This window comes from Halichoerus grypus, chromosome 9 (assembly GCF_964656455.1).
Source record: "Halichoerus grypus chromosome 9, mHalGry1.hap1.1, whole genome shotgun sequence".
Classification (NCBI taxonomy): domain Eukaryota; kingdom Metazoa; phylum Chordata; class Mammalia; order Carnivora; family Phocidae; genus Halichoerus; species Halichoerus grypus.
Genome location: NC_135720.1, coordinates 20,059,344 through 20,347,701, shown reverse-complemented (window position 1 = coordinate 20,347,701; position 288,358 = coordinate 20,059,344). Strand labels below are relative to the sequence as shown.

The following is a 288,358-nucleotide window of genomic DNA, read 5'->3' as shown; positions in this document are numbered from 1 at the left end:
GATCACAAAAAAACAAACAAACAAAAAAAATGACACTATAATGGAAAAGATCAACTTCAGGTGTTTTCTTTTTTTTTAATTTTATTTTATTATGTTATGTTAGTCATCATACATTATATCATTAGTTTTTGATGTAGTGTTCCATGATTCATTGTTTGCGTATAACACCCAGTGCTCCATTCAATATGTGCCCTCCTTAATACCCATCACCGGGCTAACCCATCCTCCCACCCTCAGGTGTCTTCTGATAGACGCACTGAGGACACAGTGTTACCTCTGCATTATTCCTGCCAAAAACACACAAACTGAATATAATCAGAAGGAAACATTGGATAAACCCAAATCAAGGGGATTTTCAAAAATAACTGGCTCATAACCCTTTGAAAGTATCAGATGTCATGAAAGACAAAAGAAGACTGAGGAAATCTCCCAGATTAAAGGAAACCAAAGACATGATATTAGAATGCAGTGCATGATCTGGCATTTTCTTATGCTATAAAGAGTAAGATTGGGACAATGAATGAAATTTGAATAGGTTTGCAGATTAGGAAATAATATGGAATCAATATTAATTTCCTGATTCTGTTAATTATATTCTGGTTAAGTGAGAATGTGTTCATATTTTTAGGAAACACAGGTTGACATATCTAAAGAGTGATGGAACATCATGTTTGCAAGTTTTTCTCAAATGGGTCAGAAAAATAATTTACTACAGATAAAGAGTTTGAAAACATGCAAATGGGTTAACATTTGGAATATCTGGGTGAATTATTTGTATTATTCTAGAAACTTCTTTGCAAGTTTGAACTTAAGTCAAAGTATAAAATTAAAAGGAAAAAAATATTTCATCATAGAGTCAAATCTACTTTATACCCCTATACATGTCTCAGTTATTTTCTATGGTATAAGCTTAGATTGGAGACTTCTATTCAAAGGCTATGTGGAGGAAGGGAAAAATGAAGGGGGGGAAATCAGAGCAGGGGACGAACCATGAGAGACTATGGACTCTGGGAAACAATCAGGGGTTTTAGAAGGGAGGGGTGTGGGGGGATGGGTTAGCCCAGTGATGGGTACTAAAGAGGGCACGTATTGCATGGAGCACTGGGTGTTATATGCAAACAATGAATCGTGGAACCCTACATCAAAAACTGATGATGTACTGTATGGTGACTAACATAACCTAATAAAAAAATTTTTTTAAAGGATACGTGAATTTCTATTTTAATGACAAATTACTCTCCAGAATTGTTTCATCTGTTTACACTCCAGTAGTGTAGAGTTCCCAAACTTCCATAACCTTCCTGAAACCTGACACTATTACACTGAAATGTTTACCAGTCTGATAAGTATGAAATTGTATTTTGTTATTTGATTTGTACTTTTCTGATTACTCTTATGTTTGAATATATTTTCATGTGTTTGTAGACACTCTAGTTTTTTTCTCCGAGGATTGTCCATATATTTTGCCCATTTTTAATGTTATTTTTCTCTTATTATTGATGTATATTTCTTTATACACTAATCTTTATTATATACATCAGATTTTTTTTTAAAGTGTATACATGTGCTTGTCTAAAAATTACATTTGAAGATCAGAATAAGGGTGTGCAGGCTGAAGAAATCAAAGCTCACCATTCAGTCATGTGCTGACTTCAGGCCGGGAGGAAGCCTAAAGTATTGCCATGGTCACATGTTGCCAGTTAGACTTTATTGCATGTCAGTAATAGCACTCCTCAGATTTTTTTTTTAATTATCATTAAAGTTTCCTATTTCTTGATTCTAAATTATGTGGCAAAATAGGCTCAATAACATTGTCAATCCTGGAAACCCAATAGAATAATTCAGTTCTGATTCTGTCCTTCGTCTCCTGGAAGGCATGTTTAAATAAGGCTCCTAGAAGTTTGCGATTTGCTTTGGGATTTGCTTTAAAGTACATGTCCCTCCTCTTCACACCTCATGAAAGATTACTACAGAAAACTGATTTAAACCTGGTGACTGGAATATTTCCGATTTCAAGGGACATAAAAAACCTGGCAGAGTTGTTTTGGAATACAAGCAAGTTGATCTTCATCTTTCCTAAAAGATGTAAATATAATTTAGAAAACTTGATGTCTACAAGCTGAATGAAGATTTGCAGAGGACAGTAATGAACATCCTCAACAACGTACTTCTAAATTAGATATGACATTAATGGGAACCATTTAATGCAGTTCAGCTCTGCTCCAATGGCCATTTTAATTGGATCACTGCTGCTGTGAATAGAAAAGCTGCTGACAGTGTTAGAAAAGTGGGCTTACACAAAAGCTCCACCTAAGAGGGTGGATTTGAATTTTCATGTATAATTAGTCAAATTCACTCATCATAGCCCTCTTTCAGAAGTGCAATTTGATTCAGTGGTTGGACAAACAAACAGTGTCTCATTGTCAATTTTATGGCCAATGTTCTGATGACAACAGTCTTTTTCCTGAACCAAGTTCCGTTATCTGTTTGCCCACGGCGGCTTCTAGTTACATCATATAACTACCAGACAGCCCTTTCATCCTAAGGCGAGGCTTTCTACCAGTGACTGTGAGTACTGAATGAGAATGAGTTAAACATGAAACTGAAAAAAGATAAAGTTCATTCCAGAAACAGAAATGACTCTGATAAAGTTCCCCTGACAGAACACTGTCCTATGCAGATCATTCTAATATTTTTTCTTTTTTAAAAATCTTTTAAAAAAATTTTTCCAGCTGTCTTGAGATATAATTGACATATGACATTGATACATTTAAGGTGTACAATATGATGATTTGATATACATATATATTATAAAATGATGACCACAATAAGGTTAGTTAACACATCCATTACCTCATATACTTACAAATTGTATGTGTGTGTGGTGAGAACATGTATTCTATTCTCTTAGCAATTTTCAGTGTATAACAGTATTGGTATCTATAGTCACCATACAGAATATTAGAACTCTAGAACTTACTCATAACTGGAAGTTTATACCCTTTGACAAAGATCTCCCTACCTCTCCCACGTTCCAGGTCCTAACACTACCATTCTACCCTGTGCTTCTATGAGTTGTTGTTGCTGTTTTTTTTAATTCCACAGATAAGTGAAATCATATGGTATTTGTCTTTCTCTGACTTAATTCACTTAGCATAATGCCCTCAGGTTCCATCTGTGTTGTCACAAACGGCAGGATTTCCTTCTTTTTATGTCTGAATACATACCATTATATACACATACCGTACTTTCTTTATGCACTCATCTATCACTGGATACTTAGGTTGTTTCTATGTCTTGACTTTTGTGAATAATGCTGCAGTGAACATGGGGGTGCAGATATCTCTTTTTTTTAAGATTTTATTTACTTATTTGAGATACAGAGAGAGAGCACGAGTGAGAGGGCAGGAGCAGAGGGAGAGGGAGAAGCAGGCTCCCAGCTGAGCAGGGAGCCCGACATGGGGCTCGATCCCAGGACCTCGGGATCATGACCTGAGCCGAAGGCAGATGCTAAACCATCCAGACGTCTGAGCCATCATGACTGAGCCATTCAAGTGCCCCTGCAGATATCTCTTTGGGATAATGATTTCATTTCCTCCAAATAAAAACCCAGAATGGAATTGCTGGATCATATAGTAGCTCTATTTTTAATTTTGAAGGAACCCCCATATTGTCTTCCACAGTGGCTGTACCATTTTATATTCCCACCAACAGTGCACTAGCATTCCCTTTTCTCCACATCCTCACTGACATTTACTATCTCCTGTCTAATTTTGATAATAGCCATTCTAACAGTTATGAGATGCTATTTTATTGTAATTTTGATTGGCATTTTCATAATGATTAATGACGTTGAGCATCTTTTCATGTACCCCTTGACTTCTTTAGAAAAGTGTCTATACAAGCTCTATGCCCATTTCTCTTTTTTTCCAGTATTGTTGAAATATAATTGACAAACACCCATTTTTAAATCAGATTGTTTGCATTCTTACTCTTAAATGGTATGAATTCCTTATAATTTTTTAAATATTAACCTCTTATCAGATATATGGCTTGCAAATATTTTCTCCCATTCCATAGGTTGTCTTTTCATTCTGTTGATTGTTTCTTTTGCTGTGTAGAAGCTTTTTAGTTTGATGTAGTCCTACTTGTTTATTTCACTCTGTTGTTTGTGCTTTTGGTATCATATCCAAAAAATCATTGTTAAGAGCAATGTCAAGGAGCTTTTGGCTCTGTGTTTTCTTCTAGGATTTTTTATGATTTCAGGTCTTACATTTAAGTCTTTATTCCAATTAGAGTTTTTTTTGTGTGAGTTGTATAAGATAGGGAGCCAATTTCATAATATCCAGTTTAACCAACGCCACATATTAAAGAGATTATCTTTTTTCCATTGAGTATTCTTGGCTCCCTTGGCAAATGTTAGTTGACCCCTGGGATGTCTGGATGGCTCAGTTGGTTAAGTGTCTGCATTTGACTCAGTTCATGATCCCAGGGCCCTGGGTTCAAGTCCTGCATCAGGCTCCTTGCTCAGCGGAGAGCCTGCTGCTCCCTCTGCTTGTCCTCTTTCTCTTGCTCTGTCTCTCTCTCTCTGAAAATAAATAAAACCTTTAAAAAAAATGTTAGTTGACCATATATGTGTGTTTTTATTTCTAGGCTCTTAATTCTGTTTCATTGGTTCAGATGTCTGTTTTTATGGCGGTACTATACTGTTTTGATTACCACAGCTTTGTAGCATAGCTTAAAATCAGAAAATGTATTGTCTCTAACTTGGGAAAGAACATACAATTGCTTTGGCTATTCAGGATCTTTTGTGGTTCCATATGAATTTTAGGACTATTTTTCCTATTCATGAAAAAAAAACGCCATTGGAATTTTGATAAGGATTGCATCCAATCTATAGATGGCTTTAAGTAGTACGAGCATTTTAACAATATTAATTTTTCCAATCAATGAACATGGATTTTTTTTCATTTATTTGTGCCTTCTCCAGTTGCTTTCAACGATATCTTACAGTTCGCAGCGTATAGATTTTGTAGCTCCTTGATTAAATTTGTTCCTAAGTGTTTTATTGTTTTTGATGCTATTGTGAATGCAATTGTTTTTATTTCTCTTTGAGATGTTTTGTTGTTAGTGTATAGAAATGCAACTAATTTTTGTAGGTTGATTTTGTATTCTGCAACTTTACTGAATTCATTTATGAGTTTGCTATTTGGTGGTTTTTCTATATGTAGGATCATGTTATCTGCAAACAGAGACAATTTTCTTTCTTCCTTTCTAATTTGGATGCTTTTTATTTCTTGCCTAATTGCTCTATTAAGGTTTTCAGTGCCATGTTGAGTAGCAATGGTGAGGGTGGGCATCCTTGTCTTATTCCTGATTATAAAAGAAAATTTTTCAATTTTTCAATGGTGAAAAACAATTGAGGATGATATTGGCTGTGAGTTTTTCATATGGGTTTTTTTTTTTTATGTTGAATGATGGTTCCTTCTATACCCAATCTTTTGAGAGATTTTGTCATGAAAGGGTGTTGAATTTTGTCAAATGCTTTTTCTGTATCTATTGAGAGGATGGTATGATTTTTATTCTTCAGTCTCTTAATGTGGTATATCACATTTATCAATTTACATAGGAATCTTGCATCCCAGGGATACATCCCACTTGATCTTGGTGTATGATCCATTTAATGTGCTAATGAATTTGGTTTATTAGACTTTTGTTGAGAATTTTTCCATCTATATTCATCAGGGATTTGGACTGTTCTTTTCTTTTATTATTGAAATACAGTTCACACACAATGTTATATTACTTTTAGGTTTACAGCATAGTGATTTGAAACTCTATATATTATGCTATGCTCACCACAAGTGTAGCTGCCATCTATCACCATACAACATTATTACAATACCATTGATTATATTCCTTGTGCTATACCTTTCTTCCCTGTGACTTAACACATTCAGTAACTGGCAGCCTGTAGTTTTCTTGCAGTGTCCTTATGTGGCTTTGGTATCGGGGTAATGTTGGCCTTGTAAAATGAGCTTGAGAGTATTCCTTTCTCTTCAGTTTTTGGAAGAGTTTGAAAGGGATTGGCATTAATGCTTCTTTAAATGTTTTGTAGAATAACTGGTAAAACCTTCTGGTACTGGGCTTTTCTTTGATTTGGGAGGTTTTTGATTACTGATTCAATTTCCTTAGTCATTAATAGTCTGTTCAGATTTTCTATTTCTTTGTGAATCAGGCTTGGTAGGTTGTATGTTTTTAGGAATTTATCCATTTCTTCTAGATTATCCAATCTGTTGGCTAGAGGTTTTGATATGTTGTGTTTTCATTTGCCTCAAGATAACTTTCTGATTTCCCTTTTGACTTCTTCTTCGACCCATTGGTTGTTCAAGAGTGTGTTAAGTTCCATATATTTGTAAATTTTTCAGGCTTCCTTCTAGTATTGACTTCTAGTTTCATAGCATTGTGGTCAGAAAAGATACTAGATATTATTTCAATCTTCTTAAATTTGTAAAGGCTTGCTTCATAGCCCAGTGTATGATCTATCCTTGAGAATGTTCTATGTGTACTTGAGAAGAATATATATTTTGATGCTGTTGGATGGAAGGTTCTGTATTTGTCTGTTAGGTCTATTTAGTCTGTAGTGTTATTCAGATCTGCTGTTGTCTTATTAATTTTCTCTCTGGAGGATCTATCCAATGTTAAAAGTGGAGTATTAAAATCCCCTACTGTTACTGTATTTCTGTCTATTTCTCCCTTCAGTTCCATTAATATCCTTTAAATATTTCTGTGCCCCAAGGCTGGGTGCATACATATTTATAATTGCTATATCCTGTTAATGAATTTACACTTTTATCACTATAAAATGAACTTCATTGTCCCTTATGACCAACTCTGACTGAAGGTCTATCTTATCTGATATAAAGATAGCCACTCCCGCTCTCTTTTAGCTACCATCTCCATGAAATTCTTTTTCCATCCTTTCACTTTCAACCTATGGGTGTCCTTAAAGATAAAGTGAGTGTCAGGGCACTGGGATGGCTCAGTCTGCTAAGCATCGGACTCTTGGTTTCTCCTCAGGTCCTGATCTCAGGGTTGTGAGATCGAGCCCCACGTAGGCTTCCATACTCAGCGAAGGTCTGCTTGGGGTTCTTTCTCTCCCTCTCCCTCTGTCCCTCCCCTGCTTGTACACTCTGTCTCTCTAAAATAAGTAAATAAATAAATCTTAAGAAAAAAAAGATAAGTGAGTGTCTTGTAGGCAGCATATGGATGGAGCTTTATAAATCTCCGTTGGTCACATCATATTTGCCTAATTCTTTCTGATCCACATAACCTTGCATTTGTGTCAGTGCATTTGAAGGAGCCATCTCCTCTTCCAGTCTTTACAGACTGGTTTCAGTAGATAAAGACCTTCCCCTGCCTGATTCCTCAGCTGATGGGATTACCTCTGGAATTGAAGTCATACTGGGTTAGTGCTGGGTATGAGGCTTTCCCTGGGCACAGTGGGGTACATGGTTGGCGAGCTTACTATCAGAGGTTTGGGTGGACATGAATCCTGTCCAGTCCCTGTGTGGATAGAATTGCATCTAGTACCTGGTTCAGTCAAGTGGCACTGAAACATAGGTCCCCTTCAGGGTCCACAGTTGGGTTCTCAGACAACAGGCCTATTATCAGGTACATGGCAGGTGTAGTTCCTGCCAGACTCCTGCTGTCTGCTTACTAGATTGGGTCCATGTGTGGGCAGGAATGGCCCCGGGCCATGGCTGAGAGGGTCTGGACCCAAGGCCCAGAGCTGTTTCGGGTTCTACAGCCAAGATTGAGTTTGGCAGACCGGATTCTGGACATATGAATAGGCTTGTCTCCTGCCAGGTCCCTGGGTGGGCTGGGCTGTCCCTGACTATGGCTGGAGGGGCTGGAGCTGAATAGAGGGCCCTTTCAGGGTCTCTTCAGGTGCAGACATGAGTGTGTCCCACCTGCAGACCATTCTTTCAAAATCAGTTTTGAACTCTCCTTTCTAAATCTTAAAAATAAAGGACCAGAAATTCTTTCTTTAATACCAAAGAATAAGAATCAGGGCTATTATTTTACTTAGACTGCCTCTGAAAGAAGTTTTGAATTTAATATCAACTTATGGACTTCGGGCTATAACTGAATGAGTGAACTAGATTAGAATCTCCAGGTCAGAAACAGTCATTCTGCAAACTGTCAAAAAGCTGTTTTCTAGTATACCACCATTTTTTTGTGTGTTCATTTTATTTTATTAGAAGCTGCACGAGTGGTTATACCCAGTTTAAAACTTTCCCCCAATTTAATTATTCCTTCAATATCATTTGGAGTTGACTATTCATGAATATTAATTTCTTCTTAAAAACTTTTAAGGAAAATACTTAATAACGAAGGTACTCCTATGCTCCTCCAACACACACTCAGATCACGGTATATTATTTAAACTCTGTTTATATTTCTTTAACACCATGCAAATATGCAAATCATTTTCTTTCTTTTCAGATTATTAATGTAGGTTTCTTTTTTTTTTTAAAGATTTAATTTATTTATTTGACAGAGAGAGACACAGGGAGAAAGGGAACACAAGCAGGGGGAGTGGGAGAGGGAGAAGCAGGTTTCCCGTGGAGCAGGGAGCCCGATGCGGGGCTCCATCCCAGGACCCTGGGATCATGACCTGAGCGGAAGGCAGACGCTTAACGTCTGAGCCACCCAGGCGCCCCATTAATGTAGGTTTCTTTACCGTGAAAATAACATTCATAGCCAGAAGCCATAGGCTACTGCAGCCAAAGGCTGTCACTTTTTGTACAACCAAAGGATATATTTTTAAAATTTGATTAGTATGAAAATAAACTAAAGTTACTGTTTTTCATTTCTTCCACAATAGGAAAGTAGCCATGGCAAGGTGAACATGTAAGTTTTTAAATGATCTGGCATAATCCACCAGAAGCCTGAAATAACCCTTTTCTTTTCTCATACGAACATTTAATATAATGCTAGATCTATGGTACTGAAGGCAGTGCTTCAAGAATCAGGGGGCTGCTACCAAAACTCTATCCTCCACAATCACTGAATTTCCACCTTAAGGAGGCAACTATTAGATGTGAAAGTGGTAGTAAGAATGATGTCTGATAAAATGCTCTATGAATACCTACCTACACATACCTAGGAATTGCTTTTTATCAAAAATGCAAAATCTTGGACCACATTCCAAACTTACGGAATCAGAAACTCTGGGGTATAGATTTCTTTTAATAAGCAAGCCCTCTGGGTGGGGCGCCTAGGTAGCTCAGTCAGTTAAGCATCTGCCTTCGGCTCCGGTCATGATCCCAGGTCCTGGGATCAAGCCCCGCACTGGGCTCCCTGCTCCGCCAGGAGCCTGCTTCTTCCTCTTCCTCTGCCCCTGCTCCCCCTGCTTGTGAGCTCTCTCTTTGTCAAATAAGTAAATAAAATCTTAAAAAAAAAAAAAAAAAACAAGCCCTCTGGGTGATTCTGCTGCACGCTCAAGTTTGAAAACCACTGGTCTAGAAGCAGTCAGTTGCCAAAGAGGGAATGGAGACTTGATTGGATGCTCCATCGGAAAGGAGCTGGACGAGTGCTCGGCAAAGTGGAATCATGCCCCGTGGCAATGCAAAGTGTGCAGGGCCTGACCGTAGGCTCTGTGGCTGAACCCAGAGCTATATTCCACTAGCCCCTGGTTTAACCAGTAAAGCTTCCCAAACCAAGGGGGTTGGGGAAATACTGCTCTACAGATGATAAAGAACATTTGAGATTTGTTTCTGGTGAAACTGTATTCATAAACCTGGCCCTGGCACGTTGAGACAATTGACATGCACTAAAATTATGTAAAACGTTTGCTTTAATTTGGACAATCTTAGGCATTTACAATAAATTGAGCAAAGTACCTGTCTTCGGTAAAATCTGATCTCTGAGCATGCGGCTAAGAGACTCCTGTCAGAGGCTATATAATCCCGAAAGAGTCTCTAAAATCAGTCACATAATTTAGGAATATTTTATAGGCTTATCATGTCACATTGACAATGAGAGCAAATCAAAAACAGGTTAGCTAGGAAGTCATACCTAACCAGCTTCAATGGCAATGCCATTAGCATAGTTATATATTCAATATTGCTTTTCAAACTTAAAGGACTTTTTCATCGTTAACAAAAAGACACCAGCTTCCTTACTCTCATGCTAGTTGAGGGCATAATCCCTTACTTCTCCTTTTACCTTAAATCTGAGACCCTGCCTGATATAAGGCTTTGTGTCTAGCTGTCCATTCGAATAAATGCCTGGTTTTTGTGCCCACCACACACCGTTGGAGACTGGAGTTATTTTGCTATTATATAAATAATGCTATATTTTGTGTTGGATATTTTCCATTGCACCTCAATTAATTCTCTACTCTTCTCCATCTTGCTCTGTGCCCAGGAAGCTGACCTGTATAAAGGGCATCACCCCAGCTTCTTTACTCTGGTTTTGGTGAGCAGTCAGCCAGTATGAAGGCCTGGACAGGAGAGCAAAATGTACAAGGAGGGAAAAGTCCAAGAACTGATTCCCTCGGGTCCCTCCCTGCAAGGTTAAGTCCAGATGGCTTCATTCTCTACCAAAACCCATAGTTGTTGGCCAGCCTTCTCCTGCACTTTCATTACTCTCTCTGGGTTCCATTAACTGTTGTCTCTCCTTCCCTTTCATTTCCCTTAACCCTGTTAAACTCTCATCCATTACCCATTTCAGTGGGCCATGTCTTCCCTTCAGAGACCTTGACTGATGCAATTTTTGACAGACATCCGCTGAGCACGTAACAGCAAAAGAGACAATGCAATACCAAAGTGCTTTCTTTTGCCATTTACCTGAGGTTTTTGTATCACAGTGACATGTCTAATTCTAGTCGTAGCAAAGCAAAATAAATACCAGAGTAGAAGTATTAAAGCATTCCTTTAAAGCACTCTATAGAGAAGAAATGATGTAAGCCATAATGCCTTATGTCTACGGAACACTTTGTAGCTTATTAAATGCTCTCACAAACATCATCTCACTTTTTTTTAAAAGCCTGGGAAATGATGATAAAAGAAAGAGAAAAATTGACTTCATAACTGTGCAGCTTGGGTAGTGTTTTATGTCTTTAGAGAACATCTTGTTCTATATCTATGTATGTAGCCATTTCCATGTATATAAAGCTCATGCATATGTAAATCCCCTTAGTAGACATTCAGTAAATGATGGCTCCCTTCTCTAATTCCAAATGCAATATCTAATTTTGCTATAGTGTTGAATGGTATCTAAATAATAGCCCGGATTTTAAAATTTCAAACAAATGTTCTATGCTGGAAGGAGCTGCAATGCAGTTGGGAGGTAAGTAATACACTATAATTTTTCTGTTTATTATTTAAAGCATCACCTCAAAACTTTGTGGCTTAAAAATAATAATCATTTATAATATTTCCCAATTTCGGTGAGTCAGGAGTTTGGAAGTGGCCTGACTGGACAGTTATGACAGACCTCTCATGCAGTCATTCATCTTGTCTAAACTATGGCTGGAGGATCCATTTCTCAGGTGGCTCACTCATAAGCCTGGCAAGCTGATACTAGTAAATTGTTTCTACCCATGTTGGCCTCTCTACAGGACTGCTTGAGTATCCTTATGACATTTCTCCCAAGTAGGTGATCCAAGAGAACTAGCTTGGAGTTGCAATACCTTTTATGACCTAGTCTGGGGGTCAAACAATGTCACTTCTGCCATACCCTTAGTCACAAAGACCAGCTCTGATTCAATGTAGAAGTTGAACACAAAAGACTGTAGCTATCGGGAGCTATCTTAGATAATACTTACCACATAAACCTAGAAAATAAAACCATAATGTGACTGGCTAACCAAATGGGGGTTATTATGAGACAATACTACAGAAAAGTCAAAAGAGGGTAGATCAATATGGTTTGGAATTTTAGAGAAGGCCTAAAGAATGAAGTGGCACAGGTTTGGAATGGCAGGATTTGTAAACATGGGGAGGAAAGAAAATGTGAACAAAAAGAGCTTTTTTGGACAGTGTAACAAAGCAAGGATGACTGAGTATAATGTGTCTGAGTCTTCCTAAAGATGAATGGTGGGAAATTGGAACATAAGTGAGGGGCAAACTGGGAATTGGGATTTAATCCTTGCAGGCATTAGAAAAGCATGTAACTGATACAATGAAATTAACATTATAAAATTAAGCTCGTAGTAAAAAATGTATTAGAGTAGGGTAGTAAGGAAGCCATTGGAATTATTTAAATTTGAAAGGATAAAGACCTAGACTAAGTTATTGCTGGCAGTTAGAAGTGATAGACAGGAAGGTAGGAGTGTCAGGGACATTTTGGAACGAGAATGAACAATGGTTAGTCTTGGACAATGCCTGAGGAGAACCAATGTTGACCCCGTGTCCTCAAACTCAAATAATCTAGAGAATGAGGGTGCTAATGGTGAAAACCAGAGAAGTTAGTTTTGGGGGGCTTGGATCTGTGTTTAGACAGAATGGGTCTGAGATGGAACACAAAGCAAATAAAAACAACTGCATTTGCTATCATCTGTGAATCTCTCTAGCCACACTCCTAATTTTTTAGAAAGGAGCTGGTCCACAATACATAATTCTTGTTATGAACAGCATATTACACGCAGCTCCTGCAGACACTGACCAGTTCTCTCTAATGACCTCACAATTTAAACTCAATAGTCAGATAAAATTGCAGCTTAGCTAACAAGGGGGAGAATTTTTTAACTATTTTATGAACTGGTGACAATTGTTTACATTTCCTCTGTGAAAACATGTGCTATGGACTCATCAACATGGATACTTGTAATGGCCAATTCTGAACTCAGGCCAACAGGGCTACAGCAACTTGACTGGTGTTACTTACCAGTTAGCGACCGGTACTCTGGTCTCATGATAAAAGATTCCAGCTCCTTCTATGATGACAACATACATTTCTTAATAAGTTCATTTTTGAACTGGTATATGAAAAACATAAATATAACCAGTTTTCCTTGGTACTGCTCCTGGCATCATGACTTGATTGATTTAAAGATAAAAACAATCATTATCAAAACATATTTACTAAGTATCTGATTATACAAAGAGCTGTGCCATAAATACTTGAAACGGTTCAAATGCCACTCACAGGCAAAATATCAGTTTTATGATATTGGTACAGGTGGTGAGTGTGATGGAGATCATAACAGGAAACCAATTAATTTTGGAAGGGGAAAGAGATGGGATGTGAGAGTGTTCAAAACACATTAGAACATATTATACTGCACATGCCAGGCATTTTAAAACATTTCAATATGAAAATTTCAATCATAAACAGTGGTATAATGAAACCCCTTATATCATCACCCAGTTACAAAAATCACTGACCCACAAATGCCAAGCATTTTATTTGTTACTTTATATTAATACTCAAAGAGGGTACAAACTTTCCCCAAGAATATGCAATTAGCAGGTAATAAAGTTGGGGTTTGAATTCATGTCTGTAGGACTTAAACATCCTGGCTCTCTCTGCAACAGTAGATGTAGAACAAGGAGATGATGCCACCTCCAAAAACACCTGCCCAGATATACTGTTGGTCTAATAAAAAATGTTATCTTCACCTTGGCAATGCTGGTATACATATATTATTTAGATTATACATAGAATAAGCATAATTTTGAATCAGTACAGAGTTGAAAATCAAAGTACACATAATATACACACAATCCTGACAAATATCCTTAATAGATGGATCTGAAATGTCATAGTCATCTTACAAAAGCTTGTTGAATCAAAAACAAGGATATCAATGAGGAAAAGAAAAAAAAGAAAGTGGGTAAGTAGAATATGTGGTATGTCAACTGATTCTGTAGATTAAAAAACTGAGTTAATTGTTTCCTTTTACTGAATTCCAATAACCCTTAGCATTGTTCTTGAACACTAGTTTGATTTTTGACCACTTAGATTCTAACCTTTGAAAGTATAAGGTATCATGGTCTGATTTCTATTTTGCCTCTCCCATGGAGCCCAGAACTGCACTCAAGACATAATCAGAACTCAGAATATATTTGCTGAGGAATTCAACAAGTTGATTGAGGCTTGGATTCTTGTTCATTTCTCATCCACTCCATTGTCTGTATCAGTAGAGAGAAATGTATAACTTCTGTCAGAATTGTCATGTTAAATAAATGAGCATCCTGTTGTACTTGTCATAGTTATAGGATGCAGGGAAATGTGTTTTCACAATAGGCCCTGAGATTTGCCTGTGACTGTTGCTAAGGCAACAGAAGGAAGGGAAGTCATCTAGGGTCTTGTGCTGCCTGGCTCCCCTGGGGCGGTTTTTTGAGTCCTGCTTTGACTCCACCAGTTGCTTCCACCTTAGCAGACACATAGGGTTCTGTGGTAATATAATATGCAGACAAATGCCAGGGTTTGCTCTTTATGTCTTATCAATTTTCTGTTTTCTTAAGGTTCGTGAAATCAACAGTTGGGAAGAAGGAATAGCATAAGAACAATGTAGCCCATCAGAGATGAACATTTCTCAGTTTGAAGGTCATTACACTGGATGAGTTCAATGCAATGACGCTGCTAAAAACAGAGAACGTCTGGAGAGAGACCTTGGATGTCAAGGAGACAACCTCATGAAGACGTAGCCACCTGGCTGTATTTCAGAGCATGGCTCCCAGCCAAGAGCAAAGAGCAAGCCAAATTATTTTCAAAAGCATTCATGGGGGACATTAAAGGTTTATGACAACTTTATATAATGAAAATTTTAATTTTAATTATGCAGGTTGAAATTACTGCCATTCTCTGTAAAGTTAAATCCAGCACTTAAAGGAAGGCAGGAATAAAGCCTTAGGAGTTGTACTTATACAATCTTAATAGTAAATAAATAAGAGACCTCAGAGACAAGGGGTCCAACGTCTACCCCATGCTAGGATCATCTCTACGGTATCTCTATCTCCACAGTATCAGCCCCTTTAAACACTCTGTGATACTGCAACCATTCTAGAAATACGTTCTTGTCATGATGCTGAGGAGCTCCTCATGAGGTAAAATTCAGTGAATTCTGATTTTGGTATTTTATTAAGAAAGAGATGTGGTACACACACACACACACACACACACACACACACACACACACAATGGAATATTATTTAGCCGTGAGAGAGGAGGATATCTTGATATTTGTGACAACATGGATCTTGAGCACAATATACTAAGTGACATAAGTCAGACAAAGAAAGACAAGTATTGTGATATTAATCACTTATATGTGGAATCTAAAAAAGTCAAACGTGTAAAAAGAGAGTAAAATAGTGGTTACCAAGGTATAGGGGCGGGTGGAGGGGGAAGGTTGATGTTGTCTAAGAAAACAAAATAGTAAATAAACCACAGAGATGTAATGCACAGTATAATGAATATAGATACAATATTATACTACAATCATCAAACTTGCCAAAAGACTAAAATGTTATTATCCCATCTTTTAAAAAGAAAGGATAATTACATAACATGATACAGGTGCTGAATTTCATTATAGTGGCAATCATATTACAACATGTAAGTGAATCAAATCAACACATTCGACACCTTAAAATTATATAATGTCATATGCCAAATATATTCAATTTTTTTAAATGTCTTCTTTAGACTGAAACAAATATTGCCCCTGTAACTTCTATCTTATGGCCATAGCTATAAGGCTTTGTGGGGCCTATTTTCAGATGAAAAGCTTCTCATTACTGGACTGGCTCATTTATTTTCTTCTCCTGGGAAGAAAGGTGGGAAAGGGACAGGCTGCTTAGTCAGCCTTTTATTTCCTTTCCTTATACTCCTCTCCTCTCCCACCCTTCTCTGGTAGCCTTTCCTTTCTCCCTAGAAGTGGATTAAGTAGGAGAGAGGACTGGAAAACCGAGAAAGGCTTACTTGACGGGTATTGCCATGATATAGCACTGACACAATCTGGGCTTGACCCTGCCCGAGTTCCGTAGCCCTCCAGGAGAGTCTCCTGGGTCAAAATAAGTCCAGGCCAACACCGTCCACAATTCCCCCTTCCACACAAGCACAACCACTCCCAAAGCAGCCCCTTCAGCTCTGCTGTCCTGGGCCAGCCACAGTCTTGACTTTTGGCTTTTGGATGTGGGACTGGTACCAGTCTCTGCACCTCACAAACCGTGGTAGGAATGGCGTGGCAAAGGACGTCACAGCACGCAATCAGCTGCTTCTGAAGAAACTTCTCCAAAACCAGGCTGGCCTCTTTATAACGTCAACCTCCTAAATATCCCTAGATTTTCTTCCTTGCCTCTTTCCCCCTGTATAGTTCCTGCATAGAGGGTCTACCACCTACTCTAAAATACTAAAGGGGTACTCATACTTAGCACCTCTGTTTCTCTCTCCTTCTTTGAGTCTTCAACCAAAACTGAGGCAGAGAGTCCTGCTTTCACCTCCTATTACACAAATACTACCCTTCATTCTCTTGCTCTTCTCTACCCTTTGCTCTACAAGTTCAATTTGGATGTCAAATTCCTCCAGACAGCACTTTCCACCCAACCCCTAGTCTATCCCACAGTTTCTCCCTGTTGGATTTCCCACCTTTGCAAATATCCTGCCCTTTTCTCTGCCCGCCCAATTGCCATGGTCTCCATTTTTTCCAGCCTATTGTTTTTTCTTTAGTGTCTCATTTTAGAAAGTTCTATGGTGCCTTCCTATGGATCTACACAATTATTTTTTAAACCATTTTTTCAAAGGCCTCATTTGGCTCCTTTTCTTTCCCCATGTCCTAGTTTGTCTTCTGTTTCCTATTCACTCTGCCCACCCACTCCACTTAGGCTCTCTCCTTTGTCAAAACTGGGCCATGCTCTGACTACTGTCACTTCAGCCATAATCACCAAGTGCTCACTAAATCAAATACCTGCAGAGTATTTAGCACTTTTCTAGGCTTGCAAGATCAGGGAAATTTAAGGTCTGCCTTCAGGGAGTTTCACTTTTATTGGTCAGGACAGAACACACCAAAAGAAATACAGAACATTCACTATGTTAAAATAGTGTGATTTGACAATGTTCAGGTTTTCCCTTAGACCATAAAGTTGGCTTCTGTAAAGTTTAAAGAAATTCTGAAATCTCTCCTGATCTGTGAGGTCTTCCCACATTGTTCACAGAAGGAACAATTGTTTCACTCTGACAATTTTTGACATGTTAGGTCCACAGATGTACCTGCCTTAGCCTTCCACCATGAATATAAATTTTCCCTAAACTTGTATATGAGATACATTTTTAATTTTGGTTTTGCATACATAGTTAAATCATTTTACTTCCAGTTCTATCTGTGCCTGATATTTAGCATCTAAATTGTTGGGTAAAGAATCAGGTTCTTATCATTTCTTTTCATTCTTTTCCAGCATACAAACTTATTAGATGTTCAGGGCTTTGTGATGATGATAATGATGTTAATGAAAATAATGACACCTCCCATTTGTGTCGCACTTTACAAAATAGTTTTGTACATTATCTTATTTGATTCTAAAAATGCACCTGCGATGACTATAACTATTCTGTTTATGACTGAACCTCTCAGAGCCCATAATAGCTGCCCTGTCTCCCACAAGCTCTGTTCTCCATAGAAAGCTACACCCCCTGAGTTCTGTTGCTCAGGTAAATCTCCAGTCTCCTAAGCCCATTTATTCATGCTTCTCTGACCCTAAACAAAAAGCTGTTGATTTGGTTCCCATTCTTGCTCTCCACCCTCTCCCCCTCAGGCCTGCCTTACTCCAGAATACAGACTTTAGTTCTGCTTTACCCTGTGCCCTGTAGTCAAGTGCCATCACCACCAAATTCCAGCTGCAGATCTTGAAATCACAGTCTTGACCCTGATCTCTGAGGGAGAGTGGTCATCAGTGTAATTGCCAACAAAAGGAGTAATCTAATACCCACAACTTAGAGACCCTACATGAGTTGCTGTTTTCTTCCCACATGAAAGCATGATTCTAGGACATGATACCCTCAGTGAAGTAAGCCCATCATTCTGAAGGTCTACAGTTGTTGTTGATGTAGATTTGACGTTAGCACAAAATGAAATCAATTTTCCAACATTTGTGATAATATTTAAGTGTGACCATCAGGACTACACAAGATGATGCCCAATCCCATAACTTGGAGTTTCCTCAATGCTTTTTCTCGTGAAAACTTGACCCCTACTATCTAGCTTTTGTTTTATAAAGGGTTATAAAAAACAGCACCAGTTTTCATGAATTCTTCCTATTATCCAGAAGTAGAACACATTGAACAATAGGAGTGCCAATGACTTGCAGGAATTAAAAGCCCAGCAGATAAATACAGACATGGCAGAAAGCCTGAAAGATGAGGATAATGTTTGGAGATCACAGACAGTTGAGTACTGCCCCTCCAGGAAGAGTTTGCACATGGCCTGTCTTTAACCTAGACAAGGGTGTTTCTATTTTAGAGTAAGTTGTCGCATATTTCCTGAGGGAAAACTGTTCCGCATGCTTTTACTTACAAATTTAAAGCATTACAGGATGTACTTTTATTCTTGTTATTAAAATATAGGTGATTTGTTACAAAATAGGCAAACCAATAATAGTATGACGGTGATTTATGTTTAAGAGTTCTAGGAAATATAAATTGATTTCTTCATTTTTTTTTTTAATTGTCACTCTATTCCCAGATATTGGAGAAGGTAAACAAGATGTCATGACCACTAGTTGACCTGAGAGCTGGTTCCGAGCAATTAGAGGCTCCTCACCCCCTCCTCTGTCCTTGAAATGCATGCTCTGCCCTCTGTTCCCACAGCAGGAGCCGCCCAAAGACACAACCTTAAGAGAGTAAGGTATTGTTGAGACCATTGGGACTATGTATGTCACTGAACCCAGTTAAGGCCTCTTCATAAACTTTTAAGATTCTGGTGGAGGAGTGTGGAGATCCACTCATCCTGGGGTTGCCCAAGACAAGCCTCATGAGTAAATTCCCTTGCTTATTAAACCTGCCACCTACCCATCTGGAGTGGACTGCCTTTTTCTTCAGTGGCTCTCTGCCATCTTTGCACGTGGGCCAGTTTCACATTTTACCTGGGAAGCACCTGAGGTTGCAAACTAACAATTAGTGAGTCAGCCAGGAGACCAAAGATATGGGCCTTGGGAGAGGCATCTTCCAGGGAAATCTTGAGTTGGCCATTGACCTTTATGTGAGAAGGGGTGGCCCATATGTTAGATGCTTGTGGACCACCGCATGAGTGTGGGGTTGTCCTGAAAACACCAGCTTGTCTCATGCATTTTTTTGAAGCACTGTGCAGAGCATATTATGGTGGAGAAGGGACGTGCATGGCTACACAGGGGCCTGGCCTCTACGTGGGCCATTCTGCTGGACACTGCTGCCCAACCAGAGGCTAAAGCTGGAGTTAGAAAATTGGAGGAAGAGCTGAGGTTAGAGAAGGATGTGTGGGTGTCCACTACTCTGCTGGCTTCGGGCTGGCAGACAAGATGAGACAGCAGGTTCATCAGTTGGAGACCTTAACATGATGTTCTGCAGATGAAGGTCCAAGCACTCGTGACTAAGCCTGATTGGGTTGTTAAAAAGTGGAATCCCTGGGAAAGTGAGGAGAGCAGAGAGAAAGGATGTCGTGGTGACAGTGAAGCCGATGAAATGCCCCACGTGCTGTGCTGTCTGACACTTAAAGCAAAGGAAAGCAAAAGCACAGCAACAGCAATCCCAGCCAGTGTGGCAGCTCCACATTCAGATGTTCACGATAAGAGAATATATTCCTGCTAAGCTTATTGACATGGCTGCCTAGTTCCCAAAAGGCCAGTGAGAGTATCCAGGCATGTGAGTGCGGCTATGGGAGGGCCAGGGGAGGAGGGAGGCATTTCTCTGACCTGGCAGGAGGCAAAGGAAAGCAGCAACATCATCACACACAATGCCCTCCGACAGCGTCTGCATGGCACTCAGGTGGTTCAAGGTAGTTACTTATTCCCTTATAGATGGGATCATTCTAACCTACGGGGAGGCTTGGCCCAATGCGGGGGACCTCCCTGGACATGCGGATCCCTGGAAATCTACCGAGGAGTTACAACAAATTCTTAGGGAGTTGCGAATGAGACAGGCGATCTACGCCCTTGTTTTTGAAGGCCCTGATCTGGCCACATTCACTGCAGGAATGAAAGCCAAGATTCTCCATTCTGCCCCAGCACCTGGTATGGGATGCTGATATCCATGCCGAGTGCAGCCATGGGACAAGTTATTTCTGATGTTGGGCAATCCATTGTTGATCTGGAGGAAACTGATAAATCCCAGAGACAGGAAATCCTACTGGAAAGACCCAAAACAAAGAGGGAACTCAGAAAGCCAAAAGGCTTCCCAATTGGCTGTAAAAATAAACCAGTAAAGATAACCTGGAAGCAAATGTGGTTTGACCTCATTGCTATGGGGACCCCACTTGAACAGATAGATCAAAAACCCAACACTGTGTTGGTTGGTCCATGGAAAGCCTTAAAAATTTGAACAATAGTTCAGACCTGCCTCATCTGCTCCTACCATTCCTGATGCCCTGCCTGCTCCAGCAGAAGCCTCAGGGACATAGTCCTATTCAGATTGGATGTTTCCCATGCCCTGGATACAAGATGCAGGTCAAAATTGCCTCCACGTGAAGTCCATTGGAGGCAATCAGAGCCCTCATGTTGAGCTCACTATTCACTGGTCCTCCAGAAACAAAGAAAAAAATGACTGTTCTGATGGATACTCGAGCCAAAGGTACTCTAATACATGGCAACCCTCACAAGTTTTCTGGCCCCCTCAGCACCATTGCTGGTTATGTGGGAAAACCAGTAATGTTCAGGAAGGTCCTTTTGACCTAGCAAATTGGGCATTCTTCCCACCATCCCAATAACATGAGGATTTTATCTCTCTAATACCAGAGAACATATTGGGCCTTGATATCTTACAAGGACAAACTCTGCAAACCTCTACTGGTGAATTCCACCTCCAGGTTAGAATAATCAAACCAGTGCTGAGGGGAAATACCAGCTGGGAACCAATAAGCATGCCATCCTTACAAAGAACTGTAATTGTCAAACAATAAAAATTGCCCAGGAGGTATAAAGGGGATAGGAGAAACTATCCAAGAACCACATCTAGAGGGTATTGTATGCTTTGCCCATAGTGCTTTCAATAGGCCATTATAGCTAGTAAAAAGCCAGATGGCTCATGGCAGATAACAGTGAACTACCAAGAATTAAACAAGGTAATGCACCCATCCATGTGGCTGTGCCCAACATTGCCACCATCTTAAATACTTTGGTTATGGTCCTAAGAGTGTACCATGCTGTGCTATACTTAACAAATGGCTTTTTCAATATACTTCTGGCCACTAAGTCATAAGATCAGTCTGCCTTCATGTGGGAGAGGCAACAATGGACCTTTCAAGTGTTCCCCAAGGTTACCTACACGGCCCCAATATATGTCATGGGATAGTAGCCAGAGACCTGTCCCTGTTCTTCCCCATGTCAATAACATGGGTCAGTTACATAGAAAAAAAAATGTTAACATGTGAAGACTTGCCTCTGCTACAAGACACTGCAGACTTTGCTGGAACATCTGTAAGAGAATGAGAATGGACAGTGAACACACAGAAAATTCAAGGCCCAGGCCTTGGGAGTTTTGAGGAGTTATTTGGTCAGGAAGGATGCAACATTGTCCCAGAGGCTGTAATTGTTGAAGTACAAGCCTATCCAACCCCTAAAAACAGGAAAGGGATACAAGCCTTTATAGGGATTTGGGTGTTTGGAAGATTTTTATTTCCCACTTGGCACTTTGACTCCATCCCTTATACTGTCTGGTAAAAAAGGGCATGTGTGGGACTGGGTATCAGAGCAGCAAGCCACCTCTGCAAAGGCAGAAATACCAGTGAAACAGACTAAAACTCTGAGCATCTCCCAAGCAGGGCTACTGTTGGAGTTAGAGGTGTCTATGACTCTAGAAGGTAAGGTTGGGCACTATGACACAGAGAAAACAGAAGGAGAGAATACCCCCAGAATTTTGGTCCCAGTTCTAGAAGGCAGCAGAAACCCAATATACCCCCACAGAGCAACAGCTCCTAACATTGTACACAGTGTTCCTTCCCATACAGCCTCACAAAAGAATGGTATATCATGGTAGGAACTTCCCTTTCTATCAAGGGGTGGATTAAAACTACATGCCATGGACCAACCTCTGCTATGGTTCAAACCCCCACTTTGATTAAGTGGCACACTTAATTGCAACTGAGGAGCACCCTGTCTACCACCCCACTGTCTCTAAAACTGCAGATAGTACTAAGCCCTATAGAGTATGTAGATCTTCTAAATTCCTCTGGTGGCCCCTGTGGTCTGTCGAGAGGGAACACAGGAAATCCCCACTGATGCCTGATCAACAGATTGGTCCAGTTGAGGCAATCTGTCCACGTGAACTGCAGTTGTTAGTCAGCACCATCTGGATGGAAACAGGAACAACCCAAAGCAACCAGTGGGCTAAACTCAGAGCAACTTGATTGGTGATCACTTGTGAGCCCTGGCCATTAACCCTTCAAACTGATATTTGGGCTATTCTAAAGGCGTTAGCCCTATGGCTCAGACAATGGGAAGCCAAAAGATGGATGATCATAAATAAGCCCTTGTCGGGTCAGAATATGTAAAAAGGCATTTGGGTTCATCTACAAGAGCCTGAGGCAGTCCTCACTGTTTTCCATGTCCCTGGTCATAAGGTATCAACTCTCCCTGGCAATCAGAAAGCTGATGCCTTCACTGAGCATGAGCCCTAGCAACAGACCCATCATCAGATACAGCAGATTGGAGACAGAGAAAGAGTGGCCACCACAGTGCATGGATGAGAGAGCATATTGCCAAGGATGCCTGATTGCCCTTAAAATACAGTGACTTGGTTCATGCAGTAATAGCATGCCCTGTGTGTTCTAAACCATGCCCAAGGCAACTGCCAAGGGAGTCTGGGGCCATCCACTAGAGTTGCCAACTGGTAATTATATTGGCCCCTTCCCTGCAAGTGAGGGATCTAAATATGTCTTGGCTTGTGTCTACTCTGCATCTGGCCTAACCCAAGCTTCCTCCTGTCATCTTTATTAATGTATCATCTTTATTAAATCAGATAAAAACAAGTGAATGCCCTGAGTGATCCAACCCCAGCCTAGCGGACTTAGTAAATCAATGGCTCTTGGTGGAAAAAATTGTTATTTTGAGGATCATCTTAATCTGCTTCTCTTACGTGTGCCTGTATTGTTGCTATGGTTTCCGCCTCCAGTGCAGCCAGGTAGCCACCAAACAAGCCACCTCCATGCTAGTAAACCCCTTGCTGACGGCTCAGGGCACATGACAAAAGAGAAGGGCATATAAGATTGTAATCACTGGTCATCAAGACGATGTGATCGCAAGTTGACCCTCAAACTGGACCAGGGCAGTTAAAGGCTCCTCACTTCCTCCCCTGTCCTCAGAATGTACCCTCTGCCTATCATTCCCACAGTGGGAGCTGCCAAGGACAAAGCCTTGAGAGAGTAAGATGTTGAGACCATCTGGATGGTATATGCGACAAAACCCCACTAAGGCCTCTCTATAAATTTTAAGATTCTGGCGGGCGGGCATGGAGATCTCCTCATTTTGTTGCCACCCAACACAAGCCTCGTCTGTAAGTTCCCTTGCTTATTAAAACTGCCACCGGCAAATCTGGGTGGCCCGCTTCTCCCTTCAGTCTCTCCCTGCCCACCTTGTATGGGGACAAGTCTCCGATTTCACCCAGGAAATTCCCAAGCTTGTGAACCAACACCAGAGTTAAGTGCATTTTAAAAAAGAAAGGTAAAACAATAGAAACAAAACTCTATTAGAAGAGTTTCTACAAGTTGTTTAGAGGACAGGAAAATTCCCTCTGTTGAGGAACTGAGCCTCTTTCCCTAAAGGCTGAAATCACTCTCCTAGCTAAGCAGGCTGCCTGTTGGCTGAGGCAATTTTAAGACTAGGTTGGCATTTCCAACCAAGCTTAGGAAGCTCATCGGAGGGGGTGCGCAGTCTGGAGTTTAGATAAGATTTCCCAGAGGTTTTAGTTGCTCTTCACTTATTTCAATTTGGCTTTATCCTTAGCTGGCTCCTACTTAACATTTCAAGCTTGTGTTACTATCCTGGTTTTCAATAGTATCAAATCCTAGAGTAGTCTATAAAACTGTATTGCTCTGCCTCACATAGAAAAACATACCTTTGCATCTCGTGCCATGGAATAGGACTCTAAAAACTGTCAGTCTCAGAAATGCCTTGACTCTTCAGCATTCCAAGCAGTTGATCTGTCACTTTTCTTCCATTTTATAGCTTTTAAAAAATGGAGTACTTGATTTAGTCAGGCTCGGGGGCTAAATTCTCTTCAGTGAGTGTATTTTTCCTAGCATAGTGCACTCATATATGCAGCTAAAAGAATAACCTTCCCAGAAGAGAACTAGAAGATAGATTTTCTAGCTGAGGCTCCAATATAATTTGACCCTAAGTGTAACTCAAGGCAATCACTTATCAATTCTCATCACTCAGTTTTATATTCCTATTTCTCTGATATTTTCTTAGACCCAAGAGAATGACTTTTTTCTCAGAGTAGACTTTGCCCCGTCCCATCACTTTGCACCCATTTCACCTCAGCCACACTCACAAATCAGCTGCACCCAGACTCCACACCTGAATCTTGCACATGGAAAGTCCTCCCTGTGGTCACAACCATGTGGCAGCTTGCAGCTCCATCCCACACAACAGGACCGTGGTCCTTCAACGTGACAGCTTCCAGTTGCCGAGTCATCCCATGCCCCAGCCTCCTTCAGCAACATCAGGGGCTGCCTTCCAGCGGAACGCCACAATCAAAATGTGAGCTACATTCACACCACAATCCCTGAGAGTTCACTACTCCTACTTAGTCCCCTGCCTCTCCATTCCTGATTCTGTTCTCTTCCTTCAGCCTCATGGGAAGAAGAGCAGAGCTAGAAGACAATTGTTTGGTCACCTGGCCTGGCCCTTGCACACTTCCGACTTTCCTCTGGGTGTCCCAGGCTATTCAGCAACCTCAAAATCACCTCTAATCTTCTGTGCACCGACTCCAGCTCTCCTCATTTTCTCCTCAGTAAATGCCCTACGTGAGAATATGGAAAAGAGCTGGCAGGCATTCCTACAAATTCTTTCCCTCCCATGCTGAATGGTTTTTGTTCAGCTTTTGTTCACTCTTATTTTATTGCCTTCCATAAAGCTTCTTTCTAGGAAGGCCTCCTCCACTTGTGTGCTTCGTCCCATCTGTTGAGTGGTGGCTCAGGGGAAGGAAGATTCCAATGAGAGAATGGCATCAGCTCGGGAAGAGAATCTCTGCTTGTGACCACTGCAGAAGCATCCAGAAATTACACCAGGACTGACGGTCACAAAAAAAGCAGGGTTTAAAGGCTTTGCTGGAATGAGACCTCTCTCAAGAAGGAGGTGGAATGGACAGATGCTCTGATTGCCCATGACCAGTTCTTCCTTCCTTGGGTAAGGGAGAACTCACCTTATTTTTTTCTTTAGGAAATCAACCTTTCTAAAGATTTGGTGAGACTCCTGATCAAGATACCCTACTCCACTCCTGCCAAAGGATGGGCAAATGACCCCAAGTTGGCTGATTCATTAGCTGAATGGAATATGAACTGTGGATCTGACTCATGCTGGCAGTAAAAGAATGACAGTTTCTGGAGGCAAACGTCCAGCCCTGCTCCAAAGTCTGGTTCTTCCATTTTCCTTTCAATTCCATCGAGCTACCCTATGTACTTCAAAAAATGTATTTCTGAATTAAATTACCACAAATCAGTTTATATTTCTTGCAAAGAAATCTCAGTTTTATGGCACTTGAATGAGTGAAGGTAATACAGTATTGAAGAAAAACATTGGATCCAGAGACAAAACCTTGGCTCTAGTTCCAGTTCTGCTATAGACAGCTGCAATTTATTTGTTCCCGTCTTGCTTTACCTTCAGAATGAGATTCTCACCTGGAGAGTGCATATACAGATTTCTCAGGTGGGTTTTTAAAACCATATACATTCATTCCCCATGCAAATTCTGTCAAAAGTCTCTCCCTTCTCATCACCACTCCCATGCATTGCCTTACCACTGGCAATTAAAGTCCACTGGGCCTCCATTACTAACAGAAGTGTGTTCTATCCCTCAGATGTGTTGGGTGGAAAACACTCTGCTGGACTAGAATATTTCCAAAGGTCCTTCTAGGTCTGACACCCTTTGAGCCGATGAAATACTTTTTCAAAAATACAACTGTTTAGACAGGTTATGAAAGAAAATTTAAAGCAAAAGCAGATGGAGGTCTAGGAATAGAAACAGGAATCAAATCTCAAAAATTGGAGGAATAGTTGTGAAAGATTTTGATGTGAGTTGCTTTAAGTACAATGATAAAACTTTTGGCAAATATATTCATTAGGACTCAATGAGAGTCTTTATATTTTAATTCCCCAGCGCAGAGGGCTTCAATTTTGTGAAAAGACTACTTAGCTTGAAAAAAAATTCCTTGGTGTTTCTTGAACACACTCTGTGTTTAGAAAACTTCTGCTGCATTAAATATTAAGACCATCAATGTGCTCATTAAAAAACTAACATCCGGAGTCAAAAAGAAAATATTTTTGAGAAGTTTAACTGAATGCTACTAATCTAAAAGAACATGGTACCAAAACTTTCTGAATAATTTGTTATTCATTAATGAAACATGTAACAAATGTGAATGATACAAAAAGGAAAATAGTTCAAATAAATCAAATATATACTAATAAGCTAAAATTAAACATGAATTAAACATTGAGTAGTTAAGATGTTAAAGAAATAGCTAAATAAAAATTTAAAATATATTTTAATAAGAGTCATCATTTCTGTTCTGTGTTGCTGGATTCTTTCAATGGAGAAATGTTAAGAACTGAAATCAAAATCATAGTCTCTGGCTGCCAGTCAGCTTTGACATGATCGACTCCTAAGAGTCCAATTAATTATTTATAGTGAATATACTTTATTTTAATTAAGTCATCAGTCACTTTTCTATTCTCTTTCTCTTTTACATTCTCACACACATATACACCACCCCCAGGCCAAAAATGTTTTATATTGCTCTATTTTGACACTTAAAAGAGCATACTCTTTGATATGATATTCTCTGCCCCTAAAATTGCTTAAGATCATATGGAATAGACCCATATGCTTACGATGTTCTGCAATTTCTGCAAACTGTTCACCATATGTTCCTACTGGAACTTTTAAAATTATGTTTTATCCTTGCTACATCGATAATTTCAGAGGCTGGTGCATGCATGTAATTATAACTTCATCCTCTTCATTACTTTTTGTATACCTTTTATAAGTTCTTTTTATATAACAGGTAAGAAACATTCATTCAAAGAAATGAGGTAATTAAAACTTAAGAGCTAATCATGAATCTTAGTTCCTTACCTTAGCAGTGAACATCCACTTAGGAAACTTCTAATTATTCCAACAATAATTACATTGGCAGGAGGACAATGGAGTATGTAATTTATGATCATAATTATACCATTTAACTGTATCTTACCTAAGCGAATCTTTGTGAGACCTGATGCTTGGTAACAATCTGGCTTACGTCAGAGTTGTATCACTCAGTTTGTTTTGCAAGTTTCATTCACTATTTCATCAATGGGGGATAAAATACAGTATATGCTGTAAATGGACAATGAAGGACCTAATGAGAAGCATGATACTTTCTGTGAGAACAGTATATTACATAGTTTCACCCATGATGCACTCAAATTTTATGTCCTCCTTTTTGCTCAGCGTTGAATAACAAAAGATTTTACTGTGCTGTTGTATACTTTGGGGGAAGTGATGGAGGGAGTTTTCTACCATTGTGTATAATTTTTTAAGGACTCCAAGGGAAAAGAGCATTGCAGGGCAATTTTAATTTCTATGGGAGGTTGTGGGGAAAATTAGAGAAATGTTTACTTAAAAAGTTCAAAGATAACCATTTAAGAGAATTCGTAAAAAGCTTTTACATTTCAGTTGGAGGTAAGAAAACAAAGCAGAAATAAAGAAAAGGGTGAACAGAAAACTAAAATAAGATGGTATAAAGTTCAAACGTGCTAGTGATAACAACAAATATAAATGGATTAGGTTTTAAATGTAGATAATATCAGATTTGGATTAAAAATAAAGAGATGTGTTATCTATGAGAAATATATCTGAAGCAAAAAGACAGGTTTAAAACAAGATAACTGAAAAAGATACAGCTGACAAATACTAAACAAAATAACATTACTATCAGATAAAAGAGTAATTTAAGGAGAAAAAGGTACTAAAAGAAATAATAGGAAATGCTACACTATGATTTTTTCTTTTATTTTTTAAAGATTTATTTATTTATTTGAGAAAGAGAGAGAGCCCTCGCTTGGGCGCATGCGTACGCGTGCTAGCATGGGGGAGGGGAAGACTGAGAGGGAGAGAAAATCCCAAGCAGACTCTGCACTAAACACAGAGCCCACCCAATTCAGGGCTCGATCCCACAATGCATGAGATCACGACCTGAGTCGAAATAAGAGTTGGATACTTAACCAACCCAGTGCCCCCTTTTTCACTTTTTTTTTAAATAAACTCTACCCCCAACATGGGGCTCAAACTCACAACCCCAAGATCAAGAGTCACATGCTCTACAGAGAGCCAGCCAGGCGCCCCTACACTATGATTTTTTTAAAAAGCCATATCTTCAAACTATATAAGTGAAAACCAATAGAATTACAAAGATTTAACAAATCTACCAAAGTATAGATTTAATAACATACAGATATATGTTCTGTTTAATTTACTATCTTTAAGAGGTAAAATGAATCTGTACTTTTGTGGATATATTCTATTTAATCTACTATTTTTATAGTATACATATATATATATATATATATATATATATATATATATATATATACGTATGATTAGAGATTAGTTTAAAATACCTGAAAGTACCAGTTTTATACTTTTCCTAGTTAGGCTACTTTATTTTTTTTCCTCTATTTTCTAATTTTCTTTATAAGTCAAAGAATTTCTCCTTATAGATGTGTCATATATTTCTGTCTATTTTTGTGCAAAAGCTATAAAAAATTGGTTATCTTTATGTCATTGGAAACCAGAAATGTTATTCAAACTGCTCCATGTCACTTAAACTTAGGTCAATTTACCCTCCTCAGGAAGCTACTGGCCATCAGGAAAAATGAGAACCTCCAGGCAGGGGTCAGCGGTTACACCAGCCGTGGTCTACAGGGGAAGCTTCCAGCAAGAAGCCCATAGTAGCACCAGCCCTTTCCCACCTCCATCAGCTGCCTTACAACTAAAACCAGCAAAAAGCCTGCACCCTGTCCCACCCTTTCAGGACAATAAGCTTTCCCTTAATTCCAAATATCATATCAGGCAGGAAGACACAGAATAGAGAAAACCTGATGCTGAGTGTAGCTTTGAATTGACTACATACTTGTCTGAGAGAGCTTGTTTTAAACTAAAGGAAATTACTAAACTGGGAGAGAGAGAAAGAGCAGGAATTGGAAAATTTTAAATTTAAGTTATTTATACCCTAATGCCTAGCAGGGTATGGTCTATTCAGAAAAATTAGATCAGTTATAGAAAAATAAGTAAAGCATACGGAAGTGTAGGAGTGTAAATGATTACACAGTCTACATCACAGTGTGAATATATAATTCACAATAGGCACCCTGTGTTCTTAGAAGTATTATAATTATGTGTGGTCCCTCTACTGGATATAGATATAGATACATATAGGTCTACTATTATAGTTGTTATTATACTTGTATACCAAAGTAGATCTACTTACTTATCTAACATAGTTATATAGCTGTATCCGGTACACTAGAGTAGGTAGACTACGTAGACAAGCTTGTGTGTTTTCCCATATGTAAAATTTCAATTAAAAACTTCCTATGTAAGGGGCACCTGGGTGGCTCAGTCGTTAAGCGTCTGCCTTCGGCTCGGGTCGTGATCCCGGGGTCCTGGGATCGAGCCCCGCATCAGGCTCCCTGCTCAGCAGGAAGTCTGCTTCTCCCTCTCCCACTCCCCCTGCTTGTGTTCCCTCTCTCGCTGTGTCTCTCTCTGTCAAATAAATAAAATCTTAAAAAAAAAAAAAAAAACTTCCTACGTAAGTCATTTTCTGAATTTTTTAATATTTTATGGAATTAAAATTACAGCGGGAATGAACATTTTAAAGATTCATGAACTAGTTTGCCAAACTAGCTATACTTGGTTTATCTAAACCAACTCATTCTTGTAAAACAGCCTGATATTTGGGAATGTTATAGAAAAGAATAAGAGGCCATACCAGTCAGAATGCCATTTGTTGTCATTTATACTTTCACTGTTGGGAAAGCTGGATTTCTGGGGATTTTTTTGCTTCTTTTAAGGTATTTGCTCTCTACGAAGAAAGACACCCAGACACTAGATGGAAAGTAGCACTGCATGTCTCCTTCACGTTACCTTTGGTTGGCCAAGCTCAAAGATACGTCTTTCCACTTAAATAGATTGTAATTAACTTAAGTATCATTAAGTACTTTCCCCACTAAGTCTCAAATGCTATCAATTGCACGAGGCTCATGAAAATTAATGCTTTCTCTTTAACCAAAATCTTTTAACTTAGATATTTTAAATTTTGTATATAAAAACCTACGTAGGAATTCAAACATAAAAAATAATAATAAAATGAAAAATAATTGTGAATAAGCTTTGTAAAGAATGTAGCAATATTTACTACATCCCACCTCCAGGAGCTTCCACTGAATTCTTCTAGGTTGATATTCTAGGCATCAAGCAGCAATCCCCATCCTTTCAGGAAATAATCAATTCAGTATTGGCTGAAGTTCACAGAAGGGACAGAGTTGGAGTCATTGTTTCTTCCTCCTTGTTTCACTCTGTTCTTTCGATTAGAATCATGGCAGTCTTCACACTGTTCCCTTTGCATGTAATCATCCACACTGTGAATCAGGCCTTGAACTTATTTATTCCTGTGGGTTTACATATAGCTTTCTCCTCTGACAGTACAATCTCTCAAAACCAGATCTGTGTTGAAATGTCTTAACTTCCACAGTTAACATTGTAGCACACATTATTCTAAATATTTGGATGGATTAATATCATTTCTAGAGATGAGATAGTAGAGCAAGGTGTTAAATATATAGAGGAAAACAATGCAAAAACAAATACAACTATGCATTCTTGAAATCACCTAGCAAGGAAAATATACACACACATGTATACACAGATTTTTCTCTTTTGCAAGGACACTATATAAAAATTTGAACATCAATTTCTTTTACTCTGGAGTTTCTTCAGCATTAAATTGAAAAATTAGGAGAGGCCAAAAATTGAAATGAAATTTGATTTTTTTTAAAAATCTTTTAAATATTTTACATGTGACATTTCAATTTTTAATGCACATTTGCATTCCCTTGCTTTCATCCATTTTCTTAATTGACTTCAAAGAGACTGTATGTTATTCATTATCTGTTTACATCCTCCAAAAATTCCTGGATCATTCTCAAAATGCACTCAAAGATGACCTTACTGATCAAAAAGATTCTCTTCTTCAATTTAAGTGTACAGATACACATTTCATTCTGAATAATAACAATTATTCAGATCTGAATAATAATTTCAAAAGAGAAGCCAATTTTTTCCTTTATACTTGGTGGGAATTTTTGCTTTGTATAATCATTCATGGAGTTTAAAGAAATTTTCTTCCACAGAGCACTGAAGTATTCCTGACTTAGCATTGTTCAAATGAATTTCAATCTGCTGCCACTGGCAGCCACAGAGAGCCAGCACTATGTCTGCGCCCCTACGGTATTGTTTCTATAAGACCAGCGAATGAGAGATAAGGTAAAGAGAATCAGGCATGTGGAGCTTGAAAGGGAGGGTAGCAATGTTAAATAGGGTGGCAAATTCTGAAGAAGGTCAAGGAATTAGTCCTGTCGTTTTCTAGGGACAGAGTGTAACAGCTAGTGGGAAGGCCATAGGTAGGAGGGTGCTGGGGGGCACGTCTGAGGAGCGACAAGATTCCTCTGCTGGAGCAAAGTAAGTCATGGAAGAGTGTAGCAGATGAGGTTGTCAGGAGGTAATGGGGGGGCAAGGAGGTAGAGCTTCAAGGCCCTAGTAAAGAATTGGCTTCTGGCCTCAGTGAATTTGAGAGCCAGTGGGGGGCAGTAAATAGAGGAATGATACTTTCAAATCTGACTTTTCTATTAAAAAGAGGATGTACAGGGGCAAGGGTGAAAAGAATGGAAACCAATTAGGACACTCCTGAAGTAAGATGGGCCAAAAAAATGGCTAATGTCTTCCCAGCAGATTGTATTTTTCAGTATAAAATGCGCCTCTTTGTCCTCTTCAACTCAAAGCCTTTGACTTGAATTTTCATTTACCCGATTTTATTAAATGTCCCCATCTACTTCCTCGTTCTAAGTATTTGCTGGAAATTTCTTTTTCCAATGCTTTATTCGGTTTCAATAAAAAGCCAAAAATTTGACAGTTTCAATAAAAAGCCAAAATTTTATAAAGGGAATATAAGAACAATGTGTGTTCTTAATCCAGGGAAGAGATCAATCTCTAGTTTACCCAATCTAAGAGTATATCTTAATCCCATTAATATTTATTTAATTGTGGATATTTAAAATTTTTTTTAGCATTTTATCTTATACATTCTGTTTATTATGTTTTCTTATTTTCTTTGGTTTTCTTCTTTTTTTTCTCTGACTTTTTGCATTGATAGTTTTTGTTTGTTTCTTTTTGCTGTCTCATTCCTTCATATCCTTCGGAAGTCCAAATGTTATGCATCTTAATCCCATTGTTCCATCTGGCAGCCCTCAAAATTACAATACACATATTTAAATTTGCATTTTCTTCAATAACCAAAAAAAATTATTTAAATTAATGATTATTTCCTTCTTCCTTTCATCTATCATCCTTCCTTAGTTTTCACATTATCTCTCTATTATTTTGAGCCAGTATTCCCCTCTCTCATGTGCTCAGGTACTTAACCTTCACTTGTCTTCCCCACTCTGAACACTTTTCATCCATACCCATCTCATTCTTTGTACAACAGAGCCCTTCCTTCCCGTGGAGCTGTTAATCTATTACTTTGAGTAACATTGAATATCCAGATGTATCTCTCTCTCTTTCAATATACATTAGCTATTCTTCATGGTGGGAGAATCATCCTAATTTTTAGAAAAGAGTACAATTATCGACATCACACAAAATTATATAATTCTTCTTGATTATAATTTATAATGCATATACACTCTCACATACATATTTTATTATGCATCTTTGGGCTTTATTTGAGGAAAAATGGTTTTTCTTCCCTTGCTGTGGCAGATGGTATTACATGTTGTTTTGTAAACACAGTGAGGAAGACGAGGTACCTCAGAAGACCTTAACATTTGCATGCAACACTGATACTTAATCTTCATTGCACGTTAAAAGCCTCAAGACCCATTTGGAAGACTGCAGAGGCAGATACCATATTTTCTTTGCTCCAGTACTTCTTTTCATTAAACTAGAGAGTTAGCCAGCTGTTAGTGCTGAAAAGTTATCCTTAGGGAAGTGTGGCTTTCAAAGGGGGCAGAGTTTCCTTAAAACCACATTTCCGGATAGTACCGGAGAGTTCATAATCAAAACTGAGTTTTTACATTAGGTTTTCCATTGAGAAACAGTTCAATCAATGAGTGATTTTAGATCACTAGATTCTCAAATTATTCTCAAATACTATCTACACAAATGTTAATTCACAGTAATTTGACAGTTTCAATAAAAAGCCAAAATTTTATAAAGGGAAAAAAAAAAAAAACACTTCTCTTCATCCCCAGCCTTTTTCTGTCAATATTGGCTTTCTGTTTTTATTAAGCTGTTTTCATTTCCTAAAATGTCCTTCACCTTATCCATCCAATCTAAACTAGCTATTAGTTATCACATTACTCCTTATTTTAGTTGTTAAGTAAAACATTTACCATAGTCTGACATTTTTAATCTGTCCCTCAGTCCACTTTTTTGACTGTCTAATCTCTTTCTCTATTGAAAGCAAAGGTCTTTTTTATATTATTTGATTCCATATTCTATACACCTACCACAAGTCTTGGCATATATACTAGATCCTTAATTTAGATTTCTCAAAATATAGAGAATATTACAATAGTTTGAATTTAAAACTTTAATTTTATCATCATATACTTAGGAAAAATAAAATTATGAGATCAAATATACTAGATTTTTAAACATTTGCAGAACTTAGAATTATTTATTCCCCTTAACTATCTTTAAGGTGGTAAAAAAATGAAAATATAAGATTTTAATGTATTATAAGGAATGATATATGCACATCATTGCAGAAAAAATGAATGTCTCCTATAAATACTACTGATGACTTTTTGTAAAACAGGAACATATTTTAACCCTTTTTTTTTTTTCTTTTTTTTTTTTCAAGACTTTATTTATTAGAGAGAGACAGCGAGAGAGAGCACAAGCAGGGAGGAGAGGGAGAAGCAGGCCCCCCGCCCAGCAGGGAGCCTCATGCGGGGCTCGATCCCAGGACCCTGGGATCATGACCTGAGCCAAAGGCAGCCGCTTAACCAACTGAGCCACCCAGGAGCCCCTAACCCTTTTTTATAAAAGAGTTGATAGATTTGTTTTTTAAGTAAAAAGCTTATATGATTATGATATTCTGATTTGATTGAAAGTCAAATACCCTAAAAACTGTTTTGTACGACTAATAGAATTCTTCGACACAGGTTAAAAACATATTGAGGGAAAACAAAAGAAACAAATAATCCCCAAAGGTCAAAAAAGACAATAGTATCGACATCTTTCAGTAGGGAAACTGAAAGTTAAAAAAAATCATAGATAGCATACAAGGCAAAACTTAGTAATAATATACAACAGAAGATAAGTGGAATGAAATTTCTTCTTTTTCCATCTCCATCTGTCTGATATCTTAGATTAGATATTTTAAAAGCAGTGAATTTGCTTGTCTTCAATTAAAGATGAATATGAAAAATGAACTACCAAAATTACTGCCAAATTAACTGGTGCTAAGGAACTAAATCTAGGCGCAGAAAATGCTGAAAAATATTTAGTTTCAACTTCAGACAGAATTTTTTTTAGCAAAATATAAAATTATCATACAAAACATGAATGCTAAAATAATGATTTATACAATCTGAGGCTTTTCCAGGTATGTTACCAGTCTTCCTAATTTCAGACATTAGAGTTTAAAGTAAAATAGAGTTTGTGGTTTCCCATAGGTTCATTGTGGTTACCTAACTTCAAATTCTCCCACATATAGTCCCCCCAAAACATTTATATTATCAACAACAGCAAACAGCAAATGACATCACCCATACCCTATGACAACAGAAGGAGGCAGTGGATATTGAAAAATGTTGATTTACATGTAAGTAAACATTATCTGGATTATAAACCAGGGTAGAGGGTCAGGGATTAAGCAGAAGAGAACAGAATACACCAGGATCCTAGTTGTAGTAGAATAGTGATTAAGGTTTGCCCCCAGGAGGGAAGGGTTGTGTCTTGAAGAATACCACGAAAAAGATTTAAAACCCAGTAGATGGGAGCACTGACAATAGGGAGTCAAAAGAGACCTTCTTAGAAAGTGCACAGGACCAGCAGAGGCCCTGAGGAAGGCACTGCTTCTGGGAAGAGCATGACAGCTTTGTTGTGAAAATGCTTCCCAGACTGAGGCTTGGTGGTGATGAGAAAGAAGGAAGCATCTGATGATAATGCCTTTATAGAAACAAAATATCATCAAAGAATCGGAGGAAGAAAGATTATCCCCAAAATGCACCCTTTATTAAAGAATTTGTGCTCCACAGACAATAAGTGCTCTTGAATTAAGAAACCAAGAAGGGGTGCCTGGGTGGCTCAGTTGGTTAAGCGTCTGACTATGGCTCAGGTCATGATCTTGGGATCCTGGGATCGAGCTCCATGTCAGGCTCCCTGCTCAGCAGGGAGTCTGCTTCTCCCTCTCCCTCTGCCACTCCCCCGACTTGGGGAAACCATGTATGCCACATCTTCCTTGGCCCAAACCCAGCTTCCTCAGTCTAGAGAATGACCTTTTATTTCTTGTCCTGGAAAACCCAGTGCAGCTAATACTGAACAAATAAACAAAATTCTCAACATATATACGAAGTAACTTTAAAAATAAAACAGAAAATAAGAATGAAAATCTTTCGGTATATAAAAACACCAAAAATAGTTAGGATGGAAAAGAAAAAACTGTAAGGCAACACTACCACATACAATTCACTAATTCATATAAATGATATTAATAGTAGTTGAAAAAATACCATTAACTAAAATTCCAAAATGGAGGGTAGATATGGACAAACAGTAAGACAATGTCAAACAGGGCTTAATCAAATGAGGGGGAAAGAGAAGAGACATTAATCTTGAAATTAAGATTGAGTTATACCCTGACTGAGAACACAGTTAAGGTAGGTAAGAGATTTTTTAAAAATTGAAATAATTTAGAAAACCAAAGAAAAAAAAAGCAAAGTGGATTAGAGTGAAATTGTTAGTTTTGGAATTTAGACAATAAAGATCTAATGTACATATGACTAAAGAAAGAAGAAAAGCAAAAGAATGGAGTGGAAATAATAATAATAATAGTATAAATTACGCATATACCTTTTTATAAAATTAAAGAACTCCATATTGGAAAGGCCCACAGTGTGTCTGGCAAACCTGATACATAATGGTCAACTCCAAGGCATATCCCAGTAAAATGATTAAACTGTAAAGATAAAGAAAAAAATAAATCTCTTGGTTTCCAGGTAAAATACCAAATTACTTACAAAGGAAAGAAATCAGGAAGTATAAGACTTTTAGACAGTAAATAAAATAAAAATTTTCAAGAATTCATGCAAAAAAGTATGAGCTAAGGTTTTTATATCCAGCCAAATTTTCCTTTAATGTCAAGCATATAGAAAAATAGAGTTAAGCATGTAAGATAGGAGATAATATTTTGCTCATGAGCCCTTATGAGAAAACTACTAAAGGATGAGTTTATCTAATGAGAAGATTGGGGAAATTTCAACTGAAGAATTGTGTTAAGGATTGATTATACCTAACTGTAAATGTAATATTAAAGTGAGATCTAGATGAAGCTGGAAGAATAATATATATATGTTATACGCTCAGATAACATACAAATAATAGAACAAAAAAAGGGGGGAAGAGAGAAAAAGTGAGAAGGGAAAGAACAAGTGGAAAGAAGTATGAATTATTTCATTGCCTCGGAGGTACTAAATAAGAGTCAAAGTATATTACTTAAAGCTGATAAATCAAACAATAAACAACCATGAAAAAAGAACTGTCATTATTTATAGGTATTAATATAGAGAAAACTATTAGAACATGAATACAAGTCTTTCTGAATAGCAAAAGAAATATAAAAACACAATCATTAACAGAGCACACAATGTAAGACATATAGTAATTACAGCAATGCATGCAGAACATATAATTTAAACTATTTGACTTAGCTGAAACAAAACACATTTGATGAATCACTAATTTAAATGCAAATGGGCTTTAATCTATTCATTAAAAGAAACACATTTTTAGATTGGCTTACACAAAAATTCTAATTTTATGCTATATTCAAGAGATGCACTTTGATTTGATGTATCAGTTTTTTTGTTTAGTGTGTTCATGAATTATATATTTCCATTTTTTTACTTTCAATCTTTCTTTGTTCTTAAAGTGTGTTCTTTATAAGCAGAATATAGTTGGGTTTTTTTTAACCTAGTCTGACAGATTTTTTTCATTTATTTACAACACTTAGTCTATGTTTATATAATATAATTATGATATCTGAGGGGTTAAACTTATCATGATATTTTTTTATTTGTCCCATATTTTCTTTTCTTAACTTATACTTTGTTTTGTTTTTCTGTTTTCTCCTTTCTTGTCTTCTTTTGGATTACTCAGGTTTTTTAAAATCATTCCACTTTTCCTCCATCCACTTATTAGCTAGTAGGTTACATATATTTAAATTGTTTTTAAAATGATTATCCTAAGGCCTAGATATTTTTATATATATCCAATTATTCATGTATTTTATTTTTAAAATTTTATTTTATTACGTTATGGTAATCACTACACATCATTAGTTTTTGATGTAGTGTTCCATGATTCATTGTGTGCATATAACACCCAGTGCTCCATGCAGAACGTGTCCTCTTTAATACCCATCACCAGGCTAACCCATCCCCCATGCCCCTCCCCTCTAGAACTCTCAGTTTGTCTCTCAGAGTCCGTAGTCTCTCATGGTTCATCTCACCCTCCAATTTCCCCCCCTTCATTTTTCCCTTCCTACTATCTTCTTCTTTTTTTTTTTTCTAACATATAATGTATTATTTGTTTCAGAAGTACAGGTCTGTGATTCATCGGTCTTACACAATTCACAGCACTCACCATAGCACACACCCTCCCCAATGTCTATCATCCAGCCACCCCATCCCTCCCACCCCCCACCACTCCAGCAACCCTCAGTTTGTTTCCTGAGATTAAGAATTCCTCGTATCAGTGAGATCATATGATACATGTGTTTCTCTGATTGACTTATTTCACTTAGCATAATACCCTCTAGTTCCATCCACATGGTTGCAAATGGCAAGATTTTGTGTTTTTTTATGGCTGCATAATATTCCATTATATATATATATGGAATATATATATACCACATCTTCTTTATCCATTCATCTGTTGATGGACATCTTGGCTCTTTCCACAGTTTGGCTATTGTGGACATTGCTGCTATAAACATTGGGGTGCACGTACCCCTTCGGATCACTACATTTGTATCTTTGGGGTAAATACCCAGTAGTGCAATTGCGGGGTCACACAGTAGCTCTATTTTCAACTTTTTGAGGAACCTCCATACTGTTTTCCAGAGTGGCTGCACCAGCTTGCATTCCCACCAACAGTGTAGGAGGGTTCCCCTTTCTCTGCATCCTCCTCAACATCTGTCATTTCCTGACTTGTTAATTTTAGCCATTCTGACTGGTGTGAGGTGAAACTTCACAATAATTACTTTTGTTGTTTTAAACAGTGAATGTTCCTGCATATTTAAGCACATATATATTGTTTCCAGTGCTCTTCATTCTTTCTCTATGTATATGGTTTCAACTGGGATCATGTCCATTCTACCTGAAGAACAAATTGTAGTATTTATTGTATTGCATTTCTTCTTTGAAAATATTAAATTAAATTAAATCTGTGGCTTGATGGCTGTCATTTTTGGAAAATTCTCTACCAATATCTCTTTTAAAAAATTTTTTTTTTCTGTTCTAGTCTCTCCTCTTTTTCTGGGATGTAAAATATAGGCAGGTAGATCTTTCTACCATTTTCCATTGGCCTCTTTTCTATATTTTCTGGTTTTTTCCCTCTGCTCTTAAATCTGAAGGTTTCTTACCAATTTATTTTACACTTCACTAACCTTTTCTACTCTGTCTAATCTGTTATATACCCTATAGCAAATTTTTAATTTAAGTAATCATATTTATTTCTGGGATTTCAATTTGATTTTAAAAAATAGGATCTAGTTTTCTAATTAAATACCTATCTTTTTACCTATTGGCTTGAAAATACTAATCATAGTTATTTTTTAAATTGAAATAATTCATATAACATAAAAATCACCAACTGAAAGTGTACAATTCAATGTTTGTTAGTATTCTGGCTATGTTGTCCAAACATCACCAGTGTCTAATTCCAAGTTAAATATTCCAATTCCATTCTCAAAAGAAACTCCATCCCTACTAGCATTCATCCTAATTTTCCTGGCCTTTCCCCTCTCAACCACTAATCTACCCTGTGTCTATGGATTTGCCTATTCTAGATATTTCATAAAAGTGACTCATATGATACCTGTCTTTTTGTGTCTCAGGTTTCTTGCATGTTGTAGAATGTTCCTTTTTAAGGCCAAATGATATTGCATTTTAATGAATATACCCCTTTTGTTTATTCATCAGTTATTGGATATTTTTATTACCATTTTTTCACTATTACAAATAATGCTACTGTGAACATTCATGGACACATTTTATGTGAACCTATGTTTTCGATTCCCTTGGGGATGTACCTACGTGTGGAATTATTGGGTCTTACGGTAATGCTGTGCTTAAGTTTTTGAGGAATGCCCAAACTTTTCAACAGTGACTACACCATTTTACATTCCTACCAGCAATATACTAGAGTTGCTGTTTCTGCACATCTGCATCCACTTGCTACTGGATTTCCTTTTGATTATAGCCTTCCTCACGGGTGTACAATGCTACCTCTTTGTGGTTTGGTTTGTATTTACATAATAGCTAAAGATATTGACCATTTTTTCATGTGTTTATTGGCTATTTGCATATATTTTTTGGAGAATTGACTATTCAAATCAATTGCCCATTTTTAAATTGGATGATTTATCTTTACTTGTTCACTTGTATTCCCTTTTATTTCTGTTCTTCAGAGTGGGTAATCTCAACTGACCTATCTTCAGGTTCACGGATGCATTTTTCTGCCTGCTCAAACCTTTTGTTGAGCCCCTCAAGTAAATTTTCATTTCAGTTTTACTTTCCAACTCCAGAGTTTCTATTTGGTTACTCTTTATAGTTTCTACCTCATTATTGATATTCTTTCTTTAGAGAGTGTTTTCACACTTTCCTTGAGTTCTTTAGGATTCCTTTAGTTCTTTATTTCTTTGGGTTTCTTAAGTTCTTTGGACATATTTAAAATAGCTGATTTAAAGTTGTTTTTTTTTTTTTTCCCTAGAAAATTCAGTGTCTGGGCTTCCTCAGAAATAAAATGTTATTGATTGTTCCTTTCCTATGTATAAGCCATACTTTCTTGTTTCTTTGCATGTCCCATAATTTTTTGCTGAAAACTGGACATTTTTAATGTTATAAATGTGGCAACTCTGGAAATAAAATGCCCTTCCCTCACCTGGTTTGCTATACTTGTGCTTATAATAGTTGTTGTTTATTTGTTTGATGAATTTTCTAAACTAATTCTCTAAAATATTTATTCTTTGTTGTGTATGACTCCTGTATCTGTCCCATTAGCTTAGTAGTCAGGTAATGATTAGATTAAAATTTCCTTAAATGCCTGGAGCCAAAACACTTCCCAATCTCTATGAAAGGCTGTGTGTGTGCATGGGGAGTTTACAACTCTGCCTTCACCTTCACTTCCTACTTCCTTAACTTCAAGGTCAGCCAGGGGTAAAAGCTTAGGGACAGTTCAGGTTTTCCTGAGTATAGCCCTGAGTATGTATGTGTCCTTCTAGAACATGACTTTAAGAATATGTCAGAGCTTTTCAAAGACCCATGTGTTTTGCACCAGCCTTTTCTCCCAAGTTTTTTGGTTAGTCTATTGTTTGCCCTACTAATATTTATCACCTTAGACAGCAACAGCTAAAATATTTGCCTGTAAATGACCCCCAACTAGCAGCCTTAGCGCTGGGCTAGTTTTAGTCAGGTGAAATAAAGATAAGCCTTTTGAGTCAATCTGCCAGGGAGCCATCAGGCCTACCAAAACAAATTATAATTCTTTGTAAATCAAGTCCATCCTGATCTTTCCAGTATTGAGAATCTGGGCTGTTGTTTTTAAAGCTACTCCTGAGCTGAGAAAGGGGACATGGGATTGGGGAAATTTAAAATGCTACAGAGCTCATTGTGCTTACTAACATTCAACCATTTTTCTTGAATAAATGCCCTCCAGGCCAGCAAGCTTTTGGTTAATTTCCAAAGTTCTTAAAAATTTGATTCTGACAGTTTGGGCCAATTTTTAAATTTGCTTTTATGGAGGAGTAAACTTTCAGAATTACTTACTCCACCATTTTCATGACATAATTCTAATCATAATTATTTAAAGTCTATATGTTATATCTCCATTCAGCAATTTAAAAAAGCCTACAAATTCTTCAGCACTCCTCTTGTTGTGAGGCAGGATCTATGTCCTTTCTCCTTGAATCTGCACAGCTTTTATATTTACTTGAGCCAAAAAGCACACGTAAGTGATACCATGTAATTTCCAATGATGTGTTATAAAAGGCCTTACAGCTTCTGCTTGACTCTTTGGGGATGATTATACTGAGGGGAACCAGTTCCCAAATAAGAAGTCCAACTACATTGAAACCACAATGCTAGAGAGGCTATCCTTTGTTGCCCCCATTTAGCCCAAGCTGATTTCCCAGCCAATAGTTAGCATCAACTGCCAGACATATGAAAAGTCACCTTGGATATACAGCCCAGTAAAGCCTGCAGATGGCTACAGCCCTAACCAACATCTAACTGCAACTATATGAAAAACCCCACGTAAAAACTGCCAACCTCTTCCCAAATTCTTGATCCTCAAAATCATCAGTATGTTTGACACCACCAAGTTTTGGGATACCATGCTATACAAAAGTAACTTTCACACTATGATATCTAGATCATCTGTAGGCCTGTTTTTATTGCCTATTTTTTCTCTTGCTTTTCATTTTGGTCATGTTTGCAACATGCTGTGTAATTTTTTATTGGAAGACAGACATTGAGGAGACAAGATGGTGGTGGAGTAGGAGGACCCTAGGCTCACCTGATCCCACAAATACAACTAGATAACTATCAAATCATCCTAAATACCTCAGAAATTGACCTGAAGACTGGCAGAACAAATTCCACAACTAAAAGTAGAGAAGAGGCCACAGAGAAGAAAGTAGGAAGTATGGAGACACAATTTGGGAGACAGACAGATTGTGGCCACATGGTGGGGAGAGAGCTTCAGTTTCAGAGAAGGACAAGAGACAGACTAATACACAGGGAGCAGCACATAGGGAAGATGATTTGCCATAGCAATTGGTTTGGAAAGCAAGAGGGGCCAAATTCTGTGAATTCTTGCAACCAGCGAAGATTAAAGCCTAGAGTTTTAAAGGTTAGTGGGCTTGGCTCAGGGACAGCCTGGAGGGCACTGGGGAGGGCACTGAGGGAAGTTTATAACAATACCACAAGAATCAAGAAAAATCTCAGATAAACCACTTAATATTACAACTAAAGGAGCTAGGAAAAAAAGGAAATACAACAAATGAAACCCCAAACCAGCAGAAGGAAGGAAATAATAGTAACTAGAGCAGAAATAAGTGAAATAGAAACTTAAAAAAAACATTAGAACAGATAAATGAAACCAGGAGCTGCTTCTTCAAAAAGATAAAAAAATTCATAGACCGCTAGCTAGACTCATCAAAAAACAAAGAGAAAGGACACAAATAAATAAAGTTACAAATGAAAGAGGAGCAATAACAACCAAAACCACAAATATCCAAACAATTCTAAGAGAATATTATGAAAAACTATACGCCAACAAATTGGACAACCTTGAAGGAATGGATAAATTCCTAGAAACATATAACCCACCAAAACTGAAGCAAGAAGAAAGAGAAAATTTGAACAGATCCATTACCAGCAAGGAGATTGAATCAGTAATAAAAACAACAACAACAACAACAACAAACTCCCAAGGAACAAAAGTCCAGAACCAGATGTCTTTACAGGCAAATTCTACCAAACATTTAAAGAAGAGCTAATACTTATTCTTCTCAAACTATTCCAAAAAACAGAAGAGGAAGGAAAACTTCCAAATTCATTCTATGAGGCCATCATTACCCTGATACAGAACTGATAAAGACACCTCAGAAAAAGAGAACTACAGACCAATATCTCTGATGAATACAGATGCAAAAATTCTCAACAAAATACTAACAAACAGAATCCAACAATATATTAAAAAAACATTCACCACAATCAAGTGGGATTTATTACTGGGTTGCAAGGTGGTTCAATATTTGCAAATCAACCAATGTGATACATTACATCAATAAGGAAAGGATAATAACTATATGATCATTTCAATAGATGCAGAAAAAGCATTTGATAAAGTACAACAGGCATTCATGATAAAAACCCTCAACAAGGTAGGCTTAGAGGGAACATACCTCAACATAATGAAGGCCACATGTGAAAAACTCATATCGAACATCATACTCAATGAGAAAAACCTGGCAGCTTTCCCCCAAAGACAGGAACAAGACAAGACTGTCCACTCTTACCACTTTTATTCAGTGTGGTCCTGGAACTCCTGGCCATGGAAATTAGACAACAAAAAGAAATAAAAGGCATCCAAATTGGCAAGGAAGAAGTAAAACTTTCACTATTTGCAGATGACATGATACTCTATACAGAAAATATAGAAATATATAGAATATATAGAAATATATAGAAAATATATAGAAAATGCTGAAGACTCCACCAAAAAACTACTAGAATTGATAAATGAATTCATTAAAGTCACAAGAAACAAAATCAATGTGCAGATACCTCTTGCATCTCTATACACTAATAATGAAGCTGCAGAAAAAGAAATTTTTTTAAAAATCCCATTTACAATTGCACCAAAAAATAATAAAATACCTAAGGAATAAACCTAACCAAAGAGGTGAAAGTCCTGTATTCTGAAAGCTATAAAACACTTATGAAAGGGGTGCCTGGGTGGTTTAGTCGTTAAGCGTCTGCCCTTGGCTCAGGTCACAATCCCAGGGTCCTGGGATCGAGACCTGCATCAGGCTCCCTGCTCAGCAGAGAGCCTGCTTCTCCCTCTCCACTCCCCCTACTTGTGTTCCCTCTCTCACTGTGTCTCTCTCTGTCAAATAAATAAATAAATAAATCTTAAAAAAAACCACAAACATTTATGAAAGAAATTGAAGATGACACAACAAAATGGAAAGACATTCCATGCTCATGGATTGGAAGAACAAATATTGTTAAAATGTATATACCACCCAAAGCAATCTATATATTTAATGCAATCCCTATCAAAACACCAAGAGTCATTTTCACAGAACTAGAACAAAAAATCCTAAAATTTATATGAAACCACAAAAGACCCCGAATTGCCAAGCAATTTTGCAAAAGAAAAACAAAGACAGAAGCATCACAATTCCAGACTTCGAGCTATATTACAAAGCTGTAGTAATCAAAACAGTATAATACTGGCACAAAAATAGAAATATAGATCAGTGAAACAGAATAGAAAACCCAGAAATAAGCCCACAATTATATGGTCAAATAATCTTTGACAGAGCAAGAAAGAATATCCAATGGAGAAAAGAGTGTCTTTTCAAAAAATGGTGTTGGGAAAACTGGTCAGCTACATGTAAAAGAATGAAACTGGACCACTTCCTTACACTTTGCACAGCAAAGGAAACAATCAACAAAACTAAAAGGCAGCCTATGGAATGGGAGAAGATATTTGCAAATGACATAATGATAAAAGGTTAGTATCCAAAATAAATAAAGAACTGATACAACTCAACACCCAAAAAACAAATAATCCAATTAAAAATGGGCAGAAGACATGAACAGTCATTTCTCCAAAGAAGACATACAAATGGCCAACATGAAAAGACATTCAACATCACTTATCATCAGAGAAATTCAAATCAAAACTACAATAAGATATTACCTCACACCAGTCAGAATGGCTAAAATCAACAACACAAGAAACAACAAGTGTTGGCAAGGATGTGGAGAAAAAGGAACCTTCATGCACTGTTGGTGGGAATGCAAACTGGTACAGCCACTGTAGAAAACAGTACAGAGGTTCCTCAAAAAATTAAAAATAGAATTACCCTAAGATCCATTAATCACCATACTGGGTATTTACCCAAAGAATACAAAAACACTAATTCAAAGGTATACATGCATCCTTATGTTTATAGCGGCATTATCTACAATAGCCAAATTATAGAAGTGGCCCAAGTATCCATTGATAGATGAATGGATAAAGAAGAGGTGATTTTATGTATATAATGGAATGGAATATTATTCAACCATAAAAAAGAACAAAATCTTGCCATTTGCATTGCCATGGATGGAGCTAGAGAGTATAATGCTAAGTGAAATAAGTCAGTCTGAGAACTACAAATGCCATATGATTCACTTACATGTGGAATTTATGAAACAAAACAAATGATTAAAGGGGAAAAAAGAAAGAGAGAGAAACCAAGAAACAGACTCTTACCTATTGTGAACAAACTGATGGTTACCAGAGGCGAGGTCAGTGGGGGATGGGTAAAGTAGGCGACGGGGATTAAGGAGTGCACTACATTGTAATCAGCACCAGGTGATGTATGGAATTGGTGAATTGCTCTATTGTACACCTGAAACTAATATAACACTGTATGTCAACTATACTGAAATTTAAAAAATTTTTTAAGTTAAAAAAGGAAAGAAAGGCAAACATCGTATATAAGAAGTTGTGGAAGCACTGGGTGGTGCTACCTTCTTCCAAAGAGTATTTAATGCTATTTTGGCAACCCTATAACACACTGGTTGATCTTCTTGATCCAGCTGATGGTAGTTTATTTCTGACTTACTCTTATTCTTATGGCCTAGTCCTGGGATGTTAACTTCCTTGGCAGATTCACTTTTTTTCTTGATAAATTTCTCTTAGCTTTTTAGCCTCTTGTCACTGCTTCAGCTTGGTTTCTTAGAGAACTGTTCCACACATGCATAACTCTGGAGTCAACAAATGCAGCCGAAGTGTTCCTCAAGGGGAAAATTGTGTGCAGTATATCAGGTTCACACCTGTGTGTTATCCTTTTCCTCTGGAATCTTGTTCCTGAAGTCCTGGTTACTTTGGATATTCTCTGAAGTTTTCAAATACTTGTCCTTTTCATTTATTTTTTTATTCTAGCTTTTACAGTTGTTTTTAGTGGGCCAATTGGTTTGATACCAGTTTCTCCATCAAATTCATAGTAGAAGTCTATCCTGTTGTACTTTTTTCTCCATAATACGTTACATGCACTGCATTTACTTGTTCATTCATTCAATGTCTCCTTAATGTAGTGCCTTGAGAGCAGAACTGAGTTTTGCTCATTGTGAAGTCCCAAAGCCTAGAAAAATGGCTAGCATAAAGAAGGCATCCGGTAAATATGTTTGAAGGGAGGAAAGAAATCAATAGGCTTGATTCTCTCACCCAGGTACACACCTGGGAAACTTGGTTTAAGGACTTCTGTTTATCCTCTTTGATCAATATATTTTAAACTTCTCCTACACCCCCACTCTACACATCCAATTAGCTACCAATTCTGATGATAATTCCATATTCTTAATATCTTTCCAATATGCCCTTCTTTCTTCATCCTGGCTACATGAGTTTGGGAGTGTCATTATCCCTTACCTGGTTACTACATAAGTCTGTTAATTAATGCCTTACCTCTAGTTTTCCTTCCCTTCATTATATCTTTCCCTTACATAGTGTTTTCAGTATTTTTCTCAAATATAAATCTTATTGTATTTCAGGGCTTTAAAAATGTTTAAAAATAGCAATGGCTCAACATAGTCTACAAGAGTAAATGCCAAACTTTTAGTTTCATAAAATACAAGGAACTTCAAAATGTCTTGCAATGACGAAACAAGGACTTTTTAACAAACCTCGAAATCACCGGAATGTTCATACTAAAGTGTCTGAAACTCCCAGATCAGAAGCATATCACCATGATTTTATGCATAACTCTTGATAGCCCAAAATGACTCAGAGGAGTGAGGATTAGACTGAATATATTAAGGATTAGACTAAAGAAGAAAGTGGGATGTAAATATTCTATATAAATTTATGCTGTGGTTGGTTGGCAAGCAGTGGCATTCATATCTACTTTTTAATACATCTGAAAAGACTTTCATTACATTACATTAAAGTGATAGGACTTCTTATACTTCATGGACTATTAGAATTAAGGAGTTAAGGGCGCCTGGGTGGCTCAGTTGGTTAAGCAACTGCCTTCGGCTCAGGTCATGATCCTGGAGTCCCGGGATCGTGTCCCGCATCGGGCTCCCTGCTCGGCAGGGAGTCTGCTTCTCCCTCTGACCCTCCCGACCCTCCCCCCTCTCATGTGCTCTCTCTCTCAGTCTCTCTCTCTCAAATAAATAAATAAAATCTTTAAAAAAAAAAAAAGAATTAAGGAGTTAAAATCATATTGCTATTATTTTATTTCTTGAATACTTACCGAGTGCCTGCTCTGTGTCAATGGCAATCTAATTCTTCATGACATAAATATGTATAAGATAGAGTTTTTCTCTCTCTCTCAGAGGGCACAGAGTGTAGTAATTCCACCTAATTGATTAACTGAAGCAAACACTGTGTTGTGATTATTTTCTATTTCATTTTTTTAAATATTTTATTCATTTATTTGACAGAGAGAGAGAGAGCGAGAGCAGGAACACAAGCAGGGGGAGTGGGAGAGGGAGAAGCAAGCTTCCTGTGAACAGGGAGCCCGATGCGGGGCTCGATCCCAGGACCCTGAAATCATGACCTGAGCCAAAGGCAGACGCTTAATGATTGAGCCACCCAGGTGCCCCTCTATTTCATTTTTAACTTAAAAGGTTATTTATTTGAAATACACAAAATGTTTAAGATCCCCTAATGAAGTATTCCTTCATCTGTCATTGGTTTTCACACTTAATTGGTGGTGTATTTAACACTTTCTATATCATTACCCAAACTTATAGGAAACCATAATGTAAGTCAAACTTTCCATGGAGACTACAGGGGGCAAAAGACAACAAGATTTGGGAAACTGCTCTGAAGGGCAAGGTAGAAGAAAAAGATTAGCAAAAGAGACTTCTAACGAGTCAGAATATTAAAAAGGAAAAAGGAAAGGGATGTAAATGTGTGAAGCCTCAGTTTCCTTGTCTGCAGAATAGAAATATATATTTAACTTGTACGATCACTGGCATGGTGCCTGATGTTTAGTAAATTCTCCTAAATATTGCTGTTTTTGTTTCACCTAAAACTCTAATTTTGTGCTCAAGCAACCAAAATCTATAACTAGACCATAAGCCAAATTCCTTATCATCAATAGTACTTAAGATACCTGCTCTTTGAATCACTGCTTATCTTCACTTAAATAGAAAAATGAAAACTTGGAAATGATACATAGGCTAAAAATTTGCAACTTAACAGATGATTTGTCCCATTGTAGTTTCACTAAGGAGACATAATTCAGATAAAGAGTCCCTCCCATTTTTTTTTCAAAAATGTTCCCTCAGTTGTTGAAATCATGAGTTATTGTGAGTGGCATGAGAATCATAATGAAACACTCTGGGTCTAATCAAAATGAATAGTACAAAATGTAAGAAGGAGAAGCATTAGGGTCAGGGAACTATTTCATATCTATTTACTTTGCGACATTTTGTTTTATGTGGGAAGTTTCACAGGTTTTGCTCTTACCTAAGGGGTGATGTAGAATGTCTAATGATACCCATTATCACTTTTGTCAAGGCCACTGTGACTTACAGATTCTTTATGCTAATTGGGATTATGCTTCTGGCATATTTAGAAACCCACTACAATTTTTTTAAACATTTAAGTCAAGTGATTTGAGAAAAACTAAGCATAAGGCTTCAGGTGGTAGAGGTATTTCAGGAATGACAGTGCCAAAGAAAAAATAATTAGCAAACCCTTTCATGATAGCTAATTTTCACTGGGCCATGTGCAATCTATTTTTGAACCACCAGATGCCCCCTTCAATGTAGTCTTATTTTTATTTACATAGCAAAGTTATTTCTAAAGTTGACAGAGATCTGTCAATTTGTTCTAATTTTGTTGAGAGAAAATTTGCCAGTATCACATGATAACATCCTCTGCCCCATGTACCCAAGCCTCATACTTTGTGAGGTGAGTTGCTCTAACATGAAGGTTGGAAATAGCAAGCCTCCCCCACAAGCCCATGAGGGAAAGGCTTTGCTATTCCGCTCATTTTGAGATCTTATCATCACCCACTGGCTAATTAAAACTTGAGCAGACTTATTCAGTTTGGTAAAATATTTCCAGCCAGTGCAATCAATGAAGTTTTTCCAAAGCTACTTACTAAATAAGCGTTTTTCCTAAATTTTAGATTTTCGGTGGACTGTTGGCAAGTTGGTTAAACAACTCTGACAAAGAATTTCCTCTAAGCTTTGATGTCTGAGTATATTATTTCTAGAGAGGGCAGAAAAAAATTCTGTTAACTCAATAGAACAAGAAATTGGTTTTTATTACAAAGTTATTTTAATGATTAGTTATACCATAATGGTTACATGAACAAAGCCAATGAACATATAAAAGGGAACTTGATTCCATTGTAACCAGGAAAATGCAAATTAAAATTGAATGAGGTAATATTTTACACCCGACAGAATGACAAAAATAAAAACGATAGACAACACAAGCATTAACGAGGATGAAAAAAAAACCCAGCACCACTGGTGGGAGTGTAAGTTGGTACATCTACTAAAGGTGAACAAACACATACCTTATCAATCCAGTTTCACTCCTAGGCATTTACTCAGCAGAAGTGTTACGTACACTTACCAAAAGACACACACAAAAAGGATCATAGCACTGTAACCTCTAATTGTTTGGGTGATTCTTTCCCTGACATTGGGCATGCTTTGTTATAAGCACATGCTGATTAGTAGGCAGTTGAATATTCTTTGGGGAACTCTCTGCAAATCTGTAGCTTTCTCTATCAGTTCTTTCCTTCCCTGTACTTTGTCCCATTAACTCTAGCTGCCCTGTTCTGCCTGGACGCTCAGCTCCACCTTCACCACTTGGGTAATCTGATAGGCTCTGTCCTGGTTTCCCCTCTGTGCACCATGACCTGGAAACTCTCTAAGGTTGTAGGCTGGAGCATTAATAGAGACACATCATTTGTTTTCCATCTCTCAGGAATCATTTCCCAATATCTTCAAAACTGTTGTTTCTATACTTTGCCCATTTTTTAAAAATCAGGCAGTTAGGTAAATCCAGTTCCTGTTGCTCCATCTTATCCAGGAGCTAACATCCTTAGGAATGCCATATTTACTGGAAAGAATGACAGAGGGCCAGCCTTTGTTTCTTCAGGATTGGGCATTTGGCAGATTATTTTCTCTGCAATCAACCAAGTAAGGCTGTCACTTCCAACAAAACAACTGATAACATTTGTTATCAATGGTAAAATTCATGCTTTCGAGAAAAATTTAGAATTGTAGAAAAAATGTCTGCCACCATTAGCTTGTTAGCCTCTGAAATACATAACCATAAACACTTCTCTGATGAAAGCAATGGCAATCCTATCATATGTGATTTTTTTTAACATTGTATAATGAAAGTAGTCAACACGGAAAAGGTTACATTACTTGCTGCACTAATAATTTCGAAATGACCAATGCATATCACAAAATCATGCATGGGTACAACATCTATTTTAAGTACAAGATAGACCAAGGGATTTTAAGGTAATTTTATTGATACAATTTCAGATTCTGCACTGCAACTAAGTTTTAAGAAATTATCACTTCTTGAGTTCTGGTATTGTATCAAAGATGAATATGCACAGTAATTTGAAAAGGTTTTTATAATAATCCCCCCATTTCCAAATATAGGCCTCTATGTGCCCAGATTTTCTTTATTTTCCCAATTAAAAATGTGCTGCTACAGACAATATACTACTTTTGAGATTGCAAATAAATTCTTAGGCATGTAAGCGATTTCTGAGACCAAACATTGGTATAGAAAACCACAGGCCAGAAGATTCCTTTGCAATTCCCTTTATTGTTTTCTCACTTGAAATTTTCTTCTTAATCTGCTTCCTGTGTTAGGCCCACCCTTGGTTCTTCTCTAGTCTGCTCCTTTCATTAACACCCCAGCTCATTAACAGAGTCCTGCCTTGATGCCCCTCAGGATTAAGGATTTCTCTATATTCCACTCTTCAAATCCAGGCATCGGCTGCCAGAACGACTTTGTGCAACAGTGGGCTTACCTGATCTCTGCCCATTGGCCCCTAAGAGCTACACTGTGGACTCCATAGCACTGTGTTTCTTCTCTTTACTTGCTGCATGACCTGTGCTAACCAGAGCATCTTTAAGGGCACTTTCAGCCCTGTTTTCTCACTGCCTGCTGTAAATCTGTCTGCCTCTTTCTGAATTTCAGATGCTTTTTCCTGCTTTCCGAAAGAGATGAACTCCACATTGTGATAGATAAAAATAATCGTAGGGAGGGAGTTAAGATGGCAGAGTAGTCGGAAGACTCTATGCTTGCCTCATCCCTCAAACACAGCTAGATAAATATCAAATCATTCTGAAAACCCAGGAAATCGATCTGAGGATTGAGAGAACAAACCGCACAATTAGAGGGAGAAACGAGGCCACATCATGGAAGGTAAGAGGCACGGAGCTGTGCTTTGGGGGAGAAAAGAATCCCTGGTGCTGTGGAGGGGAGGGAGCCATGATCAGAGTGAGAGGGAAGACAGGGAGAGCAGGGCGCAAAACCATTGACGGGGAAAACAAGAGGGGCTGATAATTGCAAGTTTTTCCGAGCAGCGAAGCTGAAAGTCTGAAGTTTTACAAGTCTCCACCATCACTGGGTGGAGCCTGGTGGCCACAGTGGTGCTCCTGTGGACAAGATGTGGCAGAGGCCCCAGAGCAGACAGTGTGGTTTGAGGACCCCCTGAGTCACACTGGGAGAGACAGTTCCCTTTGTAGGACTACATCTGGGAGAGGTGGCCCTGCTTCTCCTAGGACAAAAGAACCAACAGGCACCATTGAGCTACCCTGTTAGCTCAGGATAGGAACAGAGGCCGTTGTTGAGGGCAGCAAACCTGGATGCCAGCTTTTTGCTGCACTTTACCATAAACTCCAAGCCCCTTCATGTTCTTGCAACTGCCCTTTTGGGACAAACCAGCACCAGCCACAGCTCAGCAAGACCCTCCCCCAGAGGATCAGTGCGGGTATGCGCCATGACAGATCCCTAACATTTGGAGTTTTAAAACCAAGTCAGCATGCTGGAGATAAAATACAGAAGCACTGTGCTGCCAGATGAGCAGACGGCTGGGACATACACAGGGTGAAGCAGGGATCTGAGGAATGCCTGGGACAAATGAAGAGAGATTGTTCACTCTCCTGTGAGGGCTTCCTGAACAGCGGTGGGTGCAAACACCCCTCTCTAGAGAGGAGACTGCAGGCTGAGGCCATTTTTACTCCCACCCATCAGCACTGATGAATTTCAGTGAGTAGCACAGTGCCCCACAGCGCATACACCAAGCTCCGCCCCATGCACTCTGCCGGTGCTTCTGAACTAGGGCAAGTGTGCCTGAGAGTCAGAGCAGCAGTGTGCCCCTCCCCCAGAAGACCCGCACAGCACACCACCACCCCACCACACCACCACACCCACCAAGTCTACTGACCATAGAATGCTACAAAGCTTCAGCTCTAGGGGAAATAGAATCTAGCCTCTTTTAACAAGCAGACCAAAACACACCTAGTTAAAACTCGCCACACAGTGGACAAGGTCCAAACATTCCCCACTGCAGGCAAGGAGAAACACTGCAGAGGACTGGCATGAGGGAAAGAGCAGCCAAAACACACAGCAGAGCGCACACGACATACACCAGAGACACTTCCTAAAGCATCAGGCTCTGGACAATATATGATCTCTTCTTAATACAGCCATTACTCTCAGGAGCAGGAAACATGACAGACTTTCCTAACACAAAGAAGACAGAGACCTAGACAAAATGCCAGGATGGAGGAATTCATCTCAAAAGAAAGAAAAAGAGGTCATGGCCAGGGATCTAATCAAAACAGATATAAGTAATATGCCTGAACCAGAATTTAAAACAACAACCAGGGAGTCCCTTACCACAGAGATAAAAGACCTAAAAACTAGTCAGGCCGAAATAAAAAATGCCATAACTGAGATGCAAAACCAACTGGTGTAATGACCACAGGATGGAAGAAGTAGAGAAATGAATAAGTGATATAGAAGATGAAACTATGGGCAATAATAAAGTTGAAAAGAAAAGGGAAAGAAAGATATTGGATCAGGAATGTAGACTTAGAGAACTCAGTAACTCCATAAAGCATATTAACATTCATATCATAGGAGACCCAGAAGAAGAAGAAAAAAGGGGCAGAAGGTTTATTTGAGCAAATAATAGCTCAAAACTACCCTAATCTGGCAAAGGAAACAGACATTCAATCCAGGAGGCACAGAGAACTCCCATCAAAATCAACAAAAGCAGGCCAGCACCAAGTACATATCATAGTAAAATTTGCAAAATACAGAGATAAGGAAAGAATCTTGAAAGCAGCGAGGGAAAAGAAATCCCTAACATACAAGGGAAGACAAATAAGTTGGCAGTAGATCTATCCACAGAAACTTGGCAGGCCAGAAAGCAGTGGCATGATATATTCAATGTGCCAAATGGGAAAAATATACAGCTAAGAATACTTTATCCAGTGGGGTGCCTGAGTGGCTCAGCTGGTTATGCATTTAACTCTTGGTTTTGGCTCAGGTCGGGATCTCGCAGTTGTGGGGTCAAGCCCTGCTTTAGGCTCTTCACTCAGCATGGAGTCTGCTTCAGATTCTCTCTCCCTCTCCTTCCCGCTCACTCTTTCTCTCTCTCTCTGTCTCTCTCAAATAAATAAAATCTTAAAAAAAAAAAAAAAGATTACTTTATCCAGCAAGGCTCTCATTCAGAATAGGAGAGATAAAGAGTATCCCAGACAAACAAAAACAAAAGGAGTTTATGACCTCTAAACCAGCCCTGCAACAAATATTAAAGGGGACTCTCTGAGTGGGAAATAAAGACCAAAAGCAACAAAGACTAGAAAGGAACAGAGAAAATCTCCAGAAACACCAACTTTACAGGTAATACAATGGCACTAAATTCATATCTATCAATCTGAATGCAAATGGATATAAGGAATTCTTAATCTCAGGAAACAAACTGAGGGTTGCTGGAGTGGTGGGGGGTGAGAGGGATGGTGTGGCTGGGTGATAGACATTGGGGAGGGTATGTGCTATGGGGAGCGCTGTGAATTGTGTAAGACTGTTGAATCACAGACCTGTACCTCTGAAACAAATAATACATTATATGTTAAAAAAAAAAAAAAGAAGAAGAAGAAGATAGCAGGAAGGGAAGAATGAATGGGGGGAAATCGGAGTGGGAGACGAACCATGAGAGACTATGGACTCTGAGAAACAAACTGAGGGTTCTAGAGGGGAGGGGGGTGGAGAGATGGGTTAGCTTGGTGATGGGTATTAAAGAGGGCACGTACTGCATGGAGCACTGGGTGTTATATGCAAACAATGAATCATGGAACACTACATCAAAAACTAATGATGTAATATATGGTGATTAACATAACATAATAATAAAAAAAATCTGAAAAAAAAAAAGACATAGGGTATCAGAATGGACTAAAAAAAAGAAAAAGACCAATCTATATGCTGCCTACAAGAGACTCATTTTAGACACCTGCAGATTGAAAGTGAGAGGATAGAGAACCATTTATCATGCTTAACGGATGTCAAAAGAAAGCCAGAGTAGCCATATTATATCAGACAAACTATTTTAAAACATAGACTGTAACAAGAAATGAAGAAGGACACTGTAGCATAATAAAATAGTCTATCCAACAAGAAGATCTAACAATTGTAAATACTTATGCCCCCAAATTGGGACCACCTAAATATATAAAACAATTAATAAGAAACATAAACTCTTTGATAATAATACAATAATAGTAGGGGACTTTAACACCCCACTTACATCAGCGCACAGATCATCTAAGCAAAAAATTATTAAGAAAACAATGGCTTTGAATGACACACTGGACCGATGGACTTAACAGATATATTCAGAACATTTCATCCTAAAGCATCAGAATACACATTCTTTTTGAATGTACATGGAATATTCTCCAGAATAAATCACATACTGGGTCAAAAATCAGACCTCAACAAATACAAAAGATTGAGATCATACCATGCATATTTTCAGACCACAGTGCTATGAAACTTGAAGTCAACAACAAGAAAAAATTTGGAAAAACCACAAATACATGGAGGTCAAAAAAATATCCTACTAAAGACGGGATGGGTTAGCGAGGAAATTTAAAAAAAAAAATGGAAACAAATGAAAATGAAAATATGACCATCCAAAACCATTGGGATGCAGGAAAGCAGTCATAAGAGGAAAGTATATAACAATACAGGCTTACCTCAAGAAGCAAGAAAAGTCTCAAACACACAACCTAACCTTCCTAAAGGAACTAGAAAAAGAAAAACAAATGAAGCCTAAACCCAGCAGAAGAAGGGAAATAATAAAAATTGGAGCAGAAATAAATCATATAAAAACTAAAAAAGAAAAAAACAAAGAAACACAGTAGAACAGATCAATGAAACCAGGAGCTAGTTTGAAAAAATTAATAAAATTGAAAGCCCCTAGCCAGACTTATCAAAAAGAAAAAAGACTCAAATAAACAAAATCACAAATGAGAGAGAAGTAACAATGAACACCACAGAAATACAAAGCATTATAAGAGAATATTATGAAAATTTATCAGGCAACAAATTGGGCAATCTGGAAGAAACAGCTAAATTCCTAGAAATGTATAAACTACCAAAACTGAAACAGGAAGAAATAGAAAACTTGAACAGACTCGTATCCAGCAAAGAAATTGAATCAGTAATCAAAAATCTCCCAACAAACAAAAGTCCAGGGCCACATGGCTTCCCAGGGGAATTCTATCACACATTTAAAGAAAAGTTAATGCCTATGCTTCTCAAACTATTCCAAAAAATAGACATGGAAGGAAAACTGCCAAACTCATCCTATGAGGCTAGCATTACCTTGATTCTAAAACCAAACAAAGACCCCTAAAAAGGAGAATTACAGGCCAACATCCCTGATGAACACGGATGCACAAATTCCCAACAAAATACCAGTAAATCAAATCCAACAGTACATTAAAAGAATCATTCGCCTCAATCTAGTGGGATTTATTCCTGGACTGCAAGGGTGGTTCAATATTCATAAATCAATCAATGTGATACACCATATTAATAAAAGAAAGGATGAGAACCATATGATCCTCTCAATAGATGCAGAGAAAACATTTGACAAAATACACCACCCATTCTTGACAAAAAACCCTCAACAAAGAGATAGAGGGAACATACCTCAACATCATAAAGACCATATATGAAAGACCCACAGCTAATATCATCCTCAATGGGGAAAAGCTGAGAGCTTTTTCTCTATGGTCAGCAACAAGACAGGGATGTCCACTTTCACCATTGTTATTTAACATAGTACTGGAAGTCCTAGACTCAGTCATCATAAAACAAAAAGAAATTAAAGGCATCCAAATCAGCAAGGAAGAGGTCAAACTTTCACTATTCTCAGACGTGATACTCTATGTAGAAAACCCAAAAGACTCCACCAAAAAATTGCTAGAACTGATACCCAAATTCAGCAAAGTTTCAGGATACAAAATCAATGTACAGAAATCTGTGGCATTTTACACACCAATAATAAAGCAGCAGAAAGAGAAATCAAGGAATCAATCCCATTTACAATTGCACCACAAACCATAAGACACCTAGCAATAAACCTAACCAAAAAGGTAAAAGATCTGTACTCTGAAAACTATCAAACACTGATGAAAGAAATTGAAGATGACACAAAGAAATGGAAAACACATTCCATGCTCATGGATTGGAAGAACAAATATTGTTAAAATGTCTATACAACCCAAAGCAATCTATACATATAATGCAATCTCTATCAAAATACACCAGCATTTTTCACAGAGCTAAAATAAACAATCCTAACAGTTGTATGGAATCACAAAAGACTTGAATAGCCAAAGCAATCTTGAAAAAGAAAAGCAAAGCTGGAGGCATCACAATTCCAAACTTTAAGTTATATTACAAAGCTGTAGTCATCAAGACAGTATGGTAATAACATAAAAACAGACACATAGGTCAATGGAACAGAATAGAAAAATCAGAAATGGACGCTCAACTCTATGGTCAACTAATATTCGACAAAGCTGGAAAGAGCATCCAACAGAAACAAGACAGTCTCTTCCACAACTGGTGTTGGGAAAACTGAACAGCAACATGCAGAATGAAACCAGACCACTTTCTTATACCATACACAAAAATAAATTCAAAATGGTTGAAAGACCTAAATGTGAGACAGGAAACCACCAAAATCCTATAGGAGAACACACACAGCAACCTCTTTGACATTGGCTATAGCAACTTCTTACTAGACATGTCTCCAGAGGCAAGGGAAACAAAAGCAAAAATGAACTACTGGGACTTCATCAAGATAAAAAAGCTTCTGCACAGTGAGGGGAACAATCAACAAAACTAAAAGGCAACTTTCAGCATGGGAGAATATATTTGCAAATGATGTGTCTGATAAAGGGTTAGTATCTAAAATATATAAAGAACTTAAAAAACTCAACATCCAAAAACCAAACGAACCAGTTAAAAAATGGGCAGAAGACAGGAATAGACATTTTTCCACAGAAGACATACAGAAGGCTAAGAGATACATGAAAAGATGCTCAACATCACTCATCATCAAGGAAATACAAATTAAAGCTACAGTGAGATACCACCTCACACCAGTCAGCATGGCTAAAATTAACAACACAGGAAACAACAGGTGTTGGCAAGGATGAGGAGAAAGGGGAACCCTCTTATACTGTTGATGGGAATGCAAACTGGTGCAGCCACTCTGGAAAATAGTATGGAGGTTCCTCACAAAGTTAAAAATAGGAGCACCTGGCTCCTGTTTTTAGTGGCACAGTCAGTTAAGCCTCATACTCTTGGTTTTGGCCCAGGTCATGATCTTAGGGTCATGAGATCGAGCCCTGCATGGGGCTCCCTGCTCAGCATGGAGTCTGCTTGAGATTCTCTCTCCCTCTCCCTCTGCCCCTCCCACCACCCTCTCTCTCTCTCTCTCTCAAATAAATAGAATCTTTATGTAAAAAAATTAAAAATAGAACTACCTCATGATGCAGCAATTGCACTACTAGCTATTTACCCAAAGGATACAAAAATACTGATTCAAAGGGACACATGCACCCCAGTGTTTATAGCGTGTTATTGACAATAGCCAAATTATGAAAGAATCCAAATGTCCATCAACTGATGAATGGACAAAGAAGATGTGGTATATATATATATGCAACAAAATATTACTCAGCCATCAAAAAGAATGGAATCTTGCCATTTGTGCCAACGTGGATGGAGCGAGAGTGTATTATGCTAAGTGAAACAAGTCAGTCAGAGAAAGACAAATACCATATGATTTCACTCATATGTGGAATTTAAGAAACAAAACAGATGAGCATAGGAGAAGGGGGAAAAAAGAGAGGGAAGCAAACTGTAAGAGACTTTTTTTTTTTTAAGATTTTATTTATTTATTTGAGAGAGAGAGAATGAGAGAGAGCGAGTACATGAGAGGGGGGAGGGTCAGAGGGAGAAGCAGACTCCCTGCCGAGCAGGGAGCCCGATGCGGGACTCGATCCAGGGATTCCAGGATCATGACCTGAGCCGAAGGCAGTCGCCTAACCAACTGAGCCACCCAGGCGCCCTGAGACTCTTAATTATAGAGAAAAAACTGAGGGTTAATGGAGGGATGTGGGCAGGGGATGGGCTGAATGGATGGGCATTAAGGAAGGCACCTGTGATGAGCACTGGGTGTTGTATGTAAGTGATGAATCACTAAATTCTATTCCTGAAACCAACATTACACTATATGTTCACTAACTAGAATTTAAATAAAAACTTGAAAAAAAAATTTAATACTTCCAAGGAGTGTTTGGGTTTAGAAGTATTTCTACAGAAGCATTACACATCTTTAGTGGATTCTTAATAGTAAAATATACCTTCCAATAGGAATGAGTGTGTATATACTGGGGACAGGAAGCCATCTGGGGTATGGGAAATTTCCTGATGCTCTGCAAGCCAAACACCTGTCTACTCTGCATACGTGAAATTCCTTTCTGCCTGTTCAGTTGCAATGATAGAGAGAGCTTTTATTGAACTCTTTGGCTTCAAGTAATAGGTACTCAGGACTCCCAAGCATTTTGTATATTGTAACAAATAGCTGGAAGACCATAATCTTATATTTATTCTTTAAATAGTTTTCCAAAGTCCCTTACTCTTGAAGTGCTGTCTCTAAAACTATCCATGCCATTTTCCTGCAATTTATCCCAACACCCAATTTATTACCCAGAAAAGCATAATGCTATTTCTCTGAAGTTACTCATATCAGATCATTTAGAAAAAAGTATTACCTAAGATCAATCCTTGGTGTGGGTTGAGGAAGGGAGGTGGGAGAGAAGAAAATCATCACCATTCAGAGTTTTCCATCCAGATAAATATCCCATCCCATTTTGTTCAGAAAACAAAAATTCTTACAGGTTTTTGAAAGATCCAATTGTCTACTTTTTTCCCCTAATAGATACAATGTCATGAAGTTAAAAATAAAAAAATTTAAAAGCCCTCTTGCTATTATTTCTCCCTGGTGCTCCTTGAATGTATTGCAGCTGTGCAAAGATTGGATTAAGATGGGTAGGATTTCCTGAGGAAATAATTTTCTTTTTCACTTTATCATTGTTAGTGTCTCCCTCATCAATTTGAGAGTCTGGCAATCTTGGGATAGCAGGTCAAAAAGTATTTAATTCATGAGTACTTTTCCCTTGGCATACGACTCCATGGTCATTAGCTAACACAAAGTAAAATAATGATAAACCAAGTACACCATCATGTTTTACCGGGTATTTTGTTCCATCATTCAGTTTGAAGAGAATGACTCCCATCTGTTTCAGAGCTTCCATGGTGGTACAAGGTGTGGGAGAGAACAGATAAAACTCAGGATGTTTCCAAGGTAAAGAATCTAATAAACGATTGGATCCTGAAAGGGCTACACTCTAGTAAATAAGTGAGAATTAGAATCAGACACAAAATAAACCTTGGCATGTAAAGGGATCCTGAAAATGTTTTCCTATCTCAGGTCCAGGGCCAAGTGTAGGGGAAAAATCCTTCTTTGAATTTTTGTAATCCCAGACTGACCCTTGTAGTGCATTTGAGATCTGATTTTACACTACCAGGCTGACTCAAAAATTCCTCCTAGAGTTTAATTTAAAGTGGTGCCAAGCAACTGGCAAAATCAAATGCAGATCTCTGTAGGAGTTCAACTTCAACCTGGGTCTCAAAGAAAAATGAGCTGCTCGCTACCCAAACTCACAAAACAGGAAAGGAAATAAAGAAATACAGTTGGGAACTACCAGAAACAACAATCACCAGAGGAAAAAAATCAGCATTAATTCAGATAATGAAAATATCAGACACAATATCTAATAGCAATGTTTACTAAGAGAGAAATTTGTAAATATGATCAAGGAATAAGCAAATATGTGGAGGAGCCAAAAGTTTCAAGAAATAAAATAGTAGGGGCGCCTGGGTGGCTCAGTCGTTAAGCGTCTGCCTTCGGCTCAGGTCATGATCCCAGGGTCCTGGGATCGAGCCCCACATCGGGCTCCCTGCTCAGCGGGAGGCCTGCTTCTCCCTCTCCCACTCCCCCTGCTTGTGTTCCCTCTCTCACTGTGTCTCTCTCTGTCAAATAAATAAAATATTTTAAAAAAAAAAAAAAGAAATAAAATAGTAAATACTAAAATAAAACATTAAAGAGAAAATTAAGTAGCCAATTAAATACACCTGAAGAAAGAATTTGTGAACTGAAAACAGATATGAATAAAATATCTAGAATATATCTAGAAAGACAAGGAGATAAAAAGATTAAAAGAAATACAAAATTCAATAAGTATTAACATATATTGAATCAGTATTCCAGAGGGAGTGATGTAGATGATAGGACACATAAAATATAAAAAGAAATAATCATCAAGTCCACAAATTTAAAAAAGAAAACCCCAAGAACATAAACAAATACAAATCCATTTCTAATCTCACCAAAACAAACTGCAGGACAACAAAGAAAGATCTTAAAAACAGTCAAAAAGGAAAGACACGTTCCTAAAGGAATGACAGACAGCGAGATAAACAGTTGAATTCTCAATAACAATAATGGAACCAGAAGTGAAGGGAAATATATTCAATGAGTGGGGAGAAAATAGCTCTGAATCTAGAACTGTAAACCTAGAGGAACTATCTTACAAGAATGAAGGTAAAATAAAGACATTTTCAGGTAAACAGAAAGAGAGTTGACTATTGAATACCTTCACAAGAGAAAAAAGTAAGGATGCATTTTGGGTAGCAGAGAGAAAGAGAAAGAGAGCCACGTGAGAGTGTTGAGGTGGCACGTGTGAGGGGAATGGAGTGCAATGCATTGGGGAAATAAACAGGTAAATCCAACAAATCCTCATGATCATGTCTCATTTGTGGGGCCAATAAGTAGACTAAATTATTTGGCAAAAGCAGCTTACAGGTTGGGGCTGGGTGACTAGAACAAAAAGTCTAAATTGTTCTTAATGTGTGGGAGGATTAAAAAATGAATAACTTAAATTTTTTTAATTAACTAGGGTAACAAATAAAACATAGAGTATATTACTATCAAACCATTTGTGGAAAAAATTGAATGAGGATAGGAAAAAAAAGAAGGTAGAAAAGAGGAAGAAGAAAGAAAAATAAAAAACAAAAATAAAACTACTACAAGTAGAAATAAGTAAATCCAAAGACAAAAGTAATCACTTATATAAAGAATTTAAAATGAAAGATTTCAACCTAGATTAAGAAAATACTCCAGTTATATATTGTCTACAAGGGAAAATATGTAAAATGTAAGGACACCAAAATATTAAAAGCAAGTGATGAAAAATATAAACCATGTAAATACTAACCAAAAAAAAGTTGATATAAGGCAAAAGGTTTTAAGATTGAAACAAGCAAAGAAACCAATCAAAAACCTTTTTAGAAATGTTGGTTATTATATCATGATAAAAGGCTCAATTCACCAGTAAGATATAATAGCATCAAACTATGTAAATAAAATATATATTCAATGAAATTTCCTTAAACTATATAAAAATTTCAAGAAATCTACATGGGGAATAGTATCATGGTACAAAATTTGACCAGATTTCTGTCATTAACATAGAACTAATTCAGGGAAGGCTGTAGAAGATTGGAAAAGCATATTTAACAATATTGATCTAATGGAGATATATAAAGCTTTATACTCATTAATAGTAGAATACAATTTTTTTTTCAAGAACCTGGGGGTTATTGATGAAAATTGACTCCCTGCTATACCTGGAAATTTAACCTCAACAAAATCCAAAGAATCTGTATATAATTCACCTCCTTTGACCTCAATGAAATTAAGTTGGAAATAACAAAGAATAACTAGAGAAACTGATTATGTTTGGAAATTTTACAACTTTGTACAAAAATCTTATGCATGTCTGTGCCTGTATGTGTGTATGGGTATGGGTGTGCATATATGTGCGTATAAAAATATTTGTGCATGTGTGTATATATACATATATACACTTATTTATATCAGTGGTTGAAGAGAATATGATAATATATGGGGATATTTTATTTAAATACGTGGGCTTATGGGGGTGTTTAAAATTGTGTAGTGGTAACAAATGAAATTGGGAAAATATAGAAGTATCATTGAGATGTATTCCCCTTCAAATCCATACATATCAAATTTTGATACTAAATATATGTATGTGTGTGCATATAGTTACAAACAAATAAATGGCTCTTTCAAATGTAAAGGTGAAATGAAATACTTATATGATTTAGAAAATTCATTTTAAAATATACAATTAAAACTTTTTCACTGTCGGGGCACCTGGGTGGTGCAGTCAGTTAAAAGTCTGACTCTTGGTTTCGGCTCAGGTCATGATCTCAGGGTCCTGGAATCAAGCCCTACATCGGGCATGCTCAGCATGGAGTCTGCTTAAGATTCTCTCTCTCCATCTCCCTCTGCCCCTCCAACTTGTGCTGTCTCTGTCTCTCCCTCTAAAGTAAATAAATAAAATCTTTAAAAAAAAAACTTTTTCACTGTCTATGATCACCTTATTTTGCTTGTTTCTTCAAAGAGACATCCAGATATTTTGATTTTGGTCAATAATTTGTCAAGAAAGAATTAGTTGCCTCATATTCTGAAGATTTGCTAACAATTTCTTTATAATTAATATAGACTTTTACAAGTTTTCTGAAAAAATATATATTGAAACATTTATTTATTAAAATATACATTTATAAACTCTATGAATGATTGCTTGGGGCCACCTACATACTCACTTTTTGAAAGCAAGCTTCATGCTTCTTGTAATCATGATAGAAAGAATCCTAAAATTTCCCTAGATACTCCTTGGAGAATATAAGTCTTATTTACCTTTGTAATTATTAGGGAATATTGGTATTATTTAGTAAATTACTGCAATTTTTTTAATGAAAACACTCCATAGTGTGTTATTCTAACTGTATATAAATGTGTATACCAAAATGGACTGAGGGGGCAATAAGAAAATTTCATGAGAAGGAAGATAATTTCAGTAAGTTACTTGTGACATTCATTATTACCAGAAGGCAGTTGGGAGGTAGAAGATCAAAGGCAAATTTGCTGTTACAATAGCAATAACCTGGTTAGTATGCATAAATGTAGAAAATAACACACTGTATAATACAACACAAAGTAACAGTTGCCAGCTCATGGTGGCTATCCTAACCTGAAAATATTATACTCAGCCCTCAACTTGCAGTCGGTGCTAAATGAATCTTCTGGATGAATGAACAAATGTGTGCATGCATGCAAGCCAACGAACCTGTTGTTGGACCATCGACAACCTCTTTAAATCTTTTTAATAAGGGGAAGGAATAAGGGAGGAGGGTGGAGAGAGAGATAAAGAAAGCAACATCTTTCCAAATGAAGAGGATTTTTTATTTGATGAAAAATCCATACTGCACTCCTTCTGCCCCAAAGCCTATATTCTTTTAGTTGATCATTTCAGTTATATGCTTTCTTCTCTTAACTAATTGGGGCTTTACTATGTGTCAAACAGGAAAAGATTAAGATGGAGGTAGAGAGGGGTGCCTGGGTGGCTCAGTCATTAAGCGGCTGCCTTCGGCTCAGGTCATGATCCCAGGGTCCTGGGATTGAGCCCCGCATTGGGCTCCCTGCTCGGTAGGGAGTCTGCTTCTCCCTCTCCCTCTGCCTGCCACTCCCCCTGCTGGTGCTCTCTCTCTGTCAAATAAATAAATAAAATATAAAAAAAAAAAGATGGAGGTAGAGAAAATGGGGATGAGGATTGAAAGGAACTTAATTTTATTTATCAAAATATGGTATATAATTATATGAACAAAAGAAAAGGAAATAAGAGCAAATATATAGATTCTTATTTTCCTATGAAGTTATACTTTTTGTCAAGTAGCATTCTAAATTATGTTTATTCAAATATCTATCCAAATATAGACCATCTTAAAATTTTTAATGTATATATTTTATACATTTCTAATTTTGAATCACTTTATAAATGGTATCAAAAGATTATAAGACAACATTATAAAATGGAAATATTCAAATGGACTCTAAGAAAACAAAAGTTTCGCAGCTCAAACATGTTTGTTTATTATGCACTGAGGTTTATTAGAGCTTAGTATGTATTATCTCATTTAACGCTCACAAGATGAGTTAAATATAATTTTTGTTCCAATCTTACAGATAATAGAGGCACAAAATTAAATAATTTGCCCTAAGTTCTACTACTATAAGTAGCAGAATTAGGATTCAAGTGAGGTAATTCTGTCTCTACTGCAGGTGCTAAAAAAAAACTACCACCGGTGCCCTTCTCCACTTAGATCAGCTAATCCATTCACTTAATTTTTTATTGTAAATATAGAACAGTGATAAACATCCTAAGAGGCCAGTTAGAACGTGGGGCCAGAGAGATGAGGTGACTTATGGAGGTACAGAGAGATGGGTCTGGAGGAGGACATAGACTCCCCTTTGCTGATCTCAAATGTGGGCTCATTTTCTTCTCAGCAGCCAGAGGTGTGTGATTCATACAATGAGACCTGCTTATTTGTGATATTTGGCAAGATAGGTTTTCTGAATGGAAAGAATTATTGAAGTCTATTCAACATAATACTGAGTAGAATACATAAAACAAGAAACATGTTATGCAATGCTTATAAAACCTGTGTAACTTGGATCAGTGATGCCTTTCCTATAATATTTCAAGCCTGCGAATGCAATTACAATTTCATTAATCCTGATACTCAAATCCAGAGAGCTCCAGTGCTTCACTAGCCCATGTGGGAAGTCCAGACCTTTTCGGAGCTCTTGTTCTTAAAGTCTGGGAATTCCCATCATCTGCTTGTTGGTTTATCTTCAGTCACTTGCTGTTAGTAATCAACCACCATTGTTCAAAGCCAGTCCATGCTAATTCTCCCAAGCAATAATAAATGCTCTAGAGGAGTTGGGGGAAAATGACTTTTCCCCCTGTGTTGAGCTCGGTTAAAGGAAGGCCAGAGTTATTTTACCCCTCAGTATTGCCAAACTTGAACAAAAGCTGGATCTATTTTCATCCATAGCCATTCTTCTCCCCAGGTGCTCACAGGCCCAGAACAAATATACTGGTTTGTCCCTATGCTAGATTTACCAAGCAAGACTGCTTCTTCTCTTGGGATGAATTTTTCTCTCTAGGTATTAGAACATTCCTTCGTAGATTCCATCTAAGATTGCCTCACAGCAATTGCGGTGGCAGTTAGAAACATCTCCCTATAGCTGAAACTCTAGTTTATCAGTGTGGGAAAGACACACTGTGGGGAAGTGAGGGTGAGGTGTGGGGAAGACAGGGAACGGGATTCATCCAATTTCACAGGACAGATTTATCAGCCAGTCCTGCCCAGTCAGAGCACCCGCTTACATGCACAGGACAGAAAGCTCCTTAGACATTCTCTTCAACAGTCTTACCGCATTAGCCAATTCATTTACTGTGAGTTTGTTAGACAGGAGCTTATATTCCCCCAGCTTTAAGCACATTAACTAAAATGAGCCAAAGATCAATTTTTTTGGAAAGAAATCAAGGAGCTACTAAATTTTCGATCACAAACCATCAAAGTTCAGTGTCCCCAAACATTCTTCATAGTATTGCAGGGAGCCTCCCATGTGTCTTGTAGGTAAACCTTCTTAAGTGTGCTCCACCACGCAGGTGGGCCCTTGGGCCAGGAAGGGGTTTCCTTTTCAGCGTTCCACATAGAATCATGACAGAAAAATTATTCACCACTTGTCAGAATGGCACAAATCTTCATTCACTACTACCACAATAGGGGTCAACACCATGGCAACAGGGAGAGAGAATGAACTCAACTCTGAATACAATAGGGATGAGTGGGTGATTTAAAACCAAGGGGCACAGTGAGGGGGTTGATGGATAGAAAATCACTAAGAGGAGATATTAAAGGTGGGACGGGGGTGGTTCTTGCTAAAGTGGCCTAATAGAATTCTTGCTAAAGGCAGGCAAGGTCAAAAAACATAAATAAGAAGAGGGTTCAGAGACGTCTGACTAAAATTTGGTCATGGGAGGAATCTTGTCAATAGCTGAGGGCAGTGCTCAGAAGGGATCTCACTAACCAGTCACACTCAGGCTTTGAGAACCACACTTTAAAAGCTCTAAAATATAGAGAGACTGTGTGTTTATTGCACTTCAATATTTATTCATCCAACTTTGCTCAAGTGGTAACTTTCTAATCAACTCATTTTCAAAAGGTGCTAATTTGTGACTTTTTTCAAAAAGTCATAAAAGATGTTGAAATTGGGAAGTATGTAAATCATAATATTTAAATAATTTGACTGTAATATCTATGGATTCTCCCCGAAATATCCATGCCCTTAGCTATTATTTTATAAATGATGGCTACCTTCGCATTTATCTCTTGCTCTACTATACCTCTCCCTTCCCATCTGCACCTGTAACTTACCAATTTATTACACGGTCATTCATTAGGAAAAGGACCCGGGGGAAAGAAATCTATCTCATCCATTGTAATGTACTTGGGTTGGAAATGGTTTCCCTTAATTTGTAAGTCCTGCTGCAACTGGAAAAGCCTTTAACGGTTGTCTCTTCCAATCCCTTCATTTAACAATTCAGGAAACCAAGGTCCAGATTAGTTAGTGATTTAATTAAATTTAGGTAGCTAGTAGTAAGCTAAAAATAAACACAGGTTTTCATATCTTAAGTTTAACATCCTTCCTTGTATTAAAATAGTCATAATTATGAAGTCTTTAAGGCCTGGGTGGAAATACCATTTCCTTCAGCTCCTGTCAGAAGAGACACGGAGAGACCAGTTTGCCACTGTCTTTAGCTGAGAAGGAGTTGATGTGATATTGGCTGGATTGAAGAGTTTCTAGAACCTTGTAGGATCTGAAACTTCTACTGAATATGTTAAGTTTGTGAGCTCTATTCAAAGATTAATAGGAATGTTAGGAAAACTTTAAACCAGGAGTTGAGAGATCTGTACCTTTTTCCTGACATTGTCACTAACCCATTGTATGATCTTGGGCAGTTTCTTCCCCATCCCCAGTCTCCTAATCTATAAAATAAAATGGAAGATCAGGACTTAGGTCCCTTACATTGGAATGCTGGTTTATTTTGTGCATTAAACTGGGTAGGTGGATAAATTAGCATATATAAAGAAAGCAGTTCACACTGGGCTGGTGCACAGTAAATCCTCAAAATAAAGTTAACCCATTTTCTGGCTTTCCTCCTTACTCTTTCTTCTTTCCTTCCATCTTGTCTTCGTTCCTTCCCTTTTTGTTTCCTTCCTTTCTTCCTCTTCCTCCCTTCCTTCAGGTGTGAGTTGGAAGATGAGGACTGGCTGGTGGGTGGGTGGCGGGGAGGGAAGACTGGATGGCAGGGGAGCATGTGAGAGCAGACTGTGGTCCATTATCCCCACTCCTTACCTGGTTGGGGTTTTAGCATATGCCATTTGTGTCCTAGGAGAAAACCACACAAAAAAAGTTTTTAAAAATGTCTTTCCAGGGGCACCTGGGTGGCTCAGTCGTTAGGCGTCTGCCTTCGCCTCGGGTCATGATCCCAGGGTCCTGAGATGGAGCCCTGCATTGGGCTCCCTGCTCCGCGGGAAGCCTGCTTCTCCCTCTCCCACTCCCCTGCTTGTGTTCCCTCTCTTGCTGTGTCTCTCTCTGTCAAATAAATAAATAAAATCTTTAAAAAATAAAAATAAAAAATAAAATTAAAATGTCTATCCATCTAACGGAAGCATTATTCTTTTTTTAACAAGTCACCAATGAAATCAGTTATAGCTTTAACTTTTAAGAGTCAAATCCAGACATGTTCTCTCAAGAATACTTCTAAACTTTGTGTAGATTTGGTGTATCAAATGTCCAACATGAGTATAACAACATGAAATACTAATATAAAACTGGTAATGAGCAGTTTTTCATTCTTCATTCAGTGGCCTTTTTCAAAAAGGATCAAACACTTTGAGTGCCATATGCCTCCCTTTCTCAGCAATCCCCCTCATTCACCAGCCTGAGTGTGCATTTTAAATCCCATTTCTGTTCCCAACCCTTATGACCTAGGCTCTTTCTTTTAAAGTGGGATCTAAGTCTACTTAGAAGACTGGAAAATATTTCTATCCCAAAGAAATACTCCTGCCTAATTTGAGAAGTTGAGCAAAAATCATTAAGCAGTGAGTCCGTTTTTGTGTAGAAAATTTAGTCATCTGGGTTTCATTGAAGGGGGTGATGGGCTTTGCTTTGCTTTGCTTTGAATGCACTGCCATCAATACAGTCAGGATTGGAGAATGCATATGAATAGGAGGCAGCTGGGAGGTTTTCACATGCCGGGAGCAATTTTAAAAGGCAACGCCACAGTTGTGCACAACAAAGTTCCAGCAGCCTCGGAGAAAAGCAGGGAATGAAATAAAGATGTCCAGATCAGAGAAGAGACACGACCTGTTCTCCTTCTGCACTGGAGTAGGCTCCGTTCATAGGTACATTTACAGGAATGATAGAGCAATAAAGAGAAAACCCAATGAATGCCATATGCTGTGTGAGGTGTCATAAGGAAAAGAGTCTGTTAATTGTCTGAAGACAAAAGGTCTCCTGAGGAGACTGGAAGTTAACTTTCTGGAGCAGAGAAAAGGAGAGATAAATAAGGTCTCTAAAACGGAGAACACAGTGCAAGCAAAAGTAAATTGGTTTCTCTTAGTCCCAGCAAAATGTTTGAGTTTGGTGATTATGAGCTCTAGCTGCGAGTAAGCACATCAGGTCCTTCAGGAATTGGGGCAGGCATTTCAGAGGGACCCTTGAAGAAGAAGAATCTTCAAGAACAAATGGAAGCTCAGCCATAGCAAACCTACATATGAAAGACCTCCCATCCCAAAGCCAGGATATGGGTGTACAAAGAAGATGGCACTTGACAGTCCATATATCATAGCACTCAAAAGCATAGGCTGGGAGCCAGACTGCCTGGGTTCAAATCCCAGCTCCGCCACCCGCTGTGGGACCATAGGCAAGTTCCTTAACTTCCCTTTTCTCTTAGAAGAGTGCTTGGTATTAATATGTACCTAATACATATTATTAAAATAACAACAAACAAATTTATGTTGTTTCATTATTTCATACATATTTATTTTATTTAATATAATATATGGGGAGCCTGAGTGGCTCAGTCGGTTGAGCGCCCAACTTTTGGTTTCGACTCAGAATCATGAGATCAAGCCCTGCATGGCTCCAAGCTTAGCAGGGAGTCTGCTTGAGACTCTCTCTTTCTCCCTCTCCCTCTCCCACTGCCCAACCCCCAGCTTGTGTGCTCTCGCTCGCTCTCTCTCTCAAATAAATAAATAAAACTTAAAAAAATATATACAGCTATGGTGCATGAGTTCTTATCTTGTATTTTTAATATTTCCAGGAACACTCAGTAAAGGAAGGAAAGGAAAATGTGCCACACTGTGTGGTACTTGAAATTACCCAAGGGTATTTGTAGGATTGCAAGTGGTTGGGTCAGGGGAAGTGGGACAAATATGTCATGCCCTCTTTGCGTGAAGTCCAGTGGGAAATTTACTAAAGAGACAAATTTACAAAACTTTACACTTATTTTTTTCCAAGGAGAAGATCCTAACTTTCATCAACTCTCAAAAGGTTAGGTATTACTAGCGCACTCATCTATAAGCATTTTTATATAGAATATTTTATCACACACCTACCTCTAACAACCAATTCAAAGCAATGTATGTTACTCATAACTTAAAATATAGCTTGGTATTCAACTCAGCTCTAACCCCACAGATGTCTGTTGTAATTTTTATTGAGGTGGGAGTGACATCAATACAACCAGAACTCAGTGAGTTTGTATGTCAAAAGGCCATTCTTCACTCACTCCCCCATAAGCCTATATGCAATGTTAACCCATCTCCCTAAAATCCAGCGCAGGAAATTGTTAGGCCCATCAATTTACCACCATTAATGACTTGTTGAATTTTTTTTTTTTTTTTTAAAGATTTTATTTATTTGACAGAGAAAAAGCCAGCCAGAGAGGGAGCACAAGCAGGGGGAATGGGAGAGGGAGAAGCAGGCTTCCCGCGGAGCAGGGTGCCTGATGTGGGGCTCGATCCCAGGACCCTGGGATCATGACCTGAGCCGAAGGCAGACGCTTAACGACTGAGCCACCCAGGCACCCCATGACTTGTTGAATTTTTAACCTTAGTAAAAAAGATTCTTACTTTTGCTTCAAATACAAACCAAGTAGGCAAATGTAAGTAGTATGATTAATTGAGCCATAGGTGATTCAGTACCAAAATTTCTATACAGATATTAAAATGTCATATTCTTTTACTTATGTCTTCAGTTCTCTTTCTTTATATCTTTTTTGGTTTGTTTTTAATTATAGAAGAAAACATATTTTGTAAAAACAGTTCAAGCACAAAAGTATTACACTGGATGAACAGATATTCCAATGTCACTTTCTGTCCATGTACCTGGATCTCATTCCCCTTTCATGGGTCACCAGGGTTAACTGCAGGTTGTAAATTCTTCCATATCACTTTCTATGCAAGATATACATATATACATGTATGCACTTTTACATACATATATATCTGCACATAATTTTACTTGTAAACAATCTTTTGCCTAAAAGACATAATTTTATACTTAATATCAGCAATTCACTTTTTCCATTTCCTAACATGTACTGGAGATCTTTCCGTGTTATTATATGTACTACTATGTGATTACGTCACGGTGCAGAGATCCCAGGGGTCAACTAATCTAGGACCGATGGATGCAGATCTTGATTCCAGTCTTTCTTTGCTATCAAATCCTTGTATTTCTATCTGTGGGCAAATGGGAGTTACTTCTCTAGAAAAGAAATTTGTTAATTGTCTTGTAATTATTGTGACTTTCGCCATTTTAAACTTTGTAGTTTATGTAGGCAAATGTGACAACTTTCTTCTTTATGATTTCCAAATTTAGAGCCTTTCTCAGGAAACTCTTTCAAACCCTAAATTACAAGTGACTATACTCTTTATTTTCTCAACATAATTTTATATTTGTTATTTATGTATAATTACTTGATATATTTCCAAACAATTTTGTGAGGATGTGAGATAAGGCAAAACTTAATTGTTTTTTTTTCAAGTTGTCAGCTAATTGTCCCGTGACTTTTTTATTAAACAACCTATTCCTTCCCCACTAATTTCCCAAGATAACATATGACATTGCCTTTGTCACTTATGAAATTTCCCTGGGTAGCTGGATCTGTTCTTGCACTACCCTTTTCTATGTAATCAAGCTGTCAATCCTAAACAATTACATAGGTTTAGCTACCATAGCTTTACACTAGGTATTTTTAACATGGATGAGCAAATACCTCCCTTTGGTCTTTTTCAAAACATTCTTGGTTATTATATTTTCATCTTCAATTGAACTTTAAACTAAATCTGTCAAGCTCCATAAATAGTTCTTTTAGGATTTTATAAGGGATTGCATTAAATTTACAGATTAATCTGGGAAGAACTGACATCTTTTAAATGTTATGTATTCTCTTCCAGGAACAAGTTATGTCCCTGCATTTATTTAGGTTGGTTTATGTATCCTTCAGAAAGTGTTACATCGTGTTTTATAATGGTCTTTTAGACCTCTTACCAGGTTTAACTTTCACTGGGTTTTTTTGGTTTCTGTTGCTATTGTAATTTAGGATGTTTTTCCATGATATGTCCTAATTGGCTATTACCCTATACAGAAAAGTTATTATGTACTGAATTTTGTATACAAGTACCTTCTTAATTTTAATAGTTTTTCGATTGATTCTCTTGGATGTTCTAGGTAGATGATTACATTGTGTACAAATGACAGTTTTATCCTTCCCTAACTAATGCATACATATGAGCATGTGTGTCCCGTTTATATTCAGTCTTTATAAAATTTTGAATAGTAGTGTTGAGAATAGATACTATCATATTCATCCTGACCGCATAATGGCCATTCACAAATAAATAAGACATAATACTCCAAAGCTTCAAATTTCCTGTCACCTGTTTTATTCAGGGGACATTTGCATTTCTATAGCTGCAAAAATAACCACAAAATATAACACTGTGCATAATCAGCAATACTTCAAATCACTTCTATCTTTGCACATTGTTCCTCAGAAAAGCCACTAAGACTAAAATATGGTGTCTCTAATAAATTTTTATTGACTGACCAACTGAAATTATTATAATATTGTCATTCTGACATAAGCCTCAATTATATTTTTTTCACGCGATCATATTTTATATCATATTGATAGATACAAATAGATATATGCAACAGATATACAAATTATAATCATAATAGCAAAATAACTACTATGAAGCCATATTCAACTTGAGCCTCCATTTTTTTATATTTATACAAATTAATTCATGATGAATGCCGACCTGAACATTTTGCCATTCTGAGTATTATGTGGGTAAGATTTATCTGTGTTGTTGCATATTATTATAGTTTATTCATGTGTATTGCTGTTTAGTATTCTATTGTATGAATATGCAGCAATTTATTTTCATTTTATAGACATTTGGAGTTGTTTCTGGTTTTCTGCAGTATTAATAATAATGCTACAAGTATGACTTCATATTCCTTTTGGTGCATATGTATAAGAGTTTCTCTAGGGCATTTCTTAGAAATGAAATTTGTAGTGCATGGGGATTATGAATGTCCAAATTTTCATAATACCTAGTATGGTTTTATGGGAGCTATACTTTACACAAAAATTCTCTTTGATTCCTAGCTTATTAATAGTCTTACATGAATAGTGGTCAAATTTTATTAAATGCTTCTTCTACAGTGAATAAGGTAGCTACTTGAAAAAAATAATGCTGCATAACAAACCACTCCAAAATTCAATGCCTTAAAACAATAATTATTTATACTCATTCATGTGTCTGTGGGTAGGGTATAGTCAAAATGATCTAAGCAGGATCAAGGTGTACTTGGCTCCAAGCTAGGGGTGGAGTCTGGTCTCCCCCACATGTCTCTCATCCTCCCTGAACTAGCAGGCTAAGGTGAAGGTTCTTTTGTGGCAATAACAGAAGCATAAGAGCCAAGTTTGATATCGAGGTTATACTGACCTCATAGACAGACCAATCATAATGTTAAGATTTAAGGTAATACTCACCTGCAAAACTGTTGAGTCCTAGTATTATCTTCGTTGGAAATTTTTATCTACTGATTCAATTAACTCACTGGTTATAGGACAATTTAGGCATCCTTCTTGAGTCAGTTCTGGATAGATTCTATTATTTATGGAATTTTTCCATTTCATAAATTTTCAAAATTGGCAGCCTTCAGTCACCCATAGTATCCACTTACTGTGTTTTAAATATCTATATTTCTAATCATATGTCCTTTTTTGTTCCTAATACTGAGCATGGGCCAGAGAAAATTTACTTTTACTTCTATTAGAAGTTAAAAGAATTTGTGTTCAGGGACCAATCTAGCCCCTTAAAGTTGTGTGGGCTAATGAAGAAGTCCCATTTTTAGCTTTTCTGTCTTGTAACTGTCAGAGATTTAGTTTCCCAATAGATGATAGAGCTAGCATAATCATTTGCCCTCAGAGCAACTCTGGCTATGTGTGATTGCTTCTTGTTCACTGATCCTTTATATCCTTTGGGTAGTGGTGCAGAATGCCCTAAAAGATTTCCATCACTTCTTCTTACTTGGAGATCACAAATGAATTAAAAGGCCTATTTTATCCAGATAAAAGTTACTTTTTCACTTGTTTGTTTTTTTAAGTTGGAGAATCTTCAGAGAATGTCTAAAATTATTGATTTCTAATATTTCTAACATTGATTCAAGGTTAAAACAGGGTATTGTTTCAGAAAAAGCATTCCAGGTAGCTGCCCTTGAGGGTCTTATCAAATGCTAGGTTCTGCTCGTCAGGGATATTCATTCAGTAACCAAATTGTTACCATTCACTGTGATGAAGCACCTTAATAATAAATCCTCCAGCCCCAGTCAAGCCTTCAGATGACTGCTGCCCCAGCCAAGATGTGATGACAGCTCAAGAGACCCCTAAGCCAGAACTGCCCAACCCTGCCACTCCTGAATTCATGACACACAGAAACTGTAAGATAATTGCTTGTTGTTGTCCTAAACTGGTATGTTTGGGGATCATTTATGACACAGAGAAGAGAGTATACATGATGTCATTATTAGACATTAAGATCTATTATTTTTTTCTAACAGAAAATGTATGTATATAGTCTCTAAATTGAAATCAGTCTGATGCTTTAGTTTCTTCATGAGTAACGTAATCAGACCATAAGCAACACATTTGGATGAATAAATACATACAGACCAAACCATGAGCATTCACTGAGGCCATCAAACAAATGCCCAGTAGCCAATCTCATGCCTGAGTCAAGAGAAAAATCTATACTCCCTATGAGGAGAGGCACTATAAGAACTGATAAACATGTTTCTCATCTTCTTTCTCTTTGGGGGACTATGAACATCCCACTGACAGAGTTCCTGTGTCTTATGTGCGCACATTTGTATTTTTCTCTTGGATAACAGAGCACTACAGGATTTGCAAATGATAACTTCACATTCACTGTGATTTCAAGTAGCACTAGCTAGGTAATAGTAATAAATAATATCATTAGTTGACAGAATATCATTCAGCAATTTTTCCCAGTGTTAATTTTTGGGCTTAAAAGAAATCATGTTAGAAAAATATAACAGTTTGCAGTGAGATTTAAAATGGGTATTAAGGAGGGCACATACTGCATGGGGCACTGGGTGTTATATGCAAACAATGAATCATGGAACACTACATCAAAAATTAATGATGTACTGTATGGTGACTAACATAACATAATTTGAAAAGTCTTATTCAAGTTGAATACAATGATTATTGTTAATGCTTGTAATATATAACAATTTTTGAAATGGAACTCACTTTGCTTGATCCACTGATCTACTTTTCATTTAAGCAGGCAAGTGACAATAAAGGCTGTTAAAAGGTAATATGTTTAATCTGGTCCACAGTACCAAAGAAGATAGCCTCTATTTACTTTTTTCTATTTACTTAAACAAAGTAATTGCTGATAGTGTAAAATGGAAAAAGTACTCTATATAATCTTTACTTGGACAAAACAAGGAACTCTGGCCCATTAGTAAGCATAGTGCATGGAAACCTCACATGAACTTGAAGAAAAGGCTTTGTGCAGTTATTGAAAGCAGAAATTTACTGAAGCCTGATGACAGAAAATACGAGAAGTACCCATTTTGTTTTATGAATCTTTTTGTTTTAGATCAGCACTAATATCTATAGTCAGCTTTCTTGTCTTCATTTGTCACTATCCATACTCTTTGTCTCATTGCATTCTTTATGTCCTAAATTATAGCTATCCCTACTTCTTTTTCCTGTGGTTTAAAGAATTACTTCAAGCGCAAGTGTAAAAAGCAATGTCTGAATACATTACTTGGCAATGCATGGACAGCTCCATACGAAATAAAACTGTGTTTTGTCTTGGCACACGTCTAAGGATCTATCATCTTCTGAGCTAACATAATCCTCATCAATTTATTTGCTATATGTTGGTACAATACTGGCACAATGGTAACTGTCAGAAGAGCAAATGGAAAAACGAAAGCTCATCAAAGTTTCTTTCTCCTATTCTTTTTAAAATCAAAGCTTTGTCTCTTAGCATGGAATAGTCATTTAAACCTATCTCATAGAGTTGAAAGTTGCTTTGAAGATAATCCAGTTAAACCTACTCACTGGTATTTGGAAGGCAGCTCTGCTCCCCTCTAAACCACCAACGCACACTAGTGTTTGAACCCTTTCTGTAGCACAGAAGTTATGTGTCTAGTTAGTTCAAGTTTGAACCCTCAGTGTAGCTGACTCTCCATAAACACTAGTAGCTCACTCAATCTTCAGCTGGCTATCACTGAAGAATGTTTCTACACCTTTCTTGAACAAAGACAGCTAATTTGTCTTCTTTCCTCTTAAAACAAGATGGAGGGTTAAGTAAGGGTGTTTTTCAGCCTCCTGTTTTTGAAGTTGGAATTTAAGGAGCAAGAGAACCAACAATCCACCATTTCCCTGAAGACTGAAATACAACTGGTGGTATTATTTCATTCATCCTCTTACCTATAGTAATGACTAAAAAGACCTCACACTGTAAAGGCAGTGAATCATCCAGGCATAAAATTTGTTGCTATGTTTCAGGGTGACTTTGGATCAGAGCTGCAGAGAAAAGCGAGCAATTCTATATTAGTCAAGAAAAAGCTGTCATGGTAAACAAGGGTGCCTGAGCACATATTTCAATGGTCTTGAAAATACTCGCTTCTTAATAATTTCCTTGCTTTGTACCAAGTTTATCTTTTATGCTTCCGGCCATCACCGTGATCAAACCCCTCACCTCTCGTTTGTTGTCAAGGTATCTCTCACATCTGATCATTGGAGGCTTATCTCATAGAAACTATCTGAACAGGGACAACAGTTCTGCTTGGGTTTCTAAGTCTGTCTGAGATGGGTAAGAAACATTCAGAAGTTACACTCATAAATATATCTTTCTAATGAGAAGAATATGCCTTGCTATGGCATGCAAATATTAACAAATCAATCTACTGTGTTGAACGCCAGTTTCCCATACTCCTGAAGGACTTCAGCTTTTAGACAAATAGGCTAATTCCTTTGGAAACCATCCAAAGTATCACATCACTGATCAGAAACAGCTAAAAAAATGGTTAGAGTAATTGTAAAGAGCAAATAGTCTTTTCTGCTATTTTCTGTAATGACTTAGGATAGAGATAATTGTGTTTAGGTAACAAGTGCTAAGTTCTGCAATTCATGTAATTGGACTAATGAGGTTGAAGTTTCAGGACCCCCAAATGTATGGACCCCTGCCAAAGCCACACAAGGTATCTTCATAATTTTATACATTTTTTCTAAGAGCTCATCCCAACCTTTTTCAAGCTTCAATCCTCATGAAATCTAAATCTACCTCTGTACCTAGTACAGTGATGAGGTATTCTAAGGGATTAATATAATAAATGTCTATGTTTCTCATTCTCTAAAAGATAACAATCCTCTTGAAGAAATAATACTTACACATCAAAGAACCATCTGTTATCATGTGAAAGGTTCAGGAGATGAATAAAATCTCCAAATCTCAGCTCTGCCACCTATATTCTGCTATGTGATTATAGACAAATTGTCTTCTTTCTGTTCACACAAAAAACACAGACCTAATACTTAAATAACAGGAATGTTCAGAGGATTAATAAAACTAAATATGTGAATGCCAAATGTATCGCATTCACCATGTCCATGTGAATGTCATTTGAATCATTAAATCCCAGGTTGCATGAGTCCTTAAAGAAGGTTTCATTTAAGCCCACCCCCACCCCCCTTTACAATGTTTGGATTTTCTCTACAATATCCCCAAGACATGGTTGTCTATACTCGGCTTGAATATATCCAGTGAAAAGGATAAGACAGTTCACTTCTTATCATTAATATCTTAAATATATGGCATAAGAGTTTTGGGGGTTTGTTTTTGGTTTGTTTGGTTTGGGGGTTTTTTGGTGTTGACGTATAGGTGTGTGAGTCACATTACAAAGAAAACACTAGCATTGAGGATTGAGGCATAGGCTAGAAATTTCCTTTTGTGGGTACTAACATATGTGTGATAGTCAAAACCAACGGAACAGCACATGTCACAGCAGGGGAAAGGGAATACCCTGGGATGTAACCTTGGGCCAATAATGAACTCACAATAGGAAAATTGGAGAAGCCTAGGAAGGAAGGATCAGAGAGAAAAGAGGCAAGCAGCACAGAGTAGTGTGGTGGAAACCCAAAGAGGAGTTTTGAAAGGAGGAGGTAGTTAATAACATCAAATGGTGAGGGATTATTCAAAAACATGTTCTGATGATTACAGAGCAGATCTGGGATCCAGGTGATCATTAGTGAGGTGGTGGAAAACTGAGTGGGAATGACTTGGGGGGGGGGCGGAAGAGAGTGGACACAGAAAGTGTGGTCCCTTGGCCTTGACTGGCTGGCGCGGCGGCACAGGGCGGCAGCCAGGGGACATTTCAGAAAGAGAAGTGAGTCAATTACAGACCGCTGAGAAGGAGGCAGGCAGAGGTAAAAATGCGTACAAAAGTCGGTGGAAGAAAAGGCATGAAGTGTTGGTCCTGAAGCAGAGGATAGGGGAAGAGGTCCAGGGCACAGAAGCCCAGGTCAAACTTAAGGAATTAAAGGGATGTTTCTGCTCCTGAGATTACAGGCAAGGTGGTAGGGAGGGCTGGGGGAGGGGGGTACCAGGTACAGAAAAATTGACAGATTTGGAGATAGAAGCCAAGAAATGTCCTGCTTGTGAGTCTCAGGTGGGCTCAGAGTTTTTAAGTGTCTATTAATATGTGGACCAAGGCAACAACTGCAGCCAGTGTTTGGGGCTCCAAAGAGAGATTACTGAGAGGTTACCCCAGAGATAAAGCTGAAGACAGTCAGCTCCAGCAGGTTGGGGGTGGAGACTATCCCCAAAGAGGACTCTATCCAGGTTCTCGAGGTGGGAGATGCCAAGGATACTCGCCTCTAATCTTTATCTTCTAAACATCCATAAAATTCCGTAAACTTCTCTCTACCCAGACCTGGTTGAAACTCCAGTCTTCCTTTCCATAGGCAACTGACTGCAGGATGCCTGCTGGTAATTCCCATCCACTTCTGATGCCTCCTGTTGATTAGTTACACTATAGCCAGACTTATTTTTTTAAAAGTACAGGTCAGGTTATGCATCTTTTTGAAAAAATATATATATACTGTTGTCACGTTGCTCTTAGAATGAGGAAAACACCTGAAGATGACATGCAAGGCTATTCTCAATCTGACGCCTTGCCTCTGACCCCTTTCCTATCTCACCCCCTGCCTCCTCCCTGGTGAAGTTCCTGCCAAGTTGGTCTTTTTCAGGATCACAAAGCATAATATGTTTTTCCCCTACCTCATGTGCTCCCTTGACCAGCTCTGCCCTAGGCAAACCCTATACATTATTCATACTCAACCCAAAATGCATTTCATGAAGGGATCCTTTTCAGTACTTTTCCCATATACTCTTATAATTCCTATACTTTCAAATCATAAGCTTACCATAGCTTATAATTATCAACTTTTATTGTTGTTGTTTTTTTACAGAGAGTAGGGAGGAGGGGCAGAGTGAAAGGAAGAGAGAGAATCCTAAGCAGGCTCCACGCTCAGCATGGAGCCCGATGTAGGGCTCAATCTCATGACCCCGAGATCATGACCTGAACCGAAATCAAGAGTCAGATGCTTAATTGACTGAGCCACCCAGGTGCCCCTATCAACTTTTATTATTAATTGATTAATGTCTGTCTCCTCAACTCCAAAACTATAAGTTTTGTTTTGTTTTGTTTTGTTTTTAAAGATTTTATTTAGTTATTTGACAGAGAGAGACAGCGAGAACAGGAACACAAGCAGGGGGAGTGGGAGAGGGAGAAGCAGGCTTCCCGCCGAGCAGGGAGCCCGATGTGGGGCTCGATCCCAGGACCCTGGGATCATGACCTGAGCCGAAGGCAGACGCTTAACAACTGAGCCACCCAGGCGCCCCTAGACTATAAGTTTTTTGAGGGCAATGCTCAGGTCTGTTTTTTGGTCATCATTCTGTAGAAGCACAAACAGTGACTGGTGCATAGTAAACAATCAGAAATATTTGTTTCATGCATGCACAAATGAATGAATGAGTGAATGAATGAATGAATTGGTATTAGCACTTTGGCTTTGAGATATGAGTCTTTGCCTAATGGAAGACCACAGTTTCTCCTTTACCTATTTCATGACTTTCTTATGAATATCAATAAAACTCTGCAGAGGAAAGTCTTTTATATATTATTGTCTTTATCATGGTTGTAGAGGAGACACTGACAAAAGTGTGTACTTTGGGAAAAGGAATTAATTTAACCAAGATAAAGAGTTCCATTAGGGATCAAGCCGAGACTTGTAGTGTGCTCTCTCTTCTGGGTCTTTTCTCTCTGTTCCTTGGAGCGTGAAGGCAAAGGAGCCTGATTGATGACTGCCTTTCTGCTCACATCCTGACGGCATAAAATGTTCCTTGGTAACATCAAAAGATGCTTCTTTTAGCCCACTGGCATATGAACTCAGAAAAATTTGAGTTCCCAAGTGAAGTAGACTTTAGTGTAACAGACATCTGTTTATATAACAATTTATGTAATTAGAGCTGGGGAAAAGGAACTTGCGAGCTGGTATGACAGAATTTTCTTTAAAGCTGTAGAACAATCATTTATACGGATGTTCCAACTGTTCAGAGAAACAGTCATCAAAACATCCCTCATCAAAGCCCTTTGAGTGAAGAAAATAAAACAGGAGCAACAGTCTTGTTCCAGAACATGTAAATCCCGCTCTGTTTGATTTTCTATGCCTTGCATTTTGATGTTAAAGCCTCAGCAAGGTTGAGAAAACTGCAAAGAGGAAAATGCTTCGAAGTTATGCCTCCAGCTACACAATCTAAGCAGTGAGGTTGGCTAAAGACCTATCTGAATGTCAGGTAACGATACTCAGACCTGTGGAACAGTCACCCACCTGCAAGGACATAGAGGACTACTGTCCAACACCTGTCCTGGTCAACCCCCAAATGGTGCAGTAGTATTTACCAGACTAGTCAGTAGACAAGAGGGGGATGAGAAGAGTAAGCTGTTTTGTCAGTAGTTCCTACGGACGCTTCTTCAAATCTGCTCATGTAAACACCTGGCTCCTACGATCCCCAGACCTTATGTGATAGATACTTCTGGAACCCTCCGCTGGCTCCTACAGGCTCAGATTCCTACCTTCTAAGGATGAACAGAATTTATAAAGTTTAATTTGGCATGGGAGAAAATGACTTTAAACTACAGTGGAGTCAAGCATACTGGAATGTGGAAATTTGTACTCAAAAATTACTTGCTCACACAGTTTGCCTCGACTTGCCTTCTCCCTTCTAGCAAAGATCCTTGATTCTAATTAAGCTGAAAAACTGAGAAAGTGCCCATACCCGCCACTCCACTTCTTTGTAAAGATCAACAGAAGGGAAACAGAAAGGAGAAATCAGAGTATGCTGGCTTTAATGAAAGCACTCAAGGTATAGAATCATCACGTGGTTCTACCAGATGTAGCCTGAGGTTGGTAAGCTAGCCCTTGATCATTGGGGCTGGCACATGTTTGGTTTGTGGGAAACGTTAAGTAGCTTAGATATGCAGATTCAATTTATTGGTAACTGTGTAAGGAAGGGTGCTAGAGTACCTTGACTAGGTTCATCCAGCAGTGGGAGGAGCCACATTTCACGTGTGGCAGGATTCAGTGATGCATATGACATTTGTAATAACAATAACAACAAACATTTTCTGAACACAGGTGCTGTAGTTTTTGTCACTTAACTTTTATAAGTGGAGGTTAAAGAGTTTAACGATATAAAGATTCAGACTCCTGTGACTACTAAGTCATAATAAGAATCACAAAATTTTTGATATTCAAATGAATTTGGAACAAACCTGACCAACAGAAGGAAAAAAAAAAAATTCTGAAACATTCCTTTGTGTCCAAATTATGGATCTGGCAATATTCTCAGGGGCACCAAAGAAGGTTGTGCAATACTCAACCTGTGTGGCCCTGGATTTCAAGGTAGAATAGCCTCAAAAAGCCACATGCTTCCTTTCCTCTTGTCCTTTTTATTGTCCTAATTATCTTACTTCCTGAGTCATTCCTGCCTGTAGTATATTGTGGCCATCTGGTGGAACTCAGAGCCATGGCCCCTGGTGAGACTGATATATAAAATTGAGGTAACAGTAGACCCATCTGTCCTAAAGCACAAAGTTGAACTTCACTCCAGAAACTCTGGAGGAGTAACTTTCCATTTGGCTACAGTTATTTACAGGGTGCCTATTATTACAGACTGGCAAAGAGTGGAGGAGGATGGCTTAGTGAAAGGCTTTGTTCTGTATCTACACAGTGCTTCTGAAAGTTTTCTTCTTTGTGGGAGCCTGTCCCTGTCACTACCTATCGCCTACCTTCTGAGACATATAATAAGGTTAGTGAAATCTCCCAATTGTTTACTTAGCCCACTTAGTTTACTTCTCTCTGATCCAGAATCCCAAGTGCAAGGTCCTGAAGAAGAGAGGTATAGGTAGAAGTAACCGTTGTAATAAAAACTCCTTATTTTTATTTTACAGACATGGAAGCTCAGGCTAAAAGAGCTTAAAATACTTGCCCAAGGTCTTAGAGCTGGAGTAGAAGAAAGAATCTGGAGTTGAGCCCTGAACCACCGAACTCTTGCCCCTGGTCTCTGAAGAAAGGAGATTTTTATTACCTGATTGAGCACTGAGGCAAACACCCTTCAAGCAAGGCAACAAAGTCGTGGATACAGGTCAAGGCAAGCCTTGGAAAGTGGGATAAAGCCCCCAGCGAAACCCTTGGGAGTCAATGAAAGGAGGAGAAGCTATGAATTGAGATGATTCAGGGAAAACTTTGGAGTCAGTAAGCGTCAGGCTAGATTCAGATGGCCAGGAGAGAGAGATGGGAATTCCTCTGCTGTCTGAGCATCTCCTTGCTGTCCAGGGTTGCCAGCCAGACTGAGCACAGCCACGCCTCTTGCCTCTCATAGTTGCCATCTGCCCCACGGCTCTGGCAGAGGCCAAACTCAGCCTGCATCACTTCCAGAGTTCCTTGCTTTTGCAAAGTCATCCCGAGGTGAGCCACAGAGGAGTGTCCTCTAAATGACTGCACAGCCCCAAATAAATGACTTTCCAGGAGGAAAGATGACAGCTGAGGAAGCTGCTTACAGGGAGGAGGTGCATGCGGGCTCACCTGCCCTCTCTTCCTACATCCCCAAGCAGCACGTGCCCACCCGCCGCCTCCTCCCCATCTGGAAGAAGGAGGAGACGGGTGGTAGCCTTATTAAAGCCTGGCACAGGGCCAGCCTTGCTCAAGCTGTCTTTATTATTCAGTCTTTGGAAAGCATCTTGAAAATAAACAGTGTCTCCTATCATGTATGTAGCACTTAGCAAATTGGAAGTGCTTAACAAAAGTCAATGAACCCAACATAAACCCTGACTATTAATATATGTGTCCGACAGACACTGAATGTGCAAGTCAATAAGAAAATTCACATCTTGAGATCTTCAGGTTTTCACTGAATAAGCATTACATTGAATTGAACAATGATTTTAATGCAGATTTGTGGTAATATTCACTACAAGTCTGCATTAAAATGATTTTGAATGCATAATTATTTTGCAGAGCACTGATTCTAAATGAAGGGACAATTAATTTAAGCTTTAGCCTTGTCATATCCCATTTAAATGTTTCTAGTGATGCTCCCATAATCATGATACCACATTACTTATAAATAAAAATCCTTATTGAGGACTATCATATATCATTTCTACTAAGATTATTAAATAAATGCTAGTATTAAAATTGTACAAATGGTAGGTAGAGGAAAACTTTAATGTGGGAGAGGTTTTTTTCTGATCATTATTTTCTTTTTTTTCTATTTTTTTTTAAATAATTTTAGAAAATTTGCAAGAAGAGTACAAAAATTCTTGTATATCCTGCACCCAGATTCCCTAACTGTTAACATTTTACCATATGTGCTTCATCTCTCCCTGTGTATATGTACGTATGTATACACACACACACATATATATGCATATTTGTACAAATTAGTGTTTTTCTGAACCAAATACGAGTAAGTTACAACCATGATGTCCCTTTACTCCTTAAATAACCACTATAATTACTAAAATCAGGATATTAACAGAATATTAATCAATTACTATTATCAAATCTTCAGACCTTATTTATATTTTACCAATTGTCCCCATTACTACCTGCAAAACAGAAAAAATGAATCCTTCCTTACCTTCATTTAAAAAAGTCTTAGTTGCATATCATATCTCTATCAGAAACTAATGTATGGATTAATATAAAATGGGATTCAACCAGGTATTGTAGGACCATATATGTGATTGAAACATTAAGCAATGTGATCATTTCCTTAATAAAAATCTCAAAACATTTTTATGATTGAGTCCCTTCCTCTATTAATATGTGTGGTTGCAACAAATGAATGAATGACAAAGTAATTAAAATTTGACGATGCTACTTTATCTTAAAACATTTGAAATTATCATCTGCTTCTAAAGACAAAATTATTTTCAAAAATCTAATATAAATCCCTAGTTGGTTGAAGATAAGTGGGAAAGAATTACACGGACAGAGGCCCACTGGAAAGGGCATCACACGGGGAGTAGGTTGGCTTTGACCTGCCATGAAATAAGCTTCTTACCACTGGTGTTATTACTTACCATGTGCAATCTACCATCAAGAAGACTGATGGGAAATGAGACAGCCCCAGTGGCAGAGGACTTCACACCAGAATAGTGAAATGTCTTTTAGTACCAGCAACATGGCATGACTTGTGCTTTAGCAGAGTATGGTATGTAATGTTTATTTTTGCTTTTTAATGAAATCCTTGTAGTATGAAGAGGGGAATCTAGGGCGCCTGGGTGGCTCAGTCATTAAGCGGCTGCCTTCGGCTCAGGTCATGATCCCAGGGTCCTGGGATCGAGCCCCACATCGGGCTCCCTGCTCCGCGGGAAGCCTGCTTCTCCCTCCCCCACCCCCCTGCTTGTGTTCCTTCTCTCGCTGTCTCTCTGTCAGATAAATAAATAAAATCTTTAAAAAAAAAAAAAAAGAGGGGAATCTAGTCAATATAAATTATCAGATCACTTTCAGAAAGAACTGGCAATATTTACGCAGCAGCCTTATCCCTTGATCCAGGAATTCCACTCCTGACATTTCTCCCCAAAAAATAGTCTTCTTTTTTTTTTTAAGGTTTGATTTATTTATTTATTTGAGAGAGAGAGAGAGAGCACATGCGTGAGTGGGGGGAGGGACAGAGGGAGGAGGAAGAGAGAATTCAAGCAGACTCCACGCTGAGTGCAGAGCCCCACCTCAGGGCTCAGTCACACAACCCTGAGATCATGACCTGAGCCAAAACCAAGAGTAGGGCGCCTAACCAACTGAGCCATCCAGGTGCCTCTCCCCGCAAAATTGTCTTAATTACAACAAAACCTTAGACACAAAGTTGTCCATTACCTCATGACTAAGAGTAGTAAAAAACCAAAAAACTAAAACAAAAACAGCAAAGGGAAAAAAAACCCTAAAAGTTTAAAAGTACAGGAAAGGCAAGGCAAATTATTATACACTCACAAGATAAAATGGGATAGAGCCATAAATAAAGTGTATTAAGTAAAAAGGCAGTAGCAATGGAAAGTACGTAGGTTGAGAAATTTAGTAAAAGTGAGTTTCAAAATTGAATACATAATATGATCTCAGGCATATGAAAAACAAAAAAAAAGGCATAGGAAAATAAGTCAACCTGCTAACAGGGTGATACCTGGCTTGTCCGAACCCTCCACTGGCAATGAGCAAGGATTAGCCCAAGGGGCCTCACCACCCAGCCCATTTCTGATCTCCGTTCATACTGGCCCACTCTTCAGTCCCTGGTTTTGTGAAACAGAATAAGAGGAAACAAATCAGAAACAAGCAAGGAGGGTTCAGGATGCTTGCTGCAAATACTGCAACGAGTGGCCTTAAGGGCTGGATGGGTGAGATTGTTGAGCTCGTTTGTAGGTACAGAAACTTGATAGACAGGGTTGGTATTACAAATGACTTTTTCCCTGTTTTCATTATGTTCCAATTTTCAAGGCAGAACAATTATTAGTTTTATAATAAGAATTTATAAAAGATTTAAGAAAATTAGCCCTTTGCTAAATGTCTTTATGGTACATAAAATGATGTGAATTGTAAGAATAGAAGAAAAAAATTATCTATTGAGTTTTTTTTTTCTGTTCTGCAGCTGGAACTGAGAAAAGTACTTTCACAAATGAAATATAAATACAATCTCATTTAATACCATATTCTATTTCTGTATTTTGATTATATGCCCATGCATACTTGCTCAAGCCTAACATCTACAGCCATTTATATGCCTCCCTCTCCCTAATCCCTCAATTAAATCTATTACAAATTGCTGCCAATTTGATAATAATTTTTTTCCAATTTTCCCTCTCTTTTTCATCCCTGCTTTGCATCCCTCATTATCTTACGAGTCAGTTGGCTCTAGGCTATGCTGGGTGAGAAACGAAGTCTGAAATCTCCTTAGCATAACAGAGTACAGGTTTATTTCTCTCACACACAAGGGCCAGTGGGAGAGAGTTAATTCTCTATTGTTGCTGTCCTCTGTGTCATGACAACAATTCAGGCTGTTTCTAACTTGAGGGAGAACATCCTCTCAACAGTGGTACCCATGACTACCTTGCAGAAAAGGAAGAGACAGGATAGAGAAGCCACACTCATTTTTCTCTGATTCGGCCTGGAAGTGACAAAGTTGACCAAATCTGGTCATGGTCACATGGTCCTAACCTAAATGAAAAGGAGGACAGGAAGCGAGGGGCACTCATGGGCATCCAGTGAGTGTCAGGTCCCCCCACCACAGTCTCCTCTGTGTTTTGCCTTAAATCTCCCCTCCACGCTGCCACTAGACTTCTTCTCTCTAAGTGTAAGCTGACTGGGAGAGAAGTCTAGTGGCAGTGTGGAGGGGGAGATTTAAGGCAGAACAGGGGGAGACGAACCATGAGAGACTATGACTCTGAGAAACAAACTGGGGGTTTTGGGGGGGGGGGTAGGAGGATGGGTTAGCCTGGTGATGGGTATTAAAGAGGGCACGTACTGAATGGAGCACTGGGTGTTATACGCAAACAATGAATCATGGAACACTACATCAAAAACTAATGATGTAATGTATGGTGATTAACATAACATAATAAAATTTTTGAAAAAAAAGAAGAAGAAAAAAATAGTCATGTAGAGTAGAATTTTTCAAACCCCTATTATTTGGTAGAAGTAAATTTTTCCACCACTTGATCGGAGTACACACATGAATATGTACATAAATTTAAAATATTTTAAACTACTAAAAATGCACAAGCAAATATCTTATATACAGTTCCTTGTATCAAAGTTTCTGTTTCATAAAAACACACATTATTCTCACTGTCCTTTGTATTATATAAATGTCAAACATTTAAAGTACACTAGTAACATTTTATTTTTATTGGGTTTATATAATTGGCATTCTAGGTTGGATTTTATTATGGTGGTAGGGAAGAGGGTCAGAGAGTTAAATACAGTTGGGAAACACGGACCAGTGCATTGAGCTCCAATCGTGAGAATAGCTTCTGCTTGTATCTTCAGCCTGGCTCTTTGCTCTTTTCACCTTCCAACATTATTCTCCAAAAATTCTGAACTGCATGTAGTTTCTCTAGGACATTATGTTATTTCCTCTTCCTAGAGCAATATCCTCTTTTCCCACCCCACCTTACCCAAAAACTTCCTGCCAGTATTTCAAGACTCTGATAGGATATTGTTTGGGCTGCTTCTGTGTTCTGATATCTCCCTGTTCACAATGCATTCAAAATTTGTGTTTATAACTTTTCCCCCTACTTTCTTTCTGTAATTCCTTAGGGTCATCTTTATTCCTTGAACTGTAGCCCAGAGCTGGCCTATAGTGGTCTCTCAATACATGTTTATAAGATGCTGAAGTGCACATTTATTTAGTCAGTCATTCAATAAATTTTAGTGAACACATTATATTCCAGGCACTGTTCAATACACTGTAAACTTGGAGTCAAATAGGCAAGTCCATTATCCTTGAGAAGGACCTACCATAAGATGGCAACAATCCTAAGCATAAGACATCCTCCATGTCAATCATTTTTATCATGTACAGCAAGCATTTAATATCTAAAACTTTCTCCTAGTCAATAAGATTTTAACAGTGATTCACACATCAAATAGGTGCAGAAAAGTAAACAATAGGTATTCACAACAAGCTTAGAACAGAATTCACAGGGAAATACTTGGCAAAGGCTGGATTTCTTCTGGCAAGTCAATTCCATCTCTGATCTAGAAAATTTCAGACGTCTGGAAACCATTTCTTCTCCCAGAATTCTTTGCCAGCAAGATTCCTCAAATGAAGGTTGCTTCTCCTGACCAAAAGTATTTGGTATTAGAAGGGATTCCGGGAAGTAGACCATCAAATTTAGGCACCTAGGACTGTTTATCTAACCTAGTTAGATTTGAAGGCAATGATGACTTCAGTGCCAGCAGAAATATGAATATTGATCGTTCATGGCATGCAAGTGGCAAAGTACTTAGTTAAATTATCAGCTGTAGTTTCCAGGAAAAAAATACCTACTAAACCTCGTTTGTCAGCAGAACCTGGCTCTCTCCCCTATCTTATGGGTTTGCCATCCCCATAACTGAAAACTCTCTAAAGGCCTCACTTGATTAATAAGGATAGGATGGGCTATGACAAAAAGTAACAATAACCATAAGACGTCAGTGACTTAACGTAACAAGAGTATGTTTCTCTTTCATGTTACTTGTCCGGTGAAGATAAGCAGGGACTTTGTTCCACATAGATGCTTATGGCCCCAGATTGGCTGAAGTTCAATCACCTAGCAGCTGGACTGGTGGAGTACATGGTAGCCATTGGTGGGGAAGAGGCAAAGGGAGAATCCCAAACCAGCTCTCAAACACCTCAGCCTAAAAGTATCACAGATTCCTCTTTGTTAGTTCACAACCTCAGGAAATCAAAAATCTAAAACCAGCTCCTTACAAGGAGGGCAGGGAGAGGCCAAAGGAAGAGGAGACCACTCCAGATTGGTAGGTGGCAGGTTTAATAAGCCAGGGAACTTACTCATGAGGCTTGTCCTGGGTGGCCACAAGATGAGTAGATCTCCCCACTCACCTGCCAGAATCTTAAAAGTTTACCATGAGAGACTATGGACTCTGAGAAACAAACTGAGGGTTCTAGAGGGGAGGGGGGTGGGGGGAGGGTTTAGCCTGGTGATGGGTATTAAGGAGGGCACATATTGAATGGAACACTGGGTGTTATACGCAAACAATGAATCATGGAACACTACATCAAATAAATAAATAAATAAACGGGGGGAAAAAAGTTTATATAGAGGCTTTAACTGTCCATATACTGTCCAGATGGTCCGAACAACACCTTACTATCTCAAGGCTGTGTCATTGGGCAGCTCCCACTGTGGAACAGTAGGCAGAGGGTGCATTCCAAGGGCAGGGGAGGGGATGAGGAGCATCTGATTGCCCAGGTTCAGCTCATGGGCCAACCAGAGGTCACGTCCTCTCAAGTGACTTCCTCTAACACTTCTGTTCATAGCACATTTACCAGAACTAGGAACACCATCATTGCAAGGAGACTAAAAAGTGTGGTGGAGCATGGAGTTATTCGGTGAGAAGAAAATATCTCTTCCACAACACCAGAAGCAGTTTCCTTGCAAGGGGGTGAGGTGTTTCTCAGGACCTACCTACAGCCTTCCAGATTGACTCTGGATTCCATAACTAGAGTCAGATACCAACAAACTCCAAAGCCTTCATCACAAGTCTCAATCAAGGAGAAACAGGTTATACGTGGAAATAATTGAAAGATTCTACCAAACTATATCAGGAAAAATATAGGGAGCATGATAGGAATGAACTCTAAAGGTAGTAGACCAGGCAAGAACAAATATGGTATTGTACTAAGTCAAATTTATTGATATACATACATTTACTAAAAAATGTGGATTCAATATGTTAACTGAAACAGCCAGATATTTTTAACAATTTGCTGTAATGGTTTTTTCTTTGTCTGATACCTGGATTCAACCATAATTTTCTTCAATAATATAGAGCAGTATTTCTCAACCAGGGAAAATTTTGCTCCCCTGGCTCCTTCCCATAGGACATTTGTCAATGTCTGGAGACAATTCTGACTGTCATAAATGGAAGGGAGGAGCTACTGGCATCTAGTGGGTAGAGGCCAGGGATGTTGATAAACATCCTACAATGCACATGGCAGCCCTCACAACAAAGAATTATTTGATCCAAAATATCAGTCATGCCAAGGTTGAGAAATCCTAATTATAGAGAAATTTGGAAGCTTGATGAAATTGGGAAGCAATGAACAGGTTAGAGTAGATTTATCATGGAGAACACTTATCTATTTCTTTTCTTTTTTTTTAAAGATTTTATTTATTCATTTATTTTTAAACTTTATTTTATTATGTTTTGTTAGTCACCATACATTACATCATTAGTTTTTGATGTAGTGTTCCATGATTCATTGTTTGCATATAACACCCAGTGCTCCATTCAATACGTGCCCTCTTTAATGGGCCAACCAGAGGTCACGTCCTCTCAAGTGACTTCCTCTAACACTTCTGTTCATAGCACATTTACCAGAACTAGGAACACTTTTATACCCATCTTTAATACCCATCACCAGGCTAACCCATCCCCCCACCCCCCTCCCCTCTAGAACCCTCAGTTTGTTTCTCAGAGTCCATAGTCTCTCATGGTTTGTCTCCCCCTCCGATTTTGCCCCCTTCATTTTTCCCTTCCTACTATCGTCTTTTTTTTTAACATATAATGTATTATTTGTTTCAGAGGTAGAGGTCTGTGATTCATCAGTCTTACACAATTCACAGCACTCACCATAGCTCACCCAATGTCTATCACTCAGCCACCCCATCCCTCCCACCCCCACAACTCCAGCAACCCTCAGTTTGTTCCCTGAGATTAACAGTGGAATATTATGCAGCCATCAAAAAAATGAAATCTTGCCATTTGCAATGACGTGGATGGAACTAGAGGGTATTATGCTGAGCGAAATAAGTCAATCAGAGAAAGACAAGTATCATATGATCTCACTGATATGAGGAATTCTTAATCTCAGGAAACACTTATCTATTTCTAACTATGTCACCTAGGACAGCCCAAAGGATACTTCCTTCTCCAAGGCATTAAGGAATACATTGCTGGGAACACAGGATATTTGGTAAAGCTCTGCACTGGCTGTCTTCTGACAACTGGCTATGACAAAGGGAGAGATTGTCACTGAGAGGGGTTCCCTAATATCAGTGTGGATGATGGGATCTTATAGTACAGATGCTACTTGACAGCCAGAGAGGGGCAGCAGGACTGGGGCAATAATCGGGGATCTGTGACTAGCGACTAGTGACTAGTGACTACAACTGATCATGGTGTCTAGGATTGAAATTGATGGGCAGCCTACTAAAATATTACTCATTTTGTAGACACCAAAAATTCAAGGTACGGTAAACAGAGCTGAGATTAAGGCCCCAGTTTTTCCAGCCTTTCACTGAATTCTCACACTGGAGCCAGGTTCCCTTGAGGAAGGAACCAAAGACACTGCCACATGTTTATACAGTAGATCCTCTTTCTAGGCTTCCCAAAAGAACTTGCATCCATTTACCAAGGGACTATGTATAGGGGAAAGGGGACATACTAATATTTTTGAGGATTCTTGAGCATTGGCCCTGAACTGACACTCAAACACCTAATGATCCAATGTTACTAGTTGCTCATCAGAGTCGCTCATCAGTCGCTCATTCACCGAGCCCAGTTGTAACTCCCTTCCCTAACAGGAGAGCCAACTAAATGTTACCCTATTCCCAGGACAACTTCAGTGACTATTCACTTGCAAGGTGCATGGATGGTGATTCCTAACACAGTGCCATTAACTCACCTAACTGAATGTATGAATGAGTTTTTCACATTGATGGTGAAATGTCATAAATCCAATCAGGTGGTGACTGCAATTGTAGCTACTATTCTCTAGGCAAAGTCCTGGAGAAGGTGAAAGAATTTCCAGGAGAGGAATTGAACCTGTAACCAAGCAGAATATTTCAGAGACCTGACTAGAAACTGTCCTTGCCTTTCTGAGGAAGTCTAGAGCAGCTAAGAGCCCAGTCTATGCCTAGTGACAAAATTAAGGAGGGGTGGGGATGGTCAAAAACCAATAGTGATCCCTAAAACCATAGTGAGGACAGGATAACAGAAAGTGTCAATTAATGCCACTAATTAATGAGATTAATGCCACTTTAAATTTGTGCCACCATTGTAGGACTGGGAATGAGACTACAGGGCTAGCTTAAGTGTATTTCATGTGTACCCAGAGATTCTCTCACCTGCAAAAAAATAAATATATATGTATAGAGCATCTGTGGGGCTGTAATAGGGAAGGATGTGGCCAGATAAGAAAAACTAGGCAATGGGCACACCTGGGTAGAGCAGTTGGTTAAGTGGCCAAGTCTTGGTTCGGCTCAGGTCATGATCTCAGGGTCATGAAATTGAGCCCTGTGCCAGGCTCCATGCTCAGCAGGGAGTCTGATTAAGTTTCTTTCTCCATCTCCCTCTGCCCCTCTCCCCACCTGCTCATGCATGCACTCTCTCAAATAAAAACATAAATCTTAAAAAAAAAAAAAAAAAAGGAAGGAAGGAAAGAAGGAAGAAAAAGAAAGAAAGAAGAAAGAAAAAGAAAGAAAGAAAAAGAAAGAAAGAAAGAAAGAAAGAAAGAAAGAAAGAAAGAAAGAAAGAAAGAAAAGAAAGAAAAAGAAAGAAAGAAAGAAAAGATAGCAATGGACTTTGGTTCCAAGGGTCTGAGCTTCAGATAGCCTTGCCTCAGGTAGGGTCATAAAAGGGTTGCCTTAGGCAAGTAGCAATGTATACCTATCTAAGGGAACCCTGCGGTTGGGGGCTCCCCCAAGGAATATCTCATGTTATTACAAACAGAGTTGCCCAGAAGTGACATTCCCAAAGACTTTATTATTTTCATATAAGCCATTATCACAAGCAGAAGAGCTTCAAAAGGCATAATGTAGGAACTATTTAAATGGCAATAGATATAAATTATTTCTTTCATTGCAAAAGAACTACCCGATTTATATGATTGGTAGGCAATATCTTTAATATGTTCACTTCAGCGGCATCTGTGGAAGGGAGACAATGAAGCACTAAGTGGATAGTGTATTATCCCCAGGAGTCAGGCAGGCACTTAAAGATGCACATTAAAAAATTCCATGTCCTATTTGGACAGAAATATGGGTCTTCTAGGATTATAGTGGATTATCATAAACTCATTAGGTGGTGTCTCCAACAGAATCATGTGCTACACTACCATAATTAGATTTCTACATCATCTACGAAACACAAAAATAAAACTTGGAACACTCAATTTATAGGAAAAGTCATTTTAGCATCCTATGAGGAAGTCCCTGAGGCCACTCCAAATGATAAGCCACTTAAAAGATTTGCCTACTATTATCATGTAGACACAAAGCCCCTAAACCATAACACTAACTCAATGTTTCTCCAAAGGCTTGAAGGACTTCGTAAATTGTCTTAAAATCACAACTTACTACTGAAGGTGAATGTGGTTACTGTTCTAAGTATAACGAACCATATATCATTTTTCCAATATCCCAGTTACTTAGATTAGGAGTTTTTGGTTAGGATAAAGGTCAGTGTTTTGTGTTCTCAGCAAGAGGACTGTAGCTGATTCCAGAGAAGTGGAGAAATGTACTTTGTTATTGGCGTGATTTATTTTGGGCACCTTGATTTTTAGACTTCATTCCAAAATGGACTCATCTTGTCATTTAATAACATCCTAACGTTCAAGCTGCTCAGCCAATTCTGAGAAAGAACTAATCCATTTCAGCAGCAGCAGCAAGATGGACACTCTGGTAGAGCAGGTGTGCTCTCTTCTCTGTAATTACTTTCAGCTCTTGCTTTGCCCTTTACTGTCTGTTTGAAATTTAACCTTAATGTAATCAGAATGGCATTTACCCAGGGATCAGCTCCAGATTGTGTGAAACTCACAAAAATAAAGGTTATGACATAGTAAGTCTACTAATTGCTTTCTGTGACTAGAATTGACTAACGATTATCTTTGAGTAGAAGAAGTTAAGAATACCACATATTTTTCTTGAGGTAGGAGAAATTAATCATTCCTCTTCTCATTTTGCCCCTTGCCACCAACCACCATGTTAGCCTATACTATGACCTCAGAGTAACAATCCACAGTTCTGACACAGAGAGCATAGAGAATGGCCCATTCTATTGAAACATAAATGGTGTAACTGTGAGACGCTAGCCAGATAGTCAGAGGTAGAGACCAAGTTGGCATCTGGAAAGGCAGGGCTGGAGCATGGGAGAACATTAAGGATGGAGTGTCCAAACACAGCAAACATGGAATCAAGAAGTGTTCCAGATCTTCCATACTCTGCTGCCAGAGCCCAGCCTTAGATGAGAACTAAATGCTCATTTTCTTTATAACAATAATAGCTAGATTTGCTTACTCGAGTACTTTACAAATGTTGCAGGATAAAGAAAATTTTACTATTTAAATAGCTCCTGAATTGCTCCTAAAAGAACTTTCTCTGGAGGAATCTTACTAAGCAATTAGGGGGGAAAGCTCCTATTAAGGCTCTGTTTTTGAGTGTCTTCTAGACTTCAGAGGAGAGAGAAAGCTTCCCTATATAATCCACCTGGAAATTTGACTCCTGCAAGTGAACAGCAGACAGAAGACATGAGAGGGAGGGAGGAGTAGCAGCATGGAGAGAGACTCAAAACTTGGAGAATGTGAAATTCAGCAGAGAAACAGTGTGGAGAGGGTGTTGCTGACTATTCCCTCCAGGTTGTTGAAATTGCTAATATAATCTCCCCTCCACTGCACTCTTCTCCCTACCAATTTTCCACAAAAATCATCGAATGATTTTTTGATGGTGGCTTTTTAATTGTATTTTAATTTTTTTTTAAGTTTTTTTGAGGAAGCCACAGAAAGAAGAGAGGTCCTTTAGAGTGAGTATAGCGTACATAGAAGCTGCTAAGGAGCACACAGAAGAAGGGAACCAAGTGACCTAAGAATGTAAAATCTGAGGGGGTAAAGAGATTCGGAGAAAGTCTTCAGACTTTTGAATATTGTAAAGCCAGCAAAGGTTTAAACCAATTTGCCCTAGAACTGGAGGGGCAGATAGGCCTCAGGTTGACATCTTGGTAATGAAACCATTTCATTCAATCCTCATAATATCTGTATGAGAAAGATTCTGTTGTTAGCTGCATTCTCTAGATGAGGAAATTCAGACCCAGAATCATTCCCGATGTCACATATCTAGTAAACTGCAGAGCAGGATTACAATACTAACTCTAACTACTGTGGCCATAATCAACCAGTATAATACAAACTTTTTGTTTCATATTTTGAGACTGAATCTTCACACAGCCAAATCCTGCCCATCTCTTTAGATTCATTTTCCTCCCCCAAACTACACTGATGCCTCCCACTCTGAATTCCACATCCCTCATTGACTGTTTAAAGTTCTTTCCCTTCAGCATATAAACATAATCAGATCTTGCTCATTTTTATAACAAGGCAACTTCTTCAACTGTTTTCCTAATTCCTTCTGCTTTTTATCAATTGTCTTGAGATGCTGCCTGTACTTTCCGTCCTCTTTTCTATTCACTTTTCTGCCTATTGTCTCCACCATGCTAAGTGATAGCCTCCTAATCCCAACACTCAACAGTCGCCATCAAACTTCACCTCATAAACTGTTTCCTCTGTAGAATCTGACACTGTTCACAAAGCCCCACCTCCACCTCTGTGGCATCTTAGACTTGGCTTCATACTTGCATCTTGCCCCTCCATCTATCTCCTTCCTATATTCCTCTTTTTTCAGCCATTCCTAAAATGCTTATGTGCCCAGAGGTTTCTGCTGTTCTTAATTTCTACCTGGGTATTTACCCCAGAGTCAGTAGCTAAGCTTCATATGGTCCTAAGGGAGCCTCCTGGAATGAATACAAATTATTTTGCATATGTACATTTTTTTCTAGGCAAAGGATTCTCTCATTCAGTATTATTTATTTCCATAAATATTTGCAGAGGATCTGCATTGTGTTAGGCACTCTTCTAGGTTCTCAAAATAAGGGAATTTTAAAAAGCAGGAAAGAATATCCAATAGAAAAAAGGCAGTCTCTTCAACAAATGGTGCTGGGAAAATTGGACAGCCACATACAGAAGAATGAAACTAGACCACTCTCTTACACCCTACACAAAGATAAACTCAAAATGGATGAAAGACCTCAGTGTAAGACAGGAATCCATCAAAATCCTAGAGGAGAACATAGGCAGTAACCTCTTCGACATCGGCCACAGCAACTTCTTTTAAGACACGTCTTTAAAGGCAAGGGAAACAAAAGGAAAAATGAACTTTTGGGACTTCATCAAAATAAAAAGCTTCTGCACAGCAAAGGAAACAATCAGCATAACTAAAAGGCAACCTTCAGAATGGGAGAAGATATTTGCAAATGACATATCTGATAAAGGGTTAGTATTTGAAATATATAAAGAACTTATAAAACTCAGCGTCCAAAAAAGAAATAATCCAGTTAAAAAAAAACTGGCAGAAGACAGGAATACACATTTTTCCAAAAGACATACAGAGATGGCTAACAGACACAGGAAAAGATGCTCAACATCACTCATCATCAGGGAAATACAAATCTAAACCACAATGAGATACCACCTTACACCAGTTAGAATGGCAAAAATTAACAAGACAGGAAACAACAATTGCACTACTAGGTATTTACCTGAAAGCTGCAATAATACTGATTCGAAGGGATACATGCACGTTCAAGTTTATAGCAGCATTATCAATAATAGCCGAAGTATGGAAAGAGTCCAAATGTCCATTGACTGATGAAAGGATAAAGATGTTTTGGTGTATATATATATAAATATATGTATATATATGCAATGGAATATTACTTAACCATAAAAAAGAATGAAATCTTGCTATTTGCAACAATGTGGATGGAGCTAAAGAGTACTATGTTAAGTGATATAAGTCAACCAGGAAAAGACAAATATCATGTGATTTCACTCATATGTGGAATTTAAGAAACAAAACAGATGAACATGGCAGGGGCAAAGAGATAGGGACAAACCAGAAAACAGACTGTGAACCATAAAGAAGAAACTGAGGGTTACTGGAGGGGAGTGAGTTGAGGTGGGTTAAATGGGTGATGGATATTAAGGAGGGCACTTGTGATGAGCACTGGGTGTTGTATGTAAGTGATGAATCACTAAATTCTATACCTGAAACTAATATTACACTGAAATTTAAATAAAAACTTGGAAAAATAAAATTTAAAAAACCTACAAAGATCCTTGTGAACTTATATTAGGCAAAAAGCTATGAACACAATAAATAAGTAAATTATACAATATATGAAAAATGATAAGGGCTACATAAAAAGTAGGACAAGGTAAAGGGGATCACAAAGGCCCAGGGGAGTGGGAAGGCAGCTGGTAAGCCTAAAATGGTAGTTAGGGTAGATTTCATTGAGAAGGTAATGGTTATTCAAAGACTTGAAAGACATGAGGATTTAGTCATGTATATAACAAGTAAAGCAGAAGGAACAGCAAGTGCAAAGGTCCTAAGGCACGAACATGCTTGAAGTGCTCAAGGAACAACAGGCGAACAAGGGGAGCATAGTAAGGAGATGAGCTCAGAAAGATGATGGTGACCCAGGTAATGCAGGGATTTTTAGATTATTGTAAGTACTTTTACTCTGAGTGAAATAAACAGCCATTGTAGCATTTTGACCTTAGAAGTTATGCTATGTGGCTTGTGTAGGAGAAGCCCTCTGGCTGGTATATTCAGTATGGAAGTAAAGTTGCAGGAGTAGAAGTAGGAGACCAATCAGGAGGCTATGGCAGTTATCTGCACAAGAGGCGGTAGTGGTTTACACAGGATGCAAATGCTGATGTGCAAGAAGTGGTCAGTTCCTATTTATGTTTGGAAGTTATACCCAACAGTATTTCCAAATAGACTGGATATAGGATATGAGAGACAAAAAAGAGTTAAGTACAACTCAAGATTGTTGACCTTAGCATCTTGAAAAATGGAGCTGCCATCACCCGAGATGAGGAACTGTGGGTAGACAATGTTGAGGGGAGACAGATGGTTGGAAGATCCATTTGGGACCTGGAGAGCTTGAAGTGTCTACTACACAACTAGGTGGAAATATTAAGCAAGCAGTTGAATATACAAGTCTGGAATTCAGAAGAACAGTCTAGACAGAAGTTATAAATTTAGGAGTCATTAGCATACACCCAGTATTTAAAGTTATGTAACAGGATGATATGACTAAGAAAATGAGTTTTGATGGGAAATAGAAAAGGACCAAAAACTGAGACCTAGGGCAATCAAATATTAAGAGGTAAGATACCAGCAAAGACAATTTAGAAGGAGGAACCAGCAATGGAGGAGAAAAACAAAGAAGGATGCCGGAAGCCAAAGGAAGTAACAAAGAGGAGGGAGTCATCAGCTATGTCAAGTGCTACAGAAAGGGACAGTGAGAGCTGAAGTGGGTTTCATGGAGGTTCCTGGTCACTTTGACAAGGGCAATTTTGGTGGAGATGAAGACCTGATTGGAGGAGGACTAAGAATGAACAGAAGAAGTGAAATTGGAATTTTGCAGCAAAGAGGAGCAAAGTGACGGTGAGAGAGAAGGTTATTTTTTTAATGGAGAACTATTTTAGTTTGTGTGTTGATGAGAATGGTTGAACAGAGAGTGGAAAATTGATGAGAAAGAGAGAGGAGATTGCTGAAGTGATGTCCTTGAGTAGGCAAGAGGACACAGGATCTAGTGCATACATATTTGGAATGTCTGGCTTTCAATATGAATGTGGAGACTTTATGGCAATGGACAAGAAAGCAGAGTATGTGTACTAGATTCTGATGGGGGGATAGAGGTGATGGAGGGATTCTGTCGATGTTTTCAGATAAATTATCCAATTATCTAATTTTCTCAGTGAAATAGAAAGCAAATTCATCTCCTGAGAATAAAGAAGGGATTAGGGGTTGTTTGGGGAAGGGGGGGTTGAGGAAATGAAAGAAGATAGAAAATAGCCATCTAGTACAATAAGAGATAAGGATATCTTATCTGATTGCCAGGTAGCACTTGAAAGACCCACCTGAAATCCAAGGTCAAGAAAGTAAAAATGAGGCCAGGCAGTGTGGTTGTGTGTTGTTGTTGTTTACAATCACAATCTGTTGCACAGGCACAGGCACTAAAAGTAGGCAAAGGATTGGACTTAATCAGGATTACTGTTTGTCAAGTACGTACAATGAAGCAAGAGGGAGCAAGAAAGTGATTAGAATGATTGACCATAAATTTAAGGTGCATAAGCAGGGATCCTGAGCATTGAAGGAGTAAGGGATAGTGAAAAAATGGTGAAATACTATTTAATGAAAAAGATGTAAACACAGGATTGTAGGTCCCGGGAGGCACAGACACATCTTTGGAGTTAGTACACTAGAGGGAATGAGTTATAAAAGTAGTGGTCAGAGAATAGGATGGATGAAATTAGGGTTTTGGAGGAGTAAGATGTATTGATAAGGACAATATCTAGGGTATGATCATGAGAGTGATCAGGTTGTCAAAGAATTTAAAACCTGCAAAATGGTGACGATCCAGGTCTCTACATCTTTTCTGCATTTACTACCCTGGCTCTAAATAGTGCATGTTTTGAGATGATGTCCTGTCTATGCATCCAGCTGAGATACTCTCTACCTGTTGGCTATCTCCATTGGGATGCAGAACAAGTACTTCAAATATAACATGCTGTGGGGTTAACTCATTGTCTTACCCTTTCCCTGTCCCCTCCAGAGAATGTGTCGTTCATCCATTCCAGCTAAGGCAGAAATCAAGGCTTAACTGGACCTCCTTCCCTAACCAGCAACATTAAAATAATTCACAATCTACATTTAAACTGTCTTCTTTCTCCAGTCCCACTCTCACAGGCTGAAATTTATACCCTCAAAATTTCAAAACTGGATTATTGAAGCAGCTTCCCAGCCTCTTTGCTATGGTTTTGTCCATTTTCAAAGCCATTATCCACATTCCTTCTGGAGTACTATTTCCTAAATGCAAACCTGCTTGAAGTGTCTCAGTGGAGACTTTATCTTGCCTTCAGGATGAAATCCATACTCCTTAGCAAAACTAGGCAGCTGCTTATCTCATGCCTGCCTGCCTCCAACCTCACATTTCACTGCTTCCCAGCACACCACGTTCACCTAGTGCTCCAGCCACACAGAATTACAGCCAACTCCTCAACTCTTTACCTTTGCAAATGTGTTTCTGTTTCCAGGAATGCTCTTCCCCATTCCACCACCTTCTTCAACTAATTATTGCTCTTTCTTTGCAGTTAACTCAATCTTGCCCCCTTCCAAAAAGCTTTCTCAGGGGTTCTTAGCCAGGTTTAGGATTTCCACCTATGTGTTCCCAAGCATCTTGTTGCTATCTACATCAAGATATTTTCCATATTGTAAATTAGTCATTTTTAATTTGTCTGCTTCTCTTCTGAATCTGAGCTCACTGAGGGCAGAACATTGGGGGGTTTTTTGGGTTTTTTTTGTTTTTTTTTTTAGTTAAACTTCCTGTAGTTCTTAACACAACGTCTGCATACATCATAGGTAAACAATATGGGCTTTCTGAATGAATGATTGGCTCCTAATTGAATCCAACCATTATGGTGGTTTAAATATCTGTTCAAATCCTGAGATCCCAGTTGCATGAAAATTCTCAAGGACAGTACTTTTCTTCTCCCAAAGTATATAGAAAAACGTTGGCAACACAAAACAAGCACTTGGTAAATACTGAACTGTGTGAGTCCTGCAGTTTTACCCTTGGTGATATAGCAGGGTCAGGACTTGCAAAATCCCCACTCAGGCCCGCTGACCTCAGGTGTATTAGAACAGAAAACAAGTGAGTGCAGTGGGCTAATATAGCACAGATAAGGTACAGTACATTGGTTCCATTCAGTTACAGCAAATATTTGCCTCTAGACTCAGTAGCTACCAGTCTGGCAACTGGACAAAATTGCTTTACTACATCAAATATAGGTGAAACTAATAAATGAGTGTATTTGATGACTGTGATCAATAACAAAGATCCCCAAAAAGAAATCTTCTATCTTTTTTCCAAATAAATTGCATGAGGTTATCATCATAATGTGATAAATTTGGCAAAAGACTCCTAAGAAGGAAAACTGCCAAACAAAAGGAAATAATCATTTTGATGTTAAACAAAGAATCACAACCTCTGACTTTGTGTAGTTGCTGAATTGCAGTAAGGCATGTTCACTTACTTAGCCAAAGGTTCTCCTCTTTCCATTGCTCCTTCTTCCAAGCCAGTTCTCAAGTGGAGCTTCAGCAGCTGCCAACATCAGCTCAGCTGACCTCCAGCACCAGCTCCCCTGTTTCTGTCTTTCTCCCGATCAAGAAGTACAGCAGGATTCCAGTGGAAGGACCAGCATAGGTTTTAAAAATCTGGGATATTCCCCCTAGATTAACAAATGGAATATATCATCAGAAACAAGAGAATGACTGAGTAATCAAATTGCAGGTTTTTAAGGCTTATTACTGTAGCTTTGTTTTACTTCACTCATCATCACTGAATTTCAGGTTAGCACGTGCCTGATGGGTTACTGTGCTAAGCGGGCACCAGGATACGTAGCAGAACACATTGAAAAAGAAGTGTGGCAAGGAAAATGTATGGCTGAGAGGCAGACAGATCTGCACTTGAATCTCAATTCTGCTTCCAGCCCAAATTATTGTGGGTCAGTTACTCAGCCTCCTTGAGCCTGAATTTTTCACTAGACTGGAGAAGAGTAACTAAGATCACACACATCATGTGCCTAATAAAGGCTTGACATAGTTGACAATTAATAAATGATACCTGTTCTCCCCAAGAGTTTACTATCCACCCGAGAGACAGAAATTTACATAACTTAGCATAATAAAATGTTATTAAATACTATTAGGCAAACCCTATGAGAGTAGAGACAAGGGAATAATTAATCCTGCTGGATGAGGTAGTAGGGAAGACCTTATAACCAGGCCTCCAGATTTTGCTGTTTGACACTAACATTGACCAATTCACCTCCATAACCATCAATGTGCTCTGGTAGCCCTGCTGTAAAAGGAAATAAATCAATCTTCCCTTCACCTCACACCACTCCCTCCAGCTTCTTGCTCATTTCTCTTAGATGGTCTCATCTAGTCCCTTGACTTTAAATACAATTTATTCCCTGATGACTCCCAAATTTATATCTTCAGCTTCATTCTCCCTCTTGAGCATCAAACTTGGACGTTCAACTGCTGATTCAACATGAACACATCGGTAGCCTTCCCAAACTTAATGGGTCTAACACAATTACTAATTCTGCCAAGCCTCCCCACAAAACAAAACAAAACAAACAAAACAAAAATACTTGCTCCTTATTTATTGTTCCCTGTCTTGTAAATGTTGATACCACAGTCATTTTGATTGCCCTTGTTCCTTCACCCAGTTTCTAATCCATCAAATCCCTGGACTCTACCTCCTTGTTCCTTTCCCTCTATCTTTACTGCAACCACCCCTGCCATCCCTCACCTAGACCCTGCGTAGCCTCCTAACCCACCTTACAGCTGCCAATTCAGGTTCACTGCTCTGTCCACAACGTTCCACTAGTCTCCCCACTTGAGTGAGGGTGCATGTTATTCTGAACCTCTTTTCTCCTAGATCCATGAGAAGTTCAAAAACAATTGAGAATATTTCTATCTCTAACAATTAAGAGGGGTAGGAGAAATTAAGAAATAATCCAAAGCAGTCATTTCTACAAACACATGTTCAAAGTAAATCAGGAATGCAGAGCCCTTTCTAAGTTATGCACCTGTCAGGAGGCACCAAAGGCTGTCCCTAGACGTATCTTTTCAAGGAAAGGTCCAGTCAGCAGAAGCTGGGAGGCCGGACCCTCCACCGACACAGAAGCAGATTGGTAAAGGGGCTGACACTCCTGCTTTCCTCCTCTAATTGCCCAGGTACTGAGAGTTTTTAAGTCTAGTACCTCATTTGTGGTCTCATGAATTCTAGAAAACAAAATCCCTCATATAGAGTCACCTGGTGTTATTTCTGCATTGAAATCTGAGACTGGAAGGCACAGATTCCATGCCTGCAAATCTGTTTCTCAAGGCTTTCTCTAATCATTAGTGCAAAGGTGCCACCCTCCCTGTAGGCCCCGTGTCCTCTGGGTGGTCACTGTCACTGGTGAAAGAGCACTGTCCTTCCTAACAGAGCCAGCATGTGACCCTGTGTCATTACTGGTGATTCATACAACCAACCTGACGTATGTTCGCGCTTCATCTCTTTGCCTCCTGTACCAGCTAGCTGATCATTTTCATACTGAAAACTGAAGCAATAGAGAAGGAATAGATGAATCTGCCTTCTTTGTCCCATTCCCCCAAGTCTGGTGAGCACCCCCCACCACCATCACCAGCTTGGATCCTGGGACAGCAGCAGCGAAAAGCCAGGCAAGGCTCCAGTTTGTAACATCAGTGTTACCATCACTTTAAAATGGACAAGGCAAAAGTTGCTTTATTAAAATTAACAACCCTCAAATAAAGCAAACACAACTCAAGGTGACACTGTCAGGGAAATCTTGCCTCTTCTAGGAGTGTTTTTTTCAACACTCCATGCACGTTAGAAATCACCTGGGGAGCTATTTTTATAAATGTACTGAGAGGTTATGATTTAATTGGTCTGAGGTAGGATGGTTCTAATAAGCTGCCACAGTAAAGAACCACCACCCTAAGTGGGTAAGTAGAAGCCTCCAGATTCTTAAAGACCCAGGGAGGGCTCCCAGGACTGCAGTGGTGACCTTTGTAACTGAGAGTACACAAATAAAGAACAAGAAAGTAACTGAAGAAACACAGCTCAATTAGCGCTGAAAACCAGTGAGGTGAGGAAGATTCATTCTACAGTTAGAAGGTCTTCATCACAATTGTGTCATGTGTTATTTTTGGTAAGTGAAATGGAGTAAAAATGCTCTGTTGTTAGTAGCTTCAATTGGGTTTTGTTTCTTCTGATGATACTTCTGGTAACTTCACTTTGACTATGTGAATTTACCTTTTCCAAAGTGACTTTGATAGGAGTAAAACTCCCTGAGTTATTTCTTTGCCTGAAGCCCTGCTTTGATGTAGTTAAGGTAGGGGGAACATCCTTTTAAATGAATTTCAAGGCTATGTCAAAAGCAGTTTAAAAGTTAGAAAAATATTGTCATAAAATTGCTAAAGTCAATAATTTTTTTAAATTTAACAGCAGCACATTGGACAGTTAAAAGTACAGCTCAGTCTGTATTGTGTGGTTCTTTGCAAGCTATTGGCTTTCTACCTAATCCTCTCAGACTGCTTCTGGAGGGGCTGTGCCATTTTGTTTTTGCCATGTCTATAACAATTCCCTCAGATGCACTGCTAAGATGTGAAGTTTGGTTGCCCACACACACTCTTGGGTCTTTATGATCACCCACTCACACACAAACCCACTGGCCTGTCCACTTAGAGACAGACGCCATTGCCCAGCAGGGGCAGTCCCTGAGTTCTCCGCAGTGGGGAGGGATTTGTATGGAGCCACCCACATTCAGCCATCTCATCCGTCTCAGAACTGTGGAAATAAATGAGCACCAACCAATGAGGAAAGCAAAGACTATTTTATTCTGAGCTTGCTACAGCAAGGGAGTCAGCCATTATCACTTGGGTTTTGGTATAGAGTCAAAGACAGGCAGAGGAGTTGGAAATTCTAAGGTGAAAAAGGTAAGGCTTCAAGCGTGCCCTGATTGGAGGCTGTTGGCACAAGGAAGCTGCAGGTGGGCTAACTAGAAGTGCTTGGTTAAGAATACATATTTGGCTTTCTCTTGTTGGTCATAAACTGGATATGGGGGCAAAAAAAAAAAATAGAATAGGGATGGTGTCAGTTATGTTTTTTAATTTTTTTTTTAAGATTTTATTTATTTATTTATTTATTTATTTATTTATTTATTTAAGAGAGAGAACACAAGCAGGAGAGAGGGGCAGAGGGAGAAGGAGACTCCCCACTGAGCAGGGAGCCCAATTGGGCTCAGTCCCAGGACCCTGAGATCATGACCTGAGCCAAAGGCAGATGCTTAACCGACTGAGCCACCCAGGTGCCCCAAGAAGGTGTCAGTTATTAATCAGGCTCTGGCTATTTGGGGCCAACTGTTACAGAACTTATTATTCAGCTTCTTGAATTGTCACTAGAGATAGAAATCTGGCTTCCTCCAAGCCTGAGTTATAGCAGGCTGTCTTCCTGGATTGTTTATTGTAGATAAGGGGTTGGTTTCCCAGGCAGGTCACTGCAGGTGGTGGATCAAAGTTCTATCTTTATATATGGTCTGGCCATGGTCCCTTTCTATATTCAGTCTCTCAGAACCAACAGAATATGGGTTATGGTGACTACTCAGTCCTCTGCTTTCCAATCTGTCCCACCTCCTGACTGCACTGATTAGCCACAAATACACTGATACTTTTACTCACTAAATATAACTTATATTTATAATGCAGAACAACTAGGGAATGGTCCAGGAGGATACTATTAGCTACTTCTTTCATTATGATCTCATATTTCTGGGTAATCCTAAGCTTTGGGTTAAAAGAAAAAGGCTTAAAAGTAGAAGCTGTCCTATGACAGACCTTTCTTTATTTGGTTTGTGCCGGGCACTGTGAGAGCTGAATACATGTTTAATAAGTACTGAGAAATAAGAAGGAAGTAGCTATGGCAAAATCAAGGTGCCTGAGCAGTATATTCCTGATTTCTCTGGATGCAAATCAGAGAGTACTCTGGCAGCTCTTCATCAAGAGCTCTGCATGGTCCCACTCTGCATTCTCTCTCTCTCTCTCTCTCTCTCTGGCTTCTGGAAGTGCCACTTACCTGTTGATGATGAGGCCCGAGCAACAATCAGCAGCCCAGGCCCCATCAAGAGGAGTATCTCACACCATATGCCTTGATTGCCCCTCTAGTTCAGCTCAAGAAGTCTGTAGCTGAAAAGAACACATAGGCCAATACATACTTAAGAGGTAAATTTCTGTCCAATTTCTTTCTTTTTTTTTTTTTAGAATATATGAATGTGGTAACAAATATCATGCCAATTAGTTTGAGGCAAATAAGAGTGTTTATTATGCTGAGATTTAGATTATCGTTGTACTTGAGATCAATTTAACCAGAGAATGGTAACCACCAACAGTACTGAATTCAAGGATGAACACTTAAATACATTCTTTCGAGGAATTTGCACAATCATGTGATCTAGACATTATTCCCATTTTGTACATAAGAAGATTTTGAGCCCCAGAAAGATCCAAGGGAACACAGCAAACAAATTGCATAGCTTTTATTTCACATACCAGGAATCCTTGCTCCCAGTTACTCATGCTGTATTAGTTTTCCAAAGAAATGTGATCAATAGGGAATCAGGAAAGCCGGGTGTGTAATTCAGTCTGAATCTAAAGGCCCAAGATCCAGGAGCATCAATGTCTGAGGCAGAAGAAGATGAATGTCCCAGCTCAAACAGAGAACAAATTTGCCCTTCTCTGCCTTTTTGTTTCCATCAAGCCCTCAGTGGAGTGCTGATGCGTACTGACAAAGTGAGAGTGATCTTTACCCAGCTCATTAATTCAAATACTATCTGTTCTAGAAACACCCTCACAGACACAACCAGAGGTAATGTTTTACCAGCTCTCTGGATATCCCGCAGCCCGTTCACATTAAAACATAAAATTAACCATAAGAGGTAATGTTTTACCAGCTCTCTGGATATCCCGCAGCCCGTTCACATTAAAACATAAAATTAACCATCACACATGTCCTGTGAGAGCAGATATTTAAAGTTGCTCCTAGGTCATTTTCACAGAATAACCAGGGGCACATGTCCTAGAGACAGCTTCACCCCTCAGAGGCCAGGGGTTTGGGCACCCAGGAAACCTTTCTCATGCCATGTAACAAACCATCCTTGGTTCCCCCCAAATGATAACACAAATTGCATTGTAATAATACCAGCATATATGATAAATTCCTTCTACACAAGCTCACAGATCACATCCTGCCTCAGGGAGCAAAGTCTTGGTACGTTTATCAAAGCTGCTGCCAAAACTGTTACTTAGGATTCAACGGTGCCACATTCTCCATGTTCATTTCAACTTTATGGCTAATATAAAATCACTTCTTGCTTTTGTTATTTTCAGTTCTCCTCCAGCCATCTCATCAGGTTGATGTTTATATATGTTTATGATGTTATCAGTATGAGATAGGGCATTTTTATTTTCTTAGCAGTTGACAGAAGCATTTATCATCAGGAGAAGAGATCCACCAATGTTCAGAAAATCATCTGAAACTCCTGGTTGAGTAGAAGCTAAGACCTTGGAGGGACTAAATGTAAGAATTTGCCCGCCAGAGGCAAGGAAGGGAAATTGTTTTCACTGGAGAGGGAAGAAGGAACTAGACAAAGACAGGAAAAGAGATAACACCCACAAGTTGTTTATAACTCCTTGTAACTTTCCTATAACACTTCAAGATAAACTAATAAAATTCTTATTGTGATTAGAACTTTTGTGGACACTGATGAAGGGTATTTTCGGTTTAGGTCTATGGGAGGAAGAACCAAGATAGTGAGCCAGACCTAGTTGTATGAACCTTGTCTTTTTAACCATGTATTCTGATGCTGTGACATCTGGTGCCTTGCCAACCCTCCCAGAATTGGCCAATTTCTAGAGACAGGAAACCACTCTCTTAGGAGCAAACTTTTCAAATGCAAACCAAGTAACGCAGAGCCCACACCTCCAACCACCTCCTTTATTGGCCTTATCCTCTGGGCCACGGTCCACCTGCTCTAATCACCTCAGACAATGAGGGACAGCTCCCATGCCCTAGAGCCTGATGAAATTGATGTGCCAATCCCAAGCCTGCTTACCCTGCCCTGCCTGTTCCTTCCCGCAGAAACCACAGTAAAGCCTCTTGCTCCCATTTCCCCTGCTTTCTCTGCTTCAGGCTGACTCTCGCGTTTCCCTGGGAGGCCCCACAAGGCTTGGCATGACTCCTCCTCTTGGGTACTGTGAGTAACTAGTTTTACAAAGGAAATTATCTCCTGATCGGTTGACCTCACTGTACCTCAACTTTTCTATTAATATGCTATGGGGTTTTTTTTTAAGATTTTATTCATTTATTTGAGAGAGAGAAAGTGAGAGAGAGAGAGCACAAGACGGGGGAAGGTCAGAGGGAGAGGCAGACTCCCCGCTGAGCAGGGAGCCTGATGTGGGGCTCAATCCCGGGACTCCAGGATCATGACCTGAGCCAAAGGCAGACGCTTAACCAACTGAGCCACCCCAGTGCCCCTAATATGCTATGTTTTAAAACACAAGTGGAAAAAGTCCAGAGGAAACCTGGTGAGAAGAGCTCGGAATTCTCAGACACTGAGCTGGGGCTGAGTCAAAATTACTTTAGTGTCTGAGAGGCAGGAAGGCCTCCCTCCTGGATACACCTTTGCCTCACGCTCAGCATTACACACCTCCCTTCTCCTCTTACCTGGTAGGAATTAGCAATCCAATAAATCAACCCTTAACAGTTTTCTTTCATAACACCAGGGATTCTCATCTATATGTGAGAATCACATAGTAGAAAGAGATCTGAAAGTACATATTTATTTTTAGCTCTGAACAAAAACAAGAATCTCCAAAGCGATGTCCCTGGTCAAGTTTGATCTGAACTGAGTGGTAAGTAAAGAATAAAACATTTTTCTCTTTAGGGAAATTTCTCTTTTTGGTAATAAGGACACACCTAACAAAATAAACATACATGACAGGAAGGGAAGAAACATGAAAAAGCAGTGTGAAAAAAATTCATCCTTTCAGAAGATCTCTTGACATCTAGCTAACCTAAGTGTTTAGGTTGTTAGAAATTCCCGTTAAGCACATCCTGAAGCTTTAAAAAAAATGTAAACACTAACATTTAAAATTATGTGTATGGCAAATCCAGAGCCCTAAAGTCACTTAGAATTATTGATAACTCAGAAGACAGGTGTATATGATAGAAATTATTTCTAATTTCTATTTAAAATAATCTATTAAAATTTAGAATAACTATAATTATGCAAAATCTGTTCCATTACAAAATAAGAATAAGCAATTCAAAGTCAGATATAAATTTTGGCCTACAAAAGACAGAACTGGCAGCCACTTTGGACTGTATGTGGGGATGTAACATTCAACACACACACACACACACACACACACACACACACACGCTCGATTTTTTTTTTATTTTAAAGGTGTGAGCAGATTCTTTGTGACCAATAAATTAAGCATGCATGAAAACAGTTTTGTGAAGAACTAAAAATAATTATTAACTGTATTTAGGAAAATATATATATTTGGTGTTGTTCTTTATTAGAACAACCTTTAATGGTAAGCCATTCTAGTAAATTAAAATACTTTGAATTATTTTTACTCAGTAAGCCAAAATTTTCTGGGACCATTTTGCATGCAAACAAACCATGTAATTTCAGCAGTAAAAATTAAAGATTTCATTAGTACTTGACCTAATTTTCCACAGATGCCTCCATATATGCCAATTGAAGGAGTCAAAGTGAGTCAGGCATCTGGGATTTTCATCTTTGTGCCCTCAGCACTGGCATCTGTCATCTTGTAGGTTCCAAACAGGTGTTTTTAATAAATGAATGAAGCAGAATTAAGAATACAACTGTAATGATAGCCATTAAATGCCAAAGATCCTCCAGAGGTATGCGCTAGACAAATTAACATCAGTTTCTCTAGGTGTGATGTATTAGAGAAGATTACGGTGCACAAAAATCCACCCAAGCCACATAGAATTCTGGTTGGCTTCTGTCCCTTGAAAGTCATAGGACATTGTATGGCAAAAATATTGAACATTTCCAAGTAACATGCACCATGTGTTAGACTTACTGTCTTTGAACACATTTATTTTTCTTTAAAAACTCAGCTTTATGAGAAGCTGGCCGTAAATAAGGCTAAGTCTTCTGAGGTAAAACAGAGTTATTTCAAAGGAATCTAGGACAAATGTACAATTCATGGAAAACAGTATCAGACTACAAAACTATAAAACACTTGATTGGAAGGAAAACAATCAGAAAGTCAAGTCTATATCTTAATAAAGATGGGGTTCCAAAGGTTCTGACCACTTTCCAACCATGAAGAACCATTAAGGATTCTCTGCTGGCCAAGTCCCACCTGGGATAAGGGCATCCTACCTTCCTGATCCCCTCTGCCATTACAAGTGTGCAGATTCACTCTTCTTCCTTTATCAAAGGCCACAGCTTGGGTTTGCGGGTAGAGTGACTCCTGGCCTTCTCCTGGCAGATAAGTGGGATTTGGGTACATGAGAGGGAAAAAAGCCTCTTCCTCTTCCCTCAAGTTCAGTGACTGAGGCCTGTGAGTTAAACTAACAAAAGACAGACTAACAGTCTGACAGAAAAGGCAACCAAATTTTATCAATACTTAAAGTTTTGTGTGCATGGGGACATCACAGAGAAGAAGTGAAAACCCAAAGGTGTGGCTGGACTCAGGGGTTGATATACCATTTTAACAAAGGGCAATGAACTGCAGAGACATGACTAGAAAAGAAAGGGGTCTGGGCTGCCAGGACTCATAAACTGTGCAAAGTGAGTAGGAAATAGAGGGCAGAGCTAATCACGGAAGATAAGAGTTACCTTAGTAAGGCTTGTCACACCGACCAGTCTCAGGGCCACCTCTGCATCTCCAGGGATAAGTGTCTCTCTCTTCGTCCCGGTGTGAGGTGGGGGGTGGGGATTTACGCCCTCTTTTCAGACAGATGGGGGGGGAGGGAAGGAAGCTCTTTTTGTGTCCGCTATTTCACAACTGCATTTAGCTCAAAATAATCAAATATGCCAAAGTGGCAAAATTCGGGGTGGCATATTCTGGACCCCTTCACAGGAATGGGTGAATAGTCACATATTACAGGTGGGGACTGCTCAAAGTCTTCTTCAGTTCTGTCTGAAATGTCCTTTGAGGTACCCGTGGAAGGGCATCTTAAGAAACTTACACGGGGGGCAGGGAGGGGGGGCGCCTGGGTGGCTCAGATGGTTTGGCATCTGCCTTCAGCTCAGGTCATGATCTCCAAGTCCTGGGACTGAGCCCTGCATCCTGCTCCCTGCTCAGCAGGGAGTCTGCTTCTTCCTCTCCCTCTGCCTCTCCCCATGCTGGGTACTCTCTCTGTCTCTCTCTCTCTCAAATGAATAAATAAAATCTTTAAAAAAAGAAAAAGAAAAAGAAACTTACACAGGGGTGCCTGAGTGGCTCAGTCGGTTGAGCGTCCAACTCTTGGTTTCTCGGTTCAGGTCATGATCTCAGGGTCCTGGGATCAAGCCCCACATCAGGCCTGTGCTCGGCAGGGAGCCTGCTTGAGATTCTCTCTCTCCCTTGCCCTCTGCCCCTCCCCCCACTCACATGTGTGCTCTCTCTCTCTCTCTCAAATAAATAAATAAATCAAAAAAAAAAAAAAGAAAGAAACTTACAAGTGAAAGCAGTATGTGGAGAAGATGCAGAAATAATGAAGTCAACTGCTAAAGCAAAGAGGTCTTACTAAAAGGCCAAATTCACCTGGAAATAAAACACTTTTTACAAAGCCAGTTAGATCCTCTTCACCTGATGTCATTTTGTAGGTAATTTAAGCCAGAGCTCCTAGCTAGATCCCTCTGGATAGTTTAAATCTTGCTTTGGATTTTTCAGCCTCTAATAATTTGCTTTTATTTTTTGTTGGTTTAATTGTGTGCTTGATTTTGTCTTTGTATTTCATTTTGCTCATTGTGTTTGTACTTCTTAGCACTTTCCATTGCTAGATTTAGATTTATGAGATTAAAGGGATGAGAAATATAGCCTTGAAAAAATATAAACAGAATGGGATGCTCTTTTTTCTTAATCATGAAAAATGAATGGTACTTAGGGTAATCAATACAGTCAAAATAAATTACTGTCAGATCAAAGAATTATCTGTGGATTCTGAAAGGTGTCTACACCAGCAAAAATATCATTATAAAATAATAGATCCAGGCTAGCGTCAACTGCCAATCCATAGAATGAAGAACATAGACTTTTGTCTAAAAAGGTCCTCGTGGAGATCATCCAAGAAAATCTCAGTTTCCACAGAATTCTACCACTCAGAAGTATTAAATGACTAGCCCAAGGCCATACAATAAATTTTGGCACGTCAGAACTAGAAAAAACAAAGTTTACTGGTTCCAAATCTCCTGCCATTTCTATTGAACCAGTATCTTTGATAATTGAATGAGGAAAAAAAAAAAAGTATTTGTTTTGTATTTGGTTTTACCTAAAAGGAGGAGCTTTTTTCAGGACATGGCTTGGAGATTTTCAAGACCACTCCCTACATCAATCTTTGTCATGTTCTTCCCCTTTATTGGGCCATATTCCCCCTACACTTCAAGAACTATGAAATTAAAAAGATAGAAATAAACATCAGGATATTTTAGTCCTTATCAAAGCTGCTCTGATGAAAATCTTTTTTTTTTAATTTTTATTGTTATGTTAATCACCATACATTACATCATTAGTTTTTGATGTAGTGTATCTCCAACGAAAATCTTAAAGGAATATTGAATGTGGGGGACCAAATGGGATCTTATGCATCTCAACTTTACCAACTTACTAAAACACTTATTTAAGAATTAACTGTAATTAATCTTCCTAATTCTGGTGTGTGTGTGTGTATATATATATATATATATATATATATATATATATATATTTTTTTTTTTTTTTTTTTTTTTTTTTTAGTAATTCCTGTAGTGGCTGAACCCCATTGAAAGGAGAAGAGAGACCAACTGCTAAGCTGGAGTTCAGTCTAACGGAGGCAAATGCAACAGGCAGAACGGAGAAAATCAGACCCAACAAGTTAACCTGCCTGATGAATGACTCACAAACGGTTCTGAGGCCCTAACCTCCGTCAGGAAGGCCACAGCAAGCTTGCTGCCTCCACACCCTTGTGGACCGCGAAACCCCACCTGCTCAATGACAGAATGAGTCACACGGCCTGGATTCTTGACTTGGTGCAGTTTGCAACCTCATTTTCCCAACAACTGAACTGCCAACATTTATTTTCTCACTATGTTAATGAAAACCATGCCGCTTGCAGCTCGCTAACGGACAGAAAATAGTTTATTGCTTCTCTGGAAAATAAATAAATAAATAACCAGTCATTAGAATTACCCGGAACAAATCGGGAAATTGTGTGGGGAAAGGGCAGGCTATAAAGCTGGGGATCCAAGTTCAGGCATAAAGTGTGCCTCAGGCAGAAAGCCTGACAAGCGTCCTGCAGTAAAATATAATAAATTGGGGGGTTTTTTGCTGCCTTATAAAAGTGATAGGTTTAATACTTCTTAAAAGCAAAAGTTGGCATGCCTATGACAGCCCCAAAGCCTTAACAGGACATTAGATGATTGATCATGTCAGAAGTCAAGGCTTGTGCTCTGACTAGCCCATGGCCACAGGTCCTCTGAAGCCTGGGCTGGGATTACCTCCGTGAGAGGAATAGTGCTTGCCAGCAGCCTACAGCCTCCCCCGTGGGCTCTTAGGAGAAGGGGTATTGACTATCGAATTTTTTCACAAAATCATGATCTCTATAGTCACAAATAAAACGACATAGAGCATTTGAAAGCTTTGGGCATATTCAATTATCTTTAGGGCTGTAAGGTTAGACAATACCACAAGAATCTTTGGTTGAAATATCATCTTTGGCATTTTCTTTCCCATTACCTCTGCATCCAATCGGTCATCCATATTACCAACCCAAAAGCCTAAATATCTCTGGAATCTATTCAGTTCTTTCCATCATCTCTGCACAGCCATTATCCTAGTCCGATCCACCATTATCTCTTACCTAGACCATGAATTTGTCTCCTTGCTTTCATTCTGATACCTTCCCGTATGTGTTAACAAAGCCTGCCATGAAATCTCAGGGGTTTATAGCACAAGTCATTTGTTTTTCTCACTCGAGGCCCGGGGGCTGGCTTAGCTCAGGTCTGTCTGTGTCTCATCCTGGGACCAGTGGCCCATGGGAGTGCAGTCTCATGACTGACACAGAAGCCAGAGGCCAAGACAAACCTTGGAAGCACACCCAGAGCCTCCACTAACGTTCCATTAGGCAATGCATGTCACATTGCCAAGCCTAACGTCCAACAGGCGTGTACGTATGCTCCCGCAATCTGGTGGGAAGGGGTACAAAGTCACAAGGTAAAAAACAAGGATCCGTTATTCCAACTGTGGAGGGAACGCAGAACTGGAAAAGATAATGCAATATACCACACTACCTATCGTCTATTCTCCCATCAAGCCAGAGAGGTTTTTTAAGTAAACAAATTTAAATAAACGTGTCACTCCCCTTCCCATACTCTTTAATGGCTGCATTACCAACTACAAAGAAGTGCCCTACAGGACCCTGCAGAAAAGGCCTCTGCTTATAGCTCCAGCCTAAATCTCTTGCCATCTTCCTCCTCCATTCTAGGCTCTAGCCATACTGAATCTCTATCCTGCCAACCTCTCTCCCACCTCGGAATTTGCTCAAGATATTCCCTCTCCCTGCCTGGAATACTTTCTCTCCCTTTCCCTTCATTGAAACTTATATCTGAAGGATGTCAGACCAACAAGACTGGGTTAGGTCCCCTTATTAAACACTAATTCCTTCTAACTCTCCTTCGTGGCATTTCCCAGTTGAAATTAATTGATACTTGGTAGTCTAATGATTGTCTCCCTTGCTAAAATGTAAGCTCCATGACTGTAGAAATAGTATTTAGTGTGTGTGGGGGGGTGTTATTTTCTTAGCTTCGGGGTTCTGTCATAATGAACACTCAAAATACACCTACACACATTCGCATACACACACACTCGCATACACACACACACACACACACACACACACATATTTCCATATGAAAAGTTTTTCCCATATGAAAAGTTTTTCTTTAATGATCTCCCCCAAGAGCAAGAACCCTCAATTTCCACAAAGGCCCGCCAACTTCACTCTCTGTCCTCTGCCCTCTATAATACTTGAATAAGCTCCCAATCAAGAGTTGAGTTTCTTTGGACTTCAAACACTTGTGAGAAAATATACCCTCAAGCATCCTCTCTGTAACTTTGATTAAGAACCCAAATAAGAAAAATATTACTGTTCATTCTCATTACAATCCTATCCATTAGTTATCAGAGACTAGGTCTCTGGTAACAGCCTTGAGGCAGGACATTGGTACATCTAATTCCAGAATACATTAAAATAAGTGGATATTTTGCCAAATCTGTCATGGTAATATGGCAAAGAAGAGTCACATCGTAGGGGCGCCTATGCGGCTCAGTTGGTTAAGCGTCTGCCTTCGGCCCCGGTCATGATCCCAGGGTCCTGGGATTGAGCCCTGCATCAGGCTCCCTGCTTGGCGGGGAGTCTGCTTCTCTCTCTCCCTCTACTCCTCCCCATGCTCGTGATCTCTCTCACTTGCGCTCTCTCTCAAATAAATAAAATCTTTAAAAAAAAAAAAAAATGACTTACATCGTAGCAGAACCTACCTAAAATCCAATGTGATTCCCCAATGATCTCTCTTTTCTCCCCTAAAAGCCTCTTCCTTGAAGACACCTCATTTGTCTTCCATCTGTTGCATTCTGCTGCCTTTAAAAATCCTTTTTTTATTCTCCTAAGAGCTAAATTCAGCTCACACTCACTTTGCTTGTTCTACTCAGTAAATCAAAAGTCTGGTACATAGCCTGCACTAGGCAGCCTCCGAACCCCACCCTAAATAGAATTGTCAGAGTAGTCACCAAATAAAATAAGGTTTTTCCTAGAGGAAAATGTTACTGTTAAGAAAATATGGTTTCGGGGCGCCTGGGTGGCTCAGTCGTTAAGCGTCTGCCTTCGGCTCAGGTCATGATCCCAGGGTCCTGGGATCGAGCCCCGCATCGGGCTCCCTGCTCCACGGGAAGCCTGCTTCTCCCTCTCCCACTCCCCCTGCTTGTGTTCCTTCTCTCGCTGTGTTTCTCTCTGTCAAATAAATAAATAAAATCTTTAAAAAAAAAAAAAAATATGGTTTCTCCACACTAGTATGCATCCTTCGAAGACCAATTTAAATGCCATCTCCTTCAGAAACCTCCTCTGATTCAACTAAATGGATAGACTCTTTCATATCCAAACTTCTGTGCAGTGGGTTGAATAATAAACCCTGTAAACTTATATTAAGAATTTTTACTTTGTGGCGCCTGGCTGGCTCAGCCGGTTAAGTGTCCAACTCTTGATTTCAGCTCAGGTCATGATCTCAGGGTCATGAGATCGAGCCCTGTATCAGGCTCACGCTGGGCGTGGAGCCTGCTTAAGATTCTCTCTCTCCCTCTCCCTCTGTCCCTCCCCTGCTCCCTCTCTAAAAAAAAAAAAAAAATTTACTGTGTAAACTACATTGAGGACTAGAGAAACCCTACCTGACAGGCACCTCCCTAAATATTACTTTTAGTTCTTTCTTGCTATTGTACCTGAAAATTCTTTAAAAATATGAATGATGTGGGCAAAATTACACAGCAAGAGGTCATAACCCCAATAAATGATGAAAACACATGTGTTATAACACAGACACTAAGATTCTTCTCCACCCTGCTCAATTCTTTAGATGTTATTATCTGTTACATTTAAAGAAGACAAAAGGCAATTTTATTTCAAATGCCATCCTTATTTTTGGTTTAAAATTTACAAGCCTGCTTGTCATTGCAAAACAGTATAATGCAATATGACACTGTTTTGAAGAGTTAGAATCCTAACATTGTTTTTATAATTTAAATAAGGTATTTTATCTGCAGTGATGTAATTCCGTGTCAGAATCTTACTTAACGTACAGTTGGCTCCAGACCCAAGTAATTGGAACAGGGTATTCATGAGGCAAAACTGAGCAAAAGAGCTCAGAGCAAGGGAATATTTTACTCTTCATATTCACTGACAATAAATTGTCACACTCTTTAGTTCCTTGCCAAAAAAAAATTTTTTTTAAATCCTAACATTGGAAACACTGATATTACAAAACATTCCCAAGGAACATGATGGAAATCTATCCATTATGGTAATGGAGCTGAGCATAGGAAAATTGCTAAGGGAAATTGCATCTGGATAAGCTGTCCCAGATGGTGCCTTATGATGAGCAGCCTGCCCTTCCTAGCATAAACTTATGGTTACAGGGTCCTCCATCCCAGAGTGAGAGTATGTGCGACATAATAGTGTTAGGAAATTTTGCAAAGCCATATGGCCCTGTTTCTCTGCTGCTACCTCAGGTACTGTGTACTTCGATATTCTCCATCACCTGCCCAGACATGATCTATAATATGCAGGTAAAAGCTGTTGGGAGTTAAAATGACTCCAGGAGACTTCTAACCAGAGTTAATGTGAATTTCCCTTTATTCATACACTGTAGAGTCCAGTACAACAAAAAGCACATAAATTGGTAAATGCATTTATAGCTTTCAACCCCCAAGTCAGAGAATCCCCTAAATACCTTCAATGCTTGTGGTTCTGTGTGAGTGAAGAGATTTCGTGTCTTTAAGTCAAATGTCCCTGGCAGAAGTCCAAGTAAAACATGGTGTGATAAAATCTGATTTTGACTTTTTAGCAATATAACAGGTTATACAACTCAAATGACTTTTCTGAATAAGACAGATAAACTATTTTCTTAGGAATCATTTTAAATGCACTGTTGAACTAGCACACACAAAAAATAAGGAATCTAAAGATCCTAAAAATTAAGGGTAAGAGTAACTAAGGGAGTTAAGTAAATACCAAGACTGGCTTTTGCCCCAAAGATTTTTGCTGAATGATGGAAAGCTAAGCTTCCGATTTGTTAGCTTCTTTGTACATGAGGGGAGGTAGAAAAAGTCTAGTGCCCGCTGAAGATGGGGAAGCTAAAAGGAGACCACGTATAAAGCAGGGACCCTAATGACACTAAAGAAAAAAGTAAGGAAATTTGCCTGTCTTGATTATGACCCTGGATGAAAAAAACTTACCCTGAGAATTTGAGAGCTCAACCTGGTCTTCAAATGGGTTTTGGCCCAAATTCATGCTTTGTAGTCCAAAAATTAAGAAATAAATTTAAAGTGGTTTTGAGTTGGATGTGTCACACAAAAGAGAATGGCACAAATAAACGTAAGTCAACTTTTACAATGTCAATTTCAACCCTGACCAAAGACGTGAGACAGATACAGACCAAGAAACAAATAGTTCACAGTACAAAAGCCAAGGATTCACAAGAACAAGGTACCATAAAGAATAAGCCATAGAAACAGACTAAAAATAATTTCAGACATTAGAATTATTAAATAAAGGATGCAAAACCATTATGTTTAATATGTTTAAATAATTTTAAAAAATTAAATAAACTTGAAAGCATGAGCAAAGAACAAGACATGATAGAGAATGACCAGATTTGATGAAGAACCAAATAAAACTACATTTAGATAATATACCCAAAATAAACCAAAAAATTATATTTCTATAAAAACCAAATAAATAAAGCTTTACTAATTAAATTAGAAATTTAAGACATTAAACAGTAGATGAGATGCATGTTCACCGAGAATCAGAGAACTGAAACACAGCTATGAAGAAATTAGATGTAAAGTATGAAAAACAGATTGAAAGACATGGAGGATAGAGTGACAAGAGCTAGAATAATGCCTCATTAGAGATTCAGAAAAAGATGAAGAATTGGGAATAGATAAGATTTGAAGATAAAAAGGCTGAGGATTTCTAAGAAGTATTGAAAGACCTCCAGAGGCTGGACTCCAATACACCTCAAATAGAATAAATAAAAACAAATTCAATTTTAGACACAGAATAGTGACACTGCAAAGTGACAAAAGCAAAATATATTTAAAACACTCTAAGCAGTAAGAGCAGATTACATGCTCTAAGATAATCAGAGTGATTGCTGACTTCACATCCTAAAGGATGGAAATCAGAAGAATGCAGAAAAACAGACTGACAGAAAATCACTGCCAACCTAAATTTCCATACCAAGCAACAGTATCTTTCAAGAACGAAGAGAAAACAGAGACATTTTCAGACAGAAGAAAAAATTAAGTGAGTCTACCACCAAGAGATCCCTACTACCATGGATTCTAAACAATGTATAAATTTCAAACAGAAGTAAAGTGATCCCAGATGGAAGGTTTTACATGCAAAAAGGAATAGTGTGCAAAGACATCAACCAACCAGTGACTGTATAGAACTATGAAATTAATGTCTAGTTTATGGTGAAATGTAGGTGAAAACTAAAATACCCCATAATGATAGTATATATTTCTTTTTTTTTTTTTTTCCCAGAGAGAGAGAGGAGGGGCAGAGGGAGAGGGAGAGAGAGAATCTTAAGCAGGCTCCATGGCCAGCCCAACATGGGGCTTGATCTCATGACCCTCAGATCATGACCTGAGCTGAAATCAACAGCTGGACGCTTAACCAACTGAGCCACCCAGGCGCCCCAATAGTATATATTTCTACCCTGCTATCCTACTTTTGTACAGGGCTCTGACAACTTATCCTTCCAATCCAGTAAATATGTCCCCAAAAATGTCAGTTAATTTGATTTTATATGATTTTGGTGATTACAGGAAAAAAATTATGTAATATATTCTATGTTAAAGACAGCACCAAGGAGATTAATCTTCATGTAGGAACTCAGAATGCTTTATCTGATTCAAGAAATTCATTCTGGCTCCCTTTCAAATTGAACCTTTCTTCCTATGCTCCTTCCCAACAGTGAGCCTCGCTAATTCACAGAAACACTAAAGGGACCAGTCTTGTATTGCTTAAATCAGGGCAGGAGACAAAATGGCACTTGTGATGCCCACCCCCCATTCCTCTGCCCAGGGCAGACCTTGCTAGTTAATCGTGGCACTCTTTGCTGAGGGGCCAACTGCCATCACAATCTTTTCAAGGGCTGTAGACAGCTCCTCCAGTCATTCAAAGCTAGCATTTGACATTGAACCTACTTGCCTTTTCCAGCTTAAAGGGTGCTGGCTTTATGCTATATGGAAAACAGTCTGTGATTGCTATTTCTTTCCTTAGTTGTTACAGAGAGAAATACAATTTTATTTTCTATCCTGGAAATATTCCTTCACTTCTGGTTGCTGGCAAAGGGTAAAAATTATAACAAGTAATAATACTGGCTTAGATGTTCACACTGGCTTAGGCATACACAGTCTGATTTTTTAGGTACACACATTCTGTATTTGCTTATAAATAACTGTACAAGAATTATGAGTTTGCCACATAACAATAAAGTCTCATATTTTGATAGTGCTTTACAGTTATCAAAGCACATTACCATATTGTCTCAAATTCTAAAACAAATATGTATTGAGCAATGCCATGTGACAGGCATTGTGCTAGATGTTGGGGGTATAAAAGTTCTTGCCCTCTTGAGTTTATAGCTTAGTAGAAGAAACAGACAATAAACAAATGATGGGAACACAGGATGACACTTTCATAATGAAAAATAAGCAGGGGTAGTGTGATGAAGTGATTAAAAGTGTGGACTTTGGAACCAGGAAAACCTTGAGTTTCTGTCCCTGCTCTATAATTTTCTAGCTCCCTGAAAAAGACTCTGTATTAGTTAGGGTTCTCCAGAGGAACAGAACCAATAGGATATGTATATGTGCATCATATATATGTGTGTGTGTGTGTGTGTGTGTGTATGTATATATGTATATGTATGTATTTATTGTATATACTTATATATGTATATTTTAAGTATATCTTATATGTAATACATATATTTTATATAAATATGTATATATACATACAGACATAACTTATGAATATTACAGGGTCAGTTCCAGACCTTTGCAATAAAGTAAATTCACAATAAAGCAAGTTGAATGATTTGTTTTGGTTTCCCAGTACATAAAAAGGTTAATTATGCTTATGCTACACTGTAGTCTATTAAGTGTGCAATAGCATATGTCTAAAAAAAATAATGCACATACCTTAATTAAAAAATACCTTATTGCTAAAAAAATGCTAACCATCATCTGAGCTCTCAGCAAGTTATAATCACTGATCATAGATAACCATAACAAAATAAAATAATGAAACATTTTGAAATATTAAGGGAATTACCCAAATGTGAGAGAGAGACACAAAGTGAGCAAACGCTGTTGGAAAAATGGTGCTGATCGACTTGCTCGATGCAGGGCTGCTATAAGCCTTCGATTTGTAAAAGAACAAGATCTGCAGAGCGCAATCAGGTGAAGCACAATAGAACAAGGTATGCCCATGTAGTATGTGTAGGGGGGTGGAGAGAGAAGATATATATGTACATATGTATATGTGTGATATATATATATATATATATATATATATATATATATATATGGCATATATGGGGGACAGGGAAAGGAAGAGAGAGGGAGAAGGAAAGAGAGAGCAAGAGATTGAATCTAAGGAATTGGCTCACATGATTGTGGGGGCTGACAAGTCTAAATTGAAATTCCAGCAGGAGCCATCTGGAGCCAGAATCCCTTCCTCATAAGGGGGCTTCAGTCTTTTCTCTTAATGCCTTCAAATGATGGGATGAGGACCACCCAAGCTAGGAAGGGTAATATGCTTCACTCAAAGTCTAATAGTTTATATGTTAATCACATCAATTCAGCACGACAGCCCAGTCAAGTGGACACATAAAATTCACCATCTCAGGCTCATTTCTTCATTAGTCAAATAATAATGAGAATGACACAAACTAATAACACCTGCCTCATAGGACCCTTATGAGGTTGTACTGGGCTCTGTTTATCAGCGCTTGGCACGGTGTCTGGAAAAAAGTGCATGCTGGGGAGCACCAGGTTAGTCTCAGCCTCAGGTCACCTGCGCTGCCCTACCTTTCCTCCCCGGCTGTCTCTGTGCCTGTGACTTCCTCTGGCTGGACCACTTCCACCAGTCTTTGCATATGAACTAGCTCACTCCAAAGGTAAGGTGGCCCAGGAAAATCAGCAATATTTGACTATCTTTGACATACAGGAATCAGCCATTTCATAGGTTCCGCTTACTAAAACCAAGCTACTTGGTAATGCTATCAGTGTCCTTTAAAAAGAAACTCTAGAACAACAACCAAAAACAATCAAAAATCAATGGGGGTGTTAAATTTTTAATCCACAAATGAAGTCTTGAAAGTTCCTTTTCTTTCTCTCAATTTCACTCACACACACACACACACACACACTCACACACACACACACACACAGAGCTGTCTCAGTGGCCCAAAGTTTCCTCTAACCTACTTGCCTCACAATCTTAACTTCCTTTTTCTTCTCCTCTCACTTTCTGGATTTATTCTTTTGTGCTCCCACAAGTAGTTCCCTGACCTTTCTGATGTAAACAACTCAAGCTCGTGCTTCCTAAGTCTAACAAAGATGAGACTCTGTAATGAAGAACATTAATTAAACTACACATTAACCTTTTTTTGCAGTCATAGAATCTTATGCATACATAATTTATTTCCAGACTCCATTACTTTTGTTTCTGCTTGTACTTTGCATTCTACAACTAAATCCACTCAATTAGATGGAAAAAAAAAAAAAAAAAACCTTAGCGTTTTACATATTAAGTTTTTGTCCCAGGACTATATTTTTAACAAACAATGCTTGTTGTGAGTAGAACATATAAAAAGCCTACCAAGATCGCCCGGGCCTCAAACTGTGTACTTATGGAGAAACCTTCAACTAACACCTTGGCGAACACGGTCTTCTATTCCTCTGGGTGACTACCACTGACGTATTTTTAGTTTTTTCCTCATCTATTCGTGCAAAGCCGGAAGGTTCAAATGTGTTTCTGATGAGCAGAAATCTTACAAGTTCCTTGACCCCAACGTGATAGAATTTTCTGAGCTCAGAAGATGAATGGTCCTTCCAAATTCCCCTGCCGGCCTTGCCACAGCTTGGAGGTTAATAAGAGAGTACTTAGAAGGCAGAAAGTATTTAGAGCTCAGGGAAATGAGGTAACAAGTGGAGGAGGAGAGGCACTTACAATTATAAGGCAATATTGTGACTACAAGAAGTAAGCGTCAGCCCATTTTCTAGAGAGCAGCCTTTAGCATTAGGCTCTCTGAAGGCTCCCTGGAAAACGCTGAGCAGCAGGGCAACTTGAAGTGCTCAGCTTATCCTCAAGCAGTATTCTTCTTGCGGTGACTGTCACCTGTTTGCTGAAGAAAGCCAACTTTCCTCTCCCTAAGAATATATGCAACCATACCACATAACTGATTACATCTCTGATTCCCGGTCTCTCTTTGAACACATCTGAAGTATTTACGGTGATTTTCATTGAGACTTTTTTGTGTTTGTAGCTATATTTGTTCATAGCAATCAAAGAAACTCTGGTGGTGTAAATATGCAAATATTGTACAGAGTCATGTTAAAAAGCAAGAGAGAACTTTTGCTCATAGCAAATCATGGTATGCCTGAGGTCTATTCTATCTCCAGTGTTATGATACATCCATGTAAAAATAGGAAATAAAAGAATAGCAATTTTAACAGATCATCTGTGTGTATTTCACTGGACACACAGGAAAAAAGATGTCCCTAGGGGCACCTGGGTGGCTCAGGCAGTTAAGTGTCTGACTTGATTTCAGTTCAGGTCACGATCTCAGGGACATGGGATCAAGCCCTGCATGAGGCTCCATGCTCAGCGGGGAGTTTGCTTCTCTCTCTCCCCCTCTGCCCCCTCCCTGCTTGCTCTCTCTCTTTCTCCCCCCTTCCCCCCCAAAAATAAATAAAACTTTAAAAAAAAGATGCCTCTAAATATGCAGGCATGGTATCATTACAGACGTGTTTCATTACATCTTTAAATTCAGAAATGATGTATTTTGAGAGTAATCTTTCATCGGTCCATTTTCTGGCAGGAGTTCATAGAGCTGAAGGGGAGGAAAAGTTTTCCTTGACCCTCTCAGGGTCCCTGCCTGGGTCTGAAAATTAAACTGACAGGTTAACAAAAGAAAAGCATACAAATTGTATTGAATTTTTACATATACATGTGAGACTTCATAAGAGAAGGAAGACCTCAAAAAGTCACTAAAGCAGGGAGTTTATATACCTTTTAGACAAAGAGACAATAAATTGGTGAAAAATTAGGACAAAGGGGTTTGGACTAGGGGTAGTAAGTGGTGGGAAAGTAACTAGATGATAAGGGTTAATTCAATGAGGTTGGTTTGTCAGGATTTCTCATTCCTAAATTCCCCATCTCTGATGATAAGAATGTCCTCCGCCCCTTCTGATACAGGGAGGGCAACTTTCACATGGGAGACTCATCTCCTGCATTCAGGAAAGAAAGGTGAGGTGGTGGGGAGGTGTAACCTTTCTGTTTCTACTATTTTCTCAAACTTCATTGGCTTGAGATACCTGATACACCAAAGTGCCATATTTTGGGGGTAGTAAATCCTGAACCCCATCAGAGCCACTGGCTGAACTACAAGCACCACCCTCTGGACTGGCTGCAGGAAGAAGCAGAGAGATGAGAACAAGAAACAAGAGTCACCTTACCTTCCTCTTTGCCAAAATTGTGATTTACCAAAATTGTCCTTGAGGAAAAATAACTTACCAGGTTACATTTTAGAATTTAGATTTAAATAAGAGATAAATCTTCATAAACTTCCCAAGTACTAATATCATAGGCATGGTAACAGTCTAAACTGGACTGTTTTCTAACAGGATCATCCTTATGCAGAAGCGACTACAGGTCCTAGGGCTCCCTGGACCCCTCACCCTCACCCCTCTATTACACTTGTATAAGTAGGGTGGGCCAGTGCCTAAAGTTTCTTCATTACAACACTATCCCTCTTAAAATGGATCAGAGGAAAGGTAATACGTGGTCATTATTTGTCCAGTATACACATCTGCGAGCCAGGAGCTCCCTGAGGGCAGGCATGTTGTCTTCATTTTTAGAATCCAGAGGCAGGCGAAATATGTAGAATATATTCTACAACAATTTGTTGTAGAATATATAAATGAATCAATCCCAATTAGTTCTAGTGTGAATTATTTTTCCCATTTCTGACAATCTGCAAACTATCTAGGAGCTGGCTGTGATGGGAAATAAGGAGGGGACATGAACAGGCAATGCCTAGAGCCTAGGGAATTATCCAAAAGGACCAGAATTGAGTGGATGGTCCTGGGAAGCCTATAGACAACAGAGGCAAAGGATTTCAAAAAATAAATAAAGCCAGGGTTCATCTCAACTTCCCACTTCTTGACTATGTGATTTGGGTCAGGTCCCTTTGCTTTCTTCATCTCAGTTTCTGTGATCAAAATAATAAAGTTGTGACAAATATAGCATAGGCTTATATGTGGGTAATAAATAATGGATAGAGACTAAATCGTAACAGTTTTAAATGATTTATAATAACTACTACAGTTATCCAATACCATTAGTGTCAATTAAAAAAATAATCACCTCCAGGAAAGAGGAAGTTTTTTAAACTTCAGAGACAGAGAAATATACTCCTTCATACTTTGTCTGTGGATGCCTCCTATTTCCAACTACACTCTCTTCCTAGAAGGGATGGCCTTTTAACAAGTAAACACCAAATCAATACAGTAAATTAATTGATCCCAACTTCATAAGAAGCAAATCTCTTCACCACAGCTAATCTGAGACTGATTGACACAATAATTACATTAAGACAACATTATCCACTCTACTCTCTGTGGTCATAACTCAAACTCTTCAGATGTACAATTCACAAAAGCCAGGAATAGTTTTGCAATCCAGGTAGTTGTGTGAAAGGAAGAACAAGAAGTAGCTTCATCCAGTTGTCTCAATGAAATGTTAGAGGCCCCCGCCCTGAATGACACAAGACCCTGACACTAAACAGGTGATAGGAAGACCACTTCTGGAACACCAGTGTCCATCTGGCAGGTTCTTATCCACATCAAAAACTTGGACAAACTAGTGCAAAGTGCTATGGATAGACCCTGGCCTTGGACATCAGCTCAGGAGGCAACAGTGAGGTCAGTAGTGAAATTCATCTAGAAAGACCAATTTGCCTCCATTGTAACTCTCCTCTCAGTAAATCAGTTCTGTTCAGTATGTATTCCACCAACTCAGAATTTCCTGATGCAATCCACAATTTCCTAGAACTGAAATCATCAGAGATGTCTCACAACATAAAAGTCATAGAGCACTCATCATGTAATAACGGATCTTATTTTTCCAGTTGTTCAGGGGACATTTAGATCAGCATTCAAGATTGGAGTGGGCAAACTTTTCTGTAAAGAGCTAGATAGCAAATATTGCAGGCTTTGTGAGTCAGGCCGACTCAACTCTCACAAAAACTTCCATGGACAATATGTAAATGAAAGGACACATCTGTGTGCTTACCAAAACAGGCAGAGGGCACGGTCTGGGCCATATACCATAGTTTACCAACCCTTGCAAACTCCATATCAACATCTAAATCATGCCATAACTGGCTTGGGGGAGGGAGGGAGGGGAGGGGAGGGAATGGGAGGTATCGAAGGATTTTTTTTAATTATTATTCTAAAAAATAAATAAATAAATAAATAAATAAATAAATAATGCCATAAAATTAAATACCCACGTATCATTCTCATTGGTTGGAAACCTCATCAAACAAATGTGATTTTTCACCAGCTTCAAGTAACTTCAGTAATTTAGAGCTAAGACTATCATAGGTATTCATAGCAGATGGTCAAAAACTATTTGTTGAATGAATAAAGGGATGTATCAAAATACAGGGATATAATTCTTCAATCATTCCAGATGCTACAGATTTTTTTTTAAATTTTTTTATTGTTATGTTAATCCCCATACATTACATCATTAGTTTTAGATATAGTGTTCATGATTCATTGTTTGTGCATAACACCCAGTGCTCCATGCAGAACGTGCCCTCCTCAATACCCATCACCAGGCTAACCCATCCTCCCACCCCCCTCCCCTCTAGAACCCTCAGTTTGTTTTTCAGAGTCCATCATCTCTCATGGTTCTTCTCCCCCTCCGATTTCCCCCCCTTCATTCTTCCCCTCCTGCTACATTCTTCTTCTTCTTTTTTTCTTTCTTAACATATATTGCATTATTTGTTTCAGAGGTACAGATCTGAGATTCAACAGTCTTGCACAATTCACAGTGCTTACCAGAACACATACCCTCCCCAGTGTCCATCACCCAGTCACCCCATCCCTCCCACCCCACCCCCCACTCCAGCAACCCTCAGTTTGTTTCCTGAGATTAAGAATTCCTCATATCAGTGAGGTCATATGATACATGTCTTTCTCTGTTTGACTTATTTCGCTCAGCATAACACCCTCCAGTTCCATCCACGTCGTTGCAAATGGCAAGATCTCATTCCTTTTGATGGCTGCATAATATTCCATTGTATATATATATACCACATCTTCTTTGTCCATTCATCTGTCGATGGACATCTTGGCTCTTTCCACAGTTTGGCTATTGTGGACATTGCTGCTATAAACATCGGGGTGCACGTACCCTTTTGGGTCCCTACTTTTGTATCTTTGGGGTAAATACCCAGTAGTGCAATTGCTGGATCATATGGTAGCTCTATTTTCAACTTTTTGAGGAATCTCCATACTGTTTTCCAGAGTGGCTGCACCAGCTTGCATTCCCACCAACAGTGCAGATGCTGCAGATTTTTAAATTCTCAGAAGCACATCTGCCATTGCGCTATGCTGAGGTTTTCTTTATTATTATTGTATGTTAATATGCGTTTTCAGTTTGGGTTATTACCATGAAACAAGTTTGTTTGAGAAAGTGTACAAGGTACATAATTGTCTATCCACCTTAAGGACAGATTTGGGGGGAATTTTGAGTTTTTCATATTTTACAAAATTTATATGGAGGTGTATACTACATTATATGTTCCCATTCCCCTCAAAGTCTGGGGCACACTAGGTAATCAAATACAGTAGTAGTTCTCCAGTGAAACATATGAACACTCCTATCAAGTGGGACAAATAAAGATTATAAGAATCCAACTGTTCTCAAAGTATGATTTAGGGATAGCTGGAAATCCCCAAAACTTTCCAAGGGGTCTATGAAGCCAAAATTATTTTCATAAAAATACTAAGACATTTAACTTTCTCATTTTGCCTCTCTTCTGAATGTATAGTGAAGTTTTCAAGGGGCTCCATGATGTGTGACATTAAGGGCTGATTAAATGCAGAAGCAGATAAGAGACTCTGGCTAGCCAGTCTCCTGTTAAGCGAGCCTATAAAGAGATTTGCAAGGACATAAAACAATCCCACTCTTCTTATTAAAATTTTGGTTTGGGAAAATATAGTTATTTTCATTAAATATTATTTCTGTCTTGACTCTGGGAAACAAACTGAGGCTTGTGGAAAAGGAGGTGGGTGAGGGGATGGGGTAACTCAGTGATGGGCATTAAGGAGGGCACATGATGTGATGAGCAATGGGTGTTATACACAACTAATGAATCATTGAACACTACACCAAAAACTAATAATGTACTATATGTTGGCTAATTGAATTTAAATAAAAATACATATATTATTTCTATTAACATGTAATGGACTTGTTATTTGAGAACAAACATGAATACATATTTTTTTAATTTCCCATTTTAATTTCTAATATGGTAACCATGGATAAATACAACTCACATAAGCAAAAGACCACTGGGGTCCACAGTAATTTTCGAGAGTGAAAGGAGCCTGGAGACTAAAATGTTTGATGACTGTTGTAGAAGGCTAACCTTAGTTCAGGTCAAGGGTAGCTGCCAGATGAGTGCTGCCAAAATGTTTGCTCTCCTGGGCACTTGCACGTCACAATTAATGATGAGGGAGTGTGGGCTAGTTAGGTGACTTGGGGTTAGGAGATCACCTAATGTTTATTCTAAAGCAAAGTCTCAAACCTTAGTGTCTTGGGTTTAGAGGGCTTTCATAGGTTGTAAATTGAAATGCTTGCAGGATCCAGGCAGATAAATGAATTGTGTGAAACAAGGCAGGTGGGGACCGTGATATCTGTCCCATGTCATGCCATGCAGGCAAGTGAGCCTGGTTTTACCAAACCTTTGGAATTCAGGAGAAACTGGAAATCTAGTTCTTTTATGTAAAATTCCCTCATTGCATTTCCTATTTAAACAATGTTAGAAAAAAAAAATACCACTTGGCAAATTAAGTCAGATACATCTGCTGGTTCTTGTTCACCTGATACTCAGGTACGTATGTGGACTCAGGGACACATAAGGCTACAGCCCACCCTTGAGAGGTGTTGACTAAAAGTTAGCTCCCTTTCCCTCAAGGGCATGGACAGATGGAAGTGTTGGTCAGATTTGGGGCACAAAAGGCATGGAGTAGCCCTACCACTGACTCTCCTATTAATACTTCCTCTGTTCTAAAACCATATATTTAATAAACAATCAGCTTTGTCAAATATATTTAGCTGATCTTCAGTTTCATTTTGAAATAATCACTTCAAATTTTGTATTCATGTATTAGTTACAGAGATATAAGCAAATTGCTATGTATCCTGAACATTAAGGTTATTGATTTCTAAAATTGATTTCAGTAATACAATTCAGAAAATGTTTCACTAAAAATATTCTGGAGAACACAGGTCATAGGATGACAATAATTGAACATGTAGAATCATAGTTCTTTTCCCAGATACATATCAAGTGAATAAATACTGTGTTAACTCTGTTATAAATAAAGTATGGGTCAAAAATAATGCATCTTGCCTCTCTATCCACTTGCCTTTTAAAAAAAAACTGAACCGGGGGCGCCTGGGTGGCTCAGTTGGTTAAGCGACTGCCTTCAGCTCAGGTCATGATCCTGGAGACCCTGGATCGAGTCCCGCATCAGGCTCCCTGCTCGGCAGGGAGTCTGCTTCTCCCTCTGACCCTCCCCCCTCTCATGTACTCACTCTCTCTCATTCTCTCTCTCTCAAATAAATAAATAAAATCTTTAAAAAAAAAAAAAAACTGAACCATTTATAATTTTTTCTGAATATTAAAAAATGTATGTTCATTGTGGAAATTTTAGGAAATTATAAACAATAAATAAAAGTCATCAGGGATCTCATCATCTACAGACTACAAGGATTAGTGTATAGATGTAGATACAGGCATAGAGAGATATATTTACATGCACAGCCATAAAGATATTTGTGGGTTTGTATTCTCCAAATACATACACATGCAGATATGTAAACAACAAAATTAGAGTAATATTCTATATACAACTTGTCCTGCCTTATTTTATTAATGAGCCCCTTTTTAGTTTTGATTTGAAAATGGCATTTCTCATTTTACTATCACAAGCACTGGAAGAAAGCAAGTGGTGGGGGGAGGCGGCACAGCCCTGCCCTAGTAAGGACATACAAACGGCAGTTATTATTATAAATGACAGCCCTGAGTCAGGCAAGCCCTAAACTGACCTATCTGTTTTTTCTCCCACTCCCTGACTCACGTATCTTCTCTTATTTCTATAATAACGGTTGGTTACTGAATGCATGTGAACTACTTCCCAGCCCTTGGACCATGTATGAGGACAATGATTACCAAGAGACTAATTAAAAGTCTCTATGCCAGACAGTGGCCCCAGTTTTTCTGTACACAAAAACCTGGTTGTTATTTATATGCAGAAAATTCTATTAGAGTCTGAAATTACACAGTTCCCCAGGAGCTTCTGAAATAGCTGGAGAGATACAACACAAATACAAAAGAAGGATGAATATCATGCTAATTTAACGAGTGAAATAAATCACTAGAGTAGCAGGTATAAAATAATAAGTTCACGGGGCGCCTGGGTGGCTCAGTCGTTAAGCGTCTGCCTTCGGCTCAGGTCATGATCTCAGGGTCTTGGGATCGAGCCCCACATCGGGCTCCCTGCTCGGCGGGAAGCCTGCTTCTCCCTCTCCCACTCCCCCTGCTTGTGTTCCCTCTCTCACTGTGTCTCTGTCTTCAGATAAATAAATAAAATCTTTAAAAAAATAATAATAATAATAATAAGTTCACAAATTCAGGTGTGCAAAAAACAGCACATATCTTTCTTTTCTAGATCAACCTATATCTGGCCCAGATTGAAAGGAAATTCAACTTGAGTCAATGCCAAGGGCTCATTTCCCTGAGTCGATAGAGCATCCAGGTCTGAGGAGGCCACCAGTAACCTGTCCACATGAGTTATTTTGAGACAACAGTCTGCATGATTTCTTCAGGACCAAAGCCCTGACACTTTGATGGTCCACTCAGGGCTTGGTAGTCTGGGCGGAGGCTGAGTTCTGACACCTCAGATGCTGCCTTCTTTGGCATACCCACAGATACTCATCTGTTTGCCCCTGGGATGCTGCCTGGGAACTGCTGCTTGTCTCTACTCCCTTGTGAGCCCCATAGCTCTCTCCCCACCCATCCCATTGCAGAGGACACTCTTCACTCTCTCTAGCTTCCTCTCAAAGACCTTCCCTTCTCTCTCATGCTGCTCCAGCATACTAATATAATCAATTCAATGGATAAAGGTTTTACAAAACACAGGAAAAGCTGTTGTTTGGAGTTATTTAGCAGAGCTCTTGGAAGAAATAGTCCCAAATATGAGACTTGAGGGATATATCGCTCTTGAACAAGTAGAGAAGAGTCAGGGCTTTCCAAGTAAGTGGAATTGTGAGTAAGGAGGTAGAGAGGAAATACTCATATCCCAGTCAGGAAGTTAACTGTAAAGACTAATTAGTTCGGAGCTCACAGTGTAGGGAGAGATATGTTTGGAGATGCAACGGTCACTTTGTAGAAGGCATTAAAAGACAGATTATTGCTATTTTACTTGTTTTGAAAACAACAGAAAGCATTAACGACTTTTTTGAGGACAGGGACACAGAAAACATGATGAGATAGAGAATTATGGGCAAAGCCATCCTGGGATAATTGTTAGAGAAGACCTCTCTGAGGAACTGTGCCTTGGGGTTGCACCAGAAAGGGTAAGTAAAACCCTCTGCTCAAAATTCATTCCAATATGGAGACTGATGAAGCCACACTAAGAGTGTATGAAAAGGTTTATTACTTACATAATGAGGCTTTTGAGGGAGAACACCACAGATATCCAAGCCAGTTCAAATGACTTGAGCAAAGAGAGGGGCATGTGGCTTGTTTTTTTGTTGTGGTTAGTGGCTGGGGTTAGGGTGAGGGTTCCCATGAATCTGTTGGGGCTTGTAGAGTTTAAATTCCCACATGTACCTGTGCCAAGGGAGTGACAGTATAGACTTTCTTATTTGCTTTCCCAGAGGATCAGGGCTTGCAGCTATCTATGGTTAAGCATTAAACATGGAGACAGACTCTATTACAAGGCAGTATTTCAGCTGGGACCTAAGGACGGAAGAGCCATGGGAAGAACTGGAGGAAGAGAATCCCAGAGAGAGGGAATGTATGCAAAAATCCGAAGTTGTAAATGTTTCAGGAACAGAAAGAAGCCAATGTGCTTGGAACACGATGAGCAGAGGAAAATGAGAGTAGAGAGGCCAGAAGAGTCCGTGTCATGCAGGGCTTACTACTGGCTGTGAGTCTGGATTTGATGGCCAGAGCAACAGGAAGTCATTACGAGATGGCAGCTTAGAGAAGTGAAGTCAGAATTTTACTGCAAGCCTGAGAAAACTTGAAATCTGGATATGGTAAAAGAGGAAAAATAGGAAAAAAATCAATAAAACATCTCTAACTTTTTTTTCACTTAGATATTGTGTACTCAAATAAACCTAACCCTCTTGGATCAAAAGTTTAGCCTAAGGTTTAAGACAGGCTTTGAATCCCTGCAGGAATCTCTCCACCCACCCTACCCTCACCATGGTGCTGAATAAATCATTAAACACAAATGTAGAAAACAAGAAAAAGGTAGGTGATATAGAAAAGTAATAAACATGTATCCAGCCCTTATTTAATGCTATTGAAAAGATGTATGGCAAGTTTCAGTCCAGCTCCATCAGTGTTTCTTTTCCCCTCCATGGTTACATGCCTTACCTCCAGTCTATCAAGAATCCCTTGGAGAAGAATGACTGGAAGTTAAAAGGAAGTTTCTGAAGCTATAGATCATTAGTATACCTGCTAGAGAAAATCATGTACTGTTTCTTCTTTAATAGGAATGCCTGCAACAAAACCCATATCACTTATTTGTAGCTAATATAGTTAGCCCTCGGTGATAGATTTGAAATAATCACCCATTTGTTTTCAAAAGCAATTGTTCAAAACCACCATTCTTTTAATAAGAATATAATGTAATATTTTCCTGTTCATTTAATTTCCCATTTGGAAAAACATTTATGACTAGAATGATTTCTAGAACCCTCAAAATGATTGCACTACATACTCCTTATTATCACAATATTACCTTTGTACCTGTGACTTCAGCAAGGCAATAGGAAGTCACTGAACAGCAGCATTACATCCATCCATTTGTACCTGGAAATAGGTAGAAGGCTCCTCATTGATGGGGTATGCCCATGTCAGTATGTGTCCTCTGGGAATCCTGTGAATTTTGCCTTTGAAGGCAATTAATCTATTTGAGAAACACAGCTATGTTTCTGACCTTGCAAACTTCATTTTTACTGATTGTGTCTCATTCTAGGCCTTAAATTCATCCTTAATACCATACAATTTCTGAATTTCTATTCTGCTAAAATAAAACTAGGTCAGTGCCAAATTAGTATCATTTTATGCTCAACTTCCTCTGTTGTTATTACCCAGAATCTTTTTTTTTTTTTTTTTTTAGCTATGTTTCAAAATTGTCAATCAACAAGGACTATGTCTTGTTGACAAACTGACATGTCTTATGTGGTCTTTTATACACTGACATCGGTAAATGAATTAAGACCTCAGTTGTCCCAGGGTTGATTCTTAGAGCAAGCAGATACTTATGGAGTGTGTTTTGGAGGTGACAAGAAGTATCTCTCTTCTTGCTGGCCACAGTGCTTCTTTACACTTCCATCCAGCAGTCGTGCCTGAACAAGGGTGTGGTAACACAAGATCCTAAGGCGCAAAATCTAAGGGGGCACCCACTGTCCGAGTAGTGCAAGCACCTCCTTCAATTTTGCCTTTTAGGCACCTGACCTACTTCACCCTCTTCTGGGCCCTGACGGCAGTGCATTAGGGATAAAGCTCAGTAGGACTCAGTGAACACACAATCACATTCTCTGAATAGTGTAACACGGGAAGTCATTAGCAACCACCACGGAGAACTGGTTTATTATATTAGAATAAACCTCACCAAAAAGGTTCGTAGGAAATGGGACACTGAACATCAGGTAAGTTTTGAGAAATAGAGGGCACTTGAGGTCTGGAGCCTATGGCACTGCCCAAGGCCCAGCATGTGACAGAAGAATCCTGATGAATGTGGGGGGAGGGGTATGGGTGGGCACAGCATGAGGAAGGGGAAAAATCATCCAATCTCTGAAGAGGACACAGCGTCCTGCACAATTTACTTTTTGTATGTGTGGTGTGTGTGTGGTGTGTGTGTGTGTGTGTGTGTGCTACTTATGTTGTAACTCATGTTTTATATATATATGTATATATAACCGCTCATATATAAATACATAAAGTAACTATAATGTCATATATGTAACTACTCATAGATATGAAGAATATAATACATACACACAGGGTGTGTGCGTGTATATAGTTGAGGGTGTTGGTGGGAAGTCTTGTAGTGGACCCTGAGAGAACCAACGAACATCAAAGCTGGTGTTACATTCACACGGAAGGTGGCCCAGCTAACCTGTAGCCCTTTGTATTTGCCTGGAGCTTATTTCCATGTTTGTGCCAAAGGAAGGGCTTAAATCACCACTGCTACTGTAATATAAGCCTCGGGCAGCTTTCAGCTTCATCCCATCAGTGACCATCTCTGTTTTGTTTTGTTTTGTTTTTTAAGATTTTATTTACTTATTTGAGAGAGAGAGAAAGAGGAAGAGTGAGAGAGAGAGCGTGAGCTGGGGAAGGGGCAGAGGGAGAGGGAAAGAAAGAATCCCAAGCAGACTCCCCGCTGAGCACAGAGCCCCAGGCCCGGCTAGATCCCACGACCCTGAGATCATGACCTGAGCCGAAATCAAGAGCTGGACGCTCAGCCGACTGAGCCACCCAGGCGCCCTCTGTTCACTCCCTTTCTTAAGTATTAACCAGTGATGGTTATTGAAGGGGAGCTGCTTTTATGCGGCCTGAGAGTAAGAGAGCAAAAAGCCATTACCAACACCCAAAACAGCAAAGAACATTCAGAAGCTACTGCAGGCCCCCCTTCAAAATGCTAGTCAATCTTTTGTTTTACACTCGGGTCAAAAGAAACTATTAAAGTTTCTTAAAAGAAGAGTTTCTCTAAGGTGTTTTAAGACCAGTGACTTTCAGCTGTTGCCTGGCAACAATCCTAAAGGCAAAAGTAGCCTAAGGCCTGAAGAAATCTAGTAAATTAGGAAAGAAAAGTGCCTGTGCCTATGTCAAAGTCATTCTGGTTTAGTAGTACTATAAAAAGACAGTGAAAATCCAATAAACAGAGTCTGGAATCTTCCTTAGAAATCACAAAAGAGTGAGTTGACTTTGGCAAAGGGGAAACATGCTTGGTACACTCTCCATAAGCCCATCGTTTGTCAGTTAACACTGTCTTAGGCTCCTGTGACCCTTCACAGGCGCCATCTTAGTGAGTCAGCTGATGGTCAGGGAAATGGGTGCAGCAGGAAGACCTCGGGAGCCGTTTAACAGCATCCCGTGGATGCAAGTTCTTCTTAAACACTGTGGTGACCCAGACACGGCTAACTAGCTCATTGGAAGGTCAATATTTTTTCTTGACCAATCTATTTTTGAAAAGTTTCCTTAGACTACTCTTCCTTGAGAACTGAAATTGTTTCTAGATAACGTTCAAACACTTGTCCTCCATCTCCCATACCTTTTATCCTCTTAAATGGGATAATTAACACGAGGTACTGCAATAGACAACCCCCCACCCCAAGTTGGATGACTTAAAACAACAAAGGTTATTTCTTGCTTAGGTAAAGTCCAATCCAAATCGACCAGCCAGCTCCATCATGGAGCTATACCATCTAGAACATGCTGCCAAAGCAGGATAAAAGAAATTGGTGGAAGGAGACTGGCTCTTATTGCCTGAGTCTGTAAGAGGCACCAAAACATCTGCTCCTAGCTCATTGGTCAGAACTAGCCACAGGGCCCCAACCTAACTGCAGGGGAGGCTGACAAATGCAAGAAAGTACATGAGACTTAGTGGGTGCTGTGTCTGCCACACCCTGTTTCCCCAACCAAGCACCCTCACTGGAAGATGAGGCAGGTACCATGATTTGATCCATCCTACGGATATTGAATCCTAAAGCCAGATCATGCCAAGGAATAGATGGTGCTTCTATGATCATATGGAGACAGCCCAATGGTCATTCCCCCAGAGTCTGACATCTGGCCCCCCATTCTCTGTGCAATGCCCAGAATAGGTGACTTTTCCTCAGTATAGGCTGGGTGTTTAGAGAGCCTAGTGGTAAGCTGTCCAGCCATTCACCCTTGTTGTCAACTAGAAGCATTTCATATTTGTATCTTCAGACTTAGAGAATTTGACAGCATGAAGGAAGTCTGCCACATAATTAACGTCGCTTTATGCTCATTAAGATCATGTTAATTAAACTTGTTATTATAGCTGTATAATAAATATACCTATTCTGCATTTCAGATTTTCCCAGGGAGCTAAGAATGAGATAACACCCAGGAAATGGACTTCTCCAACAGGCTGAAACTCTTGTTTTGTCATCTTACTCACAAACAGGAACCTGAAACTCAGAGACTGAGTGACTTATCCGTGCTTACATGACCTGTAAATGCAAAGCCAGAATAGGAGCCCAGATCCGTGACTTCCAATCCAGTGCAAAGTGTTTTGTCAAGGGCATGCCAAGAACTAGATTCCAACTTCCTCCATGCTTTCTCTTTCCAAATGTCAGAATACCAACCTGCCACTGCAGGGAAGAAAAAGATAGACAGCCAGGGCCTCGCTGATAATAACATCAGTGGTGTCAGCACCAGGTAAATAATAGGCAGTGGCCAATGCACATTTAAATCATGCAGAAATTAGTGGCATGATGAGGACAATGAGAGTCTTCTGATGGAATAATTACTTCCCCCTGGGGTGTTCAAGCAGCTCCAGTGTGCTTGCACCCAGAATACAAATGAGTTTGCGCTGGAGGGTGTCAACGTCGCCAATACAATGGAATTGAAGTGGGAGGAGGCAGCCACAGGCATGGAGTTTCAAAACCAAGTGATATATGAGTTGCTGAGATGCTGTTCAAGAAAATTTACATCTCTTTAAAAGCTTTACACTTTGAAAAGGAAAAGGCAAAATGGCACTTCAGCATTGACTCTATCCTGACTCCTGCAAGGTTGGTGTAGTCAACATCTACTTTTGTAATAAGAGCCTAGACAGGTATTAAAAAACACACACCTGGTTAAGCAGCATGAATTTACAAACACGTTTTGCTCTTTAGTGGTACTAGAAGCATTCCAGTATACTACCTGGACAATCCATGATGGTGCGAAGGGACAGAACCATTCGTGCAAGAACGTTCAAGGGACCTCAAACCCCCTCGGCATGCTACCCTGTGGCAGAATCAAACATCAGATTATGGAAAGCTCCTGATGAAACCAGAAAACTCATGCACCCTAGTGGCAATGGCAAGTGCTTTATAGGAAACAAGTGGACTGATTTTCTATTGCCTTCTAGAATGATCAAGAAACTATGTGAGACTGTAAGAGTACTATGCAATTACCATAGATGAGAATCTATGTCCCATCTCAAAGCATATATTCAAATGCATTGTCTAAAAGTCCCCTTTGACTTAGATAGTTCCTGCCTTTCTTAGGCAGAGTAATAATTATTTACATTTGATAGTTTTTACACTTACACAGTCAGATTTTAATCATGTCTTATTTGAGCCTCATATGGAGCTTGTAAAGTAAATTGGACAGATATTATTATCCCCACATTTTAAAATGAAGAAATAGGAGATTCAGAGAAGTTAACTGCTTCCCTCAAAAATCACAAAGCTAGCAGGAAATAAAGCTTAATATTCTTAGCCAAGGCGTAACTCCTGCTTCTTCTCCAAAGGCTGCAGGCCAGATTCAGCTCATCATCCCAATATTTACCAGTCAGACTCATTTTTTTAAATATTTTATTTATTTATTTGAGAAAGAGAGAGCATGAGCAGAAGAGAGAGGCAGACGGAGAGGGAGAAGCAGGCTCCCTGCTGAGCACAGAGCCTGACACAGGGCTCCATCCCAGTGTCCCAGGATCATGACCTGAGCCAAAGGCAGATGCTTAACCGACTGGAGCCACCCAGGCGCCCTGCATTTTTTAGAATACTTCCAGAAGCATATGTTGTGTCTACAGTTCCTGGTACATCCCTGAGGGCATCTGAAAACAGGATGATTGAAGATACAGGCTATGAGCCTGGAATCCGTGGGCATTTGGGGGCTGCTTCTGTGGATCCCCTTACCTGTCTGCAAAACATTGTGTGTGGATTCCTTTTTCCAGGGAAAGCGCCTATAGCTCTCAAAACTCCTCAGAAAGTTAAGAGCCATTAAATAAAAAGTAATAAGAATATCCTAAAACAGTGTTTCTTAATCTTTATAAAACTTCTTCTCTTTCATTTACATAAAAATCCAATGCCTTTCTTTAAAACGATTTAAAAATGAAAATAAGTTAAAAATCACCAAAAAAGAAACCACAAATAGGACATAGATCTGCTTTGTTTTTAAACTATATACATCATCCCATCCTCCAAAGATTTTAATATACACTGGCTTTCCATTCCCTCCCACCCCACAATTCCTGCCCTGGAAGATTGTCTCCCCAGGCTGATTAAAAATACTGTTCCAGGGGCACCTGGGTGGCTCATTCAGTTAAGTATCCGACTCTTGATTTTGGCTCAGGTCTTGATCTCAGGGTCGTGAGATGGAACCCTTAAGATTTTCTCTCTCCCTCTGCCCCTCCTCCTACCCCACACCCCCACTTCTCCCACACCCCACCCCCACTCACATGCTTTCTCTCTCTCTCTCTCCCCCTCTCTCTCAAAAAACAAAAACAAAAACAAAAACAAAAAACTGTTCCTCAGAAGCAATGCTACAAGGGGAATGGAAAGAATTAGTCCCTGGTGTTATGGATTTCTGGGGAAGGCTGCCCTCTTCTGCACTTCCTTCACCTTTTGTTGTCCAATTAATGAGAGATTTGTAGGACAGTCTAGGGGTCAGATTTCAGGGGCAAGAAATATTGTCATTAAGAAAACACAGCAGCAGTTTGTCCTAATTTACATAACATCCAAAAGTACAAATTTGGCAGTTTAAAAGCCAATGAACAGGAATAAATAGCAACTCTTAAAAACAACTTTATTGAGGTATAATTTATATAAACTGCACATATTTAAAGTGTACAATTTGGAGCACCTTGGTGGCTCAGTCGCTTAAGCATCTGCCTTCGGCTCAGGTCATGATCCCAGGGTCCTGCGATGGAGCCCCGCATCGGGCTCCCTGTTCAGCGGGAAGCCTGCTTCTCCCTCTCCCACTCCCCCTGCTGTGTTCCCTCTCTCGCTGCGTCTCTCTCTGTCAAATAAATAAATAAAATCTTTTAAAAAGAAATAAAGTGTATAATTTGATTAAGTTTTGATCCATGTAAACTCTGTGAAACTATCACCACAATCAAGATAGTGAACATATCCATTATTCCCCCAAATTTCCTCATTCCCCTTCATAATCTATTTCTCCTACTCTGATCCCCATTCTCGGGCAATCACTCATTCATTTTTTATTTGCCTTTTCTAGAGTTTTATATAAATGGAATCAATCAGATATTATGTACTTCTTTTCTCTGGCTTCATGTGGTGAGCATGATGATTGAGTTATTGCCTGTATCAGTAGTTCATTCTTTCATTTACTTGGTGGTGGACAGGGTTGTTTGGGTTATTTCCATTGGAAATATATTATCACATTGGGTTATTTCCAGTTTGGAGCTATTACAAATAAAACTGCTGTGAATGTCTTTGCATAGCTATATGCTTTCATTTCTCCTGGGTAAATATGTGGGAATGGAATGGCTGGATCATAGGGTGGGTGTTAGATTTCAAATCTTAAGGCAGTGCCACATTGTTTCCTAAAGTGTGTGCACCATTTATATTCCCAGCACCGTTGTATGAAAGTTCTATTTCTTCCACATCTCTCCGGTATTTGATATGGTCAATCTTTTTAAGTTTAGCCATTCTAATAGGTGTATAGCAGTATTTTATTATAGTTTTAATTTGCATTTCCTTAATGGCAAATGATGCTCAGCGTCATTTCCTGTGTTGCTGTGCCCTCGTCTTTGGAAGATCTTTGGTGAAATGTCTGTTTAAAACTTGCACATTTTTTGATTGAGTTGCTTATTTTTTATTATGTGTTGAGGTCTTTATGTATCCTAGGTGGAAGTCCTGTATCATATATATCATTTGAAAATATTTTCTTCCACTCTATGATTTATGTCTTCATACTCTTAAAAGTGTCTTTCAAATGCAGAAGTTTTAAATTTTGATGAAGTCCAATTTCTCTTTTCTTTTTTTATGGATCATGCATTTGGTGTTACGTCTAAGGAATCTTTGTCTAGCCCAACATCACAATTTTTTCCCAATGTGTTCTTCTGGCGAGCTTTACATGTTTAGGATTTCTTTGGTATATTATCTATTTTTTAAATTTCTTATATGGTGTGAGCTATAAATCAAAGATTTTTTGTTGTTATTTTGGGGGCTTTTTTGATCCTAGACACCCAACTGTTCCAGCACTATTTGTGGCAAAGACCATACTTTCTCTCCTGAATCACCTGTGTACATTGTTGAAGATTGGTTGTTATAGACACGTTAGTCTATTTCTGGACTACTATTCTGGTCCATTGATTTGTCTGTCCCTCTCTATGCCAATAATACACTGTCTTGATAACTGTGGCTTTACAGTAAGCATTTTTTGTAGAAAACAACTGTGAAGCCATCTGGCCCTGGAGTTGCTTTGTGGGAAAATTTCTATCTACAAAATTTTGTTAATTGATAAAAGACTACTCAGAGTATCTATTTCTTGCATGAACTTTGGTATTCTTGCATGAACTTTGGAAGTCTGTGTCTTTTAAGAAACCCATCCTTATTTGTCAACTTAAGTTGTTCATACTATTTCCTTATTATCCTTTTAATATCTGTAGAATTTACAATTATGTCACCACTTTCATTCCTGATCTGACTCATTGGTTCCTTCTCCCCCCCCCACCCCCTCCAATCACTCTGGCTAGAGATTTATCAATTTCATTGACCTTCCCAAAGAAGCGATTTTGGTTTAATTGATTTTTCTGTATGATACTTCTGTTTTCTATTTCACTGATTTCCACTGTAATACTATTATTTCCTTTCTTCTGTGTACTTTAGGTTTAATTTCCTCTCATTTTTCTAGTTTCTTAGAGTGGAAGCTGACATCATTGTTTTGAGATCCTCTTTTCTAATAGCGGCATTTAGTATTATTTATTTCCTGTGAACTATGACTTCAGAGGCATTCCATAAATTCTGGTATGCTGAATTTGATTTTCACTGAGTTCAAGTTGCTTATTGAGATTCTTTTTATGGCCCAGAATGTGGTCTGCCTTGGCAAATTATTCATGTGCACTTGAAAAGAATATGAATTCTATTTGGGGTTGGAATGATCAATAAATGTCAATTAGCTCAAGTTGGTGGTGTTGTTTAATGTTTTCTACATCCTTGTTAATTTTCTGACTACTTGTATCAATTATCAAGAGAGAGACTGAAATCTCCAACTATGATTATGGATTTGTTTCTTCTTGCAATCCTATTACCTTTCTCCTAATGTATTTTGAACCTCTACTTTTAGATCCATTAAACATTAAGGATTGTAATGCCTTTTTGACCCATCTACCCTTTTATGATTATGAAATGACCTTGTTTATCCCTCATAATATTCCTGGCTCTGATATTTACTTTGATAAAATACCGCCACTACAGCTTTCTTTCAGCTTTTTTTGGTAGTGTTAGCATGGTATGTATTCATCTTTTAACTTTTTACCTAGAAGTGTCTTTCCTTTTAAAGTGCCTTTCTTCTAAAATTAACAAGTCAGGAAACGATAGATGTTGACGAGGGTGCGGAGAAAAGGGAACCCTCCTACACTGTTGGTGGGAATGCAAGCTGGTGCAGCCACTCTGGAAAACAGTATGGAGGTTCCTCAAAAAGTTGAAAATAGAGCTACCCTACGACCCAGCAATTGCACTACTGGGTATTTACCGCAAAGATACAAATGTAGTGATCCAAAGGGGTACGTGCACCCCAATGTTTATAGCAGCAATGTCCACAATAGCCAAACTGTGGAAAGAGCCAAGATGTCCATCAACAGATGAATGGATAAAGAAGATTTGGTATATATATATACAATGGAATATTATGCAGCCAACAAAAAAAACAAAAACAAAAACGAAATCTTGCCTTTTGCAATGACGTGGATAGAACTAGAGGATATCATACTGAGCAAAATAAGTCAATCAGAGAAAGACAAGTATCACATGATCTCACTGATATGAGGAATTCTTAATCTCAGGAAACAAACTGAAGGTTGCTGAAGTGGAGGGAGGTGGGTGGGATGGGTGGCTGGGTGATGGCCATTGGGGAGGGTATGTGCTATGGTGAGCGCTATGAATTGTGTAAGACTGATGAATCACAGACCTGTACCTCTGAAACAATACATTATATGTTACAAAAAAAAGAAGAAGATAGTAGGAAGGGAAAAATGAAGGGGGGGAAATCGGAGGTGGAGATGAACCATGAGAGACTATGGACCCTGAGAAATAAACAGGGTTTTAGAGGGGTGGGGGTGGGGGAATGGGTTAGCCCGGTGATGGGTATTAAGGAGAGCATGTATTAAATGGAGCACTGGATGTTATATGCGAACAATGAATCATGGAACACTACATCAAAAACTAATGATGTATTGTATGGTGACTAACATAACATAATGAAATAAAATTTTAAAAAATAAAATAAAATAATAAAACTAAAAAAAAATAGGTCACATGTTTATGTATGTGTACATATACATATGCATTTTATACAGATTAAAATATGTATGTTAATATACATTTAATCATTAATAATTTGTTATTAAATAATAATTGAAAATTAATAAATATAAAAGTATATAAATAAAAAAATAAAATGCCTTTCTTCTAGGCAGCTTACTATTGGGTCTGACAATGTGTGCCTTTTAATGGAATATTTAGGCCCTTTACATTTATTGTGCTTATTGATATGGCTAGGTTTACTATTGCTATTTGTGTTTTTATTTGCCATATGTGTTTCCCTTGTCTCTCTTTTTCTTCTGACTTTTGGATTAATTGAATTTTATTTTCAATTTATTTTATCTTGTGGCTTTTTAGCTGTAACTCTCTGTACTGTTACTTTAGTGACTGTTTTAGGCTTATAGTAGAAATAACTTATAACAGTCCATATTTAAGTGATATTATACCACTTCACATATAATAACCTATAATAGTATACTTCCATTTTTCTTATCTTGGTCTTTGAGATTTGTACTTTTATGTAGATTATAAACCCTAGACCACATTGTTACTGTTTTTGTTTAAAGAGTCATTTTTTCAAAAATATTTTAATAATAAAAATGTCTTATGAATTTTCCCATGTAGGGAAAAATTTCATTTCTCTTTATTCCTGGTTAGATCCATAGTTCCATTTGGTATCATTGTCTGTCTAAAGGACTTTCTTCAACATTTCACATAATGTAAGTCTGCTATATGACTACAATATATATCATCGTTTTTTAGTTTTGTTTTGGCATACAATTAAGTTACTTGGAAACAGTTTGATCTTTTTTGAGTCTCGCATTTAAAATACATTAAGCAGGACCAGAGTACACTTTAGCCTAAAGCTAATTTTGCCTCAATTCTGATGCAAAGCCCTTTTATGTACTTACAAAATTTTCCATAAATTATGTTTTCCAGACTGGTTGTTTGGAAGATGCACAATTCCCAGGCCTGTGGGAATGCTGGGAACTTTCTAATCTCTCTCTCTTTTTTTTTTTTTTTTTTCCTCTGTCTAGTTCTCACCTCTCCAGGACTCTGTCCTACAAACTCTAGCTGCTCTGGTCAACCCAAACCCTCAGGGAATCTGCTCAGGGGATCACCTAGATTCCCCCTCCCTGGGCGCAGCCTGGAAATTCTTTCTAGACAGTAAGCTGGGGCAGTCACTGGGCTCAAGTCACTTGTCTCTCATCACTCAAGGTCTTTCATTGCTTGATGCATAGGGTCTTAAAAATCATTGTTTTATACATTTTGTCATTTTGTCTAGTGTTTTGCTTGTTGAATGTAGGATACTAAATCTTTTTTCTGTTACATCATCTTCATAGTCCTTTTTTTGAAAAAAAATTTAAGTCTTTTTAAAAATTAATATAGAGATCTTATTCTTTCTACTATTTTTCTGAGCTAAACTTTGGCACTCAGGGAGGAAGCAAGCAGCACACAGGTGTAATGGCAGGGGGCTGTCAAATACCAAAATATCCCTTCAGAATTGTTTATGCCTTGGAATTATATGACTGCTCTGTGTCATTGAGCCTATAGCCCAGGCATCTATTTTTTGAGCAGCATTAATATGAATGAAGAGAATAATGAATACCACTATATTTGAAAATAAAGAGATATGGTAAGTTACACACAAGATATACATTCAAAGATGCATTCCTTTATTTCGATCTTTGTATAATGTGAAGACAATCATATGCCCCCCCAAAATGATCTTTCCTATTCATTAGTTTATGTTAAATTTAAAGGCATAATTGGCTTTTTTCAAAAATCCACAAATCGGGCAGCACCCTATCCAACAAGCAGAAAGAGCTCCCATTCCCATTTATTTAAAAGTAATTTCTAAGCATCCTCCACAACCCAAACAAAGAAAAAAATTTTAGAACTTAACATAATAGAAATAATTCTAGATATATCCCCAACCCAAGGGAATGCATACTTCCCACCTTATCTAAAACAAAACTCCAAATGAATTCTGTTGGTCCTTAATCCTAATCTGCTTGAAAGAGTAATCAATAATTAATATAATCTTTATCCTTTGTAGTATGGCTTCCAAGCTGACTACCACATTACCAAAAGCCTTCTAATTGCCAAATCCAGTGAATGTTATTGGGTTGGGTTTTTTTAAATTTCCTTTTATACATGACCTCTTTCAACTATTTGAAAACTCTTATCTTCTTGAAATGTTCTTATTCCAATCACTTCTCTAATTCACCCTCATAACGTCTCACCTAGATTCATGCAATACCCGTGGAATTATGGAAAGCATGCAATAATTGGTAGGAGCATAATAAAACAGAATATAAAAACAGCCAAATCAGGGATGCCCCATTTGAGAGAAACATTCTCATCTTACTATGCTGTTCTTATGATTAATGAGAAAAGTAAACACAATCCGTGTTTCTATTTGTACTCATTTTATTCAATAAAGAACTGCACTGCACATGGCTCAGAATATATGAATTACTAATATGCCTTGAAGTGTTATTCCTCATGCAGAGAGAGGAAGAGTGATTGCCTGATGTTTACTCTCACATACACACTTTATAATCCACAACAGAGGACAAAATATTGAGAAACAAGTTGCACAAGAGTGAAAAATACCCTCTGCCCAGACTGCTGTGTTTATTCTCCCGCTGTGATCCATTAGTAAACAGCTGTTCCTTGACTTCTGTAGATAAGAATTCTCTCGGTACAGCAAGTTGGGGAAAGAAAGGACTCATTTTTTTTTAAACAGGTGAAGCTAGGGACAAAACATGATTTGCAATTCCTTGCAATGTATCACACAAATTGAGTACCTAATTCATATATTCTAATTGTCATTACTGAGCATAATTCTCACTTTATCCAAGTCTTACATCATTCCCAAGAGGAGAAAAAACAAAATACACAAGGATTTGGGTTAAAGGAATGCTTGATGAGATATAAAACATAACAAAATATCTAAAACTTTGAAGAGTATGCCATTTTCTTAAACAAATCCATCCTATTCTCTATTTAGTCAATTTATCAAGAGATTTGGAAATGAAAATTTAACGTTGGTGAAATCTCATAAACAAAACCTCTGAATTAAATATAAGTTATGTATGCACAAATCAGAGAGCAGTTTGCTGGGAAAACCACTTACATATTTAGTTGCCATTCACTCGACTGCAAAATATATTAAGGGCATGCTTATCAATTGCTGACAATGAACACCAAAGACCTCAGGATAAGTTTCTCTGATGAACCGTAATGAATTACATAGACAACTGCAATGTCTTAATAATGTGTCTTCATTGCCAAATACAGGATTTGTAGACCTCATTGAGTATAGTATTGACATGTTTATCTTCTGGGAAAAAATATATAATCTCAGTTTAACATTCTTTAATATTGGAAAGAACCTAATAAAAACTATGAGTGTTATATAGGGAAATAAATTAATTTTACATTAGAGGCCTATTGATTCTTCTTTTAATGAGAATGGACAAATATAATTCATGAATTATAATTCCTTAGAGAACAGAATTAAAATTCCTCATGTGGAACATGCTTAACTTGGATAATTGAGTTATTTTTGAGAAATGCCCTTCAGGAAACTCTATTCCAGTTTCATTAGTAATCCCAAAGTTAATTCAAAAGTAATTCAAAGTTGGGCAAATTAAGGAAAATTTTAATGTCTGAAAGTTTAGTGAAAATCATATTAATTAGCACTCATTGTTCTAACTTGTTTTTCCTTTGGTATCATAAATGTATACAAACATTCCCACTTTGTTGATAAAAAAAATCATCACCAATAAGTCATTCATTCACTCACCAAACTATTTTTGAGTACTTGGCACATGCCAGGAATAGTGCAAGATGTTAAAATTAAAAGATGACTAAAATATAGTCTATGACTTATGTTTTGTACTCTGTAAACTTATACTTCTAGTATCAGAAGGAAACAAACAGATAAAGACTCAGGAACAATATATTGTGACAAATGGATGGATCGGGTCCATCAGGACACAGGACACAGTGTTGTTCTGTAGAAATAACCCAAGTTCCTGGAGTACATGAGCAGTCTGGAGGTGGATTACAAAAGCAGCTACCACTGTGAGGGGAACATGGATGAATCAGAGCTACCTTGAAGCAGCTATTGGTGAGGAAAGTATAATCTAAGGTGTTACTGGACAGAGCATTTCACTATCTTACTTCTCATTTACATATGTGCTTACCTCCATAAAATAATAGGTACTTCATTTATGGAATCCAACTTTTTTTTTTTTTTTTAAGAAATAAAAGCTGAGTACCATTGCTGGGGATGATATGCAGGTGTCCAGAGGACAGCAAAGCAGAAAACGTAAAGCAGCAACAGGACAGAGGGACTTTGTAAGAGATGTGTTTAATGGGGATTTGTCTGGGGCATGATGTGCAGCATGTGACTGTCATCCTTTCCATTGCCTCCATAAATCTTAAGTAGAGACTACAAAACTAAGAAAAAGAGAAGAATGATGATGAATGGTAAGTGGAATTGGATTTTATGTGAAAACCAGCAAAGGGTCTGAGTTTCATGTACTGATTGATGTTAGGCCAAAAGCGGATCAGCTTGAATGGATGAGAAGATCATAAGATCTGGGTTGCTCATGCAATGCATGGTCACTATACCATTCAAATTTTAAAAAGAAAGAAATGAGACAGAAGCAAAATAAAACTTAGGAAAAATAATCCCAACATCAAATTTCAGTTCTGACATGACATGCTTGGAAATTGTCACTGCCATTCTTAACTTAAGAAAAAACACTAAACAAATGGAAAATCAATGACCTCCATCAGAAAATTGAGGTCATAGGGCAAACTTGAATGCTGAAATCTGGAGAGACAAGATAAAAAGAAGAAAGAAAACCACTGCCAACATCTATTTACCCAGGGCAGAAGTTGCTGGAGCCATGCACTGTAGGTACACAAAATTGGCAATTTTGACAAATTGTTGGAGTCTGAGTGTGGATTAGAATGAGAATGAGAAACTCCTGGGGGCCACAGTCTTTGGGAAAGTGAAGACTTCTGTGGGTTTTACTTCCAGGAATCTCACGAGGTTGGTACCTTGAAGGGCTGAGAGAGATTCCCCACATGTCCCTGGTGGAAGGAAGGGAGAATAGTCATATTGAAATATGTCCAGAATGTTCTCCATAACAAAGGGAAAGGATTTTATCAGAGCCTTATTCACCTGGGGGAAGGGCAAGTACCTTTTTCCAGCCTCCTCTCACACTTCTGTTTCACCTAAGTGGAGGGAAAAAAACTGAACACAAATGAAGTTCACAGCCCAAGGACACAGATCCGCTAAAGACTGAGATTTAATAAAATACTTCCTCTCACTCACACCAAAACACCATGTCAAAACAGGGCTTCAATATAAGAATAGTGCATGACAGCCCAAAGTGCTGTAAGGCACAGACTCTACTTCAGGAAGAGTTCTTAGAGAACTGAAGACAAAGGGAAGACCAGAACAAGGACACTGGAGGAACGTGAAGCCATGGCACCTACAGTAAACATTAAGCACATCCTGTCTCCGAGCCAAACAACACGGAAGCTCACACCAGTGGCCATTTACCACAGTTCTTACTACCCAATACATCATGTCAAGCTTAAAAAAATAAACATAAAAATAAATAATAATAATAATACAAGGCATACTAAAAGTAAAAAACACAGTCTAAAGATTCAAAACAAGCATCAAAACCAGAATCAGATATGACACAGTTCTTCTAATATTAGAGTATCTAAAATAACTATGATTAATATGTTAAGGAATCTAATAGAAAACAGAAAACATGCAAAAACAAATAAGCAATATAGCACAGAGATGGAAACTCTAAAAATCAAAAAAATGCTGGAAATCAAAAATTTGTAATAGAAATAAAGAATGTTTTTGATAGGCTCATTAGTAGACTGGACACAGCCGAGGAAAGAATCAGTGAGCTAGAAGATATGTGAATAGAAACTTCCAAACTGAAATGCAAAGAAGAAAAAAATGAAAAAAAAAAAATTAGGATATCCAAGAACCATAGTAAATTTCAAAAGGCATACATTGCACGTATTTGGAATACAGCGTTAAGAAAAAAGGTGGCATGGAAATATTCTGGAATAAATACTGGAAGTAATAATGTCTGAGAATTTTTCCAAATTAATGACAGATACCAGATCACAAACTAAAGAAAGTCAGAGACATCTAACAGGATAAACATCAAAATACAGAGGCATATCATTCTCAAACTGCAGAAAGTCAAAGACAAACTATTAAAAGAAGCTCGAGGAACGGGAATACCTTACCTATAGAGGAAGAAGAATAAGAATTACAGCAGACTTCTCATCACAAATCACGCAAGTCAAAAAAAAGAATGCAATGTGGGGTGCCTGGGTGGCTCAGTCGTTGGGCATCTGCCTTCAGCTCAGGTCATGATCCCAGAGTCCTGGGATGGAGCCCCACATCAGGCTCCCTGCTCGGCTGGAAACCTGCTTCTCCCTTTCCCACTCCCCCTGCCTGTGTTCCCTCTCTCGCTGTGTCCTTCTCTGTCAAATAGATTTAAAAAATCTTAAAAAAAAAAAAAAAGAATGCAGTGAAATATTTAAGGTGCTGAAAGAAAACTATACCATTCTAGAATTCTGCATGCAGCAAAATTATCCTTAAAAAGAAAAAAGAAAGTGAAAGAGAAAAAACAATTTCTCAAACAGAAACAGAATTCATCAGCAGCAGACCTGCCCTGCAAGAAATATTAAAAGAAGTTCTTCAGGGAAAAGGAAAATAATATAGGTCAGAAATTCAGATCTATTAAAAAAAGGAAAACAGGAATACATTAAGGTAAAATAAAATATTTTATTTTTAATTGATTTAAAAGATAATTTGGTTTATTTTTTTTTAAGAATTTATTTTATTTATTTGAGAGAGAGAGAGAGAACACAAGCCCAGGGAGTGCCATGCAGAGGGAGAAGCAGGCTCCCCGCTGAGCAAGGATCATGACCTGAGCCGAAGGCAGACGCTTAACCGACCAACGGAGCCACCCAGGAGTCCCTATTGTTTAAAGTAATACTAGTAACAATGTATCAGATGATTATAGTACGTGGAAAAGTGAAATGAACATCATAAGAGATTGAAGGGAGGAACTGGGAATACTCTTAGGAGGTACGTGCACTGCACCTAAAGTGGTACAGTGTGATCTGCAGATGGATTTAGATTAGATAAAAATGCGTATTTTGAACTCTATGGCAACCACCAAAAGTTTTTAAAAAGAAGCCTAAATGATATGCTAAGAGAGGAGATAAAATGGACCATGAAAAAAGGCCCAATTAAAACAGAGAAAGCACAAAAAGATGGTGAAAGAAGAAACAATGAACAAGCACGACAAATAGCAAATAGTAACAAACACAGCAGACATTAATCCAGCCACATCAGTAATCACTTTAAATGTGAACGGTCTGAATACACCAATTAAAAGAAAGGAATTGTCAAAGTGGATAAAAATAAGACTGAGCTATAGTTGCCTACAAGTAACTCACTTTAAACATCAAAACTCAGAATAAAGCAAGGGGCTCGGAAAAGATATGCCATGCTAACGATAATCTTACCTAGAGTGGCTATATTAATTTAAGACACAGTGGACTTCAGAACAAAGATATCAGGAATGAAAAGGGACATTACATTGTGATAAAGGAGTCTCATTCTCCAAGAAGGCACAACAATCATTAATTTGTATGTACCTAACAACAGAACATCAACATATGTGAGCCTAAAACTAATGCAACTGCAAGGAGAAATAAACTCACTTCAATGTACTTTTTTCAGTAATTGATAAATCAAGCAGGCAGAAAATCAGTAAGGATTTTGTTGACCTGAAAAGCACCATCAATCAACTTGTTCTAGTTGATACTTATAAATTCCTCCATCCAATAACAACAGAGTACACATTCTTCTCAAGATCCCACAGAACATTCACCAAAATAGCCCACATTCTGGGCCATAAAACACACATTATCAAATTTTCAAAAAAAAAAAAATAGAAATTATACGAAGTATGTTCTCAAACTACGATGGAATTAAATTAGAAATTAGCAACAGAAAGAAAGCTGGAAATCTCCAAACATTTGGAGATTAAACAACTCACTTCTAAATAACACATGGGTCAAAGTTACAGTCTCAAGACAAATTAATAATTATTTTAATCTAAAATGTAACAAAATTTGTGGAAGCGGCACAAGCAGTGCTTAGAGGGAAATTTGTAGCATCATTAATGTGTATGTTAAAAAGGAAAAATATCTAAAATCAATAATCTAAATTTCCTCCTTAGAAAAGTAGAGACAGAAGAACAATTTAAGACTAAAGCAATCAGAAGAAAATAATAAAAATTGGAGAGGGAATCAATGAAATGAAAACAGGAAAATAACGATAATCAATAAAACCAAAAGCTCTTTCTTTGAAAGGATCAATAAAATTAAGGGGGAGGGGGAGAAGAAAGGAGGACACAAATTACCAATATAAGAAAGAAAAGGTAGATTCTTATTTCTGATCTTATGGATATTAAAAGGATAAGAAAGAAACCCTAAAAAACAATTCTGGAGTGCCTGGGTGGCTCAGTTGGTTGGGCGACTGCCTTTGTCTTGGGTCATGATCCTGGAGTCCTGGGATCGAATCCCACATCAGGCTCTCTGCTCAGTGGGGAGTCTGCTTCTCCCTCTGACCCTCCCCCCTCTCATGTGCTCTCTCTCTCTCTCATTCTCTCTCTCTCTCAAATAAATAAATAAAATCCTACAAAAAAAAATTCTGTACCCACAAGTTTGATAACTTAGATGAAATGGACCAATTTCTTAAAAGATATATAAACTACCAAAGCTCACACAAGGAGAAACAGATATTCTGAATATATTTATTAATATGTAGCTATTAATATGCTATTAAAGGAATTAAATCAATAATTAATAACCCTCAAAAAAGGAAAGCACAATACCCAGAGAGTTTCACTGGTGGATTCTATCAAATATTTAAGTAAGAACTGATACTAATTCTCCACAATTCTCCACAATTTCTTCCAGCAAACAGAAACAGAGGAAACACGTTAATTCAATCTATGATGCCGCAATACCAAAACCAGATGGATATCACAAGAAAGGAAAACTATAGGCTACCACTGCACATAAACATACATGAAAAATCTTTAACAAAGTATTAACAAATTGAATCCTAAAACATACAAAAATTATATACCATGACCAAGTTGGGTCAATATCTTTGTACCTACATTTTTGTGTACTTATTCAATTATTTCCTTAGGATAAATTCCTAGAAATAGAATTGCTAGATTGCAGGATGTGTATAACCTGAAGAATTTTAAAAAACCTACAAGAGAGTTGATTTAATACAAGAACCTAAGAGCTATTTGAGCCATTAATATATCTGTGTATTACCTTGTAACTTTAATATTTCTTCATTCTTTTAAATGTAAATTTATTTAATAAGTTCTCAGAAAAAAACAGTTTCATATGGATTTCTTTTTTTAATATCATCAGAAGTTAGCCAGTTTTCTTTTTTCACATTTATTTCTTTGTTTTAGTAATTTGTAGACCCAACATGGGGCTCAAACCCATGACCCCAAGATCAAGAGTCACATATTCTTTAAGTACACACTTTCCACAGATTATGTCTTTTCATTTGTTCAAATACACAAAGATGTAACATGTGTGTGATAAGTTTTTTATTTCACATTTTTGTTGCTTTTTAAAATAAACATTTAAACTTTCGGTTTTTAGCCACTTAATATTCTAGGTAGAGGGCAAAACTATTGTTTTTGGCATATGGATTTTGAAAACAGCCACATTTCAACTCATTCATTTCTAGATAATTTTTTTTAGTTAGGCAGTTATAGTATTGCAAATAACAATGATTTTTGGTTTTGCTTACAAAAGTTTTTATACCTTCTTTTTTGTTTATCATTAGCTCCTTGAGTAGCATGTCCAGAGTAGTGTGCAATAATAACAGTCATCGCATCCCCATCTGCATCTCGATTTTATAATGCTGGCTAGTGGGATCTGGCCTCTCAGAATGCAGTGTGATAAAACTGGGCATTAATAACAAAATGTTGGTGCAAAACAATAATACTGGAAGCTTAACTGTTCCAAACTGCTAATAATATTCCTTAAAAGTCAAGAAAGTGTCCCTGTACTGCTAGTGTTCGAAAACAACGTATCAATAATGTATGTTGTGATTCATCAAATGCATTTACTACTGTTTACTGAGATTAACAAATAATTTTTACCCTTTGATAAAATCCATTGAGAGATTGCCTGATGAAACATTCCTACGTGGTTGGTCGTTACAAAATGTGTAATTTGTTAGTGCTTTTTTATACTGTTGGATAAAATTTGCTGGTATTTTATTTAAAATTTGACTATTTGCAAATAAAATTAAATTGGTCTTCAGGATTTGCATGTGTATGCTCACACCTTCCATTTTCGTATTATTGTTATATGGAAAACTTTCAATTCTTTTTATAAAATAGTTCCAGTGATGTAGAAATATTTATTCCATGGAGGTTCCTAGAACTTCTACGCAATATAAACTTCAAATGTATTTTTCTAAATGTGTGTGTTTGGTTTTTTGAAGGTTAGTTTTGAATAACATGTTTCTTCTTTTCTTTTCAAGATTCCTTTTTCCTCATTATTATTTTTTATAATTTCAATTGTGCTAGGAAAATCATGTTTCATTAAAATTTTCAGATATGTTTGTATAATACGGCATTGTATTCTCATTTTTTAAAAATTACCCTTTTAATCTGAGTTTCACCACTTATTTTCCATATTTTGTACTTTCCTGGTGTTTTTTTTCCTTGATTAACATTGCCAGAAGTTTCTTGTCTTTTGATATTTTCTAAGAGCCAGGTCTTCTATGCATCAAGTCTACTTTTTTCTTCTAATTCATTCCTTTCTGTTTAAATCTTAACTATCTTTTCTTTATTTTCTTTCTTTTTTATTTTTTTCAAGTTTCTTGAAGTGAATGTTTAATTTTTTCCACTTATTATATATTTCTTACAATGAAATTATTTTAGCACTATGGATCTTCTTCGGAGTATACCTTTCTCTATATTCCACAGGTTCTATTTCTTTCTATAATCAGTTTTAATTCTTACCAAAGGAAAATAATAGTTCTCAGCTGCAAGGAGTGCCATTTTCCTTCAGAGGGCTTTAGGAAAAACGTAGGAGGATTTAGATTAGTCACAAGTCACGGGAGGGGCTACTGGCATCCTTTAGCCAAAGATTAGGTGAGCCATAGTGCTAAATGCATAGGATGCATAGGATGCCCTCCCAGAAGAGAAGCATTGGCACCCAAAACACCAATAATGACCCTATTTGGAAACACTACAACATGTGCAGTATATAGCAGAGACAAAAATATTCTCCCACATCCCCATCCCCACTCCCACTACCCAGAAACAATCACTTTCTACTGCTTTTGCTATTTATTTTGGAATTTGCTCCACATCTCTAAATAATATACATCTATTGCAAATTGTCAACTATGTTAGACTTCTTACTAATTATTCTGTTAGATGAAAATCTCCTGGGTTTCCTCTTCCCCTCTTCCCATTTTCTCAATATTGCTATATCACAAGTTTTATAGTATATATATTGAATATTTTTAATAAACTATGTAGATATTTTTTACTCTTAAGTATATTATGCCTTAATTCTTCTTCTAGTGCTTCTTCTGGTTCTTCTTGGAATTACAAAATACCTCTCTTTTATTTCATTTGCTTTCATTTCTTTAAATCTTTGGATGGCTTCCTACACCCTCCACAATCTTATAAAAACACTACTCAATATACTTTTCTACACTGTCATACTGAAAAGTTAATAGTTCCATTTTTGAACTAGAGATACCTCCACTCCTCCTGGAACTCTCTTACCTTCTGGCTATCATACGGACTGGATTCTCTCTAAGCCTTCAACAGAGTTGTCATCCTGGGATTCCCCTTTACTTTCTTCTATGCTGTATCTTGTTTCTTGGATCTTAGGTCTTCCTCATTCTTGGTTTATTTACTTATTTTGATAGGAACACATTCTTCATTAGGTTCTGAAGAAGTGCTGCACAGGAAATAAATTTTTAAAGACTTTATGTGTCTGAAAATATCTTATTCTGCACTTACATTGATTGATAGTTTGGCTGGGCATAGAACTCTTCTTCTAATAGAAGACTGTTTCATTGTTTTCTAGCATCCAGTATTTATTTTGAGCCACTCAGATCTTTTGTATCTGACCTGTTTGTTTTTAATTTTTGGGTAGCTTTTAGGGTCTTCTGGTATTCTAAAATATCATGATTAAAGGTCTTGATATGCCTTTTCTAATTACTTTTAAATATTCAGGAATAAAGTTTACTGAATATTATTGGGCTGAATATTCAGTAAACTTTTTCTTTTTCTTTTTCTTTTTTTTTAAAGATTTTATTTATTTATTTGACAGAGAGAGACACAGGGAGAGAGGGAACACAAGCAGGGGGAGTGGGAGAGAGAGAAGCAGGCTTCCCGTGGAGCAGGGAGCCTGATGTGGGGCTCAATCCCAGGACCCTAGGATCATGACCTGAGCCAAAGGCAGACGCTTAACGACTGAGCCACCCAGGCGCCCCAGTAAACTTTTTCAATATGGAAATTTATATCCCTCACTTTTGGATGATTTTCTTTTCCTACATCTTTGATAATTTCCTCCGCAATGTTTTATCTATGCTCCCTTTCTGAAATTTCTACTATTTAAATACCATACTTCTGGAGTTAGTTCTCTAATATTCTTTTTTTTTTTTTAGATTTTATTTATTTATTTGAGAAAAAGCAGGAGCTGGTGGGGTGTGGGGTGGGGGGGGCGAGGGAGAAGCAGGATCCCGCTGAGCAGGGAGCCCTACAGAGGGCTCCATCCCAGGATCCTGAGATCATGACCTGAGCCGAAGACAGACACTTCACCGACTGAGCCACCCAGGCACCCCCTCTAATTTTCTTATCTTTCCTGTCTTATCGTCAATTTTTTTATCATGTTCTACTTAGTGGAAAATTTCTTTATCTTTCAAACTCATTATTGAATTTCTAATTTCATTTATCATATCTTTAATTTTCAGTAACTCCATTCTTTTCTATAGCATCCTCTTCTTTTTTTTATGGGTGCCACAATTTCTCTTATTTTTAAAAACGTAAGTTATAATTTCTTTGAAATTTTCATTTGTTTTCTATATTATCTGTACCCATTTCTGTATATTTTGATATCTTTCTTACATATATTGGAAGATTTCCTATATACATGATAATCCTTAGCTTTTCTTACATATTTAAGAGTAAAACATTAAAAATCTCATTAGACTCTGCCTTATATGTATTATCATAGTTCTTTGTGGCTAGATTCCATTCTAGACCATTCTACCCTTTCTTTTTAATGAATCACTTAAATATTTACAGCAAACTGTGTCATCGGTAAACATGGTATAGTCCTCTATGTATATAAATTTCCTTTAACTTTCTTCAACAAAGTATTATAATTTTCTTCATAAATTACATATATATCCTTTTGGAAGAGTATCTAAGTAAATAATAGTTTTTTTCTTTATGTTACAGAAGTTATATTTTTCCTTATAAATTATATTTTCTGATTTATTATTTCTGAAATATAGAAATGCCATCAAATTTTATCTGTTGATCTTACAATTGGCAACCTTGCTGAACTCTTAATTGTTCTAAGTTTCTGTATATTCTATTCTACTTTTAGCCATTACATCATCTGAGAAAACCAACATCATTTCTTTATCTTCTTTCTTACATTTGTTATTTCCATTTTTATCTTATCACATTGGCTGTAATACCATTGTCTCTTTATATTTATTGTTTTATGAAACAGATTTGAGGTCACCCTGATTTTTATCCTTTTATACACTTTTATACACTTTTATCTTGTGTTGTACATTTTATAAGATGCATGCTGTTTTATTCTCTTTACTTATCCATGAACAAGGCAAGCTGTGTTCTCCTTAGAGGTTTTCACCTAACAGTAATCAATGAATTCACTCAGTTCTGTGAAACTGAATAAAGGAAACCTCATTTAAAATGGAGTTGGGTGTTATATGCAACTAATGAATCGCTGAACACTACATCAAAAACTAATGATGTACTATATGTTGGCTAACTGAACATAATAAAAAATTTAAAAAATAAATAAATAAAATGGAGTTGGTAAGCCAGAAGGGGGAGCTCTCACACTGTACCACTCACAGCCTTTTTTTAAGCCTCAACAGGAAAAGGCATACCTTTCAGAAAGAAGCCTACTTTACTACTCCAGCAACAGGAAGATTTTCTCCTTGCCTAGCAACAGCCCAGCCGCTAAGAGACTATTAGAGCTCAGCCAATGAAAAGACACTACAGTTCAAACTCCCTGTTTACGCCAATGAACTTTTTGGTATAGTAGCCCTTCCCACAAATCCACTGAAGTCTCTAACAAAACTTCTCTATCGTCTCTGCCTAGTTCTGTCATTTCTGACCACAGAAAACAGGTATTCCTTCCATGCAACGATAACAAGGTTCTTCACTGGCCACCTCCTACTCCATTCCCCAATCTCCCAACCCTACTCTTACCCTTAGAGGGTTTTCCTTTCAAAATACACTTCTTACATTGCGACTTACAGTAAGAAAAATATACATTTGGTCTTTGTCTGTGGTTCCTGGCTCATAGCTCCTAGAACCCTTGCCATTTCCTATATAAGGGCCAAAGTCACATCTTTTGTTATAATATTTAGTTTTCTTCCCCATTCCTGAAATAGCTCCTGAGTGATAAAGGTGAAATTAATTTCTTTTCTTATTTCTAACAAGCCCCTTTCAACCACATCTGAGTTTATGTTAATGAAACAACTTTTGGAAAGCCCACAGGATGAAGACTGGTTGTGAAGAGAACCAACTTGTGATTAAAAGGTTAGAACTTTCAGCACCCCCTCCTCCAAGCAGGGGACAGGGTCTGGAGGTTGAATCAGTCACCAAAGGCTAATGATTTAATCAATTATGTCTATGTAACAAAGCCTCCATAAAAACCCTAAAGGACAGAGTTTGGAGAGCTTTCAGATTGGTGTACACATAGGGATGCTGGGAGAGGGGCATGCCTGTAGAAGGCATGGAAGCTCTGTGTCTCTCCCACATATTTTGTCCTATACATCTCTTCCATCTAGTTGTTCCTACATTAAATCTTTTTATAACTAGTATTCTAATAAGTAAAATGTTGCTCTGAGTTCTGTGAGCTGCTCTAGCAAATTAATCAAACCTAAGGGGGGGGTTGTGGGAACTTCCAATTTATAGCCAGGTGGTTGGAAGCACAAGTGACAGCCTGGACTTGGGCTTGGCATCTGAAGGGGGGGTGGGGCAGTCTTGTGGGACTGAGCCCTTAACCCGCGGGATCTCATGGTATCTCCAAGTAGATAGTGTCAGAACTAAGTTAAATTGTATGACACCTAGCAGGTGTCACAAAATTGCTTGGTATGGGGGGGAGGGGAATCACACATTTGGTGACCAGAAGCGTAAGAAGCAAAGCAGGGTTGTAGTAGAGTATGGAGAGTAGAAGAGACATACAAGAGGAGTGGTTTTCCTTATTTTTCAGTTTTCCCCCCTGGATTTTGCAACATCTACCTGATTTGTAGGTTATTGGCAATGATAGTTTCCTAAAGGGTATGTTTCGGGCATCAACTTATGGCTTCTCAGTTCCAAATCCACCCTTCATTGCCTGTTTGTGAAACTAGAAGGGTTTTCCCTTGCCAGTTGGCTTGCACAGTAGAGGGTGCTGGAAGGACACTGAAGGAGGAAAGGGGTTTTCTTCTGGTGCATGGTTATGCTCTTCTCACTTTGCTCCCACAGCAATCCGCAGCACAGAACACCCTACAGGCAGCTTCCTCTGGCACATAGAGGGCCATATCCCGGCAGGGGTCTTCTCAATGAGTTCTTCAGCAGGGCACCTTCTCATGGATGGCTTCCCCTACACCAGAGGACAGAATTCTGATAGCACTTCTGCAAGGTCTCTGCCATCCGGGGGGTCATGGCTGCAGCATCTCCAGGGAAGTCTGAATCTCACGGTGTGGCAGGAGAGAGGAAGGTAGGATCTTCCAAATTCGTTTCTTCCTTGGATGCTCCACCTCAGCACAAGAGGGGGAACTGTTCTCCATGTCCGCTATTATTCTCCCATTCTTTATATTTTCTTTACTCCTTAGTAGATAATCCCGTTATAGTTAATACTTTTTTATATTAAACTTCCCCTGTTTACATTACTGTGTGACATTTCTGTCTCCCAATTGGAGTCTAATATAGGATGTGATACAGCCTTCTTGATATCACTTTACCTATGCTGATATAGCTCTCCGAATTTACTTTACCAGGGGTGCCTGGGTGGCTCAGTCCGTTAAGCGTCTCCTTCAGCTCAGGTCATGATCCCAGGGTCCCGGGATCAAGCCCTGCATCGGGCTCCCTGCTCCGTGGGGAGCCTGCTTCTCCCTCTCCCTGTGCCTGCTGCTCCCCCTGCTTGTGCTCTCTCTCTCTCTCTCTCTCTGTGTCAAATAAATAAATAAATAAAATCTTTAAAAAAAAAAAAGAATTCACTTTACCTGTTTTCATTTAATTTAATGTAAATTAATTTAACTTAATTTAATTTAGTGCATTAATAAATATATTTGCAACATTATCAAGTTACACCTAGCAAGGGACAACTTGCAAGGGACGACAACCAGGTCATCTGCTTACAGTATTACATATCTGATCATTGGAAGGATTTTTCACAGACTAGCTTCTGACTCTGTACCTTTCACATCTTGTTTTCCTCCATTTCTCACAAATGTGTGGTGTTGGCCCCTGGAAGCCACATTCATATTATGATATGACCTCTGGCCCTGTACCTTCATGCTATAATGCCAGGTGGGTCAGCACAGTGAGCAAGAGAAGTATTTCAGGAAGCCATTCCTTTATCAGGATGGTTATCAATAGTTTAACTTTGCCTAGAAGTCACTGAAAACTGCACAAACATATCCCATTAAACACAAGTTCAATACCCCAATTCCATTTCCTCTTAGATGAGTCTCATAAATTCCTGGAGCCATATCAAAATCATCTGACACAAGAGAAGGAGAACTTGGGGTGGAAAAAAAACAGTCTTAACTTGAGATTGAAATTGCTTACTTTTCCACATCTTACCACAAAAAAAATTGTTAACCAAATGAATGAGACATCCTGGGTCCAGAGACAGAGCAACAGAAGTCTTCAGGCTAGTATCCATGCCCTGTGTTGGCAAGACTCTCTGTGGTCTCTGCAGTTGGCCATGGAGTAAATGGCCACTGCATCCACGCCCACTGGTGCGACGGGGGGCTGTGACTCTCCCAAGCCTGTGAAGCTGCAAATACCCCTTAGTGTATGCCTTTTCTGCACAAACTAAACTGTTATTTCTAAATTTTTTTCAAATTTTTTTTCTTTAAAACCTAACTGCTAAAGTCAGTGAGCCTGACTCCTTCAACTTGTGGGTTGTCTCAGTGACTGGATGGAAGTGAAACCTCTCCCGAACCTCCAGTCCAGTCAGGTTCTTTTGTTGTCTGCCCTCCTAGAACTGCAATCAATGCACTATTTTAGTTTCTATTATACATTTTTATGTGATTATTTCATTGGCTTCTCTCCCCCCAAAGACTAAGAATACTGAGATCAGGAACTATGTCTGTTTTAGTTCATTAGTACTTATCACTTGACATTTAGTAAGTGCCCAGTAAATGTTCGTTCAAAAAAAATAAAAGCACTTATCAAATGAATCAATTCTTCCTGTTTTATATGTTTACCCTGTACTTGCCATTATTACCATGAACAAAAAAATTCACCAGGTATCTCAGGTGAATTATGTAGCTTCTTTGAGATTCAATTTTTTTTTTATCTGTAGACTGAAAAAGTTATTCTAGAAATGATCTCCTAGGATGCCTTCCAGTTAAAAAAGCTAAAAGTTATGTGATTCTAAATACAAAATACATTTTCATATCCCAAACCACTAACAGGATCTTAAGTAACTTAAATGGGTGGGGGGAAAGACTTCAGCGTAAATTTGAAGATGTGGGGAGAATTTTCATTAAAATATATAGGATGGAAATGTGTTGACTGATTTTCACCCAACAGAATTATAAACAATAAAATGTTTATTCACAAAAGCCAAATTGGATAACCATAAAGAGTTTATGTTCTTTGGGGGCCATGCAGAAAAATCTCTAAAATGTGTATACATTTTTTAAAACTTACCATTTTAGGAAATAAAGTAGTTTGTACTTCTTGGGAATTTGAAAAATGTTATTATGCCTGCTGAATAATATTACTGTATACAAAGATTTGAAAGTTTCCTTTAGGAATTTACTATCATACTCAAGAAAAATATATTAGACATTTAGGCACATTGGACCATTTAGGATAATTCTCTTTTAAACAAACCTGATTTCTAGTAAAGAATAAAACATATGTATATTTAAATAATTCAGTTTTAGCTTCACCCTGCTCTTACAAATGTAAATTTTATATTGAGTCTACAAAAAGCTACTATTAGAAAATCTAACGCAGGCACAGAAGAGTATCTGGAAATACTCTATTCAACATGAAATAATGTTTTCCTCCAGAAGAAAATTTTCCCCATTTAGTCATTACAATCTTCAAAATATATAACTAAAGAACACTAAATTGCTAAAAAGTGCACAGTATTTAGTGTCATTTGCTCCAGAATAATTTTCATAAATCAAATAGTTCATTAAGATCTTTCAAAGAAACAGAAAAAGAAAGACAATTTGATAAAAATACGTAAATCAAATCAATGCTTTACTTCTCATATTCTCCCGCAAAATACATCCCTTAGTTAACAATATTACTTCCTTTTGGAAAAAATAGAATAAAGCACATTACCGCCAACTCCTTCCAACTTCTTCTTTCAAATAATCATGAGAGTCTTAAATTTAAGTATGTAGATGGTTTGCTAAAAGATCAAAGTTTGTAAAACACTACTAAGGACCACTGGCCTCTAAAGATCACCTAGACCATCCCAGTGCCAGATATTTCACTACTTAGGATTCCGTCTTCAGGGATTCCTACAGTGCAAGCAGGTCTCTTTCTGGTGTCTAATTATGGGGAGAGCATTAAATATATCCAACTTTTATTATTTAATCATGTTGCATCTAGAACTTAGAATACAATCATGGCCCAACCTTGAAAATAAGTCACAAGCAGGAAGGAACTTCCGATAACTTGGGGAGACAGGGGATATGGCCTATGACTGAGGAGGGCAGGCCAGGGAATCAGAGCGAGGCATTCCTAGCACTCATATAGTGGCCTCTTGTCACCACAGCAGGTAGGGAGAGGGAAGGAAGGAATGGAGAGGAGTAACACACCTAAAGAGACAGCAAGATGACAGTAAAAGTTAAATATACAACTTTGCCAGGACAGATTATACATTTTATGGTTTACTTATTACAGAAAAATTGGTCCTGAAAATCAAAAAGTGGCTTTAATTGTCAACCTGTGCTTTTTTTGAGAGAGAGAGAGAGAGAAAGACTGCTCAGAATTTCCAACAACAATAATTATTCAACAATTACGATTAAAACTGCATGTTATACTTGATAAGTAAAATATCCCTTGGTTTAGCATGTTCTCATTTATGTAAAGGATTTTTTTTTTTGTTCCTTATCCTTTATAGAAACATAAAAAAACATACCCTGAACAGCTTGAACACTAGCCCTAACTTTGATATCACTAAGGCCTGGTAGCTGGTCCTATACCATGATGTGTGTACCTCATATTCTCTGAAATGGGGTGGTATAAAGGAATTCTTCATTTTGAAGTTCAACCACACAGAAAGGTGGGGGTATGATTATGCTGACTGCAAATCCCAAAAAGGAATATATGTGGCTCAGAGGAAGACCAACATCGCGTTAATTCAAGAAAACTTACACTCAGGGGCCCCCGGGTGGCTCAGTTGGTTTAGCATCCGACTCTTGATATTTCAGCTCAGGTCATGATCTCAGAATTATGAGATCGAGCCCCTCTGGTCTTAGGATTCTCTCTCTCCCGCACCTTCTGCCCCTCCCCACGCCCCCACCCCCACATGTGCACTCCCTCTCTCATGCTCTCAAAAACAAAAACAAAACCAAAAGCCACTCAGAATGTTCTCAGGCAGGGAAAAGACATTCTTTATAATGCTACTTACCAGATACAAACGGGGTGGGGTTTTTTGGCATCAAATTTTTATATCAACTTTCAGCATCTAAATCCATTAAAATTTAAAAAGACTAAAAATTAAAATAAAAAACTCCATAGTCAAGAAGAAACATTGTCAAATCACTATGTTGTACACCTGAAACTAATGTGACATTGTATGTCATCTATACTTCAATAAAAAAAAAAAGGAATAAAGAAGAAAAAAAATCTGATTTCAAAAGGAAGAAATGACAAAAAGTGATATATCAAGGGCGCCTGCGTGGCTCAGTCGGTTAAGCATCCGACTCTTGATCTCAGCTCATGTCTTGACCTTGGGGTCATAAGTTCAAGCCCCATGTTTTAAGCCCTCTACTTAAAAATAAAAATAAAATAAAATTTTAAAACTTTAAAAAAAGTTATACATCAAACAATAGCACATTTAACCTTGTTAGGGAAAAATTGTGGGAAAAAAAAAACACAGAAAACTCATTGCACTTTGGACTTATTGATAAAGAAGCCATATATAATCCTACCTGTTCATTTTACAGCTCTTTATCCTATTACAGGATACTTCTCAAACCAGGTGACTAGCTATGGAAATTTATTTCTGCCAATTGATAATCCCTTTACCAACAGTCTAGATTCTTACTCAATTTCACTTCCAACAAAAAGAAAAAGAAGAAAATGAAAACCAAATCCTGAAATAAATCCAGGAAATTTTGACTCCACATGAAAAGAAACCAATTGCTGATGGTTTTTGCATCCCCTATTCAACTATTTCAGTGTGCTGCATGAACGTCTGTAGGCAGCACACATGTATTATTTAATCTGGCATATCTGTGTAATTAATTTCTTATACATTGTCATTCTTTTTCCCCACTTGTATTTTGTACATATAGAAAAATAACCTCAACACCCTGGTATAAATAAAAAACTTATGTTTTTAAAAGCATGTATTTACCTTTTATATTAATTTTTCATATTTAAATAAATATAAATTGTATTAAAATTTCATGTGGAAAACATTTCTAAATTACTAACCAGAATCTATTTGAGCTATGTCAAGACATAAATATTTGCTTCATAGATTTTATTAAATATTTTAAATGTTATTTTTCTATTTGAAAAACCATGAATTTGGGTTGCCTTCAATACAGATTTAAAAGTAAATCAGCTATCAGGCAACATGGCATAACAGTGGAGAGTAGGGTTTATGGTATCAGATGGCTTGATGTTGATTCTGCATAGAACATTTACAAGCTGTGTGACCTTACAAAAGGTATTAACCTCTCTGTACCTCAGTCTCCTCATCAGCAAGTAAGAACAACTATAGTAACTCCATCAAAGAATTGTTATGAAACCCAATTCATTTTAAACTATTACTGCTACTGTTGTGTCTAGTACCAGAGTAATATCTTGAATTGCTTTCATCCTCATCCCAAAGAATCACTTGTATACTCATAGCACGTTTGGCAAGACACTATGTACATGAATCCATTGCTTGAGCCCTCTCAAAATTCGCAAGCACACACATGCACACAAAGCCTGCAACAGAGTGGCCTATATATAACTCCCTGATATCCAATTAAGAACATCACCTATGGATGTGCTGTGCTGAAATCAGAAACAAGACAAAAGGTAAAAAAGAAAAAAAAAAGCCAACTGCTGAGATATTCATTGAAGTCGCTGGGAATCCTGTATTCCACAAGACAAAGTGCAGGTCCCCTCTGGTTAATCTAGAAAGGTTTCATGGGAGAGCAATGATCGTGACAGTTTAATGACAGGAGAGACACAACTGGGGGGATTTAAGAGAAGGAACTACTCTAGGCTTATGAGGCTGTTTCCTTAAAGGCTTGGCATTCGGCCTGGAATGACTGTAACATGGGAGTTTGGGACAGGTTTGTCTAACACGAGAAAAGACCCCTGAACCAACAAATAGAAACTAAGGAAATGAAGTTCCAGGCTTGTCCCTGCCAGGCTGTATGTATAATTTTAGAATTCTGGACAACATAACCAGTGACAATGCACTACAAGGCTTTGAGGGAAGAGAGGAAAGGGTGTTGTAGGAAGAACGTTGAGAGGCTTAGAGATGGGAGGAGAAAACAACGCAGACTGCGAGGGGGACAATGATTCGAGTGTAACAGGTTGGAGGCAGGGAGTCCAGGAGGAGAGTGACATTGATCAAGATACAAAATTAAAAAGTATCTGGGACAGATGTGTTCACCAATGGGCATGAGAAAAAGGTGAGACAGACCTAAGGGGGAAGCATGAGACGAAATGGAATTTGGTTTAGCAATAAAGTACGTGAACAGAATGAAGGTGACGGAGGAAGTGAAAATGACACAAGTTTGAGGCTTGAAAGGGGATGGCACTGCTGCTAGGATGGACAGTGGGGCGGGACAGAGGGTTTGCGGGGGAGCGGGGGGGAGACGGACACGGCACTGCTCTTCGATCTTCAACTGACATGTCATCTCCATCCCAAGCTGCCCAGTGTTCAGGGTAACATAAATCAAGAGGAAGAGCAGATAAAAGGAAAATCACATGTGTACTTCAAAGCTCTTGCTTTCTTGTGAGGTCAGCACTGGCTTTCGTAACCTTTTGCTGCTTCTCTCCTCTCCCTGACCTGTGTCACGACCGGTGGCTGGACACTTACGGGGTTGTTCCTGAGCGCAGGGGGCAGGACTCAGACTCTGAGTCCTGTGTACACGCAGGGTGAGGCCTGCACGCGCACGCACACACACCTTCCAAAGCGGGAAGAAGTATCAGAACTCAACCATTTCATTGAAGGACCTTTTCATGTTATTTTCTTTTGTAAAATGACTTTGCTTTCCACACTTACTCACAGGAAAAATCTCTTTGTTAACCCCTTGCACTCGTTTCACACGTATCCCCTCCCAAGCAGTTCAAGATCTTGCTAAATGAGAGGAAGTGTTCCTTCTGCCTCCTAAGTTGGTCATCCTCTTTTCCAGAAAAGAGCATAATCAACACATTTTTAAATAACAGACGGCACAGAAGAAATGCTTCTTTGCAGGCCCATTTAAGTTTAATGCATTTTGAGAGAGCCATACACAGCTGAAGAAGTAGACAGGAGCGTGCCACAGAGAAGACAGCAAAACAAAACGAGTTACTTGCAGAAGGAGCATCTGAGGGCCAGCTCCCCTCACGAGCTAAGGACCTCCACTTCGGGATAGACGACAAGTATCTAATTAACATAAATATCTAATTGCTTTAACTGAATAGGCAGCAAATTATGTCAAAGGGAAGAAATTAAACAGCAGGGGAAATAGCGAGAAAACAACTCAGGAGATTATTTATTTGAGAAATACCATCATATTCACAAGTATCCTTCTCTTTAATGTACTTGGCTGAGACATCATCACAGCAAACAGCTCTTGTTTTATGACACAGTCAAAGCAGTCAAGGTCTTCCAACGGGAGGGCAGGGGTGGTATTTAGCCAGAAGACTAGGTTACTAGTAAAATCCGGGCATGTCTAATACACTTGCCTCGAGTAGTGCTCTGAGTCAATTTTATTTGATCTGACTCCACACTTGGCTCAAAGGTAAAATAATAAATGGATAGACAAGCAGGACTTGACCAGTCAATATACCTCATCTAACAATAGTCCAAGAATTGTCAGTCAATAAGCCAAAACTGGTTTCAAGAACGATCAAATTCAAATTTGTTTCACTGACACCAGATTGGATTTTTGTCAGGCATGTTTTGAAGTGAAATCTTCATCAAGAATTCTGAATAAAAATCTTACATGGCAAGCACATGGAGGAAATAACTTCTACCCAATCAAGCCAGTCATATGAGCCCTACCTGATTTCAGGGGCTGACTCCTGTGGCAGAGATGGCCATTTCTTCTCTCCCGCAGGCGATGACCCTCCTTGTCCTTTATGGAGAAGCCACCCTCAGCTCACTCCATGTGGCCCCAGACAAGTTATCGAAGTATTCCCTACACACATAATGTGAGACCCTCTGCCAAGCTACAGAATGTTCACATTTATTTAGGCTATACATTTTCTTTACCTTGTCTTCTCCAACATCACTGGGAAGTGGCAAGAGCTGAGTGAGTATTCAGTTTTCTCTTTGAGCATCATAGGACTTTTGTACCTTCCTCCCATCCTTTGGTTGCCTTGGTAAGTGTTAATTTGTAGTTTTCAATGTTCAAGGAAAAAGAGGACATTGAAAGTTGGCCTAAATCAATCATCTGAAGCATAGATTGTTAACTATGAAAAGGATCTCAGAAGTCATATGATCAAATCTTCCATCCAGTAACCAATCCTCTTTAAAACATTTTTGGAGGGAAATTTTTCAACTTCTGGTTTAAACTAATTTAGTGATGGGAAGCTCATTATCTCACAAAGCAAACTGTTTTGCCATCTTCCAATTCTATTTAGAAAGTCCTTTCTTAAAGGAAGTGGAAAGCTACCACCCTGTAACTCTTGACCATGGATCTTACTTCTGCTCTCTGGAGCAGCAAGTGCAAGGTAATTAGTTGCCTTATTTATATAACCAATCCCTCAAAAATTAAAAAGTGTCATTTCTTTACATAGTCTCCTCTTCTCCAAGGGAATCTTCCTAAGCTCCTTTCCATATATTTTGACAATCACATCCACTGAACAAAGCCACCGTGATTGCTAAATGAGTGAAGTCCCACACAAACCTGGAAGACAGTAAGCGTTTGTATGATTGTTCAAAAGGTGGAAATGCTAGTACAAAAAGATCTCAGAGCCTTGTTTTCTCCACCTCCTTTTTGGAAAAATGTCTAACCTGAAATGTCAATATCCTACTTAAACTTGGCAGAACTGAATATAATCCTTCAATTGATTAGTAGTCAGAGTTTTGCAATTTTTGTGGCCAGGAGCTGAGCATTCCTTGTTTGTATATTTTTGTGTATAATGAATCAGCTTGTCATTCTGTTAGCCTTCTTAGCAGCGAAAACAAATGGCTGGCTCATTTAAATACCCTATATTGTTTTCACTTGAACTACTAATCCAGGTTTCTCCCTTGTGTGTTTTTGCAGAATATCTTATTGATAACATTTCTACCGTAAGCTGTGGGAAGATTGACTCCTGACTAAAATGTGGATTTAGTTTATGTGTCCTTTATTTCTGTCATTAAAAATGACAATCAAAAATTATATGTCACAGGTCAAAAGGTCCTTCCTTGTGATCTGAAAGAGACCACTGAGAGAGAAGACATATTCTGTACTAACCACAAGGATTTTTGTGAAAGTGATACTTGGAGAAAGAAAATTGGCAAATGCTTCAAACTAAACTAGGACATTTGCTTAGGACATTTCAAAATTATCTTGCAGACGAAACATGTTTTATATCATTTGTTATTCCTTATGCATATCCAGGACTATGTAGATATCTAAACAATAAAATAAATTTTCTTTGCACACAGCTCCGATCCCTGCTTGTCAGGGGCTATATGCAGCGTTCCCTTATCAATTTGTTTCGTATATGTAATGATCCAGTATCTTCCAAAAAGTGTCAGCTCCATTTTCTAATCATCAGCTTAATATACTGAAAATATTTAGGGTGCCTGTGTGGCTCAGTCTGTGTGTGACTCGATCTCAACTCAGGTCTTGATCTCAAGGTCATGAGATCAAAGCCCCCATGTTGGGCTCCTCACTGGGCATGGAGCCTACTTGGAAAAAAAAAAAAAAAAAACTCACTGGGTGTTATATGTAAGTGATGAATCACTAAATTCTACTCCTGAAACTAATATTATACAGTATATGTTAACTAACTGGAATTCAAATAAAAACTTGAAACTAAATACTTAATTAAAAATACTCAAAACTTTTCTGTGTACCTAAATATAAATCTTTTTAAGGAATGAGTTAACAAATTTTGCTTATCCTTGGAGAAAATAATATACTATAAATTGGCAAAAAATTAAAACTTGGTGCTAACTTTAAAAGGGAATACTGATAATGTATTGACACTGACTATGAAGTCGGCAATTTTCTCTGGATGAGAGAATTCCACTACTCAGACACCTAAAATGTAACAGGTCATTAAGTTTACCTAATCTTTTAGTTGTGGGCTTTATTTATGACTTTCTGAGGACTGCAGATGTTTATATGCTCAATATGCAGGACGAACAGGTGGTCACGACAGATTATTTACTCCACTGACTATAAGAGAAATTATAGAGACTAGGCAAATTGTTGGATTAGTTAGAAAAAGAAAAGGAAAACACATTCCTCCATCTGTAAAATTCTAGATGTGCAGGAAACAGGACGATGACCTAAATTCTAGTTCATTCTTGCTTAGTCATGAGAATGCATCTATCAATCAAATTAACACGTAAGTATGGAGACATTCTGTAGGTTTGAGAAAATGCTCTGATATTTGTGTCCATGAGGTGAAGGATAAAGGACTATACTATTTTCAGAGTATCTTCATTTCCAAAAGTTAGAATTTTACCCTGAAACATTTATGACATTTCACCTTTTTTTGACATTTATACCAATAGTATTCATGTCAGCCTCTCTGTGGTGCAAGGGCTTCAACAAGGCACTATTTCTTATATAAAATATCACTTTGATATTGCAAAATATACATATATCCACACCCACAGACAGAAACAAAGGGTTGGACAGAATACGACAAAATGTTAATAGTGTTTGTCTCTTGGTTATTTCTTTGATTTTTAAAATTTTTATTATTGAAATATAGTTGACATACAATGTTATATTAGTTTCAGGGGCACAACATAGTGACTTGACAGTTCTATCCATTATGCAATGCTCACCACAATAAACGCAGTTACCATCTGTCACCATTCAACAGGATCACAATATTATTGACTATATTGCTTAGGTTGTACTTCCATCCTCATGACTTATTTATTTTATGACTGGAACCCCCCTTCACCTATTTTACCCATCGCCCATCCCCCCTTCTTTTTTTTAAGTTTTATTTAAATTCCAGTTAATTAACATACAGTGAAATATTAGTTTCAGAGATCACCCCTCCCATCTGGCAACCATCAGTTTGTTCTATTTATGAGTCTGTTTCTGTTTCTTTGTTCATTTGTTTTGGTTTTTTTAGATTCCATATATAAGTGAAATCATATGGTATGTGTCTTTCTCTGACTTATTTCACTTAACATAATATGCTCTGGGTCTGTCCATGTTGTCATAAATGGTAAGATCTCATTCTTTTTTTGTTGTTGAGTAATATTCCAATCTGTATATATACCACATCTTCTTCATCCATACATCTATTGATGGACACTTAGGTCACTTTTATATCTTGGCTATTGAAAATAAGGCTGCAGTAAACACAGGGGTGCATATATCTTTTTGAATTAGCGTTTTTGGTTTCTTTGGGTAAATACCCAGTCGTGGCATTACTGGATCATATGGCATTTCTATTTTTAGTTTTTTGAGGAACCTCCATACTGTTTTCCACAGTGACTGCACCAATTCATATTCCCACCAAGAGTACACAAATGTTCCCTTTTCTCCACATCCTTGCCAACACTTGTTATTTCTTGTCATTTTGATTTTAGCCATTCTGACTGGTGTGAAACAACATCTCATTGTAGTTTTGATTTGCATTTCCCTGATGATTAGTGATGTTAAGCATCTTTTCATGTGTCTTTTGGCCATCTGTATGTCTTCTTTGAAAGAATGTCTACTCAGGTCGTCTGCCCACTTTTTAAATTGGATTGTTCAGTGTTTTAGTGTTGCGTTATATAAGCTCTCTATATATTTGGGATGTTAACCCCTTATCAGATATATCATTTGCAAATTATCCTCTCCCAGTTGGTAGGTTGCCTTTTCATTTGTTGGTGGTTTCCTTTGCTGTGAAAAAGCTTTTTATTTTGTTGCAATCCCAACAATTTATTTTGCTTTTCTCTTGCTTGAGGGGACATCCAGAAAAATGTTCCTATGGCGGATGTCAAAGAAATTACTGCCTATGCTTTCTTTTAGGAGTTTTATGGTTTCATGTTTAGGTCTTTAATCCATTTTGAGTTTCTTATTTTGTATGGTGTTAGAAAGTGGTTCAGTTTCATTCTTCACACATAGTTGTCCAGTTTTCCCAATACAATTTATTTGTAAAGACTGTTTTCCCCCCTTGTATATTCTTACCTCCTTTGTCATAGATTAACTGACCACATAAACATGGGTTTGTTTCTAGGGTCTCTATACTATTAATTGACCTATGTGCCTATTTTTGTGCTATTATCATACTATTTTGATTACAACAGCTTTGCATATATCTTAATATCTGGGATTGTGATGCCTCTAGCTGTGTTCTTCTTTCTCAAGATGGCTTTGGCTATATGGGGTCTTTTGTGGTTCCACACAAATTTTAGGATTATTTGTTCTAGGCCTGTGAAAAATACTATTGGTATTTTGAGAGAGATTGTATTCAATCTATAGATTGCATGGCAACAATTTTATTTGTGTATTGATTTGTACCTCTCTTTCTCCTAAAGGAACTAAATATGACATTTTATAATGGATCAAACAATATAGCGAAATGAAAATAAAATTTGAAATAAGAAAATGAGGCAATGGGGTAAACATGCGTAGAAATACAAGGCAGGCCCAGGAGTAAAGTTAGTTCAAAACTTATACTACATAATCCTAATTGTTACTGAGAAGAGGAAAACCTAATTATTAGTAAGCTTCACAGTTGCATAAAGTATTGTTTTTTATTGCTCAGGAAAATAACAACTGTGCTTAATTCCTTGACCAGAAGGAAATTTCTTCTGTGAGATCACTCACTGGGAGAATACTGTGCAGTGTAATACAAGCAACAATATTCTTAGTGCATATAGTAATGCATTTCCTAAGAATGTTCTTTTCGGAAGGCCATCGGTATTAGCCTATGATGGCAAACCAAGAGGAATTGAATACACGCAATTGTCAGCCAGAGACTGGGTTGAAAATGCAATAGAGTATTTTATAGGATCATGGCTTTCGGAGGTTGATATATGATATTTGTTGTGATTTAATATCATTAAATACTAGTAGTATATAGACAAATAGTTATTAAAATGCTTAACACAAAAAAAAAACAAAACCAAGCCTTTGATAGTATTTTCATTAAATAAAGTACCCCAATCATTAACTTACATTTTAAAAAAGTTTTCATGAAATGTATTCCTCACATTTCTCTTAGATAAAATATAAATTAGATCTGGGCACAGGATCCAAAGAAGTATTTGGCTTAAATAATATGAGAGTCTGCAAAAGCCTATGTTGTTCAGCATGATTTACAAGTCCTCCCTAAAGATGTTATAGTGCAGTGTGTTAAGTGCTTCAAGAGCAGCCAACATGGGGTCCTATGAAAATGCCTGGGAGGAGCAAACTTGAAGACTCATGAAGATATCTCAGAGAGGGTCACCTTGGAGATGCATAGGTGGAGTTGAAATGCTGGCCAGCCACAGATGGGGGGAAAGAGGACGCCAGGCAGAGGAAAAAGTATGTGCAAAAACCAGAGGGTACAAAGGTCATAGAGCTTTTAAGTAATTTGCTATCACTGAAGAGTATTCATGGGGGATTTAGGAATGACAAGAGAGACTGGAGGGAAAGGAGTGGTCTAGATCATAAAGTGCCTTATATGTCACAATAAGAATGCTTATACTTTTTCCCAAGAACAATGAGGAGCCATTGAGAAGTGCTGAGCAAGGAAGAGATAGTATCATAGTGGAGTTTTAGAATGGTTTCTCTGGTGGCAATGTAAAGAATGGCCCAGAAATGGGTAAGAATAGCAATAGAAAGAGAAGTCAGGATCCTTTAATAAACTGTCAGAGTTGATAGTTGGGAATGAACACATTTAAGAGGTATAATTGAGAGAACTTGTTGAGTGATTAGAAGGGGATGGGGATGGGAAGGAGGTGGCAAAAATGACATTCAGTTTTCTGACTTGAGCAACTGGGGAGAAGGTGCTGCCCAAGAACAACAACAAAAATATGAGAGATTTGGCAAAAGAAAGAAAACTTCAGTTTGTGGCATACTGACTGGGAGATGTCCAAATAAAAATGTTCAGAAAAGAATTTTGATATATAGCCCTAGCCCTCAAGAAAGAGCTTTAGAATTGAGATTGAGATTTGGGTGTCACGGGTATAGATGATGATTGAGAAAATTCTGATTTAAAATGGCAAACACACTATTCTTCCTGACATCTGAATGGAAATTACAATGTAAAATTTGAAGACAGAAATCCACCTGCAACAATGAAGAGAAAGGTAAGAAGGATTACCCAGCAGATAAGATATTTTAGCATGAAAGAAAGCTTTTGGAAGTGTACTGATGGATGAACTAACTAAAGGAAAGAAGGCTGTGGCTAATGAGGAGATGCAGAACCCCAGGGGAGGTGGATAATAATATGCTCAGAGTGACTGGGCTTTAAATTCTCGATTATAATGGAATTTGGGAGACACAAGAAATCAAAAATGGGATGGTGTGGTAATTTTAAGTGAGGCAATAAAGAGTATGTCCTCACAAACATTTTCTTTGTCATCCCTAACAGATTTTTTTTTTAAAGCTAACAACAGAAAAGAGAAAGTATATCAAAAACATCCCATAATTATCATTGTAATAATGTCAACATGAAGGAAGGTAAAGACCAGTGGATATAAGCCAATGTCAAAGTTCTTTCCTTGTAAGGTAAAAGAAATAATTAAAATCAGAAATAAAAAGACAGGAGAAAAACAGAAAAAGCAAAAATAATTTTTAAATAACAACTAAGCAAATAGAAATAAGCTCAAATACATCAGTAATCACAATAAACAGAAATGGCCTAAGTCCCTAGAAACTGGGAGGTGCTGGGTAGATATAAGCTTTGTTTGAATACCATTCTGTAAGAAATAGGGGATGCTTACCTTGTTTGTCCACAATGGGTACAAAATCTTCACTGAAATTGTCTGGACCATAAATCCACTTTTGGATCTGTCATAACTTTAAGAAGGCAACAGTAGGATCTCTATTGAATGAAAATGTATTTCATTTTCTTCAACAACCATATAAAGCAAACTAAATTGCATTCGGTGAATTCTGAGTTTTCTCTCACTAAGAACTGATAAAAGCCTTGATAGGTGTGACAATGACAATTATCTACTCTATTCTGTTCAAGGTCCGGTTATCTATTCTTTCACCATCCATTTTCTTCTGAATTTCTCCTTTGTAATCCATACCATTCCAATGCTATGCCAGATCATTTAATACTAATTGTTTACAGTTCAGGTTTTAAATGACAGCAATCCTATTCACTGAATGCTAAGTATTATTTCCTGTAGTAATATTGGCATAATGCTTGATACAATTACAGTATAGGAATTCATCCTGTCTTTTATTTGAATAGCCCCACATTTTCTGTCTGCCTTGAACTACTCTTTCGGCTGTCTGCAATTTATTCTTGGGTTTCTGTCCTTTGGTCTAATGATAACTTCTAGACTGTATTAAGCGTAAAGTCTTTCCCCCATGGACAGATTCCTGGAAATCCTATCAGATCCTCTAGCTACAGTAGCCCAATGTTTAACTGTTTACTCCATTCCTACTATAATGTATATTTTATGTCAACACTAAATTAATGCTGAGGAATCAAAGATAAACAAACAAAAATGATTAAGAGGACATCTTTTAAAGGTGATAAAAGAGATCCTCGGTACAAGATCAATGATATGAAACATACAAATACATTTTTACCACACTCTGAATGACCTTACATGAGAAAAAACAGCTAATTATTCAACCAAAGACTGTTTTGAATGTGAGTTGTACTGGATTTTTGAATATAAGTTTTATTAGGTAAGAACTTGTTCTGAGTTTATGATGTAAGCATACAACTGGAAACATTGAACATTGTCATAGCAATCATCTTAAGTTTCTCTCATTTAAATTTCTCCTTGAGAATTCTACTTTTAAATGTGAAAAGCCAATTCGTATGCTCAGGGGATAAGTATTCCATTTCTGAAAAGTCTATTATTTTTACTGTTTCTTCCTCTGCACGTTACCTTTTTTTTTCCTTCTTCTACTTCTTTAAAAAAAATCTTTATATAAACTCAGTATAATTTCTGTCTAAAGGTAGGGAAAAGAAGACATAAACATAAAGCCAGCCCCATCCATTTCATTTTTTGTTAGCTACTTGGATAGATGTTAAGATTACCTGTGTCAGATAGGCCTTGGAGATTACCTGGAGGTGTAATTCTGTGGAGGGTATTTGTTTACTGCCAAGGAAAAATGGAGAGAGTTTTCTCAATATCTTCCATTTGGGGTTAGCTTTCAGCTAGCTAGATAAGAACCACTGCTTAAAGGATAATAACAGGAAATCACAAATATATGCAGGTTCTGAAGTCTAATAAATCCACTACAAATTACTCTGTCACAAAATTTGAATTTGCGGGTCATCATTCAAGAGCTTCCATCTTCCTTTCAAGAACTATCTTCTGAAACCCACCTTTAGGGACTGCCCCCAGTAAAAGCAAAATGTAAAACATAAGCTGTTTAAGTGATATCAGAAATCAAAATGTGTTTTAATGCCACAAGTTATGACAAAAACAGATACTGTTTTTAAAACCAGAATGTATGTACTGGTAGCGTACCAATCACAATGCCTTCCACTGTAAGCAACAGAAAACGCCACTCTGCTCAAACACAAAGAAATGCATTGTCATACACAACCGAAAGTCAGGAATGTGGGCAGACTTCAGGGTTAACTTAGCGAGTAGCTCCAGCTTCGTCAGCCCCTTCCCTCCGTCCTGCTGTGTTGGCGCATGCCCAAGCTGGTAGGAAGATGGTTCCACTAGTGGGGATCACACATCCACACACAATCACCACCAAAGGAAGGAAGAGCATCTCTTCCTATAGTTCTTTCTCCAGAGTGAGAAAACTTTACCCAGAAGCCCTCAGAAATTCATCCAGTATCTCAGGGGCCGATGAGAGAACACATGTTTTTTCTACAACTAAACTCTGTCACCAAGGAAAGGTTTATTTTTTTTTGCTCGAGTCTGGGTTCCTGAACTAAAAACGAGAAGGTTTTCTGTCAGTGTCGTTTTGTTGTTTTAGCAACACTATAAATGTGGCCTGACATCAGGCTAAACCTGTAAAAAAGGAAACTCAAGCCATTCTGGTCCCTTCCTCCAAATTGCCACTGTCCTCCAAACTTCTTGGGTTTTTCACCCTCCATAGACTTCGGGTAGTTATTGTCCATAGTTTTATGGTTTGAATTATGCTCCCCACCCAAATTCATATACTGAAGGCCTAACTTCCAATACCTCAGAATGTGATCTTATTCAGAAAGAAGGTCCTTGCAGATGTAACTAGTTAAGATGTCAACTGGAGTAGGGTGGACCCCTAATCCAAAGTGACTTGTATCCTTATAAAAAGGGGAAATTTGGACACAGACGTATACACACGGACAACACCAATGTGAAGATGAAGGCAGAGGTAGGGGTGATGCTTCTACCAACCAAGGAAGGCCAAAGGTTGCCAGCAAACTAGCAGAGAGGGCCTAGAATAGATCCTCCCCCACATTCCCCAGAGGGAACCAACCCTGCTGATACCTTGATCTCCCACCTGTAGCCACCAAGACTAAAAGAGTAAATCTCTGCTCTTTAAGTCACCCAATTTGTGGTATTTTAAGGTTGTCCTAGCAAACCAACAATGCACTGCACGATGCCCAGAGTTTATACAGGGAGGTCATTAGGAGCTTACTCCCCCAAACCAGGGGTGAAATTGTCTTACTTGCCTGAGAATAAGTTAGCGTTTTCTCTATGCCTCTTTTCTTATCTGCAAAATAGGGGTAATAATGATATTTATCATAGCATTGTGGGGAAGATGAAGTAAGCTGATAGATGTAAAGATTAGAGCACGGTGCATGGAACATGTACGCTCTCATAGTTATTAGCTATTCTTGTCCTGCACTCATTGGACTATATGCCAGGCACTCTAGGTACCTCACCAAACTAAACAGATACAAATCTGGGGCTTTCTGAAGTTTACATTATAGCGAGAGGATGCAGACAATAAGACAAATAAGCAACTTATGTAACATATTGGCCAGTACTAAGTTCTATGAACAGAAATGAATCAGAGAAGGAGGAGGGGGAGGACTGGGGTTGGGGAGGGCAGTGGTTGATAGGCCGGCCCAGAGAGGCATCATGGAGGAGGTTAGAAACTGAGCTGGTGCACACCAGGCAGACATAACAGCAAGTGCAAGTGGCCTGTGGTAGGAGTCGGCCTGTATACTCACAGGGTGGGAAGGCCAGTGTGGCTACAGCATAATGAGGTGGGAAGCGGTGGGAAAGGAGGAGGTCAGAGACGTAACCGGGGTGGGAGGGCTTAGGCTTGCACCCTGAATGACATGGCAAGTCAGTGGAGGTTTTGTGCATAGGAATGACATGATCTGACATGCATTTTTATAGAATCACCCTGGTCATGAGGTGAGAGTAGGTATGAGGAAGAGGAGAACAGACAGACCCAGTTAGGATGCTGTTTCTGGAGTCCAGTCAGTGGAGGAGGTAAAACATAATTAGGCTCTAGATGCTCTGACAAGAGAAGGGACATGTTTTCCTGATGGACTGAATGTGATGTCTGAATGAAAGAGAGGAGTTACGAATTGCTCTGAGGTTCGAACCTGAGCAACAGGAAGTATGTTTCCATCAACCGAATTAGGGAAGACTTATGGAGCAATGGGTTAGGGAAGGAGAGAACAAAGTTGTTATTACCAGTGTCCTGCCTCTTACCTTTAGTATTTTGCCTTTATTGTTAGAATGAACGAAGTAGTTGCTAATATTGTCCTTCCTCTTCCTGTTACTGGTACTGCCATTATTATAATTAAAGTGAGAGGTGACTTAATGCACCCTTTTCTGTTTATTCTCAATCCCATCTTCTATGGGACCTTCTTTTTTCCTTACAGGTAACAAGCCACTTTGGGGTCAGCACATTCCACCCAGCTGCTCCTTTTTCTTTTTTTTAAAGATTTTATTTATTTGGGGCACCTGGGTGGCTCAGTCGTTAAGTGTCTGCCTTCAGCTCAGGTCATGATCCCAGGGTCCTGGGATCGAGTCCTGCATCGGGCTCCCTGCTCCGCGGGAAGCCTGCTTCTCCCTCTCCCACTCCCCCTGCTGTGTTCCTGCTCTCGTTGTCTCTCTGTCAAATAAATAAATAAAATATTAAAAAAAAAAAAGATTTTATTTATTTGAGAGAGAGAGCACCAGCGGGGGAAGAGCAGACTCCCCGCTGAGTGCAGAGCCCAACACCTGGCTCGATCCCAGGACCCCGAGATCATGACAGAACCAAAGTCAGACACGCTTAACCAACTGAGCCCCCAGGCGCACCCCCACCTTTTTTAAAGATTTTACTTATTTACAGCTGCTCCTTCTTCCTGCTGTAATCTAGTCCCAAAGGGAAGTCAGTGGCTACAGAGCATGCCCGTCTCTTGGGAACATAACTTGACTCACCCCTGTTCCTACGGTCACACCTTCCTTCTCGATCTCCCAAGACTGTCTTTGTGAAAGGAAACCCCTGCCTTTTCTCCCTTTGGAAATTTCACTGCCCTTTGCTTTTTCTCATTTTAGCCATTTTTCTTCCACTTACTCCAATTTCCATTAATCCTTGCACCAATTCTTCCCCACTCCCAGTACTGGCTGTTCTCGCTCATGAATTCTGCTGGGACCCCTCAGTAAATCTGAATAAATCCCCTGACCTGTCTTCCTCACTCCTCCTTTCCCTCTGGGCCTCAACTAAAACTCTTGCTACAGGAATTGTTGCTTGGTGTCTCTCGGGCTCAGTTTGCTCCTCTGTACAATAAAGGAATTAACCAGGTTATCTGCAAAGATCCTCAGTTGTAACTTCCGAACACACTGACTAGGTGTTTTTCCTGTGTGGCAAGTTCTTCCTTCTAAGTCGTCTTCAGAGCCTGCCTTTCATTACTCTCTTATTACCAAGGTCCCAAGCACATTTTTTTCATCATTATTTCTTTTTTTTTTTAAGATTTTATTTATTCATTTGAGAGAGAGAGAGAGACAGGGAGAGCATAAGCAGAGGGAGAGGCAGAGGGAGAGGGAGAAGCAGACTCTCTGCTGAGCCGGGAGCCCGACACGGGGCTCAATCCCAGGACCCTGAGATAATGACCTGAGCCAAAGGCAGACACTTAACCATCTGAGCCACCCAGGTTCCCCTCATCATTATTTCTTAGGCAAAGCCAAATGGCTTTCACCCACACCTTAAGTTGATCAAAAGAATGTGTTTATTTTTCTAGATATTTCCTAACGTTGCACACAAAATATTTGAGGGACCATGATTCAAGTTTAAAGAAACAACCTTATTTGGACATTTCTTAACCATGAGTGAGATTTCATGATTTTCTTTAAGAAATCTATGACCGGAAAGTTTCGTTAATGCCAGTGACAGGCAGCTAATGGCATCATTTCTGCTTTGATTTTCTGTGACACACTTTTGAGGTTTTCATCCTCATTTCTTTGCAGGGCCCTCACCTTTGTCTTCCTTTTGCCCTGTAACTGCCAATTTTCATCAGCGATTGAGAAAATAAGAGTGCAAGGAAAAACAATTTGGCTCAGCTGACTGTTTTTTCAAGGAAACTGTTTTTTTAGATTTCAGACTAAGTTAATAAGAAAACATTTTAATCCTATAATCAGAGGTCATTTTTAATGCTTTTATTCAGCAAAATTCCAGGTAATTTTGAAATACATTGGACATCCATTTATTGAGGACAAGAGAGGTTATTCCAAAACATTCTTTAATAGCCCTAAACTGATTTTTCCTATCAGAAGAAAAAGGAAAATCCACCCGGAAAGGTCTTTCTATAGTGGAGGTTACATAGCTGAGCTTCTTAGGCATTAAACTAATTCACACACACACACACACGTATATAATTGGTTAGAAATATTCCATTTCAGGATTAAGTTTTACACAACACATTATGACCATAAATGGGTTACTTGGATATAATAGTTATCTCTACTTATTTTTAGCAAGGGAGCTAGATTTCATAATATTCAATCCTGGCTTATAAATTTAACTTGGTAAACTTGCAGGAGAAATGTGAGCTGTCTAGCATTCTCTGACAAATCAAAAGCCATCCCCCCTGAGTCCCACAGTACAGACATGTCTGCCTCCTCTGAACTCCAGTGGAACTGACCTTGTGTCATCCTTATCCCCCATACTTCCTAATTCAGAGTCTCTCGTATCTATCAATAAATAATTACGAAGAAAAAAGGAGCAGAAAAATAAGCAGGCATTGCAGTTTAATCGAAAAAGCATGGGTGTTGAATTAGACAAACCTAGCTTTGTATCTCATTTCATCTATTTCTTCACCATGTGATCCTGGGCAGTTGACTGAACTATCTGAGCCTTCGTTTTCTCGGCTCTATAGCAGAGGTAACGAAGTGCCCTCGTAGGGTACCATGAGGGTTCAATTAAAATTGAAAAGCACCTGGCACATACAAGACACCCGATAAAAGGTACTTCTCCCTCCCCTATTCTGGCGTATCATTCCTAGAGCAATCCTGTGGCATGGCTGATTGAACACTGAGCTGTTTCTGGGCTGTGAGCTCTTTGAAGGCAGAGTCTTGTTCATCTTTGTATTTCCTATGGAACCTCGGGTAGTGAGCTACATATTCTGGAGGCGCGATAACTGTGCACTGTTTTAAACTGAGGGCTGAGGGGCGCCTGGGTGGCTCAGTCGTTAAGCGTCTGCCTTCGGCTCAGGTCATGATCCCAGGGTCCTGGGATCGAGCCCCGCATCGGGCTCCCTGCTCGGCGGGAAGCCTGCTTCTCCCTCTCCCACTCCCCCTGCTTGTGTTCCCTCTCTCGCTGTGTCTCTGTCAAATAAATAAAATCTTTAAAAAAAAAAAAAGAAAAAAACTGAGGGCTGAAATAGGACCACTCCTAAGCTGTGCAACAATTATCTACGGATTGGGGCTCTTCTGGTACGGTGAGCTATGGCTCAGGCCTCTTGGGTGAGCTATGGCTCAGGCCTCTTGGGTGAGCAATGGCTCAGGCCTCTTGGGTGAGCTATGGCTCAGGCCTCATGGGTGAGCGATGGCTCTCGTAAGCTATGGCTCAGGCCTCTTGGGTGAGCGATGGCTCTCGTAAGCTATGGCTCAGGCCTCTTGGGTGTTGAGACAGCCCACCATGTTTTAAATTAGGTTGCACAAAATAGAGCTACTTTCCTAAATTCCTTGGCAACTAATCAGAAGGCTGTTCCATTTCTCACTGTAGAAACTGTTGCAAAAAAATTGACCTTACTCTGAGAGAGAGAAACAGAATCCACTACACTGTGCTGGAAAATCAACAAGTTGTATTGAAAGCACTGAGTCACATAAGCGTGGGTTTTAAACACCAGCTGGTCCCTGACTAGCCGTGAGACCTTGGGCAAGCTGTCTACGCTCGTTGAGCCTCAATTAAACCAAAGGGAGAGACAGTAACTCCACTGTGGTTGTCACACAGGGTTGTGGGTACAGAAGGTCATGCCCTGGAACCGACTGGAACACTGGGGAAGCAGGATGCCAACACCAAGTCTAGAAAGCCATCACTTCTCAGTCATGGGAGCTCCTCCTCTGTCATGGTCCACGCTTCTACCCATATTCCCTTCTTTGGCAACTGGCCAGCTCTCATTGTATCACTTCAGTTCAATTGAGCAGAAAAGCTGTGCGTGTGTGCGTGCATGCATCAACACGCGAGTGGTCACATCTACGGATCCCCCAACTTTTGTTCCGCAGGTCACATTACAATGCCATGAGAAGGTGCGCTCATTAAGCCGCAATACAACAAATGCACGCTTTCCTTTTCCGTCTGATGCTAGAACACTGCACAGTCCAATTTGCTTGTGGCTTTTTCTCACGTGTCAGTCAGTCACAGCTTCCTCTGTAAAAATACTTCAAAGAAAATACAGCCCAGCCAAAGCATTAACAGAAAGCCCCAGACGAAAGGGGGCAGGCTGCGGGCAAAGCCAAGTGACCGGTCTTTTCAGTTCTGGTGGAATCTTTGTTTCTAGGTCATTCTACTAACATCACCTAAGGAAACTGGGTTCCTAAGGAAATTGGGAGGTTGGGGAGGCAGATGGGCCACCTACACACCACATATGGAAGAACGAACCTTCCCAAATTTCTGAAAAAAGTCTTCTTCTGCCCGGGCCAGTGCGTCTTCGTCAATGTACACAGCGGGCCTTCTGGCCATGAGGAAGTACTGTACCTTCCTCAGATTCCAGCCCATCACGTACTGGAGCCAGCCGCAGACGGCCGCGGTGGACCTGCCGACCCCGGCGTTGCAGTGAACGTATACGGTGTGTCCATTCTCGAGCAGCGCGTGCAGGAGACAGACCGCCTGGGGCAGCATCTGCACTCGGCCTGGGATTGAGAAAGCACAGCACAGACACATGAATAATGAAACCCCAATATCCCACTCATGACAACTCCTCAGTGCCTGGTGAGATGAGTGCCATGCAGGGAGAGACAGGGATAGGAGAGCTTGCTCCACTCCTTTGTTTTGACGGAAAAGGTGAGACAATAATAAAGTAGAAAGAACACTCCAGAGGCAGTGGGTCAGCTCTGAACCTTCCCTGGCTTTTGCTTTGAGTGACTTCTGCATCAGGGCGAATTTCCTCTCAAAGAAAACTTAACCGTTGCCTATGGTCAGAAGAACGGATTTTTACATCCATCAGAAGGGCTTGCTCAGATTGGGCAGAGATTTACAGGATTTCACCCTGACTTTCTTTAATCCAAACAGATCTTCAAGATCAATGCAAAACACAGAATTAGTCCATATTGGTTAAAGGAGTCAATCTTAATCACTCAACATATGCCAATTTTCATTTGGCCAATGGGATGGCGAACATTAATTGACACACATGCGATAACCGATCATTCATTTATTCCTTCATGATACAGTGAGTGTTGAAATGATTCCATTTCTCCTTTACTGGTCAATTGTGATTATGGTTATTATTACCTCATGACTACTATTTTGATTATTAGGTGATCAAATGTCTCATTTATACCCTGATAGGATATGTAACGCTCTGCTCAGCCCTGCCAGACTCCTGTCTCATGAGGCAGAGATCTTCCTAAAGCCATCAAATGCCTAGATGCCTGGAATTTCTTCTGCACACAGGTTCTCAGAGCAAAGACAGTTAGTGGATTTGGTGGGGGGTGTGGACAATGGTCAAATTACTTCAAAGGGGATGAAAGAGGGAAACTGGGGGCGCCTGGGTGGCTCAGTCGTTAAGCGTCTGCCTTCGGCTCAGGTCATGATCCCAGGGTCCTGGGATCGAGCCCCGCATCAGGCTCCCTGCTCAGCGGGAAGCCTGCTTCTCCCTCTCCCACTCCCCCTGCTTGTGTTCCTGCTCTCGCTATCTCTCTCTCTGTGTCAAATAAATAAATAAAATCTTCAAAAAAAAAAAAAAGAAAAGAAAGAGGGAAACTGTAGAGAGTCTTGGATTATGCGCCCGTGACTTGACATTCACTAGCTAATCTGTATTCTCGACCACACAGGGGCACAATGGCGCTTCGCATTGCCATCCCACTGGATGACGGGAGAGGTGGGGAAAACTCCCCCCTCAAATGATTTTACTGCAGATCCTGAGGCCTAGAATTTCATGGTGGAATGGAGCCAGGAGGTCATGAGAGCCACTCACGGAAGTTGAGACTTCCCTCTTTAGATATCCTCTTCTAAAATACCAAGTGCCTCTTAAGGGCTAACACAACACATGGCAATCAGGTATCAGCACCTTAGAAGGACAGATGTTACAAGACCCCATCGTGGTTTGAAGGCCCTCTCAGTTACCACTCTATCCGGGGTGGGTCTACCTTAGCTTCAGGCTCACCCTGCTCTGACTTAGGAGCAGAAAATCTACATGGAAGCCAAGATAGGATTCTAATTTTGCTTCCAGTGCTCTATCCATCCATCTTACCAAGGCATCTCAAGCTACAGGTCCCACATGGCAGAGTAGAGAAATTTTTAATTGGAATGCCTTTGGTCAGGACACCCTGCAATTCCTCAGGCTCCATCTCTCCCTGCTGCCGATCGCCCTACGTTCATGTTCCCTGCCTGATCTCTGAGGGCAGCTAAGGGGAGCCCCACCAGCTCCCCTGTGCCACTTGATTTCTCAGAGTCCAAACTCAGCCATAAACTACCATTGATTTGCTCTTCCTCACTAGGTTTCGGGGTACTCTGAGGGTAGAGCTAGATGGGCATGCCACACAGTCAGTTGCTCATGGCACTCCCTCAGAGGCAGTAAAATATCACCAGAAATGGAACGAAGTGTAGAAGGTCCTATGTACCAGAGAGACGTCTCACTGTCTGTCCCAGGGAGAGTCCCGTGTAGTTGATGCACCATTTGAGCTGGGAGATCAGAGGAGGCAAAACTTCCAAAGTATGCTGGCAATCCTGCCAACACAGGTGAGGCCTGCCCATGTGCAAGAAGGGGTGTTAGAGGTGTAGCCCCCCTAATACCGGCTGGGAAGGGAATGACCCCCGACCAACCTGGGCAGCCGGGTAATTCCTGCCATGGCTGGCATCACTGGCCAAGTTCGCTGTGACAGATGCCTCTCCTCCTACCATGTACATTTCCAGGACATGAGCAGGAAAAAACATTTTTTATTGGAATATAGTGGACATACAATGTTAGCGTCAGGTGTACCACACAGTGATCTGACAATTCTACACTACGCTCTGCTCAGCACAGTAAGGTAGTTACCCTCTGTCACCGCACAACGTTAGTACAAGGTTATGGACTCTACTCCCTGTGCTGTACTTTTTATCTCCGAGAAGTATTTTTAACATGGGGTTTCACTAAATGCCCAGTGTACAAACAGACCATGTGGCCATGTGCAGTAGGAGCTTCTGGAAGCAGAGTCCCAGCCCCCAGGCTCTGCTTCTGCAGCCTCAGTGTCACCGACCTGCCCAAACCGGGGTTCACATGGACCCGTCGGGATCCCTTCCCCCCCACCTGCTCTCTGGCCAGAGATTCCCTGAGGAAGGATCTGCATCAAATGGCCCAAATGCACTCTCTCTCCCTTTCCTTTTTATCTGTAAAAGATTCTTCAAGAGGCATGCACACAGTTTAGAAATTGAACAGTTTGAGAAAGGGTATGTGTGAGCTTGGAATTCTGTAACCTCAGCCATGCGATCCTGGAAGGTAAGTGACAGCTGCCTCTGGGAAGCTCCAGAAGGCTCCCAGTTTAAACACAGGTTTCACCCCGCAGTGGTCTTCTCCTAGAATCACTTGGCCACCCCCCTTAAGAACTGTCAAACAAATACTTAAATAACATAAAAAGGATGCCGGACAAGGACGGGGTCCAGGATCAGCCTGGCCGCCACTGGAGCTCTTGCTTATTTTGATTTCTAGGGACTACAAATCACTCTGCTTTGATTGACGACAGCTCACATTTACTGAGTCCTTTCTACCTGCCAAGTGCTGTTCTAAGCACCATGCAGGTAATAGTTCATTTGCAATCACCTTTTAACAACTATGAGGTTGGTACTATTTTTATCCTCAGTTTATATCTGAGGGAACTGAGGCAAGGAGATCTGCCCAAGGTTATTCCCCCGTGGCCACTGAAACCCAGCCGGCCCAACTCCAAAGCCTCTGGTCTTAACCACTACACTAATGCCCTTCCCTAACCTGCCTGGCCAGGGGCACCTGCTGGCCGCCATGCTCTCAATATGAGTTCTTAGTCAGTCTCCACCTCCCACCTACCCCGTCACACTGTTGCTCTTAGTCCATGTGAGAGCAACATCTTCCCTGGGGGTTAGCCCCTCTGCCCTGCCCTAGAGGGGCTCTCTGTGCCCAATGGGCCACGTGCCTCTGGTAGAAAACCCATTCTAGGGAGCCTGAGCTAATACACAACCCACCAAGTAATAAAAAGAGGGTACCCATGGGGAGCCTGGGTGGCTCAGTTGGTTAAGCGACTGCCTTCGGCTCAGGTCATGATCCTGGAGTCCCTGGATCGAGTCCCGCATCGGGCTCCCTGCTCAGCAGGGAGTCTGCTTCTCCCTCTGACCCTCCCCCCTCTCATGCTCTCTCTCTATCTCATTCTCTCTCTCAAATAAATAAAATTAAAAAAAAAAAAAAAGAGGGTACCCAGAATCAGAGCTTGCACAATGTCAACAAGAGCCCCTAATTTTTTATGTTTCATATATTTAGGCTCCATTTAGAATTTAATTAGATAAAAAGTTTCCATTCATAAAAATGATAATACCTAAAGGCAAGACAGAAATCCAGACTTTCTATATAAAATATTCCAGATTTTAACTGTTGACAGCTAAGTTGAAAATTTTCAACCCCGTGCAGGTCTAACAAAACATTTCACTGTCTGTGATTCTTACTTTGGAATTTAAAACAGGCCTCAGCTCTCAGTAGATGCTCAATGAGCATTCATTAAGTGCATGAATAAAAAATAAAATGAAACAAAATCCAATAATACTGATTAGATCTGAGACACTACTAGAGTCCTCTAATCTAACTTGTGGCCCTCCTCCAGCCTAATCCAACTCTGAAATGATTAAAAGCTTCTTGAAAGCATGCATTGAGCAAACAAAGATTGGGAGAAGAGGGACAAGGAAATGCTGGGAACAGCCTGGGGCATTAGGACCTGAAATCAGGGAGAGGAGTGGAAAAGGCCCTGAAGATGCCCTTTACCTAAGGTTGACCTTGAAAGAAATTATTTCTGGACCAACTTTCAGCCTTTCCAACATACACACACGTGCGTGTGCACACACACGCACATACATACACACACACACCCGTTCCTTTTTTACTCCAGGCAGATTTATGGCTGAATATATTATTATTTTATTTGAGCATATCTCCTTTTCCACCTTTGCAATGTAATATAGATAAGGTCCATATCATCTAGTACATCCTTCAGTAGAAACTTAAGAACTTGGGACTAAAAATATAGTCCCAACTTTGTGATTTTCAAAGCCCTTGCATATCAATCATCTTATTCTATTGTTATAATCCTGTAGGGCAGAAATGATTACCCCGTTTTCCAAATGCAGGAATTAGCCCACTCGATATCACACAGCTAGGCGGTGCAACGAGGCTCAAGCCCACGGGCCGTGGCTCCAAGGTCAGTGTCGGCATCATGGCAGAGCTGAACGCGGTGTTGAGTCAGAGAAGAACTGAGTGTGACAACAAAGGGGTAGCTGAGGACTCTGGGAAGCACGCGCCCTCACTTGGGAGGCAAGGGCAGACCATTTGTTATCACCAGCACTGCCCTGACAGAGGTCAAAACATAATCTGAGTACTTCCTATGAAGGAAAATGGAATTTTAATGAACAGATTTGGTTTTTTTCAGATGAGTGCTAGATTTGGGAGATTTTCATGTCTCAGGTGAAAGGTACAGACCAAAATTAAAAAAAAAAAAAAAAAGGAAAGAAAAAACCTAACTAACTCCTCTGCATGTGACAAAATGTACAAGAGTAAGGATCGATAGCACAATTGATTGTAACAGGTCTGTGACAACTGGTGGTGACAGTCAGGCCTAACAAACTGTCTTCTCTCTCAGACTTCATCTGACAGCATTATGCTACAGCTCAAAACACTTCCAGATGGGTTTTTCTCTAGCGTTCCAAAAATAGTCAGCTGAAGTAATCTATATGTTCATTGTGCTAATATTGTCAGCCACACAGATTAATCTATTGGTCAGAACTTCCCCTGCGACTCAGGAATGGTCGTTAACCCTTTGATTACTCCCCCGGTCATGCTGAACCAAAGGAAGCCTTCATTTAGTCTTAGCGTTTGGCCTTTTGCAGGTGGGAGCTTTCCTTCTGCTGTCCTGGCGGTTGCCAGACTGCCTCAGTGTGGAAGGTGCTCCACTATTGTGACCGGGATGGGACCTGGTGACCCTGGGACCCCCAAAAAGGTTTTAACACCACTACGGTGTGCCTTTGGGGATGGAGTTTTCCCTCAGGCTTCTGCATATCCCAAGCTATCGAGCAAATGCCTATTGGTCATCAGGGCCCTGAGATTATCGGTGCAGGGATGGAGAGGGATGCATGCCATAGGTAGCAGGTCAGCTGAGCTGAGCTTTGGCTCACATTATACCCTACTGGGTAACAATGCTATAAAATCAGAAGCAAGAAAGTAAAAATCAGAATGCTCTCTGGAAGCTATAGGCACATGAACCTAACAATCTTGTCTGTTTTGAAACCGGAAAAACAAAGCACTTTCCTATCAATCATCTTACTCTATTGTTTTGATCCTGTAGGGCAGAAATGATTACCCCGTTTTCCAAATGCAGGAACTAGCCCGCTCGATACCACACAGCTACCCGGGAACTCCCTTCTGCCGTCACAGGTGCCGCCAAACCTCCTCAGTGTGGCGGTGCTCCACGGTTATGGCTGTGATGGGACCCCAAAAAGACTTTAACACAACTACAGTGGGCCTAGATTCAACCAATGATCTTCCGTGCAAGTAAAGTGATTTTTTTTTCCTTGGAAACGAGCAGAGCTCTTATGGCTACATCAAGTTTCTTTGGATCAGCGTTACCAACAGGAATAACCAAATTATCTCTTCCTTCATGAATAAAAATTATACCTCCTCCCCAGTGAGGGTTCAGTTCAGCCTGGGAACCACCTGAGAGTCATAAAGAGTCAAGGTGGCCGACGTGCAGTCTCTCTAGGATCCTTGAGATCTTCTGTGCCCACCCACATCTTGGACTGTTGACTCTGCGGAGACCAGCTACCTCCCTGGCCACTCCTGACTTTGTCTAACTCCAGGTGATCATGACTACAAGGGACTACAAGTGCGGTGGTCTGTAGACTGTGCACGGAGAGCCCGGGGGAGCGTGCAGCGAGAGTGCAGCAATGTCCTGAGTCTGACTGCCTGTGCTGAAATCCAGGCTGTGTCTCGTTTCCGATGACCCTGACCACATTACTTCACGTTTTTGTACCTGTCTCTTCCCCTGCAAGATGGACATGATTGCATCTGCCTGGAGTGTTGTCAGAATTAAATGACGTAAGGTATGAAATCGCTGAAGAGAGTGTCTGATACATTATGTACTTTGGGAGGAAGAGGACTGATGGTAGAGACGTTTCTGACTGGGCACAACTGCCTTCCTTCTTTCCCCCAGAAGAGCAGTTCACCAAACTCCCTGAGCCTGAGCCATTCCCACAGCTCTCTGCTGCCCCCTGCTGACATCTGGTTGATACAAGTAGCTTAACGGTTCTAGCTCTTCCATTCCTTGCCCTGCAAGCACTCTACTGGACCACCAAGCTGAAACACAGAGCATTCCTGTAAAACCCCATGCCTTGGGCCTTGATCTATGCTGTTTCTTCCATCTGGCATGCCCTTCCTTCCTCCCCATTGACCTGTCAAAACCAGGCCCACCTCAAATGCCATGAGACGGACACAGCCTCCCTGTGCTCCCCCCCACCAGCACCCCATAACCCACCAGCAGCACTTGACTCCTTCCTCACATCACATTCTTCTGTGTATTGTAATAAGTTTTGAACTTCTCTTACTGCCTCTTGCTAGGAGGTCAAAACTATGCCTTATTTGTCTCTCATCGCCCCAGTAGCACCCATGTCATAAAGCTCCTTCACAGAGACATGCTCGGCCGGTACTCGTGCTGGAACTGCAGCCTCGCGATTGCCACACAGCCCCCAGCTGTGTCCTCTCATGATCTCCTGTTCCAACTATCGCAGTAACCCCCTAACTGGGGTCCCCAGATCCACTCTGGGCGCATCTCCCAACCATTGTCCACAGTGCCAACTTTTAGGTAACACTCTACATTCTCCTGCACCAGACTTCCCAAGTTGGCAGCCCTCTTGCTGGGAGCCTCTCTCCCACCTCACCTCCTCTAACCTTCGGACTTAAGCTCAAACATACCCAAACAAACCTTCCTTGACCCTCTTCCTACATCTGATTTGCCTGTGCATGCTCTCACAGCAGTATCTTCCTAACAAAAATGTCATCATAGTTGTAAATTTCTATTTGTGGTCCTTTGATGAATGCATGCTTTCCCTTAAGACTAGAAGCTCCATGGGGACAGGGGCTACACCTGCTTTTCCTCACCATTGTATTCCTAGCTGGCAGCATAATGCCACATATACATTAGATACACGATAAATATATGTTTAATAAATAAACAAATCAAAGGAGCCATGTTAAACAGAATCTTAGCCAAGGTGCAAAAATCCGTTAAATATATTAAATCTAAAATCTTATATTGATTCCATTTCTATCATTCATATTTAAGTCACTCAATTATAGACAGAAAGTTATGTAGGTAGGTAGGCAGATAGACAGACAGACAGCAAGGGCTTCTCTGAAACACATTCAACAAGAAGCCAGAAAGATTCTTCTGATGCTTACCTTCGGTGCTCATATCTGGTGTCGGCATCCAGATGTAGACCAAGCCTTCTTCCCTATAGAGCTTAATCATGGTGTCTGGTGTCATGGGTTCTGGGTAGCGGTTACAGCCCGAGGAATTCTGTACAATATCCCATTCAGTCTGGAAATTCATTACAGCTGTAATCCCCAATTCATGCTTTAGTTTGATGGTTATATGTTCCACTTGACGAGGGCAGCTACCCAGCCAGATATTTGGTAGAATTCTAATGAGAATATATAGAGGCAACTATTATTATTGTTATTGTCATGGCTTGAACTCTGAGGAGCTGCAGAAAACACGGTGTAATAAAATGCAATTGACCTTTAAATCTGGCACAGGAAAAGCTGCAGTAACAATATTAGATGGTATAATAATATTAGTGATATAATAATACTATTGAAAGAAAAAATACTGGTGGTGTCATTTTTAGGGAAATAATTCTATTAACTAAAATGCTAGGAAATAAGCATTAGCAAGCCAAATCTTGCAACATATTAAAATAAGCCCACTAAGTTGTATTTATTCTTTGAATGTATATGTGGTTCAACATTAGGAAACTCATCAACATATTTCAAACACTAACAAGTTAAAGGCAAAACTTCAATGATTATATCAGTAAATTCTGGAAAACATTTGCCAAAATCGGCCATTATTCCTGTTTAAAACTCTACATAAAAATTTCAAATAGTACAGAGGCACCTGGGTGGCTCAGTCGTTAAGCACCTGCCATCGCCTCAGGTCATGATCCCGGGGTCCTGGGATCGAGCCCCACATCAGGCTCTCTGCTCAGCAGGAAGCCTGCTTCTCCCTCTCCCACTCCCCCTGCTTGTGTTCCCTCTCGCTGTCTCTCTCTCTGTCAAATAAATAAATAAAATCTTTAAAAAAGAAAAAATTTCAAATAGTAGGAAAACTTTTATTTATTTATTTATTTTTTTTTTAAGATTTTATTTGTTTATTTGAGAGAGAGAGAATGAGAGAGAGCACATGAGGGGGGAGGGTCAGAGGGAGAAGCAGACTCCCTGCTGAGCAGGGAGCCCGATGCGGGACTCGATCCAGGGACTCCAGGATCGTGACCTGAGCCGAAGGCAGTCGCTTAACCAACTGAGCCACCCAGGCGCCCAGTAGGAAAACTTTTAAACACCAGAAGCTAACAAACAACAATCTTCTTTTAAACAAAATCAAAGTCAAGCTTATATCCATTAGTACCCAACATTGTCCTATATGTTTCATCTAATGCTATAAGAAGAAATAGAACTATCTGGAAAAAAAGAAAAGAAAATGTTCATATTTTTTCAAGCATGTTTCTCTATCTAATATCCCAAAGGCTGGACCCCACCCTCAAAGTTTCTGAGTCAGTAGATCTGGGTTGAGAGTCCAAGAATTTGGACTTCTAACAAGTTCCCAGGCAATACTGATGCTGCTCGTTCAGTGCAAAACCTTGAGAACCACTCCCTAAAAGATTCAATTACAAAAGCTATGCAAATATTAAAAGTATTAAGACATCTGGATGAGGGAAAATGTACAAAAATCAAACAGCTCTTCTCTACTCGCAATAGCCAGGTAGAAATGGGGAAGTGGAGGTGAATCTCATTCAAAAATAGAAAGAAAATTGTAAAACATCTAGGAATACATTTAACCAGAAAGATTTATGAAATTTTATTGGACATTAAGAAAAAAAACAATAGGTAGACATACTGTGATATTATGATTTATAATAAGAAATATGTATTTGGTCTTCATCACAGTTTCCTGAGTGATAAAAGCCATAAAGCTGTCTTTTGTTATGTTAATGAGGTAACTTTGGACAGCACCCACCCTGGGCTGGTTGGCAGGGGAACCAACTTTGTGACTAGAGGACAGAACTTCTCCCCACCCCTCGGCTTCTGGGAGGAGAGAGAGCTGAAGGTTGAACCAATCACCAATGGCCAATGATTTAATCAATCATCCCTATGTAATGAAGCTTCCATAAAACCCAAAAGGTCATGATTCCAAGAGCTTCCAGGTTGGTAATGCAGGAAGAGTGGGGCTCCCCAAGAGGGTATAGAAGCTCTATGCCATTTCCCATGTTCCTTGCCCTATGCATCTATGCCATCTGACTGTTCCTGAGTTATACCCTCTTAAAATAAGCCAGTAATCTAGTAAAATGTTTCCTGAGTTGTATGAACTGCTCTAGCAAATTAATCAAACCCAAAATTGGAAAGGGTCATAGTACCTCTGATTTATAGCCAGTCCATCAGAAGCACGGGTAACAACCTTCATTTGCATGTGGCATCTGAAGTGAAGAGTGGGGGAGCATCGTATAGGACTGAACTCTTAACTTGCAGAAGCTGATGGTATCTCCAGGTAGATAGTGTCAGAATTAAGACACCAAGTTGTTGTCCAGAAAATTAGTTGGATGTATGGGGAAATCCCCTCACCCCACATATACTGGAATTGGGCCCCAGAACCCAAAAGACATATCATGCAAACATCATAAAAATGCAAATATTTTCCAAATAATATATAAATGTAGTGTACATTATAACTTATTGCATGTAGTATATATTGTCTTGTCCACTGATTATTTCACACAGGTACATCCTCTCCATAACTAATGGGTTCCTCCAGAACGAATACTCTGTTTCAACTTTATTTGAATCATGTCACCTATACCTTTACTAGGTTCAATATAAAGCATTCAGACAACAGTTCATAAATGATGATGGCAAACATCACTTGATGCTCACCAGTGTTCCCAGTTATCCTCTTTCAAGCATGGAGGACTAACCTACTTCTCTGCTTGAAAGTTCGAGCTCCTGACTTACTTTTGTCGATAGAAAGTGAGCTGAAGTAACATGTGTCCCTTCCGGAGGGACATATTTAAGACCTCGTGCACAATGCTCTATGCTCTGTCTTTCACTGCTATGGTGATCACGGAAACATATGTGGATACTGAGCTACTGGAAGACTGAAGTAGCTTCGAATGGTAAGCTACCTTGGGAGGCCAGCTGCCCTGGAGAGCCAATAGCTCGTTGCTTTAAGCCATTGTTTGTTCCCACAGGGTAATCTGACTTGCTCTAATACAGTGCCTAAATAATTAATTCCTTAAAGTCCCTAATGCGCAGGAAAGAAGTTGAGCAGAGGGGCTACACTTTTATAAAGTTACTTTCATATTGAGCTTAAGGCAGTCCTTCTCAGTTGGGGGCAATTTTGTTTCCCAAGGGCTATTTGGCAATGATTATGGAGGCATTTTAGATGATGACGCTGGGTGGTGCTGATGGCACCTCGTAGATTGAGACCGGGGATGTTGCTAAACAACCTACAATGCACAGGACAGCTCCCACAACAAAGGATTATCAAGACCAAAACGTCAATAATGCTGTGATTAAGAAGCCTTGTTTAGGAGAACAGAAGTGGAATAGAACTCCTTACTCTATCTAGGAAGAAAGGGAATATGGGGCAGGAATAAGACCAACATATCTGACACAGTCTGTTGCTCATTGGTGATGTCATTCTGATGATAAGATGGTATTCCGTATCATATTTCTAAATATGTATGTATGTATGTATGTACATATGTATGTATAGAAAGAGAGACACCTAGAGAGTGAAGCAAAAGTCTAATATAACATAGCTGAATAGCACTACAACATTTTAAGTGGTATGTAATGGAAAGGGCACTAAACACAAGCAAGAAAATATGCCAATCATAACATGATCATTTTAAAAGCACTCGGTAATAACTGTCTGACATTAGGCCAAGTTATTTATCATCTCTAAGCCTTTGGTGGTCTTCTCTCTAAAATGTGTCTAAAAATAACTAATTCACGGAAAGTAAATACAAATAAATAAGGTATTTGAATAGGACTGATACTAGTGGATGTACAATAAATGCAAGTTATGTCTATTTGTTATAATTTACTTATTTTAGTAATTTATTTTGTATTGTACTGACTATTCAGATAAATTTCCATTGTTCTGTGTATCCTTCATTAGAATGCTACAGAGTTTAGAATACTCATCCTATTTTCTTAAATGAAATCTAGCTTGCTTTTGTGTTTTGGTTCTTTTTTTTTTTTCCTTTTGGCTGTTGTTGTTGTCATTGTTAATGCTAATGTAAGAAGCCAGGTGACTAATCCTCAAATATGGGTATTACCCATCCACAATGAAAATATCTCTCAAGATCTAGCATCACCTAAAACTTGAATCCTACTTACCCTCCAGGAGAAGATAAACCAATTTTTATTGCTGCTTGGGCTCTAAGCCTAATAGGTTATTAGGCATTTCTTATGGGCTATTGAAGATGATTATGGAAAAAATAAAGGCAACAAAATTTAAAATAAAGAGAATAGTTAGAGAAAAAACCTAATGGTATTGTGAGGACGAGCATGGGATCCAAAGGCCTTTCACTTTATTCTTGACCCTAAAGAATTCTCAAATATCCCATGAGGCCAGGAGGCCAACAGAAAAATCGTTAGCAGGGACACTTGGAGAGTGCTCAAGAGATGTGCTTGACCAGGACACTGTTAGCTGAGTATTCAGTCTTCACAAGAATGGAAAGGACACACAGGCTAGGTCACTGGCCCCTCCCTCTGGCTGTTGAGTGAGAGCAGGGACCAGCTCTATCTACATGCTCCATCCCTCCTTCCATCATCCCTTAAAGCTTTCTCCTCCAGTTCCCTGCGGGAGGCCTAGTGGGCAGCAGTGGTGGGCTGTCATGCTAGTGGTGGGCTGCAGGGCTGAACGGACCATACTAAAGTTTCCAAAGCTGGAAAAGAGGGCAGTAGACACCCCAGTGATATAACCAAGAAATATAACCTTTTGAACAACAGTGCATTTTTATTGGTAAAATTTTGAAGTGGACTGGTAAAATATTAAAATGAATATTCAGGACAGGCAAGCTAAATTCCAAACGTTACCCAGAGTTCTCCGGAATATTGCACTCTTTGAGTGCATAGCACTTAGTATGTAGCTAGAGAATAAATGCCAAAATAAGTGTCTGCATGCAAGATTTGAATAAAGACAAAAGAATAGTGCATAGAGATATACAAAGAGCAAATCATACAAAATAAGAAATCAGAATGCCAAGCCAGAGTCAGTATATAGAATCACACTGTGTTACTGGGGGAGAAAAAAAGGTGTTACTCTACCATCTCTTTCAGCCCTGGTCTTCAAGTGTATTTTAACCAGGGACCTCAGGAAACTCAGAACAAGTCAAAGGTAAACAGGCCCAAAGTTGGTACCTTTCCCACATCAAGTTTCTAATGGAAATAAGCGCTTGGAATACACACTTATACATTCCCACACACACATCAACACTAGCTTCTGAATCAGGTATCTCTAACTTTTTAATAACAATTCTTCCTCTAGAAGTGCCTCAAGTCAGAGTCCATATTTAAGAAATGAGTATAGGGCGCCTGGGTGGCTCAGTTGGTTAAGCGACTGCCTTCAGCTCAGGTCATGATCCTGGAGTCCGGGATCAAGTCCCGCATCGGGCTCCCTGCTCAGCAGGGAGTCTGCTTCTCCCTCTGACCCTCCTCCCTCTCATGCTCTCTGTCTCTCATTCTCTCTCTCGCAAATAAATAAAATCTTAAAAAAAAAAAAAAAAAAAGAAATGAGTATAAATTCTTAAATTCCTGATTTTTTAAGCAAGATGTGCTGAATCTAGGAGGTAGATCACTAAAGATAAATTTTGAAAACAAGTGCTGTGTTGAAGAATAGAGAATTAAAGTTATAAAGTAAATGGTACTGAACCATTATATGAGATGCGGAGCCAGAGGACTGTTTGTGGGAAACACACAAATCAATGGATCCTGCTTCCCTAGCCAAAGTGCCCTTTATATGCATCTTATTTCAGCTTGTTGTCTCTAATAATAGGCGGTATATTTCTAGTTACATGATACATTGGAGGTAATAGGATGCATGATGTACTTTCTAAACAGTAATTAGACTTTTGCTTATCCACTCAAAAGAGAATGATTTGACACCATTAAAAATCAATTTTTATTCCTCTCATCTTTTAATCTTCTCTTGGCATCAATGGCACTTTAAACAATTTTAAAAATCAGGATTTTTTTAAGGTAAAAAGAAGCTTGTTGAAATATGGGATTTAGGGAATAAAAATCCTCCGTAAAGGTAGTTTTGATGCAAGACATACAAAACTTCAAAGATATAATGAAATTAAAAAATAAATAGATCACAATTATATTATAAATTACACTGTAAAACTTCCAGAGAATTACTACTTTATGAATAGCTCACTATTGGTCATGAGTTACATCAGATTTCTGGCAGCTCAACTATAGATCATCTGAAAAGGTCGGAGGAAACCACTGCACCTAACGGGTATTGACAATCAACCCAGAAGTTCCCAAACCTGACTTTGCATTCAAGCCACATGAGTTTTTATAAAAACTTGTATTACCAACATCTAGTCCAGAGGTCATCAGTCATTAAGTGTCTGTGGAGTGAGGTCTATGATTCTGTGGATTTTTTTTTCAAGAAATTAACCAGGTTATATGTATTACATATGCAGCCAGATTCCAAAACCACTAGCCTAGCCAATCCCAATAAATATGTAGAAAGTTAGTATAGAGATCTCAATACCTTTTAATAGCACCAAAAAATACGGCAATGAAAGGGCACGGATTGCTCAGCCCTACACACGCATATATAAGAGTTAAGTCCTTACCATTCTCCAAAAATACTTTCAAGACTAAAAATGATCCCCAGACAGAAAGTGGGGAATGGGAAACTGTTAGGAAAGAGTAGCTATGAGGATGTGTGTCTATGTGTTTAATAGGTAGCATCTTCTAAAAAGTCAAAACTAAATCTACTTCTGAGTCATGACAAGTATTTAATATAGCAACATTCATTAAGAACGTACTTTGGCCAAAAAAACGAATGTACTTTTGCAGATAAAAGGTTTATTCATTTGAGTTTTGACTACTGCCACCATGATTCAACAAAATTGTATTTAAATAAAATCCATCCTAGTAATGTTACAACTTAGCTAAAGACCGGGGACGGGGGGCGGTGGGGGTGAGGGTTTCGGGGGTAGATGGATGGCTGACATTCTGGAACCTTACTTTGTTGGACTGCAAATCAAAATCAATTTCGCTCATTTGGGTGAAACTGGATTTGTGGTTCCAGGTAATCACATCACAATACTACAATGTTCGCTTCACCTGTCAGGCGGGGCCCCTGTTACAACAGCTAGTGAAGCGTATGAATCAGAGCCCGCTTGTTCCATCTCTGCTGTCAGTGAAAGGGGGCCTTACTGGCAAAAATGAGTACATCAGACAGAATCAGCATCCAAGCACTTTGCAGAAAATACCACCAGGTTTTGACAGGAGGAGGGGGCATAGGAAAAACAGAAGATATCAGCAAATAAGCCAGTTGTATGGACTCCACATCTCAAGTTCCATCACTAATGGCCTTGAAAAATGGCAGAATAACCTCTTCCTGAAGGTGAAAATTAGCATTATATTTTGTCCATAAGAAAAAAAAGTTAGGAAACACGGGATGATGAGATCAATGTGTGAACATAGGATTTGTTTATTTTTTATCACCCCAAGAGACCACAACTATTAAAGGCAGTGCCTTCTTCTAAGCCATAAAAACACAGCACCATTTCAAAGAGGGAGAAAATGGATTTTGCTGAGGTTCTTCATAAAACCCAGCTAATGATTCAGGAGTTTAAAAAAAAAAAAAAATGATGAGCACATTTTCTAAGTTGGATAATTTTGTTGCATTTACCTTATTTAATATTTTATGGGCAATTCAACGTGAAATTAAAATGTGATCTGGCTTTTAAATAATGGGTAAAGAAAAAAAAGTCTATCAGTCCTATCATTTAGATCTCATTACTGGGAAAGCAAGAGAAACGTTAAAATCAACCTCCAGTAAGCTCCAAGCTTCATTAGTACATGTAACTCCTTCTGCTAAAAATCTGCCCTCTAGTGTTAAGTGTTATGTTATTAATAACAAACTTCTACCCCAAAGACTCCAGTTAAGGCTGAATGACTGCAAAAAGACAAATTTCAATTTAGAGAGTGATACTAACTTCTTTATTTAAAAAATAGTTTTATTATAGTTTGCTTATAGGTTATAGACTATAGTATATAGAGAGCACATGCTAATTTCTACAGGTACACTTAGTTTCTTAGATTTTTTTTGGATGTACTATGTAGTTTATAGCCACATGAAGCAAATATTTTTGTCATATGTTTTTATTTTCTATATTTAAAATGCCATATAATAATTATTAAGGTCTGTTATGGATTGACTTGAGTTTCCCCAAAATTTCCATGTTGAAGTCCTAACCCCCAGCACCTTAGATGTCACCTCACTTGGAGATAGGGTCCCTACAGAGGTAATCAAGTTAAAATGAAGCCATTAGGATACACTCTAATCCAGTATGCCTGTTATTCTTATAAGGGGAAATTTGGACACAAACACATACAGAGAGAAGATGATGTGAAGATAAAAGAAGACAGCTGTCTACAAGGCAAGGAGAAGCGCTTAGAATAGATCCTTCTCTCAAAGCCCTCAGAATGAATCAACCCTGTAGACACATTGATCTTGAACTTTTAGCCTCCAGAACTGAAACAATAATTTTCTGTTGTTTAAAAACCATCACAGTTCATGGTACTTTGTTAGAGCAGCCCCAGAAAACTAATACAAAGTCTAAACATTCAGACTTAAAATATATACATTCAACCATCCAGATTCTTCAAATATCCATAAATGAGGTATACTTAAAGTAAAACATTTTAATAGATATTTTTCACCTTTCATCCTGATCTTTGAAATTCTACAATTAGCTTTTGCTTGTGGCATCCCAGTCGTCCTCTTATACAATAGTACTACCCAATCTCATTCCTTGACTCATGTCCTTCAGTCCATCACTTGAGCATCTCCAACATGGCAGACAAGATCATCAGGCCCCTGGTTGTGCTATTTGGGTTTCCTTCTTAATCTAATAGCTCAGTTCTAAAGTTCTGAACTTTAGAACTAGATACCTAGTTTTCATAAATACAGTACAGTCTTGGGCCTGTTTGCTTGGCTTTCAGAGAATGGATCTCAATGGAAAATCGCCTGAAATGTATAAGAGCACAGTCTTCGGACTCACAACTTGTTAAGATTCTGAGTCCAAGGGTGGCTCAGTCAGTTAAACGTCTGCCTTAGGCTCAGGTCATGATCCCAGAGTCCCAGGATCAAGCTCCCTGCTCCATGGGGGGTCTGCTTCTCCCTCTGCCCCTCACCCTACTCATGCTCTCTGTCTCGTTCTCTTGCAAATAAATAATAAATAAGTAAATAAATAAATAAATAAATAAAGTCTTTAACAAAAAAAAAAAAGAAGATTCTGAGTCCAAGAGACTTTGGCTTTCTTGGTTTTGAGGCTTTGTTGCCCTGAAATTTGGTTTATATGCCACACTGACAGATTATAGCAATAAATAAGGCAACTGTCACACTTCACTTTCTTAGTCAGTCAAGGTAACACAAAGATTGAGGCAAATAACTAGGCTAAGCAGCCTCAGTTGGTTACTGTGATACAAAGTTCAACAAAATGTTCTGTCTCTTGGCATGTTAATTTTGCTTCCAATGCTGAGCACTCCTTGAAAGAGTAAAATGTCATGTTTAATACATTCTCACATAATGAACTTGAAAAGATTTGTTTAAAATTAACCACTTGCATAATGAACTAGTAACCACTGAAGATCAAGGAAGTAATTAAAAATTAAATGTAAGATTTTTTCCTGTATTTGTTTTAAAGTCATTCCATCCATTTAACAAATAGGTAACGATGCCTCCTTTTTGCCACGCAGTCAACGGCCAACGGTGAGCAAGACAGTCAAGGTATATGCCCTCACGCAAGCCTGCATTCTTGGAGGAAGACAGGCAGTGAGCAAATGAACATGCAAAATGTATAATATTTATTTGTCAAATAATGTGCTATTGAGGACACAAACAGGGAGTTAAAATAGAGAATCACAGGAAAGCCAGACTTCAGATAAGACAGTGAGGAAGGTCCTCCCCGAAAAGGTGACATTAAAACCGAGACCTGATGTGGGAAAAAGAGTGAGACATTCAACATTCCTATGGTGAGAAAGAGTGAGGTAGACTTTAGGAACTGAGAGAAGCCCAGAAAGGGCAAGAGAGGGGCATGGCATGACTTAGATTGAGAAGACCCTGTCGGGCCTCACTGACCTGCTAGGGAATTTGCATAACACCACAAATGCAATGAAAAAGCAGTGAGAGGTTGTTAAGTGGAGGAGTTACATGGACTTGTTTTAGCATTTTTAAAGGGTGACTCTAGCTGTTAGTGGAAAATGGATTGGGCAGAAGATAGAGCAGGAAACTATCGAGGAAAAGGAAAGACCTTTGGGAGAGTGATGGCTTGGGATAGTTATTGGTGCAGATAGAGAAAAGTGGATTAACTCAAAATGTACTTTAGTGGTGGAACCAGCAGGATTTGCACATTAATTAGATGAAAGAGTAGAGAGAAAGTGAAAATTCAAAAATGACTCTAAGTTTACTAATGTGATATTATAATCTACAGTTTAACCAGGTCTGCCTTCAGTGAAGCCTGGAGCTCTCTAAGTTTATTTACTATGTATTTTTACAAGTTTCAGAGTAACCAACATTTTATACACCAGGCATCATGCTTATGGCATCCATATGCTTAAAGGCTTGATGATATCAAACTATTCAAACTTCTTTTCAGTTTTCCACATAAATCATTATATCCATTATAGAAATGTTAATAACATAGGGGTTTTATTGATGTAAGAACTTTGTATGCAGGATAAGTTGACTATCAACTAGATTTATCTCATTTCAAGGAAATATCCACTGTAGACCAAGTGGTACACAGGAAACTGATTTATTTATTTAATAAATTCACTAAAGAGATATTATTAAAATTTATTTTTTATACCTGTGGGTCTTTATTTCAGCTCTAGAACAACAAAAAAAAAGGAACTTAAAATGCATGACAGCAAATGAAAAAAACGCATTCTTCTTCTTCTTTACAGTAATTCTTCAATGCCAACCAATCATCTGATTAATTAAAATACAAGAAATTTCTAGTATGGAAAAAAATTCTATTCAGAACTTGGAACACAACAGGTGTTTTCACTATAGTTTTCTTGACCAAAAAAAAGTGTGGGATAGTTGTACAATTATTATCCATCTAAACCAGAGCTTCTCAAATATTAATGTGGAGACGCATCATCTAGGGATCATCTCAAGATGCAGATAGTGATTCGGTAAGTCTGGGATGGAGCCTAAGATTCTGCACTTTTACAAGCTCCCTGTAGTCCCAAGGCTGCTGGCCCTTGTAGCAAGGAGTGCTCTCATGGTATGCGACCTAAATACTATCATTATTTTATTATACATCACAACAGTTCACTATAGGTCAGTACTCAGTACTTCAGTACTCAGGCACCCTGATGAGTAAAAGATCGTCCTGCTAGAACAAACAGGAAGACAAGCATTTTATCTCTACTACTGATGCTAGTATTAGAGGCCTAATATTAACCATGCAGAGAGAACGTTATTTTTTTAAATTCTAATTATGGAACATTTTAAAATCTTGGGGCGCCTGGGTGGCTCAGATGGTTAAGCTTCTGCCTTCGGCTCGGGTCATGATCCCAAGGTCCTGGGATCGAGCCCCACATCAGGCTCCTAGCTCGGCAGGGAGCCTGCTTCTCCCTCTCCCTCTGCCTCTCCCCCTGCTCATGCTCTCTCTCTCTCTCTAATGAATAAATAAAATCTTTAAAAAAAATAAAATAAAAAAATAAAATAAAATCTCTTTAGTCCTCTTTCTTGATTTTCCAGGGAAGAACCTGCAAGAAGCCAAATGACTGTCTTACGTAACAACCTTCCTTGGCTCTAAAACATTCCTCCTTTCTCCTTTTTTATAGTGCTCATCGGCTTCATGATAGAGACCTAAAATTTCCTTTTGTGTTATCTTTTTAAAATGTAGTTGGAGATTTTTTTACATGTAGATGCTGAAAATCAGGGAAAATTCACATAAGACTTGAAATGTATAGGGCATCAAGGGAATTAAATGGTTGAAAACTCTGATGCCATTAGCAGTGTTGCAGCAAGGGGTGTTAGAAATTAGGTAAGGTTCCAGAAGGAGCAACAAAAAACACCTCCTCTTCCCCTTTGAGATGTTAGTAGTTAGGATGGTAAGACCAGGAGAGATGTTAAACCACAAATATTCTAATACTGAGACCTACAAAAGCCCTGGGATATTTTGCTTCTTTCATTCAGCCTGAAGTCAGGGCACATACAGTGTATTTCACAATGTATAGAGAGAAGTCATGGTAGCCAGTAAACTCTCCTAAAGATAATGCAAATCGAAAAGGCCTCTGTTTTAAATTACCCAGAGATCCTGAAGATCCATAGCTATGGGAAAAGAGGCCAGGAATTAGTGATACTTCATCTCCTTATGTTATCCCTAACTAGGAGAGGTCTTAAACAGACATGTAGTCTAATACAATTCACAAACAGGCTAAGTCCCAATCATACCCCAACCAAAACTGTCATATTTAAATTGGTAATCTTCAACAACCCTAGTCATGGAGAGAGTGCATTCAGTTACATGGTGCTCTTATCGGCAGCTAATTTGTTCTGGCAAGACCTTCCCAACAGAGTTTTATTTAAGATCATCCATTCCACTGACCACTCATTGAAGTGCTCAATTGGTAGAAATCAGCCTTGATTTTTTTAAGCTAAAATTGCCTCTTCCGTGTTTCATAGCCCAGGACATTGTCATTTCCATCTTGTGCTATGCAAGTGTTTCAATTTCTTCAAGACTTTTGAAGATATTTATTCTGCACTCACAACTGGGCTTAAGTGTATGGAGAAATGTTAGGATCTCAAACTTTTTAAACATATCTGATATCTAAAGCATATGTCCCTTAAACAATATGAACCAACCATAGGCTCCCATTAAGAGAATTCAGTCTAGTGTCAGAGAGCCAACACCTATCAAGTCCCACCCAGCACAACTGATACTCAACAGACAGTTTAATATATTCCTATCTCAGTTCCATCTCTGTTCCAGATTATATCCCTAGGTGATAGCATGTATCCTATTGATCACTTCCATTACCACACATACACCCAGTTTATTTTTACTAATGTTTCTGTCTCCTTCCTAAGCCCTGTGTCCTCTTAAGTGTGAGTGTTTCTCAGAGTTCCAGACTGTAAGTCATCTCCCAAATATACACTGCCATCTATAACTGTCATCTACATGCTGGTAAATTCCAAAACTATTGCCTCCAGCTCAGACCTCAATGCCCTACTGGAATTCTCCATTCAATGTCCCATAAGTACCAAATGAACTCATCTTCACCATCTTTCACTCTTTGCTCCCTACCCAAAAACCTAATTTTCCTCTGGTGTTCTTGATCTCTGTAAATTATCCCGCAGCTGCCCAATCATCTAAGCCAGGAAACTTTACTTAATTCTTCTCTCTTCCCCTTCTTACAGTCATTAACCCATAGAAGTCAATCTCCTAAATAGCTGTCTATATCAGCTTGTCTACATTATCCCCTAGTCTACATTAGCATTGCTTCCCTTCAGATCTTCAACACTTACGAAGTGAATTACACCAACAGCCTCCTAAGTGACCTCCCAGTCTGTCTCCCTTCCACACTGTAGCTATAGTAATCTTGCTAAAACAGAAATCTGATCATGTGACTCCCCTACCTAAAATAGTCAGATGCCTACCCATCACTTTTATATAAAGTCTATAAGCCTTTGGTCTGATATTTGGAATCTGACCCTACATACATCTCTGATTCCACATCCCCAAGTGAACCCCACCCTCCAATTTAGGAAAGATATTTGTAATTCTCCTGAATGCCCTGTATTCTTTCCCTGCTGCTTAACCTGATGTTCTTCCTTTTAAAATGCATTTTCAGTGCTCATCTATCTGATTAAGCCTATTCAGTCTTCTCTGATTGCCCATAATCTCACTTAGGTCCTCCTTCTTTGTGTCCCCATAACATAAATGAACACACACCTCTATTTCCAGCTCTGGACTCTCACTCTGAAATGTTGGTTGTACTGAGCATTTCCTCCTCTATACTGTGAGCTGCTTGAGAACAAGAATGATCTTACTGAGTGCCGTATTCCCAGAACTTAACAGTGTATCCAGTACATTGTTAGCAATTAAAAGCAAACAGGTGACTGAGAGAATAAATAAATGAGTGAATGAACAACTATAGAAATGTCTTTATTTACGATATTTGGTTCATTCAACTATATGAGGATTTATTCAACTATCATCAATTGATCAGCGTTTCTATGACTTTTGCAAAACTGTGGTAAAGATATTTTAACTGTGTTATCCCAAAAATATATGTATTAAATTACTGGTTGAAATCAGTTCAAAAATAACAATTTTCTCTGTAATGTGGAAGCTGTTTTTAGCCAAAATATAAAACTATGTCCCTTAACATTGTTACCTTTTTTGCCTTTACTGCCAGAAAACTTAAAGACAAATTTAGTGTTTGATAGTAGTTAGACCATCTCAAATCCTGATCATTTCAATCCCATTTGATCTCATAGATGGTCTATGTCTATGCTAAACTCCTCTACTACACATGATTTCTTTTCTAAAGTCTTCTATCATAAATGATTATATTTGTAAGTAGTTGAAGAATGGTGGCGAAACCTAACTCCACAATACTTGTTCCTTCTACCATAAGTCCCAGGCATTAAACATCCACATAAAAGGTAGAGAACAGCCTCCATACGAGCCATACAGACTTGCAGCAACCTACCAGAATCCTTGAGTTTTGAGTTAGTCTGGTTCTGCAGTTATGCATGTCAATCTAAAGGTCCCACTCACACAAAACTGATTGAATATTATAGCCGCCAGCACAAATTATCTGCAATAATAAAGTTCCACTCATGCCTGGAATGTGGTCACAACTTTATAAATTATAAGCCATGGCCCACATGAGTTTTGTTTTATTCCATGTAGTATTTTAAATGTTAGCTGTTAATGTAGGTGGACAAATTTAGCAGACAATAACAAATGTGACTCTAGAGCAGTGATTCGCAAGCCTGGATACATACTAGAATCTCTTGGAGACATCTTTAGAAATACTTAGGCCAGATCCTCAATTAAAACAGAATTTTGGGGGCACCTGGGTGACTCAGTCGGTTAAGTGGCCGCCTTCAGCTCAGGTCATGATCTCAGGGTGGTGGGATCGAGCCCCACGGCGGGCTCTGCACTCAGCGGGGAGTCTGCTTGAAGATTCTCTCCCCCTGTCCCTCCCCAACACCCTCCCCTGCGCACTCTCTCTCTCTCTCTCTCTCTCTGTCTCTCTAAAATAAATAAATAAATCTTAAAAAAAAAAAAAACAGGATTTCTAAGGTGGTGGTGTGGGGCTCAGCATCATTTTTTCCAAGGACCCCAAGTGATTTTGATGTGCTCAGAGTCTTGGGAACACTGATTCAGAGCCTGAGAGAGAGGTGAGAGTTGGAGATTAAGATCTGTCTATCCTATTTTTTTTAAGTGGAAATAATTCCACCTTTTAAAAATCAAACATTTACCCCACTGAAATGGAACTGGCTATAAAAACCTGAATTGGAAAAAGGAAATTAGAGGTGATTACTCATTTTTAAAAGGATTTTCTGTCTTTATAAAGGATTAATTTAAGCATTTCTTCAAGTGACAAGCAGTGATTTAATTGATTTGTAAACTTATCTCAGTTATTAATTATGCTTGTGACCCTGCAAAGTCACTGGAATCTCTCTAGACCTCAATTTTCTAATGTGTAAACTGAGAGAACTAGAGTAAAGAAGCACCTTCCCAGCTCACATGGTACTTACTGCACATCGATGCCCAGATGTTACATGGAGGTGATGGTGGCCAAGGGCACAGACTCTGGAGCCAGGCTGCCTATCTTTGAACCCCAGCTCCACTAATTCTGTTATACCTTGGGCAGATTATTAACCTGCCAGTGCCTCAGTTTCATCAACTATAAAACGGCATTAACAATACTCTATATCTCACAGGGAGATTAGTTGAAATAATACATGTCAGAGCATTTAGAACCGTTCCAGGCACATACTAAGCACTATAAAGGCATTAGTTATCATTCCTATTACTCGTGGTACACCCCTGAAAAAAGTCAGGGCCTTTAGTGTATTAAGGCATTGGTGAACCTCTAAGAAGGGGAAAAATCATGGAGCATTTCAGAAATATATTTGGCCAGGTAAGGTTTGATGCTCTATAGAGCACATTTTCAGGAAAGCCTCACTGCATGATTGTTGTGTCCCTTAAACGCTGGTACAGGGTGATCCATCTCTATGTCTTAGGGACATAGAAAACTATGGCCCATGGACCAAACCCAGCTCACCATCTGTTTGTAAATACAGTTTCAGTGGAACACTGCCATGCTCATTTGATAACATATTTGTCTATATCTACTTTCACATTATAACAAAAGAGCTGACTACCTGCAACAGAAACCATATGACCCAGCAAGCCTAAAATGCATACTGCCCAACCCTTTACAGAAAAGCCTGCCGATCCCGCCTTACATATGTAATGTATTGGGGAGCCAATAGCTCTGCCCAGAGTAACTTAATCATCAAGACAAATCTGATTTTATGAATGGGATTTCTAGTCCATCAAACCAAAGGAAACATTCATCAATGTGGGAAGGAAAGAGAGAGCGGCTATGAGGGTGGGAGGCTCTCCATAATTGGCTGGAAAGGATAAACAGCAAGGATCACAGAAGAAGAGCTGCTGATGGGGAACAAACAGAATGCAACTGGGAAAACAGAAGGTGACTTGAAGCCCCTCACCCTGGTTGAAGGTGCTAATGTAGGACAGGCACTTTCTCCCAACATCTCCCCAAAAGTCTACACACCCTCCCCAAAATATTAGCTTTTGTTTATAATTACTACTATTAATCAAGTACAATCCTAGGGGGAAAAATGGTTTTTTTAGGCTCTTTGATTCTTATAGGATAGGTATTATTATCCTAATTTTATGGAGGAATAAACCAAGCCATGCACAGTTTAAGCAACTTCCCCATATCTAATCAATGATTGAGCTTGTAGTCACACACCAGGTTTTTTGGTCTCAGATTTTCCATCATGCCTCAACCAAGATTTTCAGTTCTAGAACTTCTCTTAAGTGCAGAGAGATGCTATCTAAAATTCTGATGACCAGGATTTCTTAGGCATGGTGCTAGATAATTGTTTATCACTGGGCAGAGCTTTACTATTTCTACCCATATTAATAATCTCTTGCTCTCCACAAGTTCCGCTCTTGGGTGGGGGTGAGGGACAATAGGAGATGGAGGGGCAAGGTGATATAAGGCATCTGCCTACATCCTGCATAGGCAGCAGCCCTGATGAAATTTATCCTACCAAGAAAGATAAAGAAGGAGATTCATTCAGTATGAATAAAAACACAGGAAGCTATTAAAGAATAGACAAAAAACCGCACTGTTTGAAATGGCAGCTGCAAACCTTATCTCTTATATTCCGTTGCTACAAAGACTAGCCAGCTTTTCTTAGCCAAATGTGAATTAGAAGAAACATAATTTAGTGTTTAGAAAATATGCCTAATTTTCTACCAAAGCTATACAATTTGCCTTGAAGTAAGGAATTCAACATCAGCTTTTTAAAATGATGGTGATTAAGTAGACTACAATATATTTCCAGTGTTCTGTTCTTTTCGTTATTTGTGGCACCCTGATGAAAAGTAATTATGCTTGGGCGAATTTTCCTTTTAGATGTAATTTGGACCACTTATCCGAGATTCTCGGAAGGGAGCTGACTTGACAGCTAAAAGAGAACACCTGTTTCTATCAATGTAAAGGAAGCTTTCCTGAGAGCCCTTACCTCTGCCTAGCAATGCATAGCCCATGTGCAGCGAGAAACATTGAGTGATGTATTAATGAACTGCCTTCTCTATCCAGCAAACAGAATTAGGAATTAAGTGGTGGGTTTTTTATATTACATAAGGAAAGGAAGAAGAATGGTCATGAATATAAAATAACCACAAGAGAAGAGGGAGTTTGGCAGGCATTGAGAGCCCTGAGTAATACTGATGCCCACCCTATTGACCAACACACCTGCCACAGTATGCCCCTCAGTTACTCAAGAGCTTTCTTAAAAATTTTCATAATTTCGGATTCTGTTATTTTATTAAATAGGTCAAAGGGATCTGTAGAAAATGTTCATGTATCTTTTATTGTTTCCAACACAAATTACAGGTGTGAAAATTCTATCCATCCTCTTCTCGTTGATATTAAAAGTAGGCAGCTGGCGTGATACTTATGGTACATAAAAGGAGGATGGTCCTATGGCATTATTGAAACATTAAATAATTCCATTTCCTGACTAGGATCTATGAAGCTTCAAATATACTTTTAGGAGGCTTTATTTGTTTCTTTTTTTTTTAAGGTTTTATTTATTTGAGGGAGAGAGACACAGCGAGAGGGAACATAAGCAGGGGGAGTGGGAGAGGGAGAAGCAGGCTTCCTGCTGAGCAGGGAGCCTGATGCGGTGCTTGATCCCAGGACCCTGGGATCATGACCTGAGCTGAAGGCAGACGCTTAACGACTGAGCCGCCCAGGCGCCCCGAGGCTTTGTTTCTTTTATGCTCTATAAAAAGCTATAGTGCTATTATGTTGGCTTTTCCAATGTGTTTTAGCAAACATCGGAAAGCACTTTCACAAATACAGCCATTTAGCCTATCACATTCTTGAGATAAACATCAACAAATAAAATAAGTACAGTACCAAAGATCTGAAACACAATTTAAGTGGGTCTACTGAAAATCAGTTATGGACTTCAAAAACAATTGTTTTTCTCTGCCTTTTATTTTACCATCCTTACTTGTTTACTTTGAATAGGAATCTAACTTTCTGATGGAAACTACTGAAGAGAAACATTGCAGTAAGTCATTTTGGTTGTTTATCTTTGTAACACATTAGGATTTTTTTCACTCTGTCAATTTTTAAGTATTTGCAAGACTGAGTACATGAACTTTTAAAAACTTTGGGTGGCTCAGTCGTTGGGCATCTGCCTTCGGCTCGGGTCATGATCTCGGGGTTCTGGGATCGAGTCCCGCATCGGGCTCCCTGCTCCACGGGAAGCCTGCTTCTCCCTCTCCCACTCCCCTTGCTTTTGTTCCTTCTCTCGCTGTGTCTTTCTCTCTGTCAAATAAATAAATAAATAAATAATCTAAAAAAAAAAAAACTTTCTATTGAAAATAATATACATTAAAAATACACATAAGTGGACTGCTCAATAAATCTTTTTACAAACTGAATATAACATATAGCCAGCATCCAAATCCAGAAACAGAACTTCTACAAACCCTAGAAAACTCTCCTCTTACTCCTTTCTAATCCTTACAAGGATAGCCACTATCCTATCTTTCAGAATAAGAGAGATAAGGAGTTTACCAGACAAACAAAAGCTAAAGGAGTTCATGACCACTAAACCAGCCCTACAAGAAATGTTAAAGGGGACTCTTTGAGTCGAAAGGAAAGACCATAAGTAAAAGTAAAGAAAAGTAGGAAGCACAAAAGCAGAAAAAATAAGTATATCTATAAAAATCAGCCAAAGAACTCACAAAATAAAAGGATGTAAGGTAAGACACCATATACCTAAAATGCAGAGGGGAGAGAAGTAAAGAATAGGTTCAAACTTAAGTGACCATCAACTTAATACAGACAGAAGATGTTATATACAAACCTAAGGGTAACCACAAATCAAAAACCAGTAATAGACACTCAAAAAATAAAGAGAAAGAAATACAAGTATATCATTAAGAATGCCAGCAAACCATCAGAGAAAAGAGCAAGAAAAGAAAGGATGAGAGAAGAACTATAAAAACAACCACAAAACAAGTAAGAAAATGTCCATAAATACCTATAAATAATTACTTTGAATGTGAATGGAATTTAGTCCATCCAAAGTAATGTAAATGGACTAAATGCTCCAATCAAAAGACACAAGGTGATGGAAGGGATAAAAAAACAAGACCCATCTATATGCTACCTTCAAGAAACTCATTTCAGACCTAAAGGTATATGCAGAGTGAAAGTGAGGGGATGGAGAAACAATAATTATGCAAATGGATATCAAAAGAAAGCTGGAGTAGCAATACTTATATTGGATAAAATAGACTTTAAAACAAAGACTGTAACAAGAGACAAAGAATGATGCTATGTAATAATAAAGAGGACAATCCAACAAGAAGTTATAACAATTATAAATATTTATGCACCCAACATGGGAACACCCAAATACATAAAAGTTAATAACAAACATAGAGGAACTAATGGATAGTAATACAATAATAGTAGGGGACTTTAACACCCCACTTACATCAATGGACAGATCATCCAAACAGAAAATCAACAAGGAAACTAGCTTTGAATGACACACTGGACCAGATGGATTTAACAGATAAATTCAGAACATTCCACCCTAAAACAGCAGACTACACATTCTTTTCAAGTACACATAGAACATCCTCAAGAATAGATCATATATTAGTCCACAAAACAAGTCTCAACACATTCAAAAAGATCAAAGTCATACTATGCATCTTTTCTGACCACAATGCTTTGAAACTAAAATTCAGCCATAATAAGAAATCTGGAAAGGGCATACACACTTGGAGATTAAATAACATGCTACTAGACAGTGAATGGGTCAACCAAGAAATCGAAGAGGAAATTAAAAATACATGGAAACAAATGAAAATGAAAACACAACAGTCCAAAATATTTGGGATGCAGCCAAAGCAGTTCTAAGAGTGAAGTTTATAGCAATACAGGCCTACCTCAAGAAGCAAGAAAAATCTCAATCTAATCTTACACTTACAGGAGTTAGAAAAGGAAAAACACACAGAAACCAAAGCCAACAGAAGAAAGGAAATAATAAAGATTAGAGCAGAAATAAATTATATAGGAACTCAAAAAAAAAAAACAAAAAAACAGTAGAACATATCAATGAAACTAGAAGCTGGTTCTTTTAAAAGACCAACAGGACGCCTGGATGGCTCAGTCAGTTAAGTGTCTGCCTTCGTCTTGGGTCGTGATCCCAGGGTCCTGGGATCAAGTCCTGCATCAGGCTCCTTGCTCAGCTAGGAGCCTGCTTCTCCCTCTGCCTGCCGCTCCCCCTGCTTGTGCTCTCTTGCTCTCTCTCATTGACAAATAAATAAAATCTTAAAAAAAAAAATCAACAAAATTAATAAACCTCTAGCTACATGCATCAAACAAAAGAGAAAAGAAAGAGACAGGAATCAAAAAAATAAAATCACAAATGAAAGAGGAGAAATAACAACCAATACCACAGATATACAAAGGATTGTAAGAGATTATGAAAAATTACATGCCAATAAATTGAACAACCTAAAAGAAATGGATAAATTCCTAAAAACATATAACCTACAAAACTAAAGCAGTGAGAAATAGAAAATGTGAACAGACTGATTACCAGCAATGAAATTGAATCAGTGATCAAAAAACTCCCAAGAAACCAAAGTCCAGGACCAGATGGCTTCATAGGCAAATTCTATCAAACTTTTCCAAAAACTAGAAGAGGAAAAAAAAACTTCCAAATTCATTCTATGAGGCCAGCATTACCCTGATTCCAAAACCAGACAAAAACACACACACCAAAAAAAGAGCACTACAGGCCAATATCTCTGATGAACATAGATGCAAAAATCCTCCACAAAACATTAGCAAACCAAATCCAACAATAAATTTAAAAAATCATTCATCATGATCAAATGGGATTTATTCTTGGAATACAAGGGTAGTTCCATATTCATAAATCAATCAACATGATACATCAATAAGAGAAAGGATAAAAACCATATGATTGATCAAGTGATTCGAAGGGGCACTTGCACCCCAATGTTTATAGCGGCAATGTCCACAATTGCCAAAATATGGAAAGAGCCCAGATGTCCATCCACAGATGAATGGATAAAGAAGATGTGGTGCATATATACAATGGAATATTATTCCGCAATCAAAAAGAATGAAGTCTTGCTATTTGCCATGACGTGGGTGGAACTAGAGGGTATTATGCTAGGCAAAATAAGTCAGTCAGAGAAAGACAAATACCATATGATTTCACTCATATGTGGAATTTAAGAAACAAAACAGATGAACATAGGGGAAGGGAAGGAAAAATAAAATAAGAGGAAAACAGAGAGGGAGACAAACCATAAGAGACTCTTAACTACAGGAAACAAACTGAGGGTTGCTAGAGGGGAGGTGGGTGGGAGGATGGGGTAACTGGGTGAAGGGCATTTTAAAGGGCACTTGAAGTAATGAGCACTGGGTATTGTATGCAACTGATGAATCACTGAATTCTACTTCTGAAATTAATAATACAGTATATGTTAATTAAATTGAATTTAAAATTTTTTTTAAAACCATAGATGCAGAGAAAGCATTTGACAAGGCACAACATCCATTCATAATAAAAACCCTCAACAAAGTATGTTTAAAGGGAATATACCTCAACATAATAAAGGCCTTATATGGAAAACCCACAGCTAACACCATACTCAATGGTGAAAAACTGAGAGCTTTCCCCCTGAGGTCAGGAACAAGAAGACAAGGATGTCCACTCTCACCACTTTTATTCAACATAGTATTGGAAGTCCTAGACAAGAGAAGGAAATAAAAGACATCCAGATAGGTAAGAAAGAAGTAAAACTTTCACTATTTGTAGGTGACATGATACTATATATATATATATAGAAAACACTAAAGACCACCAAAAAACTACTAGAACTGATAAATGAATTCAGTAAGGTTGCAGGATACAAAATTCAATGTACAGAAATCCACTGCATTTCTATACACCAATAATGAAGCAGCAGAAAGAGAAATTAAGAAAACAATCCCATTTACAATTGTACCAAAAATAATAAAATTCCTACGAATAAACTTAACCAAAGAGGTGAAAGACCTGTACTCTGAAAACTCTAAAACACTGATGAAAGAAATTGAAGAGGACACAAGGAAACGGAAAGGCATTCCATGCTTACAGGTTGAAAGTACAAATATTGTTAAAATGTCTATATTACCCACAGCAATCTACACATTTAAGGCAATCCTTATCAAAATACCAACAGCATTTTTCATAAAACTAGAACAAACAATCCTAAAATTTGTATGGCACCACAAGAGACCCTGAATAGCCAAAGTAATCTTGAAAAAGAAAAGCAAAGCTGAGGCATCACACTTCCAGACTTCAAATTATATTACAAAGCTGTAGTAATCAAAACAGTATGGTACTGGCACAAAAATAGACACACGGATCAATAGAACAGAATAGAAAGCCCAGAAATAAACCCACAATTATATGGTCAATTAATCTTCTACAAAGGAGCCAAGGACATGTAATAGGAAAAAGAAAGTCTCTTCAACAAAGTGTTGGGGAGACTGGACAGCTACATGCAAAGGAACGAAACTGGACCACTTTCTTACACCACACACAAAAATAAACTCAAGATGGATTAAAGACTTAAATGTAAGACCTAAAACCATAAAGGTCCTAGAAGACAGCACAGGCAATAATTTCTCTGACATTGGCCATAACATCTTTCTAGATATATCTCCTGAGGCAAGGGAAACAAAAACAAAAATAAACTATTGAGACTACATCAAAATAAAAAGTTTCTGCACAGCAAAGGAAACCACCAACAAAATTAAAAGACAATCTACTGAATGGGAGAAGATATATGCAAATGATATATTCAATGAAGGGTTAATATCCAAAATATATGAGGAACTTATAAAAGGGGCACTTGGGTGGCTCAGTTGGTTAAGTGTCTGACTGTTAATTTCAGCTCAGGTCATGATCTCTGTCCTGGGATCAAGCCCAGCATCAGGCTCTGCGCTGAGAGTGAAGCCTGCTTAAGATTTTCTCCCTCTCCCTCTGCCCTTCCCCCTGCTCATGATCTCTCTCTCTCTCTCAAAAAAAAAAAGAAAAAAAAAAACTTATACAACTCAACACCAAAAACCCAAATCATCCAATTTAAAAATGGGCAGAAGATATGAACAGACTTCTTCAAAGAAGACATACAGACGGCCAACACATGAAAAGAAGCTCAACATCACCCATCACAGGAAAATGCAAATGAAAACCACAGTGAGATATCACCTCACACCTATAAGAACGGCTAAAATCAAAAATACAAAACACAAGTGTAGGCAAGGATGTGGAGAAAAAGGAACCCTCTTGCACTGGTGGTGGAAATGAAAATTGGTGCAACCATTATAGAAGACAGTATGGAGTTTCCTTAAAAAGTTAAAAATAGGGCGCCTGGGTGGCTCAGTCATTAAGCGTCTGCCTTCGACTCAGGTCATGATCCCAGGGTCCTGGGATCGAGTCCCACATCGGGCTCCCTGCTCTGCGGGAAGCCTGCTTCTCCCTCTCCCACTCCCCCTGCTTGTGTTCCTGCTCTCGCTGTGTATCTCTCTGTCAAATAAATAAATAAAATCTTTAAAAAAAAAAAAAAGTTAAAAATAGAGCTACCCTATGATCCAGTAATTGCACTATTAGGTATTTATGCTAAGAATACGAAAGCACTAATTCAAAGGCTATATGCATCTCTGTGGTTATTGTAGCACTATTTACAATAGCCAAATTAGAGGCACCTGGCTGGCTCGGTCAGTAGAGGGTGAGATTCTTGATCTCGGGGTTGTGAGCTCGAGCCACATGTTGCGTGTAGAGATTACTTAAAAATAAAATCTTAAAAAAAAAAAAAAAACAGGGGCACCTGGGTGGCTCAGTTGGTTAAGCATCTGCTTTCAGTTCAGGTTATGACCTCAGGGTCCTGGGATTGAGCCCCACATCAGGCTCCCTGCTCAGCAGGGAGTCTGCTTCTCCCTCTCCCTCTGCCCCTCCACCTGCTTGTGCTCTCTCTCCTTCTCTTTCTCTCAAATAAATAAATAAAATCTTTTAAAAATATATAAATAAATAATAAATAAATAAATAAAAACAACAGCCAAATTATGGAAGCAGGCCAAGTATCCATCAATAAATGAACCTCGCCATTTGCAATAACATGAATGGATCTAGAGAATATGCTAAGTGAAATAAGCCAAAGGAAAAAAAGATACCATATGATTCCACTCATATGCAGAATTTAAGAAACAAAACAAATGAACAAAGGAAATGAGGGTCCTCATCATTAAAATGTGGATATTTTAAAGAAGAATCTATAGTAAACATAGGAGTCTTCTTCCTCATCCCCTAATTTTCATTTCTGATAATTAGTACTTACTTTCACTATGGTTTTTCATAAGACAGCATAATACTTGGACAGTAGTCCTTAAAACCAAAAGTCCTGTTTAAATCCCAGTTCTGCAACTTAGTGGCTTCATTAATGTGGTTAATGGATTTAACTTCCCTATGGTTTCGGGTCCTCATCATTAAAATGTGGATATTAATACCCATATTCTAAAGTATTGGAAGAATAAGATGAATTAGTGCAAGTAGTTACCAATATAATAGTAGGTAGTAGGTGACACTGGAAGGTATGAGTGATCTGTTCTCACTGATAACACTTCCTGGTTACTCAAAGTTTAAGAATAAAGTGAAGAGGATTTGGCTTATAGTTTGTTAACTAGCCACTGAGTTACTAATATTAAAACCAATTTCCACTTAGTTTGAGTCTCATATTCAATAGAATTGTTTTCTAAAGTTCCTGAAGTTTTGGGCAATCTTCCTGTTTCCAAAATCCCTTACATTATTTGTATAATGTTAGACTTTAGCCACCAATGATTGGATCTGTTTGGAAGTCTATTTCCCCCTCTAGACTGTCAGCTCCTTGAGGGTAACATTCTTACTTACCTTTGTGAGTTACTTTGTCACTGCCCAAGATTGGATGGATTGTTTGGTTTATTTGGTTTGATTGCGTGCATCTATCTGTGTGTATGTGTGTGTGCATGGACACAAGCAAACACACATGCATGCTATGTTGACACGAAAGCAAATCTGGACTTCTGGAAGTCCCAGGAACCTGGTATTTCAAACAGCAATGTTTTACTGTGAAGTGAAACTAGGACTGGCCTTCCTAATGGTTTATTACCATTATATTCTATCATATCGTATGTGTTTAAATGCCTAAACATCGATTATTGTACATACTAGAAACTGTCCAAAATAGCTAGAGAAGTGCAAAACAGCTATTAAGTAAAAGCTACTCAGGTATAGCTACAATGATCAAGAAAAACACAATCCAAGGAACCGCTTAGTATTTTAGACTATGCACTCAGCACCCAGTCACTGAAATAGGTTGCAAGAATATAGATGTAAATAAGATATAGTTCTTAACATGAAAATACTCTCAAAATCGTGACACCAATCCTCTAAAATAATATTTGAGAGGTGGAGGTCATAATTTATTTTCAACTTTACAAAACAAAGTTACTTTAAAAATAATAATAACTTGAAATCTGAAGGACTCAAATTTGCAAGATATATGCTACTTGATGAAGATGTTGCTTGTTAGGCTTTAGCTCCCCCTAAAAGAGAATTTCTTTAAAAGAGAATTTCTTCAGGGATTGGCATAGGTAAAAGTCTTTTGGTTGGTATGTCTATTGAGATGGTTCTGTTGAAACCAAAAACACTACTTAAAAAAAAAAAAAAGGAAAAGAACAGAACATTGGCATTTACTAATTCAAAAATTGTTTTTTTTAAAGATTTTATTTATTTATTTGTCAGAGAGAGAGAGCACAAGCAGGGGGAGCGGCAGGCAGAGGGAGAGGGAGAAGCAGGCTCCCCGCTGAGCAAGGAGCCTGATGTGGGGCTCGATCCCAGGACCCTGGGATCATGACCTGAGCCAAAGGCAGACGCTTAACCGACTGAGCCACCCAGGCATCCCCAAAAATTGTTTTTTAAGTTAAGTTAGAAATACATAAATTTATCTCATTAAAATTAACTATATCATAAAGCAGAAAACCAGCTTAGTCCTTAGTGTTGGGAAGATGTTTTTAAGAGTTGCTACTGCTAGGGTGGCTCAGTCGTTAAGCATCTGCCTTCGGCTCAGGTCGTGATCCTGGGGTCCTAGGATCGAGCCCAGCATCAGGCTCCCTGCTCCGCAGGAAGCCTACTTCTCCCTCCCCAACTCCCCCTGCTTGTGTTCCCTCTCTCACTGTCTGTCTCTCTCTGTCAAATAAATAAAATAAAATCTTAAAAAAATAAAAATAAAAAAGAGTTGCTACTGCTAGATCTCTTTAGGTTTTTCAGCCAAAAATGCAGTCTGAGGATACAGGTAAGACCTATTTTTCCTGCAATAATTGAAAAGGAAATGTTCAGAGCAAATCCAGAAATCTACTAATATGCAAAATGGTAGGGAGGTTATCAGTTAAGATGTTAGTTTCAAAAGTCTATGATGATGATAAAAATGAAGCCACAGAAGCCATAATAAATTCTACTACAGAAATCTCAAAAAGTATGACTAATTTGGCCATGTTCACGTGGCCAAATATGCTTTTAAAGAAGCATCTCTAGTAAACAGAGGAGTCTTCTTCCTCATCCCCTAATTTTCATTTCTGATAATTAGTACTTTCACTATGGTTTTTCATAAGACAGCATAATACTTGGACAGTAGTCCTTAAAACCAAAAGTCCTGTGTTTGAATCCCAGTTCTGCAACTTAGTGGCTACATTAATGTGGTTAATGGATTTAACTTCCCTATGGCTTAGGGTCCTCATCATTAAAATGTGGATATTAATACCCATATTCTAAAGTGTTGGAAGAATAAGATGAATTAGTGCAAGTAGTTACCAGTATAATAGTAGGTAGTAGGTGCTCAGTAAAATTTTATTTACTTACTTACTTGCAATGTTGGTGTTTTCTACTGTTTTCAAGTGTTTTCCTGCTACTCATGAACTAAGAAAAATACATAAGGAATGTGATGAGCACTGGGTGTTATACACAACTAATGAATCGTTGAACATTACATCAAAAATTAATGACGTACTATATGCTGGCCAACTGAACATAATAAAAATAAATTAATTAATTAATGAAATGAAATGAAATAAGAATCTTCTCTGAAAAAAAAAAGACTAAATATCAGCATCTTGGAGTTCCATTTATGGTATCAATTTTGAACATTTAAAAGTAAATTTATTTCCAGGAAAAATGGCAGCATGGACACAGGCTTACAAAACCTGCCTCCCCCAAAAAAACTAACCCAAAGTCAACAGAGTGAAGAATATATCACCAGGTCTGCAACTAATAGAAGAGCCCAACCTTATACTACTAACCTCAGGAAATGGTCAAAATGTAAAACCACTGAACCAAGTCAAAAGAATCAGCACATTACTTTATCTCATGTAAGCCTGGCAACAGTCTATCAAAGTAAGTTTTATTATTATCATTATCTTACAAATGATGCACAACAGTTAAGTAAGGTACCCAAAGTCCTACTGCTAGGAAGTGGCCAACCTGGAATTCAAACCATGGCAGCCCAACTCAGAACGCATGCTTTTAATGATCACATTATAGAAGCAGAAATTAACTTTAAAATATAGTGAAAAAACCGACCCACACATTATAGGCATACCTGTACCTTGGATTCATACTAGCTGACCAGATACTAGTCTAAGGCAAAAAGGCTACCTGCACCCCTACTGGTTGGTGGTGATGAGCCTTCTGATAGCCCACGGTCCTGGCCAGGATCGGCTCGAGACATTAGCTGGACTGGGTCCTACAGAGTGGATGTGCCACTTAGGACCACCCCAGGTTCTACAATATGCTAGAAGATCTCATAGGACTCAGCATATAGTGTACTCACAGCTGAGATTTATTGCAATGAAAGGATACAAAGCAAAATCAGCAAAGGGAAAAAGTGCATGGGAGAAGTTTGGGTCAAACCAGGTACCAGATTCCAAGAGGACCCTCCCAGGATGTGCTTAATTCCTCTAGCAACAAGTTGTGACAATAAATAAGAAGTGTTATCTACCAGGGTAGCTCATTAGAGACGCTGCCAATGGTCTTTCCTGGGGGCTGCTATGTAGACACTCCCTGCAGAGCATGTACCAAAATTCTGGACTTTCAGAAAGCCCGCATAAACACATTCTTTGCATCCTTTAGGCACAGTGAGCCACCATTTTTATTTAGGGAAAGTTTTCAATCAGTCCAGGGTACCATCACTAGCCAAATTCCACAGAACACCAGAAGGGCCAACCTTGCAAGCAGGCTTTTCTAAGAGCAGGCAATCTCAGGCCTACTCTACTTTTTTTCTGCACAGTGAACATGAAACACTTAACCACCTTGATCTGAGTTTCCCTTTCTGACCCTGTAACATTGCCCCTGTAACATTCTACAATTCTTTACTTATAATTTTCTTATAATTTAGGTTTCTTCACCTTTCTCTATGCCCACCGGCCCACTCTATCCACTGAAATTTGTACTCATCATAAATAAGTTACTTCTGAAAAAGATCCCCTCTGAATTCCAACAACACAAGGGCAGACTCTCTGGCACTGTCGAGAATCAAAGAGGGAAGAAGGCATTGTGCCTGATGGTGGCCAAGCTAGAACTTTGTAGCAATTCAGTTGTTTTCCCTTCCACCCCACCCTCTGGCACCACACAAGACCTATCTATGAGTTCCCAAAGTTTGGGTAAGCTCCTAGATGGCAAATAATAATGATCCATTAAAGTTCATGAAGTTCATCATTCAATCTACACATATAACCATCAGTTATGTGCAAGGCATTATGTTAAAAGCAGTGAATAAATGTGAAGCCGAATTCAGATGTATCCTGCACTGAAGGAGTATACTGTCTTCTTGTTAGGATGCATTTTTAAATAACTTTCCAGTAAGATAAGAAGCAATCAAAAAAAAAAAAGTGATCAATAAGCATACATAACCAAAGGGTAGGGAATACAAGCAAGGCTGGGAAGGCAATAGTGGATGAAATAGACAAGGTCTCTACACTCTTTACCAGAGAAGGATCTGTGGGAGGTGGCATCAGAGAAAGGACCTGGCCAATACCAGGATATGTCCATATGATGACATAATGTCAACATGATGGAAAATAGTTGACATGGTTACAGTGCTGTTACCAAAGGAGCTTACTTTTCTTTCTAAAAGAAGAAATCCCAGCAGATGCCTTTCCTATTCTTTTCATTTAAAATACAAATAAAAGATCTCATTTCAATCTTATTCTATAATGGCACAGTTCACTGAATTCCAAATGAAAGTTATGTTGTTTCCATTAAAATTCAATTCATAATTAAGCAATAAAAAATTTACTCTGGGATGACACAGGCATTATAAGGTTATTTCAAAAACCTAAATATGTAGAAAAATCTATTTTGTAACGGCTTTCTAAATTCAAAATCCAGAAGTGGTTTTGATTTTTTATGAAATTAATGTTAACCATTAATCTTGTCAATAGATTGAGGCCTTAATACAATTTTTTAATTTCAACTTTCCTACTATATTTAGAAATATTTTCTAAATATTTTCTAGACATTTCTAGGTTTAGATACTTTTCCCTATCAAAATCCAGGAAGATTTTTCAGACTGTTATCATAGAGGAAAAAATTATTTTTCCTACTACCCTTCTAGGTTCTCTGGCTGGGGCTCTGTAAATTAGGCTGACAAAAGACAGATTCACAAGAGAAAAGCATACAAACATATTTATATTAAATATATAACTTTATATATTTAATATAATATTTAATATGGTTTTCATGACATGAAAGCCTTCAACAGGAAATGAGGACCTAAAGAAGAGATTATACCTGAGCATTTTTATACTCGGTTTGATGAAGAGTGAAAAGTTGTAGGAAAATGTGATAGGGCAAAAGGATATGAGCTCAAGGCGGTAACTGGGAGAAACTTAGCAAGGCCTGTGCATTTGGAGTCCTCTCAGTCTTTAGAGATACAGATGCTCCTTTCCTCCAGATGTAAGGAAGTCACCTCTCACACAGAGGGTCTTACTATCTACTTGGGAGGAAGATCAGAAAATCCTTTCTGTACATGCTGTTTTTCAAATTCTTTCAGCTTAAAATATTCAATATCCCACGGTGCCATATTTTGGGATAGCATGTTCTAAACCTCAGCAATGTGAAGTTGGATATGCCTAAAGATTAAATAACATAAGAGGCATTAGTTCAAGCAGAGTCCCAAAGGAGATATGATGGAGTATCAATCACTTGACTAACAAACTAAAAAAGATTAATTATAGGTAACTTCTTAGAACTTATTATATCTTGGGCTCCAAATCTACTATAAAATTTTAAAGTACATATCAACCCAAAAGACTGATAAGGCCCACCAACTAGATTTCTATATGGTGTCTAAAATTATTACCCAACCAAGCCCTTCACATACAGCAAAGTAGCCTTCGCACTGCACGGAGCAAGTGGGGTGAGAAAGGGATGTCACATAGACTACGATATGAATCACATGCTCTGCAGTAGTACAAGGCAATGGTCCTCTACCCAACCCTCTATGAAGTTTTATTTTTTAATAATGATAAAAATTGAAAGCACAATTTTAAAGGCAGCATTGTGCTTTATCCAGAAGGGGTTTTCTCTAACTCAGCAGTGTAATTATTGAAAAGATTTCATTAGGATGAGAAAAGAAGAATGTGAGGTAAATAAAACTGCTATTAATTTCCTTAATTCATAAAATGTTAAAAACCATAGTCTCTTCCTTTATTAAAAAAATTAAGGTTTTGTAAGCAAAGCCTCATTTTAAATATAGAGAGATTTTAACAGGAATTCAAGATCTTACTTTACTCAAAGCTACTTAAAGAAAATAAGTGGAAATATCACAGATAAGTAAAGGTAAGTTAATTGGATTAATACCTTCATAGTAATACATATTTTCTCTCTATCATGGAACTATTAGCTTCTGAAGGAGAGACACAAGGTCATGTTTAACTTTGCTCCCCTAGTATTTAGCTTCTGGCAAAACAAGGCACTAAAAAATAGCTGAATGCATGAATGGAACAAAAACAGACCAAAGTCACCTGATTACCATACGAAAAACAAGATGCAGAAAATGTTTTAAGTATGTGTTTAGGGGCACCTGGTGGCTCAGTTGGTTAAGCATCTGACTCTTGATTTCGGCTCAGGTCATGATCTCAGGGTTGTGAGAATGAGCCCTGTGTTGGGCTCCAACACTGGGTGTGGAGCCTGCTTAAGATTCTCTCTCTCCTCGCCCTCCAGCCCGCCCCCGACTAAAAATAATAAACAAACAAATAAATAAAGACGGACTTTGATCCCCTGTTGTGTGTGGCCAGTGCCAAGAAGAAAAATGAACAGGAAGGATGTTAGATAGAAAATCGAGGAGGGTAAGAGACAAACAGGGAAACAGAGGCACAGCAGAAGAGACAAGACAGTGGAAGGCAAAGTGGGTGGGGAACAGGACAGCAGCAGACTGGAAATACAGAAGATGGAAGAGAAATAGAAAAGGAGGCAGAGAATAAGGGCAAAATCTGATAGACGAAGGTAGGTGCGTACGTAAAGTTTTATAAATGCCATCCCTCAATCTGCAGTTCACCTGGGACTGAATTTCAGCTTAAACTTCTCCTTACTCATCTTTGAAATGTGAACGAGCTGGCTAATTACTTTTTTTAAATTTTATTTTATTTTATTATGTTATGTTAGTCACCATACAGTACATCATTACTTTTTGATGTAGTGTTCCATGATTCATTGTTTGCATATAACACCCAGTGCTCCATGCAGTGCGTGCCCTCTTTAATACCCATCACCAGGCTAACCCATCTCCCCATGCCCCTCCCCTCTAAAACCCTGTTTGATTCCCAGAGTCCATAGTCTTTCATGGTTCATCTCCCCCTCCGATTTCCTCCCTTCATTCTTCCCTTCCTTCTCCTAATGTCCTCCATGCTATTCCTTATGTTCCATGAAACCATATGATAATTGTCTTTCTCTGCTTGACTTATTTCACTCAGCATAATCCCCTCCAGCTCCATCCATGTCGATGCAAATGGTGGGTATTCATCCTTTCTGATGGCTGAGTAATATTCCATTGTATATATGGACTTTACAGTTTTGAAGGGTTTTTTTTCTTTCTTAATTTCTCCCATAGTGACAGTGACCAGGACATAAACATTCCTCAGGTACTTAAAATTCAGGCCAGGGAGTGATCATTCCCTCAGCTCTATCCTGGGAATGTTGACTCAACTAAACGTAAGGGAATCTTCTGTGATAGAAATAAACGCCATATAACATCATTATTAAGTGGAAAATGTTTAACAGTACAGAACACGATACAGGGTACATGGTAAAGAATCAAAATGACACTTCTAAATTCAGCTTTTTAGGTTTGTTTCTTTTCAAGTAGGGGATAATGTTAAACAAGCTCATAAAAAAAGGTATTTTGAAATTTGCTGTTCTGATGTCCAAATCTATTTCTATAATCAATTAACCACACGTATGTCCAACTTTTGTGATACCATTTTTATTGACTCTGCCCTGACTCAATTAACAATATCTGACTTGAATATCCCAAATTAAAGAACAGCTCTCAAAACCCCAGCAACTGTAAATAGTGATGATTCTGGCTGAGGACCATTGATCAATCCATTGCTGATCTCCCTGAGAATGCTTCTTTTTCTTTCACTGCATCCCTGGGCTTTGTTTTCTTTGAAAAGACCTGAAGTAATAAAAACTCACCATCATGGCTGTAAGCAGTGAGGCACATGAGAAGCTCTATGTCCAAACCTCTGGTAACACCAGAAACAACAGGTTATTCAGAGTGAACATTCAAGGGACAGAGCATGCTTCAGAAGGAAATGGGATTGAAAAAATTATCCACGTTACCACCTGCTATCCCAGAAAAATGGAATGAAAAGTAGCCAAGCCACCCTCTCCCCTCCAAAAAAAGTCTATATTCCTTCTTCCTTCCCACTGTCTTCTCTGTCCTTCCTTCTTTCTTCTTCTTTTCTAATTTTTCTAGGAAATAACTAAACTACAAGTAGCTTCACAGATGCAGATATAATTCACTTTGCACAACAAAATGGCTCCTCACGTGTGTGAACCTATTATTTTTATAACAACTTGACCACCCTTATTATTGATTTGTCATTTTTGAGTTAAGTTTCACTCCTGATTGATCATTAATTTTGGCTTTAGGTTTCTCTTCCCTCCTAAAACTAGACCCAAAAAAAAAAAAAAAAAAAAGATCTGGAAATAAGCTCTTAAATCCTTGGGGAGGTTACCATTTAAATAAATTTTCTGGTGACTGCCTATTGAATGCAAATATGTCCCTTTGAGCTCTGGGACTTTATATACTCAGCTCCCATAAAACTGAGCATGAGGAATCAGACCTCAACAAAGTTGGAGTAGCAGTAGAAAAACAATGTGACATAGTTTATACTGGAAGATCCTCTCATAAAATGCCTCCCTCTAAAACCAATACGCCTATTCATAACAGCAAATGCAATAAACATTCTGAGGAAAGGGTGTAGCTATGGAAATGCCAGCAACAAACTTTAGAAGATTAATAATTGCCAGAGAAAAACAAAAGAGGCCAAACAAAGGAATCTTGTGGAAGAAAGGGGTGTAGGGACAGGATCTGCAATCTAAGAAAAGAGGAAGCAAGACAAGCAACCGGCACAATACTTGAGGATTATAAGGTGGGAAAGGATAAGCAAGTGAGTTAAACTACAAGGCAAAGAGCTGAATAAATATCACTTTTCAAAAACTGTCATGAAGGTGCTGAGAGAAAGGAAAAGGCTTCAGGTTCTTATAATTAATTTAACTTATCTAGACTTATATGGACTTTATAAACTTTAAATTTTGATTAGCAATGGGTGACTCAGTTGGTTAAGCATCTGACTCTTGTTTTCAGCTCAGGTCGTGATCTCAGGGTCACGGGGCTGAGCCCTAAGTTGGGCTCTGTGCTGAGCGAGGAGCCTGCTTGAGATTCTCTCTCCCTCTCTCTCCCTGTGCCCCTCCCCCCTTGCTTGCATGCTCTCTCTCTCTCTCTCTAAAATAAATAAATAGATAAAAGATTTCAGAAAAATAAAATAAAATTTGATTAGTGAAAATAAGTGGGCTTTTTTTGGTCATTTGTTTGCATTCAGAAATATGTTTTGATCAGAAGTTGACCATAAAATGCTGTGGGACAAGAAAATGGAGGCCCTGTCTAATGAGGACAAAACAGGCACCTGGAGGAGATTCTGGGAGTGAGTCAGCTGTTATGCAACTTTGGTTTCCACTATGCTTCTCCCTAACATGAAAGGGTGTGGTGTAAGGTTCCTGTTCTCTCGTACTCAGAAGTAGCCAAGGCTTAGAAAGCGTTACGATGGTCTTACTTGCTCCATACAATCCTTCTGAAGAGCCTTTACAAGTACACATTGTGTGTGTGTATGTGTGTGTGTTTTGATATGCTCTGTATTTTTTCAGAGTAATGTTTACACATGCTAATGTTTATGTTTATTGCTATTGATTCATTTATCAAAAACAATAAATCTATATGACATTCAAAGAAAAACTTTAAAAGACAGGAAAAGAAGGATGAGGGAGGCATTTTATAATTTTTCAAAGTGTGAAAATAAAGACCTCATTTTTTAAAAAAAGTCTGTGCACAGAAAAGTCATGATAGAGTCTCTATGATATGAAAATACCAACAGCAAAATTGATTCTCATATATAGTAACATACATATTTTGACTACTATTTCTTAATTGATCCCTCCTCCATGGGTTTGATAACCCTTCTATCCTGTTCAGCGAAGATGAGGCTGTGATCTGAGAAACTAGTCAGTTATGGTCATAATCAATGATTGACAATGGGATCTAAATATTTCAACCCTCTGAAAACAAGACACAATTCCCTCATGTATTCACTGATTCTAATATAAATACATTCACTCGTCTTCCTAAAGTGGACCTTCCATAATGGCTAACATAACCAATTTAATTCTAGCTCGGAAAAACATGGAATATAACCCTCAACCTGCCAAGACTCCATTTTAATGTGTTACTTACACTCCTTTCTGATCCAGCTAGAGTCACACAGAATACCATAGAAAAAGCCTATCTACATCAGCTTGTCAAAAATATTCCGTCTGTCTTCTGTATTCATTTATTATGAGAGAATAACTCTTCCTTGGTTGTCATGGCCACTACAATATTGGAATTGGGAGAGTCTTGTAAAAATTAAAATTCATGAGTCAGTACATTTACATTCCATTAGTTACCTGGTGTATATATCTCATTCAAAGCCAAAATTCTTCTCTCTTGTCATTGTCATCCAATGACCTTGCTTCTTATTTTACTAAGAAAAAAGAAGCAATGAAAAATTGAACTTCCACATGTTCTCACTATCACACTGACCTACCTGCACCCAGGCCCAAATACTCTGCCTTCTTCCCATGACCATGGATGAACTGTTTATTCTGAATTCAGTTCATTCCTTGCTTACACAAAGATTTTGTGCCTACAGTTCTCCTTTTTCTTAATCATTAATTTTTCTCAAACATCTATGGGATACTCTTTAACATTAAAACATTCTGCAGTAGCTCCCATCTAATAAATTACCTTTCCCAGGGGCACCTGGGTGGCTCAGTCGGTTAAGCATCTGACTCTTGATTTTAGCTCATGTCATGATCTCAGGATTGTGAGATCAAGCCCAGCATCAGGCTCTGCGCTCAGCACGGAGTCTGCTTGTCCTTCTCCCTCTGCTCCTCCCCCTGCTTGCTCTCTCCCTCTCTCTCTCTCTCAAATAAATAAATAAAATCTTTAAAAAAAATAAAATAAGCTACCCTCCTATACCCTATATATTCTCATTTCTCTGCTCTCTTTGGTAGTAAAAAATCCATATTTTTAGAGTAAAGTTTTCACATTTTACCTACATAATGACTTGGGAATCCAATTTGCTTAATTTATATGATAGAATATTCCCTCTTTCTTACTATGATTCCTACCATTCAAACACAAGCTGAGATCTGATAATCAAGTTTCTTCCTTCGATCAAGCTTCTCTCTCATTGGGCAGTGCCCAAGACATTTTAATCATAATTTAAATAACAATGCTGTTGATAATATTCAAGGCAGCACAGAATTCAGCTACTTTTTTTATACTTGTATGATTCCACAACAACACATCAGCAAAAACTTATTTCTCCACAAAGATATGTTTTAAGTGACTCCTAAGAAACAAAAATTAAGGCGTATGTTTGCATTAGTCATACTACCATTAGAATGCTATTATCTCTCACTAATATTTTTGATACAATGTTGACAATAAATCATCCCAATATAAGTATATATGTAATATAAAATGTCTATTTTATTTGACATATTTAAATATGCTTCATATAAAATATATTTTAATCGTAAGAAAAAGAGGACATCCATGAATTAATTTGAACTTATAAAATATGAACAACTTTATTTATATAGGAAAAAGGAATTCTTTAAGCAATCTCACACATTCAGTTAATACTCAATAAAAATCTTTGCCTGATCAGGAAGGAGGATTATGCTGTTTTCTTCTCTTACTAGGATGAACAATTACAATCTTGGCTTCAATGTTTAGAAAAATCTCAAATCATCCAATCAGATGTAAATGCCAATTGAAATTAGATTCTTCCTGTAACCAATAATGTCTTGATTATGAACTACAGAAGTAGGACAATGTGATTGGTTCCAACACACACCAAATTTTGTGGCTATTCTTTATTTACTCCAAAAGAGATTTCTTGTCAAAATTTGATTACAAATATAAGCAATATAAAAATATTACTATATAAGAATATACATACTAATGATTATTTGTATACAGGCTATAAAATATGTGTATTTCTAAATATAGCTTCTGGAGTTGAACTGAATGTACATCCTGGGCTAAAAAATGAGAGAAAATGAGCCGCCTGGGTGGCTCAGTCGTTAAGCATCTGCCTTCGGCTCAGGTCATGATCCCGGGGTCCTGGGATCGAGCCCCGCATTGGGCTCCCTGCTCAGCGGGAAGCCTGCTTCTCCCTCTCCCTCTGCTTCTTCCTCTCCCTCTGCTTGGGTCCCCTCTCTCGCTGTGTCTCTCTCTGTCAAATAAATAAATAAAATCTTTAAAAAATAAATAAAAAATAAAAAAATAATAAAAAATGAGAGAAAGTACCATCTAGAGGCAGCACTGTGTTGCAGGCATTTGGGCCCTGGATCTGAAACCAGAGAAGCTTATATGGAATGTAGTCATTGTTAGGCCAATGTAACATATTGGCAAAATGTTGCAGAAGCCTTAGTTTTTTTAATTATTTTTAATCCTTGTTTATTTGCAGACTTGCCTTTAACAGTCATCTAGTTCAACCAGCTCACTTTGCAAATCAGGAAACTGAAATCCACAATTGTTATAGGATTGTCCTAAGGTTACCCAGCAATGAATGAAAGAGCTGGGCTGGTACCCAAATTCCTCACTCTCTCTTCAAAGTAATTAATTTCATTCATTTTAGAAAATGTGCTAGATACAACAGCATTTTTAAAGGTGCAAAACTATTGTTCTACAATGTTTAAAATAATTTTGAGTTTCGAAAATTATGGTATATCTTTTCTTTATAAGCCATAGGAGCTACAAAGTAAAAATATGTTTTCATAATACATATTCTGAACTGTAATTTTTTAAAAGCATATAAAGTGATTTTCATAAAGTCTAATTTATGTCTCGTGAAACGTGTTTATTTGACAATAAGACTTTTCAAGACACAGAAATTACAATCTCTTTCCACTAAAGCTTCATTAAATCAGTTATCTGTGTCTTTAATGCAAACATTCATTCTGTTGCATTAAAAAAATATTGAAAAGGGAGATATAGCTTGGTACCAAGTATAGCCTGAATGTGGCTGATTTTTAAAATCTTACTCTAGCACACTAGAACCTTAATCTGAATCAGAAGAATAGAATACAAGCTAAATGTGAGAAATAATGAATGAATTTAATATTTATTGAGCTACTATTTACCAAGTTTTATGTTAGACAAATTGGTTCCACATATTTAATGTGACACTCTCACCAAATCCCTTTTAAAAAAGAATCTAAAGAGATTTTATGTAAAATTAAACACATAAAGCCACAAGAAAGAAGAGAACAGGAGAAAAAATGACAAGATCAAAATTCTGGAAGCTGCAAACAATTGATTACTGAACAATTTAGCAGGTCAGAAAAAACTAAATCCTATAGCCAAGAGTGGAATAAGCTAAGAACAGACTGAAATTACAGTACAGAATCCCCAACAGGCTCAGACATTGGTATCGCCAGGCATTCTGGCTGCAGCTGAAAGGAATAAGGAAAACTGGTTGCAAGTTGTTAAAGAAGCAGCCGAACCCTTAGATTCATTTTCCAACTTTCCTCAGCTGAAAAACTTTCCCTCCCCAGTCCTGAATAATACTGGAAGTTTGTTCTATGGGGAAAGTTAAACAAGTCTCTCATAATTAAATGAAGAGCTCCTAAAAAAAATAAATAAATAAAAACTAAACAGCAGTGATAGAAAATAAAATGGATTGAAAAAACTGTTATAAGAGAAAAAAAAAACAGACAAAGATATCCAAAATATAAATGACTCAGGCCAGGGTTCCAATATCTGAATGATAGGAGTTCCAAAAAGAAAGGAAAAGAAATCATCCAAGAAATAACTCAAGAAATTTACTTTCAAAGAAGTACCTGAGTTTGCAGAATTAAAAAGTCTAGTCACTGACAGCTCAGCAAAATAGATAAAAATAGGCCTACATCAAGACATACCATCATGAAATTTCATAATATTGGAAATGAAAAGATTCTATAGGCTTCTCAGGGGTGGAAGGGAGGCAATTCAAACATAAAGGATCAAGAACCATAATGACTTTAACTTCTCAATAGCAACCCTGAAAGCTATACATTCTTCAAAGGAAATGTAGACATCTGTGAAGAGTTAGGGGTGTTAAATAGCCTTTACACAGGCATACAAATAAACATGTAAAATAATGATTTCATCAAAATTACTGTATAACTATATTGGGAAGATTGAACAATAGAAGGTAGAAGGGATGTCACTAAGGTTTTTGTAGGGGGAAGTGACAAAAAAAAAGAGCTAAATCTTCATATTTTGTGGCGTGAGATCAATAGGTAATACCTAAAACTAAAACCAAGAAGTAGAAATACAATGACATTATTTATCATTTACCTGAAGGTAATTAGCAAATAATCAGCTTAAAGATGTGAAAATGGTTGCCTGTGTAAAGACCAAATTGGGGGAGATGTAGGGATGTAGGCAGACTTCTTCTTTTCATAATAAACCTTGTAGATCTACCAAATTTGTTAAATATGTGTACAACTTGGCTAAATTTTAAAACCAAAATGTACCACATAAACCCCCTAAACACAGTTTTGTTACATAATGGGTGTGGATTTCTATAAAAGAATATCCCTAGTGGTTATCAGCGTATCTCTCTGGATCTGAATATTAAGAGGTACCAGAAGGTTCTCTTCTGGATGACATGTTCTTTAGGTTGCCCTATGTTCTGGTATGCCCAGAACAGTCCTATTTTAATGTGTTGTGCAGGCTAATTATTAAAATTACCTCTTTTACTCTCAAATTATCCCAATTGGACAAAATTATTTGGTCAGCTGAATATTACTCTCACACCTCCATACATTTGCACTTGCTATTGTCCTTACTTGACTCCCCTCCCCTAAATGTCCTCCTTTACATTTCCATTCAAGTTTAATTCATAAAGATTTCCTTGAACTACAGACTTCTCCCATCCCTCATTACACCACATACGCAACTGCAGTGTAACAAGCTTCTCACCATTTTGCAGCTACTTAAGTTTTCACAAGAACATGAGTTTATAAGAGCAGGGATCATTGGCTCTCCAGCTTTGACTGTCGAGCACTGAACATAGGGGCTACACAGAGTAACCCACACAATTCTCACTGAGTGAATTTGCCACATTATATAAAATTTAATTTTTAGATATTTGTATTCTTGAAAGTCTTGTCATTATGAAGGAGAGTGACAACTCAGCTCTGATAAGATTTATCCTAACCATTAGAAAAAAGTGCAGGCATAATTCCACTCCCATATTCAAACTAAAGGATGATAATTTGAGATTACAAAATTACTAGGTGAGTTTGAAGATCTCTACTATTACATATGTTCAAACATATAACACATCATGTGTGTCTATTTCAACAGCTACAATAAATTCACAAATTATTTTAGCATTATAGTCAGATGAATATAGCAAGCAAATAATTAGAGGTTTTCAAGTTAATAATGAAATATATGAATGTCTTTACAACTCTTTTCTTATAAACTGAACTCATATTTTTATCTTGTCCAGGTTCACGTGAGGATGAATTGTGGCTGGAATTAATTCATAAGGGGAGTTGAACTAAAATGACTGAAGATACATAAAATCGTCCTTTTTTAAATTCTAAGTTACTATCATTATTGGACTAATCACACATATTCTCAAGGTTTTATGCCCATAAGAATCATAGGGAGACATTGGGGAAAAAAGATTCCCAGGACTCAGTGGGACCCACAAATCTGTATTTTTAAAAATCATGAGGCAGGTTCAGGATGGCAGCGTAAGAAGACCCTGAGCTCACCTCCTCCTACAGACACATCAAATCTACAGCTACATATACAACAACTTTCTCTGAAAAAGACCTGAAAACTAGCTGAGCAGCTCTTCTACAACAAAGGATAAAAAAGCCAAATTGATATAGGTAAGAGAGGCAGAGACATAGTCTTGCAGGAACCACACTCCTGCACAGCAACCCACAAGCAGATGGGATTTCACAAATACCTAGCATATCCCTGATAAGTGATGGGTTCAAGCCCCACCTCAGTTACCCCAACTCTTGGGATCTGCACTAGAGAGAGGAGTCTGCCAAACATCCAGCTTTGAAACCAAGGGTTACATCCAGGAGACCCAAAGGGCTGTTGGAAAATGAAACTCTTAAAGGGGTCATGCATAGACTCACTCACCCTGAGCCCCTAGTGCAAAAGCTCAGGTTGAAACAAATCTAGAACATATGTGAAGGAGATTCATTGGCTAATCTTAAAGCAGCTGCCAAAGGGGCAGTGGTCTATTAGAAGTCTCTCTGGGGACAGAGGTGCTAGCAGGCATCATTTGTGCATTCTCCTTCAACCTCGATAGTCCTGGCCCTGGCAGGCACAATTTTTGTACTCCCTCTCTACCTCCCTAGCACCACTTGCCGGACCCTGTGACCCTGCCCCACTAAACCCGGCTGGCAGGCTTGCCCTGGCCCAGTGCTCCCCCACAACTCTGCCCTGCTAAACCTGGCAGGTGGGTAACCCCAACACAGTGCTCCCCCACAGTCCTGCCAAAGCCAGCAAGTATGTCCAGACCACACAGAGGACTCTCTTTGAATGCCTGGAACTCATGGCCAGCAGGGCTTATGCTTCTGGGCCCCACAGAGATGAAACCTCAGAGAGATAGTTCTTGGCAGGCTACCACCTACAGGTAACTATACAGACAGCATACTGAAACACACCACCGGTCTTCCTGTGACCACTCCTTCAAGACTGAAAAAGGTATCTGTTTCACCTAATACATAAAAATGAAACAGAGTCAGGGCTCCTAGGTGGCTCAGTCCGTTAAGTGGACAACACTTGATTTCAGCTCAGGTCATGATCTCAGGGTCTGGGATCAAGCCTGCATTGGGCTCTGTGTTCAGCGTAGAGTCTGTCTGAGATTCTCTTTTTCTCCCTCCCCCTCAGCCTCTCCCCCTGATCACACACACACACTCTCTCTCTATCTCTCTCTAAAATAAATAAATAAAATCTTTTTTAAAAATGAAACAGAGTTAAGCACACTGATGAAACAGAGGAGAATGTTCCAAACAAAAGAACAAGATAAAACCCCAGGAAAAAACCTTACTGAAACAAAGATAAGTAAAGTACCTGATAAAGAGGTCATAAAGATGATCACCAGTCTTGGAAGAAGAATGGATGAACACAGAGAACTTCAAGTAAGTGATGGAAAACAGAAGAAAGTACAAAACAAAAGTCATAGAGCTGCAGAATACAATAACTGAAATGAAAAATACAATGGAGTGGTTCAACAACAAACTAGATGAAGTAGAAGGAAGGACCACTGACATGGAAAACAGGGCTGTGGGACTTACCCAAAGAGAGCAGCAAAAAGAAAAAAGAATTTGAAAAGGTGAAGACAGCTTATGGTACCTATAGGAAAACATCAAGTGGAACAGTATTCTTTGTATAGTAGTCCCAGAAGGAAAAGAAAGGGACAGAAAACCTATCTGAAGAAATAATGGCTGAAAACTTCCTTAACCTGGGGAAGGAAACAAACATCCAGATCCAGGAAGTCCAGAAATATCCAACTAAGAGGAACACAAAGAGATCCATACCAAGACATATTATAATTAAAATGTTAATTAACTTTAATCAAATAAAAGTTAAAGACAAAAAGAGAATCTTAAAAGCAGCAAGAGAAAAATAACTTGTTACATACAAGGGAAACCACACACACACACACACACACACACACACACAACTATCAGCAGATTTTTCAACAGAAACCTGCAAGGCAGTAGAAAGTGGCATGATATATTTAAAGTGCTAAAAGCAAAAAACTTCCAACCAAGAATACTCTACCTGGCAAGATTATCATTCAGAATTTTTAAAAAAGATAAAAAGTTTCCCAGACAAGCAAAAACTAAACCAGCCTTATAAGAAATGTTAAAGGGACTTCTTTAAGCTTAAAATAAAGGATACTAATTAGTAGTAAGAAAACATCTGAAGGCAAAAATCTGACTATTAAAAATAAATACAGAGTAAAAGAAGTGGACTAATCACTTAAAAAGCTAGCATAAAGTTAAAAAGACAAAGGCAGGAAAAGTAATGAAAAATTAGTTAAGGGATACACAAAATAAAAAGATGTCAAGTGTGACATCAAAAACATAAAACAGAGGGGGTAGGAAAATGTAGAGTTTTAGAATGCATTCAAACTTATCTGGCTATCAACTTAAAATAGACTGGTATAGATAACAGATAGATTGATATATGTAAGCCTCATTGTAGCCACAAAGCAAAAACCAATAGCAAATACACAAAAGACAATAAGAAGGGAATCTAAACATAACACTATGGAAAGTCATCAAACCACTAGGGAGGAGAGCAAGAAAAGAAGAAAGGAATAGAAAGAAACTATAAAACAGCCAGAAAATGATTAACAAAGACAACAAGCACATACCTATCTATAATTACTTTAACATAAATTCTCTAACAAAAAGACACAGAGTAGCTGAATGGATTAAAAAAAAAAACCAAGACCCATCTATTTGCTGCCTACAGTGACTCGCCTCAGATATAAGGACACACACATACTGAAACTGAAAGGATAGAAAAAGATATTTCATCTTTTCCATTTCATGCAAATGGAAACCCAAAGAAACCTGGGATAGCTCTGCTTATAGCAGACAAATAAACCTTAAAACAAAAAACGAAATTAAAGACAAGGATGGGCATTACATAAAGATAAAGGGATAAATCTGGCAAGAATATGTAACATTTATAAATACGTATACACTTAACATAGGAGCACCTATATATGTAAAGCAAATATTAACAGACCTATGGGAGAAATTGAAGATAATACAATAATGATAGAAAAATGTAATAGTCCACTATATACAGAATATTCCATTCAAAAGCAGCAAAATACACATTCTTCTCAAGTACACATGGAACATTCTCCAGGATAGATCATAATTCAGCTACAAAACCAGACTCAATAAATTTAAGAAGATAAAATCATATAAAACATTTTTTCAGATCACAATGATATAAAACTAGAAATTAATCACAAAAAGAAAACTGAAAAAAGTCACAAATATCTGGAGAACCAACATGCTACTGAACAAATGAGTCAACAAAGAAATCAAAGGAGAAATAAAAAAATACCATGAGACAAATGAAAATTATAATATACCAAAATCTATGGGCTGTAGCAAAAGTAGTCTAAGAGGTAAATTCATAGTGAGGTAGGCCACCCTCAAGAAACAAGAAAAACCTCAAATAATCAAACATTACACCTAAATAACTAGGAAAAGAGGGAAAAAATGAAGCCCCAATTAATAGGAGGAAGGAAATAATGCTCAGAACAAAAATCAATGAAATAAAGCCTAAAAAGACAACAGAAAAAAATAAACTAAGAACTGGTTCTTTGAAAAAAAATTTTTAAATTGATAAACTTTTAGCTAGACTCAGTTTAAAAAAGAGAGAGAAGGCTCAAATAAATAACATCAGAAATGAAAGAGGGGAAGTTACAACTGATAGCAAAGAAATACCAAAAAATATCATAAAGGACTATTATGAAAAATTAAATGCCAACAAATTGAACAACCTAGAAAAAAATGGGTAAATTCCTAGAAACAGAATCTTAAGACTGAATCATGAAGAAATAGAAAATCTGAATAGACTGATTACTAGCAAGGAGATTGAATCAGTAATCAAAAACCTCCCAACAAATTCCAGGACCAGAGGCTTCACCAATGAATTCTACCAAACATTCAAAGAAGTTTTTTGTTTTTTTTTTAAGATTTTATTTATTTATTTGAGAGAGGCAGAGCACAAGCAGGGTGGAAGGGACAGAGGGAGAGGGAGAAGCAGACTCCCCGCGGAGCAGGAAGCCCAATGTGGGGCTCAATCCCAGGGCCCCAGGATCATGACCTGAGCAGAAGGCAGATGCTTAACTGACTGACTGAGCCACCCAGGCGCCCCACAAAGAAGTTTCAATATCTATCCTTCTCAAACTCTTCTAAAAAATTGAATATGAAGGAATGCTTCCAAAAACATTTTACAAGGCCAGCATTATCCTAGTACCAAAACCAAACAAGAACACCGCAAAAAAAGAGAATTACAGGCCAACATCTCTGATGAACACAGACACAAAAAATCCTCAATAAAATATTAGCAGCCCAGGGGTGCCTGGGTGGCTCATTTGGTTAAGCGTCTGCCCTCGGCTCAGGTCATGATCCTAGAGTGCTGGGATCAAGCCCCGCATCTTGCTCCCCGCTGGGTGGGGAGTCTGCTTCTCCCTCCGCCCCTCACCCCACTTGTTGCTCTCTCTCTCACGCGCTCTCGCTCTTGCTCTCTCAAATAAAAATAAAATATATATATATTAGCAGCCCAAATTCAACAATACAGTAAAAAGATCATATACCATGATCAAGTGGGATTTGTTCTGGGCTTGAAAGGATGGCTCAGTATCTGCAAATCAGTCAAACATTATTTATACCACATTAACAAAAGATAAAAATCATATGATCATCTCAATAGATATTTGAGAAGAATTTGACTAAATTCAACATCCATTTATGATAAAAACGCTCAACAAAGTGGATATAAAGGGAATGTACATATTAATATTGTACATCTTAAAGGCCATATATGACACGCTTGCACCTAATATCATACTCAACAGTGAAAAGCTAAAAGCTTTTTCTCTAAGATCAAGAACAGGACAAGGATTTCCAACTCTTGCCACTTTTATTCAACACAGTATTGAAAATCCTAGCCAGGACAATTAAGCAAGAAAAAGAAATAAAAAGCATCCAAATTGGGAAGGAAAAAGTAAAACTGTCACTATTTGCAAACAACATGATTTTATATAGAGAAAACTCTAAAGACTACACACACACACACACACACACACACACACACAAACAACCCTGTTAGGACTGATAAACAAATTCAGTAAACTTGCAGGATACAAAATCAACATACAAATATCTGTTGATTTTATACACTAACAACAAACTATCCAAAAGAGAAGTCAAGAAAACAATCCCATTTACAGTTGCATCAAAAAGAATACCTAGGAACAAGCTTAATCAAGAAGGTAAAAGACCTGCACACTAAAAACCTGTAAGACACTGATGAAAGAAATTGAAGAATACACAAATAAATGGAAAAATATTCTGTGCTCATGGATTTAAAAATTAATTATTAAAATGTCCATATTATCCAAAGCAATCTATAAATTCAATGAAATATCTTCAAAATCCCAAAGGCATTTTTCACAAAAATAGAACAATCCTAAAATTTCTATGGAACCACAAAAGAGCCCAAATAGCCAAAGCAATCTTGAGAAAGAAGAACAAAGCAAAATCACACTCCTTGATTTCAAACTATATTACAAAGCTATAGTAACCAAAATAGTATGGTATTGGCATAAAGACAGATACATAGATCAATAGGACAAAATAGAAAGTCCAGAAATAAACTTTTGCATGTATGGCCAATTAATTTATGACAAAGGAGTGAAGAATATACAATGGGGATAGGAGAGTCTCTTCAATAAATGGTATTAGGAGAACTGGACTGACTTATGCAAAAGAATGAAACTGGACCACAATCTTACACCATACACAAAAATTAACTCAAAATGGATTAAAGACTTGAATGTAAGACCTGAAACCATAAAATTCCTACAAGAAAAAACAGGCAATAAGCTCCTTGTCATTGCTCTTGGCAAAATTTTTTTTGGATCCGACTCCAAGGTAATGTCAACAAAAGCAAAAATAAACAAATGTGCTTACATCAAACTAAAAACCTCTGCACAACAGAGGAAACCATCAACAAAATAAAAGGGCAACTTACTGAATGGAAGAAGATATTTGCAAATCATATATCTGACAAGGAATTAATATCCAAAATATATAAAGAACTCATACAATCTAATTAAAAAACGGGCAGAGGATCTGAATAAACATTTCTCCAAAGAAGACATACAAATGACCAACAGGTACATGAGAAGATGCTCAACATCACTAACACCAGGGAAATGCAAATCAAAATCTCAACGAGATATCATGCCAACATCTGTCAGAATGGTTGCTATCAAAAAGACAAGAAATAACAAGTGTTGGTGAGGATATAGAGAAAAGGGAACCCTCATTCACTGTTGGTGGGAATGCAAATTTGTGTAGCCACGGTGGAAAACAGTATGGAAATTACTCAAAAAATTAAAAAGAGAACCACCATATGATCCAGCAATTCCACTTCTGGTTATTTATCTAAAGAAAAATGAAAACACTAATTCAAGAACATATATGCATCTCTATGTTCATTGCAGTATTATTCACAATAGCCAAGATATGGAAACAACCAGTGTCTGTTGATGGATGAATGAGTAAAGATGTAATATCACACACACACACACAATGGAATACTATTCAGCCTTTAAAAAAATCAAATCTTCATTTGCAATAACATGGATAGAACTTGAGAATATGCTGAGTGAAATAAGTAAGACAGAGAAAAAGACAAACACCATATGATTTCACTTATATGTGGAATCTAAAAAACAAAACAAACAAAACACAACACAACTGATAGATGAAGAGAACAGATTGATGGTTGCCAGATAGGAGGGGGTTGAGAGGTGGGGTATTTGGGGAGAAAAGGGTTAAAGGGTGCAAACTTATAGTCATAAAATACATAAATCATAGGGATGTAATATACAGCATGGGGCCTATAGTCAATAATACCATATGTATATTATGTAACTTTATATAGTAACAAGGGAAACTAGACTTATTGTGGTGATCATTTCACAGTGTATACCAATATTGAATCATTGTTATATACCTGAAAGTAATATAATGTTATATGTCAATTATACCTCAATTTAAAAATTTTTTAAAATCACACCACCCAACTGATGAGACTGAACTGTGAGAAACCTTGGAAGTTAATAGGACACCTTAAAAGTAAACATATGGCTCCAGGTCCACTATAAACAATGTTATTTATTACCAAGTTCCCAGTTATCTATGTTATAGAGATAAATAGAGGAACAAAGGATACTACTAAGTCCAAAACTGATAAATCTGAGATTTTATCCCATTATAAATATATCCCATGCATATAGGTATGCATTTCTATGTTATGTAGATATTATACCTCAGGTATAAACATATGTTTATTATATGTTGTATGTATTACTTAGATATTATATATTTTCATACATATTATGTATCATTTCAACCTATTATTATCCTTCTCAGGTATAAATATATGTATTTGTGTGTGTGTGTAATATATATATTTGTATTATATATATAATATAAAAAGGCATGACTAAATTCATCATCCATTTATGATAACTCTCAACAAATGGGTATTATATACACACATATATATACATACAAAAAGACATATGTATAATATATACATGTACACATATACAGATACACAAAGATATATATATCTATATATATACACATATACACCTGAGAAGGATAATAACATGTTAAATTATCTGAGAATCCAGTAGAATAGAGACTTAGATGTAAAACTAAGTTGCTTTAAAGAAAATTTTTTAATTTAACCTTTTTTGCATGACTGTGAATGAACTATGAGTACATGATTCATACTCACCCTACATACAGCTATGATACTATATATGAAGCTGAAAAAATACCGTCATTAAAAATTGAAACCTACGTGGGGAGCGAAGGCTCTCAGAGTGAGAGGTGTGCCCCACACAGGTCCTCCTCGTCTTTCGATTCAGGATGGGGTAGCAGTAGTGCCCAGGCTGATTGTCTGTTTCTGTTCTCCCCAGGGAGACATGTTCTGCCCCCATGGCAACACTGTTAGAGGTACAGAAGCTAGTAAATGCAGAGGAAACTCATGCTCACAGAATTTAATAATCAACCTCCTCTTTTCAATAATAAATGTGTCATTCTCAATGGAGAAAGACTGAGAGCTTTTCCCCTAAGGTCAGGAACATGGCAGGGATATCCACTATCACCACTGCTGTTCAACATAGTACTGGAAGTCCTAGTCTCAGCAATCAGACAACAAAAAGAAACAAAAGGCATCCGAATCAGCAAAGTCAAACTCTCACTCTTTGCAGATAATATGATACTTTATGTGGAAAACTTGAAAGACTCCACCCCAAAACTTCTAGAACTCATACAGGAATTCAGTAAAGAGGCAGGATATAAAATCAATGCACAGAAATCAGGTGCATTTCTATACACCAACAAGACAGAAGAAAGAGAAATTAAGGAGTTGATCCCATTTACAATTGCACCCAAAACCATAAAGATACCTAGGAATGAATCTAACCAAAGAGGCAAAGACTCTGTACTCAGAAAACTATAAAATTCTCATGAAAGAAATTGATGAAGACACAAAGAAATGGAAAAACATTCCATGTTCATGGATTGGAAGAACAAAGATTGTGAAAATGTCTATGCTACCTAGAGCAATCTACACATTTAATGCAATCCCTATCAAAACACCATCTACTTTTTTCACAGAGTGGGACAAATAATCCTAAAATTTGTATGGAACCAGGAAAGACCCCAAATAGCCAAAGGAATGTTGAAAAAGAAAAGCAAAGCTGGTGGCATCACAATTCCAGACTTCAAACTCTATTACAAAGCTGTCATCATCAAGACAGTATGGTACTGGTACAAAAACAGACACATAGATCAATGGAACAGAATAGAGAGCCCAGAAAGGGACCCTCAACTCTATGGTCAACTCATCTTCGACAAAGCAGGAAAGAATGTCCAATGGAAAAAAGACAGTCTCTTCAACAAATGGTGTTGGGAAAATTGGACAGCCACATGCAGAAGAATGAAACTGGACCATTTCCTTACACCACACACAAAAATAGACTCAAAATGGATGAAAGACCTAAATGTGAGACAGGAATCCATCAAAATCCTTGAGGAGAACATAGACAGCAACCTCTTCTACCTCAGCCACAGCAACTTCTTTGACCTCAGCTGCAGCAACTTCTTCGACCTCAGCTGCAGCAACTTCTTCCTAGAAACATCGCCAAAGGCAAGGGAAGCAAGGGCAAAAATGAACTATTGGGACTTCATCAAGATAAAAAGCTTTTGCACAGCAAAGGAAACAGTCAACAAAACCAAAAGACAATCGACAGAATGGGAGAAGATATTTGCAAATGACACATCAGATAAAGGGCTAGTATCCAAAATCTATAAAGAATTTATCAAACTCAACACCCAAAGAACAAGTAATCCAATCAAGAAATGGGCAGAAGACATGAACAGACATTTCTGCAAAGAATACATCCAAATGGCCAACAGACACATGAAAAAGTGCTCAAGATCGCTCGGCATCAGGGAAATCCAAATCAAAACCTCCATGAGGGGGCGCCTGGGTGGCTCAGTTGGTTAAGCGACTGCCTTCGGCTCAGGTCATGATCCTGGAGTCCCTGGATCGAGTCCCGCATCAGGCTCCCTGCTCGGCGGGGAGTCTGCTTTGCCCTCTGACCCTATCCCCTCTCATGTGCTCTCTCTCATTCTCTCTCTCTCAAATAAATAAATAAAATCTTTAAAAAAAAAAAAAAAAAAAAAAAAAAACCTCCATGAGATACCACCTCACACCAGTCAGAATGGCTAAAATTAACAAGTCAGGAAATGACAGATGTTGGTGAGGATGCAGAAAAAGGGGAACCCTCCTACACTGATGGTGGGAATGCAAGCTGGTGTAGCCACTCTGGAAAACAGTATGGAGGTTCCTCAAAAAGTTGAAAATAGAGCTACCCTATGACCCAGCAATTGCACTACTGAGTATTTACCCCAAAGATACAAATGTAGTGATCCCAAGGGGTACGTGCACCCCAATGTTTATAGCAGCAATGTCCACAATAGCCAAACTATGGAAAGAGCCAAGATGTCCATCAACAGATGAATGGATAAAGAAGATGTGGTCTATATATACAATGGAATATTATACAGCTATCAAAAAAATGAAATCTTGGGGCACCTGGGTGGCTCAGTCGTTAAGCGTCTGCCTTCGGCTCAGGTCATGATCCCGGGGTCCTGGGATCAAGCCCCGCGTCAGGCTCCCTGCTCATAGGGAGCCTGCTTCTCCCTCTCCCACTCCCCCTGCTTGCGTTCCCTCTCTCACTGTGTCTCTCTCTGTCAAATAAATAAATAAAATCTTTTAAAAAAATTAAATCTTGCCATTTACAATGACGTGGATGGAACTAGAGGGTATTATGCTAAGCGAAATAAGTCAATCAGAGAAAGACTATTATCATATGATCTCACTGATATGAGGAATTTGAGAAACAAGACAGAGGATCATAGGGGAAGGGAGGGAAAAATGAAACAAGACGAAACCAGAGAGGGAGACAAACCATAAGAGACTCTTAATCTCAGGAAACAACTGAGGGTTGCTGGAGGGGAGGGGGGTGGGAGGGATGGGGTGGCTGGGTGATGGACCTTGGGGAGGGTATGTGCTATGGTGAGCGCTGTGAATTGTGTAAGACTGATGAATCACAGACCTGTACCCCTGAAACAAATAATACATTATATGTTAATAATAATAATAATAATAAATGTGAACAACTGAGAATTTCCATATTTAAAACCAACAACAATAAAGAGAAAGGTCAAAATGAGTAGAGAACAATTGATTCTGGAGGAAACAAGAATTGCGGTAAGAGAGGAGGACTTCAAAATCATTCTCATTAGTATTATAAGAAAAGACTCGAGAATATATCCATTTACAAACTAGAATAAGCTAATATGCAAAAAGGGAATAACAAGTAAGAATCCATGAAACATAAGGATGCAATTATCAAAATTAAGGGAAAAAATTAGTTGAGTTGGAAGAAAAAAAAAAATGAAGTCTCTCAATATGTAAAGCAATAAAACCCAGAGGTGAAAATATCTTTTTTTAAAGTCAAGAATAGGGGCACCTGGGTGGCTCAGTCGTTAAGCGTCTGCCTTCGGCTCAGGTCATGATCCCAGGGTCCTGGGATCGAGCCCCGCATCGGGCTCCCTGCTCGGCGGGAAGCCTGCTTCTCCCTCTCCCACTCCCCCTGCCTGTGTTCCCTCTCTCGCTGTATCTCTCTCTGTCAAATAAATAAATAAAATCTTTAAAAAAATAAAAAATAAAAAAAATAAAGTCAAGAATAAGATATAAATCCACAAAAAGATGGAAAAACATTCCATGCTCATGGATCAGAAGAATAAACATTGTTAAAATGTCTATGCTACCCAGAGCAATCTATACCTTCAATGCCATCCTGATCAAAATTCCAATGACATTTTTCAAAGTGCTGGAACAAACAATCCAAAAATTTGTATGGAATCAGAAAAGACCCTGAATCGCCAAGGAAATGTTGAAAAAGAAAAACAAAGCTGGGGGCATCACGTTGCCTGATTTCAAGCTATGTTACAAAGCAGTAATCACCAAGACAGCATGGTACTGGCACAAAAACAGACATATAGACCAATGGAACAGAATAGAGAGCCCAGATATGGACCCTCAACTCTATGGTCAAATAATCTTTGACAAAGCAGGAAAAAATATGCAATGGAAAAAAGACAGTCTCTTCAATAAGTGGCACTGGGAAAATCGGACAGCCACATGCAGAAGAATGAAACTAGACCATTCTCTAACACCATACACAAAGATAAACTCAAAATGGATGAAAGACCTCAATGCGAGACAGGAATCCATCAAAATCCTAGAGAAGAACATAGGCAGTAACCTCTTTGACATCAGCCACAGCAACTTCTTTCAAGATACATCTCCAAAGGCTAGTGAAACAAAAGCAAAAATGAACTTTTGGGACTTCATCAAGATAAAAAGCTTCTGCACAGCAAAGGAAACAGTCAACAAAACAAAGAGGCAACCCACAGAATAGGAGAAGATATTTGCAAATGACACTACAGATAAAGGGCTGGTATCCAAGATCTATAAAGAACTTCTCAAACTCAACACCCAAAAAACAAATAATCAAGTTAAAAAATGGGCAGAAGACATGAACAGACACTTCTCTGAAGAAGACATATAAATGGCTAACAGACACATGAAAAAATGTTCATCATCATTAGCCATCAGGGAAATTCAAATTAAAACCACACTGAGATACCACCTTACACCAGTTAGAATGGCAAATGGACAGGGAAAGAAACAACAAATGTTGGAGAGGTTGTGGAGAAAGGGGAACCCTCTTACACTGTTGGTGGGAATGCAAGTTGGTATAGCCATTTTGGAAAACAGTGTGGAGGTGCCTCAAAAAATTAAAAATAGAGCTATCCTATGACCCAGCAATTGCACTACTGGGTATTTACCCCAAAGACACAGATGTAGTAAAAAGAAGGGCCATATGCACCCCAATGTTCATAGCAGCAATGTCCATAATAGCCAAACTGTGGAAAGAGCTGAGATGTCCTTCAACAGATGAATGGATAAAGAAGATGTGGTCCATATATACAATGGACTATTACTCAGCCATCAGAGAGGATGAATACCCAACTTTTACATCAACATGGATGGGACTGGAGTAGATTATACTAAGTGAAATAAGTCAAGCAGAGAAAGTCCATTATCATATGGTTTCACTTATTTGTGGAACATAAGGAATAGCATGGAGGACATTAGAAGAAGGAAGGGAAAAATGAAGGGGGGGAATCGAAGGGAGAATGAACCATGAGAGACTATGGACTCTGAGAAACAAACTGAGGATTTTAGAGGGGAGGGGGGTGGGGGGATGGGTTAGCCTGGTGATGGGTATTAAGGAGGGCACGTACTGCATGGAGCACTGGGTATTATATGAAAACAATGAATCGTGGATCACATCAAAAACTAATGATGTAATGTATGGTGACTAACATAACATAATAAAATAAAATTTAAAAAAAAGATATAAATCCACGAGGTCCAACATCCATCTAAGGAGGATCTTTAACAACAGAACAAAGGACAAAGGAGGAGAAATAATCAAATGTAGAAGAAAATCCCTAGAGCCTAAAACACGACTCTTCAGCAATTGTGGTTCAGCAAAAATGAAAAATAACTCAGAAACACGACCTCACTAAAGGTCAGTACATCTCAATGGGTGCCTCTTTTCAATTCTTTTCTCTGGATCCTCTTCTCTTTGATCTCTAAATTGTATGTACATGAGGGCTTGTTATTTTCACTTCTTTGTCTCTGCTATATTTCACTCATTCACTAAATGATCTCATCTAAACTTATCATTTTGAGGGGTGTGTGGGTGGCTCAGTCGGCTAAACATCTGACCCTTAATTTCAGCTCAGGTCATGATTTCAGGGTCATGATATTGAGCCCCCCGTCAGGCTCCACACTGAGAGTCTGCTTGAGGATTCTTTCTCTCTCCCTCTGCCCCTCACCCCACTCGTGCTCTCTCTTTCTAAAAAAATAAATAAATCTTTAAAAATAAATAAATAAATAATAAACTCATTACTTTGAATGTCATCTATACATTGATAACCCAAATTTTATCTGTCCATTCACAATCTCTCCACAAAACTCCAGACATCAAATTGATTCCTTTCTGCAATCTAACCTACATTTCAAATACATTATGTCTACAATAGAGTTATCATCTCGATCCATACTCCAAACTGTTCATCTCCTTGTCTTCCCCATCTCAATAAACAGGACACCATTAATCCAGTTGCTCAGGCTATAAAATCACAGGTCATGCTTAACTCCTCTCTTGCTCATGTTCTGCCTCCAATCCATCAGCAAGGTCAACATCTAGCATGGATTTCCAAGAATGGTATGTCCAAGAAGAACATGAATTCCCTAACACTATGATGAAGTTGCATCCTCTCTCCTACCATTCACTACCCTGTTTGTACTAATTACATCTCTCATTCAAAGCAATGCAGTTTTTAAGAGCATGAGAATGCCTCTCTTTGTCTATGGCACAAACACTGCATGTTCTACAGTAAATAATATTTACATGATATTTTAAATGTTGAATATGGGTTTCCATTTTCAAATTATCAAACTATAAAAGATTTAATTTGCTAAATTAATTGTAAGTTCTGTAAACCTTGAAAATGTGAAAGTAATGCAAAACAGGAGTTAACAGGTGGAAGTAGATGTGGAGGAAAATACAAGGACAATAAATCTCTGACTTACCCAGTAGGAAATCAAGAAGCACTGTCAAAAACTATCAAGAAATGGAATTTTTATGAAGTTAAATAACAAAAGAATTTTTTAAACGAGCTGGCAGGAAGTGGGAGTGGGGAAAGAAGACAAGTGTAAGTGAACTTGGTATCTTTCATGCCACAGATGGGAAACAATAACTATTTTTAAATTGATACATTAACAAATAAAGTGCATGAATATTATTTAAGACTTGAAATTAAACTCCAGAAAAACTAACCATAAAATCATTGGAAATAATTACTTCCGATGAGTGGTAATGAAGGAGAGTGTATCGAACCTTACTTTTCAGTTAGCATCCTCTTCAGTGTTTGAATTTTTATTATGGCACATATTGCTGGCATAATAATTAAATAAATAAATATATTAATAACAGAGCAAATGATCACATCTAATCTAGTTTTATGTCTACATTTTCACACATTTATCTGAATAAAAGTTTATAAAGAGACACCAGTTTTTTTTCAGTGTTGGTTGGTAAAATAAAAGATAAATGCTGATCTGGGAACCACTATGAAAGTACAAAGACTAGCTAAGTACAATCTGGTCAAAATATGTTGATGCCAGAGTATGTAATTAATAAAAGAACTCTATACAAAGGATCCTTCACATCTAGAACCAGAAAAGCTCACACAGTGATTCACTGTAATTTTTCTCCTTAAAGTACTGCAGGCCTATATGCCCCTCCAAAGGGAGACGCTGCTGTTTTGGACACAGTGAACACGTCCATTGTCCTAATACTACCTCTCATCCTATCTCTATGCTTATAAACATGGCACTATTTTTACCTTGAGTAATGCATGGCTTGGTGGCCTGCAATATTAAAATAGAAGTCCGTGGTATGCTTCATCTCATTGGTGTGCCCAGTTGACTCAATCCAGTGTCCTATTGGGAGACAATAAACACCATCCACCAAGTTGTTTTCATTATAAGTATAGCAACGGTCATGGTGAGGTCCATTGCCTGGAACAAGAAGAAATGACAAACAGAGCAATTAAATCAATGTTTTGCTTAAGCAGCCACAGAGTAGCTGATGCGAAATTAATAGGAAGAAGAAAATAAATATAAAGCTGCTTAATCCACACATTTCAGTATGAACAAAAATAGACTAGAGGGGAAAAACAGAAAAAATTTGTAATTACATATGAATTTCATAGAGTTCTGTGCTCCCTTGGAATACATGCATATTTCCAAAAGCATATTAACTCTCAGAGTTTAATGGTACCTCTCAGTGCCCTAACTACCCATTGTGAGTCATTTTGCAGCCTTTTTATCTTTCTGGTATGCAAATTCATAACTAAAATCAGTAATAAAAAAGAATCAGTAATAAAGTGTTTTAGTATCTGCTCAAACAAATGAATTTTTAAAATAAATACATTAATAAATAATGAAACAAATGATCACATCCAACCTAGTCTGCATGTAAATCAGTGGTTAGTACTATTTTCAGATGGGAAATTATCACAGAGATTAGCTACGTTGCCCAAGGTCACAAAACTAGCAAGTGCCAAGCTAGTGGCAAACTGATACCTAGATCCCCATCTTTCAGGCACCTGATCCCTTCATGCTGTTTTCTGCCTACTTCACAAGCACCAGTACACACCATCCTCCCTCCATGGAGTGAACCAAAAGAGAGAGAAATGGAAGAACATGTCTCTGAAAATACTTTTTGCCTACATCACATTCTGCCCAGTATCAACTACACTAGTACACAGATCTTTTACTTCTATGAAATTATAATTCATATATTATTTCTATTCACCTTTATGTGACCACCCCATTTCAAATCATTCCTTTCCTTAAACTACCTAATTTCCTATACTGTCTTTAATACAAAAAAAAAAAAGAGTAAGCAAAATAAAAATAGGAGTAAGTCACGTTTGCTACAAATATAAAAATCTGACTCATTTGTCCCTTGCTCTATCTTATAAAATATTTTACCTAAAGTTATTTGGCATAAAATCTCAAAAACAAAGAAATCCTTAAGTCATTGGGCAATTCTTTAGGATATAACTCCCTTCCATCAGGTAGGAGGTACAAGATGGCTCCCTTAATAAATCACCACTGATCTCCCTAGATCAGACTTCCCTTTTTCTTTTGATGGCTACAAGGCACTACACCAAGTGATCCTTTACCCTTGATATTTAATAGATGAAAACCAAACTATACTAGCACCCCACTTCTAGAAACATATCAAATAGAAATATAGCAAGAATAAAAAAGATACATAGAGATACATGTGTGAACAATACTATTTTAATAGCACACACTCAACTATATAAATTCATCTATTCATTTTTCCACAAATGCTTATTAAATGTCATCTACATGATCTACACTGTGCTAAGTCATGTTAAGGATTTTGGTATTTACCATAGGAACAAGCAGATAACATGACCAAATTTTTATTTTAAAAGTATCTCTCTGGTCACAGAGTAAAAATTTAATTCAGATGCAATAAGATTAAGCAAAAAGTCCATTTAAGAAACTACTGGTCTAGCCCAGGCAGAAGATGATGAAAGCCTGGAGGTAGAAATGGGAACGAGTGGGCAGATTCAGGAAGGAAAAACCACAGGGCGGATATGGGAGGTACAGGAGAAAGGGAGGCAACAGTGACTCTAGGCTTCTGGCAAATATAACTCAATATATGGTGGTACCATTCACTAAGATGTGAAATCTGTAAGACGTTGGAAGGGAAGACCACCAGTCTGGTTTTTGGACTTGAAGTGCCATTTGTATACAAAAAGAGATGTTAAGTACAGAGTTGGCATTATCGGTTTGACACTCAGGCCAGAGATCTGAAGTAGAAAAATAAATTTATGAGTCACCTAAGTGTAAATGGCAACTGAGGCAAGGATTTAGATGAGTCACAAAGAAAAACAATAGTGATGCAGAAGAAAAGGTTTCTAGAGCCAAGTCTGAAAGCATCCCAATATTTAATAGCTGGATAAAGAAGGATGAGCTTACAAAGGAGGCACAGAAAAGGAAGGTGAAGAGAAAGACTAGGAGTGAGTAAGTGAGGTGGGGGAACATGATTGAAAGTGTAAATAGATCCTAAAAACTGAGTGAATGCATGTCCGATTGTTAATAGTTACATCTGGAGAATGGAATTGGGATGAAGAGGACCATTTTACTCTAAACTATTCTGAATTTGTTGGATTTGTCACAAAGCACAAGTATTACTTTTTGGTTTAATAAAAGAATAATATCTGTGGTTCCCACTGTTCAGTACAATAGACTTACAACAATTTATTTATTTACTTTTTATTTTAAGTAGACTCCACGCCTAATGTGGGGCTTGAACTCCTGACCCTGAGATCAAGAGTCAGGTGCTCTACTGACTGAGCCAGCCAGGTGCCCCTAGACTTATGACAATTTAAAGATATTTATTTATTTATTTATTTATTTATTTATTTATTTATTTATCTATCTATCTATCTATTTATTTATTTTAGAGAGAGACAGCGAGTGCAAGCAAGAAGAGGAGCAGAGGGAGAGGGAGAGACAGAAAACTAAGCAGACTCCATGCTGAGCACAGAGCCTGACTTGGGGGGGGAGGGGGGCTTGATCTCACATTCCTGAGATCATGATCTGAGCCAAAACCAAGAATTGGACGCTTAACCAACTGAACCACCCATGTACCCTGAGACTTATGACAATTTAAATGTTACAACTTAAATACAATTATTAAGGAGCTCAAATGTACATAAATTACAAAGTTTAAGAAAAATTATTTACATAACGTCAACTTCCTAAGAATTCTTCATTCCTGGAATTCGTTTTTTGAATTACTCATTTTTACACATACATGTTTTAGAAGTAACAAAACACTTCTATTTCTTTCAGCCAGGGAGGTATCAGTGGAGGTCTAATGGAGAGCCAGAACTCCCACCCCACTCAGTAGTAATAAAGTCAATCCCTTCAGTTGTCAATGGGTGGGGAGGTACCCCCACCCTCCTACTGGAGCAGTGCTAGAGGAATCCAGTTAAACCAGAAGATTTGAATAAGATCCAGGGTCACATTATAAAATACTCAAAATGTCCAGGTTTCAATAGAGTCACTCCTTATATCAAAAATCACAAAGATCTCAAACTGAATAAAAATTAAAAATGTTTGCAAGATGCCAACATCAAGATGACAGCGATGTTAGAATTATCTGAAAAAGAATTATCTGGAAAAAAAAATTATCTGAAAAAGCTTCAACAACCCATTTTTATTTTTTTTATTTTTTTAAAGATTTTATTTATTTGACAGAGATAGAGAACACAAGTAGGCAGAGTGGCAGGTAGAGAGAGAGGGAGAAGCAGGCTCTCTGCTGAGCAGACAGTCCAACACGGGGCTCCATCCCAGGACCCCGGGATCATGACCTGAGCCAAAGGCAGCCATTTAACCGACTGAACCACCCAGGCGCCCCAACAACCCATTTTTAAAAAATGAACCAAGTGTATGATGTCTAGAAGAAACTCACTTCAAATTATAGGCAGCTGGAAAGTAAAAGTGAAGAAAAAGATATACCATGCAAACATTAATCAAAAGAAAGAACAGGTGGTTATGTTAATATCATATAAAGTAGAACCTTCAGAGCAAAGAAAATTACTAGAGATAGAAAGGGAAAGTATATGATGTTAAAAGTATCAATCTATCAAGAAGCTATAAGAATTCTAAATGTGTACACAACAAAAAACAGAGCTGCAAAATATGTGAAACTAAAAAGTAAGACAACTGAATGGAGAACAGACAAGTCTGGAATTAAAGTTGGAAATTTCAACACCTCTCTCTCAACAATTCATAGAACAACTAGACAAAAAATCAGCAAGGAATAAAATAACATCACTGTCAACCAATGGAATCTAATTGACATTTATAGACACACCACCCAACAATAGCAGAATGTACATTTTCAAGTGTGCACAGAACATATACCAGGCTAAATCATATCCTGGACCATAAGACAATATCAAAACTTTAGAATTAAATCACACAAAGTGTTTTCCCTGACCTCAACAGAATCAAACTGGAAATCAATAACATAATAGGAAAATATTCAAATACTTGGAAACTAATATACATACTTCTAAATAATCTGCGGTTCAAAAAGGAAGTCTCAAAGTTATTAAAAATACATTGCAATGAATGAAAATCAAAATAATATGTGTCAAAATATGTGGGACACAGATAAAACAGTGCTGTGAGGGAAATTTATAGTACTAAATATATACAGTAAAAATAGGAAAAGTTTCAAATCAATCTAGCTCCACTTCAAGAAATTAGAAAAAGAAGAGCAAAATAAATCCAAGGCAAACAGAAGGAAAGAAATAATAAAGAATGGAAATCAATGAAATTAAAAAACAGAAAAACATTAGAGAAAATCAATGAAATAAAGAGCTGATTTGTTGAAAAGATCAGTAAAACTGGCAAACCTCTAACGAGACTGGCAAAGAAAAGTGAGAAAAGGCACAAATTATGAAAGAAAGGAAGAAAAGAAGGAAGGAAAAGAGAGAAAAGAAGGGATATCACCATAGACCTTGCAGGCATCAAAAGTATAAGACAACACTATAAACAACAAAACACACATAAATTTAACAACGTAAATGAAATGGACCATCCTCAAAACGCAAATTACCACAACTCATTTAATATGAAATACAGATTGAATATCCATATAACTCTTAAGGATATTGGATACATAATTTTATTTATTTTTTTTTTTTAAAGATTTTATTTATTTATTTGAGAGAGAATGAGAGACAGCATGAGAGGGAGGAGGGTCAGAGGGAGAAGCAGACTCCCCGCTGAGCAGGGAGTCCGATGCGGGACTCGATCCCGGGACTCCAGGATCATGACCTGAGCCGAAGGCAGTCGCTTAACCAACTGAGCCACCCAGGCGCCCTGGATACATAATTTTAAAACCCCCCAAAAAAGAAATCTCAAAGCCCATGTGGTTTCAATGAAGAATTCTACCAAATGCTTAAAGAAGAATCCATACCAATGCTATACAATCTCTTCAACATAGTACATAGGCATAAAGATAAAAGAAATAAAACTGTACTTTATTTGCAGATGACATGACTGTCTATGAAGAAAATCCCAAGGAATCAATAATAATTTTTTAAAATCTCCTAAAATAAGAGAGTTTAGCAAGGCCACAAGATAAAGATAAGCATGCAAAATAAATTGTATTTCTATATACTAGGAATGAAGATTTGGCCATTATAATTAAATAAAATACCATCTACATAGTCATAAATCTAAGAAAAACATGTACACAATTTGTATGCTTAAAACCATAAAATGTGAAAAGAAATCAAAGAAGATCTAATAAATGGAGAAACATACCATGTTAATGGATTGGATGCCTCAACCTCTACATCTTATACAAAAATTAACTGAAAATGGATCATGGACTTAAATATAAAAGGTGAAACTATAAAACTTATAGAAAAGCAAATAGGGAAAAAATTCAGTATTCAGAGTTCTAAGACTTCACACTAAAAGTACAATCCAAAAAGGAAAAATTTATAAATCTGATTTTATCAAAATTATAAACTTTTATTCTGCAAAAGACCTTCTTGGGAGAAAAACAAGTTACAGATTAGAATGAAATACTGGCAAATCATATACCCCAACAAAGGACTAGTATCTAGAATATTAAAGAACTCTCAAAACTCAACAATAAGTAAACCAACAATCCAATTAGCATATGGGAAAAAGATATGAAGTGGCATTTCACCAAAGAGGATATACAGATGGCAAATAAGTACTTGAAAAGATGTTCAATATCACTAGCCTTAAGAAAAATACAAATTAAAACCACAATGAGATAGCATTACACACCTATAAAATTTTTTTATTTTTACAAAATAAAAAATAGTGACACCACCAAATGCTGGATACAAGGCTGGGAAAAACTGGATAACTCATATACTGCTAATAGGAATGTAAAACAGTACAACCACTCTGGGGCAATGTTTGGCAATTTCTTTTAAAAATTAAACTTGCAAGAACTATACAACCCAACTCTACTCCAGGCATTTATCTCGGAGAAACTAAACTTTTATTCACACAAAAACCTGTAGAAGAATTTTTACAGTAGTTTTATTCATTGTAGTCAAAACCTAGAAACAACCCAGATGTCCTTTAGTGTGTGAATGTTTTAACAAATTATGATACATCAACACCATTTGTTTTAACAAATTATGATACATCAACACCAATGATTTAGCCATAAAAATGAATGACCTATTGATATGTGCAACAACCTAGGTGAATCTTAAACAAATTATGCTAAGTGAAAAAACGCCAATCTCAAAAAGTTACATACTCTAGAATTCCATGTATATAACATTCTTAAAATGAAAAGATTTATAGAGATAGAGAACAGATTAGTGGTTACCTGGGGTTCTGGGGTGTGGGGGAGGGGGAAAGTGGGCATGGCTATAAAAGAGTAACATGGAGACCCTTGTGGTAATGAAAATGTTACCACTGAGGGAAACAATAAAAGCTACACAGTATCTTTCCATATTACTTCTAACAACTGCATGTGAATGTACAATTACCTCAAAATAAAAAGTTTAATAAACAAATAAAACTTGGGTGTTTGTGGGCGCCTGGGTGGCTCAGTTGGTTAAGCAACTGCCTTCAGCTCAGGTCATGATCCTGGAGTCCCAGGATCGAGTCCCACATCAGGCTCCCTGCTCAGCAGAGAGTCTGCTTCTCCCTCTGAGCCTCCCCGCTCTCATGCTCTCTCTCTCATTCTCTCTCTCTCACATAAATAAATAAAATCTTTAAAAAAACAAAAACAAAAAAAACTTCGGTGTTTGTTGTGTTTTGTTTTTTCCAAATAGACTGGAAAATTTTTAGGCTTCTAATTCATTTTCTGTTCCATAAGACTGGCCTAAGAATACAATATATATAACACATTGTTTAATACCACAGTGATCATTTAATGCCTAGAAGCTCAGTTAACTTTTCCAGATCTCATCCACCTCACAAAAGGACCAGTTGGCTATAAGGTTAAAGGAGTAACTTTGTGACAGGGGAATGGGTGGGGCAAGAGAGTAGATACAAGTGAATTATCTGTCCAGATTGGAGCTGGCCAATGCCAATTATTCATTAGCATTAATTTAAAATAAATAAATAAATAAACAGCTCACTAAGGTAGAATAAACTAATCTGTCATTGGCAGAAAAGTGGAAAAGGATTGATTTAATTAACAATAAACACCTATTTCCTTAGAGCAAATTTGGCCATCATGTTATTTGTTCATCAAGGCAAATTACGTAAATTTAAATAAAGTGAATAAATGTGAAGGAATAAGAGGCCTGCTTCCTGACACACCAAAAAAACCAGAGAAGTAAGAAACCTCAGAATTTAAAATCAGAACCAACACATTACTTCAAATAATTCTACAAGTTTGAAAGTTCGGGTTAAACTGTTTATTTTTTACAAGGAAGTTTTAAAGTTATATTGCATAAACAAAATCTACTGGGTAGTGCAGTCCACTTAAAATAAAATTCTAATTGGGCGCCTGGGTGGCTCAGTTGGTTAAGCGACTGCCTTCTGCTCAGGTCATGATCCTGGAGACCCAGGATCGAGTCCCGCATCGGGCTCCCTGCTCAGCAGGGAGTCTGCTTCTCCCTCTGACCCTCCCCCCTCTCATGTGCTCTCTCTCATTCTCTCTCTCAAATAAATAAATAAAATCTTTAAAAAAAATAAATAAATAAAATTCTAATTATTATTCATGTTATTTTATTTGAATCTATCCTCTTTGGAGTTTAATTACTTTGAAGTTTTTGTTTCTAGCACATGAACATAAAATCTGAACCTAACACATTAATCTCCAATTTTAGCTAGTAACTCACCCAAATCAAATTTCTCTCATGCCTCATCTGTTAACTACCTCAGAAGCTATTGGTGCATAAAGTTGTACAAACATAGTATAATCATTACCAACTCTTTGGCATTTTGGTATTCCTTTCTAATGGCAAAAGCAAAACAAAATAAAACACACAAAAAAATCTTTTTGTTCAACCAACTGCCTCTTTAAAAGAGTGGATCTTGTTCCAGTTGAGCACTTTGATAAATTGCAATATGCAATGGTAGAAAATAGCTGGGGTTAGTGACGGGAGACAGCTGAACTGCTTTGTAGACTAGGGTACTCAGATGCAATCAAGGAAGGAGAGGATGGGGAAAAAGGATGTGAAGATTAAGAAGAAGGAAAGGTAAGATGGAGAAAGAGGAAAGAGAAGGAGGATTCAGGTAGTAAACTACATAAGGTGAAGCAGATAATCAAAACAAGCTGGTCAGGAGAACACCAAAGATCAGGTAAAGGCAAACATTTTAATATTTAATTTGAAGTTGTCTGCCCTTCTGTTATATCCTCTCTTCTTCTCTTCCCCAACTACCAATATAACCTACTACACTCACACAAATTTCTTGTGTGGAGAGAGAGAAGACAGTCCACTAATAAAAATTTATTTAAAAACTTGATTCCTTGCCTACATTGACTTGATGTAGAACAAGGTAGCCTAAGCAGGGCTACAAGAAGGTGCATCTGCTAAGCAGAGCAGAAGCAAGAAAGCAAAGTCAAGGATGACGATGAGGATGTAAACCTTCGTTGCTTACACAGGCATCTTAGAGAGATTCCAATCTCCCAAATCTATAGGAATAGGGACTAATTACATATATATAGTAGAATAAATAGAATATAGATATATTCTGCACACACACAACAGAATGAAGTGTTAAGAAATAAAACAATGAGCTCTAATAAGAAAATATAAATAATACAAGACTTACATAGAACATTTTCATTTACAAGATTTTTATCTAATTTCATTAAAGAAATGCACAAATCTTAAATGAAAAATATAAGTAGGCAACACTTCCTGCTAATGGCAAAAACAATGTTATTTGGCTAATGAAAACTAGGAAATCAATAACTACACGGGGATATGAAGAAAATTCTATACTAACTTGGACAGGTGGACAAAGCCCCATTCCTGCGTAACAGTACTGCCCTAAAATAATAGGAGGATGGGGCTCAGTCATTAAGTGTCTGCCTTCAGCTCAGGTCATGATCTCAGAGTCCTGGGATCGAGCCCCACATCGGGCTCCCTGCTCAGCAGGAAGCCTGCTTCTCCCTCTCCCACTCCCCCTGCTTGTGTTCCCTCTCTTGCTGTGTCTCTATCAAATAAATAAATAAAATCTTTAAAATAAATAAATAAATAAATAAAATAATAGAAGGTTTATATAGTTAAGAGTGCCATGCCTAGAGTTAAAGCTGAAATAACTCCTAAGAAAAATCCAGTAGAAAACAACCCAACAAATTTGGGAAGAGCTCTGAGGGTTTTGATTAAAAATAATAATAACTACAAACACAAATAAGTGGCCCACTTAGCAATGATAAAAACAGGAATTAGACTTCGCAATAACAAGGTTTTTCTATGGTGGATATGAAAATACTACTTGTGAAGGAGGCTAGAGTTTGGAGGATCAAGAAAGAAAATATCAAATGTGACAGGGTGATTATGGTAATGAATCAAACACCTGGCTCAGGTGTGTGTGTGTGTGTGTGTGTGTGTACCCGCAAGTGCACATGTACTTGTGTATATATGTATATGAGTCTGTGTGATTGTCTTCCAAAGTAGAAGATCTGATATATGATAAATGGTGATTGCTATTGTTATGGCAAATAAGAAGTTGAAATGTGGGATACATAAACATCACCCTTTCAGTACATCTGGACATAGAAACTTCTCTAACCCTTTTAGTCAAAAATGAGCCACTCAGCCTAAGACAATTATTTGATGGAATTCCAAGTCAGCAGGCTCATACCTTTGTACATAATAGTCCTGGCCTCATTTGTTCTCATTAATAATCAGACTTAAGACCATTCATATATGCTTCAAATTCTATGAGATAATCAACAAAAGTCCTTGAGACAGTTGTTTGGTAGGCAGCTATGATGTGTTGGCCCTCTCAAAGGTGAGCTTTGCGGTGTGCAAAAAGGGGAACAGCAGAAGTGATTAATAAAGCTTAACCTTGGACCCACTCTCTGCCAAGCTTCCAGAGGAGATCTTTTAAGTAAAACTCCTAGAAGAAACTTAATCAGTTCTAGCTAAGAATTTTAAGAAAAAAAAATTAACACCTGCCAACCATACAGAGCAGAAAACGTTAGAAGGAGAAATTTCCATGATTACAGAAAGATATGGGTGAAATGGAGGCTTACATCAAGTTAGGTTGAAAACACATAAGAGGCGGGAAAAAGAACTTATAGAAAAAGAAAAATTCAATAGCTCTTTTCTTAAAAGATTTACAATATGTCATGTCTTCATTGTTATGAACTAAATTATGTTTCCCCCAAATTTATACATTGAAGCTCTAAACACCAATGTGGATTGTATCTACATATAGGGCATTTGGGGAGGTAATTAAGGTTAAATGAGATTATAAGGGTGAGGCCCTAATCCAATAGGACTGGTGTCTTTACAAAAAGGGGAAGGGACACCAGAGATGTCTCTCCATGAAGGCCTAGAGGAAAGACCGCAGGAGGACACAGTGAGAAGGCAGCCATCGGCAAGCCGGAAAGAGTTCTCACCAGAAACCAAATTTGATGGCTCCCTGATCGGGGACATCCAGCTTGCAGATCTATGAGAAAATAAATGTTTGTCATATGTCACCAGTCTATAATATTTTGCTATAGCAGCCCAAGAAGACTAATGCACTCATATATACATGAAATATTCTGGAGTTTAATCCAGTTCATATCCAAGTATTATTGAGAGCTTATGTATCCAGTCCTGTGGTAAAGTAAGGTTGATAAATGAAATTTAAAACATGACCCCCACCATGAATGAACCCTTGTTCATCAGACAAAGGTTACACAAAGCAATCAGTGAATGAAACAAAGCTGCTTAAACGATGAAAATAATTGTAAAACCATATGATAAAATACTAACACATAAACAGAATATTCAAGAATGGCAAATAGGCTTCCTTTCCGACGCCATTTTCAACGTATGGTGACTGGAATGTTATGTTGAAATGTACTGTAAGGAGCACCCGGCTCACTGGAAAGAAAACTAGGATAGATTTATAACGTGTCCATGGATGTAGAAGACTGAAAACCGGGGATGGTTGGATCAGTGTGAACCACAATTACCAAGAAAGGATTGTGATGGAGGGGATGGCTCTCAAGGTGTGACTGACAACAGGGTATGCTTTGGATACATAACAGAGGGCACAGCAACGTATGAATGAGTATGATTCAAAGCAGGAAATAGATAATAGCAACAAATCTGTTTATTCCTGTGGGTAGAGAGACAACCTAATACAGAGTCATTGTGGGTTCTTATTACTTACCAAATGCTAAGCAAGCACTGTAAAACAACTGACTTGCCAAAGCAGAGAAGAGAGTTACCACTTCTCTAGCCATTATTTAAGAAGACAGATTTTTTTTTAATGTGGAAGACTTACATTAATTAGTGATTCATGATGATACACACATCTCAAAATGGGAAGCATCTCAAGGATTGAGGCTTCACTTGAAAAGTATCCCAAACAATGGCATAACCAGGAAATTATACTTCTATTTAAAATTAAACACAATAACAGAGCTCTCCTTATATAATTTTTAGAGAAAATCTGAAACTTAGATTGTTCTTATTAGGCTTGACTCAAAGCACCAAGAATGAATTATTAATAATTCATTCAATGTGATGATAGTTAAGAGCAAAGGCAAAAGATTTGACCATCTGATTTGAAGTGATCAAATCTTTTGGTAGCTAATTATGCCATGACTCAAGGGATTAAACAAGATCGGCATATTAAAATGCTCCATCTCTGCATAATTGGATATATTTGCTGGATACTGCATTTCCTTTCTATGTCACATGCAGAGATGTTTATTCATGTGTTTAATAAATTTTTGTTTAATTGCTCTAATAATTTTTAATGTTGATTTTCCCACTGTCATTTAAACAATTTTTATGGTAGTGTCTAGACTTTTGTTGTTTTATATAGGCAGGTCAATCTTTCTCTCCATAGCACTCCTAGAAATGACTAGAAATTGTATTTCATCGTCTGAACACAAATCCAAGTCATACTCTAAAAATAGATAAAGCATCTATATTAATATTAGACTCACTATATGAAGAAAATGCTTCCAACCAGATTTCACTACTTCATTTTTCATACCTTCACACCCACTACAAAAGATCCCATGTTGCCTGTCTTTGTGTACTTTAAGCCAAACAATGTGGAGGCAGAAGGTGATAACCTTCCCTAACCGCCATATCTCAAGAGTGTGAACATTTCGATGCAAAGAACACAAAATAATCCTATTCATCCCAGGAACTCTGAAGAACACTGAGGATTATTTTACATTTAACCTCTTCCTAACCAGGCAGACAAACATTTCAGCAGTTTCATAGTAAGTAAATGTTTTGGCATAAAATCTCTCTTCAATTAAGATTATCTAGAATGTGAAACAAATGGTTTAATAAAACATTCCCTTGAACTGACCTAGTTCTGAAGTGAAAACCATCTTTCATGGCTTTATGACTTGGTTTCTTCCACAGCACAAATATCTTTTGATATGATAGAGTTGATGCAAATATCATGTAGGCACTACTCTAGTTACTGGAAATTAGAAATGCACAGCTAATTAAAATAGAGAATAGAGTGGTCAGACATAATTTTTAAAGACTAAATTGTTTCTGAAATTGATAAGCCATATTGTTTTCAACCCTTTTAATGAGACATTGTAGGCTGTAAAAAAAAAAAAAAAAAGAGGGTCAATCAGAAAGATTATCTTAAAAGTTACCATAGCCATAAACTACATCTGTACAAGAAACAGCTGAAGAAGGTCTTTGCTTGACTCAGGACTTTGATGCAAGCCACACAAAATCTGACCAACAGTGACTTCAATGAATACAGGTCTATCTCTCACACAACGAGAAGTGTAAAGCCAGGCCGCCCAGAACTGATGTAATACCAAGTGCTTTCTAAATGTCTGCTTTGCCATCCTTCACACATTGACCTTGTTGTCATACTTGTCACCTCATGTTCAAAGGGTGACCTCTAGGCATCATGTCTGGATACTTCACTTCCTAGCCATGAAAAAGGACAAAGAATCTCTGTTCCTCTTCATGAGAAAAGTGAAAGCTTTCCTGGGAACCTCACCTAAAAGACTTCTTACATCTCATTAGCCAGAACTAGGTGACACAGCTATCCTTAAACCAACTGCTGGGGGGTGGAGGGGGGGGAATCAGAGCACCACACATATTAACACAATAATGATCCATCCCCCCGCGCTACCAAGACAAATCAGGATTCTTTTAGACAAGGAAAGTAAGGGGGAAACAAATGCTAATTAGGCCACTGATGGTGATTGTGATGGGTCTAAGCAAGTCATCTTTCTCCAGCAAACCACTTTACAGGAGAAACCACATTTCATTCATTCAAAACTGATTTCATTCAAAAGTATCCAATGCATTAAATGTGAATTGTAAAGTATTTTTAAAGAAATCAACAGTAAAACTAAAAGCATTTTTTTAAAGATTTTATTTATTTATTTGATAGGGAGAGACAGAGAGAGAACACAGGTGGGGGTGGGGGAGCGGCAGGCAGAGGGAGAGGGAGAAGCAGACTCCCCCACTGAGCAGGGGGCCTGATGTGGGGCTCGGTCCCAGGGCCCTGGGATCATGACCTGAGCCGAAGGCAGACACTTAACCAACTGAACCACCCAGGCACCCCTAAAATTTTTAAAAGATTTATGTATCTATTTATGACAGAGAGAGAGAGTGTGTGTGTGTGCATGTATGTGTGCGCACATGGGGAGGGGCAGAGCAAGAGGGTGAGAATCCCAAGTGGACTTCACCACTGAGCACAGAGCCCAACTCAGGCTTGATCTCACAATCCTGAGATCATGAGCAGAGCCGAAACCAAGAGTCAAGTGCTTAACCCACTGAGCCACCCAGGCGCCCCAAAACTAAAAGCATTTTAATGTACTTTACACTCTTGAAAATTGCACAAAAGACAACAGATTATTTGTCTAGTTCCTGGTATGTTTGGTTTGTAGAACCTCTTTACTGTACAGAAAATCTCCTCCTTCCATTTCTAGCCATAAACCTCCCCCACGCCTCCACTTCCAGTTTTCCTGTGGGCTGCCCCGCCATCATCTCTTATAACTCATCTTTCCCCTGACCCGCCCTGTCCTCACCAGATATACCCTCCTTCGATATTTATTCTTCAGGGCACTACAATCTGACATCTGCCCTCAACACTCCACTGAAAAAACTTGAAGTCATCTCCTGTCAGATTCATTTTTTATCTTTCTTTACCTGCCTGCAGCATTTAAAGATAGTGACCGCTCTCTGTTAAATCTTTCCCCTGTTGGCTCCGTAATACTCCTCTTCTAGAAGGCAGTCTAGTAGAGCAATTAAATGCATGGGCTCATGATCCAGACTGGGACTCCATTCCAAGCTCTACTACTTACTGTCTGTAAATAGTAATGAGAAATTCATTTAAGCAATCTGTGCCTCCACTGTCTCATTTCTGAAAAAGGAATCCTAGTACTATCTACTTCACAGGGTTGTTGTGAGGGAAGTCTCTTAGATAATCCATTTAAAGGATTTAACAGAGGGCCTACCACAGCTGGTGTTCAATAAGAACTCTTAACTACTATTACTCCTCTCTTGTATCTCTCCCAGTCCTTCTTGTCTGTTTGCAAACTGTACACTGACTTACAAAACAGGTATATCCCAAAATGAGCTCAAACTGTTTCAACAACAGCTTTGTTCAGACCTGTATGTTTCCAGACAAGACCACAATAACAGTAACTCCACGTGGGCTCATGTTCCAAAGACAAGTTGGAACCCTGGTTTTTCTGGCAACTCACCTACTTTATAAATTCTGACCAATTTGTGCCCAAACCATGCCGGCTTCTCCCTAAAACCAACTGAAACTCCCAAATCTTTTCACTTTGAATTGTTCTCAAGGCAAACTTCTCTAGTTCTCTATTTTTATACAATAACTTATTAATGCAAATATTAAGACTTGACTTTTATTTTCTTCTTGGTTTATTCCTACTTTGGGGACTCCATATTTTGAATAGTGCTTCTCTCAAACAAAACAGCCACTATCTCTCCCGGGTATCTCTTATCAGGAAATTTGATAAGCATGCTTCCTAAATTACTGATCAGAAGATTTAATAGGAAAGGATCTAGAATAAAGTGACTTGTAAAAAGCCACTTGCACTCACCCTCATGTTCTACTGGTTCATCAGTCTGGGCACATTAGGATCAGTTGTTCAACTTGCATGAATCCACCTAACTAATCTATTAGCCAGCTGTCACTTTCTAATTTGTAGACCAAAAAAATTGGGAGATTTTTCTAAAATTCTTTACTGAAACCAAGATGCACTGTTCCTCCATTTTTTCCCCTTATATAAATCAGGATTGTTGTCTGATGAGGTAAGACTTCTAAAGCAATTTTAAAGCTACTTTAAAATATGTAATGATGGTGAAATATCAGGGTTCTTTTTTACTTTTTGTGGGTCATAAGTCCCTTTAAGAATCAGTGCAAGGCTATGGATAACCTTCCTCAAAAAAATTGTTTAAATGCTCATGCACACAGTGCATATAGCTTATCATTAAGATGTATACTAGAAAAAAGGAATTGTGCTTTATAATTACGGCCATCAGAGAAAGAGATGAAATTTTCATTAACTTATCAATTCAAATTTAGATAACCATCTTTTTTTTTTTTTTTAACTTACTCTTTTTTTCCTCCCTGAAAACAGCAAAGACTTACTTGGCACAAAATTAAAATTTGCTTTCAAACATCACCATTTATGAAGATTTCTCTATCTACATGAAGTTTTATAAACAGCCTAATTTTTTCAAAGCAGCTACTTTCTCTTGTACAGAATGTAGTAATTTCAGCCATTTAAAAATCGCATCAATGGTCTCCTTATAAGTGAAAACTAGCATTCCATTATGTTGCTAAGGAATTTTTATTTTTTCCAGGCTACAGGACAAGACTACTCTAGTAGATCTAGCCCACCACTTACATTGAAGCCTCAATCTCAAGGTAAGTCAGCAAGGAATCACTTACCAAGCTTTATATGGGTACTTGTCTTAAACTCATCTTGTAGATTTAATTCTCTAAGAAAATCTGGCTCAATTAACTGATACAGAACCACGACAAAGTGTTCTGTCATATCATAGATATCAAAAGAATCAGCACAGGGATGCCTGGGTGGCTCAGTCGGTTAAGCAGCTGCCTTCGGCCCAGGTCATGATCCCAGAGTCCTGGGATCGAGTCCCACATCGGGCTCCTTGCTCAGCGGGGAACCTGCTTCTCCCTCTCTCTCCCTCTGCTTGTGCTCTCTCTGTCAAATAAATAAAATCTTTAAAAAAAAAAAAAAAAGAATCAGCACAACAGCTTTATGATTTTATGATACATAGGATAAAATAAGCATCCATGGTATTATCAGTCAAAAATGTCTACATGAGTTTATTGAAAAAAATAATTGTTAAAATGTTCACCCAAAAAGCCAACGGCAAGATTTTTGTAGGTGATTTTTAACTGGTTTTAATTACCTACATTAAAGTAATTTGCTTACATCCGAGCAAAATTAAGCTATCTAACACTTCTTCCCAAATGAAGCAGAAGTTCTGGATAAACTGCTGTCTTAGGGTGATTATCTTCACATTTATGTCATTAAATCTTTTTTAAACGGATGGTAACTGTTTTTCAGAATTGTTCTGGGAGACAGGGAGTGCATAGGATGAGAAAGTGGGAAGATAAGTTTGGGAGAGAATGAGATTGTGATTAAACTCTTTTCTTTGAGATTATATACAAACTATAGAATGATAGTAGAGTACAAGTGAAATACTGCCACCCAGTGGAATTATAAATAAAATCTTCAAATTCGGGAAGATTTTAAGAATTTCCTATCCATTTTCAATTGGAATGATAGAGCTTAATAATTTTCAAAGTCCTTTCAAATATATCATCCCTCAAAAATAAAATCCAGTGGTACAGAGAGCATTGTGTGAGTACATCTTTTCCCGAGTCTGAGGTTCTAGTCAATTAAATGCCTTGACAGAGTCCTGCGCATATTTAGCAGCAAAGCAAACACAGGAGCCCAAGGCTGCTGGCTCCCAGTTCACTGCTGCTTACACCAGGTAGCCTCTCCTAAGGAGCCTTTGATTAACACTGTATTTCAGAGAAAACTGAGACTCAAAGATTATCAAGGCTTCTCAAACATTTCCAAGGAGTCTCGGGAACATAGCTTGATGCAGTACCCTACTGTCATGAAAATTCTTTGAAGACTTGTATTTTTCCTTTAAAAATTCCTGTGAGAGAGCACCTGGGTGGCTCAGTTAAGCGTCTGCCTTTGGCTCAGGTCATGATCCCAGGGTCCTGGGATCCAGCCCTGCATCAGGCTCCCTGCTCCGCGAGGAGCCTGCTTCTCCCTCTCCCTCTGCCTGGCGCCCCCCACCCTGCTTGTGATCACTCTCTCTCTCTCTCTCTCTGTCAAATAAATAAAATCTAAAGAAATAAAAATAAACAAATAAAATCTCCTGTGAGGTTTGTGTTCTATTCTATATGACATGTCTCTTTCAATTTGAAATAATGTGGTTTTTTCCTCAAATGTCTTTTAGAAAAAAATGGTGCTTTAAGACAATGGTGCATTTCTATCCTGGGCTACAAAGTCACTAGTCCAGAACCACACTAAAGATGGGAACACAGAGGGTATGAATATACCAGTCTGAGACAATTGGAAAGTGCCTTGCTCAAGTTCATTCATTCATCAAGCATTTTAACGAACACCTGCCAAATGCTGGGCATTGTTTTAGATCATAGGACATGCTACGATAATAAACACCCAAGTTATCAGATGGCAGAGAACAGCAAAGGTTTACTTCTTGCCCACGTTAGAGTTCACTGTAGACTGGCTAAGGGCCATTCTTCTCATTTTTATCATCTTCATGCTGGGACCATCAGACAGAGCAGTCACTTTTGAAACATCAATAGTAATCTCTTGGCAGAGAAAACAGTGCAGCAAAGCAACAGGAAGTGACATACATCATTTCCTCTTATATTTTATTGACCAAAATAAGCCATATGACAAAGATATTCTTCTTCAACAGGGCAAAGAAGAATAATCCACCCACAGGGAGAGGATGTGGACATTGGTAAATAATAGCAGTGTGTCACACCCCAACTTTTCCAAATCTGCTGAGGAAAGGTGGTTCTGGGTAACATAGAGGAAAGAGGTAACATCTTTCAGTATGTCAGATGGGAACTCAAGCAATTTTACTTGGATGTTAAAAGAAAGGGTTATCATAGAAGGCTAGAGGACTTGGAATGTGTAGGCATCAGACATGTCAGATATCCATGAGTATGTATTAAACAAGTAGACAGAAAGTACTTAGAATGTTTATAACTTTGAATTATGGCTCTAAGTCCCAGTACTGACATAGCATTTTATCAATAAAAACTCATGAAAGTGGCCTGTGTCCAATGAAGGATACCACATCTGATCAGAAGCAACATGTCAGGGTTGCTTAATGTACATATAAATTAAACTACAGCCACCTAGGTGGGGCCATCAGAGCCAAATGTATACAAATTATATCTAGGATCAACACATCAGAGTTACCTAACTTAAATCGATATAAAATTCACAACCAGTTGAGTGGGGGCAATAGAAGCAGCATATGTACTAATCATATATATGACCAAACCATGTGAGTTCACTGAACTCTGTGCTATTTTCATAGCTCAGTAAGAAATACTCCAGCTGGGGGAGTGAATACTATTCCTCCCCCCTCTGCTAATGCTGGAAGGTTAAGTCTCTGACCAGCGGCTCTAATGAAAGCCTTCATGCTGAATCCAATCAACACTGATGGCCTCGGCAGCTGCCAGAGAAAAAGAAAGGGATCTTTCCTACAATGCCGCTAATGGACCCTGACAGACACCCCATGGAGATTAAGATACTAATCCCCTGTATCCCTAATCCAAAGAAATAGGTATGTGCATGTGCATGTGTGAGTATTGTGCATTAATCAGGTTTGGTTTAGAAAGATCCGATAACTCTACATTATATAATCATTTGTTGTATTTAAAAATTGTATAATAAATATAAATTATTTGAAGAAGCTACCTCTGATTGGTTTTCATTATTCCACCAAAGCCAATGGAACAATGTAGCATGGTTCATTGCAGACCTAAGACTGCCACGTTGTGACAGAAACTGAAGGAAAGGGCAGAGCACTATCAAAGAGTTGCATGAAATGGTGGGGGAAAATAAGAGTCTGGGTGGCTGAAACTTAGACTGTTTTCAGGAAGTGGAAGAAGTGCAGACAGAAGTAGGTAATAGTGAGGAGCCTCAAATGGCATAGTAAGAAGTTTAGATTTATTTTATACGAAACAAGAACTCATCAAATAATTTTTAATTGCACATGTGACATCATCCACTCTGTATTTTAGAAAGATAATTCTGGTAGCAGGGTGGAGGAAAGATTGAATAGAGAAAGGACACAAAGTAGTTAGATCATGTAAAAGGCCACTGAAATACCAAGGAACCAAACCATAACTGAGGCAGCAGGATGAAAATAAAAAGGTAGCTGGCGGGGGGGGGGGGGGGGGGGGGACATTAAGATATTTCAATTTACAGAATCTTTTACAGTGACCTCCCAAACCAGCTGGTTATCAAAAGCAACTGGGGAAACTGTAAAATTCTTATTCCCTGGCCAATCCCAGAACTATTAAATCAAAATCTCTTAAGGATGTGGACTAGGAAATGCTTGGCATACCTCAGGGGTTCATCATGCAATCAGCTCAGCCTAAGAAGTTATGCTTCCACATACTTAAGTGACTGAGCTAGTGTCTTTAAATCAGGAACACTGAAAAAAAAAAGCTTTGTGAAGGCTGATCAGTAGTTGAGGTTTTGATATATTGAGTTTATAGTACTTACAGGACATCCAGATGAGAAAGTCTTATAGACAATAGAATATATTAGTCCAGAAAAGAGATGAGAGCTAGGGCTATATCATCACAAGATTGGAGACAATCCTTCAAAGGAAGAATGTAGCTTAAGATAAGAGGTGATCTGAGGAAAGAGGCTCACAAAGCACTTACACTTAATGGTAGTGCACAGAAAGATGAACTTGGTAATAGCTGGCCAAGGAAGATAAATGTACCTAACAGATAATTCCATTAAATCATATTGCCTTACTTGTTTACTAAACAACAAAATAAAGTACTATACAAAACTAATTCATGCATCTCAAGGTAAAGGCTTCAATGTTCAGCCCAAGTTAGGTATGTCAGCTGCCAACCCTAGTTTCCTATTGTCCATCCAAGTCTTATCTGTATAGCCACCAGAGGTAGATTTTTAAAAAACATGGACTCTTACAACACAACAATTGAAAGGCAAATAACCCAATTAAAGATGGACAATGATATAAACAGGTATTTTTCCAAGAAGATACACTCACAAATGAGTATCCTCTGGTTGACATATGGCCAATAAGAACATGAAAAGATGTTCAACATTATCTATCAGTTATTAGAGAAATGCGATTCAAAACCATAATGAGATACTTCACCCACCCTGGGATGGTTAAAATTAAAAATATAGGCAATAACAAGTGCTATGAGGGATATGGAGAAATTGAAACTCTCATGCAATGTTGGTGGGAATATAAAATGATACAGTCACTTTGGAAAACAGTTTGACAGCTCTTCAAATTGTAAACCACGGAGTTACCATGACTCAGCAATTCCACTTCTGGATATATACCCAAAAGAAGTGAAAATAAACAAACAAATAAATAAAAAGAAGTGAAAACATGACTATGCAAACGTTCATAGCAGCATTATTCAAAAAGTGAAAACAACCCATATGTCCATCAACTGATGAGTGAATAAATGGAATGTGGTATATCCATACAATGAATTATTACTCAGCAATAAAAGTATGAATGAAGCACATATAGTCAGTTACAAGGAGCCACATGTTGTATGGTTCCATTTATATGAAATATTCAGAATAGACAAATTCATAGACTGAAAGTCCATTACTACATTTGCCAGAGGATGGGGGAGGGAGAAATGGAGATTGATTAGTAATGAGTACAACATTTTCTTTTGGAGTGGTGAAAATGTTGGATAATTCATGTTGACTTTGTGAATATACTAAAAACCTCTCAGTTTTACGCTTTAAAGGGGTGAATTTTATGATATGTGAATTACATCTCAATAAAACTTTTTAAAAATATGGATTTCCAGGCTCCATTTTTCAAGATTCTGTAAGTCTGTGATTGACCCAAGAATCTGTATGTTTAAAAAGTTCACCAGGTGATCTTAATGCTCCATCAGGTTAGGGAATCACTGGTGTATCTAGAAAATTCGCTAGAGAGTTACCTGAGCTACATTTGAAGAAAAAGAAAAGAAAAGTGGTCCAAGTGAACAAAGCAGTGAGAGAGGCTGACCCTGCCTCAGTCCTCTAGGCCTCAAGAAAGAAGGCCCTGCTCACCACCCCATAAGTGCTGCCCCTCTGCCTCCTATCGTCCCCATTCCCACCTTCCTCACCAGCTGCCCCCCAGCACCCTCCCTCAGCATTCCTTCACCAAAAACCCTACAGCTCAGCCACACATCACAGGAGTCCAAGGGAGTCCTACCACAAAAGGCTTAAACACTTAATGCCTTTGAACCCCCAGACTCTGGCTTTTCCCTTGTCACTTTAATAAAACCAGGATTCTCACTCATAGAAGATCATGTCAGAGCATCAATTTCCTCTTGGAGTCACATCAGACAGATCCTTAAGAATAATTGTGTTGCTTTTATTTTCATAATTACAGAAAAAATAATGAGGGAAGATCCTGTTTTTCTTTAAATACCAAGTTTAAAATTCTATTGCCTCCATAAAGACTTCCGCAATCTCTCTCCCATTCCTGATTATGGGGATGAACTTCCTCCACTACACTGCATATAGATTTTCAGATTTCTGTTATAGTCCTTCCTTGATGATAAGCCTTTTTTTCTCAGCTAGAATGTAAACCTCTTAAACTCAAGAGCTGTGAATTTTTCATCGTTGTTTCCCAGCACTTATCACAATGCCAGGTGGGTAACTGAGCCTCAAAACTGTGTGTAAAATGAGTTGAATAAATGAATCAAATACCTATTCTGATTTGTTAGGGTTTTTTCCTGAGGAAAGGAAAGTTATAGACATCCTTTCTCAATGGCTAATACCAAAATAAGGTTTTAAACAATACTAAAATGTGAGGTTTAATGAAATTAATATATTTTTATTTTCATGGCATTTTTTCACCTTTGTAATAGCAGAGTACCTAAAAGAGTTCCCTTTTTTAAAGTTTGATTTGGGCTATATCTCTCTACATTCCTCACACCTAATTAGATTGATTCACTAATGAATTCTAAGTGCATCTCTCTGAAAAATAATAAAACCTCTTTAACCACAATCAAAAGACATCATCAAGTGAAAATTGCAGATTCAAATTTCTAAACAGATTAAGTAAGTGAAGACTGAAGCCTTTGCAAAAATGTATACACAGCTCAGGGGTAAAATGCTTTTCTAATAAAATTTTTATGGGCTACTCCTTCATTGCAAATAAATGTGAAGTATCACAAAAAAAAAAATGATAAACATAAATAAGCCAATGACAAAATCTTGTCAATATTTTTAGCACAAAATAATTATTACTTCCATTTACAAAGAATGTTCACATGTATTAGCTCAATGTTTCCTCATTATTCTGAACTAGTAAGTGTTAAAGCAACACTTTAAACCAATGTCTTCTTGTATTCAACATTCAGAATCTGCACAACCTCAGAATGCAACAGATGATATTTAGAATAGTTCCGAATCTAAGATCATGGAAATTAACAGTGTAACCCCCAAATACAGTCTTATGTGTATGGGAGTTCAAAATTTCTCCAGCTCTAGAATTGTTCTGGGTAATGGTTGTTATGCTCATCAAATAGACAGATTTTTAATGATTTCAATGAAGAAAGTGATAAACTGATAATTTATGACAAAAGACATGAATTTAAATGTCATATTAACTTTTTCCGAAGGTACTAACAGTTCATAAAATCTATAACTATAATGTCCAGAAATTTTGGCAATCATAGGTGAAATGTTGATAAAATTTTTCTTTGCTCATAGACATAATATAGAGCCTTTTACAACTAAACTGAAAAGAAAATGATTTCATAGTAACCATTCCTCTAATTCTCTATGGTTTAATTAGCGAAAATTCAGGATCAAGCTCTGTGTATGTTAATGTGACATTATGATTTAACATTTAAAAACATGAAGGTCATAGAACTGAAAATGTCAAGCTTCTCACTCTGTATACTGGCTGTATTACAGACCTGAGCTAGCTGGACACAGCCCAGGATCTCACCATCGGAGCGGAAAACAGAACATTTTCCAGATAACAATATTCAAGTTGACAATGATCTTGGAATAATAAAACACTAATGAGCTTTCCTGCTCGGAAGCCCCAGCACCGGTGCTGGCCCAGAGACACAGAGCCATCGCTCACGCCTAGTGGGAGCCCAGTGAGTCAGACCTGACCTGCCAGCTCAGCCCATCTTGTTCACAGAAAGGTGAAATGTCCTCAGACTTTTCTCATCTCATTAAGCTATCCATCCATTCTCTGGCTTTCTACAAATCCAATTTGTAAATCTTTCCCTCATTCACACTCACATCCCAAATACTCATGAGCATTATCTTTACACAAAGAAACATACTTAATGAAGTATAAAATCTCCACTATATGCATTTTATCTCCCCAAATTAAACACCATAAAATGCGTTATACTTGTTTAAACTAATGCTTTATCCAACTGATTAGTTTGTCTCCACAGGAGCACCAAAGAGCATTGTTAAGATCGTAGTTGCTTTACCACCTTTTGAAAAAGAAATGTTCATAACTTTTCTCCTTCCCCACTGTGTGAGCATGCAACAATATTTTCTTTAACTTTTCCTAAAATTAGAACCTCATTCTGCTTCTAGAGGACATGAACAAATCACCTAAAAGCAGCAAGCATTTTCATTTCAGCTCCCATTAACTCTCTGGCAAATGATGGAGGATCAGGTACGGGGGGAGACAGGATAAGAAACTGCAGTAATATCTGCTCCTGGATTATTCTCCTCTGTCTGATACAACTGGTTTTGATCCAAGAGTGGAAAAGAATGCTTTTTGTTTTGGTTTGAATATCCTTCTTGATGTTGTTAAAACTTCAGGTCGTTCTGGCTGATAGAACACATTCAGTGAATGCTCTGAAGAGAAAGGAGTGGGGAGGAGGGATGAGAGAATATCAAGAGAAGAGAGCCTTTGGAGTAAACAGAGTCTCGAATCACCTCTCCATTTTTTCATTCTCTGTCAATTCCCTTCTCACTGATAATCCAGAGCTATCCCAGATCTTATGCAGCCCACAGGAACTCCTTCTCATCTATGAAGTCCTAGAGTTAGAGTCTGTGTATGGAATATTAAAATTCACTCACCGAATTTCCATGCCCTGCCAAGTGCCAAATCAGGACACCTGCCTAAAGAAAGAGTTTCCCACAGCCATTGTTTCCCACAGGCTAGCAGAGTGTGGGCTTAGGATATTTGCTAAACCTCTCTGGGCCCCACTTTCTCCATCCTAAAATGAAATCATCATACAGTAATTTCAGCTGACCAAGAAAGAGTTAAATTTCATTTATCGTAATTTTTAGTTAGAATTTTTCATTCAACAGTAATAAACTATTACTAAAATAAATCTTTCTTTCTTGACCATGTCATATGTCACTCTTCAAAGTTTCCTTTATACTTGCCATTCATATCTCATTAAGTTATTCTCATGTAACTCTCTACCAGGTCCCTCTGTATTGCCTTTTTAATGATGGCTTTGATGGTTCCTTTGAGTGTAGTAAGCATAGCTATGTTCTTAAAAAGACTCTCACCTCATAATAGATGAAACAAAGGACTAAGGTTATATTTAGGAGATTATTCTTCTAGTCAAAGTTTATCCAATTAAAATTGAGTGCACTGAACCATTAGAGACTCTGAACTATAAGAAACAAACTGAGGGTTGCGGAGGGGAGGTGGGTGGGGGGATGGCGTGATTGGGTGATGAGCATTAAGGAGGGCACTTGAAGTGTAAGCACTGGGAGTTGTATACAACTGATGAATCATTAATTCTAACTCTGAAACTAATAATGCAGTATATGTTAATTAAATTGAATTTAAATTTAAAAAATTAAAGATATAAAAGAATTGTGCAATTAGATGAAGAAAAAGAGTTGAGTGCACTCTATCCACCAAATTCAGCTGGAATATGGATGACATCCCTTATGCAGTACATGTCCATCTATCCTCCACTCAAACCCAGTCTTCACCAAGGTATAGCACAGCTGGAATAGAAAGCACAAGTAGAAATGGGTAAGGCAAATAATTATTGGGAGGTTGCAGCATAATCTAGAATATCCTGGCAATGCTGGTATAGTTTGGGGTCAGTGTATGGATTAGTCCAATATTATATATAACTGCTGTTGCTTCTATAAACATAAACTACCTTTAAGATCAATAAATTTCATCTTGAAAATGGAAAGACTGAGGAAATTCAGCTGCTATAAATTGTTGGCTATCTTAAAGTCATAGCTACTACTTTGTTCTAGGCACTTTATAAACTAGTCCTCCTAACAACCCTAGTGTAGTTATTAATCATCCCTTTTAGAAGATACTCCCAAGGAAAACAATCTAATTTTAACAAGAAAAATATAGATTTTAGACTGTGTATGTATGTGTCTCTGTGTATGAATACATGTACATATATATACACACATACACATAATTATATTAGAAATAAACAACAAAATCAGGAATCCTTTTGCAAAATTTTAAAAATATGCTGGAAAAGTACCTACCTGCAAACTTTCAAAAATCAGTCCAAGATTTCTTCTCCTGCTTATAAAAGTAACAACTAAAAAAATGGCACAATGTATGAAACAATTGTTTTTAAATGTCGAACAAAAGGCAGCACAGGACTTTAATCTCTGAGAGAGGAAAAAGAAACAAGGTGAACAATATGAATGCCATGGATTTCTGCTCCTAGAGAATTTCTGAACCATGACACAGGAAGGGGATTCAAATAGAACTCAATGGTCTCAGTGATTAAGGAAATAGAAATCCAAGTTTGGGGAGCACAGGGTGATTGGAATTTGTAGGACCAAATTCCAGAAATGAGAAAGCCTTGAAGAGAAAGTTCCATAAATCTGCATAAAGCTTTCTTAGATTCTTTGGCTTCATGCCAATCTGTGGATGCATAAGATGAAATCTGATAGAGCCATACAAAGAACAAATGGCAAGCTATACAAAAAACAAACAGAATAAATTTCTGAATACTGTATTCCAAAGAACTGGCAGAGCTCACAGAGAACTGGGAAACATTTGCATTTCCATCAGAGTGAGGAGATCTTATTTAATACATGGGGCATTCAAAAGAGAACATAGAAGGGTCATTGCTTAGTAGTAGGGCTAAATTAGCCCTACAGTAAAAGCTACTATAGACCTGCCCTTATAAACCTTCAAGATAAACTTCAAAAATAACAAACTAATCCACAAATAACTTAACTGCCAGAAAAAAAAATTCCAAACTCTAAAATAATGAAAAACTACAATATCCAGCATCCAAACAAAAATCAATAGATATGAAAGTCAATTTCTTTCCTATGTATCAGCAATGAACAATTGAAATCTATAATTAAAAAAAGTTTTTAAGTATGCCATTTAAAATAGCACACACACACCCAAAATGTATAAATTTAACAAAACACGTACAGGATCTGTATGTGGAGAACTACAAAACACTAATGAAAGAAATCAAAGAAGACCTAATTAAATGGAGATGTATTCTACATTCAGAGATTGAAAGACTCGATATGATGAAGATGTCAATTTTTCTGAACTTGATATATGGATTCAATGCAATCCCAATCAAATCAGAGCAAGCTATTTTGTAATATCAACAAATTGATTCTAAAATGTAAATGAAAAGGCAAAACACCAAAAAGAGCCAACACGATACTGAAGAAATCAAAGATGGAGGACTCATACTACTAATATTTCAAGATTCGCATAAAGCTACAGTAATCAACTCGGTGTGACATGGGTGAAAGAATGGGCCCATAGATCAGTGCAAATACAGGCAACTGAATTTTAATAAAGGCACATCAAAAAAGGAAGGAAAGAATTTTCAACAAATGGTGCTGGAGCAATTAGATACCCACAAAAAAAAAAAAAAAAAAAAGAACCTAGACTTTACATGACTAAACAGCCATTTCAGAGGAAAGAACAGAGAAAACAGGGAAGGAAATGAAATAAAAATTTCCCTGAGTTGAAAGAAACAATTCCTGAAATTGAAAGAGCCAACCCACTGTCAAGTGATATAAACAAAAGAGACTCAGATACATCCTGGTAAAATAATTTAAGGAAAGGTGGTAAAGCTTCCAAAGAGGGAAGAAAAAAACAGATTGCCTATCGAGGAATGGGCTTAGTTTGACATCACAATTATCCATTACAATGGGTACTACAAGGTACTGAGGCAAAGCTTTCAAATGGAAAATTAATTTGAGACTAGAATACCAAAGGAGCAGTCAAGTGTGAGGGCAAAATAAAGACATTTTCAAGGAACTAAGAATTCGGATATTTTATCTCCCATTTACTGTTTCTTCAAAATTATTTTAGGATACAATTCAACAAAATGACTAAGATATTTAAGAAAAAGGAAGACATAATCCAAACAATGTAACTAACACAGGAGTTCAATCCAAAACAATGTAACTAACACAGGAGTTCAATTAAAAAAAAAAAAAAAAAAGGCCCAGATAGCTGTGCTCTGAAAGCTCTACATCAGTGAAAATTAGAACAAGAATCCCAATTTTTCAAGGCAAAAAAATTTTCAAAAAATGAGAAATTTGCATTCATCCAATACTGCAAGCAAGCTAGGAAATTTTGATGATCACTGTGCTGCTTCTGGTAAAAAAAAAAAAAATTAACTAGAAATTTTTAAACAAGTTGTAGAAGAACATCACCACCCGAATATGAAGTAAAACAAACCCTGGTATCATTTTAAGTAAAATCTGATCATGATTTATAGTGTAAGAGAATTCCTTCCTTCTGTTCCATGTCACAGAATTACATTTCCTTTTTTATGAGTCAAATTGCACTACTTGGTTCTGAAATAATTATTTCCTAATTGTAACAGTAAAGATAACGATCACTAACACTTATTTAACACTTAATAGAAGCCCTATTCTAATTCTTTTAGATTTATTAGCCAGCTTAGTTCTTTCAACAACAGCACAGTAAGGTTAAGTAACTTGCCCAAGGTCATACATGGGTTGGTGAACCCAGGCATTCTGGCTCCAGAATCCTTACTCTTAAATACTGACTATGACTCTTCCCATAATACTCTTTGTTAATTTACCATTCTTAGAATCAACCTATCAATCTAAAACAAGAAGGAACAGTAACAATTATAAAACAAAATATAAATTATATAAAACTTACCGATGTAGAGAAAATAATTAGCCAAAGTAAGGAGAAGGAGAAGAATGTGTGTCAGCTATTTTTCTTATCTTCTTATACAGGAGTAACTTCCTACATAATAGTTTTATTATAACACAGAACTTTCTACATAATAGCAAGTCAACAATTATATACATATATAATTTTTATATAAAGTAATAATATAAAAATCAGCAGGGAGGAGAGAGATAATGAGCTTAAATTCCTCATATTTCACAGCAAGTATGACGGTTAAATTTATGGATACACAGCTGCTGTCAGTAGATATTGTCTAATTTTAATTTTAGAATGTTATATATAACTTATATAGTAACTCAGAAAATCTAAGAAGAGAAAAGTTAAACTTGATACATTAAGAAATAGCAATATAAGCAAATTATTTAGAACTTGGGGAGGAATATCAGAAAAGCTAAAAATAGAAAAGGAGGGGGACTAGAGAGGGGGAAGTCCTTAATTTTTATTAAAATTATTAGATATTTTATTGTGAAAAAATGTTATATATTAATAAAAGTCGTACCCTGTAAAGAAGGGCATAAACTGGTGAGGATATCTTTCCATTCAGGCATGGTAATACAAGATGACAATAAATGCCACCCGTCCATAAAACCCAGTGGGACAAGGATAATATATAAACGTATTACAGAATACTCATGTTCTTTACTGATTCTTTGTTTCCACATTGTTATGGACTAAATGGCCCATTTTTGTCATATAAACTTTCTTTTTTACTTACTTTCATTTTATTTTCTTTTTTAAATTTTATTTTATTATGTTATGCTAATCACCATACATTACATCATTAGTTTTTGATGTAGTGTTCCATGATTAATTGTTTGTGTATAACACCCAGTGCTCCATTCAGTACATGCCCTCTTTAATACCCATCACCAGGCTAACCCATCCCCCCACCCCCCTCCCCTCTAGAACCCTCAGTTTGTTTCTCAGAGTCCATAGTCTCTCATGGTTCATCTCCCCCTCCGATTTCCCCCGCTTCATTTTTCCCTTCCTACTATCTTTTTTTTTTTTTTAACATATAATGTATTATTTGTTTCAGAGGTAGAGGTCTGTGATTCATCAGTCTTACACAATTCACAGCGCTCACCGTAGCACATACTTCTAAAGAGACGTTCATCAGCTTTAGACAACAATTGAATTACACATATTCCAATCCTCTGCTTTGTACACCTCATTTAAGAAAGAGCTGTCTAAATCCACACATCGCTGGGGGCGTCTACATTGGTATAACCTTTTCAGAGTATAATTTGGCGGTCCTTATTGAAATGTAAAATATGGTCACACTCTGACCTAACAATTTCACTTCTCAGAATCTACCCTACAGCAACACTCCCAAATACTCAAAGATAACTCCATACAGGGACTTTCAGTCAAGCTACTTACTACAGTCTATAACAGAGGAAAACGAAAACAACCTAAATGCGCACTAGTTAGACACAGAATAACTTGTTGCCTTTTAAAAAATAAAATACATCTATATGGAGTGACTAAAAAGTATCCGCAACATATCGTTAAGCGAGAAACGGCAAGATACAGAATAATATATTACACAATCTGTGTGTGAGATACATACATACATGATAGGTAGAGAGAGACATACATATATTGGGCAGAAGGCAGTGGGCTTAAGGTGTGTGGAGGAAACAACTTTTTACCTTGAAATTTGATTTTTTTTTTTTTTACAACTAGCACATATTATTTTTATAAAAATCTTAGGAAATAAGAGTATATCTCAATACATTCAAAAATCCAAAAAGAGAAACACTCCATGTCTTTGCACTGGTTCACTCTCAAATCTAAGAAGGAAAAGAAACACCACACACCGGGTGGCCCGTGGATCGGAGAACAGGCTAGCTTCAGCGGTGGGGTCGTTCCTTAGTGAGCGAGCTGGGGGTGGACACGAGGACACAGAAACCACTAAGGCAGAGCTCAGGCGTGAACCCGCGAGCCGCGGGGCGTGCCAGGCGGCCGGGACTGGCGCGGGGAGGACCCGGGGCAGGGGGCGTGGGGAGACTTAGGAAACTGGGCCCCGAAGCTAGCGCGCCAGGAAACACCCGGGAACCCGGCGTGTGGGAAAGAGGCGGAGGGTCACAGAGCGAAGGCGCGGGCCGGCGCGCCGCGACCCAGCACGAATCTAGGGACGCCTCCCGAGCGCGAGGCGCGGCGGGCGGCGACAGTTTGGCCCGCAGCCAAAGGTCAGCCCGGGGCGCCCGGGGAGCTCGGGGCGGCTTTCGAAGCCGGGGAAGCGGGCAAAGCGCCCGGGAAGGGGGCACGGGCGGGCCGCCCCAGGCCGAGGCCGGAGCCCCCGGTGCGCGCTCGGGGCGGACGCCAGCTCCCAGTACCTTCCCAGGAGAGCTCTCCTCCCGGCTCCCGCTTCAGGAACTTGTACCAGAACGTGTCCACGCGGCCCGGCTCCGCCCCGTCCTGCGCCGCCTCCTCGGGCGCCAGCTCCACCTCCCCGAGCCACAGGCCCGGCTCCTGCAGCGCCAGCGCCCCCGCGCCCGCCGCGGTGCCCGCCGGCCTCAGGCGCACGGCCCCGCGCGGCTCCCAGCGCCCCAGCTCGGGCCGCGACCCCACGACCAGCAGCTCCGGCCCGGCCCCGGCCACCGCGGGCGGCACCACCACCCCGAACCGGAACCGCATGGCGGCGGGCGGCGCAGCTCCGGGTGTCGGTGCCCCCGCGGCCGGCGGACGTGGCCCGAGCGCGAGGCGGCCGCGGCGATTGGGCGGCGGCGCGGGAGGCCTGGTCGCCAGAGGCCGGGGCGCCGGCGGGGACACGTGCGAGGCTGCACCTTTTTTGGGCTGCATCACGCGGCCCAGGAGCCGGGCCTGGCCCAGCTGGGGGCCTGTGGCGCCGGGCAGCGGTCGCGGGAGAAGTGTCCTCTCGTGGAGAAGGACACTTGCTCGGGCCTGCCGCCTCTTCCCGCAGCGCGGCTCCGCGGGGCGGCTGGGGACGCGGCGGAGGGGAGAGAAGGGAGTCCGGACGGGTCAGGGAAGGGAGGAGAACATCTCCGAAGCCCTGCGGTTTTCCTGTCAGCTTTCCCTAAGACTCGAAATTCTGTTTATGTGGGTCGTGAACAAAAAAGGCATGACAGGTAGACAGCAGCCTGCGGAATCGTGAAGTTGGGGGAAGATCGTGGCCGCGGTATCTGGAGAGCCCCGCCCTTAAACAGGTCCCTTACTCTAGGCCTCCGGTTCTTTACCTGTAAAGTGAGGCTATAGAATAACCATCCTGAAAGACCCTGCTGACTCTAAAGGTTTCTCTGACTGGTGGAAGAGACGCCATTCAGAACCCAGAGCTGATGCAAAAAACGCTGGTTACTTTTCCCTTGTCTAGTCCAATTCGATGCCTGAAATAACACAGGATCGCTTACATTTTTTCAAAAAATGTTATTATTTTTAGTATATGTAAAGCAGGTTTGGAGTAAATACTTTCAAGTCCTTTTCGAGGTAAAACAAAGACCATAATTCTATGATTACAAATGTGTGACATAATTTTTTTGGTGGCATAAAAATAAAACCTGTTGTTTAAAATTTGCTTTCAGTAGACAAAACGCTTTTGTGTCAAGAAATACAGATTTATAGCCGTTTGGTCAAAAAAAAACCTATTTACATGGTTGGGGAGAAGGCTTTAATTTTTGTCACAGCTGTAAGATAACCATCCTTCCTGTTTACATATTTGTTATTTTTTTATTCTTTAATAAAATTGTTCTCCTGTTCTTATATTTGTATATTCACCACTTAACACAACAATCTTTTATGCGAACCAGAGACACATAAAATATCTCTAGTTCACGTTTTTACCAGTATTTGAAAGCTTGTGAAAAATGGGGAGGGGGGAGCCAAAATTTCATGCATTAAGAATATCATAAGTAAAACAAAAAGAAGTACAAAAATGTAAACCCTACAAACTCAGTCTCTCAGTGGAACAGTTAGTAAACTAATATGCTTTCCTCTTAAATATTGATATTCCGTTCGGTGTTTGGTTGGTTGCTAGGCTTAAGGATAAACACAAAGAAAAATGTGAAGACAGCAAGGCTGGCCAAACATGGCTGATTCAGTAGCAAAGCAGACATTAAATCACAGTGGCATGTGAGTCAGTTTATTCAAATTGCTGTTAACAAAATACTCTTAGACTAATTTTAGGAAATTAAGAGTCATTTGGCCATGCAAGGACCCTGGGAGCTGACAGTTCAGGACTATCTTGTGTTGTGCTACGCAGCCTGTGTGTAAACTTTCCAAATGGCATTATTCCCACCAGCTCTTCCAAAGTGAGTACTGTCCATTCCCTAGATAAAACAAGGAGAAGAAAGAGGGGGAGAGGGAGGAAAGGGAGGAAGGAAGGAAGGAAAGGGAAAGAAAGAAGAAAGAAAGAGGACAATATATTTGTTCAAGAGGCATTATTTCCTTTCATTTTCTCTCATCATAAAGAAGTTGACTAATTTTGGGCGCCTGGGTGGCTCAGTTGGTTGAGCGACTGCCTTCGGCTCAGGTCATGATCCTGGAGTCCTGGGATCGAGTCCCACATCGGGCTCCCTGCTCAGCAGGGAGTCTGCTTCTCTCTCTGACCCTCCCCCCCATATGCTCTCTCTCTCTCTCTCTCTCTCTTGTTCTCTCTTTCTCAAATAAATAAAAAATCTTAAAAAAAAAAAGTTGAGTAATTTTAACAGTTGGAAGTACTGCTTTAATCCCCAAACAAAATATATAATATTTTATGGCATAGATTGAAATATAGTACAAATACGATGGCTACATTATGAACTAAGTAAAATGCAATTGGAAAGAACAAGACCAAAAGGACATATTCCAAAGCCTCAATCATACTTCATCAATCATTTGAACTTATTAACCATAAAATTTATAATAGCCATTGAGCCCTTATTATGAACTAAGCATGTGGTTTTCAAACTCATATTATCTCATTTAATTCTCTCACCAATCCTATGAAGTAACTAATATCGTATCTCCATTTTTATATGTGAGGAAAAGGTACAGAAAGTTTCAGTAAGCAGCTCACAGCTAGGAAGGGACAGGGCCAGTGCTAAAAGTCATCCGTTCAGCTTACAGTTAAAGATATATATTACATACATTATATGTATAATTTGATTTCTAGGAAAATCATTTACAAACTGCCTTTAAATCCCAGCATATTTAAACGTGTTATTCTCCACTAGCTCTTAATGAAAAATTAACTTCCTATAATTATTTCCTACAACCAATTTCATCCTTAGGAATGATGAAACAGATAAATCTAAACTAATCTTGTTGACAATGGAAATACAGATTTGGAAAGTCAAGGTGAAGGCGTGCCTGGGTGGCTCAGTTGGTTAAACGTCTGCCTTTGGTTCAGGTCATGATCTCAGGGTCCTGGGATTGAGCCCCGTGTCTTGTTCCCTGCTCAGCAGGGAGTCTGCTTCTTCCTCTCCCTGTGCCCCCCCCAACCCTGCTCCTGTGTGCTCTCTCTCTCAAATAAACAAATAAAATCTTGAAAGGAAAGAAAGAAGAAAGAAAGAAAGAAAGAGAAAGAAAGAAAGAAGAAAGAAAGAAAGAAAGAAAGAAAGAAAGAAAGAAAGAAAGAAAGAAAGAAAGAAAGAAAGAGAAAGAAAGAAAAAGAAAGGAAGAAAAAGAAAAGGTGAAGATGAAAGAAAGAAGAAAGAAAGAAAGGGAAAAAAAGAAAAAAGAAAGAAAGAAAAGGAAAGAAAAGAAAGAAAGAAAGAGGGTGCCTGGGTGGCTCAGTCGTTAAGCGTCTGCCTTCGGCTCAGGTCATGATCTCAGGGTCCTGGGATCGAGCCCCACATCGGGCTGCCTGCTTGGCGGGAGGCCTGCTTCTCCCTCTCCCACTCCCCCTGCTTGTGTTCTCTCTCTCGCTGTGCCTCTCTCTGTCAAATAAATAAATAAAATCTTTAAAAAAAGAAAGAAGAAAGAAAGAAAGAAAAGTCAAGGTGAAGAATTTTGCCAGTTATTAAGCTGTGTTATTCCCAGCTTTTTTTCCTGGTTGAGTTCTCCATGTGAGATTTCTTTTTACATTTCAAAGAATTGTGGTGTTTATTAGAAGTGATTATTTATGGAATCCATTTGAGGTCAGATTCTTGATGCTATAAAGACAAGCTGAATTTAGAGAAAGAATCAGCTCAGTAAAGTAACATAATTCTGATAATAATTTTTAAAAGACCAAACTAATTTGTTGTCACTGAATTTCATTTCTATAGTGCTATCATATATAACCACAATATTTCCTGAAGAATGGGTGATAAATTCACATTTAGAGTTTCAGGATCCAATTCAAATGTAAATTCTTTCAAAGCTCCCTCAGGGAAAGCTATTATTTGGAACTATGGTAATTTATGTTTTCTGAAGCAATCTTTCACTAGTCAGTGAGTTATCATAAATCTTCCTTTATAATATTGTATATGTATACACACACTCACTGATGCAAACCATATTTCATCCAAATAGTTCAGGGACCGTTATAAGCATTAGTTTATTACTTGTCAGAACATACTAAGAGTTAAATGTGCCACATATACTATTTCCAATTTTGTGGCTTAAAAAAATAAATAAAAACAAACAAAACCTTCCTGAAAGAATGTGATTATAGCTTGGAAATTTTGCATATTGCAGCTCACTTTTTTCTGGGTTGGAAAATTGTAGGTTAAGCTACTTGAAATCCCTTTGAGGATCTGGAGCAATAGAGAGATTTGAGCTAACCAAGGCTTTGTCCAAAAATTCCACAATATTTCTCAACTATTTAAAAAATCCATGCCCCTTTCTGATACATATAAAAATCTCCTATCTGCAGGAGATTCCAATAATTCCACTTCCCACCCCATCCCACCAGATAGACAAGAACTGCATTTTTAGTGCATCACCAACAGTCAGTTTAGTCATGCATTTTTATGCCATTTATGCTATAGAAATATTGACTTATTTTATTTTATTTATTTATTTATTTGTCAGAGAGAGAGAGAGGCAGGCAGAGGGAGAAGCAGGCTCCCCGCTGAGCAGGGAGACTGATGCAGGACTCAGTCCCAGGACCCTGGGATCATGACCTGACCCGAAGGCAGATGCTCAACCGACTGAGCCACCCAGGTGTCCCAGAAATATTGATTTTTTTTAAGTGGTCCAAGTATAAAATTACAGTGAAGCATATGCCTTTTCAAAAGACATTGACTGGCCCCTTCCCTGGCACACTCACCCCTCCCCCCGCTGCTGTCAGCATTGTAAAACCCACACCTCCTCTCAGCACTTCTCAACTGAGCGCCTCTTCTCAACAGGTCGGTCAAGCCTGGATTCTGTCAAGCAATGACCTCAACTGGCTTTTCCTAGGGAAAGCAGAGGGCCAGGCCAGATAGCTGGACCTTGAGTTTAGAGATACCAGTTTAGAGCTTCTTTCAGATTGAAAAAGATCCTTCTAGGTCTGGGGTAATTTGAATGGCAGGCTAATTAACACCTTTCTCAAAAAGGGGTAGAGGGCCGGGCGCCTGGGTGGCTCAGCCAGTTAAGGGGCTGCCCATCAGCTCAGGTCATGATCCCAGGGTCCTGGGATCAAGCCCCTCAACGGGGAGCCCGGTTCTCCCTCTCCCACTCCCCCCTACTTGTGTTCCCTCTCTTGCTGTCTCTCTCTGTCAAATAAACAAATAAAATCTTTAAAAAAAAAAAAAAAATGGTAGAGGGCTTGATAACTCAACCCCTAGAATAAAAGAGTGGTACAAGCCTGACAAGTACTTTTTAAGAATTTGAGCACTCTGTAATTCACCCTTTGCTTATTTTTCCTAATCATTGTATGTGTTTATATCAAGAGTAAAAGTATTTTAAACGTGTCACTGTTTAGGATGCTTATTTCTGGCATGGGGAAAGGAAGACAAACAGAAGGTTGGTTTGGAAACATTGCTTTATGTCACCATCAACTGGACAAAGCTGAGGACCCCAGAAAGGAAAGCAAGGGTTGGTGGTAACTGGAAAGGAGAAGCCTGAAGTGAAACCCAACTGACCTTCAATAGGAAAGAAAGGGTAAAGCAGTAGCTGAGTAAAGACCACGGGCTTCCCCCCTAATCTCTAGTTCATACTAGGAACTCAGGGATTCCCAGAAATGCAGAAATCGTTGGGGAGGAGGAGGTGTACTCATGCTTTAATTAGTGGAACTAACCGCTCATTCAAAATTATATACTTGTCCAAGCATGCACTATGGACACTGTCAAAGTATAATTTTCCAAAATGAGAATTAATGAGAGAACCAGCAGAATGGTAAAAATGGTTCAAAAAGAATTCCAGACCTAATGTATATAGACTCGGAAAGACTGCTAGAAGATTGCTAGGTTAGATAGAAAACTGATTAATTTCCTATTGGGCAATAAAACTGTAACCTTTGGATTTATCTATTCTACCACACAGAAATCACTTGCATTTTAGACAGATAAACATCTACAACATTGAATATATAGCTTCTGGGGAGAGGGCCCTAACCAATAGTAAATAGCACCATAAACCAGGCACAAATAATCTTGTAGAGAATGAAATAACTCTGAGGGCACTGCTCCAGCATGCAAGGCAGGCTGTCACCCTTACACCTCAGTTCTAGGTTCTGGATACTTTCTCTGTACAATGTATAATAAGAACAATAGTAACATCCCGATGATTGAACTCCTATCTACCATGGGCTGGGCCCTGTGTGGGGTGTCAAACACACCTTATTTAATCCTGTCCACATTTCCATGATGTAGTTATGATCTCCATTATCCAGAAAAGGACACAAATTGTTTGAGCATTAACTGATTTGCCTAAGGCCGTACAGATAATAAATGACGGAGCTAGGAATTGCACCCAGGAATGCCTGACCCAGTAGCCTCTCCAGGCAAGGACTCGGCACATGGTTGTGCAGCTCATTTACTGCAGAGTAGCACTAGGCTGAAGGGATGGGGGTTAGGCGGCGGTGCTGAAACTCAATCCATCCTCCACTTGCAAAGCCTTTTGTTCTGGGTGCCATTTTCCTCCCATAAAATATCTGCTCCTGGGTAAGCCTAGTGCCACGAGGCAAATCTATATAAAGCCTTGGGGGCTGCAATTGCTCAGGGCTAACACATTTCACTATTTCCTTCTGGCAGGGAATTTTTCCAATTCTCACAAAAGCATATATAAGCTAAAGCCCTACTCTAAAAGTGTAAAAAAAGAAAAAAAGAAAGAAAAGAAAGAAAGAAGAAAGAAAAGATTTACAGCTGTTTAGATACATTTGCAAACCTCAATATTTTTACACATTGGGACAGATCCTTAGTAAAATTACAGCTGTAAACAGATTATATGCATCAGCCTGGACAAATACAGATGTATCTAATTAGATTTAGAACAGTAGCCTAGACTTTATATACATTCACTATGTCCATATCATGTGCCTTTGGGGTCTGCCCTGTGGGAGATTCTGCATTCTCCGCTAAGACTTAGTTATGCAGGAACTTCACCAGAAACTCCACAGCCCTTCTGTAGCTCAGGGAACTCCAAGAGATGAATGAAACAGGAAACAAAAATTCTAATCCTTCCTTGGAAGGAGGCCAGGGACTGCTATTATGGGAGAAACAGTTCTCTCAACCTGACTTGGCACATTTCCCTTCCATTTCAGGTAGAAATGTGACCAAATAGAGTGAGGTGTTATTCTCTCTATACCTCTACACAAAAAAGGGCTTGTAGAATTTATAAAGTCCCAGGGAGGGGGGTGGGGGTGGGGGAGGGTAGGGAGGAATTCCTCTGGATGGAGAAATTGTAACAACAGCAACTGCTGTCTCCTCTGAGGGAAATAACATAGTGGCTGCAACATCATTGGTCTGCAATCTTAGCAACCACTCTCTACAGCAGAGGGCACAAAAGAGCAGACCACAACCCTCAGACATACATGAGCTTTTATTTAATTCCTTGCTGAAATATAAATATTGGAAAATTTCACAGGAATATACAAATTTTTCTCTTCTCTTGAAAAACCAGATTTGGCAAGAAGGGGCCACAGCTTCCAAGGCACGCTGGGCTGGAGCTGAGAAGGGACTCCCCTCCTCCCCTTTGGATGGGCTTGAACTCCTGACACTCCAGTCTCTGCCACGCCCTCATCGTCTCCCGGAAATTGGGGCCAAGTTGCTGTTTATCCTGATACTCCAGGAGTGTTTGTTTGTTAGTTTTCACAATACCATTAAAAAGGAAGGAGTGAGGATGTGGAGATACTGGAACCTTCATTTATTGTTGATGAAAATGCAAAATAGTGCAGCCACTTTGGAAAACAATTTGACAGTTCCTCCCAAGGTCAAACGTAGTGTTACCATATGACCTAGCAATCCTACTCCTTCACGAGACACGAAAAAATATGTCCGTTCAGAACTCTGCAAGTGAGTGTACATAGCAACATTATTCCTAATAGCCCTAAATTGAACACAACTCAAATTTCTATCAACTGATGACTAAATCAACAAAATGTGCTGGATTTGGCCATAAAAAGGAATAAAGTACTGATGTATGTTATAACATGGCTTGATTTTGAAAACGGTATGCTGAGTCAAAAGGCCAGTCAAAAAAGATCACATATTGTGTGATCCCATTTATATGAAATGTCCTGAATAGGCAAGTCTACAGAGACGGAAAGGAGATTAGTGGTTGTCTCAGGTCAGAAGCTATAGGAAGGATAGGGGGAAATGAGGAGTGACTGATAAAGGTATGGGGTTTGGGAGAGAGAGT

General features: G+C 38.4%; 1 protein-coding gene across 3 annotated transcripts; it reads right to left on the bottom strand.

The window, feature by feature from the left end:
* Positions 1-88,525: 88,525 nt before the first annotated feature.
* EPM2A (EPM2A glucan phosphatase, laforin) lies at positions 88,526-280,413 on the bottom strand. Of its 3 annotated transcripts, XM_078054614.1 has the most exons (6): positions 279,994-280,403; positions 248,804-248,978; positions 192,031-192,272; positions 183,807-184,057; positions 102,645-102,839; positions 88,526-89,604 (listed from the first exon to the last, which is right to left on the bottom strand). In XM_078054614.1, exons 1-5 carry the CDS (start codon positions 280,292-280,294, stop codon positions 102,774-102,776), a joined length of 1,035 nt encoding a protein of 344 aa, XP_077910740.1. In that variant the 5' UTR covers positions 280,295-280,403; the 3' UTR covers positions 88,526-89,604; positions 102,645-102,773. The 3 variants fall into 3 exon arrangements, with proteins under 3 accessions (XP_077910740.1, XP_035943593.2, XP_035943598.2); XM_036087700.2 differs by lacking the exons at positions 88,526-89,604; positions 102,645-102,839 and adding an exon at positions 171,333-175,671; XM_036087705.2 differs by lacking the exons at positions 88,526-89,604; positions 102,645-102,839; positions 192,031-192,272 and having other exon boundaries at positions 181,349-184,057; positions 279,994-280,413.
* Positions 280,414-288,358: the final 7,945 nt, after the last annotated feature.

Excerpts from the sequence above, each read along its gene's own strand:
- EPM2A (XM_036087700.2), bottom strand. The coding sequence starts at position 280,294 with ATGCGGTTCCGGTTCGGGGTGGTGGTGCCGCCCGCGGTGGCCGGGGCC. Across the intron at positions 248,979-279,993 it reads AGGAGAGCTCTCCTGGGAAG|GCAATGGACCTCACCATGAC; the intron begins GTACTGGGAGCT and ends TTCTTGTTCCAG. Across the intron at positions 175,672-183,806 it reads TTTTTCAGAAATTTGGGAAG|AGATCCTACTGTTGCCTTCT; the intron begins GTTCGTTCTTCC and ends TTCATTCAATAG.